Genomic DNA, 248,964 nt, shown 5'->3' with positions numbered 1-248,964 from the left:
GGGCCTTGTCTGCCCTTAAAGAGCTTATAATCAAAATGGAGGGCTAGATGTGGGAGTGGCTAACTATGGTCTCAGACAGAAATACATGAATGCTAAGGAAACATTCAGCAGCTAGAAACACCAATGTCTGAACTCTTTGAGGACATGATTTTGCCTGTGTCCCTTTACCTGTAGTGAAAAGATGTCCTGGTATGGTAACTGGAAATCTAAACTCTGGAATCAGACAACCCGAGTATAAATCCCAGCCCAGGCTCTTGATTGGGTGAGCTGGTTAACTTCTCTAAACCTCAGTTTCCTCATTTTTAAAATAAGGATGCTAATAGTAACTATCTTCCTAGGGATATTGCATTTGGGATAATATCTCTATTATTTCATAATAGTAATTGTCTCACTGGATGAAGATTGAGATAATGGACATAAACACATATCACAATACCTGCCCCCTAATAAATTAGTAGTAATCTTACTCTGCTCACTTCCCCTAACACCTAGCATAGAGCTAGCCCACAATAGGTACCATTAATAAATGTATGAATAAAAAAATTCAAGAATAAATGAAATAATAAGTAATTGAGACAAATTATTGTGTGGAAATAAGTGTAAATATCATTACTCTTTTTAAAAATATTTTTATTGATTTCAGAGGGAGAGAGAGATAGAAACATCATTGATGAGAGAGAATCATTGATTGGCTACCTCCTGCATGCCACACACTAGGGATTGAGCCTGCAACCCCAGCATATGCCCTGACCAGAATCGAACTGTGACCTCCTGGTTCATAGGTCAGTGCTCAACCACTGAGCCATGCCAGCTGGGCCAAACATAATTATTGTTGCTTGGGGAAACAAGGAGGTTTCTCAGATATGGCATTGAAAAGAGACCTGAGCCTACATGGCATGTGTGGAGCAGGGTAGATACACATAAACTGAGGTTGGAGCCTTAAGAACAATCTAAATCTGTGGGGCTTCTCTTTCGGGAAAGAAGGGTCAATGGAGATTTTAGTAGAGGGGTTTGATGTCATTTCTGTCTGTTAAAGTGCCATCTGGCCACACACACCAAGAATGAAGTCATGGGGGAAGAAAGTAGAAGCTGGAAGAACAATGAAGAGGGCAACATAAAAGTTCAGGCAAGAGATGATGGAAGTTGACCTAGGGCAATGGCAGTAGGGATAGGAATGAGGAGGAGAAGGCCTACGAGAATGAATAGAATGAGATAGATAGGGGAGAGGGGGAGTAAATGAAGATTTTGAGGTTCCCATCTGGATGACTGACATAGCCTTTATTATAGAGATCGTTACTAAATCACAGGGAGAAAATGGTGCATAATAATCAGTTACTTCTCCTGAATCATATAATCCTAGATTATCATGGTGGATGAAACTAGACTCCAAACATTCACCATCTGCTGCATCAATTTCACTCATCTGTGTCCTCATTCCAAAGCAGCTTTAGGACATGTCTTACTCTTAAAAAGGTCTGACTTATACTGATTTAAAATCTGCGTTCCCACAATTTCCAACCATTGGTCCCAGTTTGGCTTCTGGAAACACGTATCAGATTTGGTCCTTCTTCTCTAAGACCACCTCTTGGATACTGTTGGCTAAATAAGAATACCATCTTCATTTTTCTAATTTGTCCATAAAAATTACTTGCTAAATCAAAATATACTGTGTCTACCTCTCTCTGCCCTATTATTCTATGAAACCTGCTCTTTCCCCCCAATGTGGAGAGGTTCTACTTATGTTATGGGTCACAAACTAGACACTAATGACCATCAATTTTTGTATAGGTACTCAAGAACTATTTGTTCTAGTTAATTTCCCCTAAGATCACCAAGTTAAGTGCCCAAGTTCAACTGTAATGGAAAAACTCCTCTGGAATCTCAGAGCCACCATTACTCTAAGGAAAAGCATGTGCTACTTCTGTGTCTTTGACCACAGAGCTACCCAGCAGACCTCTATGCTTGCTAATTCTTCTCATGACATTCACTTTGTATGGCTGGTTCTTCCCCATCACTTGGATTTCAGCTCAAATATCTCCACTCTCCAGGGAGACCTTCCTTGACCACTTGATCTAGACTCATCCCACCCCAACACTTTCCAGTTACTGTTTGTGTGGCATATAAAAACTATCTGAAATGATTTTGCTCACTTGTTTGCTTACTGTAAAATAGAAGCCTCCCAAGGGTAAGGATGTTGCCTTACTACATGTTGTAGTTCTAGCACCAAGAATGCTGCCTGGCACACAGCCTGTGCTCCATAAGCTTAATGTGTATGAATGGTTACTGGCTCAGCATTCTAATAGCCCAGCCTAACCTTTTCAGCTTTCACACACTCCAGGATGACGTTGTTGCTTTCTCCCAAGTTCCTGTCACATCCACTTTGCCAAGCAATTTTTCCTAGTTGGTCAGAATTAAGTCCAGAACAGAAGTTCCCCAAGTCTCTTCCGCTTCTGGCTGAAAGATGAAATTACCAGCCAAGTCGAGCAAGGCAAATGAATCAGATGCCCTGCGTGAGGCTGAAGGAAGCTCCCGGCAGTGGCTGCCTCCACACTGCTCTGTAAGGGGGGAAGTCTCGTCCCCCAGCTGTCTCCTACCATCATACATGCTCCCCAGCTTCAACAAGAGGCTGGATCTGCTCCAGCACTGTGAAAGCAGCTTCACAATGACTGACCTCCTTCTCTTCCCTGACTCTGGTTCTTGATTCCTGGCCTTAGCGGCTGACTTTAGACCATCCTCTGATCACAGCTCTAACATAGAGGTAAGGGCAATGTATATCATTGGTTGCATGGGTCAGAAACCACTCAAACTACACAAAATAAGAAAAAGACCAATTGAAAGTCAACAGGCAGTCTCATGGAACCCCAAAGTAGTCAACTATTGTCTCTCTCTGTCTCTGTCGTTCTCCATCTCCCTGGAACCACATGCTCTTGCACCTCTCCTTCTTTCTGCAGGGCTGAGCTGTGCTCCCGTTTCATAGCTGGCTTCCTCTCCTTGATCCTGGTTTCTCTGCTCTCCCCAAACCTGGACTTTCCTGTGCTGTGGCTTTCCCTTTGTCATGTTGCAACCTTCATCTCAAGTCTATAGGTGCTTTCAGCTCAAATACCCACCGCCAATTGACTACAGTCACTAGCCTATTATTCAACTACTCAACAGGAAAAAATCTGAAAGGTCACCCATCAGCCAATGAATTGTCTTGTTATTTCAGGTGTTTACCTTGGGTTTAATCAGGTGTGGGTAGGGGCCATCATGCTTAGAGGGATGCTTCTCACAAGAGTGGCAAGTGGGGTTTCCTAAGGTGGAGGATATAGGAAAGGAAGAGGTCTCAAAACATTCTAATATGTATAGCATGATATCCTTGATAAGGTGACTATTTCTGGTTTGACCTGCTTTGTCTCTCTAGATTGGAGCCCAGTTCAACCTCTATGCCGTAACCTCCTAGACTTAAACCTCACTCCCCAAAGAGGAAGAGTCGCCATCTCTACAGAATTTGTCAGTTCTCATTCTGCTCTTGAAGCTAGATTTCTGCTGCTTCTGGCATCAGCCAAACGCAGTCACATCTAGGTGCTGACACCCACTTCATTGGTTACAGTGGGTCTCAACCATGGGCAGCACCACCACTACAAGGGGTATTTGACAATGTGTGAGGGTGGCTATGGGTAGACCTAATGACTTTCTATTAAAGTCATTAAAGTGAGAGCTGCTGGCCTTTAATAGAAAGGGGCCAGGGACCCTCAACTTCCTGCAGCATGCAGGACAGTCCCTCCAAACTCCCGGCTTCCTTGTCTAAAACTCCCATTCCACGTTTTTGCCCTTTTCAGAAAAGAGGTAACTGCATTTTTTCCAGGCATCCAAACTTGGAATCATCCTTGGCTCCTCTTTCTCCCACATACACCCCATCAGCCAGTCCTGTGAGTTCAACCTTCAAATTGTGTCCCGTATCTGACCATCCAACCTAGTCAGAGCCATTATCTTCACCTGGATTCCAGCCATAGGCTCCTAACTGATCTGCTCTTCCATGCTCCTTTTCATTCTGCTCTACCCCCAGCAGCCAGAGTGGTCCTGTGAAAATGTACTCATAATTTATTTCCTTAGTCCAATAACACTGCATGGTTTGCTCCATCTGTTCAAATGCCATCTAATCAGAGAGCCCTTCCCTAATCTCCTGAAGTCACTCTAATCAGGTTTCAAGTCCCACCCTTCTGCTGGAAGAATGACCTCCACATTGCAAAATCCCACTGTCAGTTCTCAGGTCTCCATCTACCCAATGACATCTCCATCTACCTACTGCACTCCCTATGTCCTTTACCCAACTTTTCCTTTATATACATTTTATATTTATTTATCACATATATTTATTTGTTGTCTCCCTGCAAGCACCAACACTTTGCCTTTTATACTCACTACCTTATCCCTAGCACCTACAACTGTGCATAACTCAAAGCAGATCAATAAATACTTGCTGAACAAATGACCTCACTACAAAAAGTGCCAAAATAGACGTGTGATCCTGGAGCAGGACGTGGTTATCTGTCTGGATAAGAGGTGATCAGCGGTAGGAGCAGCCCCCTTGGACAAAATGATATGACACTGAGTTGTTTGGCACAAGTTTGAGAACCATTTTCCAATAGCAAGGTAGAAATAATGCCCGTTGAAGCTTGAACTTAATTCCAATTCAAATATCATCATTCACAGGCAGTCTTTCCTTTGGCAAGAGTCAAGGGAGCCTCACATCCAAACTCCTTTCACATAAACGAGATCCTGCCTTTAGGGCTTCTTCCCAGTGTCCAGTGGAAATGGAGGCTTATGGCTGTCAGCACAGGGCAACCAGAGTGTCCATGGTTCAGCCCACAAAGAAGATGATCCATAAAGAAAATTTGCTTAGAGATTTTTAACGAGCATATTTAACCAAACCAGACCTGTAGGAGGTTCAATGTTGCTGGGGATGCTCCGTTCTGTTGGAACAGCTGCAACCTGTAGTGCCCTGAAAGGACTCGTGCTCATTCACAAAGCGGGCACTCTTGCCTCTGGAGAGAGCAGGTCGATTTCAGTAGTTGCCACTAGAGGTCTATTCACAGCTGGAAATAAGAGTCATCACTCCTGCAAGCTCAGGGCTTCTGGGGAGGCACCTGCCCCAAGGTCTGCCCCAGAGTATGCTGAGTTCACATCATAGCTACCAGTAGCCTTTTCACCCCCCAGAGACCCCCTCTCTCCAAAACCTTGGGAAAACAACTCCTTGGAAGTGCAGGCTGTCCTGAGCTGTGGTCTAAGGGTGGAGTGATAAGGTGGTTTCTGGTCACTAAATGAACTTTTTTACATTGAATAGTAGCATTTGCAATTACCCACAGCAGATCTTCTTTCATGTAAAAGTATTTCCCCCAAAGATCTACGTAGGAATCAAGTAGTTTTTGTGCAAAAGAGACAAGTGCTCATAATCTGAAGGAATCCTTCAAGAATTTTATCAGTAGTGAATTGATAACTGAATGATAAATCTATTTGGTAGATTCATGCCTCAGGGTTGCTTTACATGGATCTTTGATTTATCCGCAGATGAGTTTGAAGTATTAGTCCTGTGTGTTTTAGAGTTCAGCTATACTTCATATGCTAATCCAGTCTTTTTTTAAAAAATATATTTTATTGACTTTTTACAGAGGAAGGGAGAGGAATAGAGTTAGAAACATCGATCAGCTGCCTCCTGCACACCCCCCACTGGGATGCGCCTGCAACCAAGGTACATGCCCTTGATGGGAATCAAACCTGGGAACCTTCAGTCCGCAGGCTGACGCTCTATCCAATGAGCCAAACCGGTTGCAGGGGTGGGCAAACCTTTTGACTCGAGGGCCACAATGGGTTCTTAAACTGGACCGGAGGGCCGGAACAAAAGCATGGATGGAGTGTTTGTGTGAACTAATATAAATTCAAAGTAAACATCATTGATGCTCTGAGAAGTGGGAGACCAGCTGAGGGCGTGATGGGGGAGGGGAGAGAGTTGGGTAGAGGACTGAGGAGCTCGGAGAAACAGAGGCCAAGAGAAGGAATCTGCTAACAATACAGAGACCGTTGGAAGCCGGGAATTGGTGGAGGCACCAGACTTCCTGGGGGTGGGGGCTTTTTCCAGCTGAGCTTAGCTGCTGGGATCTAGGAGCCAAGCAGGCAGGTAGGTGGGCCCAGGACCTTGCAGGCAGCAGAAGTCAAGAACCGCGAGAGTGAGGGTATGAAGTGTGGGTCCTGGGGTTGGCCAGGGGAGGAAGTTGAAGGCATGGGGAGGGGGCGCAAGGGGAGGGGTAAGAACTCAGTAGAGGAGACCAAGATGGCGGCGTAGGTAAACACCGGAGACCGCTGCCGCAAACAACCATTTCAAAAATACAACTAAAAGACTGAACGGACATCACCCAGAACCACAGGAAGGCTGGCTGAAGAGAGACTCTACAACTAGAAGGAAAGAGAACAGCAAATCGAGGCTCAGAGGCGGCGCAGTGTGGAAAATACAAAGGTACCGAGGTGCGCGCGCAAAGCGGGCTGGTGGCTGAGGGCGCGGTTGTCGTTTTCTGTCGGGAGTGAGTCTCAGACTCTGGGCTCCAGATCCGGGCGAGTCTCTAGGGACCCAGACTCAAACGGGAGAAGCGGGATTATCCGGCATCAGTTGGAACCTGAGGGCAGCTTTCTCTCCGAGGTTTGCAGCGGCTGCCGGGGTTCTGAGAAGCAGAGCCTCTGGGAACGGGACTGAGCGTGGCCATAACTGCTCCCTCCGCCCGCCCTGTTGATCCCGCCCCGCCCAGGCCCTGCGCACAGCCATTTGCCGATCGCCTCAGGCAAAGGCTGGATTAGCGCCTCCCCAGAAGGCAGACGCTTTCCATACAGCTGATTCCTATAGCCAGTCGGCCTGGGGGTCAAATCCCTCTAGTGTTAACTACAACAATTAAGGCTTGGCTAGAACAAGACTGCGCACAGAGACCACAAGGGGGTGCACCAAGAAAGCATAAAAGATGCGGAGACAAAAAAACATGACAGAAATGGAGGATATGGAGCTAAGAATCGCAATTTTGAGGGCTTGCCATAAATTTGTGCAGAGCCTCACGAAAACTAATGAGACCCTCGATGCTACGATAAAGAAATTAGAAAGTAAGCATACACGGACTGAAATAAAGAATATTATACCCAATAGCAGACCAGAGGAGTACAATAATCAAACCAAAGATTCGACAAAAAACACCCAATTGGAAAAGCAAAATGAAAAAAGAATCCGAAAGTGTGAAGATAGTGTAAGGAGCCTCTGGGACAGCTTTAAGCGGTCTAATATCAGAGTCATTGGAGTGCCAGAAGATGAGAGACAGCAAGATATTGAAAACCTATTTCAAGAAATAATGGCAGAAAACTTCCCCCACCTGGTGAAAGAAATGGACTTACAGGTCCAAGAAGTGCAGAGAACCCCAAACAAAAGGAATCCAAAGAGGACCACACCAAGACACATCATCATTAAAATGCCAAGAGCAAAAGACAAAGAGAAAATCTTAAAAGCAGCAAGAGAAAGAGGCTCAATTACCTACAAGGGAATACCCATACGACTGTCAGCTGATTTCTCAACAGAAACTTTGCAGGCCAGAAGGGAATGGCAAGAAATATTCAAAGTGCTGAATACCAAGAACCTACAACCAAGATTACTTTATCCAGCAAAGCTATCATTCAGAATTGAAGGTCAGATAAAGAGCTTCACAGATAAGGAAAAGCTAAAGGAGTTCATCACCGCCAAACCAGTATTATATGAAATGCTGAAAGGTATCCTTTAAGAAGAGGAAGAAGAAAAAGGTAAAGATACAAATTATGAACAACAAATATGCATCTATCAACAAATGAATCTAAGAATCAAGTGAATAAATAACCTGATGTACAGAATGAACTGGTGATTATAATAGAATCAGGGACATAGAAAGGGAATAGACTGACTATTCTTGGGGGAAAAAGGGGTGTGGGAGATGCGGGAAGTGACTGGACAAAAATCATGCACCTATGGATGAACACAGTGGGTGGGGAGTGAGGGTGGAGGGTGGGGTGGGAGCTGGAAGGAGGGGAGTTATGGGGGGAAAAAAGAGGAACAAATGTAATAATCTGAACAATAAAGATTTAATTGAAAAAAAAAAAAAAGTAAACATCATTACATAAAAGGGTACGGTCTTTTTTTTTTTTTAGTTTTATTCATTTCAAACGGGCCGGATTCAGCCCGCGGCCTGTAGTTTGCCCACGGCTGGGTTAGGGCCAGTCTATCTTCTTTTAAAGAGGTAAAATGTACATAACATAAAATTTACCATTTTAACCACTTTATTGTGTGACAGAACTATCACCACTAATTCCAGAACATTTTTCTTTTTAATTCTCAAGGATATGTTTTATTGATTTGAGAGAGGGAGAAAGAGAAACATCGATTGGTTGCCTTCAGTACACGCCCTGATCAGGGATCGAACCTGCAACCTAGGTATGTGCCCTGATTGGGAATTGAACTTGCAGTCTTCTAATGTACAGGAAGATGCTCCAACCAACAGAGCCACCCAGCTAGGGATAATTCCAGAACATTTCATCACCCTAAAAAGAAATCTGTTCTCACTAAGCAATTATTCCCCATGACCCCTTTCTTTAGGCCCTGCTTTGTCTCTATGAATTTATGTATTCTGGGAATTTCATATAAATGGCATAAGACATGTGGATTTTTGTGTCTGGATTCTTTTAAATACAACATTTTCCAAGCTAAGCCATGTTGTGATCGGTATCAGTACTTCATTGTCTCATGGCTGAATAATATCCCATCATATGGATATACCACATTTTGACATTTAGGTTGTTTGCACCTCCCATCTACTATGAGTAATGCTGTTATAGACATTTCTGTACAGTTCTCTTGGGTATATATGTGGGAGTGCAATGATTGCTCATTTTAGCACTCAACATTGAGTGCCTATTCTCTACCAGGCTTTCTGCATGCTGTTCATTCATTCAACAAACATACAACAGGGTACTGGAAGTACAACCATGAACAAACATGCAAAGGTCCCAGCTTTCATATAGGTCACAGCAAAAAAACCCCACAGATGAGCAAATAAGATAATTTCAGATGAGGGTTGAGGACTATTTTAAAGTGTGAGGCAGGATAGAAAGAAGTTAGAGAAAACACCTGACGAGAGTGGAATGAGGAAGTAGGAGCCGACATCAGGGGATGGTAAGTCACTAGGTCCACTCACCAGGATCCCCACCTTCACGCATGATCATAGGGAAACAGTCAGACAGGAAACCCCTCCAGGGTCACAGAAGTCAACAACAGCAACAAGGACTAGCTAAACCCAGATCCATCCAAGATGGAGAACAAACTTGTAAGAGACTGGCCTCAAAGCTCATTATACCATCATTATAATGAAAACTGACACAAGTAGAGGGGGGGGGGGGCGGGCAGAGGAGGAAGAACACCATGATACTTTTTAGAACAGACCATATTAGGAACAAAACACACACACACACACACAGAAGGCCGAGTCAGAATTCAGTGCCACAAAGTTTAGAAACAACCCACCCTTGGAAACACATAAAATCCCAAGAACTGACTGACCCAGCACACAACTCACTCTCGAGTTCACCCATTCCACTTGGACGTGTACTTTTGCTACTTTCACAGTGACGCCCTGAAAGACTTGCAACCAAAGGGGCAGTGGGCAGCTCAACCCCTGATCCTGTCTCCAGGAACCCGCATCCTAACTCTTTTTCTCTACCTGAACAAAACTGGCTTTCACTCTCACCATGACTCATTTTTTTTAATAGATAAAAATGCCTTTATTCCTAATATGTGTGCTAACAAATTTTGAAATTGATCATGTAGCTTGTAGTACTAGTAAAACCCGGCCAATGGAGGAGCACTCTAGGGTCCTGCTTCTGGGCACCAAGATGTCACTCCTCCAGCAACTCTATCTTTAGTTTTTCTTCAGCTGTTTTTTGTGATGTATGGAGAGTCGTTTTGGATTCCTCTGTATGACAGAGAGGTCCGGCCGTGAGGAAGACCGGTAGCCCACATCCTCTGCTTTTATAGGCTTAATGATATGTCCTGGCTTGGTGACAACCTTGGGTGTAGTCAGCTTTTGGGAGGCTCTCTGGGTGTTCCATGTAGGTCCTATAGGGGTCTGGATGGTCCTCTCAAATTGCTGATGGTGGGTAAATGGATATGGAAGCACCCGCACCTGGTGAGCTGCTGCATGGATGTTTCGCTTCTCATTGATAATCACATTTGGTAAATTCTTGTCCTTTCTTGGAGGACCTTCAGGTGCTTTAATGAGAAACCGGCGTCTCTTCTTGGCACTGGGCTTCAGGCCCACACCGCCCCACTCGCCCCAGCCAGGCAGAGTCAGGTCCACGTCCTTTGGCTTACTCGCCTCCACTGTTTCTCTCTTCTCTTTCAAGAAATCTCTGATGACATCATCACCAGCAAAAGCTTCCTTTATCATTTGCTTTTGCTCTCTTTCTTGTTCACCTTCCAACTCCTCTATCGTGGGGACAGCCGAAGACTTCATGGAAGGAGATTTTGTGGTTAAGATGTTCTGTAGGTCAATCATTTGCTCCTTCCTTTTCTTCTTGAGAGCACTAGGCTGATTATTCCTCTCCACCTGCTGCCCTTCTAACGCAGGTCTGGGAAGATCCTCATTTTGAAAGCATCCTTCTTTGCTCAGTTCCTTTAGCTCCTCCAGAGTCTGTGCTCTCTCCGGCCTCTGTAGCAACAGGGGCTCCTCTTCTTCCCCAGCAGGTCCCTCTCTCTGGGTGGACAAAACAGTCCTCACTGAACCCATGTTTTGCTTCCTGCACTGATGGTTGTCCTTGTTGAGTTTCTGAGACAGTCCTCTCAGTTTGGATAGCACCTCCTGGGTGCTAGAATCTTCTGTTTCTTGTCTGCCAACTGGCTTGGTGTCCTGGTTGAGCCCTGACATTTTCCTAAGTGACTGACTTTCCTTAAATTCTTTCAACAAAATTTCTTCCTCTGCCACTGGTCTTTCTTCTTCCTCACTCTCAGAAGCCTCGTTGGCCATGGGCTCTGGAAGTTGTTCAGAGTCCTTCTGGATTTCAGCCTCTTTTGCGTCATCAGAGTGATTCCTGACCACCCAGGGGTTCGGTCCATCTGCAGTCATGTGTGCCTCATTCACTGCATCAGGGACAAGGAGATCACCCTCTTCTTCTTCACCTCCCTCCTCTTCCTCACTCTCGGAGGCCACCTGGACTTTCTGCGTCAGTTCTTTGTTCCTGGCCAACTGATCCTGCATAGCCTGGCGAGCCTCCAGGTCATATTTGGCCATAATTGCCTTTGACTTTGCCCATTTTCCACTGTTCTGATGCTTAAGGCTCATTCGCTCCATCATTCTGGCCTTTTCGAGTTTTTCCAGTTCTTCCAGTGCAGCAGCAGGATTGGTCTTCCGCAGCTTCTCAAACTCTTTTAGGGCTTTCTTGGCCTTTCCTTTCTTCAGAACTCTGTGATACTTTTTGCTTTTGATTTTCTTCTCTCTTCGAGCCCTGGCCTCATAGTAAGACTGCAGGGTCCGGGCCCTCTGAAGCTCTGCTCGGCGCATCTTAGCCATTTCCAGGCTCATGGCTTTGAGAGAGGCCTTTTCCACAGGAGTCAGTAAAGGGTCTGTCACTGGCTGCTTGTTCTTACAAAGGAGGTTAAAAATCTCCTGCTCCAGGGGTGTTCTTGCCTTCCAGGCGTTGAGCACATGCTCCATGGGAGCGAAGGCTGACTGCTCCTTTACCAGGGGGAAAACCAGCTGCTCTGCTTGTCGGTTCTTCTGAACGATGGGATCCCATTTGGAGAGCGCCTGTGAGGTTTTATTGAATGCCACTTCTCTGTGGATCCGCTCAACCTCTTCTTTGTTAAGGGGTAGCTCCACAGTCTTCTTTGATATGACTCTATTCAGTTGCTTTTTCACAGTGGCCAATGAGGATGAAGTTTTAACAGGTTCAAGCAGATCTAAAAGGACTAGCCTTTCTCCTGATCCTTTAGAGCTGACCGTGAACTCTGACACCTTCAGACTAGCCTCAGATCTCTCAGCCAATTTCCGCCTATTCTTTCCATCAAGGGAACTGATTGCTTCCAGAAGCTTTTGATGCTTTTGCTCTCCACCACTGTCCCCCTCATCTTCACTGGTGCTTGAGGGGTAGTCATTTGGCAAATCTTCTAGTTCTTCCTGTTCCCTTAGAGCCAGAAGTTTCTTTGCAGCCCGTATCCCCCACCATGACTCATTCTTGAATTCTTTCCTGTGAGAGTCAAGAGCCTGGAGGTCCTGGGCCATTCCGGATTGGAATGGGTCTGGGTGACAGGTGACTGGTCAGGGAAAGACTCTGTGAGCAGGAGACCTTTGAGCTGAGGCCTGAAATTAAAAAAAAAAAAAAAAAAAAAGACCATCATGTTGTGATGTACAGGAAAAACCATGAGAATATGTGGAGAAGGCATCTGAGCAGAGGGAACAGCAGTTGCAAAGGCCCTTAGAGATGAAGCTTTAAAATGTGCTCTCATCCACAGACCTCCCTTCCTGCCCATTTGAATTCTGATGCCCATGCCTGTGCTCAATTGTGGACCTAATTCATCTGCCACGCCCAACCTCTTCTCCATCTTCAACCTCTCCCTTTCTATTGTCAACAGTTAATACAAATAAACCTCTGGCATTTCAAAATATTTTTAACCTACCTTTCAATCAACTGAACCATAAAATCCCTTTACATTGCAGCAAGAATTCCCTCCACCATCTCACTGTCGCCTCAAACAGCTTCCCTCCAAGGCTTCTATATTTCTAGTCATGACAACACCATCCAAGCACTCAGGCTCTAAATTCCTCTTTCCTCCATTTCTTCCCATACTTATTTGTTATAGAGACCTGCTGACTTTTCTTTTCATGTTTGTAGTAACAACACCTCCCTGTCCATTTCCAAAGGCACCCCACCCTAATTTAAGAACTGATGACCTCAAGTTTGAATACTTCTTTCTAGCCCCACTGTTCTCCCTGCTCCCACTCCTCTCCTCCCAACACCCCACCCGCTGAGAGCCTCCCTGTGCTGCAGTAACTTTCCCAACTGCACAGTTGCCAAAAGGTCTTCTACTCATGCACATTCTGAGAAATGTGGCTGGTTAAGCATACTGAAAAGAGACCAACAACCATATCAAAGAGTGTTGTTGGTGACTGGCTGAGGCTGGAAGAATTCTGTTCTTCCAGGTATCCTGTTTAATTTTTGGTCAATGTTATGAGTGAAGTGCAGAGAAGAGATGCTAACCAAGTTGCAAATGACAAAAAGTCAGAGCGATGACAAATATGATAGGTATTTTTTTCCAACCTTCTAGAATGTTGGGTAAAAATGAGTAAGATGTTGGAAGGACAAATGAGTTTTTTATTCAGATTCTAAAAATCAATTGCATGCATGCCAGGCCAGGGGTACACTTGCTTAAAAACAGCTCAAGTGAACAATGGGGTAAGGTGACTCCTGGAGGAAAAGACGAGTCACAGGAAAGTGGTGTTGCAAACTCAGGAAGTAATTGACTCATTGTTCTGAGTTCCATGTAGATGATATCGGGACCACATTTGAAGAGGAATAATGACCAACTCCAGAGTATCCTTGAATGGGTAATCAAAATTAAAATACCAATTTTGAAAAACAGATATCACTATTTCCAAAATGGTAGATTGAGCATCAGATGAATCTATGTAATATCATTAAACTAAGGGCCAATTTTGTTCCATGTCAGTAAAAAGCAATTACCCAAAAGATAGATAAGGTGAAAGGTCACTTTGGCAGGTTTAAAAACCATTGCAATTGCTTCTACATTTGAGTAAAGTTAAATATTTATTCAGCTATTTTTTCAAATTTAACTGAAAAAGTGGAAATCAACCCTGTTGTCAGTTAGATTGTGATAGGGTTTGTAACCAAACAAAGGCAAAGCCATACTGTAATCCACCCCCCACCCCAAATTATTTCTGAGTGATTGTTGCTTTCTTGCCAAAGACATCTTCAGCCTCATTTTGTTCTAATTCCTGAACAGGATTTCTGAGATACCAAACTGCTGAATTACTCCTACTCCCTGAGAGTATCTAATACAATAGTAGTTCCTATTTCTCTAGCCCTTCCTTACAATCACCTCGTCAAAGCCCAAATTTTTTAATAAACCCCTCTGACACTCTCTTACCAAGACACCATGTATTCTCCCTCATTGGAGCAAGCTAAATAAACCTACATTTATTTAACTATAGGTATGTTCCTGGAGGTCTTTGGCTGGTGGACATTGAAACAACAAATATTTGTTGAATACGTGCTATGTGCTAGGCACTGTACTAGGTGATGAAGGGAAGTAAAGAGTTGATTACAGATAAGAAAATAAAGGAGGCTGAATCAATTCCAGGGCTACAGATAACAGGGGGTGGGAGGAGGACCGGGGAGAAATTAGGAACAAAGTCAAAGAAGTAGATGTTGGACAAGTTGTATACCAGGGTACCTGGCTCACTCACACCTTCTACTGCAGGTCCCTGTTGAACAGGCATAGTCAGGCTCTGTACCAAGTGGCACACATAAGGGTGGACCCCAACCTCCAATGGGCTCTCCTACAGATTAGGAGCCCATGGCTTGGTGTGGCCTTGCTCAAAGAAGACGCGTTAGGCCAATTCTATTCCTACCTCAGGATGCTGATCTAAAATTCACACAGGCCAGTTCCAGCTGTCAATAAAGTCAAAAGGATTATCAAGAGTTCCCCCACTGTAGAGGGAACTGGGGGCGGGGGGCACTAACCACATGTGGAAACTGTGCAGGTGAAATACAGCTAGCCACTGGACTGAAGTTTTAACATTTGTATTTAACTAATTTAAATTTAAATGTGTGGCTCCTGGCTATAGTGCAACTAGAGTCTCTCCTCCTTACTCCTCCTGGACTCCCAACAGCCACTCCAACCTCAATGGCATTTGCTGTAGCTTTGTTTTTATACTTGTGTGAGTATTTGATTGTTTATCCCCCTCAGTAGATTGGAAGCTCCCTGAGACAGGAAACATTCAGTTTGTTCATTTCCCTATTCTCGAAGCCTAGTACAGGGCCTGGCACAAAGTAGGTGCTCAGTGTATGTATGTGCACAACCAAGTGATGAATATCCAATTAGGAGGTGCATTTGTCACAGTTCTCTGGAGAACAGAACCTACAGGAGATACACAGATACACACATACATATATATGTGTTTATATTTATATAGGGTGTCCCCCAAAAAGTATATATACATTTTGAATAATTATAAAGGCAGTGTTTATTAACATACATTTCATTTTCAAAATTGAGCTATCAGCTGTGAAAGTATATATACATTTTTTGGGATGCCCTGTATATAAAGAGATTTAGTATAAGGACTTGGCTGACATGAAGATGAAGGCTGACAAGTCCCAAGGTCTGTGGGATGAGTTTCCAAGCTGCAGACGCAGGAGTCTGTGGTGCAGATCCAGTCTAAAGTCTGGCAGGCTCGAGACCCAGGAAGAGCCAATGTTTCAGTTCAAGTCCAAAGGCAGGAAGAAAGCCAACGTCCCAGTTAAAGGCAGTTAGGCAAAAAGCATTCTCTCTTATTCGGGAGAGGATAAGCCTTTTTTGTTCTATTCAAGGCTTCAATGGATTGGACGAGGCCCACCACATTAGGGAGGGCAATTTGCTTTACTCAGATTTAAATGTTAATCTCACCCAAAAACAATCTCACAGAAACACCCAGAATAATGTCTGACCAAAAATATCTAAGTGCTCCTTGGCCCAGTCTGGTTGATACATAAAATTAATCACGGAGGAGGACCAGGGGAGATGGAATGTCTTTTTCTGAGTTTGTATTTAAGGAAAATTTTATTGTAATTAGGCAAATAGTTTAAAACAGAACTTAGGGAGTTGTCCCAACTTTGCCTGAATGCATCCCTTATCTCCTTCCTGGAAGGAGACAGCAAAGAACAAAAAGAACAGGATAAAATCCATCAACTCCGGCTCAGCACATGATTCTCTTCATGGGACACTGAGTACTGCAGGTGCTGTTGGGGTGATGGGCGTCCACTGACTCATCCTGAGATAAAGAGAGAGGGGAAGACACCCAAGAGCTGAGCTCTGGTGCCCTCAAAATTCTGAACCACATAAATCGGGGTGCCTGAAAATTCATTCCTAGATATGGTCCCTGGTACCCCTGAAACTGTTGTTTTGCACAAGACTAAGTGTTTGCTATTTCAAAAACTCAAAGACTCTGGCCTCCAGCTTAGAAAGCTACTATCTTAATTCAATCTCTGGTAAAGATGCTCACACTTTGTGCTTGGGACAAAAAGTCTGTGGCACGTGCCTGCCACCTGGTGGCAGGATGTTGAAAGATGTGCAAAAGGCTTTCACCCTAAAGTTCTGACTTGGCCAAAATACAAGACAGAAAGGGCATGCTTTGGACTTGCATTAGTGAAACAGAATTATAGGTTAGTAGAGGCAATAAACCTGGGAAAGAACTTAGTGATTACTGAGTCAACTACCACAACTTCCAGATGAGGAAACTAAGGCTTCGAGATACTGTGTGACTCACTCAAAAATTTATAGGCACGAAGTGACCAGAGCCATCTTGTCATCTCCAATCAAGTGTCACTGCCCCTCCAACCCAACTCTAAAATATAACTGTTTTTTTATTTGAAAGCCACTAAAGACTTGGTTAATTGGCAGAATGGTTAGCAATTGAATACAATTATAAAGCAAACAAAAGGCCAATGTCATGATGCTAACTCTTTTGTAATGAGCACAGGTTTTTGTAAAGAGACTGTCACTTCAGAAGTGACAAAACCCTGCCAGGGTTGAATCCTGAACTTGCTCTTTCAGTTTAAATAAACAGAGATGGATGTGCATTAGCGAAATCAAGCGAGTTATCAATTCCCTCTACAGGAAGGGGATGCCACCTTTTTATTTATGCTTTCGTTCATCAAATATGCATTAAACATTGCTATGTCGTGCTAGGTGCTGGGGATACCATGAGGAGAAAACAAATGAGATTTCTGTTCTCGTGGAGCTCACAGTCTGGGGGAGGAAGACCAACAAGCTAACATGCAAGTGCTGTGCCAGGTGGTGATGAGGATGCTGCACATGTGCTCAGTGAGCTAGGGCTGGAGGAGGCAAATGTCAATGAACCAGCAACAGCCGCTGGTCCTGGAGAGTCAGCAGTGTCTGAGGGGGCCAAATTCTAGGCGTGGTGGGAGCCAGAGTAGCCAACAGGAATTGCTAAAAGGCAACCCTGCTAAAACTGGAGTTATGTCAAAGTGGGCATCAAGAAGATCCAGCCCAGCCGGAGTGGCTCAGTTGGTTGGAGCATCGTCCTGTGCACCTTAAGGTTGCTGGTTCAATTCCCTGTCAGAGCACATGCCTGGGTTATGGGTTTGATCCCTGGTCAGGGCACATCTCACATTGATGTTTCTCTCTCTCTAACCTATTCTCGGGTGAGGATGAAAAAGAGAAGAAGATGCATATGGTCCATTATGCTTACTTGGCTGTGGAGAGCTCACCTCTGGAATGCCAAGAGCTGGATGCGGTTGTGGGCGGAAACACAAGGAAGGGCAGAGGGAGGTAGTAACAGAGGCTGGGCCCCTGAGTCCCAGGTCTGGGAAGCTGTTGACTGGGTTAAGGGAGGGAGAATATTAATACACATCTTGCCTGTCTGGATTGGCTCAGGGACTGGCATCAGGCTGAGCCAACAGGGAGGGGGTGCCAGCTCAGGCGGCTTCTGTGGTGAGGGTGCCAGCAGGGGCCAGATGGAAACTCTCACCGTAATGTTAATTCATTCCTCTGTGGTTTTCTGTTCAGACAAATGTTGGTCTCTTATGGGTTTAGCTTAAAGCTATTGGCTGTGTGGGGCGAAGGCCCCACATCCTTGATTTGCTTTAATTTCCAATTCCTTGGTCAGCTAAGTTTAAAGGAAGAGATGATCAAGGACCTGGCTACTAGAAAGGCACGATAACGCTTTATAGAGCTGGGGAGACGTTGCTAGTTCCTTCCAGAGCTGAGGCACATCCTAGCCTGGGAAATTCATTCTCTCCTACTCCTAATGCAACACCAGTCTGTGAGGCTTGAGGGCAGGCAGTGAGCCTCTGTCCTTGAACATGTCTAATCCAACATCTCCTTGGGAAGAACACTGACTCCTCCAGGTGGGAAGTTGGCTTGGAGACAGACTAGTTGACTCATGGTGTCACAGTGTCTTGTCTGTCCATTGGACTGGGTCCCCCTGAGGAACTTCCCACACCCACACCTGCCCTGGGACATTGAGGTGGACCCTCTGAAGTGAACTTTGGACCAAGTAGCAAGAGATCTGCTTCCACCAGAGCTTGGCCACAGACTAGCCCTGCAACTCTGGGCTAGCTCTCACTCACTGACTCAGTTTCCTCGGCTGCTCCTGAGATCATTTTTCAATACTGGGAAGAAAAACTAGTGTCATGGCCAAGGATGAAAACATTATGCTGGATATTATATGTCGTCCAAGAGACAGTAAATTTAATAGCCCCAGAGTGGTTTCAGGCCTCGGCGAGGATTTTACTTCCCGAGTGCTGGAGAAGCTAGTGCCACCTTCTATTTCTGTTCCGCATCCAAAAAGTCATAAATAGTTAACTGCATGAGTCCTCCTTAAAAACCTCCTTGGAGCAGCTAGAAATAGCCTCAGGGGGCTCAGTGCATATTTCCTCAGGTCCTCCTCTTAATCCTTCAACATTGGTGGGGATGATTTACTGTTACTGTCGCCCACGGACTTGCAGAGACAAAAGCAGGGTCCCTTGGGAGGTGGAGCCTAGCATCAATTCTCTATATAAACACAGGGAGTGAGAGATGCCACTGCTCTTTGCCTTGGTTTCCCTACTAGTAAAAGCAGAAGGGTAGGAGGTAGAGGGGAGCTCCCCTCCCCAGGATGCACAGGAAGCTATCTTGAGTGGGAAGCTTCCACGGATTCTTCAGGGCCTGCAGCAGCCAAGGGCTATTATGAAAGTCAAGTCCACACTCATTATGTGCCTCTGCAGTGCATGTCACCCCTCCGTTTCCTACCTCCAGGCCGGCCCAGTGGCATGACCTGAGGCTGTCTATCTATCACACTCTTGATGGACAAGGGGCAGGAACAGCCAAGCCCAGCTCAGCGGCCTGCCTGCCCTTCCCAGCCATGCCTCTGCTTTCTTTATGCTTAACCGCAACAGTGGAAGCCACCTCCCTCTGACTCCCAGTGCATCTCCTTCAGGGAAACATCCCTGCAAACAGACAGAACACCAGCCCAGAGTGCTACTGCCAGCCCAGAAGGAAGGGCAGGGCAGCAGTAGCAGGCGGTCTCCTGCCCTCCGCCTTCTCTCCAAACCCTCCCAACAATACATGGTGATTAGCTGCATCTCGGGCCCCCTGAAACCCCTTAACCTGGAAAATCAGGCAGACTTTTCACGACAGCAATCAGCTCCCAGACACATCGAACCATAATGTGATTACGCCATTTACCAAAATGCAAAGAGAGATACTTGAGGCGTTTCTGATTAGGGCTGACATTATCCCTCTAATGGGCCACTGCATTAATCAAAGCTGTTGCTATGACTATGGCGATGGTGGGGAAATAACCCCAGCTTGATTCTGGGCCTACGAAACCCCGCCAAGGAAGGGGTCAGCTTTTGTTAGGGACACACCAGAACCGCTTCTTCCTGCTCGAGAAGGGCTCTCTATTGAAATCGCAGCAGCAGCGAGAAAGAGAGGCCTCTGTTCTCTTTCACTACGTTGGGGTGTTCTGGTTCCTGTGCTCGAGATGACTTGATAGCATTGTCCTGGGAGGGTCTGGGGGTGAGACATGGAGGCTGATTTGTGGGGCTGTCAGAGCCTTCTGCTTTCCAGAACTGTGTCTTCACTGCTGGAGGCCCCTGGGAATCATGTATGAGAACCCAGGGGTGAGTGCGGGGAGTGATGCATGGAAAAGCCCAGCTCTCCCCACAGGATGAACTCTGGGCTCCTGCTGCTCTCTCCATTCCAGAGCCTCTAAGGCCTTTGGCAGAGACAAGCCGTACCATACACCCTATGACAGGCCGATGGAAAAACTGAAGCGGGAATGAAACAGACCTGAAGGCCCCGATGGAAAACCACTCCACCTCTGCTCTGTGCTGTAGGGAACCCAGGAACCGCAGGGGAGGGGCGGGGAGACCAGGTGGTTGGCACCAGGTAGGACCCTCGGAACCTCCCTCTGGTAGTCAGCGGTACAGTTCTATGGACCCAAGGCAGCTGGCTCAGGCGCAGGGGAAAGGGAGCCTGCAAGGTCAGGGACATGGCACACCTCCCCCCACTCCAGGGGCAGAGCACTGGAGCCGAACCAGGAACTCTCGGTCCCACTCAAAGCCCTTCTGGAATTTCCTCTGGAGCCCTGGTTTGCCCATCTGCAGAGTGGGGGCAATGGCATCTGCTCTGCTGTCCTCCCAGGAGAGTAAAAGTTCAAATCACTTCACTTGGGGGACAGTGACCTGTAAACGCTAGAGCACAGATCTTCAAACTTGGCTTCACTTGGAGCCACCAAAGGAGTTTCTTAAAGTTCTGGTGCCTGGGCCCAGTATCAGACGCTGGTTTCATCCCCAGGCGTGGGGATGTTTCGAAGCTCTCAGATGCCTCACCTGGCACCAAGGTTGAGAAGCATTGCTCTCGAGAGCTGTGGGGAGCTGTACTCCCTCTTTGAGCATCATTCCCAGTGTTTTTAATAATAAGAATTCTAAAACTAAAAACCTTTTGTGAGGATAAATGGAGAAAATGTATCTGAAAGTGCATAAGGTGGCACATTCCAGATGCCTAATTAATGCTTAAGGCCCTCATTAGAGGCCACAGTCTCCGTTTCAGGGGAAAAGAGCCTTGTCCTCGGGCTGAGACCCCGGATAGCACCTCACCCCTTAGCCGTGTGACTGCAGGCAAGGTACTAGCTAACAGGGAGCATCTGTGACACCTGGAGCCTTTCACATGCGTGATCTCTAATTATAGTGATAACCCAGTGATGGGCTCCGACCACCATCCCCACCCTCTGAAGCAACATCATAGGGGATTCAGGCCATCAACGCAGGAGCTGGGATTTTAGTCCAAATTTGTCTTGTTCCAAAACTGGAGTCCTTTCTACGACCTGCTTGGTTAGAACTGACCCCAGTCAGTTTTGTCATTCACTGTGTACATGCACGAGGTCTTGGGCCACAGGTCTCCGTGTTATAATGAAAGCAAGTGTCAGAACTCTGCACACAGACTCTCACTCATTAGCAAGCAGGGGCACAAACTGGCCTGTGGCCTGCACTGCGAGCTCGGCAACATCCAGAATCATGGTCGCTGAGGGTGTCCAGCAGAGCCCTGCGCGGGAGCTTCGCTCAGGGTGGAGGTGACACAGTTTAGCACCAGGATGCAGGTAACCTTGTAGTCAGGCCAGGAGCAACAATCCTCTGGTGATCAGTCTAACAAATACAGGACCCATTTGGAGTCACAAGTTCATGGAGCCGCTCCATCCAGCTAGCCTGGGGAGACCGATCCTAAGGCTGCCAGAACATTCCAGTGTGGAGTTGACAGGGGTCTCTCCCAATGGCTGTGGGAAGGGGTAAAGGGGTTAGATCATTCACGGAGCCAACCAAATATGTTGGCACTGTATTCATTTTCTAGGGCTGCCATAACAAAATACTGTAAACTGGGTGGCTTAAAGCAGCAGCAATGTATTCCTTCTCAGTTCTGGAGGCCGAAGGTCCAAATGCACGGTGTCGGCAGGGCCCACTCCCTTGGAAGGCCTGGGGAAGGATCCGTCCTTGCCTCCCTCCCAGCATCCTCGGTGTTCCTGGGCTTGTCGCTGCATCACTAATCTCTGTCTCTGCTGTTACATGGCTGTCTTCTCTGTGCATGTCTGTATCCCTGCCTGTCCTTTCTTCCCATGAGGACACTAGTCATAACAGTTCAGAGGCTCATGCTAATGCAGTCTGACCTCAACTTACTAGTAACTAATGACATCGGCAAAGACCCTATTTTCAAGTAAAGTCCTATTCTTAAGTTCCAGGTGGACATGAATTCAGGGACATTATATAAACCAGTACAGGCACCTAAATTGTGCCCAGCACTGTGGAGAGAGAAGACAAAGGTAAATGAGCATTGCCCTGCATTTGGGTTGCTCACCCACAGAAGGGAGACAAGCAGGCATGTGAGTGCACTGAGAGTGTGAAGGCACACTGCTGGTACAGGACAAAGGAGGCATCCCACCTACTTAACAGGGTTATGGTAATTTGTGAGCTGATTTCTGAAGGCCTGGCAGGAGGCAGCCAGGTAGAGGGGCTGGGATAGTAGCACAGAGGGAGGGATGTGGAGGTCCAAGGGTCTGGTCATAGGTGGAGAAGGACTGATTCATTGAGACAGGACTGTGGGGTCTGAGAGGGGCTAAAGGGGACAGATGAAGCCAAACTGTTGGACAAACATGTGCCAGTTTAAGAAAGTTGTAATTTAATCCTGGAGAGCTCAGGAAGCCTTTGTCATATTTTCAGCAAGGAAGAGATGTAGTAATATTTTCATGTTAGAGCAATTACTCTGAAACTATAAAAAGGATACACTGGAAAGGTTAAGATTGGAAATGGGAAATCTAAGTAACAGACAAGGAATGATAAGGTTCTGGCATATGGCAGCCACCATGGGGATGGAGAGAAGGAAACTGATTTAATATTTATGCAGAAGAGGGAATCAGCAGAGTTTGTTGACAGATGGAATGTTGGATGCAAAAAGGACTCGGTAATAGCATTCAAGGTGGTGTGTCTTTTTGTTTTAATTTCATTTCTTGAGGTCATCCATGACCTATTTGGGAATGGACCAAGGACAGAATCCTGGAGAGGGTCAACATTTCAGGAGCATGAGGAGAAAAACCAGCTAGGAAAGAATTCAGAGAATAAAATAGTCAAGACAGGGGAACTGGAACTATACATTCAGCAGACATTATCCAGGGCCCAGTCCGAGCTGATGCCCAGGTCGGGGTTCTAGCCTGAGGAGGATTCCCGGGAAGAAGGACCCAGGGAGGCTTGGAAACCCCGGAATGAGGTGGAGTGGGGACCAGGACTAAATAACTTTATATTGGGCAACTTGCTCCAAGAACAATGGGATCAGGGTGGTTTATTCGTTCAGTCCACGAGGGTGACCAACTGTCCCTTCTGGGCTGCCCAGGACAGTTCTGGTTTTAACACTGAAAGCCTGATGTCTCAAAAAATCTTGCTGTCCTGGGAAAAGCGGGATGGTTGGTCACCCTGGTTAACAAACATTTCCTGACCATCTGCCGCATGCCACTTCCTGAGTTGGATAGTACAGAGATGAATAATGCCTGGAGGGGTGCTTAAAACTGTTGAAGGGAGGTTGAGTTTCCTTATCCTCTCTCTTACTGCCAAGGGCAAGTTAAAGGGAGGTAGTTTGGATATAACTTGGGCCAGGGACTGAAAAACACCCTTAGCAAAACAAAGCTGTGGTGTGAGTTCATAAGAGAGTCTGTTGATAGGAGAAATTCTACCTTCTTGTATAAAATTGAGAGGGGCAAGAAGTTATGCTTAGTCTGTGTCAGTTTTCAAAATAATTGTGTTAAGAGGGGAAATAATTTCTCTTATTAAACTAAGGACCGCCCGCAGGATAAAATGTGCTTGGTTTTAGAAGCCGCAGAGAGGACCAGCTGTAACTGGGAGAGAGAACCGCTGGCCAGCCCCCTCTTCAAGCCCCACCCTTGCCAGCCCCCCCTTCAATCCCCAGCCTTGCCCCATGTGTTAGTTTCCTCGGGCTGTTGTGACAAGTGACCAGAGTCTAGGTGGCTTAACACAACAGAATTCATTTTCTCCCAGTTCTGGAGGCGAGAAGTTGGAAATGAAGCTGTTGGCAGAACTGCACCCCTGGAGGTTCCGGGGGAACTGCTCCTCGCCTGTGCCAGCCTTGGTGGCTGTGGGTGTCATTTGGTGCTCCTTGACTGATGCAGCATGACCCTGATCTCTGCCTCTATCCTCGCATGGCCTTCTTCTTTGTGTTTCTTCACATGTCTTCTTCTTCTGTGTAACCTTCCCATGCCTTCTCCTATAAGGACAGCTGTGGTTGCACTTAGGGCTCACCCAGGTAATCCAGGATGATCTCATCTCCAGATCCTTACGTTATAATTGCATCTCGAAGACCCTTTTTCCAAATGAGGTCACATTCATGGTTCCAGGGATTAGGAAATGGACATTATCTTTTTGGGGAAAGGGAGTCACGATTCACCGCACTACACCCTCATTAATATAATCTAAAATAATATAATCTGAGCTCAATTCCCCTCTTGTGTGATGCAAGGGGCAAGGAGAGGCCCCGGCCCTGACAAAGACACTCTCCTCTCAGTCTCAGCTGCACATGAGCATAAAGCCACTGAAAGACCCTCATGTGTGGCTGTCCAGCTCCGTGGACAAAGCCCTGCAAAAAGCCCTGGCTGAGGGGTAACTGGAGAAGGTGCTGAGATACCGCCTGCTCTCTGCAGACCAAACCACATCCTATCAGCACTGCACCTCTGCGAGAAAGGGACTTCCCAGTACCAAGCAGGGCACCTGCTCATAGGAGGGCTCCTTTTCCTGGTTTGAACAAAGGCACCACATAGGCTCTGGGAGAACCTGGCCATTGACATTCATTACCCCAACTGTGTTTGCAGTGGTCAATTAGAGGTGATGGTATAAACTAGTTACTAAAATTTTTCAGGGCCATGCAAAACCTGCCAGACATCAGGAGAGGTTGAGAGGGAAGCAGTGGCATGGAGAGGGAAACAAGGGGAGCACTCCAATAGGCAGGCAGGCAGAGGAGAGGGCTGCTGGAAGCAGAGGGAGGGGGAAGTGATCTGGGGAGGTCCACAAGCTGGACAGCCTCCATGTGGGCACACCCTCCATCCTTCCCCACTGCCTTCGAAGCAGTGAGGCCTCAGCCCTTCTGCGATGGAGCCGAGGGGAGCTGTAGCTAGGCTGAGACCTGCTCCCCAAATCCACCTACCCCCGCCCCATGGCCTGTAAGATTTTGAAGTGATCATCAGAAGCCCCTGCAGTAAACACCTGCTTGAATGTTCACTGGGCACCAATATGCCTTTGCTTTGAAAAAAGCTGAGTGCTGTGGTGTCTGAGCCAGATGGAGAAGAGGAGCAGCATCCTCATTGTGGCCAACTGTGTGCCCAGCAGCAGATACCCACAGACAGTGACCCACCTGGAAAAGGATAAAACCAAACCCCTCTACTTAACCTGCTCAGAGAGCAGCCAGACACCCATCCTACAGGACCGGGGGACAGGGAGAAGGGGCCTCTCCTTTCTGCAACCCCCAAACCTTTCTATGTCCACTATTTTATTGGATCCTCACATCAATGGCCCATGATAAGCCCATTTTACAGATCAGGAAACTAAGTCTTAGAGAGGGAATGGTGTTACTCAGAGGCAGGGGTCCATTCTCCTGATCAGTTTTTGCCATTCAGAGTCGTGATTTTCCTACTCCTGCCTTTCTATTAAAGACATGCTGAGAATCTGAAGGCTGGGTTCCAATCTAGACTCCCCCTTGCAGAGGGCTGGGGCATGCCATTTAACCCTGCAGCAGCATTTACTCTGTAAATAAAAGGAATAACAATTATCTCCCCCATGATGTCACCATGGAATAAAATGATTAAAAAGCAATTGCTAACAATTGAAATCAAATACATAAAGAGAATAAATAACTGTGTTCTAATTATATCTAGGGATTTAGATATAATTTTAAAAGAAGACCAATCCCTGGATATCCATAAAGTTAGAGGGAGTCATTAGATGGAAAGAAGAGTGAATTTTCTTGATGGTTTTGCTAGTAAGAAAAAGAGGTGATGTGTATTGTTTGTCAAAAAATGATACTTTCAGAAGCATGTGGAAAATTAATCATTAAGACTCTCTTACAGCCCAGACCCACTTACTATATTCTCTGTGGCGGGTGTACAAAAACCTGCAAGATGACATTACGGTGACTGCTCAGTGACTCATCAGGGTCACTGCCCCAGGAGATTTAGAATCTGGTGCTTATTCATGTCTTCCTTTCAGTAAGCTTTATTATCTCGTGTTTGCCAGTGGCTAATGAGAGGCGATGGTACAACAAACAGTTAAAATTTTTCAGAACCATGTGAAATATTTATTTTGAGAAAAGGGGGAAATTACAGCTCCATCTTTGGCAGCAGAAGGGACACATTGTGATTTTAACAAATGCTGTGGCTGCTGGTCCTTAAGAGTTCAGGATCAGATCAATATAATTTGATGAACAAGAACAGATCCAGAGACAAATGGCAGGGAAGGAGGAGGTGGGGGGTAGAGAGCAACCAAAGGACTTGTATGCATGCTTATTAGCATAACCAATGGACACAGACACTGGGGAGGTGGGGGCTTGCCCGGGATGGGAATGGCTGGGTGTGTGTGTGTGTGTTGGGGGGCGAGGGCAGTGACGGGGTCAACCGGGGAAAAGAAGACATATGTAAAACTTTAGACAATTAAAAAAAAAAAAGAGTTCAGGATCAGTTTAATATGCAAAGTGATTGGCTGACAGTGTGGGCCTCTGGAGCTGAGATGCTCATCTCACTCTCGTCCCCAGGAACATACTGGCCAGAGCTCATGCTTTGTGGCTTTAAATTTCTGTGGCCTAGGTTTAGTCCATGAGGACTTTTTCTCTTTCATAATCCTTAACCATAGCAAGATGGGATAAACCATGGGCGTGCCAAATTGAGCAAGGCTCACCGGGATGTCAGAGGCAGGGAGACCAGAGCGGATGAGCTCCAGGGGCCAAGAAAAAGTGCAACCTGTAGGTAACATCAGGAGAGGTGATGCTTAGAAATTCAGATTCGCAATCCTGAGAAGTCTGACAACACATAACCAAGTCTCAGAACCTAGAATGGGGGTCAGATTGAGACTGGTCCCTAGGGAGGGAGAAAGGAGAGAAGGCAGAGGAAGAAAAGAATCAAGGCTGGGTCTCAAACACAAAGAGTACCCAAGCAGCACTGAGGCAAATGCTGCGTCCTAGAGACCCGGAATTGGACAACTCCCTCTCGATGAGGCAACCTTTACCTTCATAACATTTTGTTGGACTGAGCAGCATCAAACTCACTCAGCACCCATTCCCATTCAGAGTGGCTGGAAACAGACATTATAATCCGAAGCTCACTTGCAGTTAGGGCTTGCCATCCAAGTTAAGTTCCACCAATTAATGTGCTCATGTCAGAGTTGAGAGGGGAAGTGAAGTGGAGGCCATTTTCCTGCTGTTTTACTGTTTCTCCAGGGAAGAAACATCATGAGGACAGACTGTGGCAGCCATCAGATGAACCTCTCTGTTCATCTGTTCATGTGAGGACTGGGATTGGCCCACCTCCCTGCTCCTGTCCTCTGAAATCCACCCTCACATCCATCCCAGAAACCATGCTTCCCACTGGCTAGGAATTCTTTCATTTTCCATAATTCTCACAATGAAACAGGCTTTCTTATTATTGGCCCCATTTTGCATTTGAGATCATTGAAGCTTAAAGCAATTATGTAATTTCCCCAAAATCAAGTAAAGGGCAGGCTCTCCTGCCTGATTTATTGTGCATGTACCATGTGCCACTTGCCAAGCTAGGGCCTACACAGAGGCTATTTCACACACTCCTCACTATAAAGGCAATGCCAGCACCAGGTTTTCAGGGGCGGGCTTGGCTTAGATCAGCGGTTCTCAACCTGTGGGTCGCGACCCCTTTGGGGGTCAAACGACCCTTTCACAGGGGTCGCCTAAGACCATCGGAAAACACATATATAATTACATATTGTTTTTGTGATTAATCACTATGTTTTAATTATGTTCAATTTGTAACAATGAAATTGGGGGTCACCACAACATGAGGAACTGTATTAAAGGGTCTCGGCATTAGGAAGGTTGAGAACCACTGGCTTAGATGGATCTGATTAAGAGAGCTTCATCATTGGATTTCTTTTTTGTTTATTTGTTTATGATATGCTTTTGTTGATTTTAGAGAGAGAAAGGGAGAGGGAGAGAGAGAAACATTGATGTAAGAGAGAAACATTGATCAGCTTACTCCCAAATACACCCCAACCAGTGATCAAACCTGCAACCTGGTATGTGCCTGGATCAGGAATTGAACTGGACAGGATGAGCCTCAACCAATTGAGCCACACCTGCCAGGGCTGGATTTCTTTTCAATGGTGTTCTCATTATCTCTAATAATTAGAATTGCCAGATAGAAAACAGAACAAGAATACAAGTTAAATTTGAATTTGAGATAATGAATAATTATGTAGTGTAAGTATGTCCTAGGCAATATTTGAACACTAGAAGCCTGGTACATGAAATTCGTGCATGGTAGGGTCCCTAGGCCTGGCTGGTGATCAGGGCCGATCAGGGCCTTCCTTTCCCCAGCTGCCAGCTGGACCTTCTTCTGTTCTGCGTGCGTGCCCCCCCCAGTGGTAAGCGCACGTCATAGCAAGCGGTTGAACTCCTGAGGGGACAATTTGCATATTAGCCTTTTATTATATAGGATACTTAGACTAAAAAAATTATGTGTTGCTTATCTGGAATTCAAATTTACCTGGGTGTCCTATGGTTTTATTTATCAAGTCTAACAAGTGTAACAATAATTAACAAACCCTCTTAAGAAAACAAAGAATGATGTCCAAAGCCATATACAGAAAGAATGTTTAAGCAATGCCTAAGATGCAAAGCCAGGAATTTTTCATTTGTTTGTTTGTTTATTTATTTAATATATTTTTATTTATTTCAGGGAGAAAGGGAGAAGAAGAGAGACAGAAACATCAATGATGAGAGAGAATCATTGATCAGCTGCCTCCTGCACACCCCACACTGGGGACCAAGCCTGAAACCTGGGCATGTGCCCTGACCAGGAATCAAACCGTGACCTCCTGATTCATAGATTGATGCTCAACCACTGAGCCACACCAACCACGCAAAGCCAGGAATTTTTATAAGAAAGATAACAATAACAACAATAGCTGATTTACTGAGTACATTTCTACTTGGCAGACATGTTCCCAAGGCCTTTAATGTAGTAACTTACTCTAATCTCTCTAACCTCACAATAAGCCAACAGGTAGGCACCACTGTTATTTCCGTCCTACATACAATGAAGACTGGGAGAAACTTGTGGAGGACAGACAGCTAGCAAGCTGAAGGACTGGGATTTCAGCCACGGTGGTCAGTTCCTGATACTAGGTGCTTAACCCATTCTCATAAACAGTAAGATTCAATTGCCAAATTATACAGGAAATATTCAACTCAGGTTTACACAAACGTTACAGATTCCCTCTTCATTTGTTCTTTTCCAGTTACCACCAACCTAGGCCCCATTTGAGTCCTGAATAGGCATCATACCCACTTCCTCCTAGTCTGGCAGCAACCTAACCAGAGCATGTATTTTTAAGCTACAATTTTTTAGTAAAAAGTATTGCATGTTAACCTTTTAAACTTTTGGAATACAAAAAGAATACAGAAAACTATAGAAAGCATAAAAAAACTTAAAATCACCTTAATTTCTACTTTAATAGTCTTCCTATAGACACATACACTTATTTTTTAAGACACTGTCTGAATCAGCATACACACTGTTTTGTGAATTCAATCAATAAGATATTGTGAACATTTCTTCTTTTTCAAAAGTGGTCTTTGAGAATGCTATGGACTGAATTATCCCCACAACATTCATATTTGAGGCCCTAACTCCGAGTGTGACTGTATGTGGGGGAAGGAAGTAATTAAGGTTAAATGAGGTCATAAAGTGGGGTGCTAATCCAATGGGATTAGTGCCCTTATAAGAAGAGATACCAGAAGAGTTGGCTTGCTGCTCACGCAAGAAGGCGGCTCTCTGCAACCCAGGAAGAGAAACCTCACCAGACATCGACTCTGCCAGATCTTGATCGGGGACTTCTAGCCTCCAGAACTGCCACAAAATAAATTTCTATTGTTTAAGCACCCAACCTGCGGTGTTTCGTCATGGCAGCCTGAGCTAATAAAGAGCGTGAGGGGTTTTTTTTGGAACTATTCCATCTAACGGATATACCAACATTTATTCAACAAATTCTCTATTGCTAATTCTTCAAATTGCGTCCAAATTTGCACTTTCACAAGTATCACCTATTAAAAGTATGAGAAGTAACCTTTCCTGGCTCATTACCTTAAGACAGATTTCTAGAGGCAGAGCCACTGGTCAGGTGATCCACCGTCCCACTTTGCCCTGGGCTGTCCTGGTTTTTGCACTGAAAGCCCCACATCCTGGGAAACCCCTCTGTTCTGGCAAACCAGGGCAGCTGGTCACAACATCCCAGGTCAGAGGCAATGCACTTCCCAAGTCCTTCTTACACATACCGCTGATCACCCACCAGACGTGCTATTTCCACACCCACCATGAGTTTCCCTTCCAGGTACAGTACCTCATCTGTAATTTACATGAACTTGCATCAGCATAGATAGTGAGAAATATGAGGTGTAAATTAAAATATTCCCTAGAAATGGTTCATTAATATGTGAAGTGCCCTAATCAGGAATACACATTCCAGAGGTGGCTGGTTAGCATTTGAAAGACCCTAATCAGGAGCCCCACTCTACTCCAGTGCCTGCACAAGCACCGTGACAAGTGCTTGCCTTAAATAACCACTACCTGAAGCTGCAGATTGATCTTGTTAATTAGCACAAAGGGTATTAGCAATAATGATTCACTGTTGAAATGTGAGCTATTCCAGAACCACTCTGACTTGAATTAACGGAATATTTTTAAAAATCTGGTATGAAAACCAGCAACCTAACACCTTTGGATTAATACTTGAGGTGAAGAATTTCGTTTAATCCTATCAGCCTTATATTTATCAGAGGTTTGAAAATGCGTGTGTGTGTTTTGGGCAATCCCGATGACTAGGGAATAGTGGTTGAGGGAGGATGGTAGTAGATTTCAGCACCCAGGTTCGGTGTTGATAAATACCCTACGATGCCTTGGAAAATCTGGCACCCAAAATGCCAGGATGCCAGAGACATTTAGCCAGTGATCAGGACCCTGTGGCATTTTTGCCTCAAAGTGAACCTTCTGGGTTGGAGAACCCCAAGAACAAAGGGTCTGCACTTCAAAACAGATCCACAGTCTTTGTGTCTGTTTTCTGTTATTCTGTTGGGCTTTGTTTGTTTGTTATTTTGTTGTTAATGTGGCTGAATCTGGTTCAGGACTTGCTTGCATTGTAACTCATCACCCAGAAGTGAGGTTTTGAGAAAGGAGGCCAGTTGCCCTCACCCACCTTTAATCACTGGAAAGCACGAATATTCAACAAAAAGAAGCTGATCCTTCTGAACAGGCAAATCACCTGGGTCAGGCCACAACAATGGGTATCTTTAAAATTTGCTTTATCTAGTTATTATCCCTTTCAGTGCTATTAAATACCAAAAAATAAAAAAGAAATGCAGTGAAAATGAAGCTAGCAAATTCCTCTGTTTTATTTAAAACAATGCATAAGCCAAAATTGTCTGATGCTACTGTTTGCTGAAAAATATGCCTGACAAGTGTGACAGTGTGTACATGCACATTTGGTACTCGAAGAGGCAGGCTGAAACTCAGAAGCAATGCCACTGCCGGTGGGGAAGAGAACCCCCCCAAAGAGAGGCCTCTCCTTTTCCTCCCTCCTCCCTTCCCCAAACCCCACTACCAGAGAGGCTTGTCTGGTAGAGGGCAGATGCCCACAGCACAGGATCTCAAACTCCATAGGACATCAGAAGCCCCTGGTGGGTCCTTAAAATGCAGATCACTGGGCCCCGCCGCCAGTTTCTGATTCAGGAGGGCTGAGGTGGAGCCTGAGAATTTGCATTATTAACAGGTTCCTAGATGCTCCTGGGCCTGGAAATACACTTTGAGAACCACTGCTCTGGTTTTCAACCTTGACTGCACATTAGAATTACCTGGGAGATTTTAAAAGGATGAAGACTTGACCTTATTAACCTAATCATACGAGTAATATTCCAACCTATTCGTTGATCCCACTTGGATTGGGGGTGGGGGTAGATTACATGGGATATGTCCATAAGGGGGCAGGAATCTTGGGAGGCATCTGCCTACCACACCAAGGAACCTAACTCTGACTACAAGTTCGTTCATGGTGATCTCTGACTTAAAAGGTACCAATACTGTTCAGCTATCATTTTGAACCTGAGATTTGTGCATAATTAGACTACGTCAAGTCAGTTCATAACACTAGGATAGGAAACCAAAGGGGCAGAACTGCCAGAAGACTTCTGAGCACCATCCAAACCATCTGGGTGCATCAGTCCCCTTTTTCAGTAACAAAGACATTCGCAAGCCTCTCCAACCAAAAGACAGGGGAGCTTGATACCCAGAAGAGTAAAAAGAAGCCCATTTGCTCAATGATCTGTTCACCAAATTTGAACTACTTGTTCAATGACCTATTCCCAAATTATACCAACTTTACCCATTTATTAAAATTTATCCTAAAGAATATTCTGCTTAAATATATTCAACAAATTTAATATATTCTGTTCTATAGAGAAATTACTAACATTTCCCCCTTTCTATTAGAAGCAAAGAATACTTGATAAGTGAGCAAATGGAAGATATTTTCATTATCTATACTTTAGAGCACCTCCTGCCTCAGGAGTCCAATTTAAATTATCCCTTCAGAAGAAAATATCAGAACAGTTAGGGACCTGGGATTCACACTCAACTGAAATATTTCTATGAACTACAACAGGTTGATATGCACCCTGAGGAGGTGACTTTACAACCCCAATTATCCTTTAATTTATATGAATCTTCCCATTACTTTTTTATGTATTTTTGTTGATTTCAGAGAGGAAGGGAAAGGGAGAGAGAGATTGAAATATTCAATGAGAATCACTGATCAGCTGCCTCCTGCTCGCCCCCTACTGGGGATCGAGTCCACAACCCAGGCATGTGCCTTTGACCATAATCAAACCTGGGACCCTTCAGTCCACAGCCAACACTCTATCCACTGAGCCGAACCAGCTAGGGCTCTTCCCATTATTTTTTAAAGCTTTTACTCAAATTATCAGGATTATTCAGTCATTCATTTGTTGAATAAATATATTTTGAGAACCAATTATATGCCAGGTGCTCAATATGAAAAGACAACAGTAGACCACAGAAATTTCCTCCTTTGTGGCATTTTCAGTATAGCAGAGACATGGATAGTCAACAAATAACCCCAAATTAATACATACTAGTAATTGTAAATTCTGATGACTAATAGGAAGGGAAAGTATAAGAGAAAAATAAAACCATGTGGTTCTGATAATTAAAGAATGGAAATCATGAGTTCAGACATGTTCTCTTTCCTTCTACCTCTACAAAGGAAATGAAGTCACTGTTTTGAAGACATATCTGTACTCCCATGTTCACTGCAGCATTATTCATCATAGCCAAGACACGGAAACAACCTGAGTTTCCATCCACAGGTGAATGGATAAAAAAAAAATGTGATACTATTCAGCTATAAAAAATAAAATCCTGACATGCCTAGAGTGCTCAGTGGTTAGAGCGACAGCCTGTGCACCAAAGGGTCGACAGCTTGATTCCCAGTCAAGGTACCTCAGTTGCAGGTTTGATCCACACGTGCAGGAGGCAACCAATCAATGTGTTTCTCTCACATCAATGCTTCTTTCTCTCTACCTCCCTCTCTTTCTACCTTCCACTCTCTAAAAATCAATGGAAAAAATATCCTCCAATGAGGACTAACAAAAAAATAAATAAAAAATAGGTGGGTGAGCCTTTAAAAAAAGAAAAAAAAATTCTGTCATTTGCAAAACATGGATGGACCTTGTACTAAGTGAAATAAGTCAGGCAGAGAAAGACAAATACTGCATGACATATTTATATGTGGAACCAAAAAAAGAGCCGTATTTAGAGAATCAGAGAGCAAAGTGATGGTTGCCAAGGGCTGGGGGATGGTTGAAATGGGAAGATGTTGGTCAAAGGGCACAATCTTCTAGTTATAAGATGAGTAAGTTCTGGGGATCTAATGTACAGCATGGTGGTGATAGTTAACAATACTGCATTATATGCTTCAAAATTGCTAAGAGAGATCTTACATGTTCTCACCACTCACACAAAAAATGTAATTATGTGAGTGATGGATATGTTAAGTGACCTTACTGTGGTAATCATTTTGCAATACCTATGTGTATCAAATCATCACACTGTATACCTTAAACTTACCCAATGTTATTTGTCAATTAGATCTCAATAAAGTTGGGGGTGGGGGGAGGAAGAAACACCTACCTTCCTAAGATATGCAAAGGACAATTAGGAATGCGCCCACCTATCTGAGGGATAAGGGATCTACTTAATCAAGTTTATTTCGGGGAAAAAAAACCCAGGTCAGCTGTGTGACCAGGAGCTTCCACTCACCTCATTTCAACTAGAAAAACTAGAGCCCCGGCAGTGCCCTCGGTGGTCCTGGATCTGTCTCTTGCTTCATCAGTGTTTGGACGGGACAGACCTAGGGACACCCTTTCTTCCAGCCTCTGGCCACTCTCCTGCGTCTTATCCAGTCACCACCTTCAGAACCACCTCCAAGACCATCCAACACACTGGGTTTTTTTTCTACCTTCACTCCTTATTGCCGAACAGCCATGAGCTCCCAAATTCGTCAGAATTATTCCACCGAGATGGAGGCTGCAGTCAACTGCCTGGCCAACCCGCATCTGCGGGCCTCGCACACCTAACTCTCTCTGGGCTTCTGTTTCAACCATGAGATGTGGCTCTTGAGGGTGTGGGCTGCTACTTCTGCGAGTTGGCGAAGAAGCTGGCGGAGAAGTGCGAGGGTGCTAAGCATCTCTTAAAGTTGCAACACAAGAGAGGTGGCTGTATTCTCTTCCACCATGTGCTGAAGCCTCAGGATGCCATGGAAGCTGCCCTGGCCTTGGAGAGGAACCTGAGCTAGGTTCTTTTGGAGCTGCAGGCCCTGGGTTCTACCCACGCAGACCCTCATCTCTGTGACTTCCTGGAGAACCACTTCCTGGGTGAGGAGGTGAAACTAATCAAGAAGATGGGTGACCACCTGACTAACATCCATAGGCTGGCCTGCCCCCAGGCTGGGCTAGGCGAGTCTCTCTCTCTCTCTCTCTCTCTCTCTCTCTCTCTCTCTCTCAAATATTTTTATTGATTTCAGAGAGGAAGGAGAGAGAGACAGATACAGCAATGATGAGAGAGAATCATTGATCGGCTGCCTCCTGCACACCCCACACTGGGGATCGAGCCCACAACCCAGGTATGTACCCTGACCAGGAATCAAACCGTTGACCTCCTGGTTTGTAGGTCTATGCTCAACCACTGAGCCATGCCGGCCGGGCTGGGTGAGTTTCTCTTCGAAAGGCTCACCCTCAAGCATGACTAGGAGCCTTTGGAGCCCAGAGGCCTTTGAGAGGCCCCTCTACATTCCCTGGTGTCTGGCTTTTACCTGAGCCATTTCCCGAAACTACTAGCCTTTCTTTAAACACCCTGAAGCCCTCTCCCATGCATTGGATCAAATGAAACAATAAAGCTTTTTGCAGGAAAAAAAAAAAAAAGGAAAGAAAAGCTAGAGCCCCACCAACTCAGTCTCTCTCCTGATATTACTTGCCCCATCAATCCCTGTTGTAAAGTCAGCTAAATAAGAAGTGCTAAAATCCTTATAAATGAAAAAGTAGGGAAATCTACTGATTATATTTAATGACCATTAAAACTATGTATGAAAATCGAGAATTCCTCGTGTGTAAATATTTACCAAACACAGATAAATCCTAGGTCTTAAATAGAACAGTATAATTTAGTTCAATTTCATTCACTCTAAAATAAGGATTCTCCACTGTAATTATCCAGGTAAAGTCAGTTACTCTCTAAAACCTTCCTTGATCCCCCCAGGCATAGTTATTAATAGTTATGTCCTTCCCTGTGCTCCCACAAGACTTCCATTACAGCCCTTTCCAGCATTGTACCATAAATATCCTGAGGTCTTTGAAATTACTTTTCTGGCTCTTACTCAGCTGAGGCCCATGAGGAAAACAGCTTGGTCCTATACATTTGGGTAGCCTTCATACCCAGCAGAGTGCCAAGTTCACAATAATAAGACTCAACGAAAGTTTGAGTAAATAAATAAGAGGTCTCACATACATCAAATCTTATAACAAATGGAGGAGGGGGGTGGCAAGGGAAGGTAGGGGGGAAGGGACAGTCGGTCGCCGACCACGTTGGGCTGCCGCCTTCGCTGCCACCATCATGCCAGCCCCTCGGGGTTTCAACGAGGCTGGGTGACCCTCCAGAATGGGAGACAAGCCAATTTGGGAGCAGACTGGATCCAGCTTCATTCAACATTACTACCAGTTATTTGGTAATGACAGAACCCAACTAGGCACAATTTATATTGATGCATCATGCCTTACGTGGGAAGGACAGCAGTTCCAGGGGAAAGCTGCCATTGTGGAGAAGTTGTCTAGCCTTCCGTTCCAGAAAACCCAGCACAGCATCACGGTACAGGACCACCAGCCCACGCCAGATAGCTGCATCCTCAGCATGGTTGTGGGCCAGCTTAAGGCCGACGAAGACCCCATCATGGGGTTCCACCAGATGTTCCTATTGAAGAACATCAACGATGCTTGGGTTTGCACCAATGACATGTTCAGGCTTGCCTTGCACAACTTCGGCTAACCTCCTCCCAGCCAGGCACTCATGTTGTTTCCTCCTCCCTCCTCTTCCAGACACTATTCACACTCCTCCAGATGCTCCAAATATCATACACAAATAAGCAGGACCGAGGTGGGAGTGGGCACAGTGCGCTGCTGCTACCTAGGTATTGTGCATGATGTTTGGATGCTAGACTAGTTACATCTGACAGGAGAAGTTTGTGTTGTACCAGTGCATGCCTTGGAAAGACTTAAGTAATGCAAAAGGTTGTCTTTTTTTTTTTTTTAATCTACTGACAAGTTGCTCCAGTAACCCAAAGAAGTGAAGGAGAAAGCAGCTGCCTCACCGTCCAGATATTGATTTGTTCAGATGTTTCAATGCCTCATGATACAATAAAACCACAAAAATTTTCTTAACAGTTAAAAAAACAAAAACAAATGGAGAAGGGTGACATTTGACCTTGACTTGGGCCCTGAAGGAGGAGTCAGCCATGCAGAGATCTAGCATTCAAGAGAGAACTGAAAGTGCCAAGGTTTTAAGGGGAGGAAAAAAAGATATAGAAAGAAGGCTACTAGAGAGAGTTAAAGAGTGGAGAAGATGAGGAGAGTAGAGCATGCAGAAGGTGAGTGAAGGCACATTCCAAGGGAGGAAACAGCGTGCTCTAGAGAAAGGGAGGAAATGTCAGGAAGTGGCTGTTGGTGAAACTGGCTGGAGCAGAAAGAATGCAACAGGAAAGAACAATAGGTGGAGAGCCTTTAAGGCCACCCTCACAGGCTCATACTTGTTCAGTGAGCCCTGAGGGCTTTTGACATGGACACCAGACCTGAACTTTAGAAAGCGTGTGGTGTGGGGGTTGGATAGAAAAGGATGGAGGGAGAACCCCAAGTCAAGGGAACCAGGAGGGAGGCTATTGAAATGACCTAATGAGTGGTCACGAGGCTCCTCAGGCAGAGGCTGGGTGGGAAGAAGAGAAGCAGACATGAAAGTGCACAACATTTTTCAAAAACAGCATTAAAGGCAGTCAAAACTATGGCTCAAAATAAATGTTCTCTTTTGGAGCAGAGGCAGCAATGGGCCTACGCTGCTTTCATTTAAACCAATACTTGTTAGATGCAAGGACAGTGGCTGGCCAGTAGTAAATTGCCTCTTATCTCTAGATCCAGACCATTTCATTCCTCTGCCCAGAGTCTGAATAATAAATGTTCTATTCCTCCAAAGAAAATAATGCCATTGAATGAGGTGAAGATATCAGAAATGGGACGGTTTGATTTTTATGGACAGAGTTTCAGACAATAGATTAGAATTCATCTATTTCTTTTCCAGTTGACCCATCAGCCCAACTACCTGACCTTGAAAAGTCATTTTCTTCCTCTTTTCAGTACAATTTTAAAAATCGAAGTGTTTTTAGAATTGGAAAGAAAAACCTAGGAAGGAGGCTTATAGCAAAGAAAGGGTAATCGATCTGTTCAAAGAATTAGTGTTCTGATGAGACTGAAGGGGAATAGCTGAAGCCCTCCCCGTTAGGACTACGGATTATGCAGTAATGGGAAGGGAATTAATTTATTGGCACCTGTTACTCTTCAAGTACTGAACTTGGTGTTATGGATTTAAAAATGAACAAGATAAGATCATCCCTGCCTTCAGGGTGCTCACAGACATATAGAAAAAATCCCATACAGCGTGATGGGAGCAACAATATGAATGGCAGAAGTTTGGGGAGCCAGAGAAGGTTCCAAGAGGCTTGAGTAAATAGGCATCATTCAAGGAAGAATACATCAGGATTCGGAAATCAGTATCTCTCAAGCTTCCACATCACGCTTCCTGATTTCAAACTATATTACAAAGGTATAGTAACCAAAACAGTATGGTACTGGCATACAAATAGGCACACAGACCAATGAAACAGGTTAAGAGCCCAGAAGTAAACCTTCATATATACGATCAACTAATATTTGACAATGGAGCCAAGAATATTCAATGGGGAAAGGATGGTCTCTTCAATAAATGGTGTTGGGAAAACTGGATAATCATTTGAAGAAGAATGAAATTGGGACCCTATTTTACACCACTCACAAAAGTTAACTTGAAGTGGATTAAAGACTTAAACATAAGATCTGATACCATAAAACTTCTCGAAGAAAACACAGGGTAAGAGTTCCTTGACACTGGTTTTGGCAATATTTTTTTTAGATTTGATTCCGCGACCAAAGGCAGCAAAAACAAACAAGTGGGACTACATCAAACTGAAAAGGCAACCAAACTCAAAAGGAAAAGTGCTGTTCCAAAATGGGGGAAATTGTCTTGAGAAGATGTGCATCCTCTTATTTATGCAGATGTCCAAACTCAAGTGGGGTGAGCATTGGGCAGGGGTGTGGCAGAGGGGCTCAAAATAGCAGATAGGTGGGATGGATGACTTAAAGCTTCCTGTCAAGCCTGACATTGTGACTCTACATTGAAGGTATACGTGAGGTCTGCTTCAATGCTCTCTCTATCCCTACAGAGCTCCCTGCCCAAGGAATACATATTAAGAAATGGCAGGCAGCACCATGAAAAACCAGGACTTGAGGAATGCAATCAGATTGCAATTTTATTTGTGTCTCCCACTTTCCCTTGAAACTGCATTCAGTGAGATAAACATCAGGCAATCTCATGATTTTCTGACCACTCTCTGATCAAAAGTCTGATGGCCATTTTAAGCTGCAAACAGTATCAATCCAGTGATTAAAAAGTCCAGTCTCCTATAATACTAATCAAAGCTGCCAACTCCTTTGAAGACAAGACTTTCCCTTTCTTCCCCAGGGCAGGTGCTGGAGGAAGGGGGAAGGAGTGTGGTAGCTAGTCAAGGTCAGTCTTTGATGCCCTCAGGGCTGGGGAAGGGCAGGATCAGGTGTACATGGTTGATAGGAAAGGTAAAAATAGCAGAAACGTTTTATCTGACTATCATGTTGGGAAGGTGTTTTGTTTTTTCGGGGGGGGGGGGGGGGGGGGGAAGCGTTAACATTGTTTTCTGGGGCAGTTCACAGATAGCTCTCACAGGCCATGATCTTGACCCAGACAAAAGCCTGCTGGTCTAGTATTACTCACTCTCTCCTCTGCCCTTGGGAATCCAGAAATACAACTTTGGTTTATCTTTTATTGAGGCAACTTCTTCCACCTTAATAATTGTACTGGGAGTGAAGGCCAAGCCCCAAGCAGAAACAATTCTCCTTTGTTTTGCTGCCCCATCAACTAGATAGCCCAGGTTTCACCCTCTGATATGCTGGTTGGGGCAGTAGTGTGGTGTCAGACAACAACAGGTCTGTATGTTCCCCTAAACTCCTTCATTTGACAAGGTGAAGGGGACGCTCCCCTCAACTTTCCTCCTTAGATAAGGAAGGAGGACTCCCAGCACAGCCACACTCTCTCCAAAGAAATTCTCATAAAGTTTCCCTGACTCTCCATTTTCTCCACCTTATTTTATCCTCAATATGGTTTGGGGTCTGGTGAACTATGCTTTTCAACTTATCTTCTCTGTAACTTCTGCATATGAAGAAGAGCGGTTCTCAACCTGTGGGTAGCAACCCCTTTGGCGGTCTAACGACCCTTTCACAGGGGTCGCCTAAGACCATCCTGCATATCAGATATTTACATTACTATTCATAACAGTAGCAACATTACAGTTATGAAGTAGCAACGAAAATAATTTTATGGTTGGGTCACAACATGAGGAACTGTATTTAAAGGGCCAGAAGGTTGAGAACCACTGGCCTAGAATCTCCTTTAGAATGTATGTTATTGCATTAATAGAAACCTCCCATATAACACCGTTTAATTTTCAGTGACCAGGTAGGAAAGAAATGACAGAATTATTAGTAGGTATGTAAGTGCTTGATGCTCTCATGCAAAGCCCCTGTAAGAGAATAAAAAATTCAGAGGAGGCCTGAAGCACCTTGCTTCCTACTTACTGAATCTCTTCCTCTTCCGCTCCCCAAACACAGGGGTGGATGTTATCATTGCTGTGCAAGAAAGACCAAGGTGAAGTAGCATCCCAAAATGGCCAGAGGAAGTGGAGCAAATCCAACCACTAAAAGACCACATTGATCCCAAACCTGGTGCTGAGTATCCCAGGCATCTTCCTGTGGGATGAGGACAGTAGACAAGGTCAGGTTGTCATCTGGGAGAAATGAAAGCTGAATGGAGATGGCCAAGTCGCCTCTGATATGGGAGAGAAAGGCCCCAGTCTTTCAACCAATCTTTGGACCAGGAAGTGGAAGAGGAACGGGTAAGAGAACCCACCAGGTATAGATTCAAGAAGTGAAAGAGAAAGAGGATGGCTTGGTTCCTGCCACTGAGTAATTCAAAGCTTCCCAACTGGCCAAGTTGCGTGCCAAGAATGGGCTACAGGTGTGCAACAAGACCTCAAACCCCCAAGCCTTTGGGGCTGCTGGAGATCCTGGACTGGTCACCTCTGGCCATAAGCAGCCTTATTTGGGGCTCTGCAGAGGGTGGCCAAGATGACCGAGATCTGTTGGGACATCCCACAGTGCCTGCAGGTAGGAGTGTAACAAGCACCACTGAACACTGATTCGGCCTCCACGTGCTGGGCAGAGCCAAGGAAAAAGAAGCCCTTCCATCTGAACAGCTATGCTGGCAGCTGAACATGGAGCCCAGACTGCCCAGCGAAGACAAGTGATCCATGGGTCCTCCAGAGGAGCACAGTGCAGACACAGCCCAAGGCGCCACCTGGCTTTGTTAGAGGAGGGGCAGCAGGAAGGCTGAGCTCCTGGTGATGGCCTTCTCATTGGGGATTTCCGCCTGTTAGTAATGGATGTGTCCTTTCAATGGTGACTACTCTAATGATATGCGACAGTCTGCACATTAGTCACCTTAATGTTTTGAAATGCTAGATATAAAAAAGTTCAATTAGATTTGAAAAACATTTGCATTATCACAAGAAATTTCAACAGTAAATTTATCAATAAAAGAAAAGGATGAGCTGCTATAGTCTCCAAATATAACTTCAACTAGTATGAATTTTGGAACAGTTGTAAAACAATGGTTTAAATATGGTTTAATGTAAAGTTACTCATTGGTGGTGAATGTCCAAAATTTGAAGAGATCATAATTGACACTTTTTGATAAGGACTGAGTACAGCCATTTCAAGCATAAAGCTTGATTTTTTAAAAATAAATTACATTTTCAGAAGCACATTCATTTTTTTCATTTAAAATACTGACTCTATTTGGGTGTTTTATGCAAACCTAATATATTTCTCAAATTTTAATTTCCCTTGTATTTACATGATGTAAAAAAAATGATTTTCTATTCACTCTATCTCTTTTTTCATAAATGCCCCAGAACCCCTTCAGGTACCTACAATGTGCTGTAAGAACATTCTCATTTTCCGTATGAGCCATGACACAGCGGTAATTCCCTGCATTTGAGCACATGGTGTAACAATCAGTTTAGGTAAGGGCTCCTTCCAGCACTATCTTGAGCTGGGTGAGGAAGCTTAGGGAAATTTTCCTTGGAGGAAATCCCATCAATGTGCATATTTTTAAGTTTGCATACTTTATCAAGAACATATCCATTGTGTATATTGTGTCAAGGATGTTTCCTAAAATATCTGATCCTCAACTATGGATCTCACTCTCAAGATTCTTGCAAGGATCCCATCTTGGGAGGGCCACGTGTGGATACGAGGCTCAGGCTCTGCCCTCCAGTGGGAAGGCACAGAACAATCTGGGGGCCCTGCACTCTCCCAGGTGTTGATATGACCAAACTACATTTTCTTATCTGGTCATTTGGCCACCTTAAAAAACAAACAAACAAGTTAATCTAATTTTAGCATACTCTTTGGCTAATTTCACTATTTTATCTTTTAAAATACATTCTTTACTAACTCTTTTAACTTATTTCTAATGTTTCATCTTTTTCCTCCTAGTCCAGCGGTTCTCAACCTGTGGGTCGCGACCCCTTTGGCGTCGAATGACTCTTTCACAGGGGTTGCCTAAGACCATCCTGCATATCAGATATTTACATTACAATTCATAACAGTAGCAACATTACAGTTATGAAGTAGCAACGAAAATAATTTTATGGTTGGGTCACAACATGAGGAACTGTATTTAAAGGGCCAGAAGGTTGAGAACCACTGTCCTAGTCCCACCTCGTTGAGGAATGGTAGATGAGAGATACTCAGAGATTTTCAGAAAAGGCATCACATAGATGACCCAGGTCAGAGAAACATGTGGCACTGTAGTCAGGCTCAGTCCTCAGGAAGCCTTGCTGAGCGTCTCGTTGTCCAACTGCTCAGTGCCAGGCGCTTGCACATGCTACTGCTAGTCATTACTCTGACCCTTTCATACAGGTATTAGCAGATCTAGCTTACAGATAAGGACACTGAGGCTCAAAGCGATTCAGCAATTGCCCAAGGACATGTCTCTAGTGATGGGTATGTCAGGAGTTACAGTCAAATCTGTCTATTTGTGAACCTGTGCTCTTTCTATTCCTACAGTGCTTCTCAAACTTTAACATGCTTGTTAGTCTTAAAATGCAGATTCCGATTTAATAGGTGTGGAGTGGGGCCCAAGAGTCTGCATTTCTAACAAGCTCCTGGGTGAGGCAGTTGCTGCTCCCCAGACCACACTTGAGTGAAAATGTGCACGTGGCCTCGGCCAGGCCCCTCCGGGTACACTGGCATCCAGGAGGCGGCCCAGAGAGAGCTGTCGGGGTTATCATTTATGCTCATTTCGTTTGCTTTCGCTGACTGGCTTTTGATCAGGGTTCCAATAGATGGCTAGCAAGAGCTAATTACAATCCCAACTAATACACTGTGTCAGTTGTTATTCATTAACAAATTATGTTCCTGACAAACTGCTCTAGTGTGGTACCCTAAGTACTGTAATTAAAATCTTAGAAAGTTGCATGTGGGCCTAATTGATTTCCTTAATGTATTACTCAGACTAAACATGCCATTATTTTGTGTCTTGATGTTTATGAAGGGGCAAACTGCTGCTGCCACCCAGGCAGCAGAGGGAGAGCCGCTGGGTGAGCGGGGGAGCTTGCCAGCTCTGGGGGGCCTGCTCACTTCCCTAGCAGTGCCACTCGAACAACATTCAAATGACAGTGGTGGCTGCTTTCCACCAGAAATATTCACACTGAAAGGGATGGAGGATAATTGGATTTATGTTTATAATTTGTGCATCCTCCTTGGATTTCCAAACTTCGGGAATGCTACGATGACTCTAGTGTACCCACGGAGAAATGGAGAGATGCTTCCCCAGGAAGTCATGGCCCCATGGCCCAGAGGCTCTCCCTTTTGGTACCAAGCACCAGAGGGCAGAAAGGGAGGGCGAACTGGGGACAATGTCTATGCTTAAAAGTCATGTATGATGCAGACAAGTCCAAGTGTACTGGTATTTGGCAAATCTGAAATAATAAGGACAGCCAATATCTATACTGAAAGCCACTGAATTAGACTGTATGTAGTTATTCCTTCATGTGTTCAATAGCCTTTTAATGAGTACCTAGGATGGGCAAGGCTTGGGTGAGGCAGTGTTTGATGTAAAAAAACAAACAAACAAAAACATGCGAAATAAGCACAATCATAACAGCAGAAAACATGTATTACATGCCAGGCACTATTCTAGAAACTGTAAACATATTAATTCCTGCTCAGTTCCTATGAAGTAGGTACTCGCATTGTCCCTGTTTTACAAATGAGAAAACTGAGGCAACAGAGAAGGTATGGGACTTGCCTAAGGTTGCACAACCAGGATTTAGATCCAAGCAGTGTGGCTCTCCTTACTTGAACCCTTGTGCTATCCTGCCTCTCTTAAGTATAATAATGATAGCTAATGAGGACTTAGCATGTTCTTATGAGTAATTCGGTCCTCACAAAACCCTAATGATGTAGGTACTGTCATTATCCCCATTTCACATTGAGGAAACTGAAGCACAGAGAGGTTGCTTAACTGCCTCAAGGTCTCATGGTTGTAAGTGGCAGGGTGAGGATTTGAGCTGAGGCCCTGAACTTATATTTTTAATCTCCATGCTTCTTAGATAGAACTAGCAGAGATCTGAGAAATCATATAGGGATTTGGGGCCTGCACAGGTCAACCAATGTAAGTAATTAAACTCCAGGTGAGCTTGCTCCATATTTCGGACAGATGGAGAGGAAGGTCCAGGTAAAAAGTGCAGACTTGGGACGTGAAGGCAGACGTCTGATGCCCAAGGCTGCCCCTGACCTCTGTATCATCATGCCTCTTGTACACCCACAGTTCTCTGAGGCCGTCTCCCTGCCCTCTGCCCCACTCACCCTCACTCAGCCTCCAACACAACAGGATGGACCACAGTGTCTAAGGACACACTTAACAGCTTAGTAATATGTTCCATTATTCGCTATGCAGTGCATGTTGAAGAAACTAAAATGTGATTAATTCTGGAAGTTCCTTTCATTTTGTATGAGGGCACACATAAAAAAAATGCAAATTATAGCCTAGCCAGCATGGCTCAGTGGTTGAGCATCGACCTATGAACCAGGAGGTCATGGTTCGACTCCTGGTCAGGGCACTCCAGGTGGCAGGCTCAATCCCCAGTGGGGGGCGTGCAGGAGACAGCTGATCAATGGTTCTCTCTCTCCCTCTTCCTTCTTCTCTGAAATCAATAAAATCTATTTTTTGAAATGCAAATGATAAAAGGCAGACATTTCTCACATTTTTCTGATTTTAAAAAAATAAAGTGTCGGTTGTGCGGTCTTTTGGAAAAATTGGGCTATTGTGTTTGCTGGAACAGGAGATGGGGCTTTTCAACAGGTTATAATCTCACGCTGTACTGCCACACTCAATGAGAACGCCCATTACCCGCTGGCTGCCCTGTGCATGATGGGCCTCCCTGGTGTTTTCAAGTTCTCTCCTTGGTTCCCGAACCACAACTTGATATGACTCATCCCCACTAGCCTGAGTCACTTCCTATGTCGATGGTTCACAGCTCCCTCATCACAAACTGCATTATTTCTGCTTCTCTCAGACGAGTGCCTTTGAGTACACCCGACGTAGGTTTCCAGATCATTCTACCCTGAAACTTCTGCACAGGCATCACAAATTCCCTTCCTCCAGTTTCTGGGTATGAGCTACCCACCATCCTTGGTGAGCTCCCTCTTTGAGCCGCTTCCACTCATTATTAAGCACATTTTCCTCTCGGGTAAACCAACTGGCTTTTCATTGATCCCTTTTTACATATAATATTCTTTAACTGTTTTTAATGCATATATGTATATATATATTTATATTTTAATATTAGCAGCCAATACTGTAATTTTTTTTATCACATTACTAAGCAAAAACTGAATTTAAATTCAAAGAATCATGTAGACAGACTATTCATCCCTGCAAACTCCATTGTCAATTCTTATGCAGGATCTTGGCGCACTGATGACTTGGCTAATAAAAATGCCTTCTGAAGTTAAAAATCGCTCCCGGGCAGTGCTACCTTTCAATAAGAGAGTTCTCAGAAACACCTGACAGAACTCGGTTGCCTATGACAGATTTTCCCCTCTCCACAAGTCACCGCCTGCAAGCAGAGATGGAGGCAATGCAATCATCAGAAAAGCTTCAGCTACTCTTTTCAATGTATTTGGTATATAAGAAAACATCTGGTTTATGGGCGAGTGTTCAGAATACAGAATACTTGTGAGACAGAGAGGATGCCATTACCTAATAAAGACAGAATTTCTTTTTTCTTTTCTTTCTTTTTTCTGGAACTGCCATTGGGAGGTTTCTGGCAGTTTTTAGTTTTGGGAAGTTGAGAGAGCTCTCAGAATCTTTGGAACAGATAGATTCCTTTGGTTTGTGCAAAATTATTAGGATTGGTCCTGTAGTTATTCAAATACAGGGTGGGGCAAAAGTAGGTTTACAGTTATTCGTATGGAAAATAATACATTAATAATCATGCAAGAATAAACTCTTTCATGTACTCACAACTGTAAACCTACTTTTGCCCCACCCTGTGTAAAGCAAGTGCCTATCCATTGTCCTTGGTGACTGCAATGAAGTCACCATAAACCTGAATGATATTGCAGATAAAGATGCCAAATGTCCTGCTCACTGATGTAAGTGGGACCTGTTCAGCCAGAACCATGCCCCAGAAGCACATGCCTACATGGGAATCTAGAGTAGGACCACTGGTATCTAAGTGGTATTTAAAGAGTAAATAACACTAACCTTTTGAAATGTATTTTCAACTACTTGAGTTAGTTCACAACTTTCTTGGTACACATTTAAAAAAAAAAGACATTTTAGAGAATATTTCATGTTTTACATAATATTCTAGTAAACACATGCCAGAAATATCTAACACAAACAAAAGTTTCATGAAACAATACTTATCCTTATCTACACTAATAAAAGAGAAACATGCAAATTGGTGTCACTCCACTACACCCACCAGCCAATCAGAGCAACTATGCAAATTAACCCAACAAAGATGGCGGTTAATTTGCATACGCAGGCACAGAGCGAAGACTGAAGGCTCTGGCTGGAGTGAAGACTGAAGACTGAAGACTGAAGAGGCTTGCTTTCAGGTAGCAGAGAAGCCAAGTCGCACTGCAGCCGGAGGGGAGAAGCCAAGCCTCGCTGTGGCCGCAGTGGAGAAGCCTAGCCTTGAGGCTTGGCTTCTCCACTGTGGCCGGACCAAAGGCTTCTGTCCCAGGTGCCGGAGGGAAACCAGTGCTAGCAGCCAGGGGAAGGAAGGCCTACTGCGCAAATCTTCGTGCAACGGGCTTCTAGTTACATATAATGCTGATATTTCTATATATCCTATATCATTGTTTTAATGTTGGTCATGTCCCACTGAATTCATATTATGACCTGTTAATGGGTCATCATTTGCAGTCCGAAAAACATCCAACTATTGTAATTGCTTTGTCTGAGTCCAGGAGTCAATCTGTGGCATCCAAGAGATTGGTGGCCTTTGGCTTTGAAGTTCAGGGACCTATAATAATGTCAGCAGTTGACTTTAAAACTTTCCAAATAGACTGTGAGATACTATAGACGAGCCAGTTAGTTTCAGCTTTAACTCTGGGGGTACCTGGGGTGGTCAGGGGGCACTCTCATCTGCAGTTCATCCTCCGCTGCTTCTGCAGTCTGTATCTCAGCCAATTGTCCCAGCTTTGCCAATTTGCACTCAGAATGTCAAAAATGAGTTTTTATGGTGGAAAGTGATGTCCTGTTGATCAGCAAAAAATGTCAGAAATGGGCTCCTATTAGTGAAATTAAAAGTACTCGTTGTCAAATATAAAAAGAACACTCATAATGAAGATGTTTCTAAGACTACTTAAAAAAGTATTTTTAATATGTGAACTGGCTAAGGTATCTTTACTCTTGTACAATTAGGGTGGCAGAATCCAGGGAACTGGGCAGCCAACAGCCCCAGGGAGACTCGATTGTTGCTAAAAGGCTCTACGTGCACCCCCAGCGTATGACAACTGATGTGAACTATCCTTGTCTGATAGCGACAGAAAGGTGACAGGATCCTGACTCTGTAGTCTTGGCTTTTGTCTCCAGTGAACCATCCAAAAGGCCAGAGGCTGTGACTTCATCAAGCTTCCAGAATAGATAGCGTGAGCTGTTTTGTGCCTGCTTGCTAGTAAATGTGTGTTCAGCACATGTTTGCTGCGTGGCAGAATCTGGTCTGAGACTGGCTTTCATTATAACATGGTAGGGAGGTTATGTGGGAGTGTCCAACTATCACCCACTTCAAACATCCTTGGGGTGACTAGTGTTATCTTTTTTAAAAACCTCTAAGGGCTATGATTACCAAATGGATTAAATCCAGTTCATAGGCCCCTTCTACACTTGTAAATCTATGTGGAGATCAAGGGATGCAGAGAAGCAGGTCACTTTGTGGGAATGGCTGACAAATGCGGCCAGCAGAACAGATATGTAGAGCAAGCGAGTGTCCTCTCGAATCTCAGAATTCACTGGTGAGGAAAGCCCAGCAGAGGACGGGTCTTCAAAGGACGGGGACTTTGGGCCATTTTACTGTAGATCATAAAAGGAAATATGACCTTATTTGGTAAGCAGAGGCTGCTGAGTTCTGAAAACCATAAGTCACATTGGAATCACAGTATATAACAAGAAGGATTTTGTTGACGTTCCATTCTATTTAAAGGTTGGTGTTTTAGTTACGAAGTTCACTGTCTCAGTATAATAATGTAGCAGGGAAAATGGTAGGACTCCATTTAAGTCTAAGATACATCCACTGCTGAATTTCAGACCTTTCTGATGAGTCAAAGGGACAGGCTGTAACTGAATAACCACAAGGAAGGGGCTTTGTGAATTATGGGGCTATTTGGAAGGAAGCTGGTCGAGAAGGTTTGACAAGTGTCTGAGAGATGGAGATGAAATGATGGGTTTGGGATCTGCCTTGTATATCTCCCTGGCCATGAACTAGACCTGTTCTCTCTGGGCTGCAGGCAGAATCAAAAGGGAACCTGAGGCCCTGGCTGGTTTGGCTCAGTGAATAGAATGTCAGCCTGCGGACTGAAGGGTCTTGGGTTTGATTCCAGTCAAGGCCATGTGCCCAGGTTGCGGGCTTGAGATATATATATAATTTTATTTTATTTTATTTTTAAGGAAACCTGAGGATATTGCTCCCAGCACATTGGACTTGGGAATTAGGTGTAACCCAGATGGGGAGAGGGGTCTTCTCTTCACTGCTGTATGGATTCAACACAGAGAAGATTCAAGGGCATGCAGTCAGGCTCGGCATCTTGGGTATCACTTAGAGAGCACAGTGTTGCCATCCCAGGCCCTGGCATCAGTGATGGTTCTGAGATGTGACCACTGAGGCGCTTTTCAGTCAGTGGACAGGACTTGAGAGCAGTGTTTGCTGACTCATACAATTTGGGGCAAAAGCCAAAAACTTTTGGTCATTACCCGCACTGAGCTCCACTGTGCCTATTTATGGAGCAAGAGTTAAGGAAACTTGGATTAAATTTGGGAATCTGGGAATCACATTAGAATCGTGGTGATTCTGGATTATCCTTTTAAAATAGAGTCTGTGAGACACTGCCGAGACGTGTGGATTAGCATGCCCCGTGGCTGATACTGCCCCTGGCCTGTGGTCACCCTGCTTCTCCACCTCGGGCAGGACTTAGCCAGCCAGAGCGCCACACCTCATGAACGGGCCTTCCGGGCAGCTCCAGGCCCTGGGGACCCCTGTCTGGCTGCTTACCCGCAGCCCACCAGCCGCAAACATCCTCAGAGCTAGGCCTAGGGTGGGTGGCTACTAGGTGTGGCAGAGGTGGCATCCCCATAGCCATGCCAGCTGGCGGTATAGCTCGGTCAGAAGTACCAGATTGTGGTGGTTGGTGGGGCAGTGTGGGCAAGTTAATGTCCACCATCCAGTCCATGAGGTCCTATTTTGTAATGGATTATGATCCAACCATCAGGATCCCTACACACAGCAGTGTGTGATAGATGACTGAGCGGTCAAGCTAGATATTCCACACAGAGCAGGACAAGAAGAGTTGGAGCTCTGAGAAACAACATATGAGAGGCTTTCCTGTTGGTCTTTTCAGTCACAAGACAGTTTTGAAGAAATCTGTAAGTTTCAAAGACAGATTCTCAGAGAAAAGGATTGTGATGCATGTCCAATGATTTTAATTGGTAACCATGCAGATCTGGATGATCAAAGGCAGGTGACCCAGGAAGGACAGCAGTGAGCACACATCTGAAGGCGACTTACATGGAGGCGTCAGCAAAGGTTAGGATGAGTGCAGATCAAGCTCTGCATCAACTTGCCCAGTGTAGGAAGAAATTTCAAAAGCAGGAATGTCCTCTTTCACCAGAACCAATGCAAAAAGAAAAAGACAAGAAAGGCTGCATTGTGTCATTTTCTCAGAATCTCTTGATTTTTAGCTACCAACTGCCAGGAAAAGCTCTCATCTTCTCCTTCTCTCCATACAGTTTATGTCACGTTGGTACCTTTCTAGCCTTAGACAAATGGTCCCCGTGGTAGCCTTAGACCAAGAAGCTGGCTAATCCTTTCCATGAAGCTAATTCCATGGTCATTTCAAGACAGATATAAAGGGAACACTAAGGCAACTCCAAAGATCACCTTATTATTTTCATACATATATCTATATATACAGACACATCCTTTTTCAAGGGCTCACATTTTAATAGGGAGGAATAAGATTTGGAGTCTGAGCTGTTTGCCAAGCTGAAGTCATAAATTCTGAAATCACTTTTAACTTCTGGAATCATAATGGCCACTGTTACTCAACATAGGAAGTTTTCTAATGTGAATTTTTGCCTATCTCTATAACTCTTGCTGTCACCTTCAGTTACCTTATACTAACCTGAATCCTCAAAAATGAGACATCACAGACCTTTACTGATGCTACAGCCTTTGTTTTCCAGTAGCCAAAATAATGCCTATTGTATTTATGAATTAAAGACTCATTTAAAAGCCTTTATTATTACTCCTACTCTTAAAGATGATAATATTCTATGTGGCCAAATATTTGGACTCATTCTGGACTTAGGCATTTCAATGTTCTTGGTTTTCTGATTTAACTCTTTTCACAACCATGTTGAGAGTAAAAATAAAGAATTAATTTATGGGAGGCAAGCGATCAATGTATGTCTCTCTCTCTCCCTCTCTCTCTCAAATGAAAATAAAAAAACAAACAAAAAACCATATCCTTGGGTAAGGATTTTTTAAAAAGGGAATCCATTGGCTCATGTAACTGAGCAGTTTAAGAGTATACGTGGATTCAGATAAGGCTTGATGCAAAATTTACATAATATTGTTGCAAAGGAGCTGAAGAAATTGATGCAAGACAGGAAAAAAAACAACACCCAGATATGTAGCACATCAATATTAAAATGTTTGTCTACATGATAAATGAAAAAAATAGCAATTTTATTTTCATTTTCCTAAGCAGGTGGTTGAAGTGGGATTTGAACACAAGTCAGTTGACCCTGAAATTCCTATTCTCTTACCAATATCCTTCCTATACTATATCCTTCACATCAGTTCCATTTGGAATCCTGAACTAGAAAAAGGCAGAAACATAAAAGAAAATACTGTCTATCCGATCTATGAAGATGACAAAAGACTTAGAAATGCCACCTGGGAAAACTTAATGGAAATGGGGATTGTTTTTCTCATTGCTAAATTTGTAAAGGCTATGAAATAATGTAACTTCTCAGGAATCTTTAACTGTTTAACTATTGCCTTTTATTGAGAGAGAATCATGAAAGGATTCTGACCAGCTGGCAGAAAGGAATAGGATTGAATCTAAGCCAAAGGGAATCAGCTTAGTCACAACAAATACATTTCTCAACAGATTAAGGTACAACACAGGGATGGGTGGAGTAGAAATATATCGTCTGCCTCTGCATCCTCCCCAGTTCCTGTTATCCTGACGGATCCGTGAAAAATGATGCCCCCCTTCTCCCAGTGTAAAAGTGGTCATGTGGCCCAGGCTGACCAATCAATATTCTTGTCACTCTGGTCATGGTGAAAGGTTCAAAGACAGGCATGTGATATAAGCAGAGCCATGATTAGTGAAAAAGGAATAGAAAACATATTATATTTAAGGATATTTAAGGATAAACACCCAGACCACAAAAGAGGAGAGGAAGAGAAAAGCAGAAAACAAAATAGAATATTAGTCACCAAGTGATTTTTGTAGTAAATAATAGAATATGACATGCAATAGTGCAATTTTCCTTTGCCAGTCCATCAATGCTCTTGTAAGCAGAATCTTCCCTAGGACTTTTCTGCCAGAGTAATCAGAATACCTCTTTTCCCTTGGGGTTGGCAGCCAGTGCATCCCTGAACTTCCAAGTCATGTGAGCCAATAAATGTCCTATTTTGCCTGAGCTGATGTGTTCAGAGTTCTGTTTTCTAACAAGAAGTTTTCACCCACATACCAGCTCACACTCACATTTGTTGTAATTCCTTTTATGAGTCTATTTACGTGAGATGCCTTGCATGCGGGAGGATGGCCAGTTGAACACCTCTAGAGATCGGTTCCCTTCACACCAGGGATCCCATGGTGAGTGTAACAAAAATAAAAAGAAATGCAGGGCGAGTGTGATTCTCACTTCAGATTCTGGGAAGTGCATTCATGGCCCCCACGGTCCATAAATATGACCCCAGAACTCTTAGGCGGGAGACATCTAAGTGATTTACAATGTGTAATAGATAAAACCACAATCCTTTTTCCTTTGTTGCATGAGAAATGAAAAGTTGATTCCTATTTACCATCCTTCACACAAGCCAGATTCTGGGCCACGTTATCAGCTGCCATTTGACCAGCCAAAACAGTGCTTTTTAAACGTTCTTTGTAATACTCATCCAATAGAGCAAACTTATCGACCTGGATGTGAGCTGGAAGCAAGGTTGTGATGAATAAACACTAGCTGCAGCAAATTAAAGCCTTTCTGAGAGCCTTTATAACTTGGGGCTTCAGGGAACAGATAAAGGACCTGAGCCGAGTCTCTAACCTGGGTTCTGTGGAGAAGGGGAAAGACAACGAGGCACAGTATAAATGCCACCGCCTGTGGAGCTGCACGTTTTATCCCACTTTATCCTCACGACTGTTTTGTAAAGGAGGCATTTTTAATTCATGGATATTCACATAGAAAAATGGAGACTCACAAAGGTCAAGGTTTGCCCAAGGTCGTAAACTGGTACTTGGGGGATCTAGGACTCAAGCTCAGGTCTGGCTTGTCCAAGGCCTGTGCTCTTCTCAAAAGCCCGTGTTTTATTCCACAGGCGATGTGGCCATCTACAGCTGGGTTTATTAACAGGTTTGCATGTAAGGCATTCCTTCAAGAGCTAGACTTCTAGGCAAGACCTCTGAAGAAATCAAATCACACCCACAATTCTTACAGTACGGTTTGGTCTTCTCTTCTAGAAGGATGCTCTTCTACAGAATCTGTTCACTGCCTTGAAATACTCTCTTATCAAATCTCAGTTCAAAGGCTGGGTATGTCCCAGCAAACAAACATCTTCCTTATTCTTCGCCACTGGCTCAACAATGCATTCCTCCCGCTCACAAAAAAATCATAACCTCATCTATGGTATATCGCATGACACACCCAATCCATCTTATAGTTACTGCCCTAATTGTATGTATCCTTAACTAAAATGTTTACATAGTTGTGATGGAATCAACTTTATTAATTTTGCAGTATCCACACATTTCCCCTCTCCCTGAGTCTGCCAAAGAGACCCTGTAATTAATTACCTGCCCAGCTTTCCTCCCTAGGAGACACAAAAAAATAAAAGAATTCCTCTAATTATTTTGTGCTTGTTTGTGCCTCTATTAATCTGACTCTTCTCCGAGACGGAACCACCTGGGACTAGATGCTATAGAGCTGCACAGTGACAGCTGTGAAAAGCTAGCAGTGCACCAGGTACAGAGGCACACATGCCTGGTGGCTGCAGGGCAGGATGATTCCTGGAGCCACAGCGTCCCTGGTGTGTTTTCCACCGTGTTATCAGGGGGATTACATGAAACAATGTACATGGAAATTCTTTCTGAACTACAAACACTGTGCACATGTGAGCTGTTAGAACCAGGTGGTGTGCGCAGTGGAGGGTACCTTTTGCCCGGGGGGTAAGCATTTCAGTTTACATAACACTTTTCATTCCGGGAACCCCAGACCCTTGTGAATGTTATCCTGAGAAATATCACTTAAACATGCACATAAATAAACAGAGTCTAGCAAATGCAGGCACCAAGTATGATGACAATGATGAAGGTCTTAAATAAGAACGTCAACGTTTTGACATGTCAGCTCTCAAGGATGTTGCCACCGTAGTCACAACAACTTCTGAGGGGAAAAACAATTCTCAACATGAATGTTTCCCCTCAGTGTTGACTGTTTGGGTGAGGAGGGAGGAAGAGGGGAATGGAAGTGGGAAAATATTTTAAAATGTGAATTTTATTTCCCTAGCAAGACACCGGAAAACTAAATATAACTGTACAACTCTGTTTAAGAGTTTCTTTTTGTTTCCTGGTGGTAAAGGGAGAAAAAGTAAGCTGTCATTATCAGAATGATCAAACGCAGAGAGAAAAGAGGCAAAGGTAAGTAAACACCAATTACAGCACTGCCAATTTGTGCGGGTCGGGCTCCTTCCAAACTATAATACGAATGGACTTGAGGACTTGGGGATGGGGATGATGGGGGTGAGGAAGAGAGAGCTGCCAGAATACAAGACGGGAGGCGTAGAGAAACAGCCCCTGGTACAGTGGGAGCAATTCAATCGGGCACAGCCCTGCACATTCCCATGCATCAGCTCCACGTGGTGTGCTGGTACAGATCTGGCTGCGGGCTCACTGCCTTTGTTTGGGTAGCTAGGCATGAAAAAGAACCATCCGCAACCAGAGCGCAACTCAATTCCCAATTCCTCTCTGGAAACCATCCGTTGGCATCATGAAATATTCTGGGTAAAGGCTGTGCTTTGGCTGGGCAAAAGAGGAATTTCAGACCCTCCATCAGGATCTTTGTGGCTGAAGCTAAGCCAGTTCTTGGAAACCGACAGAAGAGTCTGTACCTCTGGAATAGTTCGTGTTGCCCCGGCATCTCACTGTTCCTGCCAATGACAAACAGAACCCCCTGACAATTTTTCCTCTCCCTCCTGGCAAAGGCAATGATGGCACAGCTGTTTTCTCACTATAAAAAGACAGTCACTCCTCTCTGTCACTCCAGCCTATGGCAAAAGGTCAATGCACGCCAGTGATTGAACTGCCATGAGTCCTGTGAAGAAATGCAAATCCACCAGGAGAGGCTCTAAGATTCCTAATCGTTTTATCCCGTGCCAGCACGAAGCTTGAGGGTGCTGCTCACTCTATTTTGAATGAATGCAGGACAAGGAATTTGGATAAATGTTGCATTATCTGCTGTTTATGGGAATCTTTATTCAGGGTAACTTTAATTCCCACCTTTTTTTCTCCTCTTGGGTCAGGGAAGACACTTTATCATTAAATAACTGCTATGCTTTTGTACTGAGTACCTAATGGGTTCGAGACACATCTGAGAAACATAATAAAAACTGGAAGAAAGAATAAGTAGACTTCCAGTAAGCATGAAAAACTACACACAAATGTGCCTTTCCCTTCCCAAACTCTCTAAAACATTAAAAAATAAAACTTGAATCTACAAAAACAAAGAAAAGAGAACAGGAGACGACAGCCACAATATTTTGGAAATGAAAACCCAAGGAGAGGAAGGAAAGGGGGTATGGGAGGAGGATCGACCAGAAGCAAACCAGTTCATGCCTCAATCCCCAGAAAGTCTCAGGAATTGATGCCAGGTGCCTCTGAAAGCAGAAATAGGTTTGAAAATAGGGCAAATGATTGATTGCAAGTTTTGTAAGAAGTGAGCAATCTCCCAGGTCCCTTCACCAGCTCTTTGTGGCCAGGCAGCCACAATCCCTACCCCCGTGGAACATCAGGGGGTCCCTTGTGCTCACGCTGTGCAGATGTGTTCTGGACTCTGGAACACCAGACACAGTCACAGTGGAGTGAGTCACCACAATTAAATGGGGAGATTGAGTGAAAAAAATCACATAATAAACATCAAGTCCGACCCAACCCCACTCCCTTCTTTATGTTAGTTGTAAGAAATATTGCCATTCAAGCTTAAAACTGCAGACAGGAGAGAGAAAACTGATCACAAAGCATTAGGGAAAAGAATGGCATCTGCTCATCTGTAGCAACACCAGCAGCTTGACCTTGATTTGCTCTCCACATGCTTGGTTCTACAGCTTTGACTTCATACTTTAGGCTCCCACAAAATATTGGTGTTTGCCTCTGTAAGTGCTTGATATGGTGTATCCACCCAGCCCTGGGTTCTCAACCTACAGAGATCCTGAGGAACTGCCTTATGAAGGAAGGCCAGCGTGGATTGTTCCCTGGACCCTCTGTTCCTTGCATAGTACTCTCAATTCCCTGTTCTCCTCTTGTGATTATAATCTAAAATGCAACTGCAGCAGCCAATCCCAAATATATTTCTGACTCCTGCAATGTAGCCAAAGATTAATTTCATCACACTTTCCTTTTTTGCTGATGATGGAAGGAACAATTGGATCATGGCTTGCTTTGATGAATAAATAAGTGGCCTGGTGACATCTGGAGTGGCAGCCTTCTAAATCCGAAATCGCCATAAAACTGCAGACACAGATACTGAACCTGAGGTGGAGACAACGGGTTCAAGGACCATAGATTTGATGTTACCTCACCACCCAAACATTGGCCTTGATTTCCCTTTCTTGGCTGCATTCAGGGGCCAAATGCCAACTCTTCATAGACTATGTAATGGAAATGAGAAGGTGATGCTCAGAAAATCCACCAGAGTCTATGGAGCCTGCAGCAGCCAGTATGCTTGACACATACTGTAATCCTGTTGTTACAAGTGTTCTTTTTTTTTTTTTTTAATCTTTATTGTTGAAAATATTACATATGTCTCCCACCCCAGGCCTTCCCCACCTTACTGTCTGTGTCCATGGGTTATGCATATATGCATACAAGTTCTTTGGTTGATCTCTTCCCATCCAGCCCCACCTTCCTAAGTATTCTTTTAATGTAATAAGAAAAAAGAGAATAATCTCATCTTTTTAGGCAGCTGATGGTGAAGATGATCACTTTTGCTTTCGGCAAACCAATGGAGGAGAAAGTCAATCCCCATGGTCTAAAAACGAAAGTGAGAACCTCATTTTTTAAAAAAATATATATTTTATTGATTTTTTTACAGAGAGGAAGGGAGAAGGATAGAGAGTCAGAAACATCGATCAGCTGCCTCCTGCACATGCCCCACTGGGGATGTGCCTGCAACTAAGGTACATGCCCTTGACTGTAATCAAACCTGGGAACTTTCAGTCCGCAGGCTGACGCTCTATCCACTGAGCCAAACCGGTTAGGGCGAGAACCTCATTTTTATACTTGGAAGAATTTAAGAGAAACAATCTGTAGGAAATTGAATGGACACAACTGTATTGTGCCTCTGGTTCCTGCGTTTTGTGTTTGAACTTGGTCTCTGCCATTGAGCCTTCCACCGGTAAGGCTGGCCCCACTTAACTCATGAGAGAGAATCGGCACATTCCCAAGGTTGAAATGCAGTGTGAATCTGGAAAGATAGTGTTATTAACTGAAATTTGCAATAGAGGAGAGGAGCAATTGGCAACTGAGGGAAAGAAGATGATAAGTTTTTTAGAGAGCATGGTGAATTTGAAATACCTGCAGGATATTCAGGTTGAGGTTCTTGTGAGCACTGAAAGTGTCACAAGAAAACCAGGAAACTGAGCGCAGGGGATCAATTAAGTTCACTTAAATAGATTTGGAATTCCTTTAATTAGAGCAGCGATTGTGAACTGGTGTATTGTAAGAATTTTTAAAACATACAATACCTGACTACTCAGTCAGAGGCACAACAGTAGCCCTCCAGTGTGAATCAATCAAAATTATACCTTTTTATTTTTTATCAGATAGGCAAAAAATGTATTTTTTGGCCTTCTGCAGAATTTGTGATTAGTTTGTGTGCCATGAGGCTAAAAAAAGTTTGAAAATCACTGGATTAGAGGATAAACTTACAGCCATAATCTTGCATAAACTCATGAGGAGACAAGGTGAATAGTTTGAAAAAAATTAGAAGGCCGTTTCAGTCAGGATAGAGGTAGATTATGCTGCAGAACGAACAACCCACAAATCACAGGGACTTAATATATCAAAGGTTTCTTTCTCATCCAATTTATGTCCGGAGTTGCCTGGGAATTCTGTTCAGTGTCATCTCACTCTGGCACTTTGACTACTGAGCAACCACCCACCTGGAGCACTGCTGGTCTCTGTAGCAGAGAAAAGAAGGGTCTCATACTAGCAATTAAATGCACTAGCCCAGAAGTGACAGGCATTGTTCCTGTTCATAATCCAAAGGCCAGAACTCACCATTTAGCCCTACTAACCACAAGAACAAGGAAAGCAGGACATGTCATCCAACCATGCATCTGGACAGAGAGGAGTGTGGCCAGAAGGAGCCACATTAGTGATTATCCCAAGGACAGAATTTGCATAAATATGTTATACCACAGATGCAAGAACTGAGTCAGGATGGAAAGAAGACAGAGAAATAACAATTAGACATAGGAGGAAGAGGAGGACAGCAGGAGCCATCGATGGATGACCCGAAGGAAGGAGAGTAAAGAAAGAAGCAAGTTATCCATGCAGAAGTTTCTAATAGAATGGTGCACCGTACACAGTAAGGCAGAGGTATTTAACAAGATGGCAAGCTGGCTGTCACACCACAGGCACTTCCGGATGCCACTCATTTGCTTGATGAATTTCTCAGTCACAATTTCTGTCCCTCAGCCTAACCTGAACCCCCCACATGTAGCCTTAATTATAAGAATCTATACTAATAACAGAGGAATATACAAACTGGCTGTGACACCATCATGTAACGACCAATCAGGACGAAGGCGGGGCCGCGGAGGAGAGCTCTCATCACACCTGCGTCAGGAGTCCAAAGGGCACGGAGTGGAAGGGAGAGCAGACAGGCAGTTAGGGGGATCAGGCCAGGAGGGGAGAGCAGATAGGTAGTTAGGGCAATTAGGCAAGGAGGGGAGAACAGACAGGCAGTTAGGGCAATTAGGCAAGGAGGGGAGAGCAGATAGGCAGTTAGGGCAATCAGGCCATGAGGGGAGAGCAGATAGGCAGTTAGGGGGATCAGGCCAGGAGGGGAATGCAGATAGGCAGTTAGGGGGATCAGGCCAGGAGGGGAGAGCAGTTAGGGGGATCAGGCCAGCAGGGGAGAGCAGTTAGGGAGATCAGGCAGGCAGGCAGGCAGGCAAGTGAGCGGTTAGGAGTCAGTGGTTCCGGACTGCGAGAGGGATCCCGGATTGGAGAGTGTGCAGGCTGGGCTGAGGGACCCTCCCCCCCCCCCCCCCGCATGAATTTCATGCACCAGGCCTCTAGTACATATATAAGGCTGCCTTAGCCTGTTATCACTCAACATTCCTGCTCTGATTTCATTCTTTTTTTTTTTTTTAATATATTTTTATTGATTTCAGAGAGGAAGGGAGAGGGAGAGAGAGATAGAAACATCAAAGATGAGAGAGAATCATGATTGGCTGCCTCCTGAACACCCCCCACTGGGGATGTGCCTGCAACCAAGGTACATGCCCTTGACTGGAATCAAACCTGGGACCCTTCAGTCCTCAGGCCAATGCTCTATCCACTGAGCCAAACCAGTTAGGGCTGATTTCATTCTTATTAAGCCAACTTCTGCTTCTGACTTGGCTTTCCTTGAAGGTCTATCTTCAGTCAGAGAATGTGTTAGTCACAGTGGAACATTTCAGACCACATGACAACTCCATGGCTCACTGGGTAAATTTAAAAACTAGTATTCTGGCCATCAGTGTGGTGAATCTGGTATACAGCAATCTCTCACTAAATGGTTCCACCCTTGATATGCAGGTAAATGTATGCTATGTAGGCAAGCATAAGGCCTATAAGCTTTATGTGTAATATCTGATTTTTTCCTAAAATTTAGAAGAAAAGCTCCACCCCCTGGCAATGGGTAAGAAGACACCTGATTGGTGGTGTTGCTCTTATATCAATCAGGGGCAAAGCAGATGTACAGTACTTAGTTCATCCTGGCTTGATGGCTATGTCGGTGGCCAGAGCTGTTTCATGCCTGAGGCACATAAAAAAAGAAAAAAGAAAAAAGAAAAACTCCAATAAAAATAAACTCCATATTGAAAGGAGACAGAGGAAGGATTACAAATAATTCAATAAGGGGGAAAGGGTGGATAACAAGCAATTAAGAAGTAAAGGTGGATAGCAAAGGATTAAGAAGTAAAAAGAAAAGCCTCAGGAAGACTGTAATTTCAGAAACCTAACAGTTTGGTGGCCTTTTAATTTTTGCTGAATTTAAAACAGGTTTGCAATTGTTTACAGACTATGAAGTCTGCAATTTGGCAAAAATTTAAGTTAAGGTTATTGATGGTGGGATGAAAATACCAAAACTAAATACATGCATACTTGCCTCAAGCCAAGTGTATACTAGGTTTTTCTATTTCTAAAAATAAGCATGTTGGGAATTGTTAAATAAATTATAATAGGACCAGATTATATATTAGGATATTATGTACAATGTGAACTACAATATAATAAACTATAACATTATAATATGATGGAATACAATTTGATCTTCAAAACTACATTGTTGAAGAGTTAAATAGCACAGGAAAACGATGGCCTCACTACAATGTTCAGTGAGAAAACAGCAGGATTTTAAAATGTGCCTGCATTTGTACATCATGTTTGAAAAATAGAAAAGATTGGTAGATCTCGAGATTGAGTGTTGAAGAAGTGATGTGATTAAGGCTGTTTTTATTTTAGTCTTTATACTTTCCCGTGATTTTCAAATTTTCTATAATGAACTCAGACTTCTTTTAGATAATGTAAATTACTTGTATAGAGAAGCATGCTTCCATTAGCAACTCAGTTTTTCAATTATTTTTGTTAGTTATATTGGAATCAAAAACTCATTAGATACATTAAATGTAACATTTTTAAATGCTCAGGGTATATATGCTCCCAACTGCTTTTAAAATGAAATTGTAATTAGACAAAACAAGAGAAATGAGACTAGAAGAGCTCTCTGAGGGTAATGACAGAGGCATAAAATGCCCCATTTCAAATATTGTGAAATACTTATCATACAAATGATAATCTTGTCGACATATTTTGCAGAATGCAATACATATAAATTAAAACTTGATTTTAGAGCCTCTCATTGATTTTAATATAAACAGAAGAAATTTCCAAATTCCAAACTGAGTTAAAAGTTTATTTTTATATTACATAAAAGTGAAATAAGCAAACCAAGATTGAAAATAAGATTATGAAGGAACCAGTCACCTGCCTACAAGCATATACTATTGTCAAACAGTGGAACCATTCTTTACATACTTACAATCTATATATATAAAAGCCAAGCGACTGACAGTAGAACGACCAGAATGACTGGTGGCTATGACAGGCACTGTGGCGGCCAATCGACCGATCAGGGGCGGAGCCGGCCAGCCAACCACCTGCGACCCCTCCCCCCCGTCAGCCCCACCCCCAACCCCCACCCCCATCCCAATCACTGAAGTGTGACCTTCAGTGATTCTAAGTAAGTAAATGCTCTCCAGCCTTCATAGACCAGGAACCTGAATGACAAGTGATCAGGAGGAAAACTGCTTACAGTCTGGACCATCAGTCAGGTGCCCAGCACTGCCACCATCTTCCTGCATTCTCTCTCCACTGCTTACTACCAAAGAGGACAGCCACATCACACCATGGCCTCTCTTTAGAGGGTTTGTCAGCAGGGAACTAAACCGCATTACCTGTCTAGGGAGAGGCTTAGAAATGGAAGCTGTAAGTGTCCCTGACACTAAAGCACCTTTGAAGCTTCAACTCATCTGAAAGCCTACAGCAAACGTGTATACACCCTGCAAAGATCTTTGTCACTAGCAACTCCCCCCAGCCAGCCACGGCCCCTCCCCTGGCTGGCCAACTGCCCTCAGCTCCTCACCATGGCCGGCCCCACCCCCAACTGGCCCCCTCACCCCGATCAGGTGTGGGCGACCAGACCCCATCCATGCACGAATTCGTGCACCGGGCCTCTAGTGTATGTGTTAATTAACAACATGCTAAGTATAGTTCTAAGGTCCATTTGGTGATGCAGATGAAATGAAGAAAGTTTCCTCTCATCTGATGGATTTTACTTTTTCTGCCAAGTCTGAGGCAAGATCATCTGAGAGGGAAGGAACACTGGGAAGTTCAAGAATCAGGAAGGTAGAAAGGCTTAAGATAACTCTGCAGGAATAGGAGACTGTCTACCAGAAAAATGCTATATTGCCATGGCTTGAAGGTTGAGATCCAGTTCTAGACTGAAATTATGTCAGTGATGCTAATTAAATGACCTCATTGAGCAAGCTGGGCTCCTAAGGTGCAAAGAGCACAATTTTATTCTTCACCCTGAGCTGCACATCCTTGGGCTTTCTTCCAGACCAGCAGGAATGATTCTCTCTGATTTCTTCCTTTGCTACTTGTCGGAGAAAAGTCTGCTCTTACAGGACTCATCTGATTAGAGCAGGCCCATCCATGATACTCTCCCTTTGGCCATAATGTATCATAATCAATAGACTGATCTCTCTTCACATTCACATGATCCACCCACCCTCAAAGGGGAAGGGATTATACAAAGGCAGGATCATTAGACGTGATCTTACAAATCTGCGTATCACATTTACTTAACAGAATAGCAGTTATGTTTCAGGCACTGCACAAAGTATAGTGGGTACAAAGATAGAGTAGATGACTTTGAGATGCTCATCCTCTAGCTCCACACTGTTCAATACAGAAGCCCCTAGCCATGGATGGCTATTGAACACTCAAACTGTGGCTAATCCAAGTTGTGATGTGTTACAAGAGTAAATTGCACACTGGATTTCAAGAAATTAGTACTCCCCCCCAAAAAACTATAAAACATCTCATTAATATTTATATATGAATTATATATTGAAGTGATATTCTAGCCCTAGCCGGCTTGGCTCAGTGGATAGAGCATCGGCCTGCAGACCAAAGGGTCCCGGGTTGGATTCTGGTCAAGGGCATGTACCTGGGTTGCAAGATCCTCCCTGGCCCGGGGCCCTGGTTAGAACTCGTGCAGGAGGCAACCAACTGATGTGTTTCTCTCACATCAATGTTTCTCTCTGCCTTTCTCTCTTCCACTCTCCCTAAAACTCAATAGAAAAATATTCTCGGGTGAGGATTAAAAAAAAAAAGTGATAGTCCACCTGTTCTTTTTTACTTTTTGAAAGTGTCTATTTAAAAAAAAACTTAACATCACAAATGTAGCTCATACTATTGGACAGTACTGGTGTAGACCAAGAAAAAGACAAGTGCTTCCCAAGTGTAGCAGGTACCATGATAAGAAAAGCCAATTGCATTTTGGGCACACACACAAGGAGTGGTCAGTTTAGCTAAGCAAAATAGTGTGAATAGGAAAGGCTTCAACTGCTTGGTTTCCCATTCATAGCAGACAAGGTAGAGTACACCTGCCCATGCAACAGTCCTTTTCCAATAGACAGGAATCCTTTATATAAAACGGCCAATTAGTACTGACTTTTTATTTTAGAAGACATGATTCAGAGTAAGATTCTAAAACTGGGCTCTCTCTAGAGCACACCCACACCTTTCTTTCCCAGGCATGTATTGTTACCTTTTCTAAGGGTCCCCACAAGTGAGCAGCAGGCAGTAGCAGCTTGTCCAGGGCTAAGCCCTGTATCTGTCTCCAAGGCCCTCTTTTCTCTGACTTTTTAGGAAGCTGAAAGCAGCCCCGCCTTGGCTCACTTCTTTGGTATAACGTTTCTAGAGCTCAAAGCAAAGCACCACCTAGGCCAGGGGTGGGGAACATCCAGCCCTTGGGCCGTATTAGGCCCTTGAAATCATTTGATCTGGCCCTGCCAAGGCATTAGGGGTGAGTTAATTAAATGTTTGACCAAATAAAGCAGGCTAATTTTTAAGTTGATAATTTTGTATGGCCTGCAAATGATGTTATAAATATCCAAATGGCTCTTGACAGAGAAAAGGTTCCCCACACCTGACCTAGGGTCTCTCCTGTTGCTCCTTCTACCCTAAGCCCTTCCTTTGTTTCACTGTCCCCAGCTTTAATAAAGTACTCTCAAAATAAAAAAATAAAACAAATACAAATGACCAAATACAAGTGAACACTTTCCTTACAAACCCTTAACTGTTATCCATCCACCTAGACCCGTGGTCAGCAAACCTCGGCTCGAAAGCCACATGCGGCTCTTTGGCTCCTTGACTGTGGCTCTTCCACAAAATACCACGTGTGGGCGCACACGGACAGTGCGATTGAAACTTCGTGGCCCATGCGCAGAAGTCGGTATTTTGTGGAAGAGCCTGTATTTTGTGGAAGAGCCACATTCAAGGGGCCAAAGAGCTGCATGTGGCTCATGAGTCACGGTTTGCCGAGCCGCAGTTTGCTGACCACTGACCTAGACCTTTCCTTTCTTTCCCTTGGACCCTGAAAGAGAGAGCCAACTCTCTCTGTGCTACTTTGTAGGGTCAAAAACTTCAAGGCTGTCATCACTGAGAGCTGCCTATCTTCAAAAGTCCTCGCAGGCAGCGTTTCTCTGGCTTTTGATCTCTCCAATAGAGGGCAGCTATTACCAGCTTAATTAGAAACTAGTTAATTACCTTCTGGGCCCTCTCAATTAGTTTAAAGAGATCTCTGACTTCCTCAACTTATGACAAATAAGAAAAAGAACGTTGAAATGTGATCTATAAAATTTTTTCTATAATGGCCTTTTCCATTGGGACATTCCTTGTCAGTTATCTTTTTAGATTAGATCCTACTTCCCGTAATGACTCATATGAATACAGACAGTCCTCGGGTTACCTTGGACTCAACGTTTTGTGGTTACGTCGCCATCTCCCGTTTATTTATAAATTTAAAAAAGTTGTGTCATTTCGATGTAGTACATGTGTGTTTTATGTTATTATTTACCACAAGTAAAGGTCAGGAATTGTTATCTTTCTTTTAATATTTTTTTTACTGTTTCACTTCATTACTGCTGTGTATGTGCTCCATGTGAGTGACGTAGGTACTTATGTAGGTGGATTCCAACTTACGGCGAAAAGGAACTGATCTCCGACGTAACCCAAGGACCTTCTGTAATGTTTACTCATTAGACAAATACTTTTATATGCAAATAGTTAATAGTTGTTAAGCATATGCTATGTATTAGATGTTGTGCGAAGTACTTATATCATCTCATTTAATCTTTACAACTCAAAAAGGCAATACTAATAGAATACTAACAATTATGCACTGCTTGCTATGTACCAGGTACTTTTCCAACCTCTTTGTATTTGTGAAAAAGTTAATTTAAGGATTAAATGAGATAAAACATGAGAAGTGGTAAGGATAGAGCCTAGCACTGGGAGAAGTGTTCAGTAAATGTTAACCTATATTGAATCCACACAAAGATTCTATGTCGTAAGTATTATCATTTATATCTTACCGAGAAGTAAACTGAGACTTAGAGGGCTTAAATTCCTCAACCTAATCCTAGCCCTAAGCGTTTTGGCTCAGTGGATAGAGCATCAGTCTTCGGACCAAAGGGTCCCGGTTCGATTCTAGTCAATGGCATGTACCTTGGTTTCAGGCTTCTCTCCGGTTCAGGCCCTGGTCCTGGTCAGGGCTCCTGCAGGAGGCGACCAATCGATGCGTTTCTCTCACATCGATATTTCTCTCTGCCTTTCCCTCACTCTTCCACTCTCTCTAAAAATCAATGGAAAAATATCCTTGGGTGAGGATTAAAGATAAATAAATAAATATATAATAAAAGAAAAAAATCAGTGTTATCTCGTGAATCCCAATTGAATACAACATTGGTGCTTTCAGTCCCTTTTATAAACTAGATTATATAGAAGGTAGAATTTCTTAATTGATCATTTTTTTTTTAAGACTGCAATGTCTTAAAAGAGTGGTCTCCTTGATGAAGGGTATAAGGCAGAATCCTCCAGCGTCATTGACAAGGGGCTAACATAATTTCCCTTGTAGAATATTCCTATATGATTCATTTACTGCACAAAATAAAAGTGAATGGTGGCACACACTTGGGTGGAATATCGTTTGAAATCTCTCCAAGGAATTGTTATTACTTTAAAAACACCCCATTACAATAATTTATTGTGAAATCTTTATTCATTCATGCTTGCATCAAGGGCTGGAGTTGGAGCCCCAAAGAGCTACCCAGGGGCCACAAGGCCATGAATTAACCATATTGCTCTAAAAGACATTCTAAATTTTTATTACGGACATGAATTTTCGAACATATCCAAAATTAGGGAGGTTAATAAAATGAATTACCATGTACCCACCACCTAGCTTCAATAATTATCAATTCATGGCTGATCTTGTTTTGTCTTTACTCTCTTCCCCTTCCCATTCATTCATTCCAACACTGAATTCTTGAGAGCTTTCAAAGGAAGTCATGGACTCTTACCCTGTGGTGATTAACAATTACTCACATTCTCTCATGGAGATTAGACTTTCTTGTAACTTTATAGTCTGAGCACAGCCATCAAAGAAGGAATGAACACATTTTCCAAGGCATTCTATCTACATGCCCAGGGTTTTTCTCAATCATATAAAAGAAGGTGGCATTTTCAGTTCAAACTAAAGTGACTCATCCAGCCAGGGGTGAATCATCCTATTTAATAAAACCCTAAAGCACAAATAGACTGAACTGCGAAACGACTAGATGCTATGATGCGTCAATGCAGGAGCTGCCCCCTGGTGGTCAATGGGCTCCCAAAGGGGGAGCGCCGCTCAGCCAGAAGCAGAGCTCACAGCTGGTGAGGGCAGCGGTGGTGGTGGGAGCCTCTCCCACCTCCTTGGCAGCACTAAGGACCCCTCAGGGGATGTCTGACTGCCAGCTTAGGTCCGAGAGGGCACAGGCCGGGCTGAAGGACTCCCCATCCCCGATAGCCTCTAGCGGAGGACATATAACACCTTCCAGTTTAACCTGCTCCTTAACTGTAAACAGCTGCCACATCTTGCCATACACCTCTCTCTAATCCTCTGTAATGAGATAAACTGTTTACTAAATCCTGAACCTTCCTGGTATAGTAAGAAATGATTTCAATATTTTTGCAGGAATCCTCAGTTTTGGGGGAACTTAAATTTAAGTCACATTCAAAAGCAAGTTCCTATCTTTACTTTAGAAATATCATTGGAAAAGCACTGGGGGAAAGAGAGAGAGAAGTCTTTCAACCAGCAACTCTGCAACTATCAATTTTTCTTAAATAAATAACAAGCAAGTCTCCAGAGATATATGTATGTGGGTACTTATTGCAATAGGTTGAATATCAGGAAAATACTGGAAACAATTATAGAGAATCAACAATAGAGAACTGTGCAAATGAACTGGGGAACATCCACTCAATGGAATATTATGAAGCCTTGAAAAATGATGAAGCAATGTTTGTGATATATTAAGTAAAACAAAGTTATCTTTAAGAAATTGTAAAAAAAATTAAAAAATGGCAAAAAAAACCTATAGCTTGAAAGTTAAGAGACATATTAACTAATTGCAGTGTATTGTACTGTCTGAGCCACACACACCCACACCCAAAAGAAATCTGAGGAAATTTAAACAATGAATGATACCATAAATGTTTTAAATTATTTTTAAATGTGGTATTATTTTTTCTATATTGAGAGACGAAACACAATGCTGTCAGAATTAGGACTCCCCATCCCCGATAAAGTAGACTTTTGTTTGTTTCTCTACACTTACCTGCTAGGAGATTCCGTTTGTTTCGTTGTTTTGTTTATGAAGATCTAGATGAAAAAAGATTAACAAAGTCTGAGGATTCATTATATTTTACTCTACTTCTGCATGTTTAAAATTATGGACTGTAAAAATCTTTTAAAGTTATAAAACAGTATGTATATGGTGATCCTATTTATTAGTTTATTTTAGATATCTTCTTTCTTATTCTTCTGTATGAAACATAGTTTTTTTTTTAACATAGACACGTGGACCAAAAGGGACCACATGCTAACCTGACTTTGATCTTTACTGAGCCTATTGTGTTTTCGCATCTAAGATAACATACCTGTGGAAGGGCAGAGTAACTTGTAACTTCCCTTTTTCTGGACCCCTCAGGGCACAACAAATGGCGCCAGGGCAGAGAACACAGGGCAGAGAACCTCATTGTTATTGTTATCTGTGAATTGTTTCTATTTACTTATTTATCTATTTATTTATATCTGTTAACTGTTGACTGTCAACTATCCTACACCCACCTAAGAAAAAGAAGTATGTGTCTACCATTTTACTTTTTGTCCAGTTCTAGAGGTTTCCCCACTTTGATTTCTCACACCTCCCTAATCTGTGACCAATGGAGTTCATGCAACCCACTTATGCCTCCTCTTTTGATTGTAATGTATAAAACAAGGTGAAAAAAATGCCATTCTCCGGAGCATTGTCTCAATACTTTGAGAATCTGCTTCTTGGCAATTGACAGTTTGGCTCAAATAAACTCACAAAAATTCTTTACAGGTTTGAATGTTTCTTAGGTTAACAGACATAATATACTTTCTGTAATAAATAATTTAACAAGTTGAATTAATTTATGCTAGACATCAATCAACCCAAATTTGCTCTTCTCCCATTATTTCTAACGTATCACTGAACAGCAGTTCATAAACTGTTAAAAATAACAATGTAAAATGAAGTCACACATTGTCTCAAACTAAATTTGTTGATCTTCTATTAACCTATAGCCCATACATCAGTTATAAAGTGACTTTATCTGGCTGGCAAGGGAGTAATTCATGCCTGAAGCAGGCAAAGAGAGAGAAGCACAAATCTCTGGAAATCTCGGGCTTTCCAGTTTCAGTACAAAGCTAGATCTTCATAAACAAAACAACGAAACAAACGAAATCTCCTAGCAGGTAAGTGTAGAGAAACAAACAAAAGTCTACTTTATATAAATGATTTGGATAGTTTATACAACTTTAGGGACAATTTTATTTTATTTTATTTTTAAATATTTTTATTGATTTCAGAGAGGAAGGGAAGAGAGAGAGATGGAAACATCAATGATGAGAAAGAATCATTGATTGGCTGCCTCCTGCACGTCCCCCCACTGGGGATCGAGCCCGAAACCCTGGCATGTGCCCTTGACTGGAATCGAACCCGGGACCCTTCCGTCAGCAGGCTGACGCTCTATCCACTGAGCCAAACCAGCTAGGGCTAGGGACAATTTTAATTAAATTAGTAAGAAAATGCAATTTTTCCAGCATCTATGCTTTTACTTTGATAGGGCAGATGGATTTACCTTAGGGGAAAAGTAAGTCACCAAGACATTATATTATCAAACTCTTTAAGGGGAATTTTAGCCTGAAGTGGGCCTTCCAGAAAATGACTGTAAGCATATAAAATGAAATTAGGAGCCCTAACCGGTTTGGCTCAGTGGATAGAGCGTCAGCCTGGGGACTGAAGGGTCCCAGGTTTGATTCTGGTGGTCAAAGGCATGTACCTTGGTTGCGGGCACATCCCCAGTTGGGGGTGTGCAGGAGGCAGCTGATTGATGTTTCTAACTCTCTATCCTTCTCCCTTCCTCTCTGTAAAAAAATCAATAAAACATATTTTAAAAAAAATAAAATGAAATTAGGATAAATTAAAGTACTTAAAATATCAGAACCTCTGTTGATGATGGGTGTGTTGTGCTATATAATCTGCTCCTGTTTAAAAACTCATCCATAATTCCTACGTGCAGGAAAGAGAAAAGTTTGGAAATTGGATTTTTGTGATTCTGCTTATGTCCTCCAAGCTCCAAATTATTTAACTGAGTAAAAAATCCTGCTTTGCTTCTAGTGTTGGTCTCCCTTTCTAGGCCCTTTCAACTACAGGCCTGAGTCCCATTTCCAGTAAACTTCTGTCCCACCCTTGCTCCTGAGCCCAAGTTCATCCTTTGTCTAGAATGAGTTCTCGCCCCACCAGAAGAGGTGTCCAGAATGGATCTTGCCGCCCTTTCCATAGCCAGATGGGTATGGGGAGCCGGAGGCTTCTCCCCTAATCACTTCTCCAATAGTCCTCAGAACTTCTATTTTGGTTTCTGGATTGGTCAACATCCAGAAAGAAGCCCTGAGTCTCAGCCCTCTGCCCCCAGATGTGGCCCTTATCTATAATCATCTAGTAACCACAAGCCTGGCTCCCTACATCTGGGACCACACTGACCCCTGGTGGATGCTGTTCTTCCTGCCTGGAGATCCTTGCAGCCTGCCCACCCCTCACTTCACAAGTGTCACCAAAATATCTCTGCAGGTGGGGATTGAACTGTTATTTGCCACTCCTGTGAAAAACATAACTAGGACTGTGGAATATCCCTCAGCAGTGAGCCAACTGATATATTTTCAGGCTTTTTACAAGTTGGACTGTTAAACACAGCCATTATTCAAAGTTAAATGACATAAACTTACAATTGATTTATATTAAAAGATCTTAAGTACACAAAACTCATCACTTCTTAATAATCTTGCTACATTTTACTATTGTCTGTGCCCGTGAGTTATTTTCATCTATTGTTATCTGGATGGTGGAAATTACTCCACTTGTCAATCGTGGTTGAATTGCAACCCATAAGCTGGCTATAGATATGAAATCAGCAAAACTCAGTGAAAGCACTGTCAGAATCAGTTGGCTATATGAAATTTAAAAGAAAAAGTATCGTATATTTTATTATCATTTATATATTGTGTGCTATACACCCTTTATTATCAGTAAAATGTATAAATTGATGCCATTTTTTTCCAGAGAGCTAATTGTTAAACATCTTGCAGCACACTACAGTATCCTTTCTTTCTTCTTTTTTTAAATATACTTTTATTGATTTCAGAGTGGAAGGGAGAGGGAGAGATAGAAATATCAATGACGAGAATCATTGATTGGCTGCCTCTTGCAGGCCCTACCCTGGCAATGGAGCCTGTAATACAGGCATGTGGCCCGAACCCTGACCTCCTGGTTCATAGGTCGATACTCAACCACTGAGCCACGGCGGCTGGGCTACAGTTTCCCTCCTTTCCACTCCATCCCGTTCTGTGGTCTCATTAAACTCTCCTGATTTTGGCCACCTCCCATTATTGACTTTGGGCCAGTTGGAGGCTGGAAGCTCATACCCAACCCTCTCTTGATTTATCTTATCCAGGTGGAAGGACACCCATTAGCATAACACACCTGGCTTTTTCTGCTCCCTTGCACATTCCTCCCCCAGGCAAGTGAACTGACTTACCTGGTTGGTGAGTTTAGGAGAAAGAAGTCAAGCATGGCCTAATTCAGCGGTTCTCAACCTGTGGGTCGCAACCCCTTTGGGGGTCGAACGACCCTTTCACAGGGGTCGCCTAAGACCATCCTGCATATCAGATATTTACATTACGATTCATAACAGTAGCAAAATTACAGTTATGAAGTAGCAACGAAAATAATTTTATGGTTGGGTCACAACATGAGGAACTGCATTTAAAGGGCCAGAAGGTTGAGAAACACTGGCCTAATTCCTGCCTCTGTTCCTTTTCTTAGGCGCTACCCACAGGGAGCATCTTTCCCCACATGGGAAGACTGCCCTGTTCTGGTGTTGCCTGAGGTCACTAAGTAAGTTGGTCAAATTTTGGAGTTCATGTTAAGAACTCCACTTGCTCCAAGATAGAAGCTACACTCTATGAAGCAGCATTATTAATATAAGGGCCAATCATATATTGGCTTCCATCTGCTGACTCCTTTGTCTTATTTCTCAGTTAGTTCAAATGGAGAAAAGGGGTGCTATTTATTGGGCCCCTAAGAAACTCCAAAAGGATCCTCTGTTATCAGCCTTTGTTCTTGAGGTCCCAGAATGCCTTGTGGCTATGCCTATATGTATTGGTATGCACAAGCCTTTTCTAACTTAAGAAAACTTTAATGGCAAATTTATTTGCTTAGAATTCCTCTTATTACCAATACGTGTGATAATAATAATGCTTACACAATCCAGCTTCTCTCATGTGCCAGACATTATACAAACATAGAACTTGAAAAACAAGTATTATTGACCCAGAGTGTTTTAGTAACTTTCCCAAGGTCACAAAGTGACCAAGCCAGTTGTGATTCCAAGGCCCTTGCTCTTTCTGTTACACTTTATCTCCTCCCCCTTTTCTTTCTCTTTCCTCCCACCCCATCCCTCCAGTCTTCCCTTCTCTCCTCTTTCCAGTCCTGCCATGACCTTCCCACATTTCCACATTTTCTAACCCTTTGACACATTAGAAAATGAAGACAGTATTTGTGACCTCAGAGATTGCAGTGTGTGTGTGTGTGTGTGTATAATTCTACAAAATCTTACCCCAACAGTTGGGCTCTCAAGAAACTTGGCAGCAGGCAATAGGAAAATTATGGCTCCTCAATAGTATGCGCCTCAGATTTCTCACAAGGAATGTTCAGCATCAAGGTCCTGGGGGGAGAGGTCACAAAGAAACTAGTGTGCATCGAGAGAGGCCACAGGACTTCATCAAGCTGGGGTCTGTCTAGGTTTGAGATGGGGGCGGGGCTCTATGTGCAAAATGCAACCTTTCCTCAAATGGAGTGTTTGCTGTTACCTCTGGATCAAGATTTCTTTTGCTGGTGTCAACAGTTGTGTAATACATTCAGGAAATGAGCAAACAGTTTAGAGATTACTTGGGGAATGATTGAGGAGGGAATGAAAGAAAAAATATGTAATTAATATATTGTTTATATGTTATATATTTAATATACTTATATATGATTAATATCTACAGTCATATATTTATATATCATATGTAATAAATTCTCAATGGGGTAATATTGCCCCCAAAGGTGTGAAAATTGGTTCTTGGGAGAGAGGGTGAAAAAATATCACTCTTTTTACATATAAAGCAAAGGTAGTACCTACATACATATAGTACCTAAACAAATACACAGTATGTGTGTGGTATTAAAATTTCATGGAGGGAATATTAAGAAAAAAATGTCTAAAAAGGTTCCTTAGGGGAGCAGTAATTTTTTTAAATGACTTAAAAACACTGATGTATAGAAGGAGCTTAGTGGAGTATGTGACACATAATAGGGTTTCAATACCCAATGACATTTATAGTTGCTATTACAAATGATTAGTTGTTATTACTGCCCTATAAACTAAAGAGAGAACCATGCCATGCCATCCTGGTTAGGGTAGAGAAGGGTGTACTGTGGCATGTTCCCAGATGAAGTTAGCTTATGGTGGATCCTGTAGGAGATACAAGTCAGAACTGCCCACAGTTTAAAAAAATACGCAGATTCTTGCACATGGCTGGGATGACCTCTGGGATGCCCAGAAACACTTGTGCATGGCGTATTAAAATCCAAAGAACACACAAAGCATAGATGTGTGTGGGTAGTGCACAGGCTACCACAATGTCCACTTTAATCCTCTGGGGAAGGACATGCTCCCAAATTTACTTTCCTCCCAGCTAAGAAGTCCACCACCAAGTTTCCTGCACATGCCTGTGTTTCTCCTTAATGAGGATCTGGCTTCTAGAAGGCACTCAGTAAATGAGTTAATATGGAGTAGAAGCAACTTCTCATGAAGCTGCATGTGCTCTGCTGGTTGAAAGAAAAATAATCCAATGATTACTTTAAAAATCTAAGTTTGGCCCTGGCTGGGTGGTTCAGTTGGTTGGAGCGTCATCCATACACCAAAGGTTGCGGGTTCAGTTCCTGGTCACGGCACATACCTAGGTCCGGGCGTATATGGGAGACAACTGATCGATGTTTCTCTCACATTGATGTTTCTCTCTCTCTCTCGCTCTCTTTCTCTCTCTCTCTCTAAAATATCAGTAAAAACACATCCTTGGGTCAGGATTGCAAAAATAATAATAAAGTCTAAGTTTGTGTTACTTTTAGCATACAAAGTGGTTTCATATATAGTATCTTATTAAATCATCATCATAATCCTGTAAGGTCAGTATGACATCCCCACATAAAGGATAAAGAAGCTGAGGTTTGGCGAGTTCACTTAGTTATTGTTCTCACTACCTACCTAGTAAGAAGTAGCAGAGCAAGCCTCCTTTCTATTATACTACACCCATAATATTCTTTTCCCACAGAGGAGGAAGGCACATGAAATGGGAAAGCTATGGAGGAAAAGTTACATGCTGGGACATGCGGACTCCCCTTGTGAGGGATATGGTAATGTCTGAGAATTGACACAATCAATGCATGCAAGAAGGGGTGTTATTTTCATGGAGTATGAATCTAGCCTATGGCAGAGACTTCTGTGGAAGGTCAAAGCTATCAACTGCCAAGTTACAGGGAAGTGAAAACTGATCAAAATAGAAAACAGAGTATGGAAGTATCTTGAGATACTGTGAAATCTGGGGTATAAAAGACTTAGAAAACTAAAGAAATAAAGGACTTACTTATTTAAAACGCACAAATGTTGAGAATAAAATATGAACTATTAGATACACATTGGTGTAATTTTTTATTTCAGGGCCATAGCTTCAAATGTAGGAATGACAGGTATTTGACTAAGAATGGAGAGCATTTTTCAAAGACTGAAAAGAATGTTTAGTCAGAGACCAACTCCTCTGGCCAAAAGGGCTGTAAATGGAAAACAGATGGGAAGGAGAAAAAAAACACCTAGACAAAACTGAAATGGGTTTCCATGGATGACATTCAAGAAGGCTGGGAAGAATTTCAACAGGAGGGAGATGCTGGGTAATTTAATGAGAAAACTATTGGAAAGGACATCAGGAAATAAACATACACAGCAGATATCCAGATATCATGCTCAGAACATGAACAACAGAGTAACCTTGAGATTACAGCACAGGGTGACAAACAAGACCTCAGAGATACCACTGCGGGTTGGCGTGATGGAATAGATCCATGGGAACATACTGATAGAAGGGTGTGCTGTGCGCAAAAGACCTGTTGGGAGGAGATGGAGCAGCACTGTAGGCTGTGATGACAACAGAGTCAGAGGAATTCCTGAACACTTGGATGAAGATGAAAGGAGAGAGGAGCAGAAGTAATGTTGTTAGGGAAGCAGAGCTGAGCCACTTGGAGGAAAGCCACACAATTGGCAGAACACACACAATGGAGATACCATTCTGGGTACTTCATTCAGATAAAAGCAGATTCTTTTACTTACCTTACTAACAATTTCATGTCCTATAAGGTAGAGGAAGGTATAAAAATAACTGTACTCTGATTCCAACCAATGGGAAAAAGTAATTTGTTGGAGTGAAAGGGAAGAGCACCTTTCAAGGGAGGGCAAGGTTGAGATGGATAAAATGTATACAGAGGACTTTAGGAAGCTAGATTTCAAAATATTTTAAGAAAATATAGGCATGAGGAATCGAAGATGGCGGCATAGGTAAACACCGGAGACTGCCGCCGTGGACAACCACTTCAAAAATACAACTAAAAGTCGGAGCGAACATCAACCAGAACCACGGGAAGGCTGGCTGAGGAGAGTCTCTTCAACTAGAAGCAAAAACAACAGCATTCCGACGCTCAGCGGAGGCGCAGTGTGGAAAATTTAAAGGTACGGCGGTGCGGTGGTGAGGGTGCGCGCGCAAAGCGGGCTGGCGGCTGAGGGTGCGGTTGTCGTTTTCAATCAGGAGTGAGTCTCAGACTCTGGGCTACAGATCCGGGCGAGTCTCTAGGGACCCAGACTCAAACGGGAGAAGCGGGACTGTCTGGCTACGGCCCCTCCGAGGTTTGCAGCGATTGCTGGGACAGAGAGGCAGAGCCCCTGGGGACGGACTGAGAGCGGCCATAGCTGCTCCCTCCCCCCCCCCCCGCCCCCCGCCCTGTTGAGCCCGCCCCGCCCAAACCCTGCGCACAGCCATTTGCCGATCGCCTCAGGCAAGGGCTGGACTAGCGCCTCCCCTGAGGACTGAAGTTTTCCCACAGCTGATTTCCACCGCCAGTCGGCCTGGTGATCAAATCCCTCTAGTGTTAACTACAACAATTAAGGCTTGGCTAGAACAAGACTGCGCACAGAGACCACAAGGGGGTGCACCAAGAAAGCATAAAAGATGCGGAGACAAAAAAACATGACAGAAATGGAGGATATGGAGCTAAGAATCGCAATTTTGAGGGCTTGCCATAAATTTGTGCAGAGCCTCACGAAAACTAATGAGACCCTCGATGCTACGATAAAGAAATTAGAAAGTAAGCATACACGGACTGAAATAAAGAATATTATACCCAATAGCAGACCAGAGGAGCACAAGAATCAAACCAAAGATTCGACAAACACCCAATTGGAAAAGCAAAATGAAAAAAGAATCCGAAAGTGTGAAGATAGTGTAAGGAGCCTCTGGGACAGCTTTAAGCGGTCTAATATCAGAGTCATTGGAGTGCCAGAAGATGAGAGACAGCAAGATATTGAAAACCTATTTCAAGAAATAATGGCAGAAAACTTCCCCCACCTGGAGAAAGAAATGGACTTACAGGTCCAAGAAGCGCAGAGAACCCCAAACAAAAGGAATCCAAAGAGGACCACACCAAGACACATCATCATTAAAATGCCAAGAGCAAAAGACAAAGAGAAAATCTTAAAAGCAGCAAGAGAAAGAGGCTCAATTACCTACAAGGGAATACCCATACGACTGTCAGCTGATTTCTCAACAGAAACTTTGCAGGCCAGAAGGGAATGGCAAGAAATATTCAAAGTGCTGAATACCAAGAACCTACAACCAAGATTACTTTATCCAGCAAAGCTATCATTCAGAATTGAAGGTCAGATAAAGAGCTTCACAGATAAGGAAAAACTAAAGGAGTTCATCACCGCCAAACCAGTATTATATGAAATGCTGAAAGGTATCCTTTAAGAAGAGGAAGAAGAAGAAAAAGGTAAAGATACAAATTATGAACAACAAATATGCATCTATCAACAAATGAATCTAAGAATCAAGTGAATAAATAACCTGATGTACAGAATGAACTGGTGACTATAATGAATCAGGGACATAGAAAGGGAATGGACTGACTATTCTTGGGGGAAAAGGGGTGTGGGAGATGCGGGAAGTGACTGGACAAAAATCATGCACCTATGGATGAACTCAGTAGGTGGGGAGTGAGGGTGGAGGGTGGGGTGGGAGCTGGAAGGAGGGGAGTTATGGGGGGAAAAAGAGGAACAAATGTAATAATCTGAACAATAAAGATTTAAAAAATATATATATATAGGCATAATTCCAGAAGTTTCCAAAAGGAGACAGTACCAGAAAGTGCTCAGAAACATGACTACAGGCAATTCCAATGAAAAGAAAAGAGGTGAGGAGATTCTTAAAGAAGTTAGCATGATGGCGCACAGCACTTTAAGCGAGGGTATAGGATGAACATTCAAAAAGATGGAGGTAAATGACAACTCTATGGTAGTGACATAGAACCATAAATAGTAGCAGTAATGTTAAAATCCTGGAAGAATCAAAGCATGAAAAAATGTAAGACCAGAAAAAGTGTTATGGGACCAAGGGAATTACAATAAATGGTAAGAAGGATGTACTATTTCTCAAATGATATCACATTCCTTTAGGCTCTGACAAGGACTGCGATTGTGGGGCTGAAACGCAAAAGTAGGTAAGAATATGTTGAAATCTACAATTTGAAAAGATGTTACCGATTCCTTTTGAAGTCTAAACTGGGATCCAAACTTTGTGAATCCAGTCTGTGAATCAACTAGCATACATTTGGCTATCTTCAAACTTTCTTATTTTAAACACTTTGGGTCCTGGGGCTCTTCTTAGTTAATATATAAAAGCTCTGCAAAACAGAGGCAAGCATGTATTGCAAAACCACAAATAATAAGCATGGGTCCATGAAAAAGGAGCTCTCACTTTCCATTCAATAGATATTTGGGTTGTTTCCACCTTTTGACTAAGGTGAGTTATGCTAATGTGAACATGGGTGTGCAAATATTTGTTTGAATCTGCTTTGAATCCTTTTGAATATATAACCATAGTGGAATTCCTGGATCAAGTGGTATTTTCATGCTTAATTAATATTTTTTGAAGAACAGTCATGATGGCTGCACCGTTTACATTCCTACCAGCACTGCACAAAGGTTGCAATTTCTCTGCATCCTAGTAACCTCTTGAGGGCAAAGATTCAGAGATTCATCGACATAGGTAGGGCCTGGAATATAATCGCTTCCCAATAAATATGGAGAATAAATTATAATACACCAATTAACAAATAAACATGCTATCAACAAAAAGTCAGCTATGATTTTTAGTTCAAAAGGCAAGCCTGGCATGCTTGAAATAAATGCATTAAAATCAGCTTTAGCTAGAAATGAAAAACCTGTTGAATGAGAAAAAGAATGAATTGGGGAAAAACAGAACAAGAAAAATAATCACAAAACTATTTGAACACATTGAACTTTAGCAAAAGATATACTTCACAATTTATATTGCTAACAATTTTTCTACTCTTGCAAAACTAATGAGAAAATCAGGTCAAATGAGAAAAAGGAATGTTGGGTTGTGTAAAGGATACTGTTTAAACATAGAACATGTGAATGTCAGGCCTTTGCCCCACTGGCTGGTTGACTGCACCATAAAACCAACTTTTCAAATCATAATAGCTAAGTAGAGAAAAATACTTTTAGGGATATCTATGTGGTATGTATGACAGTTTACATTCTAGATATTAAGAACCATCTGTGTGGCTAAATGACTTTTCAAAAGGTTGTAAAAAACTGTAAACTCACCAGCAAACTATGAGAACATCATTCCCATACATTCCATGGGGACAGAAGTTCCTGCACTCAGGACACTTCCAAACCTTGCCCTATGTATTTCATCTGGCTGTTCAGCTGTATCTTGTATCATATCCTTTATTATATTATAGAAACCTGGTGCAAGAATTCATGCACAGGTGGGGGGGTCCAGCTGGCCCACTCCCTATGGGGGTGGAGGGGCCAATTGGGGGTGGGGCCAACTGGGGTGAGGGGCTGAGAGCGGCTGGCTGGCCAGGCCACCTGCTCGGCCTCCCAGTCGAATTCCTGGCAAAGGGGACAATTTGCATATTAGCCTTTTATTATATGGGAGGATAAACTGGTGACTGTGTTTCCCCAAGTTCTAGCAAATGATCAAACTCAAGGAAGTTGTAGGAACTCTAGTTTATAGCCAGTCAGCTCAAGTACCGGTAACAAGCTGGCATTTGCAACTGGCATCTGAAGTTCGGGCAGTCTTGTGGGACTGAGCCCTTAGCTTGTGGGATCGGATGCTATCTCAAAGGTAGATAGTGTCAGAATTTAGTTGAACTGTAGGGCATCTAGTTGATGTCTGTAGATAATGGAAGAATGCTCAGTGTAGGGGGGGAAATCCCACACATTTGGTGACTGGAAGTATTCAGAGTAATAACTGAGTAGTGAGTATAATAGGAGGTACAATAGAGGTTCTCCTATCCCACTGATGAGGAACCGGAAGCCCATTCACCCATTCCACCAACATTTGTGTGTCTATGTGCCAGGCGTGTTTCTATATCGGTTAACAAAACAAGATCCCTGCCTTCCTGCGGTTTCAGTCTGGGGTTTAGAAAAGGGAGGTGAGGGGGGGCAATGGGGGGATATGGACACATATGTAATTCCTTAATAAAAAAGAAAAAGAAAAGGGAGGTTAAAAACATACGATGATAAATGCTACAGGGGAAAAAAAAAACTGAGCAGGTTCATGGAGCTAGGCAAGTTGCAGCTTTAGGTCGGGTAGCTAAGGTAGATCTCACCGAGAAGGTGACACGTGAGCAGAGATTCAAAGGAGGCGAGAGAGCGAGCCACCCAGGTGCCTGGGGAGAGAGGACTCGGGGCGGGAACAGCCGGTGCAAAGGCAGCCGCAAGCAGGTGCCTAACATCCACCATCACCACCATCCAGAGCTAGCGGGAGAGAGACGTGGTGAGAGGCAGGTGCTCAGGGCCGAGTTTTAACAACTTTTTTACTCTGGGTGAGATGAGGAACCACTGGGCAGTTCTGCCCAAAGGACTGAAAGAGCTTGACCTCCTGTTACCGGCCCTTTTCTTTAGGCTCCGGGTCCACACAGGCTGTCTGGCGCTGGTCTGTGCTCTCAAGATTAAAGCACCAGTCACCCCCACAAGGGCTCAGCCACACAGCAAGCGTCCGGTAAGCGCCGGGCTCATTCCGTGGTAACCACGATCCTTTCACTTAAGCCCGGCCCCGACCTACCGCCCTCTAGTTCCCCAGCTGCAGAGCTTGGAATCCACCGATTCGGGTCTCCACGTTGCACTCCCGGTAACGCCAACGGGTTGCGCAATTCGAGCCGCCGGGCGGAGCCTGGTCGTAGGCGGAGCGGCGGCGAGCGGGAGAACGCCCAGGTTGCGGACGCTACGAGGCAGCCCTGAAGCCCACGACACACAAGCACTGCGCCTGCGTACGCCGCGGGCTTCCCGCAGCCGCATTCGCCCCGCCCCAATTCCGGGGCGGAGTTCTTAGCTGCGCCTGCGCACAGCCTCGCCGCAACCTACGCCTGCGCGCTGCGCCAGCCCGGCCCCATCCCCCAGGTTTTTCGGGTGGGGGAGGGGGCACCTCTCGGCGAGTCACGATGATGGCGGCCACCAGCCTGTGGTGAGCTAGCGGATTCTCTGCTTGTCTCGAAGCGCTTCTCGAGCTTCCTGCACACTCAGGGGCTGGTGCTGAGGAAGCCAGGCGGCCCGATCTCGCGGGAAAGGCCGCAGTCGCGGAGGCAGCCGCGCGGCCCGAGGCCACGGCGGGGGGAGAGGCCGCCCCGCTGGGCGAATGTGACAAATCCCCACCCCCACCGTCTTCCTTCCGAGCGCACGAGGAGCGCGGGCGACCCCAGGGCCACGCCAGGCCACAGACCCCGCCCAGCGGCCAGCACCTGGAGCAGGCCCGGCAGCGGAGCTGCGCGGCGGCACCATGCAGGTCACCCTGAAGACTCTCCAGCAGCAGACCTTTAAGATCGACATCGACCCCGAGGAGACGGTGCGAGCGGAGGGGAGCGCGGGGGCGGGCGCGCTGGGGCCGCGGGGAGCACGAGGGGTCCGCCGGGCCTGGACGGGGGGCGGCGCGGCAGGGCGCGGGGTCCCCGCCTCAGCTCCGAGCGGGGACAACCCGGGTGCACCGGGAAAGCTCGGTGTGCGTGGGCCCCGGGCCCCGGGCCCCAGGCGCTGCATGAGGCCTGAGGGCTCCGGGCGCTGGCTGGGCCCGGGGTCCCAGTGTCCCGGCCTTGGTGGCGTGCGGCCGCCCCGACCCCTCGGAGTTGGCCTCGGGCTTTGTGGCAGGAGTAAGAGGAAGCAGTGGCCGGGCGCCGAGGGCCTGGTGGCCAATGGCGTGGAGCACGCGCGCGCGGGGCGCTGAAGGCCTTGGCCTAGGAGTCCTTAGTGGAGATTGGGTGGGTGGGTGGGGCCACGGCTTCCTTGGCGGTGTCGCCGGCCCCCCCCCCCCCGGTGTGGGTGCTTAGGTCGGGGAGGGAGACGTAGGCGTCGCCACTGCCACTGCGTGGACCTGGTTAGGCGCTAAGCTCTTGGGAGATGGTCACCGGAGATAATGAGCTTTTTAAAAAGGGGGTGTCAGGTTCCGTCTGCCTCAGGGTGAGGGTGAGGGGTGGAGAAAGTGAATTCTGTGCCCTCGTTCCCCCCCCCACCCCCCCAGAATTGGTAACTTTTTTATGTGCCTATATATCTTGAACCCTTTGGCTGCGGTTCTTCCGCCACCGAATCCGCACCCATAGGTGCCCTTTGAGGCCTCTGGTGGTGAAGATTTTTGCTTTAGAGCCCTTCAAACCCAGGCTCAAACTCACGTCCAGGTTAACGGGTCCTCGGAATTGCAGAACCCTGCATCCCCCTCACCCCCAATAACAGCACTTTGTGGGAGAGAAAAAAATAAAAACTTGGAATCTCTTCTGCAGTTAATTAAACCTTTGACCACTTCAGAAGTCCACATGGTAAATTACCGTGCGAGCTTGTATCTGTGACTGCAAAAGCAGAAAGCAGAGCAACTTTACACCAAGAATCTAATAATGCCATAATATTACATTTACTGCTTATGTTTTGGAATTGCCATTCACTACACCCGTTGAGGTTGTCATAATGCTAAATTTAAACCAGCAACTTTCTGTCCATCTATATTTTAAAGAACAGTTAATTCTGTTCTTGGAGTCCAGGGGCCATGGTGTTCATTTAAATAGACATGGGTTTCATTGTGACTTTGTACTTGTTATGTACCTGCTTTGCAGAGATGTGAAGATTAAATAGTATTTAAGTTGTGGTCACCAAATGGAATTGATTTTTAATCGGTGGCTACCTTTGAGTGAGGTTTGAGTAGTGTATGTTTATCTGTCTCATGTAATCTAAAGTTTTCTACATCTTTAGTCATTTAAGAAACATTATTTAAAAGGCATAGTTCCCAACCTTTTTGGAATTGTTTTACAAAATGATTTTTTTTCAAGGTATGTGTAGAAGTATGCTGTGATTAAACTTTTAAAGGTGTAGAAGATATCAGTTACAGATGAGAAACTTCAGTGTCCTCAGAAGTAATTGACAATACCCTGTGGATTGATATTACTAATAGAAACCAGATTCTTGAATATTTCTTTACTGCTTAGTGTATAGTAGTAAGTTAGAGGATGCAAGTTAAAGTGCATCTGTCTTTTTAATGTTTTCAGGTAAAACTTTTCATTAAATGTCTTTGATTTTGGTTCTTTGTAGTACTAAATGTTGGTGCTGCAGGAATTTGACCAGCTTATAATATTCAAAATTAATTCCAGAATTATTGAAACAAAAGAGTTTTTTAATACTGTGAGTTCATTTTAAGTTATTCAATGACTCTCTACAGCTCTACTGAAATATTTATATTTATAAGATTTGTATAGCTCTTTGGGCACTTTGTACATAATCTTTGAGCCAATATTGTATTTGTATAGATTTTTAACTATTTGCTATTTTCCAGTTTATTTCCAAGGCAATGCATTAGTTATATGAATTATAAAACTTCTAGAAGTTTATATTTTCAGAAAGCTCATTGTTACAAAGAGGTTTCTCTACCTTTTTTTTTTTCTACTTGTAGAAATGTAAAAACTAACACTTAGTCTGGGGCAAGAAATGAAAACATTTAACCTGCTATATGGGACATTTTAATGAAAGTGAATCGTAGATTTTCATTTAATGACTTTAAATTTCTTAAATGTTTTAAAAATAGAACATTTTATCTTTAGAGTGGTTTTTTAGTTAATATTTTCAAAACAGTTTGAATGTAGAATTACAGTAAGAAAAGAAAAATAGTGAAGACCATATGAGTATAGATCAGGGATGGGGACTTTTTTTCTGCCAAGGGCCATTTAGATATTTATAACAACATTCAGAGGCAATACAAACTTATCATCTTAAAAATGAGCCTGTTATATTTGGTCAAACATTTAATTAACTCACCCCTAATGCCTTGGCAGGGCCAGACCAAATTATTTCTCTAGCCTTATACGGCCCCCACCCCTGGAATAGAGAGACTAAGTATCCTGTTCCTAATCTGTTGAGAAAACTAGGTAACCAAGGATATTAGAGATAGTATTCTATATATATATGAAAAGCCAGCAGCTAGAACGCTGTAACGACTGGAACAACCGGTCACCCACTGCTGCCAGTGAACCACCCGATCCGGGGGTGGAGCCCGCGGCCAACCTCCCGCAGCCCCTCCTCTTGGCCACCCCGCCCCTGATCAGCCTTTCCCACCCTGATCGAGGGTTGCCCACCAACCAACCAACCCCCCCCCTCCTGCCCCTAGGGCTCTTCTCCCTCCCCAGGCTGACACCACCCCTGATCGCCCCCCACCCCAATAGGGGCACGGGGCCGCAGGCCAACCTCCTGGCCAACCTCCTGGCCAACCTCCTCCGGCCCCTCTCCCCAGCCAGCTCCACTCCCAACTGGCCCCCCCACTCCAATCAGGGGCAGGGCCGGTCGCCCAACCCCTCATGGCTCCTCCCCCAGGCCACTGGCCCCCAGTCTGCCCCCACACACACACACACACTGCATTTGGGGCGGGGCCAGCTGGCCTACCGCCTGCGGCCCCTCTCCACAGCCAACCCGACTCCCATCTGTCTATTGGGGCTGGGCCGGCCAGACCCACTTGTGCACTGGGACTCTAGGATAAACTAATGATGAAAATGGATTATAGTGAGACTTGCAGGGAGACCCACGTAAAATGAGCAGATTTTGGTCTCTGAGACCTATTTTGGCTGCTCAAAGGTTTGTCCTTGTTTAATTTTTTATTAGAATGAATTGAGGAAATTAAGTAACTTGAAGTTGCCAGTAGATAAACTTGTGGGGGATGAGCAGGAACAAAAATGAATGAAAGAAAGAATTGAGAGATAAAAATAATTTGGGGAGTGATTCATTTGTAGAACAAATAATTGTTGAGTGAGCTTTGACTGGAGGGACTGGACGAGTACAGGGACCTGGTTTGGGTCTTCTGGAAACCTAATTGACCTAGTCTTGGCTTAGGACTGTAAAAGAAAAGGCAAGAGGATTTGGTTCTGCCCCCTGTATGCGCCCCACTGGGGATTGAGCCCACAACCCAGGTATATGCCCTGACCAGGAATCGAAACCATGACTTCCTGGTTCACAGGTCGATGCTCAACCACTGAGCCATGCTGGTCGTGCTGACAAAACACTAGCCATTTTGAACCATTGCAGAAGTCTTTTTATTACAAAAGTTATGCATCTCCTCTTATAAAATATTCAAACAATATAGAAACAAAATGAAGAGGTGGGATGGGGAACCCATTGCTGAAAGAGCAGTCTTCATTGTGTGGAGTTCTATTTTAAATACATGATTTTCTGTAAAAAAAGAAAAGGATAAACTTAAGCTATATAATAAAGCATTTTAATAGAGCATATAATAGACTGATACTTATACAAAATTCTTAAAAATTCTGAAGGTTGGTGGTGTGATGGATATTTAGAGGGAAATGGAGTGCACAAAGATTTTTTAAGCTCAGATCCATAGTCACTTAATTTTTTTGGTTTGCCATTACTTAAACCCATTAGGGGGGAACAGGTAGATTAAAGAAAAGTTGATATTCTTCTAATGCAGTGCAGATCTTACTGTATCAATGAAAATGACAAGAAAGAATATGTGGTATACAGATTTAATCCTTCGGTCTGCTAACCCCTGCCACTGTGTGTTTTCAATAACTAGACAAAAAATAACCCAGCTAAGACTTTAAATGCACAAGCTGAAATAATTATATTACTGTATAAGTGCCTTAAAGCTGGGTATATACATTGAAAGTTTTTTGTTATTAATCCTCACCCGAGGATATTTTTTCCATTGATTTTTAGAGAGAGTGGAAGGGAGGGGGAGAGACAGAGAAACATTGATGTGAGAGAGACACATTGATTGGTTCCCTCCAACACACCCCCTGGAGGGGGGCGGATCGAGCCTGCAACCGAGGTACCTGCCCTTTGACCGGAATCGAACTGGGACCCTTCAGTCGTTGGGCCAGTGCTCAATGCCAAACCAGCTAGGGCTACATTGAAAGTTTTTGATAAGAGAATTGTAAAGATATGGTAGTTTTAATTATTATAAACAGCGTAATGTGCTATACAGTAATCTGCAAATAATTACCTTACTGTTATTTATCTGTATAATTTTTTTAAAGATTTCTCTATAAGCTGACCCATTCTTTTATTTTTTAAATATATTTTATTGATTTTTTACAGAGAGGAAGGGAGAGGGATAGAGAGTTAGAAACATCGATCAGCTGCCTCCTGCACACCTCCTACTGGGGATGTGCCCACAACCAAGGTACATGCCCTTGACTGGAACCGAACCTGGGACCTTTCGGTCCACAGTCCGACGCTCTATTCACTGAGCCAAGCCAGTTAGGGCTATTTTATTTTTTAAAGTTTATTTTTATTGATTTGAGAGAGGAGGGAAGAGAGGGAGAGAGATAGAAACATCAATGATGAGAATCATTGATCAGCTGCCTCCTGTACACCCCCTACTGGGGATCAAGCCCACAACCTGGGATGTGCCCTTGACTGGAATCGAACTCAGGACCCTTCAGACTACAGGCGGACACTCTATCCACTGAGCCAAACCAGTTAGGGCTAATGTGTGTGTGGTTTTTTTTTAATGTTATTGTTGAAAGTATTATATATGTTTTCCTTTTCTTCCATTGATCCCTTCTCTAGGGATCACCCCAGGACTTCACCACCCTATTATCTGTGTTCATGCGTTAGGCATATATGCATACAAGTTCTTAGGTTGATCTCATCCCACCCACCCCCGCCTTGCCTCTGAGATTGGACAGTCTATTCCATGCTTCTATATAATCCTATATAATAAAAGGCTAATATGCAAATCAACCGAACTGCAGAACGACCAGTCACTATGATGCACACTGACCACCAGGGGGCAGACGCTCAACGCAGGAGCTGCCCCCTGGTGGTCAGTGTGCTCCCACAGGGGGAGCCCTGCTCAGCCAGAAGCTGGGCTCACGGCTGGCGAGCGCAGCAGTAGTGGCGGGAGCCTCTCCCGCTTCCCCAGCAGTCGGATGTCTCCCGAGGGCTCCCAGACTGTGAGAGGGCACAGGCTGGGCTGAGGGACCCTTTGCCCCCATCCCCACCCCCCGAGTGCACAAATTTCATGCACCAGGCCTCTAGTCCTATATAATAAAAGTGTAGTATGCAAATTGTCCCCTTGACCAGGAGTTGTCTGGGAGTTCAATCAGGGGTGGGGCTGGCTGGGGTCGGCAGCAGCAGGCAGCCAGGGGAAGGGAGGGAGTACCCGACTAGCAGTCGTTAGGGACCCTACCAGTGTACAAATTTTGTGCACTGGGCCTCTAGTTGTTAACAAAACATTCAAACCTGTAAAGAATTTTTGTGAGTTTATTTGAGCCAAACTCAACAATTGCCAGAAAGCAGAATCTCAGCGGATTGGTATAATGCTCTAGAGCAGTGGTTCTCAACCTTCCTAATGCCGCAACCCTTTAATACAGTTCCTCATGTTGTGGTGACCCCCAACCATAAAATTATTTTCGTTGCTACTTCATAACTGTAATTTTGCTACTGTTATGAATCGTAATGTAAATATCTGATATTCAGGATGTATTTTCATTGTTACAAATGGAACATAATTAAAGCATAGTGATTAATCACAGAAACAATATGTAATTATATATGTGTTTTCCAATGGTCTTAGGCGACCCCTGTGAAAGGGTCGTTCGACCCCCAAAGGGGTCGCGACCCACAGGTTGAGAACCGCTGCTCTAGAGAATGGCGGTTTTTCATCTATTTTTATACATTACAATCAAAGGAGGAAATGTAAGTGGGTTACATGAAATCTATTTGTGATAAATGAGAGAGGCAGAAGAAAGCAAAGCAGGGGAAATCTCTGGGATTTGGATAAAAAGTACAATGATAGACACATACTTCTTTTACTTAGGTGGGTACAAGATATTTAAGTCAACAGTTAAGATGATAACAATAATGAAGGAATTTGTGGATCTGTCCTCGCACCCAGGGCATTTTTGGTTGTGTCCTGAGGGGTCCAGAGAAAGGGAAGTTACAAGTTACCCTGACATTTCAAGGATATGCTATCATAGATCCAAAAAGAGAATAGGCTTAGTTAAGGTAAAGATTGACCTTATCAGGGGAGATATTGGCCTAGGACAGCGGTTCTCAACCTGTGGGTCGCGTCCCCTTTAGCCGTCGAACGACCCTTTCACAGGGGTCGCCTAAGACCATCCTGCATATCAGATATTTACATTACGATTCATAACAGTAGCAACATTACAGTTATGAAGTAGCAATGAAAATAATTTTATGGTTGGGGGTCACAACATGAGGAACTATATTTAAAGGGCCAGAAGGTTGAGAACCACTGGCCTAAGACATGACTACCCACCATAACTGCTTTTAAAGTTTTAATTTCATACCATCTTTGTGGTTACTTTAGGTCTTAAGAGTTTGCAAGACTGTCATGCAGGCCTTCCCTGAGCTTGTCATAATGTTGATTATGCTCTTGCTCTAGTACTTGTCCTGTATGTGGTGTTTGCTAGCCATTTTTTATTAGTGACTTTTTCCTATTGTGGTTTATTGTATTTTAATAGAGTTGTGATGGAGATAGTGCCTTACTGTAAATGTTTCTTAGATTATTAAAACATCAAGTAGTAAGTATATTAAAATCTAAATTGCAGAGATGAAACTAAGGTTTCTTGGCATATTGGTAAAACAAAATATGGAGAGGACCTGGGAAATCTGGTATGGTTTCTGCCAGTCTTCTGCTCATTCTATACCTGGCACACAGTAAGCATTTTATAAAGATCTTTTGAATGAGTTCGATGCATTCTTTTGGTGAACTATCAAGTCAGTGATCCCTCATGTTTGCTTGTTGATTCATTTATTTACTATTTGTTGAGTACTTATTAAATGTCACGGCCTGCTGTCATGGTGCATATATTACAGTGGAATAAATCAGTCAAAATTCAAATTTTTAAAACCAGATAATGGTTATGTGGAGAATTGAAATAGGGTGAGGTAATGCGTTAGTGCATGTCAGGGTGGCTACTTTTAAATTGGTCACAAAAAGCCTTTTTGAATAAGGTGACATTTAAACTGAGATCTGAATAGTAATAAGCACTCAGATGGGGAGAGTATTTTCTATAGGTAAAGATCCTTAATCCCTGGCGGGGAACTTAGTTGGTAAGAGCATCATCCGTATATGCCAAGTTGTGGGTTTGATCCCCAGTCAGGGCCAAATTAGAAGCAACCAGTGGCCCAACCATTGTGACTCAATGGGTTGAGAGTAGTCCCATGCACCAAGAGGTCACTGGTTTGATTCCGTCAGGACACATGCCTGGGTTTTGGGCTCGATTCCCAGGAGATAGTCGACCCATGTTTCTCTCTCTCTGTCTCTGTCTCTCTCTCTCTCTCTCTGTCCCTCCCTCCTTCCCTCCTCCTCCTCCTGCTCCTCCTCCTCCTTCTCCCTTCCATTCTCTCTAAAAATCAATGGAAAAATATCCGCAGGTGAGGATGAACAAAAACAAAAAAGAAAATTCAAAAATTCAAAAAAAACCCTTTAAAACATAAATTTAAGAAAAAGAGAATAGTTTTTTGGATTGTTTTTTTAAGACCTTTAAAAGAGTGTATTTAGGGAACCAAAAAGCCTGTATTGCTGATCTGGTAGGGGTGGGCAGAGAGATTAGAGATTGGATGGAGGGTTAGGTTAGGGGCCAGAATCTGTAGGGCTCTCTAATCATCGGGGGGGTTTCAAGGTAGAATAGGAAACCTTTGGGGAATTTTAAACAGAGGTTGAAAATAATTTCTTGTATGATTTTAAAGAGTTACTTGGACTGCTATATGGAGAATAGATAGTAGAATGAGCAGGAGTGAAAGCAGGGAGACCAGTTAGGAGGCTTGCTCAGTTGTCTTAAGCAGTGGATTCTTTGGCCAAGGAAGTAGAAGTGGATGGATTTGAGATAGCTTGGGAGTGTAGAGTTGAGACTTTTTTGATAGGTTGGCATGGGAAAAATTAAGAAATCAAAGATTAAACCTAGAGTTTGGTTGTATAAATTATGTGAATACTTAAATTCTTTTCCTTCACTTTCCTGTGAAGGGCTGGGAGAGGAACAGGTTTGGGAGTTGGGATGGGGCCACAAGACTTAGTTTAAGATGCCTATTAAACATTTAAGTGGGGATAAGGAGGTTTGGTATGAATCTCGATTCTAGAGAGAAGTTTGGGCTGGAGATAGATACTGACAATAGACAGCATAGATGGTTGACTTCAGTCCATGGGACTAGATGAGGAATCACCCAGTATTTTTTAATGCCTAGGTCTTTTTTGAGCCTTAATGCCTAAAGTATTCATTGTATGAATTTAACTAACATCTATGCTATTAGAATTGAGGGACCTTGATGAGAGTATTGCTGGGTAATAGGATAGGGCGTATGGCTTAATCCTGGGATGCCCTAACATGTGAAGATTGAATAGTGATGAGGTCAATCAAAGAACAAATCTTTAAGGTAGGAAGAATCCAAGAAAAAATGTTTCAAGAAGGAGGAAAAGGTCAAATGTCTAATAATTGAGAAATCAAAAGTGAGATTTAAAAGGACATGACATTTCATTTTGGCAGCTTGGGGTTCATCATTGACCATGATGAGTAGTCTCCATAGAGTGGTGGCACCAGAGTTAGATTTGGGTGGGTTGAGGAATGCTTGGGAGATGAGGAAGTGGAGATAGTGCCTATGGACATATATTAGTAATTATCCTTGACATTCCCCCTTTTCTTGGTAGAGCTGTTTTTATCAGTGGGTTAAAAACACGAAAATGATTACAATATGCTGAGCTTCACAGCTTGCGGTAGGCGTTATTTTAAAAAGAAATCCACACAAGAATAATGAAAAATATGTAGTGTATGTTTTAAAAGGAAGAAATCATGCCTAGCATGATTAGTAACTCGCCTGGGGTCACATAGTCAGTGACCTTGGTATGTAGTTTCAATACGCATGAGAGATGGTCCTGCCCATACCCTGGACTTCTATTCCTTTAATTCTCATCTAGTGAACTTTCCTTCCACTCCTTCAATCCCATTGATTAACAACTAACACTTACCATTATTGTTGGCTGTAGCTCTTTTCCCATTTCCAGTATCTGGTTTTGGTATCTCACTTTACCTTCTCTCTGATTCCAGTTCTAGTGAGACCTATAATCCATCTTATCCATATTTCTTTTCACTCCTTCCATCATGTTACTGCTTCCATCCATGCCCAGCCACAAATAGGGCTGGTGATTAAAATCATCGACATGCAAGGGTCAGCATAGCATCTCTCTTGAGCCAAGCTGCCAGAATTTTGGTCCTGGCTGTAGCATTTGCTATGTGACCTTGGGCAAGTTACTCAATTATGTGCCTGTTTCCATATCTGTAAAATGAGAGCACTGCCACTGGAAGTACTAACTTCATATGGTTGTTTTGAAGGTTATATGAGTTTGAGGTAATATACATCAAGTGCTTAGAACTGTGACAGTACTTGTCAATATGATCCCACTCACACTCCATTGTTCTTGCTTGTAAAACTCCAAGTGTGATTAAATTCAGCCCTATGTGCTTGTACCTGTGCAGCTGGAAGATGAACACATGGCCACATTGTCTTGTCTCACTTAAATTCATGAACATTGGCCTTTGTAACTTGCTCCCTGAGCCCATGCAGCTCAGCTGGGTCACTTCTACCTCTGTGACTTTCTAAATAAACTTTCTCTTGTAGCCAAGTCTTGGTTCTGAATTCTTTCTTAGCCAAAACTCAAGTACCAAGGTTGTTGAACAGATGTCCGGTTTGACTCCACCACTCTAACACCTCGTGCCGTTTTCACAGCCAACAGCTATCTCTGGATGGTGGAAATTGGGATAAATTTTATTTTCTTCTTTTGACTTTTCTGTGCTCTCCAGATTTTCTTCATTAAAGATACTATTTCTCAACCTAGAAAAAGATAAAAATAAATTCATAAACATCAGCCTTAACTAGGCCCTATGTATTGCCTGATAGGCACACATTTCCCCATTGCATTCACTCTTCCACTGCCCTAGGCAGATTTCATATCTTCTCTCCTTATTTTCAGCTGATGACCCCAGATTTTATATTTTATTGAGAATATAGAAACAATTGAGACAACTTTTACAAGGGCCTGCCAGAGCTACCTACCTGTTAGCCTCCTTTTATTGTGGACTAGTGGCCCGGTGCACATTCTCTGCCTGCATAAAAACTTTAAAAGTTACAGTATCTTGGGATTTTCTACATTTCTACTTAGTCTTCAAACTCTGTACATCTTTTGATCTTGTTGAAATCATACTATTAGGAATATATTTTTATAATAGAATAGATTAAATTGGCATGACTAGGTTGGCTTAGGACCCTAAATACCTGGATATTTTATTTAAAGTAGGATTTTGGGACCACAGGCATACCTCTTAAATTCTTGACCCTACTTTAAGAATTAATTGCCTTTGAGGGGCAAAAAGAATTAATTCCTTTGTTTACTGTCTGTTTGCACATTATTAATATTGTAGTCTCAGTTACTGTTTCATTTTTTTAAAATCACTTTTCTTGTACTATATTTTTTCATTCCTTGGGTCCCGTAGGGAGATTTTTCCACTTGCACTGAAGCCAACTAACATATTTATAATCAATTCTATTCTCAGAATTAACAGGAACCAACTTTGGGAGAGAGATTCAGGAAACATTTTGGCAATTAACCATTAGTAAATTGGTTAATTTAGTTGCTCTTATTTTTTTTAATTTGCTAAGCTATGTAATACTAGAACTACTGCCTCAGACTTTTCTTTTATAATGGAATCTGCTCCCCAAATTGCAGTATATTCTTGTGTGATACTAATAAGCAATGGTTGAGGGAGTGCAATGAGGTGGAGTTCTTTTCTTTTAAGCTCTAAGTTTTCTCTTACATTACTAAAATAATTCAGGCTTTTATAGTAAGTGAAGTATATAAAGTAAAAAGTGATAGGCTTTGCGCCACTGGTCTAAGAAACCACCAGACTCTGTATGCTACTAGTCATATTTTTATACCTACATGTAATATATAAACACAGCTACACTATATTTAAAGAAAACAAATTGCTTGGCAGCTAGCTTTTGTCTTTTAAAGATAATTGCAGATTTTTTCATTCACTCATTCATATATACATGCATTCATTGAATGCCTTACATATATAGTCATCATTCTTGTATTGCATAGTATTCAGATGAATGCATGTGCAATAGTGTATTTTATCATTTCACAATTGATGGATATTTGGGTTATTTTCAGTATTACCTACAGAAATGTAGTGCCATATTTTGTTCATATATCTTTGAAATACTTGTGTGAGCATGTCTAGCATTGATTTCTAGGTAGGGAATTATTGGATCAAAGGCTTGCATATTGCCTCAAAAATGCCTGTAGCAGTATTCAATGGTATTTGTTTACAAATACAAACTTCCACATGAGTAACTAGCTGGGATTCAAATAGAGATGTACCACAGGTTAAATGAGTTAAATATTGTGAAGCTCTTTGTATACCGCTTGGCATATGGTAAGCACATAACACCTATGAGCTGTTAGTCATTTAGCTGGGATGTTTTGGGGCAGCTAGCATAACTCTTTTTCCTGTGTACAGTTATAACAGTAATAAGAAACAACATAGTTATAACAGTAATAAAGAAAATAATATTGAGGAAGCTGAGTTATTATAAATATTTAATTGTTGACCTAATCAATAAGCAGTAGTCTTAGAAATCTTATGCAAAACTGTGTAAGAAGACAGACATGCAAAACGTCATACTACTATAAGACATTTTGATATCTGAAACATAAAATTTAAATTTGTTCAATGAAAATGACTACTTTGAATGGTTGTTGGCCTGAACTAGGGTAGTGCCATGGGATGCAATGTAGTGTTCACTTTGGAAAATAGTTATATGGTAAGTTGGAACCACTGGGTAAATTATTTAATATGAGGAATATGGAAGAAGCAAGAGAAAAATACCTCACAAGGGAATGGGATAAAAAAGACAGCCTATCAGCTTTTGCACTAGCACTTCTTAATAGACTACAGGCATAACTCGGAGATACTGCTGATTCGGTTCCAGACCACCACAATAAAGTGAGTTGTAATATTTGGGCAGGGGTAGGGGGGAATCTTGCCTTCAGTTCATTAAAAAATGCAACATCTATGAAGCACAATAAAGTAAAAGCACATGGAAATGATGTATGCCTGTATTATAATTGTCTCCCTCTTGGGCGGGGGGCGGGGGGGGGAGCCATGTAAACTGTGTTTAATATTAGATATCAAGTATGCTTTTCTTTCAGAGTGCACAATTTCATAAGAGAAGTATGTGGCTAGAAAAAAAATTTGATCTCTTGAGTGTTAACCATGCTTTGTTTCTAGTTCAGTTAGTGATAAACTCCCATTCTTTAGGAGGGGATAAGTAGCAAAATGAAAGTTTAGTCCCTGCTTGCTTATTAACCTTTGATAAAGTAGCCGTGGTTATTTACTGGGAATGTGGAGCTCAATTTTTGATCCATCCATTGAGATGACTTACTGGAGGAGGAGCATCGACACAGGCTCAACACAGTTACAGGAGTCATAACTGCATATGTTGCTGGCCATAACCTTCCCAAGAGAAACCATGTGCACAGTTGCTACCTATCCCTTTGCAACATCTAGAAAGAAGACTTTTATAAGCGGTTCCAAAGTGTGCTCAATTTTATTGGGTTAGGGAAGACTTAGGCAAGATACAGCTAATCTCTGGATGGTTGTTAAAACTAGGAGTAGATGAGATAGATTATCCTGGAATAAGAGAAACGGCAGCCTTAAAGGGCTGGCTAAGGAAGAGGATTTCACAAAGGAGTAAATAGATAGGAGGAAAACCAGAAGAGTATGGTGCTGTGGAAGCCAAGGAAGACATTGTGAAAGGAGATGGTTAATGTCAAATATGACAGAAGATCAAGTAAAATAGGGAAGGACTAAGAAATGTCTGATTATGATTGCTGAAATCAGTGATACTGGTAAGCGCAGTCTAAATGGAATTGTGGAAGTAGGCACTACTAGAGAAAATAAGCAACAAAATGAGAACAAAGTTCATGCATCTGTTTATCAGCACTGTATTGCACAGGAGAAATAGGTGTGGAGTTACCGTAAGTGAAGACAATGCATGTAGTTAAATTTTTGAAACATGCTTGAGACTAAGGGAAGGAGAGTGTAGCTAACAGAGATAAGGGGTTGTGAATTTATTGTTTGCTTGTTTCGTTTTTAAGATGAAAGAGATTTGGGTCTGTTTAAATGTGAATGGAGACCTACCCGGTTTGGCTCAGCGGATAGAGCGTTGGCCTGCGGACTGAAGGGTCCCGGGTTCGATTCCGGTAAAGGGCACATGCCTGGGTTGCGGACTCCATCCCCAGTGGGGGGCGTGCAGGAGGCAGCCGATCCATGATTCTCTCTCATCATGGAGTTTCTATCTCTCCCTCTCCCTATCTGAAATCAATAAAAAATATATTAAAAAATAAATAAATGTGAATGGAAATGAACTGGCTTTGATGGAGAAGTTGAAAATCAAGGTGGGGGGGAGGGTAGGAAACATAATGACTTTAGCAAGGTACTGGGGAACATAGGAAGAAGAACCCAGGAACACTAGGTGGGAAGGAGATTGGAGATGAAAAAAAGTGTCATTTGGTGGCAGAAAGTTTAGGGTGAGTTCCTCTGATATCTCTCTATGTTTTGAATGAAGTAGAAGATGCTCATGGGGTGGGTTGTGTTGGGAATCAGATTTAGAGGAGACTACAGTTTTGAAATACCTCTTGGAGAATGGAAGAGAGGGCTAACTAGGAGAATAGAAGGAGGGAGGATATCATTCATTTTCACCAGTGGCATTTAGAAGACTGGATAGAAATGTGGATTGGCAGTCAGGTAGTTAATGGTAAGATTCGTTACCTAAGTGAGAGAGAGAAGACTGTGACACCACAGAGTGGTTGAAATAATTTTATGTTGAGTACTGATGATTTAATTGTGTCAATCCAAATATGAAATTTTGCCTTGCAGGAGCAGCAGAAAGACAAGAAAGTGTGTGATAGAGAAGAAGGTGATAGAAGCAGTGGCATTGTTGTGTAAGCTGAGTAGAGCTAACAGTAAAGATAAAAATGGAAGTAGAGGATCTAGGGACCAAAGTCCTAATGAGGTACAAGACCAGGTATAGTGAACAGTTCTGAGAGAGCTAGTAGGAATATGGCATTGGTACTTAAAATTTCAAAAATGGAAAAGTTTGGGGATAACAAGATTCAGCCTGTGTCCTGTGACTACTAGATGACTTAAGTGGATTAAAAGTAAAGATCATTGTGTTGAGGTTAAGGAACAATGCCAGAATTTTGGACAGGTCAGTGAACCCGGTTCCAAAGTCATAGTTTAATTTTTTTCTTTGATGCATTATCTAAAGTGATATTGCTGGGTCAGATCCTCCCCGCCACCCCCCCCATAAAAAGAGTTGAGGCATTTTGGCATATTGCCCTTTATCATTTGATACTCTCATTCTGAGAATGTATCTCTTCACACTTAATACCAAGAATTGTTCAATAGGTCTGACATTAAAATCCATGTTTTTGTCACAGCTTGTGTTGCTCAGTGGTTGAGCCTTGACCCAGGAACCAAGAGGTCACTGGTTTGATTCCCAGTCAGGGCACATGCCCAGGTTCATATATTAAAAAGAAAAAGAAGAAAGATATGCTTTTGGCTGCCCTGTAGGTGCTGGACTTGCTGGTACCACAGATGAAGCTACTGTGCTGCAACTGTGATATCAAGGCAAAGAGTTACTAATATATCCCCCCCCCCAAAAAGTGTATATATATATATATATATATATATATATATATAATATTCCCCAAAAATGTATATACACACTTTGAATAATTATAAAGGCAGTGTTTATTAAAATACATTACATTTTCAAAATTGAACTATCAGCTTGTTAAAGTGTGTCTACATTTTTGGGGGACACCTGATATATGCTTTGGTTAGTAAAGACATTGAATTTTTTTTTTTTTTTTTTTTACTGTAATTGTGATTTGCTTGCCCCTGTCATTTGTTTATTTTTCTGTTTGCACAAGAACCTTTTTCTACCATTTCACTTTTCTTAATTAATTTCTTTGACTTGCATTTTTCCTTTTAGTATTTATCTTATTCTATTTGAATTGTGTGCTTAGCTTATTAATTTTCCTTCTTTGTTTAATAATAAACACTTTTTTAAGTGTTAGTCTAATTACCTTCTTAGCCAAATCATATAGATATTGATGTGTATGGAGTTTTCATTGTTATCTTCTTAATATTCTCTAATCACAATTTTTATTTCTTTGCAGCAAATGTCACTTATTAGTAAATGGTTGAAATTGTTTTGTTGTTTTTGTCCTGCTTTATTTTCAAGGTTTGTTTTTTTTTCCTCTCTCTTCCTAATCCTTTTTTTAAATAAGCAAAACTAGAGAGTGGTCATTACTTATTTAGGCTTTTGAAAACAGTGAAATAGGCTTTGTGGCCTAAACTGTTAAAAGAGCCCAACCATTGTCGCTCAGTGGTTGAGCATCAACCTGTGGTTGAGCATCAACCTATGATACAGGAGGTCATGGTTTGATCCAGGTCAGGGCATATGCCCCTGGTTGCCAGCACAATCCCCAGCAGAAGGTAGCCAATTACTGATTCTCTGTCATCATTGATGTTTCTATCTCTCTCTCCCTCTCCTTTCCTCTCTGAAATCAATAAAAATATTTTTTAAAAAAACAAATTGTTAAAAGATATATTCCATATGGGTCCTAGAAATGAAAATGCAGTTTTTATTGGGTAGAAACTATATATATATATCTATCCATTAAATCTTAGTTGCCTACTCATCCTGACTTGTCAAAGAATGAGATTCCTGCTTGTTTCTTTTATTTTTTGTTTCATACATTTATTTTTTATTTTTTTTCTAAACATTTTTATGCTACATTAATTTACCCATTCAGCAAGTAATAACTGAACACCTATTATGTGCTTAACCACTGTGTACTGTTCTGAGTACTGGAGTCACTCATAGTGACATGTGTGGTCTGTAATTCATGATTTTCACCAAGCAGTCATAGTTGCAAATGTTGCATCACTTCTTTCTTTCTAGAAATAAGTGTGGAAACAAATATGTGTTATTTAACTTAATCGGTCTTTTTTTTTTTTTTTTTTTTAATTAAAGAGTCACATTTATTGCAATCCAGGACTATGAGGGGCCATTCCCCAAATCTCATAGTAACAAGATGGTTGCAGCTCCAAGGTTATATAGGCAAAAAATCACAAAGGTATTGATTACTTCCCAGGGTTTGGGAATGAGGAACCTGGCTCGCAAAAATCAGTTTACAGAAGCAGAATTAAGCATGTTAATTATAGTTTTGGGGTCACTGAAGTGACAGAAATACATTGTCTAGAGCCCTCGAGTCTGGAATGAGGAACCTAGTTTGCAAAAAGCAGTTTACAGAAGCAGAAACAGCATGTTATAAACACATTATCTAGAGCCCTTGGGTAACCTGGGTTAAACTTAGGCATGTTATCTAAATTACAGTTTTGGGTCTAGAACCCTCTGACCTTGGGATAACTGTGCTGTCCTTCCCAGATGAAGGAAAATATAATATATTTGATAAAATATTGTAAAGGTATGATCATTAAGTTTTTTTGAAGCATTGATATATATACAAATTTTTTCTTACATCACTTACTCAGATTCTGGGTTGTCATTTGTTGTTTAGACTTTCCAAAACAAAAATCTTTATTTTTCCTACAGGTGAAAGCACTGAAAGAGAAGATTGAATCTGAAAAGGGGAAAGATGCCTTTCCTGTAGCTGGTCAGAAGTTAATTTATGCAGGTATGGATTGAACATTGAAATTAATGTGCCATTTTCTTCCTCCTGTGATACTCTCTTAATTTTAGGAAAGAAATTGCACTACTAGCTTTATAGTAACCAGGAAAATGTATTTTAAAAATAGACTTGATATTTGACTTTTGTGGAGAAAATGCTTTTCCTTATTCTTCAAAATTAGCATAACATCATCAAGGTAGGTCTTAGATGCCCATGGATTCTTATCTCTTTCTAGATAGGGATTTCGTAGTATTTTCTTAACTGAGATAGTTTAAAAAAAACACTAACCCCAAAATTAGGAAACAGCAGCCCAAAGAGGCAGGTTGTTGATGGCAGACAAAAAACTATAATTTCTGGTTCCTAGTCTTGGTCTGTTTTCTCAGTTCCATAGAGTAGAGAGATTATTCTTTTTGGTTTTAATATCTGTAGCCTTTTATTCAATAACTTTTTAAAAACGGAAAATAAGTTCAAGGAAAAGGAAACCTGAAGGAGTCTTGACCTAACATTTGACCTTTAGCATTACTGAAGTCTTTTTTTTTTTTTTAAGTATTTAATATGTCTTCTTTTTCCCCAATTGACTCCCCTCCCCCGCCACTCTTGCCCATCGAAGTCTTATGTACTTCTTTGTGTCTTACCCAGCTCTATATCATCTTGTCATTTCTGTATACTAAATCATTTTATGAAGTACTTTAAAAAAATTAGATAGATAGATAGATAGATTGATTTCAGAGAGGAAGGGAGAGAGATAGAAACATCAATGATGAGAGAGAATCATTGATTGGCTGCCTCCTACATGTCTCGATCAGGAATCGAGCCCGCAACCCGGGCATGTGCCCTTGACTGGAATTGAACTCCGGTCCCTTCAGTCTGAAGGCTGATGCTCTATCCATTGAGCCAAACCAGCTAGAGCTGAAGTATTTTTTATTATGAGTATCACTTTTATAGCATTGGAACATTTCTGTCTTGCCAGGCATCTAGTATTTGTGGGATCAGGAAGTTTGTTCTTTTCTCCTTCCTCCATGAAGAAGGATTATAAGTTGTTCCCCAGGAGGAATCCTTGTGCAATCTGAATATTAAATTTTGCTTGTCTTTATAATTGTTTTTCTTGGGACCTTGTTAATATTTCCTTAACCATCAAGTATTTTTATTATAAGTAATTTTTAAGAATTGCTTGGGATATCTATATACTATATATGTGTTTGATATCTTTTAGTCAAATGCTTATGCCTTCTTAACTGTGTTTAATTGTGTTTCCATTTATATTTATCCTCATCTTGACTGATTGGTTAATGTTTTTCTTTTGGGAAAGTATTTTAATTGATAGAATTGATGTTGATGATTGTTTTAACTTCAGTTATATCTATGACAAAGGTTACTGTGCCTTAAATAACCTTTTTTTTTTTTAATATACCAGGTAAAATCCTCAATGATGATACTGCTCTAAAAGAATATAAAATTGATGAGAAAAACTTTGTGGTGGTTATGGTGACAAAAGTAAGTTTAAGCCTTATTCTGTATATCTTCATGTATGTGAGTTTTTAAATAATGATGATGCCAAGTGCAGCCATTATACCTTTGAGTGAATACAGTTATGCACATCCATAGTAGTGTGCACTTAACTATGTTTTTTTTAACTTTATTATTTTAGAGAGAGTGGAAGGGAGGGAAGAGGGGGGAGAGAGAGAGAGAAACATCAATATGGGAGAGGAACATTTATCGGTTGCCTCCTGTACATGACCTAGCTGGGGATTGAACCCACAACCTTTTTTTTTTTTTTTTTTTTAATATATTTTTATTGATTTCAGAGAGGAGGTGAGAGGGAGAGAGAGATAGAAACATCAATGATGAGAGAGAATCATTGATTGGTTGCCTCCTGCACGCCCCCTGCTGGGGAGTGAGCTCACAACCCAGGCATATGCCCTTGACTGGAATCAAACCCGGGACCCTTCATTCCGCAGGCCGATGCTCTATCCACTGAGCCAAACCAGCTAGGGCAGAACCCACAACCTTTTTGCTCTATGAGATAATGCTCCAACCAACTAGGTCATCCAGCCAGGCCTAAATATGGGTTTTAAAGTCACAAAATAATTGATATATACATTAGGAAATAGAGTTAAACAACTAAAATTTGACTACTAAATACTTTTGTACTAAGTAACCGTTTATATGAATTGGACTTGAAAATTTTTTAAACCATTTAGAACCATATTAATTTTGCAGTGTTCAAGTACTTATTCATTAAATGTTAAACTTAAAATACAAAGAAAGAAATCACATGAGGAAACTTTGTCTCATCTAGTGTTTTAAAAAGTATGATAAAATATACATAGCCCAAAATTTACCAATTTAACCATTTTTAAGTGTATGGTCCAGTATCATTAAGTACTTTCACGTTGTGCAACCATCACCACCATCAGTTTCCAGAACTTTTTTCATCTTCCCAAGCTGAAACTGTACCCATTAAATAATAACTTTCCGTCCATACCTGCCCTCCACCTCTGCATACTTAATGTAAGTGGAATCATACAGTATTGTTCTTTTTGTGACTGACTTATTTCAGTTCATGTTGTAGCTTTGCCATCCTTTTTAGGGCTGAATAATATTCCATTATCTCACCTAGTTTTATCATACATAGTCCATATGGAAAATACATTTGGATATGTATTTGTTATCGGTCTTATTATTACCGTTAGTATTATAGTAACCTTGACTATTAGAACATAATTAAGGATTAGCAGGATAGGTTCAGAATACGTGCATGCATTTGGAGCCTAGCCTGCTCTTATCTATAATTAGAGGCCCGGTGCACGAAAATTCGTGCACTCAGCGGGGTCCCTCAGCCCAGCCTGCACCCTCTTACAATCCAGGACCCCTCAGATAGGGTCCATAGGCCTGGCCTGAGATCAGGGCCTATTGGGGCTTTCCTTCCCCAGGCTGCAGGCAGCTGGCCCCACCCTGCCGCTGCCATTTCTTGCCATCTGTGCAGTGCTGCCCCCCCATCCCTGCCACCAGTGGCCTCCCTCTGCAGGTGACAGGCTGGGGTGCAATGGCTTGGCTAGCCTGGACCTCCCTCTTTCTTTGCTGGGGGTCAGGGCTAGCCCTGCTAGGGCCTATCTTCCTACCTGATTACCCCTAACTGCTCGCCTGCCTACCTGATCACCCCTAACCACTCTGTCTGCCTGCCTGATTGCCCCTAACCACTTGCTTGGGGGTGTGGCCAGCCCGCAAGGGGCCGTGGTGGTCTGATCTCTGATTGTTTCGGTCATGACACCTCTGGCCTTTTATTATCTATAATAATAAAAGTGTAATATGCAAATCGACCCAACAGCAGAACAACCATCGGAAGTCCTTCCAGACACAGCCAGGGCTGCTAGGGCCTACTCTTGCACGAATTTTGTGCATAAGGCCTTTGGTATAGGATAATAAAAGCGTAATATGCTAATTAAACCGGACCGCTGAATGACCTTCTGGATGAAGCCGTGGGGGCCAGGGCAGAGGCTGTTAGGGGTGATTAGGCAGGCAGGCGAGCAATTAGGAGTATCAGGCAGGCAGGAGCCAGTCCATCCTTGCTGCTTGACACAGTCGCTGCAGAGAAGAAACATCTGCACAGCATATGTTTCAAGGGACCTGGCGTATATGGCATACTGTTCTTAATATGTTTGCTCCCCTTCTTGGTGCTATGTGTTTTAACCAAGGTCACCTCTCCGAGAAAGGTTGTTTCCCCAGGTAGGAATTTTTCCCTGAAGTTAGGGAGGGAATAAAACCCCTTAACTAAGTGCCAGGCGGGTAGTTAATCACTTTAACTGAGAACAATCACGCTTAAGCTACATAATCTTTACTCCCTGGAATGGAGATAAGAAACAACGCCCTAACCTTTGGAATAGAAATTGACAGGATTAAAATCAACTGGTATAAATACTGATGTAACAAGACAACAGGAGACAGAACCTAGAAACAGAACCTGGCTGAAGAACCTGGCTGAAGAACCTAGACACAGAACCTAGAGACAGAACCCAAAGACAGAACCTAGAGACAGGACTTGGCTGGAGATCCTACACAGAACCTAAAGACAGAACCTAGAGACGAAGAACCTAACGAGAGAACATAGACACAGAATCTAGAGACAGGACTTGACTGGAGAACCTGGACAGAACCTAGCAATAAAACATGGCAAGAGAACCTGACTAGAACCTGGCAACAGAATCTGACTGGAGATCCGGGCTAGAACCTGGCTGGAGAACCTAGAGACAGAACCTAGCAAGAAAACATGGCAAAAGATCCTGGACAGAACCTGGCTACAGAAGTTCGCTGGAGATCCTGACCAGAACTTGGCTGGAGATCCTGGCTAGGCTGCTGATCAACTGAAGGCTGTCTCCGTGTCATTCCTTCTTCGCCGACTCTGTCCACACCTTTGGGGACCCCTGGACCTGTTGGGGTTGGACCCCAACAGCCAATGGTCTTGGATTGCAAGAGGGACATCCCAGACTGTGAGAGGGTGCAGGCTGGGCTGAGGAACACCCTCAACCTTCCTCCACCACCCCACCGTGCACAAATTGTGTGCACCAGCCCTCTAGTTTTACATAGGATTCCAATGATATTTGTGGTTGCTTTATTTTCAAGTTAGTAGTAGAGGCTATCTATGAGAAGGCAAAGACTGATATAATTAGGCATTATGGAAGCAATGAGAAATGATCTCATTACCAAGAAGAGACAGGAAAAAGCACTTAAGGTAAAAAGTAAGCAGAAGCCCTGACCGGTTTGGCTCAGTGGATAGAGCGTCGGCCTGCGGACTCAAGGGTCCCAGGTTCGATTCCGGTCAAGGGCATGTACCTTGGTTGCAGGCACATACCCAGTGGGGAGTGTGCAGGAGGTGGCTGATCGATGTTTCTCTCTCATCGATGTTTCTAGCTCCCTATCCCTCTCCTTTCCTCTCTGTAAAAAATCAATAAAATATATTTAAAAAAAAAAAAAAAGTAAGCAGAAAAGCTTCAGGAAGGTTGATTTGGTACTGTTTAGTTTAGAAGGAAGCTTAAATTGCTGTTTGTGACAATACTGACCTTGAGGGCACGGTATGTAAAAACATTGTAGTAATAACAAATGATCTTAAGGGAAATATTAAATGGCTAAAATGCATTTATTTAAACTACATTTTAATCTAGATTGGAGTTTTAGAACATTAATGATCTGCAATGTTAAATCGGCAGTTTAAAAAGTTACAGAGCAAAATACAACACTCTTAGAATAGGAAAAGGAGGTGATGAATACTATGACTATTTTTTCAAGTTCCCTATTTTGCACTAGCCACTTTTTAAAAAATAATTCTTTATTGTTGAAAGTATTACATATTCCTTCTTTTCCCCTCGTTGACCCCCTCCAGCCCACTCCCTGCCCTAGGCCCTCACCACCCCATATATGCATGGCCTCATCTGTGTCTGTGGGCCATGCATATATGCATACGAGGACCTTGGTTGATTACCACCCTCCCTCTCCTTCCCTCCAAGATTCCCCTAGACACCTTTTTTCTAATGCACTCTGTACTGGCTCAAATTGAACAAGACATAAGTCAGCTAATTGCTTTACAATTTGTTGTTTTATACTTGAAGCAAATTGTGTTGAATTTTACCATCTTCCATTAAAACAGTTACATTTTGTCATTAGGAAAGTTATGAGCAAAATAGGTAGTGAACATTGATAGGCCTTTAGGAAAATAAAAAGACTTGTAACAGTATGATTTCTACCCACATATAATTGCTTTTTGTTTTGTGGGAATTATTATGGCTCGGTTTCTAGTTCAGAAAGTTCGGAACATGTGGTTATATAACTTTATTTGGCCTTTATTTTTCTCCTCTTCTTAATATATTTTTATTGGTTTCAGAGAGGAAGGGAGAGGGAGAGAGAGAGAGATAGAAACATCAATGATGAGAGAAAATCATTGATTGGCTGCCTCCTGCACGGCCCCTCACTGGGGATCAAGCCCACAAACTAGGCATGTGCCCTGACCAGGAATCGAACCATGACCTCCTGGTTCATAGATCAGTGCTCAACCACGGAGCCATGCTGTCCGGGCTGGCCTTCATTTTCTATTTAACTACATACAGATCTCAGAAGTTATGTTAACCTCTTTGTGCTTATACCTGTCCGTTTTAATGCTGACTTTTTTTTTCATATTAACTTAATATAAAGGCTGAAACTGTTGACTAAAGCTAATTGAGATTGATAGTTAAGATAATATATATGCTGTCATCAGCATTGAAAGAGTAACAGTGATTCAGAGTCTTAATGTTGACTATTATGTCACTTTACAAAGTTATTTTCAAGTTACAAGTTTGTTACTAGTATTGAGTTTGTAGCATCCTGTAACAATACAGTCTAATTAGAGATCAGGTAATAATGTTGTATTTTATCATCATTCATTGTTTTGCTTTTTAATATGTTTAGCCCAAAGCAGTGACAACACCAGCACCAACAACGACGCAGCAATCAAATCTTACCACCACTACCACAGTTAGTTCCTCCACAGCACCAGCTGTGGCTCAGGTCCCAACCCCCACCCCTGCTTTGGCTCCCACTCCTACTCCTACTCCTACTCCTACTCCCACTCCCACTCTTACTCCTACTCCTACTCCTACTCCCACTCCCACTCCCACTCCCACACCTACATCTATCACTCCAGCATCAGCGACAGCATCTTCTGAACCTGCACCTGTTAGTGCCACAAAACAGGAGAACCCTGCAGAACAGCCAGCAGAAACACCAGTGGCTACTAGCCCGACATCAACCGACAGGTAAGGGTTGCTAGAAAATTGTATCTTAAAATATGTTCATAACAAGGTCTTCATGCATGTATTTATTTTTATTCTGTCCAAATTAACTTTTTACTATGTTAAGCTTTTTCTAAACTCTTAACTCTGATAAAAACGGTATCACTTCTGTCTAACTTTCCATATCCCAAATTTTTGTATGCTCTGCTTTATTTTTCCAGAGGGAAAAGGATCAGAGTCATTATTTATTTTGTGTAGAAAAGTTTGGAAATACAAATGACCAAAAAGAAGAACTATAAAATAAAAATATATTATAGCTTGACATATTATAAATAACTTGCATGAGTAGTATTATGTCCAGTGTGGTCTTTGGAGTTGTTTCTATTTTGTGGCTTTAGTGCAACTCAGGACCTCAATGGCAGTTGCTAGAGTCCTTGGAATCAGAACCAGTCACAATGGAAAACTGCAGCAATTTACTCTTATTTCCCCAAATTACGCACCTCAGAGAAGGATAATACAGGAAGGGGAAGAGTGAGAGAAACTCAGAAATCAAGCTACTTAGCTGTGCTTTAGTCCCTTCATCTGTGCCGTAAAACATTTAGTGGGCCTGTAAAGCACAAAACTTAGTGAGATGATTCTCAGGAGGTATTTTGGTATGAATTTGAAGGGTATAAGAAAGTTTTTTCATCACCACTGGCCTGACATTTTATTAATAGGAATTTGTTTCTTAGGTCATCTTTGTTCTTCTAAAACTATTAAAATGCAAATTCCACTCTTAATTCATTCTCTAAGGTTGATAGCTGACTTAGAGAAACTACACTTGTGCACAAGAACTGTATTGTTTTTAATTGAGGACAAATTTGACCACACTAAATGTTCATTAGTAAGGAGATGACTTGATTTGTGACCTGTTCATATTAGAGAACAGCGCTACTCAAAATGCAGCGGTCAATACGCAGCATCAGCATCACTGGGAGTTTGTTTAAATTTAATTCTTAGGCTTTACCTCAGATCTCTAAATCAAAATTATCTGGGGATGGTCCCAGAAGTCAGTATTTTACCAAGCCTGGTGAATTCTTAGGCTTCCTAAAGTTTGGGAAGCTCTGATATCCAGTACCACAGGCCAGTGAAAATATGCAGTATATATTTGTATTAAATGAATATGGTTTCAAATATAAAAAGCAGATTGCAAAATAATACAGATAATAACCATTAACCAAACATAAGCCACAAATGACATTATGTATTTCTATGGGAGTGCATATTAATGTGTAGAAAAACAGAACCAAAGGGATAATACATTGACTGACAGATAAGTGGTTTCCTCTGCGGATAGGGAGGAAAGAATTGGTGAGGCGAAATCAAGAATGAAAAAAGGAGGTTAAATGATACCTCAATCTTAACTATAATGTTTTAAAATAAATTTTAAAACAATGTGCAACCTGACTGGTGTTACTCAGTGATGTTGACCTATGAACCAGGAGGTCACAGTTCGATTCCTGGTCAGCACCCATGCTCTGGTAGCAGCTCAATCTTCAGTGGTTGAAAGCAGCCAATCAGTGATTCTCTCTCATCATTGATGTTTGCATCTCTCCCTCTCCCTTCCTCTCTGAAATCAATAAAAATATTTTTTTTAAAAATGGAACAATGTGCAAAAAAATAGTACACATTATTCCTTTTTAAAAAATTGTTTATTTAAATCTTCACCCAAGGATATTTTTCCATTGATTTTCAGAGAGAGGGAAAGACAGAGAAACACATTAATTGGTTGCCTCCTACACGAGCTCCGACCAGGTCCCTGGACCCATTGGCCTGCTGACGATGTGCTAGCCACTGAGCAAAACCAGCCAGGGCAGCACACATTATTCTGTAAAAGAACAATAATGAAGGAAGCTAACCCTACCAGATAGTAAAATGTATTATGCACAGTAACGATTACAACAATTTAGAATGGCTCTTACTAAAAAGACTGCTCAGTGAAATTGACAGTAGTCTTGAAACAGACTAAAATACATAGGGGCTTAATATACCATAAAGATGTAATTTCAGACGACTGTGGGAAAAAGGCTGTTGGAATAAATGCCTAGTCTTCTGGAGGATGGATTACAGACCTTACATTCACAAAAATAAATTCTAGATGGATAAAGATTGAATGTAAAGGTGAAACCATAAACTAGAAGAGAACATAGGAAAAATAAAAATAACCTTAAAAAGTCATAAAGGGGGAGCATTTAATAAATTTGACTACAGAAAGAATTTAAATGTTGGCAACCAAACTAAAGCTTCCTTAATAAAAGCTTGATTTGATCAAGTAAATGGAATACTGCATCTGTTGGAAAAACCTGCCATAGTTGTGGTTGTGCTGACATGGAATAATTGTTAAGTTAAATGAAAACACACACAAAAGAGGACACAGGTGATTGTTATATAGAAACTTGGTAGTGGTGGTTGTCTCTGGGCAGGGGTCTTGTGCAGAAGAATTAGTTTCTAGGTATATATTTCTTTGGGAAGTTTTGCCTTCTACGTTAGTTTCACTGTCTAGTGAATGAAGATACTTTAGAAATTATACCAAAGAATTATAATAATCTTATTGGGTATTACCATACCAGGCACTCTGCTAAGCACTTTACCAGCAATAACCCTATACACAACATTTTGGGATATATAGGTACTATTGTTGACCTCATTGTATTGATAAACCAAGGCTTAGAAAGTTGAATTCAAACTTAAGTAGTTCCCTTACTTTTGTTATGCTACATACAGAGCTGAAGTATATTGTGTTTGTTTTTAAAATTGGGACAGAGGCATAAGTGTGTGTCGTCTTATATGTATGTTTTATCTAAATTGCTAACAGCTACCTTTACCGCTTTTGTAAACTTAGGTTTATTTTTCTTCAGCCTACTCTTCATGGTATTTTATAATCTTTTTTTTTTTTTTTTGTCTACTTTGTTTTTCAGACTCATCAGCAATTGCCCAACAGAAACTTAGTTCCTTTAAACTGGTTTACTTTCAGTTACAACTTGGATTTAACTCTCTTCTGCATTTTTTGGTTATGCTATGCTGTGTTCCTTGACTTAGATGCTTTCTTTTTCCAGTTTTTGTGTTCAAAACTTACCTTTAAGAGCTAACTAAATTCCGCTACTAAAGACTTTTCCAGGTCTTTCTAGCTTAATGTAGTTTCTATATGTGCTAGTTATCTTGTACTTCTTTTGGTATTTCTACTGTGATTTGACTTACAGATTATTTAACTTATGTGAATTCTTTCAGGGAATAGTTCTTCATTATCTTTTTTTGTATTCCTTAAATAGTAAGCTATCCGTGAGGATGTTAATTTAAATCTTTGGACTTTTAAAATTATGGATTTGCAAAACAGAATGAGTATTAAGATTAAAAGTTCTCCCAAGCCATACATGTTATGGATAAAGCTTTGGGGTTTAGCCAGACTTTTTAGTTTAATTAAAAATCAAAGAATCTCTACAAATTAGACAGTTACTAAACTTTAATATAAATTTTACATACTTTCTGATATGATTTTCTAAAACATTTTACAGTACATCAGGAGATTCTTCTCGGTCAAATCTTTTTGAAGATGCAACAAGTGCACTTGGTAAGTATCTACATTGTAAGTAACCATATAAGAGATAGGGAAGAGGTTTAATTTTTATTTCCCTGGATCATGGTAATGTGTTTGTTATGGTTGCTTATAATCAAGTTGCTAAATAGTTGATTTAGATAATTTAATTAATAGTTACTAATAGCTTTGTAAATTGTTTCATACATTGACTCCTTTTTTTTCAAGATGGCTTGTTTTTAAATTGTTCAGTTAGATTTGACATTCAATATTATGTTAGTTTCAGGTGTACAGCATAGTCGTTAGGCATTTATATAATTTAAAAAGTGATCTCCCCCCAGTAAGTCTTGTACCCACCTAAGTGACCATTAGACTGCTTGACCAGTCGACTATTTGACCAGCGCACTGACCACCAGGGGGCAGACGCTAAATGCAGGAGCTGCCCCCTAGTGGTCAGTGCACTCACACAGCAGCGGGGCCAGGATTGGGGAGGGGGGGGGTGGGCAGGAGCAGCATGGCACCCACTCCAGCTCTTCCCTGGCCACCTCCCACTTCACGCACTACTATATCCCTCAGGGGATGTCAGACTGCTGGTTTCGGCTTGATCCCTGCCCTCTGGTGGTCATTGGGTGTCATAGCGACTGGTGGAATGGTCAAATGAACAGTCACTTAGCACATTACACTTTTATTATATAGGATGTCCACTCACATCCCCATGACTATTTTGTAACTGCCAATTGTACTTCTTAATCCCTTCACCTTTTGACCCAACCCTTCAATACCCGTCCCATCTGACAACCATCCATTTATTCTCTGGATCTATGAGCTTATTTCTGTCTTGCTTGTTCTTTTATTTTGTTTTTCAGATTTCATATCTAAGTGAAATCATATGGAATTTATCTTTTTCTGTTTAACCTATTTCACTTAGCACAATACATTCTAGATCCATTCATGTTGTCAGAAGTATACATTGAATCCTTTACATTGTACTGTTAGAGTCAAGTGTACTTTTTTCCTTAAAGCACATACATTTTATTTTCCAAATGAACTTTAAATGTTATTTTAAAAAAGGTTGACCTGTGTATAAAATGTCTTTGAAATGGGTATTAAATGTTACTAAAATCTGTCTCACACTTCATCTTTATTCTCTTCTAGCCTTTATTTCAGCTTATAGCCTTGTAGGTTCCCATTTAGTAGTATATGTTGTTGCTTATATTGTACTTGCAGTGGAAGTGCCTTGTTATTCCAACTTTTAATTTTACCTACTGAATAATGTCTTTCCATCTTGTTTCCATACCCATTCTATCAAAATCAATTTTGTTTTTCCCTTTATTTTTCCATTCTTTAAACTGCCAACTAGAAAAACTATAATCTCCACCAACTCCTTAATTTCCAGCTGACTCATGTTTTATTCTGCCATCTGATTCCTCTTTGTTCCCTTCCTTTCTTGTATTATCATCCACATCCTTGGCCCTCTGCCTTTTGGCCTAGTGAGACCAGGAGTCTTCTTGCCAAGTCTCTGCTGCCATTTATTTGCCTTCGTTTATGTCCTTTCCTTACTGATATTCTTGAATTATCTGCTTCTAACTGGCCTGTTCTCTGCCATAGTGGACTTTCTAAAAGGTAAATCTAGTAATGTCATTGTTAGTTCATTTCACAGCTCATAGTGACCTAGAAGATAAATCCAAAGGTTTTTCATCATTACTTCTTTTTATTTTTAATTAAATATATTTTTATTGATTTGAGAGAGAGAGAGAGAGAGAGTCAGAGAGAGAGAAACATCAGTGATGAGAGAGAATCATTGATTGACTGCCTCCTGCACATTCCCTACTAGGGATCGAGCCCACAACCTGCGCCTGGGCATGTGCCCAACCACTTAGCTACCCTGGCTGGGCCATCACTACTACTTTAGCTCTTGTCTTGTGTTATCCATTGTTCCTAATTTTTTTTATGAGTTATTAGCCTTTGTACTTTTTTTCTTTTATTGATTTCAGAGAGGAAGGGAGAGGGAGGAAAATAGAAACATCAATGATGACAGAGAATCGTTGATCAGCTGCCTCCTACATGCCCCTACCAGGGATCGGGTCTGCAACCCATGCATGTGCCCTTGACCAGAATCAAACCCAGGACCCTTCAGTCCACAGGCCGATGCTCTATCCACTGAGCCAAACCAGCTAGGGCAGCCTTTGTACTTTTAATATCTAAAAAGTATCAAAATGCAACTTGATTAATTAGGAAGCATAATTTTAAGAGACACAGCATGATTAGGTGTAGGGGCTCTAGTGTTTGTGTCTCTGCACCATGACTTATCAGCTGTCCCAAATGGCATTAATGGGGTTTTTGTTCTTTATTTTCCCAGGCCAGGATGATTTAAACTACGTATTTTCTGGTTAGGGAGGAGTGTATAAATCATTTGCTCTCAAGTGTCCTTCGTTAGGTAAGATAAGGTCTTGCAATTCACAAGCTGACTGCAAGCCTGGCCAAACTGTTTGTCCTTGTTTAATTTTATTATCTCAGTTTCCCCATTGCACTTGCCCTGGGATTTTCCTAGCTTCTTACTATCCTGCCACAATGGGACCTGCCAGATGTGCTAATAGATTAGATGTGAAAACAGGGGAAAGGGAATTGAAACCACTGAGGTTTTTGATTCAAGTATTTGGATGGATAGCGGTGCTATTCATTGAAATGGAGATCGCAGATAATGGGACATACTGAGGGATAATCTAAGTCATGTGTTGGTATTGGTTTAGGAGTGAGTGGAATGTGAGGAAATGGACACAGTATGTGCAGACAGCTATGGCTGTGAATGGGAGAGAACAGACAAATGGACCAGTTCTTGAAAGAGGAATTGGGATATGATGAAGGGAGGCATGTTTTTGTTTTTAGAATGACCTTCAAGGGCATAGTTAACTTCTGGTCAGGATATTTAAGTGGAGAGAGAAGGGTGGAAGATGGACAAGAGAAAATAACCAAAAGACCCGTTCTTTGAGGAGACACGAAAGGGAATGGTACCCAGAACATGAGTGGAAGAAAAGGTGGCTTAAGTGAGGTAAAAGTGACATACTGAATGATAGGGATTGATTCATTGTACCAGCTTTCTGCGGTGCTTGGAATTCTAACTTTCTAGCTTTTAACCTCCTTTCCCCCTCTGCTTTGATAATAAAAGGTGTCAAAGGAAAACTGAACTTCTTATGGCAGAGCTAATTGCTTGAAATGCTCCTCTTATTTTCAAAGTCACGTCGCTGTCCTTTGCGATCTGCTAATTCTATCCTATATTTGTGCTACATTAATACCCTATATTTTTATTGTACTTATTAAACATTATATTAGTTTCCTATTGCTACTATAATAAGTTACCACAAACTTAGTGGTATAAAACAACAGATTTATTATTACTTTATAGTACTATAGGTTAGAAGTCTGACATGGGGCTCACTGGACAAAAACCAAAGGACTAAATTACGGGGCTAAAATCAGGGCTGCATTATTTTCTGGAGACTCCAGGGGAGGATTTAGTCTATGTCCTTTCAGCTTCTAGAGGCTGTCCACATTCCTTAGCTCATAGCCCCTTTGCCCATCATCATCAAAGCAGCATAGCATCTCTTATTCTGCCTTTCTCTCCTTTTCTTTACATCTGTTTCTCTGATCCTCTTACCTGCTTCCCTTCTATTTTTAAGGACCCTTATGTTGGGCCCACTCACATAATCCAGGTTAATTTCCCTATTTAGCTGATAAGCAACCTTTCTTCCCTTTTGACAGGTCATCTAACATATCCATAGGTCCCGGGCATTGGCATGGGTGGAGAGGCATTATTCAGCTAGCACAGTGGTCGGCAAACTCATTAGTCAACAGAGCCAAATATCAACAGTACAACGATTGAAATTTCTTTTGAGAGCCAAATTTTTTAAACTTAAACTGTATAGGTAGGTACATTGTTATTAACTTAATTAGGGTACTCTTGACTGACTGGCTCACTCAACTCGTGCATGAAACGCGCGCGCCTCCCCCGCGTTGCGTATCCCTCGGCCCGCCTGCGCTGCATCTCCCGTCGTCTGACCAACCGACACCCCCCACTTCTTCTAACACCATTTCTTCAAAATAGACTCGCACAGGCCGAAAACCGACTTATGTGCATGGGCCACGAAGTTTCCATCGCACTGTACGTTCTCGCCTGCACGTGGTATTTTGTGGAAGTGCCACACTCAAGGGGCCAAAGAGCCGCATGTGGCTTGCGAGCCGCGGTTTGCCGACCACTGACCTAGCACATACATGTTGTAGTTCATACTGTTATTCATCTTTGTATTCCTAGCACTTTAGTGCCTAAACATTGTATGCATTCAAGAAGTATGGAGAGTGTTTGGCATTAAATATTCTCTTTCTTTTCCCTCCTCCAACCTTGCTCTCAACTTTTTGTAGTGACAGGTCAGTCTTACGAGAATATGGTAACTGAGATCATGTCAATGGGCTATGAACGAGAGCAAGTAATTGCAGCCCTGAGAGCCAGTTTCAACAACCCTGACCGAGCAGTGGAGTATCTTTTAATGGTGAGAAACATTTTACTTCTTCATTCTAGTTTAAGACCCAAATCTCAAAGAAACAAAGATTTGAAGGAACAGTAACAATTCACAGGAGAATAATAATATATGCTAGATAATTTACACCATGCTTTTTCTTGGTATGTTAAAGTTTTGTGTTGATAAAATGACTGCTTCAAAAGATTTTGAAAGGATTTTTAGTTACTAAATGGCTGAGTTGTAAAGTTAACCATCCATTTGGAGTAGATCATTCTACCCCAATTATGTCATCTTCAAAGGCTAATAGTTGTGTTTGGGAATATAGAGGAAGATTTCTTTTTTATGTAATCTAATCTAACATTTTAGTAGCTTTTTTTACTGCCAGTGTAATCCTAGATGTACTATTTAAAGCAGGAGTTTTAAGTTGTTAGAAGCCCAACCCAAATTTTATTTATCACTAACTTTATAATTAATTGCTTATATAATTTTTTATTACTGTGTGAAATAAATATGTAGAAATTTTAGAAATTAGGAGATTTCACTTAAAACATTCAGATAATCTGATTTACCTGGACATGTTGAATCACAGATTTTTGCAAGAGATTAGGAAAAGTTTTCGATCATAGATCTTTAATTCACTATCTTCCCCTTTCATTCACTGTTACCGGACATACTGTTGTGCATTTAATTTAACATATCGTGTTGCTTACCTGGTTCTATTGACATTTGAATTGTTAGCTTGTTTCTAGTTGGTAGCAACTGAGGGAATTTCAAGTAAGTTATTGTCTGTTACTAGCATAAAGGTTTTTGAGAAATAGATTGTAGTGAACATGGACTGAAACCCTTGATATTTTATGACAGTGAATGTCTGTTAGTTTTATAGATGTGGCATAGACTAAAGTAACAGCATATAATTTTGGAATAACATTAGATTTTTTTTTTTTTTTAGTCTTAGCATTTTATGTTAGAATTGTCTGGTGTTTTGAAGTATCATCAAAGTATTAATTTGCCCTAAATATCATTCATGATCCTAAACTATGGGAAATACAGTCCACAGTTTAACCCATTCCTTTGTTTCCAGCTTGTACTTCTATTAGAAACTCCTGTTCAGATAGTAGTTTCCTCAGGAGAGTCATGAGCCAACAAATGCTCTGCCTCCACCAGTTATTTGCATACTCATTTGCATGTGAGATTCACCAAACCCTTTCTTAGCATATCATTTAATCTTTTGAATGCTCTTTTCCATTGTCCTCTTGATGAGAGTCTTTAAAATGCTAGCAGTTCATTTTATTAATTAGTTTGGAATTGAGGAATCGTATTGATAATCACCATGGGGTGGAGGAGTAACATTAACTACATTTCAAGTTCTCAGTAGCTACATATGGCTGGCTAATGGGTATTTTATTGGACAGCAGAGCTATAGAAAATATTTCCATTATCATGGAAAGTTCTGTTGGACAGTGCCACTGCTGCCTTATATTACAGAAATGTAGGTTCTTCTACACAGGGGTCGCCAACCAGTGGTCCGCGAGGTCCGAAAGGTTGGCGACCGCTGTTCCGCACCACACTCAAGCCATTTCTAACCTAATTTAAATATATGTAGTTTTCAGGTAAATCTTGATCCTTTGCTCCCTCCCACCCCCATTTACTTATTGATTTTATTTTATTTTATTTTTCTATAGAGAGGAAGGGGAGGTGAGAGAGACATCGATTTGTCATTCCATTTATATATGCATTTATTGATTGCTCCTTGTATGTGCCCTGCCTGGGGATTAAACCTGCAACCTTGTGATACCGGATGCTCTAACCCAGGGGTCGCCAACCTTTCGGACCTCATGGACCACCAGTGGTCCGAGGGCCACCGGTTGTCGACCGTTACAGTCTAACCAACTGAGCTACCTAGCTAGGGCTTGAGCCTTTACTTTTAATTGAAGCATACAATTCTTTGATGCTTTTGGAAATTAGACAAGGATATTAAATATATTAGTAAGTCTTTTACTCTGTATGTATAATATTTTAAATGACAGCATATTTTAAAGCTTGGAAATTGTATTTTAGGGAATTCCTGGAGACAGAGAAAGTCAGGCTGTGGTTGATCCCCCTCCGGTAGCTACTACTGGGCCTCCTCAGTCTTCAGTGGCTGCAGCTGCAGCAACTACGACAGCAACAACTACAACGACAAGTTCTGGAGGTAAAGTGGAAACTTTTGGATGGGGAGGAAATGGTTCTAAATTTGTACTGTAAAATAAAGTATTTTGAGGTGAGTTTTATTCCCAGAGCATTTGGATAAATCCTAAGATTCTTTTTTTTAAATAATATATTTAGTTAATTTTTTTTTTTTTTTTTACAGAGAAGAAGGGAGAGGGATAGAGAGTTAGAAACATCGATGAGAGAGAAACATTGATCAGCTGCCTCCTGCACACTCCCTACTGGGTATGTGCCCAAAACCAAGGTACATGCCCTTGACCGGAATCGAACCTGGACCCTTGAGTCCGCAGGCCGATGCTCTATCCACTGAGCCAAACCGGTTAGGGCCTAAGATATTCTTGCTTATATTCCTCATCATTGCTGCCGTTTTGGTAGAGAGCATATTCTAAGGAAGAGATACTTGCCAGTTTGCATTCCTTGTTATATTCTGAAGCCATTGTGAATGGTTTACTCACCATGTCTCTTTCTGTCCTTATAAATGTCATCGAGTATGTATAATTCCAAAACCAGTGGTAGCTTGGTGGTTATTATACAACCAAGGAATTAAAACCTGGAAAGGTTTAAAATCTTGTGTCTCGAGGTGAAAGCAAACTTGAATTCAAGTGTCTACTGGCCAACACCCACATTGCCATTGCCAAAAGTTTGACTACAAAGCAAGGCCTGGAGCTTTTGGTACGCCCAGGAATTACTGTTCTCCTTCATTCTTTCTTCTGTGTATTGAGAAAGTATTCAAACTGTTAATTTTGAAGAGGCCATTCTTTAATGCATATTCTAGCTCTAAATATGGCAGTCAGTTCTGGTTGATAAAAATTTCTAAGCACTTTGGGTACAGTCTCCCAGAGGATAGGACAGACTTGTCATTTCTGGAGAATCAGCATGGGAATGGAAAGAGGAGGCACGGCTTTGATTCAGATTGAGGGTGCTGTCCATTCACCAGCAATTATTAAATAACTTAGTTTCTGTGACTCATTTTCTTCATCTATAAAACTGGTTTTACACAAAGAAGAATAAATATCTGTGTTATGTGGTCACTTTAATTTGAATGATTGTCTTGAATTAAAATTTAGGAAATAACATACAAAATATTCTCATTATTCATTAGTAACCTCAAAAACAATTCTTTATTTTGTATAGCATAACCAGACAAATACCATCCCCCACATACACACAAAAGTCACAAGTTCTAGATCTTAAACCTTATTTGGCATTATTAATATTTATTATTATAAAGGGATCTTGGACGAAAGAGTTCTAAATATTATTACTAGATTGTCTTGTGGCTTATCTCAAGTTTTTATAGATTATAAATATTGAAAATTTGATGGCAGTAAAAAAAATCTTCCAACAATAATTCAGTTTGTGTTAATAAAACTCCATCTGATCTGCAAACCTGAACTTTCTTAACTTTTAATTATTAAATACAGGGGTTGGCAAAAGTAGGTTTACAGTGTGAGTGTATGAAATATACTCTTATTCTTTTTAAAAATAAATTTTTATTGATTTCAGAGAGGAAGGAAGAGGGGGAGAGAGATAGAATCATCAATGAGAAGAGAGAATCATTGATCATCTGCCTCCTGCATACCCCCCACTGGGGATCAAGCCCACAACCTGGGCATGTGCCCTTGACGGGAATCAAAACTTGGAACCCTGATGCTCTATGCACTGAGCCAAACCATCTAGGCCACAGTTTATTCTTGTATTATTATTAACTAGAGGCCCGGTGCACAAAAATTTGTGCACTGGGGGGGGGGGGGGGGGGGGGCGGCCTCCCTCAGCCCGGCCTGTGCCCTCTCGCAGTCTGGGACCCCTCGGGAGATAACGACCTGCTGGCTTAGCCTGCTCCCGGGTGGCAGAGGGCACGCCCAATCCCTAGGTGCAGCCCCTGGTCAGGCTCAGAGCAGAGCTGATTGGGGAGTTGGGGCACCGCCCCCTGTCATGCACAGAGCAGGGCGGATCGGGAGATTGCGATGCCACCCTCAGTCACGCTCAGGGTAGGGCCGATTGGGGGGTTGGGGCACCGCCCCCTGTCACACTCAAGGCAGGGTCGATGGGGAGGTTGCGGCGCCACCCCCTGTCACGCACAGAGCGGGGCCAATCGGGGTTGGGGCGCTGCCCCCTGTCACTCACAGAGCAGGGACCATCAGGGGGTTGGGGAGCTCTCCCCTGTCAGGCATAGAGCAGGGCCGATCAGGGGGTTGAGGAGCTCTCCCCTGTCACTCACAGAGCAGGTCCCGTTGCGGGGGGGTTGGGGCGCCGTACCCTGTCACACACAGAGCAGGGCCAATCAGGGGGTTGGGGCGCCGCACCCTGTCACGAACAGAGCAGGGCGGATAGGGAGGTTGTGGCCCCGCCCCCTGCCACTCACAGAGCCGCAGGGCGATCAGGGGGTTTGGGCGCTGCCCCCTGTCATGCTGATCCCAGTGCCGGGAGGCCTCGAGGCTCCGCTGATCCTGGTGCTGGGAGGCATATTACCCTTTTACTATATAGGATAGAGGCCTGGTGCATGGGTGGGGGCCAGCTGGTTTGCCCTGAAGGGTGTCCTGGATCAGGGTGGGGGTCCCACTTGGGTGCCTGGCCAGCCTGGGTGAGGGGCTGATGGCTGTTTGCAGCTGGTCACACCCCCTTCAAGGTGGGGGTCCCCACTGGGGTGCCTGGCCAATCTGGATGAGGGGCTGAGGGCTGTTTTCAGGCTGGCGGGTGACTGAAGCTCCCAACCGCTCCTTTTTTTCTTTTTCTTTTTTATTCTGGGCCAGCTTTAGCTCTGAGGCTTGGCTCCAGCTCTGAGGCCTCGGCTGCTGAAAGCAGGTATCTGGTTTGTTTGGGTTCAATAATCGAAACACTGTTTCAACTCCAGCTCTGAGATCCCAGCTGGCTGAAAGCAGGTTTCTGGGGTTTTGTTTAGCTTCTATATTTGTAACAGTGTTTCAAACTGCAAGCTCAGAGGCCGGCAGCGGCAGGTGGGGAACGTTGGCTTCCTCCGTCACTGAAGCAAGCAAGCCTCATGTTCGCTTCAAGCTGCCTGGCTGCCGGCCACCATCTTGGCTGGCAGTTAATTTGCATATCGCCCTGATTAGCCAATGAGAAGGGTAGCGGAGGTACAGCTAATTACCATGTTTCTCTTTTATTAGATAGGATTTGTATTTTTCCATACAAACGATTGTAAACATACTTTTGTCCACCCCTGTTACAAATTTCCCAGGAATTCAAGCTCAGATTGTTTTGGGGTTTTTTTTCTTAGTCCTGCTATATATTTTTCTTAATAACTTTTGAGCAACAGGAACAGCTTTTAGTACTTTGTATTTTTGATAGGGAGCATACAAAGCACAAGTCCTTGGTATTATTTGTTACTTTCAGTGTCTCTGTCTAAATTATGTTTGAACCAATTCTTTGTATATGTAATCAGTACTTTTGTTTAACAATGTTTTATGTGTATTTTAGGACATCCCCTTGAATTTTTACGGAATCAACCTCAGTTTCAACAGATGAGACAAATTATTCAACAGAATCCTTCCCTGCTTCCAGCATTGCTACAACAGATAGGTCGAGAAAATCCTCAATTACTGCAGGTGACTATGTATCCCATTTTGGAAAAGACCATGAACACCCCCTTTCCCTCCACCAACTCTAAACCATTCTAAGCTACTTTCAGTAGAATATGCTGCATAGATAGATGTACTAGAAAAAGAGTTGGGGGATGGAGCTTGGGTTAACTTTAGTTGCTCAAATAATAAATTTGGGAAACACCTTATTAAAGAATCTGAGAAACTCTTCAGCAAAGAAACTTTTTATTTTTTTATTTATTTTTATTTTTTAAATATATTTTATTGATTTTTTACAGAGAGGAAGGGAGAGAGATAGAGAGTTAGAAACATCGATGAGAGAGAAACATCGATCAGCTGCCTCCTGCACATCTCCTACTGGGGATGTGCCCGCAACCCAGGTACATGCCCTTGACCAGAATCGAACCTGGGACCCTTCAGTCCGCAGGCCGACGCTCTATCCACTGAGCCAAACCGGTTTCGGCAAGAAACTTTTTAATTTGTCTTTTTTCCCAAGCTTATTAGTAGAGCTCCGCCCTTCGGAAACATACTTGTGGGCTTAATTAATGCTTAGGTCACAAAGTATTTGAGTTTGGTACATCATTGTACTGCCTGCTAGTGCGGAAGATATATGTAAGTTCTCTTTCCTCTTATAGTCATCAAGTGGTTTTTTAGTATCGCTTTTATTTTTTGACAGCATGAATTTATGATAGAGAATTTGAATTCTCTTAATTCTTCACTGTTTATCTCACTCAAAAAAACTGAGCTTCTTTAATAATGTGCAAGGAATCATCATATCCCCATAAAAACGTAATAATCTAGAATCAATCTAAAATATTATAGTTGCAAAAGTTATAGCTTCTCTCTTATTTGTATTTAGAATTCTTTTTTTCCTGAAGATACTTTATATCAATGTATTATTTTTTTCTGTCCTTCAAATCACAGCAAATTAGCCAACACCAGGAGCATTTTATTCAAATGTTAAATGAACCAGTTCAAGAAGCTGGTGGTCAAGGAGGAGGAGGAGGGGGTGGAGGAGGCAGTGGAGGAATTGCAGAAGCTGGAAGTGGTCACATGAACTACATTCAAGTAACGCCTCAGGAAAAAGAAGCTATAGAAAGGGTGAGTTTAAGTAAAACTAACAATTCCGTTCTTCAGACAAAACAGTCACCTTTCCAAATCTCAGTGTTCACACGGGGCTAGTGGCCACTACATTGAATAGCACTGATCTATTTCCATCACAGGTGGAGTTCTTTTAGAGCGGAAAAGAGCGTTGCCCCTGGGGATTGCAGGAAAGACGGACTTCTCAGGCCTGCTCTCCCATCTTGTTCTTTGTGAAGCCCAGGGACCAGCAATGAATACCATTCTAGCATGAAATAGTTGTAAATATATTAAGAAACTAAAAATTTCATTGATGTTTTAAAATTCAGGCAGAAAATGATCTTTAGGAATGTGCCCAATTTAAGATGATTCATTTTTAGATTTATATTTCAGATTTCTTAACTTCATTACTGTTACTAAAATCTAAGGGATATATATATATATATGTGTGTGTGTGTGTATATATATATATATATATATATTATATACATATAATAAAATAATATATATATATATTATATATATATATAATAAAAAATGACATACAGTAAATATCAGACCCTGCTATCCTGAATCGCTTCTCATCTTACCAGGGTGAGCAATGTAGGTCATGGCACTGTAATAACCTGGTTTTTATGATACTATGACTAGTCATTCATTCTCTGGCCCCATTGTTAACATTTATAAATAAGGAATCCTAGTACTTGCCTGTTTCACAAGGTGTTCTGAGATGGAAATTCAATATAGTGCATTTTAACTTAGAAAATCATCTGGAAAGTAATTTGTCCTTGTTTATGATATAAACATATCAAGTGTTTAAAGTTTATAATTAGGTATTTCCTAAAAGATACTTTATATATCAGACTGATATTTTCCCCTCTGAGTAAATGACACTTGCCTCAATTGTTCTATAGCAACTTTTTTTTTGAGGTTAGGGTTATCAGTTCTTCATTTCTGTGTTGGAGAAATTTTCTCTTGTTGCTTGTGCTTTTAATTCATACTAAGAAAACATTCATAATACAAAGTTAAAAGATTTACTTTTGTCTTTTCTCTGAAGAGTTTATACTTGTCGAGATTTGTGACCCATTTTGAGTTATTTTTGTTTATGGTAGCTAGCTACATTTTTTGCATCTGACTATCCAGTTGCCCCAGCACCATTTATTAAAAATACTACTCTTTCCTCACTAAGTTGTCTTGGCATTCTTATTAACATTAATTGATAATAAATGTGAGGGTTTATTTCTGGGCTCTCAATTCTGTTCCATTGATCTATATATTTATTCTGTTAGTACCTTACTCTTTCTCTTTTTTTAATCCTCACCTGAGGATATGTTTGTACTAATTGTTAGAGAGAGAAAGAAACATTGAACGGTTGTGTGCCATATGCACACTACAGGGGATCAAACCCATGACCCTTCAGTGTGCAGACGATGTTCCAACCAACTGAGCGACACCAACCAGGGCCTTACTGTCTTGATTACTTACTCTGTTGCTTTGTAGTAAGTTTTGAAATCAGGAAGTGTGAGTGCTCAAATTTTGTATTTTTTAAGATTTCCATATCAATTTTAGGCTCAAGTTGTTCATTTCTGTGCCTTCACTCTCCCCCTCTCCCCCCAAAACTTGTTGGGATTATGATAGATACTGTATTTTTGTGTAGATCAGTTTGAGGAGTATTGCCATGTTAGTAGTATTAAGTCTTAGCAAGCCATGAACATGGGATTTCTTTTCATTTATTATTAGATTTTCTATAATATCTTTCAGAATTGTTCTATAGTCTTCAGTTTGTACTTTTTGTATTAAATTTATTCCTAAGTATTTTTATTGTTTGTGATGCTATTATAAGTGTAAGTATTTTCTTAATTTCATTTTTGAATTGTTCAGTGCTAATTATATAGAAATACAGTTTATTTAATTTTATATCTTCCAACTTTCCTGAAATCATGTATTGATTCTGATCATTTGGGTGTGTTCCGTAGGATTTTCTGTATGAAAGATATCACTTGCAAGTAGCCATGGTTTTACTTATTTTCTAATATAGATGCATTATTTATTTGTTTTGTGTGACTAATTGCTCTGTCTAGAGCCTCCTGTGCATTGTTGAAGAGAAGTGACGAGACCCAACATTGCTTGTCTTAATCTGCATCTTTAGGGAAAACATTTCAGTCTTTCATTATTAAGTATGATGTTAGCTATGGGTTTTATTAAATTCCTTTTATTGGGTTGAAGAAGTTTCCTTCTGCTCCTAGTTTGTTGTGTATTTTTATCAGAAAATGGTGTTGGATTCTGTCAAATGCTTTTTGTGTGTTTATTAAGATCATCATGTAATTTTGTTCCTTTTCCTGTTAATATGCTTTATTATGTTGGTTGATTTTTGTATGTTGGAACAACCGTGTAACTCTGGGATAAACTCTGGGATAAATCCCACTCAGTTATGGTGTACAATCCTTTTTTATGTTGCTGGATTTAGTCTGCTAGTACTTTGTTGAAGATTTGTGGATCTACATAGGAAATATAGGTCTGTAGTTTTCTTGTGTCTATGTCTGGTTTTGGTATCAGTGTAATAATACTGGTCTTATAAAATGAGTTTGGGAAATGTTCCCTTATCATCTCTTTAGAAGAGTTTATGAAAAATTGGTGTTAATTTTTCTTTAAATGGTTGATAGAATTCACTAGTAAAGTAATCTGGGCCCAGCTTTTCTTTTTGGGACATTACTCATTAAATCTCTTTACTTATTACAGGCCTGTTTGGACTTCCTGTTTCTTCTTTTTTTTTTTTTTTTTTTTTTTTTCTAAAGGCAGAAATTTTATTTTATTTTATTTTTTTTTTTTTTTTAATTTTTCTCTTAAAGTATTACAAAGGGTATTACATAAGTATCCTTTCCCCCCCCCCCCCTTGACAAACCCCTACCCTCCCTTACCCCCCAGTGTCTTATGTCCATTAGTTATGCTTATATGCATGCATACAAGTCCTTCGGTTGATCTCTTACTCCCCTCCCTCCTGTCCCCCAACTCTCTCTGGCCTTCCCACTGCAGTTTGACAATCAGTTTGAGGCAGCTCTGCCTCTGTATCTATTATTGTTCAAAAGTTTGTAATGGTCTTTATTATCCATGAATGAGTGAGATCATGTGGTATTTTTCCTTCATTGACTGGCTTGTTTCACTTAGCATAATGCTCTCCAGTTCCATCCATGATGTTGCAAATGGTAGGAGTTCCTTCTTTTTAACAGCAGCATAGTATTCCATCGTGTAGATGTACCACAGCTTTCTAATCCATTCATCTACTGATGGGCACTTAGGCTGTTTCCAGATCTTAGCTATGGTGAATTGTGCTGCTATGAACATCTGGGTGCATATATCCTTTCTGATTGGTGTTTCTGGTTTCTTGGGATATATTCCTAGGAGTGGGATCACAGGGTCAAATGGGAGTTCCATTTCCAATTTTTTGAGGAACCTCCATACTGCCTTCCATAGTGGCTGCACCAGTCTGCATTCCCACCAGCAGTGCACAAGTGTTCCTTTTTCTCCACATCCTCTCCAGCACTTGTCGTTTGTTGATTTGTTGATGATGGCCATTCTGACAGGTGTGAGATGGTACCTCATTGTTGTTTTGATTTGCATCTCTCGGATGATTAGTGACTTTGAGCATGTTTTCATATGTCTCTTGGCTTTCTGAATGTCCTCTTTTGAAAGGTGTCTATTTAGATCCTTTGCCCATTTTTTGATTGGATTGTTTATCTTCTTTTTGTTAAGTTGTATGAGTTCCCTATAAATTTTGGAGATTAAGCCCTTATCAGATATGACGTTGGCAAATATGTTTTCCCACGAGGTGGGTTTTCTTGTTGTTTTGTTGATGGTTTCTTTTGCTGTGCAGAAGCTTTTTATTTTGATGTAGTCCCATTTGTTCAGTTTCTCTTTAGTTTCAACTGCCCTAGGAGCTGTATCAGTGAAGAAATTGTTTTGGCATATGTCTGAGATTTTGCTGCCTTTGTATTCTTCTAGAATTTTTATGGTTTCCTGTCGTACATTTAAGTCCTTTATCCATTTTGAGTTTATTCTTGTGTATGGTGTAAGTTGGTGGTCTAGTTTCATTTTCTTGCATATGTCTGTCCAATTTTCCCAACACCATTTATTGAAGAGACTATCTTGGCTCCATTGTATGTTCATGCCTCCTTTGTCAAAAATTAATTGAGCATATTGGTTCGGGCTAATTTCTGGACTCTCTATTCTATTCCACTGATCTATATGCCTGTTCTTGTGCCAGTACCAGGCAGTTTTGAGAACAGTGGCTTTGTAATACAGCTTGATATCTGGCATTGAGATCCCACCTACTTTGTTCTTTCTCAGGATCGTTGCAGCTATTCTGGGTCTTTTTTTATTCCAGATGAATTTTTGGAGAGTTCGTTCTAGATCTGTGAAGAAGGCCATTGGTATTTTAATGGGAAGTGCGTTGAATGTATAGATTGCTTTGGGTAGTATGGACATTTTAATGATGTTGATTCTACCAATCCAAGAACATGGTATGTTCTTCCATCTGTTTATGTCTTCCTCTATCTCTTTTTTCAACGTCCTGTAGTTTTCTGAGTAGAGGTTTTTAACCTCTTTAGTTAAGTTTATTCCTAGGTATCTTAATTTTTTTGGTGCGATGGTAAATGGGATTGTTTTTCTGATCTCCCTTTCTGAAAGTTCACTATTGGTGTATAGAAATGCCTCAGATTTCTTGGGGTTAATTTTGTATCCTGCTACATTGCCAAATTCATGTATTAAGTCTAGTAGCTTTTTGATGGAGTCTCTAGGGTTTTGTATGTATAATATCATGTCATCTGCAAATAAGGACAGTTTTACTTCCTCTTTTCCAATTTGGATGCCTTTTATTCCTTCTTCTTGCCGAATTGCAATGGCTAATACTTCCAGTACTATGTTGAACAGGAGTGGTGAGAGTGGGCACCCCTGTCTTGTTCCTGTTCTTAGGGGAAATGGTGTTAGTTTTTGTCCATTGAGTATGATGTTGGCTGTGGGCCTGTCATATATGGCTTTTATTATGTTGAGGTATGATCCTTCTATTCCCACCTTTCTGAGAGTTTTTATCAAAAATGGGTGTTGGATTTTGTCGAATGCTTTTTCTGCATCAATTGATATGACCATGTGGTTTTTTTCTTTCAATTTGTTTATGTGATGTATCACATTTATTGATTTACGGATGTTGTACCATCCTTGCATCTCTGGGATGAATCCTACTTGGTCATGGTGTATGATCCTTCTGATGTACTGCTGGATCCGATTTGCTAAGATTTTGTTGAGGATTTTGGCATCTATGTTCATGAGGGATATTGGCCTGTAATTCTCTTTCATTGTGATGTCTTTACCTGGTTTTGGTATTAGGGTGATGCTGGCTTCATAGAATGAGCTTGGAAGCGTTCCTTCCTCTTGAATTTTTTGTAGTAGTCTGAGGAGGGTAGGTTTTAGTTCTTCCTTGAATGTTTGGTAGAACTCCCCTGTGAAGCCGTCTGGCCCTGGGCTTTTGTTTGCTGGAAGCTTTCTGATGACTGCTTCAATTTCTTCCATAGTTATTGGCCTATTGAGGTTTTTAGATTCTTCCTGATTGAGTTTTGGAATGTTGTATTTTTCTAGGAATTTGTCCATTTCCTCCAGGTTGTCCAGTTTGTTGGAGTAGAGTTGCTCGTAGTATTGTTTAACAATCATTTGTATTTCTGTGGGGTCTGTTGTTATTTCGCCTCTATCATTTCTGATTTGGTTTATTTGGGACCTCTCTCTTTGCTTCTTGGTGAGCCTGGCTAGGGGTTTGTCAATCTTGTTTATCCTTTCAAAGAACCAGCTCTTGGTTTCATTGATTTTCTGTATTGTTTTTTTGGTCTCTATTTCATTGATTTCTGCTCTAATCTTTATTATCTCCTTCCTTCTGCTCACTCTGGGGTTTTCTTGTTGCTCTCTTTCTAATTCTTTGAGTTGTAGAGTTAGATGATTGACTACCATTTTTTCTTGTTTTTTGAGATAGGCCTGTAGAGCTATAAACTTTCCTCTCAGGACTGCTTTCATTGTGTCCCAGAGGTTTTGGATTGTTGTGTTTTCATTGTCATTAGTGTCCAGGATGTTTTTAATTTCTTCTTTGATGTCATCGGTAACCCAATCAATATTTAATAACATGCTATTCAGCTTCCAAGTGTTTGAGTATTTTGGGTTGGTTTTATTGTAGTTTATTTCTAACATTATGCCATCGTGGTCTGAGAAGAAGCTTTTTATGATTTCAATCTTCTTGAATTTGTGGAGACTTTGCTTGTGACCCAATATGTGGTCTATTTTTGAATATGTCCCATGAGCACCTGAGAGGAATGTATATTCCGCAGCTGTGGGGTGAAGTGTTCTGAAGATGTCAATTAAGTCCATCTGATCTAGTGAGTCATTTAGGATTGCTGTTTCTTTGCTGAGTTTTTGTCTAGTGGATTTATCCAGTGATGTCAGTGGTGTATTAAAGACCCCTACTATGATTGTATTGTTGTCGATCTCTCCCCTGATATCTTCCAGAAGTTTTCTTATGTATGTGGGTGCTCCTGCATTGGGTGCATATATGTTTACCAGGGTTATATCTTCTTGTTGTATTGATCCCTTTAGTATTATGAAGTGGCCTTCCTTATCTCTGGTTATGGCCTTCACTTTGAGATGTATTTTGTCAGATATAAGTATTGCTACCCCAGTTTTCTTTTCCTTTCCATTTGCGTGAAAGATATTTTTCCATCCCTTCACTTTCAGTCTGTGTGAGTCCCTTCTAATGAGGTGGGTCTCTTGTAGACAGCAGATGTATGGGTCATGTTTTTTTATCCATTCAGCCACTCGATGTCTTTTGGTTGGAGCATTTAGTCCATTTACATTTAAAGTTATTATTGAAAGGTATTTGTTTGTAGCCATTTCTTTTTTGTGTGTGTGTATGTGGCTGTTTTCTTTCTGAGCTTGATATTTCTTCTTTTTACACCAGTCCCTTTAGCATTTCTTGCATGGCTGGCTTGGTGGTGATAAACTCCCTTAGCCCTTTTTTGTCTGTGAAGCTTCTTATTTCCCCTTCAATTTTGAATGATAGCCTTGCTGGATAGAGTATTCTTGGATTCAGTCCTTTGCTTTGCATCACTTTGTAGATTTCCGTCCATTCTTTTCTGGCCTGATGTGTTTCTGTTGAGAAATCATTTGATAATCTAATGGGAGATCCCTTGTATGTTACTTTCCGTCTCTCTCTTGCAGCCTGTAAGATTCTCTCTTTATCCTGAACATTTGCCATGGTAATTATGATGTGTCTTGGTGTGGGTCTTTTCGGGTTCACCTTGTTTGGAACTCTCTGGGCTTGTGTGACTTTTTTCTTCCCCACCTCAGGGAAGTTTTCTGATATTATTTCTTCGAATAGGTTTTCTAATCCATGTTCGTCTTTCTGTTGTTCTGGCACCCCTATTATTCGTATGTTGTTTCGTTTCATGTTGTCCCAAAGCTCCCTTAGGCTCTCCTCCTGTCTTTTAATTTTTTTCTCCATTTGCCGTACAGTTTGAGTGTGTTTTGCTTCCTTGTCTTCTAATTCACTAATTCGGTCCTCCGCTTCTCCCAGTCTACTGTTGATACTTTCAATGGAGTTTTTTATTGAAGCTATGTCACTCTTCATTTCTTCTTGGGACTTACTTAAGTTGTTGATTTTTTCATCTGTTTCTTCTAGCTTCTTGCATAAGTAGTTGAGTTTTTCATCTGTTTCTTCTTGCTTCTTGAACATGTGGTGCATGTACTCTAGGAACCTTATTCTGAATTCTTTTTCCGTCATGTTGCATATCTCTGTCTCACTTAGCTGCTTTTCTGGGGAGTCCTCCTTTTCTTTCCTTTGGGGGTTTCTTTGCCTACCCATGTTTGATCTCGCTGACATATGTAGATGTTGAGATGTTCAGTGGCTGCTCCCTGGGTGGCAGGGGCTCCTTGGGTTGTGGTTGCTGCTCAGATGGTTGCGGTAGCAGCTGCTTTCCAGTTGGCAGCAGCTCCTCTGGTGGGTGTTGTTCACAGCTGTGTTGGCTCTTCTGGCTGGTAGGGGGAGGCTTCAAGTACAGTTGCTGTTCCACAGACAGAGGGTGTGGTGATCAGGAGGCTGTGGTGATCAGGAGGCTGCGGTGCTCAGGGGGCTGCTGTTGCTTGGATCTGCGGTCTGGGAAACGCTCCTCTCTTATGGGCACTGCATGGTCTGATCAGTTCCTCAGGATGCCCCCTTTAGTCTCAGTTCTCCGCAGTCACAAAATCCAAATCTCAAATCTCCTGGCGCCAGCAAACCCGCGGAACTCCTTACCCTGGTCAGGGTCTGTGTCTGTCCCAAGAGACGCGGCTGTCTGCCATGCGGTCTCCCTCCGACCCTCTGGGCTCAGGTCTGGCAGACTTTCCTGCCCAGATCCCTGGTTTTTAACCTTTCCAGGGGAGGTCTGCCCTTCCAGGCTGCAAGCCGTCTCACCAGCTGAGTAAATTTGCCAATTCGGGGTGGGTGTTATTAGTTTCAGCTGCTTACTCCGTTTGCTCCGGGACAAGACCTGGGACGCGTCTGCCTATATCGCCGCCATCTTCCAACCCCTCCTGTTTCTTCTTGAGCCAATTTTGGTGGTTGTGTTTTTGTTGTTTTTTTTCTGTTGTCTTTCTAGGAATTGTCTATTTTAATCTGTTATCTAATTTGTTCATAATATTTCCTTGTTAATAGTTTTTATTTTTCAAAAAATAGAAATGTTTTCACATTTATTTTTGATTTTAGTAATTTTAATCCTCAGATTTCTTTTCTTTTTTCTGTCAGCTAAAGTTTTGTCAGTATTGTTGATCTAAAGAAAAGCACACACTAACTTTTGGATTTGTTAAGTCTCTCAGTTGTTTTTGTAAGTTTCCATTTTATTTATTTTCTCAGTGATCTTTATTATTTCTCTGCTTGCTTTGAAATTAATTTTTTCCTTTTTTAAATATTTTTTTATTTCAGAGAGGAAGGGAGAGTTAAATAGTATTTTCTAATTTCCTTTGTGATTTCTTCTTTGATCCATTGGTTATTTGGGATTTGTTTTAATTTCTACATGTTTATGGATTTTTCAAATTTCCTTCCATTATTGATTTCTAAGTTCATTCCATCGTGGTCAGAGCACATTTTGTATGATTTTAATCCTTTAAAATTCACTGAGGTTTCTTTTATGAGCTAACATGGTCTTTGTGGAGAATGTTCATGTGTACTTGAGAAAGACGTGTAATCTTCTGGTGTTAAATGTTCTGTAAGTGTCCATTAGGTCTAGTTGGTTTATTGTGTTGGTAAGTCCTCGGTTTGCTTTTTGATCCTCTTTTTAGTTGGTGCATCCATTGGATATTGAAGTCTCCAACAATTGTTGAATTGTTTCTCTGTCCCTTCAATTCCGTCAGTTTTTGTTTCATGAATTTTGGAACTTGCTTATATATGTGTATAATGAAGTATTTCTGATGTTTTATCATACTAAAATGTCCTTTGTTATTAGTAGCAATTTTTATCTTAAAGTCTATTTTGTCTGGTATTAATATAGCCACTTCAGCTCCATTTTTGTAACTGTGTGTATTGTTTGTGTCTTTGAATCTAAAGTGTGTATCTTATAGAAGCTTATAGTTGAATTGTTGCCCTCTCTACCTTTTATTTCAGCTAGCCCATCTTTAATCTGAATAAGATCTAGGTAACAATCATTTAAAGTTCTTCTCCTTCCACGGATGAATATTCATGCTGAACTGGGACTTGTGCCCAGTTTTTTAAGGTCATTTCTTGATTGAGGCAGTTTAGAAGAGGGTTCTTAACATTGGCTGACAAACTTATAGTATCTAGTGAATGAGATCATTGACCTTAGTTTTTCAAGGCTTTTAAAGCAGTGATTACTGAGTTACAAGTGAATTCTAATAGATTAGGAAAACGAAAGTGGCTTGTGTCACCACTTACAATGCTCTAAAAATTAAGCAGATAAGAATAGAACACCATATGTCTTTATCTCAGAAATATTATGTAATATTACTAATAATTGGTCACCCATTTTTCTAGTATGGAGTGTTTCATAAGGCAAGGAGATTGAGAATGGTATTTGACCCTAGTGAAGGATATGACTTTCTTTACAAATAATTAGGTGAAGTAGTTAAACTTATTTCCATTTGTTCTCATCCATATCTTCACCCCTCAAATACTAAAAGCCATTTAATTTACAAATTTCTTAGGTTTAAATCGCCATGGTAAGCAGCTAATTTTTAGTGTTAATGCCAGTAGTTGTTAGTAAAATATCTGTTAGTCAAATAGCTTTAACTAGGAACAAATAATTTTGTAGGTGGTTGTTAAAGGGTGTAAGTTCCATTTGATCCGTTGGGTTGGATAGGGATGGATTCATGTAGAATTCTCAAGAGCTTTTATGTCTTTTACAATAGTGCTGTGCTGGAATGATATGTTTTCTTTCTTTTCTTCCAGTTAAAGGCATTAGGATTTCCTGAAGGACTTGTGATACAAGCATACTTTGCTTGTGAGAAGAATGAGAACTTGGCTGCCAATTTTCTTCTACAGCAAAACTTTGATGAAGATTGAAAGGGACTTTTTTTTTTTTTTTTTTTTTTTAAATTTCACACTTCACACCAGTGCATTACACTAACTTTGTTCACTGGATTGTCTGGGATGACTTGGGCTCATATCCACAATACCTGTATAAGGTAGTAGATTGTTGGGGGTGGGAGGGAGGGATCCAGGATAAATACAGTGCATGTCTGCTTCAATTAGCAGATGCTGCAGATCCACACAGTGTGTAAAATAGACAACCAAAAAGCAGCTTTTGCAGGTCTCTATCTCTTGTATAAAACAGTAGGTAACTTCCTAGGTTTCACTCTTTTTAGTGTACTAGATCCGGAAATTTAGTGTAATGCCCTGCTTTATATTTCTTTGACTTAACATTGGTTTCAGAAAGAATCTTTGCTACCTAGAATCTACAGTCTCTATTTCATGGCAACACTGGATAATGGCTTTATGAAATTGAAACAAATTTGGAACAACTGCAAAGAGATGCCAAATAATTGATGGTTATTGTTGCTGCTGCAAATAAGTATAAAATTAATGTCAAGAAAGCCCATTCTTTCATGTTAAATACTTGGGTTGGGGTGGAGAAGAAGGGGAACCTTTTCTTAAAGTGAAAATACTGCTATTTTAAAATCTCTTGATCATTGAATGTGAGACCCTTCTGACATGATTTGAGAAGCTGTACAAGTATAGGCAGAGTTATTTCCTGTTTACATTTATTTTGGTTTGTTTGGGGGGAAATTGGTAGGTGTCTAATTACTGTTTACTTCCTTGTTATATTGCAGTAAAAGTTTTAAAACCACCATTGCATGTTTGCTTTTGATGTGTCCCTTTGTGGAATTAGCACTTTGGGACCAATGGAGAAATGCAGCGCTCACTCTCCTTTGTCCCTTCCCTCAGCAGAACCATGCTTGTCACCAAGTTGTGAGTTCAAACTGCTGCCTTTCTTAACCCCACAAAGGCTGATTCAGTTCAAAATTAATGCAAATGTTTTAAATCTGGGTTTCTGATATTTGTAAGTGTTTTCCTTATTAGAAGAGAATGTATGGCCGTTAAATTGCTTTCAAAAAGAGAAGGTGGACAGAACTATAATCCAGCATCTTTTATTTGAAAAACTGAGGAAATCTTTTGGAAGGGTTGGGAGTTGAGGCTGGAAAAGTACTTTGAAAAATATACAATCAAGATATCTCGTAGCATATTAAAGGAAAATTCTTAATAGCAATGTTGGCTTTTATTTGGATTTTTTCATCTCAGTTTTTCTTTGGAATCTTCTTCATTGGCATTGTTATTTAATCATAAAGAGGGGGCAGATGTCTACTTGTTCAGTTTTCCAAATTTATTTTCCTGACTATAAACAAGACTTTAAAGAAATTCTTTTTCCGCCATCTGATACTGAGTTATGAAGATGAATTTGCACAGATTTCTCCCTGCGTAATCTCTTGCAATAATCCTTAGCATCGTTTGGTGATGACTTTTAAGCTTTGACATCATGCACTCATAACCTATCTCATTTGAAAGTAAATGAAATCATGGTTTCTCCCACAATGTTAAATCATGTGACTTAATCTTCATGTGTTTATTCCGTAAACTCAACAGGCCTTTGGACTTTGTATTACCTGTATGTTTTATACTGAATCATGCAAAATATCTCAGGAGAATAAAATGAGAATTTGTAAATATGTTCCTCTTTCAAGGCAGAGGAGTTGGGAAGAGGGGTGGCATTTCTGGTCGGATCATGGAATACTTTATTTTATGACATTTTATCTGCAACCTGATTATTGCTCACAGATAGCGAAAACTGGAAAAAGGATTAAAAAACAACAGCAACCTCTTCCTTACTCTGGAAAGTGACAGCAGAAGTTGGTGGCATGGAGCTTTTGTCCTTGGACAACAAAACTACAAATAGTGGGATTAATGATTACCAGAGGACAGTTCAGGCCAAGTTTTGACCATTCCTTGTTTATCTGCTTAAAGAACCAGACAAGACACTATGAAAGAAATAGGCTTTTTGTGACCTTTTTTTTTTGTCTTTTAATTTGCAAACAGTTTTGGTAAATCTCTTAATGTAAGTGACCTATTTGACTTTGGAATTTTGCATTGAGGTATGTCATCTATTCCTTGAAATGTTTTTATTGTTTAGTTGCTCTGTGGAAAATGTGAGGAAGCTTACATTTATATTTGTTAAAATCTAACTGCCATCCCCAAGTCAAACTTGTCTTTACATTGTTTAAAAAATACTGAAGTGTTCCATCGAATAATTTTTTTCCTGTACTAGAAGGCTAGGATTCTAGACAATTATAAAATATTTTCAATACATCCAACATTGCATTTCTCATTTTTTAAGTGATTTTGCCATAAAATCTAAGATTGAAAGTTACCAATGCCTCTGTCACCGATCCTGTTTTCTTCAGTGAATGGTGAAGGCAGCATGTAGAAGGCCAGGCACTAGATCTGTTTTATTGGGTCTCCTGTCTGTTTTCTCAACTAAAGCATCAGTATAGAAATGGGATACCTAATGGAGTGTCAGTCAAATTTCATGAGGACTTTAAGAGATTTCATTATCCCCATTTTCCCCATACTTCATGTCTTAAAGCAGCCAGCCTAAGACTGCTACAAAATATTCAACCAAATGCCAGCAGCTTCAGGGAGTAAGGGCTTCCTGACCAAGTCTGTACTTTGGTGAGTTCCCCACCACAGGCTCATTTGTCTCTTCAGTTGGTCTCCCCTGTCCATTTTGTTTCACTTAGTTCTAAGCCATGGGCTGGCAAACTACAACCCATGTGGCTCATGGCTCACTGCCTGTTGAGTGTTCCGTAAGCTAAGAATGGTCTGTGTTTACATTTTTAAATGGCTTAAAATTTCTTTGATATAAAAATTATTCAAATTTCAGTATCCATAAATAGTTTTTTTTTTAATATATTTTATTGATTTTTTACAGAGAGGAAGGGAGAGGGATAGAGAGCTAGAAACATTGATCAGCTGCCTCCTGCACACCCCCCACCAGGGACGTGCCCGCAATCAAGGTACATGCCCTTGACTGGAATTGAACCTGGGACTCTTCAGTCCACAGGCCGACACTCTAGTCACTGAGCTAAACTGGTCAGGGCCATAAATACTTTGATTGAAACACAACCATGCTCATTTGTATATATTGTCTATAGCTACTTTTGTGCTATGGAGGTTCGATGTTGAATGGTTGGCAACAGAGGCTAAGGCCTGCAGAGCCTAAATAACTATTGCCTAGCTCTTTACAGAAAAAGCTTGCCATCCCTGTTCTAAACTGCAGCTAGCCCATCATATGTTAAATTATGTGATGCTTTTTGATCCTTTTTGGCATTGACTTCCAGTCTTGGCTTCAGTTTGATTTGTTAGTTACTGTCATAGGTTCTTTCCAGAGGAGTGGTACCACCCCGCATCTGCACTGACAAAGGAAGGAACATTGTGTGCCTGGTGTGCTGGCCTAGCATGTATGTGGTGTCTTGAAATTATTATTTGCTGTTACTACACTTTCTTGCTCTTACCGGAAGATAATGAAATTCAGACTGTAAAAGCACCTGGCAGAGTGATGAATCAATCAGAACACAGAAAGCCAGATGAGTCTTTGGGCCTTGGATCAGAGTTGGGGCAGTTTGAACAGCTGGAAAAAGAGTGGGTGGAGCACTAGAGGGATAAGTGTAGCAGTTGGACCTGTTTGGGTGGCAGATTAGTTTCCAGAATTGTGTAGGTCGTGGGGAAGGGCAGGGAGGGAAGGCTTGGACTGCTAGGAAAAAGATGCAGCACTGCCATGTTTTGGAAACCACAGGGACTGCAGTGGTGGTAATAGGTTGTAAAAGGCCTTCCCTGTCATGAGGTTAGATTTGGAAAACTGTGGTCCTCAAGTAGGGCTTTCACTGTGGAGAGGACACTGGGGCGCTAAAGAAATAAGCGATGACGAACTTGCTTATGTGTCCTGCTGCAGATTCCAAAATGAATGGGAACATGGTCTCTGCTAGGGAGGTTGAAAATACCATTGAATAGTAATGGACCCTTTAATAGAAACCGTGTAACTTGTCTTTTACTGGTACAAATTAGAAAAAGTCTCCTAGACTCCAGCCTCATGTCTCACACAGTTTTCTGTTCTTGTTGATCTATGTCCTTGTCACCTACTCTTTCCATCTGACTCGGGATGAATTGGATAACAGTCCTCTCCAGTTCATGAGATGGTCTTCAGGGCACTTGAGGAACCTGGCCTCAACCCTAGTCCCAACCAGCATTATATCTTCTCCCCCACCCCGCCACCACCAGTGTTTTTGTACAAGTACTATGTTTGCTGTGATGAAAATGCTGGGAAGCCTATCCTACACATACACTCTCTAGATAGGCCTCCTGCCTGTTAGTGCGTCCACACTTAAGCACGCATCTACCATGGTTAGTTACTGCCCACATAGTAGCCACTTTAAGACACAAAGAATGTTTGGTATGGATCCTGGGTTTGGGTTATTGATAGCCTATAACAAAGTCCAAAATGATTTCAAAATGTACTTAAAGTTTGGCTATGAATTATAGGAGCCAATCTGGGTTTTATGTGCCTGCAATAGCAGATTAGAAGAACACTGATATGTTAATTCAAAACTGATAGGTTAAAAATTGGATGAGAATGTGTGGGGCTGGTGACACAATGCCTTAGAACAGCTAGGGGTTAGGGTTCTTGTTTTTGAGTGATTTTGTGAACCCTGGAGTGGTTTTTGCAACTTCCTTGAATTTTAGTCTACTTTATGATTTTTTTGTTGTTGTTTTGGGTTGTTTACATATTTCTTTTTGGTCAGGCCTGCTCCTGCTTGTTGATAGCATTTTGACTAATTTTTATATTATCTCCAGTTCTAAGCAAATTATCTAAAGGAAAGTTAAATATTTTAACAAATTTATTACTGCTTTAATTGTAAAATATTTATATCATTAATTTTGGTGTTACAATTTTTATAACATTTTTGCAAAGAGCACTTAACAACTTTTTCATTCTTAATGTCAAACTTACAGAAACGTTGCCGGAACAGTACAAAGAGCTCCCATTTACCATCACCCCTGCCCCAAAACCATTTAAATTTTGCAGTTGACCCAGTAATGCCCTTCATAGCAGAAGGGTCCAATCCAGATTAACACGCTGCATTTAGTTAGTCTCCTTCAACCCATACTCTTTCTCAGTCCCTCCGTGTTAGGACCATGATGCTTTTCTAAGATTACAAGACAGTTGTCTTATAGGCTGCCCCTCGGTTTGCTTGGTGTTGCCTCGTGACTCAAGTTAGACGTGTTTGGAAGGAGTGCCGTGGAAGTGCTGCTGTGCTCTTTCACTGCATCCCGAGGGGGTACAATGCTCACTGAGTGTTGAAGGAGTGTGGTGTCTGCCAAGTTTCACTGGACAGTCACTTCTGCCCCTTTGTATGTAATACCTACTCTATGGGGAGATATTCTTATACTGTAAGTATCTTCTCATCAAAATTGTGCCCATCAGATTTACTGTCCACTAATATTTCTTGCCTGAGTTATGATGAAGATGGTTGCCAAGTGGTAATTTTCAGATTACATAATTTCCACTTCTACATTTATTAGCTCATGTTCTGTATTCTGACATCCCTCTCCCCCAATTATAATTTGCTTCTCTATGGATTCAGATTCCTCTTTTATTCAATCTTACATAATCCAATAGGACCATTTTGATGCTCGAATTTTTCCAGATTTTGCCGATGTGTGCATTCTTAAAGCCAGCTCTGTGTTTGGCGTGTTCTCCTGTCAGTTTCCAGACCAAGTTTCCAGTCTCCTTGAGTACTCCTTGCTTTCCGGCACAACAATATATTCCAGGCTCTTGTTCTTTCTGTGCCCCATCCCTGGAAGTCACCATTTCTTCAAGGGGCTCTGGTTCCCTTTCATGGAGATTGTGTTTAGAAACCAAACTTTGTGCTACTTGTGCTCATGGCTGGTGGGGTCTCACTGCTCCTAAACCATCTGTCTAGGCTCATAGAACCTAACGCACACACGTTTACATCTGTATTTCTGTATCTATATAGTCGAAAACTTGAGTTCACACAGGCACCTTAATTCTGATCCAACACCAGCGTGCCTGCTTGCTGCCCCTTACCATGTTTCCAGCCCCTCTCTTGGACAGTGAGAAACTTGGCTCCCATTGTGCTCAGTCCATTTCCTTATTTGTCACCTCCCCTGTCACTGATCTTGGGCACTCAGCTGCCTGTCCTGTTTGAGTGCGGAGTTGCTATCCTCTTGGCACTGTCTTTGCACGGCTGGAGCATTAATGTTTTAAATGTTACTTTCACTGGATTTAAATGGAGGTGAAAATGTGTGGAGATTTCTTCTGAATTTAGCACTCCAGTAACAGCACCTCTATACATGAGAGAAGAAGGCCTTACATATTGTCGCTGTTGCTGAGCCGCCAGATCGTTCTCTAGATGTCATGCAGTCTCAGCACGTGGAGTCAAAATGCTGGGTGAGTTTTGCAGGAGGAGCGGACTGGAGGAATGCAACTGCACACTAGACTATTTGTGGTTCCCCCAGAACCATGCACGTGCTGCTTCCCTGGTTCATACATTCAGCAAGTAGTGAGCAACCTGGTTTTCTTCCCTGTAAGGTGGAGCCTGCCTTTAACTTTGGCTGCTGATGGGGGTCAGGTGAGTGGCTTGGAGACAATCTCTGCCCTGGCCAGCTTTGTTGTGGCTGCTGACTGCTGCCCGGAAGTGAGTCGCAGAAGTGCTCTGCCCTCCAGGGATGAGAAGGTTGCCACTAGAGGACTGGGGGTGGCAGGGTCCGCCTGCTTGATCTCTGAGTGCCTTTGTCCTCCCTCACCACCTCAGTGTTCCCAAGAAACGGGTGGGCCTCCCACTCAGCTGGGCAGCACAGCTCAAACACTTAACATTTTAGGCACCCGGTTTTCATTTCTGTGAACTGTTTCTGAGCAATGCTGAATCTTTTTCTGTCAGATCCCAGCAGACCGGCCTCACAAAATGCCCACTGTTCCTTTCACCCATCCCACGGGGCTGTCGATGTCTGCTTTTTCTTTCTGCTGACGGTCGTTCCCATCTGCCAGAGGCACAGGAACGCAGCTGTGGAAGGGCTGTGGGTGCCTTTCAGTGACGGAGCACAGTCCTCTCATGCCCGATCTCTAGCCCCACTTGAACACTTACAGTGACGTGCGCTCATTGCTGCCGGCTCAGGCTTCTTATATTTCAGACACTCCAGAGATGGTCAAGTTCTCCTCCCCTCTGCCTCTCCATAGGCCGTCTTCAGACCCTAATTCATTGTGGGGTCAGTCTAAGCCAATTGTCAACCTTTCAGGTCTTCAAGAAGAGTGATTGTATATCTCCCTGACCACCTCCCCTCCTCTGGCCAAGTCTTCTCAATACTAAAAAGAAATCTCTCACTTGGAATGAGTTATGTCAAGTCCCTTCCCCAACCTGATGAACATAGTACTTAAAGGAAGGTCTGAGTAGTATGAACTATAGGAGCTCTCGCCTCCCTTGTTCTGTGCCTGATACCTCTATTGATGCAGCCTAAATTTGAGCTTGCTTGTTTGATAGCCACATTACCCTGTGGCTGTGGATTGGGCAGCTGTGCTAATGTACCAGAGTTTTTAGGTGTCCGCGCTCTGGAGTCCACATCTGATCCATGTTACAGAAGCAAAAGCAGCCTAACCCAGACTCACATGCACCTCCCAGCTATGAGCTGTTTTTACCAAGTCCTCTTCTGGCCCAAGAGAAGGGAGCGGACTTACAAGTCCATGTGCCCCACCCTGTTAAATGCTGGCATTATTGCCGTTTTATGGATTAACTGAGGTCAGCCAGGCCCAAGTTACATACTGCCAAGTGTCCGCCAGGCGCCAAGGACACCTTGGTGACCCTCTTGCTCTCATCCCTGCCTCTTCACTGCCTCTGAGTGAAGTCTTTCCCTCCTGTGATTTTTTTTAAATCCTTTCTGTTTTGACAGACCTGCCTGACTATTATTAGACCAGCAGTTCTTAAAATGTGGCTTAGGGACTACTTGGGGAGGGGGGTGGTTCTGTAAGGCCAGCACTATCTTCATAACACTAAGACTCTGCTCTGTTAGGTAGAGTGGCGTTTCCCAGCGGCTACATGACCTGCTGTCACAGCAGATTGAATGAAGGAGTAGGTGTGAGAGAGTCCACTGGCTTCTAGTAAACCAGACGACAAAGAGATTTGCAAAAATCAAACACCATTCTTTCACTGCTTTTTAAATTTTTTTCATAAAGATGAAAAGAAAATTAACCTGTAGTCATGGGATTACTTCAGGTTAAATGAATTAGGGTATTTTTTAGATTTCTCCATTTTAATTTCTAATCAAGTAAATATTGATAGATATAAACCACATGAACAAAAACTGGTTTCTCAGTTTTTAAGAGAGGAAGAGGCCCTGACACTAGAAATTTGGGAACTGCTGCGTTAGTGATGGTTTTTCAACTTCAGACTTGGGAAGTGACCCAGAAAGCCCTGCTTGGGAAGGTGATTAGGGTGCTGAGGTGTTGCCTCCTATAAATGTGTGGAGCTGTGGGAAGGCTGGTCGCTCTGCCTAGAAATTCTCCCATGTTCCTCTCTCCTAATCTGAACTCCTACCCAACCTTTAAAACCCACTTCAGTGAAGGTTTTCCTACCCAAGCCAGCAGACGACTACTCTCTTGTTTACTCTCTGAACTTGTGATGCATAAACTCTGCATATCTGACCATAATTATTTATTTGCACATTTGTATTATGGATGTGTCAAAGCCAAAAGCAAAACTTGCCATATCAGTTAGCAGCAGTAGAAGCTCAGCTAACCAGCACTGGAAGGAATTGCTTTGACATGCTGGCTTAAGGGCTGGGGTAGAAGGAGGGTTGGTCTGGCATTGCAGAGGGGAAAGTAAAATGAAAAGCCCTAGTGAGTAAAGGGGAAATGCCAGGACCTGGCTAATAGACTGGAAAGGTGCAGAGAAAATGCTCTCCACCATGCCCCGACACGCCCCCTTGTGGCGGGGGAGAGCCATGCAGCAGGTGGGAGCATGAAGTGGGGAAGAGCCAAGCAGGTGAGGAAGAGCCAGCACCTGGTATATGGACCAGTTGAAGCAACCTATGGGGACTCAGGCCAGAGGAAGGGAGGGAAGATGCTGGTCTAAAAACACCCAGCTCATCCTGATTCTCTATTGCCCTGAGCTGTGCAGGGAAAAGGATATTCATTGAGCCCGAAGGCAAAGCCCAGCACTAGGCACCCCCTTGGGCCAAAAAAGAAAACAATTAATGCGGCAGGGTCCCAGATCTCCAAAGGATCGCTTTTAGGAAGGGGACCTGGACAGGTTCTCAGGGATCTTCCCCAGGGCTATCCAGTGCTGGAGAAAAGGTGTCTGAAGGTGGGAAGAGGCCCTCCCCCTTCCTGTAAGAGCTGACTCTTGGTTGGTTGCTGCCTCTTAGGTGGAGATGGTAGCTACCCTTCCCAGACTTAAAGAGAGAGCGTGTTCTTAGGGCTTGACCACATTGCCAGTTATCTGCCATTGCTACTCTGTCTGGGGGGTCTGTCCTGGACTGACTCCTCCAATGACAGGCTTCCAATGGATTGACTAGTATCTTCATATTCATGTGCTGAGATTGTGCTATTGATTTCATTCATTCATTCATTCATTCATTCATGTAGTATTTGTTGAGTACTAAGAGCCAGGCTGAGCACTAGACTGAGGACGTGGACTAAGGGCCCATTCCCTGCCCCAAGGAGCTCTGTGACAGCTCTGCTATACCAAGCACGATAGCAGATGCATAATCACCACAAAGATGGGGCTACAGAGTAGTTGGCAGGAAATCAGGAAAGCTTCCTGGAGCTGGGCTGTGAAGGTTTGGTAGGAGTGTACGCAGCAGGAAAAATGGGAGGGAGGGTGTTCCGGGATGAAGGGACAGCTTTTGCAATGGCACAAAAGCAAGGAAAAAAAGGCAGATTTGGGAATGATGAAACTGTTAGTGTGGCTCAGGCATTGGTCTAAAAAGTGGGAGGTTAAGTTAGGATAAAGCCAAATTTATAAGGCACTCAAATGCCATTTTGAAGCCTCACACTTGAGCTCAAGGTCAGTGGACAGCCAAATGGCTCCCATGGACAACTTGCAAGGCCTGCTTCATCATGTCTATAAATGTTTAGTGAGTTCCTACTGTTTGCCAGGCACAAGGAGGGGGCTGAACAGGCCACCTGCCTTTAAAGCTACATGTTAATGTTTTCTATTTGAGGCTTCTGCATATGATTCCATTATAAGAAGAACGAGGGTTATTGGCTGAAAAGCAACAAAAACAAATCTGCAGCCTATTGCTTCATCGGGAGTCACTGCACATTTTGTTTTTCTTGGTGGGTGGTGGGAGGAGGGGTGCCCGTAGTATCATTGTTTATTTTGTTTTCAACAAGGGAGACAGATGTGGTCGGATCTGTTTTCAAAAAGATAAAGATAATTATGTGGCTTCTTAGCCTTTTGTTGCAGCCACAGTACAGGAAGCAGGAAGCCCACTAAAGGGAGCTCTGTGGGCTCTGAGTTCGGGACTGGTTCTCTGAGCCTGCTGGATGCTCCCAGGAGAAGCTAGTGGCAGATAATCAGGTTTCTCCCTCTGGCTCCAGGAGCCAAAAGGAAATGTCCGTTCCTTCTGGAAGGAAGTAGACCTCCTTTGAGGCTGAGAGCATGAAGCCAAAGCAATCAGAATACCATCCCAACCCCTTTCCATGAGAGAGACAACATGGAGGACAGCCTGGTGGAGTGGAAACAGCCCAGTCTTTGAAATAATACAAATGTGGTTCAAATCCTGATTTGGCCACTTATTAACCATGTGATTTTGGACAACTCATATTTTCCTGGCCTGAGCGTCCTCACTTGTAATGATAATTATGATTACTTACACCTACCTCACTTTCCAGTTATTAAGACATGACAGAGCTGAAGAAGACACACAGGACGAAGCTGGCACATGGAAGAAAAGGGAACATCCTGAAACAGATCTAGGAATAGCTGAGAGCTTGCCATGTGAGAGGAGTGGCATCAAGAATCAGTGGACAGCCCTAGCCAGTTTGACTCAGTGGACAGAGTGTCAGCCTGTAGACTGAAGGGTCTTGGGTTCGATTCTAAGTCAAGGGCACATACCCAGGCTGCGGGCTCGATCCCCAATGTGTGGCATGCAGGAGGCAGCCAATCAATGATTCTCTCTCATCATTGATTCGATCTCTCCTTCTCCCTTCTCTCTGAAATCAAGAAAAACACATTAAAAAAAAAAAAAGAATCAGTGACAAAGGATGGACTAGTTAGCAAATGGTGTTGGGGAAACTGGCTTCTACCTGGACAAAAATGAAGTCACCGTGTGTGTGTGTGTGTGTGTGTGTCTTCAGTTATGTTTGATTGATTAAAGACCTAAGTGTGGAAGGTAACACTATAAAAACTAGTGAAAGGACTTTACACAACTTGTTGAGTAGGAGGCACCATCATGGGAGTCACATCCGCCACAAGGACCTAAAGGTTCAGCATGAGGAGCCTAATAGCCAGGACATTAGCTGTCCGTCAAGCTCTGCAGATTTCTGGCCAGACAAGCAACTCCACCTTCACCCAGCCTGTGCTCCAGAGGTGGTTCATGAGTCCCTTTCCCAGGCTATGGCTATTCGGGATCTTTTGTGTTTCCATATAAATTTTTGGAATATTTGTTCTAATTCTGTGAAATATGCCATTGGTATCTTGATAGGAATTTCGCTGAATCTATAGATTGCTTTAGGTAGTATGGACATTTTAATGATGTTAATTCTTCCTATCCATGAACATATCTGCTTCCTCTTATTTGTATCTTCTTCAATTTCTTTCCTCAGTGTCATAATTTTTCGAGTACAGGTCTTTTATATCCTTGGCTAAATTTATTCCTAGGTGTTCTTTTGTTAGTTTGTTTTTAATCCTCACCCAAGGATATTTTTGCATTGATTTTTAGGGAGAGTGGAAGAGAGAGGGAAAGACAGAGAGAAACATCAACGTGAGAGAAACATCGCTTGGTTGAGAGAAACATCCAGGGAGGAGCCTGCAACCAAGGTACGTGCCCTTGACCGAAACCAGGATCCTTCAGTCCACAGACTGATGCTCTACCCACTGAGCAAAACTGGCTAGGGCAGTAAGTGTTGTGTGTGTGTGTGTGTGTGTTTTAATTGATTTCAGAGAGGAAGGGAGAGAGAGAGAGAGAGAGAGAGAGAGAGAGAGAGAGAGAAACATCAATGGTGAGAGAGAATCATTGATCAGCTGTCTCCTTCACATCCCCTACTCAGGGGATTGAGCCCGCAATCCAGGAATGTGCCCTTGACCAGAATTCAACCTGGGACCTTTCAGTCTGCAGGCCAACGCTTTATCCACTGAGCCAAACTGGCTAGGGCGGTGGTGGTTTGTTTGTTTTTTAATGCAAAATTGTAAATAGGATGTTTTCTTAGTTTTCCTTTGTGATAGTTCATTATTGGTGTAAAAAAAAATGCAACTGATTTTTGGATATTAATTTTGTATTCTGCTACTTTACTGATTTTATTGATCAGTTGTAGTAGTTTTTAGTGGAATCTTTAGGGTTCTCTATATACACTATCATGTCATCTACAAATAATGACAGTTTTACTTCTTCCTTTTCTATTTGGATGCCTTTTATTTCTTCTGTTCTGATTGCTGTGGCTAAAGGTAAAGGATTTCTTAAAGAACATCCCAAATGGAGAAGAGGAGGTAGAGGTGGGCCCCTTTCAGGAAGAGGACTCGGTATTGCCATGGGGGAGGGGTGGGTTGGACCGTGCCACTGCCCCAAAGGTGCAGAGGAGTCTGGGGTATTAAAACATTCAGAGGCACCTGCCCAGATGACCCTATCCCATTGGTCAGGGTCCCAGGGACTTTACCTTGGCCTCAGGGACTTGCCCTGGTTGGGCAGTTAACTGTCTTTGAAGCTTAGCCACTTTGGACTATTACATCTCAGGCTTGTCCTGAGCTCATTCCCCCTTCCCTTGGTAGAAGATGAACGTTTCCTTATATGCAATTAAAGAGGCCCTTCGGGTTTCACTCCTGGCTTTCCATTAGCTGTTCATCATCTTTCTTAAGGGATGTTGATAATGCTTAGCTGTGCCCCGCTAATTCTAGGACCTTTAGAGTTACCTCAGCCTCAAATGCCTGATACATGCCATGCCGGCTAGCACACTCTGCCCCCCCCCCCCCCCCGCCATGCACCATGCACTTCACCACCTGTGCAAGTTTAACAATTGGAAGTCACCTTGTGCGGGGCCTGCCTGTGCTTCACCTACCACCATGCTGGGGGCCTCCTTGCCAGCCGAGAGGGGAGTACTGCAGCTCCAGAGCCCCATCTAACCACCTGCTTTCTTGGACTAGGCCAGAGCCAGCTGCCCCAGGTAAGGCTCTCAGGAGGCAAACACCAAAATGGGGCTCAGGGGCAAGATGTTTATGAGGAATCAATGCCTGTGAGGAACTGGGTGGAGGAAGAGGCAAGTGAGGAACCGGGTGGAGGAAGGAGCAGACCTGGAGCAAGCCTTGCTGGGCAGAGCTGCCCCTCCGGCTGAAGTGGCTGGGCCTTTAGACCCTGTCAATCATACCCTATTCCTCGGTCTCAGATGTGGCTGTCCCAGGAAGGGCGTGACCTTGGACAAGGCTGCTCCCTGTAGCTGGGCAGTAAGTCTTTCCATGAAGGGGGTTCTGGGAGCAGTCCCATGGTTACCACAATCCCTGAGAGCAGACTATGTGGATAACAGTAATAGCCAGCATTTGAGTATTTACAGTGCTGGACAAGGCTAACCGCCATTCATACTCAAAGGCACAGACCATTGTTATCCCTACGTCTGTGTGTCCAGGTGAAGAAATCAGTCAAGGTTGCATAGTATGTGATGGAGTTGGGATCCCACCCAGAGCATTTTAAATATATATTTTTTTTAATATATTTTATTGATTTTTCAGAGAGGAAGGGAGAGAGATAGATAGTCAGAAACATCGATGGGAGAGAAACATCGATCAGCTGCCTCCTGCACATCTCCCACTGGGGATGTGCCCGCAACCCAGGTACATGCCCTTGACCAGAATCGAACCTGGGACCTTTCAGTCCGCAGGCCGACGCTCTATCCACCGAGCCAAACCGGTTTCGGCTTTAAATATTTTTAAATAACACCTTCTTGGAGTAATTTTAAACTTTCAGAAAAGGATAATGCAGAGAGCTGTATACCCTTCACCCAGTGTCCCTGATGGTGACATTTTAAATAATGGGATATTTGTCACAGCTGAGAAATTAATGCTGGTACTTTACTGTTAACCAAACCGAAGACTTTATGTGGATTTCCACTGATGTCCTTTTACTGTTCCAAGGTCAAACCCAAGATCCTGCCTTGCATTTAGCTGCGCAGAGATTTGGCTCTTAGGGGTACACATTTGATCTTCCTGCCTGCTGTTCCCACAAGTAGGTTTTGTGGCCCCAAACCATTCAGGTGCCGCTCGCTGTGCAGGTGTGTGTGGGCAGCCCCAGAATGCGGCATCTGACTGCTCACTGTTTTCTCTGTGTCTCCTCGCTGCCGGCGTGGAAAAAACTCCCACAGGACCCACCTCAGTCCTGTGCTTGTTTTGATGTGGCCCATCAGCCATTTCCTGTGTGTGTGTGGGGGGGGGGGGGGTGGGGGGGAGGTGCTGCGCCAGGGCACCCAGCTAGCATGTCCCTCTGTCTGACCTGCCAACCCAAGGGCTCCCTGCCCTGCAGGTGTGCCCAGAAGCAAAGATAGTTAAGTAGGGGATTCCTGTTCTCACCCCCACACCACTCGGTGACCTCAGAGACCTCATAGATGGCCGTGTGCGTGTGCTCTGGGCCTGAGCCCCAGGGGTGCTCGGAGCACGCTACCTTCACACTTGGAATGAAAGAGCTTGGCCGCTGGGATGTGGGAACGATGCAGATGATTACACTCCGTTCCCAGCTCCCCTACTCACCATTGGTGAGACCTGTGTGTTACCCCAGTTTTCTCAGGGAACCCACGAGAACAGCATCTTGTAAAAGAGGGCAGGCTGAAACCAGATGATGTGGGCCTCTGCTGTGTATCTGCTATGTGACCCCTGTCTGTGTGCCTCAGTTTCCTCATGTGTAACATGGGGAAGCATAACACCCACTGGATAGGGCTGTGGTGAAGAGGAAGGGAATTCACAGGTGCTGAGCATCTGTCCCTAGCATGGATAAGCCCTGCAAATATTTAGTTATCATCTAATTCACATGAATGTTTAGAGAACAAATGAGATTACTGTCAAGGTGCATTGTAAATGGCAAAGCATGCTAAAAAATGATTTGAGTTATTATTTTTAAAACTATTGTATTGGGGGACACAAGTAGTCCATAGGAAATCATTTTGTCTAAATAGTGGCTTGAGACAGTCCTAACTGATTCAGTCCTTCCCGGGGCTGCTGGGAAGGTTAAGTGAAAGATTTCTTGTAGAGAACTCCGCCTGGTGCCTGCACTTACATACCCAATCAAAGTCAGCTGTTGTGATTAGCATAATGAAAAGTAACCGTAATTGTCCCCATTGCCGTTGTTGTTGTTGTTGTTGTTGTTGTTGTTGGCTGTCTGCATGTAGCCGGCTTGCAGATGTGGCCCAGGGGAGCTCCAGCTGCAGGGGCCCACCCCCGGGGTAGACCAGGGCGGGGCTCCCCCAGGGCTGCGCTCCTTTGGCAGCTGCCTCCCAGTGTGCGTTCGCAGCGGCTTCCCTGCGTGTCTGTAATGCTGTAATTGCAGCCTTCCCAGCTGTCGGCCATGGAGGCGGCCCAGAAAATGAGGCTGGCTCCTTAAATATTGAACCAAATTATGCAAATGAGTGCACAAGAGACAGCTGCAGAGGCAGGGTCTGATTGGTGGGCTCTGGCCCAGCTTGCTGGGGCCCTGCCCCCTCCCCTTCACTGCTCTGTCAGCCAGAGGCAGCCACCCGGGGTGCCAGAGAGGCCGGGCCTGGGCTGAGGCGGGGTCGTCCCTCCCTACTCCTGGTGGCCATCAGGGGTGAGCAGCTGAGCTTTGTGGGTGAAATTGGGGGAGTGATGAAGTTGGGGGGCAATAGTATTTAGTTCCTCTCATCTCATCTCACCCCAAAGAGGCTGCCTTGGCAGTGAAGTCTTTGAGGGCACAAACCGGGGCAGGGTGCTTGCTGCCTTCTCCCGCTCAGCGTGCCCAGCGGCAGGAGGATGGTGGGCTGGTGGGAAGATGGGGCGGCGGGGAATTGGGATGGGCGGATTTCAGTGGCTCTTCCCTCCTGTCAGGCCAAGGTCCTGAAAACTCCTGAGGTGGCCGAGTTCACCGTGGAGGAACTCCAGATTCTGGAAGCATGGGCTAGGGAGCAGGAGCAGGTCAAATTCGGAAGCTCTTCTGTGGGCATGGATGGGGGTCATGTGGCCTTCACAGGATGTAACGGCATCTGCCGGTCTGGTGAGAGTGGGCGCGTGTGTGGAAGTTCATGGAGTGAGGGGTTTTGGCTGAAGGAACAGGGCAGGTTGCAGCAAGAGCCTTGGGGAGAACCAGGGTGGGACAGATGGTCAGGGTGGCATCTGGGACACAGATCCCAGTCCTGCCAGGACACTGCCCCCCCGAGGAGACCAGGATGCAGGCTGGAGGTGTACAGGGACACAGCCACACTCCCTTGAGACCAGATGCTCGAGTGAAACACCAGATGGGAGAAGCCTTCTCTCAGCTCCTTCCTGGACAGCGCGGGGGCAGAGTGCCGCTTTGGGAACGCAGCAGCTCATGCTCTGTGTGTCCTGTGAGGTGGTCCTCTCGGGTGGGCCTGGTGCTCTCGGGGCAAAGCATGACCCAAAGGCAATGTCGGCATCACCCATCATGGAAGGAGCTGGAGTGGACGAGTGTGGATCTGTGTTTGTGAGAGCTCGTGAGTCAGCCCGGGAGGCCTGTCCAGAACAAACACTGAGACTTGGGGTGAGTGAAAGGGCTCAGCAAGTAAGGGCATTATGTTAGTTTCCCATTTCTGTTGCGACAAATCACTTCGAGATTAGCAGCTTAAAATAGCCCGGATTTATCATCTTATAGTTATGGATGTCAGAGGGTCTCACAAGGATAAAATCAAAGTGTCTGCAGGGCTGCGGATACCGGTTAAAAATGCAGATTTTGTAATAAAAGAAAACAATTTCAAGAGAAACATCAAAAGTGCTTTATTCAAAGTAATGTCCATCACTAGCTACACATTTCCCCATCTTTCAGGTAATTTGTGGATACCATCCCAATAGAACTTTTCTTGTTTTGAGGCAAACCATTCAGAGACCCAATTTTCCACTTCTTTGTACGTTTTGAAGTGCTGCTCAGAAAGTGCGTGTGCCATCGATTGGAACAAGTGGTAATCTGAAGGAGCAAGGTCTGGTGAATACGGTGGGTGGGTTAATACTTACCAGGCAAGATCTTTTAACGTGTCTTTAACTGGTTTTGAAGTGTGTGATGGTGCATCATCATGAAGCAAAATTACTCTGCCGTGTCTTCTGGCCCATTCTGGTCATTTTCTGATCAAAGCGTGGTTCAAATTGATTATTTGTTGTCAGTAGCGATCAGTATTAACGGTTTCACCTGGTTTTAGAAACTCATAATATACCACACCTTCCTGAACCCACCAAACGCAGAGCATTGTCTTCTTTCCGAAGCAATTTGGCCTTGCAGTCGATGTTGATGGTTGACCTGGATCCAACCCATAATTTTGTGCATTTGAAATTCTCAAAATAAATCCACTTTTCATCGCCAGTCACAATTCGATGCAAAAGAGATTTTCTTTCATGCTGTTGAAGCAGCATTTTACTGATGACTTTTCAGTTTTCCATTTGTCTTTCATTCAATTGATGTGGCACCCATTTTCCTTCCTTTAAAATCTTTCCCATTGCTTGTAAACGAACGGAAATTGTTTGCTGAGCAATGCTTAATCTTTCTGCAAGTTGTTTTTGAGTTTGACACGCATCTTCATCCAATAATGCTTGTAATTGTTGGTCTTCAAACTTTTTCGGTTGACCTGGACGTTCTTTGTCTTTCACATCAAAATCATCACTTTTAAAGTGTTTAAACTAGCGTTCACAAATATCTTGAGATGAGCATGTTCACCATAAGCTTCCCGAAGTATACAATAACTTTCAGCAGCACTTTTCTTCAAAATAATGAATTAAAACTTGCTGCAAATGCTCTTTTTTTGGCACGAAATTTGACATTTTTAAGCATAAAAATATCTATGATGTTAACACCTTCAGAAAATTTGACATATGAAGTTTTGTAGCTTGCTGTCAATACAGCAAAATAGCATACATATCAAATCGCATATATATCAACATATGTGAAACGCCATCTATTGAAAAAAATCCACATTATGAACCGGTACACCTAGTAGTCCTATCAATTGATTTTGCTGTGTTGCAGATGGGCCCAGCTAAGAGGCAGCTTTTGTTTGTTTCCTTGTTTTTTTCTTGTTTTAAGCTGATCCTTCCTCCCAATAATCAAAACCTTTCTGATTTTACAACTGAATGTTTCTAATCGTTGCTACTCCCAACTTTATCGTTTTCTGAAATGATCCTCTCCGTGGGAAGGGGTAGACTGGTAAATTCAGGGAAAATAATTATCCATCAAGAAACTTTCGTTTGGGAAAAGAAACAGATGAGTTCCTTCAATAACAAAAAGGTGGTTCTTGCTGCCCATCAGCTGTGGGGAATTCTGTTTCCTTCCCATCCTACCAAAAACAGCCTCCAGTCTCCATCTTGGGGATCTCGAGCCAATGTTGTTATCCATTTCCCCCTGTGCACGTCTGGTCCCTCTTTACCTCTTAGGCTTATCTCTCCCACACCCCCTCAGGCCACCTGCACGGTCCGGGCACCTGGGAAGAGCCATCGTTCTGGGAAATCCCAGCTCTCTCCCACCTGCTGGTTTTGGCACCTTCTCCTTGTTTGTCTGATAAGACACCTTTCGAGTCCCAACTCCCAAAATGTCAACCATTCTGTGCAAAACACTGCCCCAAACTCAAACATTGGTGAGTCCAGGCTCTGTCTGCCTGGAGCAGGAGAAGAGAACGGGGTCTAGTAAGTTTTAAAGTCATCATCGACAGCCTTTACTGCTCCCATCCAGCCAAGCCCCGAGATGGCTGTGCTGTATGCATGTGTCTCATGTGCTCACTGCGTGCTGTGATCTAGCACGGACACTCTGAGTCAAATCTCATTGTCTCTACTGTCCAGCTGGGCAAAGTTTAGAGAGATTGGGATTGCACCCTCAGCGATAGAGCTGATAAGTGCCAAAGTCAGGCCTCGGTGCCAGTCCGCTGAGCCCCAACCCCAGGACCTTAACCTCCATGGATACTGCCTGAACGCTGGAGCAGAAGCCAAGGGCATGGCTAGTCCATAGAGGTGGTCTGCTGCAGTAGGCCAAGCATGAGACCTGCCATGAGAAAAACTTTGGCTTAAGTCCTATTGCGATCACTTGGCCTGTCTGAGCCTCACTCTGTGTCCTCGTGCCTGTCTCATGCTCCTATTGTGAGGATCCGTGAATGAGCCCATGAACACCCCGGTGACCTTTCTCCACTGAGCATCAGGGGATTCTTATCCAGGGGCATCCAGGAAGGCTTCCTGGCAGAGGTAGCAAAACAGATACAAGGAACAGACAGCCTCTGTCCTGAGGCCCCGGGGGCAGACACCGGGCAGATAGGGAGAAGGCACATGAAGAGGCCCAGCTGCACAAGCACTGGCCTCCAGAAGTTTCCCAGATGCTGCAAGAATGTAGGTGGGACAGTCCTTGGCTGTCACATCCCACTGCTGGAATTAAAAAAAAAAAAAAAAGAAAGGAAGAAAAGAAAGGGCCTCTGGGGAGAAAAGTCCCGTCTTGCTGAAGCACTAAGGCAGTGCGGAGGTGCTCGCTCTGCTCCCTTTCCTTAGCCGCAGCCCACGGGAGGGCTCCTTCGGTGAACAGAATGCCCTGCGGAGGGAGCCCCAGTCCAGGCTGTGCTGAGAGTCCGAATCTCAGCATCTCAGCTTCCTCCTTTGTAACACAGGCGGTATATCTGCTCTGCAGCCCACTTCACTGTGGTAGGAGGAGTAAGTGGGGTAAAGAAAATAAAAATTATTTGTAATGTATAAAGTACCAACACCAAAAAACAGTCCCTGTGGTCTCCTGTGGGCCAGGGGCTGGCAGCCGGGCCAGAGCAGTGGCAAAGGGCCTTCTCACCGTGCACCCTTGATACCTTTTGATATTTTGAATGGGAAGGCCTGACTTAATGAACAAGTAAACTTAGCAAAAAACCAAGAAAGCCAGCAAGAAGGACAAAACCAATAAATGCAAATAATAGTCACCCTCAGCACCCCCAGCGTCCTTATTTAAAGACTCTCTCTTCCTGCCGGCTCCCTAGTTTACGTACAAGCAGGTGTTAAGGAAACAGGTCCTCTGTCTCCAAACTTCCTGGTCTCCCCCTGCCCCTCCCCCCCTCCCCCCCCCCCCCCCCCCCGGGCTCCCCAGGGCCGATGGCCCATTCCCTGCCTCCTCAAGGGTCTGCATCCTTGGAGAAAGTGGGTGCAGAAATTGCAACTGAACAGAACGACCAGAGCATAGTCCGCAGCCGTTTAAGAAGAGCTGGAGCCCTGCCAGGTGAGGTGCTGCTGACAGAGAAAAGCAAGATGCTGGAAACAGGTGATCTCATTCTCTAAAACAAAGACCAGCAGTATGAAGCTACAGACAACACACTGTGTGCGTTTGTCTGGGGGCGGAGAAAAGGAAGGGCACGCACCAGATGGTGAACAAGGATTGCCTGCGGCGTGGCTAGGGTGGAAGGTGCCCATGATTTTTAAAAAAGTGATCCCCTGTCAGTTCTGAGCATGTCCATGTGCACGTGTGTATGTGAGCGCATAAAGACGGGCAAGAAAAGCTGATGCCCAGCTTTTATGGTGGTTGGCTCAGAGTGGTGAGATTGTAGGTGGCATTTGTTGCCCAGATAGTTATATGAATAGTTCTAATGATTAAAGATCACCACGTACTATTTATATGATCAGGAAAAAAAAAATCTAATTTCAATGGGAAAGATGACCAAAACGAACTAAATGACGGATGTGTGCTGCCTGAACAGCTGGAGTTCAAAGAAGGTCAGGTTTCTTTCAAAACTCAAGTGGCATGATTCCAAAGATGTCTTTTCCCCCGCTTTCTGGTTCCCATACTCTGGTCAATGTAAAATCCCAGAGGTGCAGTTTGGCCCCAGAGGCAGTTGGGGGCGCTCTGGCCACCGCCAGCCTCTGGCTGGTTGGCTACAGGGAAGACGGCTGATCTCGGCGGCCTCCATGCGAACCTAGCGCTCCTGCCATTGCTCTCAGTTCTCCGAAGTCCAGGCACCGGTCTGTGGGTACCCACACCCATGCTCAGCCCCCGGGCCACTCTTCACAATGGGAGGCCATTCTCCCTTCAGTGTCACCCTCAGGGAGGGACCCACTGCAGAAGCCAGCTTCCAGGGCTTTAGTTTACACACACACACACACACACACACGCATGCACACACACAGCTACTTTCCATCCGGCAACCCCACGGTGCCACAGGCTCAGAGCTCCTGGCCCAGCCCATCCTACCGCCCTGGACAGTGAGGGACCGCTCCCCCTCAACAGCTTCAGTCCCCGCCATCCTCTCAGTGGTGAGCCTGGACCCACCCCCACACCTGTGCCCTGGGGCCTGGGGGCTCCACTGGGGCAAAGCCACAGTAATGCGGGAGGGGAGGCTGCCAACCGCCCGTCTCCTGACATAGAGGCGGGGACTTCGCTCTGCTCCCTGGAGGGATGTCCTTTCTCGCCTCCATCTCCACTTCTGCCCACAGAAGGCAGTCACTTGGGCAAGAATGCGGTCACTCAGCCACACACACACTCACACGCTCTGTAGGTTTACAGTTGTGAGTACGTGAAACAGTTATTCTCATATTATTATTTACTAATTATTGTTTTATTTTCATCTAAACAACTGTAGACCTATTTTTGCCCACCATGCATGTGTGTGTGTGTGTGTGTGTATGAATATTATTCAGCCATGAAAAAGAAGGCTGGCCTGCCATTTTTGCAGTGTGAATGGACCTTGAGGGCATAATGCTAAGTCAGAGGTAAGTCAGACAGAGAAAAGACAAAGTCTGTATGATGCTACTGTTTTCAAAGCTGAGAAGAGCGGCAGCATGTTTGTATGCTGATGGGAATGACCTAGTGGAGAGAAGAAGCTGATCGTGCCGGAGAGAGATGGGGAAGAACAGCCAGGCTCATGTTCTTGCGATGCACGAAGTGGGAGGTGCACACCACTCGCTCCTCACCCTTGCTCCTCAGAGCTGTCAGCTTGGGTGGTTTGTACTGTTTTGATTTATTTGATGTCATAGAGCCAGGTGGCACTGGAGCATCTGTTTCATGGATACCTCTCCCCTGGTAGGAAGGATTCTGGGAACTTGGAAGCCATTTGAAGACCTGAAAGATAATGTAGAATTTTCCGTAGGACTTGCTTGGGCACCTGGACCCAGGTGTCTTTCGTTCCTTAGATACCTCTGTGCTGTATTTGCCACGCTCTTGGTTAACAGTTAGTGGAATTCTAATTCCCAATAAGAAATACCACTGGGACCCCTAAGTGTTGTGTTCTACGTCTAACTGCCGGTGTTGTCTCTCTGCTGTCATTGCAAGGGAGAATGCTATTACTGTGACAAGGACTAAGAAGCCACGTGGGTGGGAGGTGAACCTGGAGAGAGAGGTGTGGAGACCCAGTGAAGCAGTTCCATGAAGAATGGGGCCATTGACAGGAGGTGCTCACAGAGAGGTCAAGTGAGATAAGGGCTGAAAATTCCCCCCGGAGTTGGCAAAAGGAGGCTATTGACCTTTGTCCGACCAGTTTCAGTGGAGAGGTCAGGAGGAAGCCAGATCGCCGTGGGCTGGGGATGTGTGGGAGGCGGAAGTGAAAACAAAGCGTGAGGGATATTTGTTCAGTGTGTTGGCTACAAAGTGAAGGAACCAGATGCCATGCCGACTGAAGGGCAAGCTGGGGTGAAGGGAAAGTTACTCAACATGGAGATATTTGGAGGATTTATATGCAGAAAGGAAGGACCTGGGGGAGGAAGGGATGGAGATCAAAGACAGGAAGATGGGGAAGTCAACGGAACAGAGTTCTAACGGAAGTGGAAAGGGTAAGGTAAAGGAAAAGAAAGAAGATGAGCAAAAATACAGAGATGCCGGGCCAGTGTGGCTCAGTGGTTGAGCATCAACCTATGAACCAGGAGGTCACGGTTTGATCCCCGGTCAGGGCACATGCCTGGGTTATGGGCTCGATCCCCAGTGTGGGGCGTGCAGAAGGCAGCCAGTCCATGATTCTCATCCTTGATGTTTCTATCTCTTTTTCTTTATCTCTGAAATCAATAAAAAAATATTTTTTAAAAAACACATTTTATTGATTTTTTACAGAGAGGAAGGGAAAGGGATAGAGAGTTAGAAACATCGATGAGAGAGAAACATTGATCAGGTGCCTCCTGCACACCCCCTACTGGGGATGTGACCGTAACCAAGGTACATGCCCCTGACTGGAGTCGAACCTGGGACCCTTCAGTCCGAAAGCCGACGCTCTATCCACTGAGCCAAACGGGTCAGGGCAATAAAAAAATATTTTTTAAAAATACAGAGATATTCTGAGGTGGAGAAAACTTGGATGTTCACTTGGAGACAAAGTTCTGCAGAGTGAGGGATGCTTGAAAATGTTTGGGGTGTGAGAAAAGGCAAAATGTTTTGTTTTGTTTTTCTTTTTTAAAGATTTTAAAATTGATTTTTAGTGCTAGAGAGGAAGGAGTAGGGAGAGAGAGAGAGAGAGAGAAACATCGATTGTCTGCCTCCGGCATGTCCCCTACCAGGGATAAGTTGCAACCCTGTCATGTGCCTTGACCAGGAATCAAACCGGCAACCTTTTGGTGCACAGACAACACTCAACCAACCGAGCCAACCACGCCAGAGCCAGAATGATTTGGACAGGCTGGAACAGTGAAGGTGCAAGGCTGGACAAAAGGGTCCGGAGCAACAGCACGGGCCCACTGACTCCCTCAACATGGTGACCTACCTGCCCGCCTGCCCCTCCAGAAAGGAGGCAGGTGGGCGTGGCAGAGGACAGGAGGTGGAAACATAGGACCCCCGGACTAGGATGAACCAAAACTACAAGTAAGGAATCTGTCAAGTTTTGTTAATTCCCTTCTACCCATACCCCCACCCCCACCCCGCCCCCCCCTCCCCCAGATGTCCCCTAAGACTCAGGCTTCCTTACCCACCTGGCTCTCTGACCTGTCGAGATGTGGTGGGATGACAGACACTCAGCTTATTCTCTGTCTGTCAGAGAAAAAACTGGGGAATCAGAGACTAGCTCTATCATTTAAAAAAAAAAATCAGCAAATGGGGAGCTCTTTGTAATAAAAACAGGCCAAAGAAGATTCTTTGAGCACAGTAATGCCAGAGCTATCCTGTTTAACGAAAAATTCTAATATTTCTTTTTTAAAAATGGTGTAATTGCTTTGAGAAGGGGAGAGAGAGAGAAAGAGAGACTAGAGAAAGAAACATCAATCAATTGTCTCCTACACACACCCTGATCGGGGATCAAACCAGCAACCTAGGCATGTGCCCTGATTGGGAATAGAACCTACACCTTTTGGTGTAGGGACAACGCTCAATTAACTGAGCCACCTGGCCAGGGCAATATTTTCTTAATAGAAGAAATCTATATTCATCCTGGGAGATGGACCGCTACCTTTGGAAGGTTAATGGTTTCAGTGGGGAGGGGTATTGCCCTCAGGTGATTTGGGAGAAGTTAGTGAAAGTGTTCTTTGTTGAGGAGATCAATCTGCAGCTGAGGAGTCCATACCTCCTGCCCCCTCCTCATCCTAATCCACAGACTGATTCAGAAAACAAGTACAGCCCTAACCGGTTTGGCTCAGTGGATAGAGCATCGGCCTGCAGACTCAAGGGTCCCAGGTTCGATTCTGGTCAAGGGCATGAACCTTGGTTGTGAGCACATACCCAGTAGGGAGTGTGCAGGAGGCAGCTGATCAATGTTTCTCTCTCATTGATGTTTCTAACTCTCTCCCTCTCCCTTCCTCTCTGTAAAAAAATCAATAAAATATATTTTTTAAAAAAAGAAAGAAAACAAGTACAGGAATGTTTCCAGTAACAACCGAAAGATGCAAGGACTGAGGGGCCCTGGCTGGTGCTGCTCAGTGGCTAGAGCATCTGCCCATACACTGAAGGGTCGCTGGTTCGATTCCCGGTCAAGGGCATGTGCCTGGGTTGCAGGTTCTATCCCTACCCCTGTTGGGGCGCATGCAGGAGGCAGCCAATCTCTCTCTCTCTCTCTCTCCCTGCTTCCACTCTTTCTAAAAATCAATGGGGAAAAAAAATCCTAGAGTGAGGATTAACAACAAAAGAGAACTGAGGATTAGGACTCTACCACATAAGGACAATGGAATCACCCAAGTCAGGGATATGGAGCCCTGGATTGAGGGGAGGCTTTAAGAGAGTGTGTGGGAGGAATTGGACCGTGAGAGACTGAGGAGTCGGAGGAAGATGAGGACTGAGTGTGTGTGATGAGCATGGCAAAGCCTGAGACCAGGCTGTCTCACAGGGCCTTGAGCTTAGATGGAACCTGTGCTTGGTTTAACCCGCTCCTGTCACCTCCTTGAAATGCTTAATTTTGAACAAGGGGCCTCACCTTTTCATTTGGCACTAGGGCCTGCAAACGATGTAGCAGATCCTGTGGGTAGGGTTCGAAGAATCCAAGCAAGTTGGTTAAAGTCGCCGCTACTGCTTTGGGTGGCTGCTTGACACTTTAGCAACAAGGCCAATTCTCTACCACCAGGCAGAAAGCGCCAACAGTCCTCCAAGACAAGAGACCCTCAGCCCGACTTCTTGATATTGTCCCTCAGGATAATAGGGAACAATGCTTTCACCCTACATGAGATCCCATCGTGACAGAATAGAATGGCCCAGCTACACCTTGGTAACTGAAGTAAGGCCCTCATCCTTCACCTAATGGGCTGCCATGGCCAGAGATCTGTGTGCCTCTTGGCTCCTTTGAACGAATGGCTTCAGTTTCTCTCACTGCTCTCTGTCCTTCACTCAACAACCACATATTGTTTGTTATTATGTAACAGTGTTGCATCTCCAGTCCACCCACCAAGAGCTTACTTAGCATTTCCCCGTGAGCCTGCAAACAACGGAGCCCAACAGAGAGAGACCTGGGGAGAGGAAGAAGGAAGGAGAATGGCCCACACTCTATTTCCCTACCCACTGTTCAATCCGAATTCAAATTCAAAATCCGCCCTTTTCACGTTCCAACTTCACTATTTAAAAAGTAGCAATTTCTCTTGCAGTATGAACTTAAAACTGAATTATGAATTTCCACATTGACACCTGCGTGAACTATGTCCTCTGTTCCATACAGTTGGAGGTGGGAGGTTACAAAATAACGCCGTTGAGCCAATCACTGGAAATAGTCAAAGGCAGAAGGAGTCTTTGTATGAACATCCGTTCCCAATACATTCTCAGTGTGAAAAATTAGAATGATATAAAATAGAATAAGTTAAATTCCTCTTTACATCACATCTCCACACCTGCCTGTCTCCTCAACCGCTATTTTGTGTGCGTTCTCCAGTTTTCTTTCTCTACGTCTAAAGGACAATGGAATCGTGTGTGTAAATATATGATTCTTTTTCAAAAAGAAACCATTCCTGGAAATCCCTACATAGACCATCCTGATCACATTCCTACCATCCTCCAGAATTTAGTGTTTATCTTCCATGCAAATTCTTACTGCACTGCTCTATTTTCTCTCTGTAATTTTTTAAAATATGTGTTTATTGATTTTTAGAGAGAGAGCAAGGGAGAGGAATAGAGAGATAGAAACATTGATGAGAGAGGAACATCATCATTTTGCTGTCTCCTGATGGAGCCTACAACCCGGGCATGTGCCCTGACCGGGAATTGAACCAGTAACCTGTTGGTTCCTAGGTGGATGCTCAATCACTGAGCCACACTGGCCGCTGTCTATAAATTTTGACTACTCTGAGTACCTCATATGTCTCAGTCCATTTGGGCTACTACAACAAAATTCTGTAGACTGGGAAGCTTATAATTTTACTTCTCAAAGTTCTGGAGGCTGGAGAAGTCTAAGATCGGGAAGCCAGCAGGTTAGGTGTCTGGTTGAGAGCTGGCTTTCTGGTTCATAGATGGCTCTTTCTGTTGTGTCATCATTTGGTAGAAGGGCCAAGGGACCCCTTGGGGGTCTTGTTTACAAGAGCACTAATCCCACTCATGAGGGCTCCACCCTCATGACCTAATCATCTTCCAAAGGCTCCATCTCCAAACACCATCACACTGGGGATTAGGTTTCAACATAGGAACTCCGGGGGGACACAAGCATTCAGTTGTAGCATCCTAAAAGTAGACTCATGCACTATAAGTCTTTTTTTGTGGTGGCCTTACTATTTCATTTTGCATAATGTCCTCAAGGTTTATTCTTAGAGCATATGTCAGAATTTCTTTCCTTTTTAAGAAAAAATAATGTTCTGTTGTACATACTACATTTTGCTTATCCATTCATATATACTTTTGAAATAAAAAAATTAATAGGATCATAATATATAGAATGACCCGAATCTTACTATTTTACTTAACAGCATCTATTTTCAGTGTAGCTTATGTCGATCTATGCAGTTCTTTTTACATGGTAGTCTACTATACTGGGCAGATGGGTGACAGTCATTTAATCATTCTACTTTTGCTGGGCATTTAGGGGGTGTACAGCAAATATTACCAACAATCCTACTATGCGTGTTCTTGTTCACACTCTGCCTGTGGGCAGCTGTTGGGTCAGGAGAGATGCTTAGAAGAGGAATTCCAGACCCTAAATTATATTTATTCTTGCAGCTGCCACATTGCCATTCGAAAAAATCTTCATGAATTTCTTCTCCCACCAACAGTATGTGCATGTGCTTCCTCCCCCAAATCTTGGCCAATATTTAGCATTCATCTTTCATTGCTGTTTTCATTTTCATTTTGCCAGTTACTGGTGAAGGGGAGCGCCTTTTCATTCTTTTGTTGGCTGCTTGAATTCTATGAATTGCCTGTTCAGATATTTTTTACATTTTTCTCACTTTATTATAAAAGCAACCCTATGAGGGCGATTACCCCCATTTTACAGATAAAGAACTGAATATCCAATACAGATCATGTAAATTGCACTCGACAGTAAAACACAGTGGGAGGAGTTCAGCCTCGGGACTCACAATGCCACTTCCTGGCCATGTTACTTCAGACAGATTATCCACCCTCTCTTTGCTAGTGTCCACATCTGCACGATGGAACACGGATAGTGCCCATCTTGTAAGGTTATGGTGAGGATAAAATGAGATAATCCATATTAATAGTAGCTGGCACAGACACTCAGTATACTAGTATGCTAGCTATTATTAAGATTATAGAAAAATGCAGAACTGGAGGGGCCTGGAAAACATTTCTGACACAATAGAATATGCAAAAAATCCACTAAATACTATGTGTCCTACGGTTGCAGTTTTGTAAAAACTGTATCTGCTCCTGGAAAAAGCCTTGAAGAAAATATGCATACGTGAAAAGAATTTCTTTGTTAGGGTGATAGGATTGCATGTAGGTTTTTAAAAATGCCATTCTGTAATTAACAAAAAGGGAAAGAGGAAAGAAAAGAGACTCTGACTGTGGACTTTGTCCTTCAAGATGTGAAGGAGGCTCACAGGCACTCCCAGACCAGCGGCTCATCTCTGAAGAGCGTGGCTCTGATGTGCTTGAGCCATGCGGCCCGGCCTGCGCTTGCTCCCCATGCTTCCTTCTCTTCAAAGGCTGCCTGCGGCTTTGTCTCTCTGAATCACAAACATCCATGCTTTGTCTCCTTGGTCATTCATTCGTTCATTCATTCATTTTTAATTGAATTTATTGGGAAGACTTTGGCTAATTATATAGGTTTCAGGTTTCACAATTCTACAACACATCATCTGTATATTGTATTCACCACCCCAAGTCAAGTTCATTCATTCATTCAATAGTATTTACTCGACCTGGCTGCTGTGGTACAGCTGGTTAGGCGTCGGTCATCCCGTGCACCAAAAAGGCTGCTGGTTCGATTCCAGGTCAGAGCATATGCCCAGGTTTCAGGCTCAATCCCCAGTAGGGGGCTTGCAGGAGGCAGCTGATTGATGTTTCCCTCTCACATTGATGTTTCCCTCTCTCCCTCTCCCTTCCTCTCTCTGAAATCAACAAAAATATTTTAAAAATAGTTATTTATGCAGCACTTCCTATGTGCTAGACACCATTCTAAGCACTGGATATACATTGGTGAACAAGATAGGGAAGGTCTTGGATTCCGATTTATAATGAGAAATATAATACAGCAACAAATATATAAACAAGAAATGATCAGAAAGCAATAAGTGCTATCAGAGAATTCAAAGACAAGGCTGTGATAGTGGCTCACTTCGAGGCTGCTTCATTTTTATTTATTTTTAATATATATATTTTTTATTCAGAGAGGAAGGGAGAAGGGAGAGATAGAAACATCAATGATGAGAATCATTGATTAGCTGCTTCCTGCATGCCCCCGACTGGGGATCAAGCCAGCAACTCGGGCATGTGCCCTTGACTGGAATCAAACCCGGGACCCTTCAATCCGCAGACTGATGCTCTATCCCCTGAGCCAAACCGGCTAGAGCTGCGAGGCTACTTTATATTGGTAATCAAGGAAGGCTTCTCTGAGGAGGCAGCACTTTGACTGATGGCAAGAGGGTGCCAATCTGGGAAGATCAGGAGAAGAATATTCTGGAGAGTAGATAGCATTTTCAAAGGGCTTTCAGGCAGAAACCTGCTGGGTGGGTGTGGCTGAGGTGTTGTGGGTGAGGGTGAAAGCAGCTAAATTAAAGTCAGATCAGGTGGGACTTTGTGAGGGAAGGAAAGGGTTTTGGAATTTATTCCAAGTGGGATGGAAAGTCAGTGGAAGGTGTTTAAGAAAGTGACTTGATCTGATTTATGTTTTTAGAAAGACCTTCTGGGTGTTGTGTGGCAAATGGCTGGCAGGGAGATTGGCTGCAGGGATGCCAGTTCTAAGGGCACTGCAGGGATGGGGCAGGAGAGCTCAGGGCTTAGATTAGGGTGTTGGAAATGGATGTTGGGATTTCCTCTGGAGGGAAAGGTTACAGGACTCATTGGTCATGGGGCATAGGGAAATGGAGGAATCTGACCTTTGGCTTTGATAAGTGGATGCTGTGTACTTTGATGGGGAAAATGAGAGGAGAAGCAAATTTTTCAGGGGAAAAACAAATAATCCTATTAATGATCTAAGCAGAAATGTCAAATAGAGAGTTGATTATGTGACTGTGGAAATCCAGAGAGAAGTCAGGGCATGAGTTGAAGATTTGGAAATATCCATACACGGGTGACATTTAATCCCGAAGATTAGTGGGATCACCCAGGCAGAGGAGAGGCAGAGAAGAGAAGAAGCTCGGGCCTGGCTGGCGTGGCTCAGTGATTGAGTGTCGACCTATGAACCAGAAGGTCATGGTTTGATTCCCAGTCAGGGCACATGCCCGGTTGCGGGCTTGATCCCCAGTGGGGGGTGTGCAGGAGGCAGCCAATCAATGATTCTCTCTCATCATTGATATTTCTATTTCTCACTCCCTCTCCCTTCCTCTCTCTGAAATCAATAAAAATACATTTAAAAAAATAAAGAAAAAGCTCAGGATTGAGTCCTGAGTCCTTGAACACTGAGAGATAGAGCAGAAAACAGAGAATTTGAAAAGGAGACTGAGGAGGAAGAGCCAGGGAGGCTGGCGGAACCACAGCCAGTGAGATTTCATAGAAGCCAAGAGAAGACAGTGTTTCAAGAAAGAGGGTGTGGTCCGCTGTGTGGAATATTGCTAAAACGTCGAGTATGACCAGGGCAGAGAAGTAATCTTGAATTTGGCAACAGGGAGGTCACTGGGTTTCATTACAGACATTATGAACGTAGAAGGCACGCCAATTGGGAAGCCCAATAGGATTGCATTTGAATTTCAGTTCTACCGCTTCTTAGCTCTGTGACCTTGGACATGTTACTTAACTTGTCTCTAAATTTGCATAATGACATGTGCCATATAGGATTGCTGTAGAGTGTCTGTGAGATAAAGTATATGCCATTGCATAGCACTTCACAGGCACTCGATACATACTGCTTCCCATTTTTTTAGGTAGCTGTGGGAAGGCAGGGAACCAGGGACAGTGGTCTTGGTGTCCCCAGGCTCTGGTTTTGAAGCCTCCACAGTGTTCCCTTTCAAAGAAAAGGGCTACCGACCCGAGAATTGGGGCGGCTGACTCTGTCCAAGAGGAAAATGAGGGCACGTTTCTATTTTTGGGTCTCACACTGAGCGCTTAGCCTCTTGACTTGGCCTCAGGCATCCTTGCTAATGAAATCCTCCATCATAGGGTTTCCTACCAGCCAGTCGCTGTCCTCACTCCAATTATGTTCTAGGCTGAACAGGATGCATGGAGACTAGAGGAGGCTGTGCCTAAAACCTAGAACAGTGTGTTCTGAGCAAAACTGGAATGTAGGGTAATGCTCTTGTGACTTAGACAAGTGTCCAGGGCTTGTGACAAGTCCCAGAGCCTGTGGTATAAGAAGTCTATGGTTCCCCCACCCCCAAGGGGGAAAGTGGGTCAAGCATAGCAAGGGAGCCCACTTCAAGGCAATATGTGTGCCGTCTTCCTGTAGACATGGAGCTGTGACTACCTTTCTTGGAGCGGAAGAAGGTCAGAGCAAGGGGGCACTGTCCACCGGTCAGGAAGCTGGTATTGGACTTAGTCCTTGTCCCAAATGGTCAGGGCTGGAGTCAGCTAGTCCTTAGTCCCCCAGGAGTGACTAGGAGATGTCACAGGCCACGTAGGGAAACTGCCCAGAGATGTGAATGAGAATGAGAGCCAGGAAAGCAGGGAGCGCCTCAACCACTGTGCCCCCTCGATCCATGGCAGACACTGCTAATCCATCACCACTTGTTCCCACTGAACCTAAACACAACCTCGAACCCTAACCCAAACCCGTTCTCAGCACAGAGCTCCATGTGCCACTACCCATAAGTTGGCCTTGGTTTACAAGGCAGACTTAGAAAAAATTCCTGAACTAGGACACTTTCACTAATTTCTCTAATCAGTACTCAAATAATTCATAAAAAAATTTTAAATTATAGTTTACATTCAATATTATTTTGTATTCATTTCAGCTGTACAGCATAGTGGTTAGACAACCATATACTTTACAGAGTGTTTCCCCTGATATTTTCAGTATCTACCTGGCACCCTGCATAATTATTACAATATTATTAACTATACTAGTGGCCTGGTGCACGACTTCGTGAATGGCTGGAGTCCCTCAGCCTGGCTGGTGATTGGGGCCCATCGGGGTCATTTTGCCCAGTCCTGATCGGGGCCAATCGGGGCCAGCCAGCCAGGGGGAGGAACTGTGGGAGGTTGGCCAGCTGCAGGAGGTTGGCTGTGGGAGCACACTGACCACTAGAAGGCAGCTCCTGTGTTGAGAGTCTGCCCCCTGGTGGTCAGTACAAATCATAGCGACCGGTCAACCGGTCATTCAGTCATTCGGTTGTTTAGGCTTTTATATATATAGATTCCCTATGCTGTACTTTACATCCGAAAGATGATTTTGTAACTACCAATCTGTACTTCTCAATCCCTTCACCTCTTTTACCCAGTCCCCCAGCACCCCTCCCCTCTGGCAACCATCAGTCTGTTCTCTGTATCCATGAGTCATTTTCCAACTGAGTAGAAGAGTGCTCTGTTTTACTAATATCATCTCCTAGCACTTGACCATCATCTTCAACCCTTCATTATATTCAACTTATTGTAGGAGATGATGAGGTTTTAGAATTGAACTTTGGGCATCTAGAGCAGTTCTTTTCAACTTTTATGATCTCGGTAAATGCAAGATCTGATTCAGTAGGTCTGGGTGGGCCCTGAGATTGGGCATTGCTAACAAACTCCCAGGTGGTATCGATGCAACTGAACTGTGGTCCACACTCTGAGTACGAGGTAACAGACCACATTAGGCACTGACTCACCGGAGAGGAAAATTTCAGACAAACAGGAACCTAATAGGGCTCACACTGTTCTAGAGAAAACTTGGCAGGATCCCACAGGCACCTGGGCCTGCAACGCGGGATGAGATAACTCTGCCATGCAGACTCACGTTATGAAATACGTGAGGGTTGCCAAAACCGGTTTGGCTCAGTGGATAGAGCGTCGGCCTGCGGACTGAGGGGTCCCAGGTTCGATTCCGGTCAAGGGCATGTACCTGGGTTGCAGGCACATCCCCAGTAGGAGATGTGCAGGAGGCAGCTGATCGATGTTTCTCTCTCATCATCGATGTTTCTAACTCTCTATCTCTCTCCCTTCCTCTCTGTGAAAAATCAATAAAATATATTTAAAAAAAAAAAAAGAAAAGAAATACGTGAGGAGCTTGACGAGCATACACACTCCAAACCCCCATTGGCTTGTATTCACGAGTAGAGAAGGGTGATGGCTACTGGGCCCCTTGCCTTGTCACTTGGAAAGAGGCAGGGAGCGGAGTCTAGAAGACTTCTTGCAGTTTGCTGGGATCAGCTTAGGAGCAGGGGGACCACCATATCCCAGGAGGGAGATAGAGCCGGGGGCTATGCTCTTCACACTGGGAGCTCCAGCCTTCTCAGGGCCAGCCTGGAACCACGACCAGCCCACCAGGACGACCTCTCTGACTCACTTCTTGACTTTCTCACTCGGACTCTGTAGGGCAGATCTGTTCAGGCACCCTCCCTGCGGAGGGGGAATTGGAGTTAACGGTGGTTTCTTTACTGGCGTACCCCTCCGCCCAGCATCTCCTTCACCCATGCCCACCGTCAGCCACCAGCTCCCTTCCAACCCTGCTCTGAGGCCATGACTCACTCCCATTCAGGCCTCGACCTGTGCTCAAACAGTGCATGGAGAACTCCACTCTCCCTCTGCCAGGGAGATGGCAAATATTTTCCTGAGAACGTGAAACCCACATGGGCCTCCTGGATTGCTCAAGCGTCTCTGTTCTTCCTCCTCCTCTCCTCCTCCTCTTTTTTTTTGTCTCTTATGGAAGCTATACAGAGGTTGAGCAATGCTCTGGAATAATTGGGTCAAGTCAGCCATGCGTAGGGAGGAGGAGGCAATTGGATTGTGTAGGTGACTGTATTAGGCAGCAGCCAACACATCATTAACAAAACAGGAAAATCTGGAACATCCACACGCTGCCTACCCATCTACCCGTCGCTTACTGGAGCGAGACCAGCTCCACTCAGAAAGCGAGGCAGCCTTCACCACCAAGTCCCTGCTAACCCTCAGCCTCATCTCCCTCCACAGCCCACCTCACACCCTAATCTTCAGCCACACTGAACATGTCAACTATTCATGCCTCGGCGCCTTTATCTGTGCTGTTCCTCTCCCTTGCAGTGTTCTGTTCCCTCATTATTGCTCTTAAGACTTCTGTCCCAACAGTTGCTTACCTGAGGTTTCCTCCCCTCCCAAAGCACAGTACTTCCATTGCCATTAGTGCTTTACAAATCCATCTCCCAACTCATTAGACCAGCGGTTCTCAACCTGTGGGTCGCGACCCCTTTGGGGGTCGAACGACCCTTTCACAGGGGTCGCCTAACACCATCAGAGAACACATATATAATTACATATTGTTTTTGTGATTAATCACCATGGTTTAATTATGTTCAATTTGTAACAATGAAAATACATCCTGCATATCAGATATTTACATGACGATTCATAACAGTAGCAAAATTACAGTTATGAAGTAGCAACAAAAATAATTTTATGGTTGGGGGTCACCACAACATGAGGAACTGTATTAAAGGGTCGCGGCATTAGGAAGGTTGAGAACCACTGCATTAGACTGTGATCTATTCAAGGGAGGAATTGGGTCTTACTCATCTTTGTATTTTCAGAGCCTGTCACAGTACTTGGCTCACATGAGGTGTTTAGTAAATGCATGTCAAATGGACGAATGAATGAATGAATGAATGAGTAATGGTAAGAGGGTAGGCTCCTTGATTGGTACCCTAGCTCTGCCAGCGACCACTGTGATCTTGGCCAAGTCACTTAACCTCTCCTAACCTCAGATGCCTCACCAATAAAATGGTAATAACACCCACACTTCGTACCTCATAGGGCAGGTAAGGACCCAATGACATCATTTATGGGAAAGCACCTTGTAAGCCAAAAAGGGAAATACATGCACCCCAACACCTAGAAGTCGACAGAGTGATTTTGGCTTCAAAACCCTCACTCGTGAGCAAGGTGAGTGCTGGAAAAAGAGGCCTCCTGCTCTCTGAACTCTCCAAGAAACTGTCAGCACACGTATCTTTCAGCGCAAGCACAAAGACAGATGTATGTGCTCATATGGAAATGTGTTTTTCACAAATATAACATGAGAATGGAATTCCTTTTTCCCCACATCAAGCCTTGATGGCTAATTAGTTCCACCTGGAGGAGGGAGCCGGGCGTTGGGCGAGGGAGACTCCTTATTCCATGTTTGGGAAAGAGTTTACGGTAGCTATCTCATGGGACCTGGGGAAGGCAACAGATAAACCAAGTCATTGGTCTTGAAGGATCTCAAAGATGATTTAGTCTGACCTCATCATCTTAGAGGCAACACACAGAGGGGATGTGATTAGCTCAAGAAACTAGGCAACGACAGACCTCCTGACTCCCGTTCTTTCTCCCGTGTAGCCAACTGTCCTGACCCCAGATTATGATGACATTTCGCAGCCAGTCTGTTGATGGTTGTTAGACCCACCTGGGGACAAAGTGCGTTATCCAAGGAAGTACTCCTGATAGCAGGCTTCATTCTCCTTTAGCAAATATTGTGCTAAATGAATGCTTTTGAGTTGATAACCCCTGACACCCTCTTGCCTTCCTCCGAATAATCCCTGTTTTGTCAGATTTTAGATATTTTTGAAACAGTTCTCCCTTTAACAAGATGTTTATAAATTGCTTTTGATGTGCCGAGTACCTGGGTAGATGCTGAGCGCTGTGCTGAACTTCGCAACAATGAGACACAAGGTCCAAAACTGCAAGGAAGGGCGCTATGGATTGGTCCCCGGGGAGTCTGGATTCGAACTCACTGACCCTGCCACCAACTCGCTGTGCACCTGGACAAGGCATTTCCATCTTCTGAGCCTCAGTTTTCAAATCTGTGAAATAATGCTGAACTTTCTGATTTCAGGTCCATGAGATAGACTGAGATTCTTGTGCCTACCTGACAAGAGCAGGATGTTGCATTCAGACTTATTAAAAAAAAACAAATATATATATAATTGATTTCAGAGAGGAAGGGAGAGGGAGAGGGAGAGAGAGAAACATCAATGATGCGAATCAATGATAGGCTGCCTCCTGCAGGCCCCACACTGGGGACCAAGCCCACAACCTGGGCATGTGCCCTCTCCGGGAATTGAACCGTGACCTCCTGGTTCATAGGTCAACGCTTAACCCCTGAGCCGTGCTGGCTGGGCTGTAAAAGTGTTATTGAATACAAAATCTGCTAGAACTTCCCCAAATTTCTCTTTGTTGCACACCCTTGCAGCAAGGGAGTGAGTGTGGCTAAGCAAGCATAACACCTTAGCTATTCTCCTAGTTAAGGGAGGGTGGTAAGGGCCAGTGTGATACTAGAGTCCCCTAGCAAACTATTGTGCATACACGTTAAGTCCCAACGATTTTATAAAATAGTTCTTTATTCTCCCTGCCCTTCTAAACCCACCAAAGCCAGGCATCAAGGTTGTCTTCCTCTCTTTGCTTGACCCTCTTTTCTTTATATCAAACAGTCCTCTTGTGTTGTGTGTGTGTGTGTGTGTGTGTGCGCGCGCGCGCGCCCCCCCCTCCACCCCCCCAGGGTACCACTCCTCCTTCTCTTGGCTCTGATTAATGCTCAGCCAATCGGGTGCATCTGGTTTTTCCTAGACTGGGGTTGGTGGGAGTGAAGTTTAGAGTCTCTTGGAATCCTGTTCTGTATGACTCCACAGTCGATGTTCTTTCCATTGTATCAAGTATCCTTTGGTATCTTTTGTTTTTCTGATAAATCAAGGCTTTTCCAAGAGCAATCTAATCTGAACAGCATGAGGTCAGAAAGCAGATGTGACCGCAGGACTGAGCATTTCCAAAGCCGTGTATTTTCCCAGTCAGCAATGAGGGGTCACGGTTCTCTCTCTTGGGATGTCTTCGAGGGGCATTTTCTTAAAGGAGCACTCTTTAGAGTGGCATGGGGAGGGAGGGAACAGAAAGTGCAGGGTTAGGAATAAGTCAAATTTTAAGAGTCCTGAATCACAGGCCAGGTCGGCTTGAGAAAGTCACTTAACCTCTTGGAGCCTCATTTTTCTTGTCAATCACTGAGGATAATATATTTCCTTTTGTTCTGTTTACTGTGAAGATCCTATGAAAGAATGTCCAGGGAAGTGCTTTTTAACCTGTGCAGAAGGCCTTGCTATTCTACATGCAAATGCTAACAGCTGATGCCTGGAAGTGAATGATGAGGTAGATGCATTCATTTGAAATGCCCAAACTGACCAGGCATGGGATTCATCAAGTGGCTCATCTGGTTTCCTAACGAGGAATGATCATTTGTCTTGGGTCATTCAGAAACTCCTGTAAAACAATTCTGTGCAGGATGTAACATATTGAAGATGAAGATGTATGGGCAGGGTACCCAGATTTACAACATACTGGCTGTTTTACAATTTGAAAATCTAAAACCAGAATTTGGAAAGAAATGTTTCTCTCCCTGCCAAGCAGCACAGTCAAAGACAGAATCCAAGGGAGAAGGTCCAAGAGGTGCCTCCAGAGCCCAGTCTGGGTTGGCCAGCCTGGATGTCCCCAGGGTGAGGCCGTAGGGATAAGGCAGGAGTGTGAGTGCGGTGACTGGGCTTCTGAAAGACCATCACAGAGGGCAGCAGCTACTCAACATCCACCCATGGTGGCCATGTACGAATCAGGCTGAGACTACCAGATTTTCTGATTTATCAGGAAAAACTGGACGTGTAGGTTTTTGTTCATACGTGAATATGAAATTCCCATTTTTAAATGTTGGCAGTGGAACAAATGACAAACACTGGGTGGGCCAAACCGAACAGCCATGCTGATTGGATTTGGCTGTAAGGCCACCTGCTTATAACTTCTGTGCTGGGCCAACTGGCCGCCCATTAGAACTACCTGGGGGAGGTTTTAGAAACCTCAGTGCTTAGGCCTTACCCTGAACCAATTAAATCAGAATTTCTGAGGGGGAGACTCAGGCACGTAGAGAAGTTAAAACTGGCTAGGTGATTCCAGTGTTTAGCCAAGTTGGAGAACCAATGCTTAAATTAAGCGCCTTGCTACTTAAAATCAATAAGACACTGATGAAAGAAATAGAAGAAGACACAAATAAAAGATAGCTCATGTTCATAGATCAGAATAATTAATGCTAAAATGCCCATACCACTCAAATCTATAGATTCAATGTGATCACAATCAAAATTCCAATGACATTTTTCACAGAAATAAATTGAACAATCCTAAAATTTGTATGGAAGCACAAAACACCCTGAATAGCCAGAACCATCTTGAGAAAGAACAAAACTGTAGGCATTTCACTTCCTAATTTCAAACTAGACTATAAAGCCATCATAATAAAAATACTATAGTGCTGGCATGAAAATAGACAAATAGACTAATGGGACAGAACTGAGAGCTCAAAAAAAGCCTACACATGTATAGACAACTAGTCTTCAACAAGGGAGCCAAGACTATTCAATGGGAAGAATATAGTCTCTTCAGTAAATGATGTTGGGAAAACTGGATATTCACATGCAAAAGAATGAAACTGGACTTCTAACTTACACCATTCACAAAAATTAACTCAAAATGATTAAAGACTTAAATATAAAAGCCTGAACCATAAAACTCCTAGGAGAAAATATGTGTCAAAAGTTCCTTGACGTGGGACTTGGAAGGATTTTTTGGAATGACACCATTGACTGTAGCCAATGGGTTCCTCTACCCCCTGTAAGATCTGAGTAGGACTGAGCCCACTGTACAAGCATAGGGGCCTCAGAACTCTCCACAGGAGGTACAGGAACCCATCTGTTTGCACAGTGTCTCCCCAAACTTCGGGAGTTAGGAGTCTAACATCTCCTGGGAGAGGGGAGACAGGAAGAATGAGTTCCAGGAAGCTTTAGTCACTCCAGATTCTGCCTTTCTTCTACAAGACTGAAAGAAAACACAGATCTCAATGGGCACGAGGGTCCCAAAAAGAGACACCAGACATCATGTGTCTATGGGCTGGACAAACACTGCTGATAATCTTGCTAAAGGGATTAAACCTGATCCTGTGTCTGGATCCAGCTGTCAAATTCCAGGAGATACAAAGGAAAAAGGAACATGAAGATCTAAACCAAAGTGTGCAATCAGCAAAATACACTGTGTTAACTCTATGGGTCCAAAAGCCTGTCATCAACAGGTGAGTTGTAATGAAATGAAGGTGATGGAGGAGAAAAACATAGACTAAGAAACATTTTAAAGACATCAATTTTTTAAATTCTTTATTGTTTAAAGTATTCCATAAGTCTCCTTTTCCCCCCATTGACCTCTCCCTAGTTGCTCCCACCCCCAGCATATGCTCTCACCACCACCCCCCCTACTGTCTGTGTCCATTGGTTATGCTCATATGCATGCATACAACTCCTTTGGTTGATCTTTTCCATTCTCCCCCTCCCCTGCCTTCCCTTAGGTTGAATGGTCTGTTCGATGCTTCTATGACTCTGGCTCTATTTTTGTTCATCAGTTTATGTTGTTCATTATATTCCACAAACGAGTGAGATCATGTGATATTTATCTTTCTCCAACTGGCTTATTTCGCTTAGCATAATGCTCTCCAGGTCCATCCATGCTGTTGCAAATGGTAAGAGTTCCTTCTTTTTATAGCAGCATAGTATTCCATTGTGTAGATGTACCACAGTTTTTTTAATCCACTCATCTGCTGATGGGCACTTAGGCTGTTTCCAAATCTTAGCTATTGTAAATTGTGCTGTTATGAACATAGGGGTGCATCTATCCTTTCTGATTGGTGTTTCTGTTTTCTTGGGATATATTCCTAGAAGTGGGATTACTGGGTCAAATGGCAGTTCCATTTTTAATTTTTTTGAGGAAACTCGGACTCTTTTCCACAGTGGCTGCACCAGTCTGCATTCCCACCAGCAGTGCACGAGGGTTCCTTTTTCTCCACATCCTTGCCAGCACTTGTCGTTTGTTGATGATAGCCAAGACATCAATTTTTTAAAAAAAAATATGTTTTTATTGATTTTAGAGAGACAGGAAGGGAGAGAAAAGACAGATGGAAACATCAATGATGAGTGAGAATCATTGATCGACTGCCTCCTGCACAACCCCCACTGGGGATTGAGCCTGCAACCCAGGCATGTGCCCTGACCAGGCATGGAACCAGTGACCTCCTGGTTCATGGGTCGGTGCTCAACCACTGAGCCACACTAACGGGGTGACACATCAAATTTTTTTTTTTTTTTCGCTTAAAGTATTACAAAGGGTATTACATAAGTGTCCTTTTTTCCCCCCGTCCTTGACAAGCCCCTGCCCTCCCTTACCCCCCAGTGTCTTATGTCCATTAGTTATGGTTATATGGGTGCATACAAGTCCTTCGGTTGATCTCTTAATCCCCCCTCTCCTCCCCCCCAACCCTCCCTGGCCTTCCCACTGCAGTTTGACAATCAGTTTGAGGCAGCTCTGCCTCTGTATCTATTATTGTTCAAAAGTTTGTAATGGTCTTTATTATCCATGAATGAGTGAGATCATGTGGTATTTTTCCTTCATTGACTGGCTTGTTTCACTTAGCATAATGCTCTCCAGTTCCATCCATGCTGTTGCAAATGGTAGGAGTTCCTTCTTTTTAACAGCAGCATAGTATTCCATCGTGTAGATGTACTACAGTTTTCTAATCCATTCATCTACTGATGGGCACTTAGGCTGTTTCCAGATCTTAGCTATGGTGAATTGTGCTGCTATGAACATCTGGGTACATATATCCTTTCTGATTGGTGTTTCTGGTTTCTTGGGATATATTCCTAGAAGAGGGATCACAGGGTCAAATGGGAGTTCCATTTCCAATTTTTTGAGGAACCTCCATACTGCCTTCCATAGTGGCTGCACCAGTCTGCATTCCCACCAGCAGTGCACAAGTGTTCCTTTTTCTCCACATCCTCTCCAGCACTTGTCGTTTGTTGATTTGTTGATGATGGCCATTCTGACAGGTGTGAGATGGTACCTAATTGTTGTTTTGATTTGCATCTCTCGGATGATTAGTGACTTTGAGCATGTTTTCATATGTCTCTTGGCTTTCTGAATGTCCTCTTTTGAAAGGTGTCTATTTAGATCCTTTGCCCATTTTTTGATGACACATCAAATTTTTTAAGTGAGCAAGACTAAACTAAATCTTGGGATGCACATGTGGGTGGTAACACTATAAAAAATACCTGGAAGTGATATGAACAAAGCGTGGAATTTTTATGGGCAGAGGACTGATGTGGTGACAAAGTTCTTCTTGCCTTGGCTCAGGCGAGGTTATACCCTCACTGAGTTTGTGTGGTTTCCTGTATCTGTGTTTTGTGTTATCATAAACATAGTTTTGAAACATAGAAAGTCAAGAAAGCAGGCAGGCAGCTTGTTTTAGAGAAGGGACCTGCTGCAGGTGCCAGGCACGACCTACGATGAGGAGTCCTGGGTGGAAAGACCGTCCACCACTATCTCCGCTCCTCTACTTTGTACAAATGGACCCGTGGTGGACCCCAAAACCTGTCACCCTTTCTATCCTGTGGATTCTGTGTTCAGAAGCTTTGGGCACGTTAAGCCTACGGACTGCCACAGTTCTCAAGCTGATCTAGACTGTTGCTAAAGTTTAAAAAATATTTTGTAGGCAAATATGCTATCATCTGGGGAAAGAACATGTCCCACATGGCAGACACTGCTAGGAGCCCACCCAATACCCACCTAGTCTCCCTATCTCCTCACTCACACCCCCCAAACGATGAGGGTAGCATTGTGCCAGCTAAGATAAATCCCATATCCCACGCGCCCCATTCCCATCGGTCAAAATTGGGTCCCAAAAGCCATTCCCCATGTCACCGTTCCCTAAGGGTCAGAGGCCGACAGCCAGACCACAGATCACTGAATCTGGTCTGTTTTATTTGACTTCACAGTACTTTTTTAAAAATAGAATTAGTGTCAACATTTAAAAATATTTCACATTTAAAAAATCTAGGTTCTTACGGAATATTTGTCAGTACCGTCTTCACTGCCATATGCCAAGAGTTGGCGGGAACTGAGTAGAGGCTACACCACGCACAAGGCGTGGGGGTCGGCCGTCCACCATGCTCCCCACCTCTCCTGTCTTACACACCCAGTTGGCTCACCTCATTTATATTTACTACCTGGTCCCTATGGGCATTAGGGTTTGTCACCTGAGCTCAGTACAACTGGGCCTCCCTTGTATGTAACTAATTCATTTTCAGCCAGCACCAAGGTAACTTGACATTCTAGAACATTCCTTCATCATTTTTGGACACCACCTTTGAACATTGACCCCAAAGGAACACTTTCACATGTGTCCTAAGTAGCATGATGAAATATTTCATCCCGGCATTGCTTATAATTATGACTAGCTGGGAATAACTTTAGTGCCTATCTCCTGGGGAGTGGCTGAGTTCACCAGAGTATCTCTATGTCATAAAGTACTATGCAGCTGCCATAAAATACAAGCATAGTAATAATAAGATAGCACTATACATTCAGACTTTGAAAAATGCTAACATATATTAAGTGAAAATAATAAGCTGAAAGATAATATAAACATGTGGTACAGCCTGGCTGGCGTGGCTCAGTGGTAGAGCATCAACCTATGAACCAGAAGGTCACAGTTCGATTCCCAGTCAGGGCACATGCCCAAGTTGAGGGCTCGATCCCCAGTGGGGGTTGTGCAGGAGGCAGCCGATCAATGATTCTCATCATTGATGTTTCTATCTCTCTCTCCCTGTCTCTTCCCCTCCGAAATCAACAAAAAAATATGTTTTAAAATGTGCAATGTATAACATATATAACATATTATGCATAACTATGTTATAACTATATAGGATGACATGTTTACAAATAGGTATATGTATGTATATATATAGAAAAAATTTACCCCAAACATAGCAGTAATTATTGCTAAAATGGGGCTAGAATTTGGGGCAGTAGTCAAGGAAGGCTGGTTTTATTTTTATCGTTGTGTGTGTGTGTTTTCTTCAATGAGAGTGTAGTTATGCATTGTTTGGGTTGTTGAAATCAAATTAAGAAGAAGATTCTTGCTCGACGCAGAAGCTCATTCCTGAGCTCAGGACTGTGTACTTGGAGAAGTCAGTCACCCGAATCCCATCCTGTTTGTGAGCTTGGTAAGGAGTGAACACCTCCAGGCTTTCCTGGTGGAGTTCCACTTTTAAATGTCCTGTGTCCCCATAAATGCACTCGTCTTGCCAGACTTCTGATTTTAGGTTTGGAAACTGTAGTCACTGTATACCTTATACAAATTGCCGTTTCTAAGCAACTGTGTATTAAGGATACGTCGAATTTACCAAAAATATACCCTGGAAGCCTCAAGCAGGGCTCCATAATGACCAATATAAATTCTTGCGGGCTCAGAGTGCAAGGGAAATTCACCCAAGTGTTCTGTATCGGCTCCAAGTGGCACCATGACAGCCCAGCTGAAAACAGCACGGCACAGACCTGGCTGTGTGGGTCTCTGCTGCCTGCTGGCCCTCACGTTTCTTCAGAGGCTGAGCCCTGAGACCTTGGCCGCTGCCAGCTCTCCTTCACCGCCGACAGATGCCTGGCTTCCGTGAGGCAGCCCAGGGAGGGGCTGGCTGGGGTGTTTCCACTAGGCAGGGGCCTCCCCTCCAAGCATCCAAGACAAGATTGGGACTTGGCCTTCAAGTTAACCTGCAGAGGAGGGAAGCACCGCTCATAAAATCACAGACGCTCTGGGATCGACCTGGCCTTAGGGCTAAGCTGATGTCTACAGGACAAACCAGTGGGCACGCTGCCCCAGAGAAGGGGCTCAGCCAAAGCAGAGGGACCACATGCTGATAAGATCAAGAGGGGCGGTGCAAATGCCAATCAGAACCATGAGATACAACCTCACGCCATGAGGATGGCAATTAGAAACAGCAACAACAAACAAACAGAACAAACAGCTCCCAGAAAAATAACAAGTGTTGGCGAGGATGCGAAGAAATTATAATCCTATGGGTTGCTGATGGGAATGTAAGATGTTGCAGCCTCTGTGGAAAACAGAACAGCAGTTTCTCAAAAAATTAAATTTAGGCCCTGGCCTGGTGGCTCAGTGGGTTGAGCATCGTCCTGTACACTGAAAGGTTTCAGGTTTGATTCCGGGTCGGGGCACACACCCAGAATGATAGTTTTGATCCCTTGTTGGGGTACATACGGAAGGCAATCGATTTATGTTTCTCTCTCACATCGATGATGTTTCTCTCTCTCTTGCTAATAAACAGACAAACAAACAAACATATCCTTGGGTGAGGATTTAAAAAAATTAAACAGAGAATTATCATATGACCCAGCAATTCCACTTCTGGGCATATTTCCAAAATAATTGAAGACAAAGACTCGAGCAGATATTTGTACACCCATGTTCACAGCAATAGCCAAAAGGCGAAGAAACACAAATGTCCACAGACAGATGAATGGATCAGCAAATCGTGGTATATACATACAATGGAATATGAGTCAGCCTTAAAAATGAATGAAATTCTGGCACATGCTATAACATAGATGAACCTTGAAGACATTACACTAAGTGAAAGGAGCCACTAAAAAAAGGACAAATATTGTTCATGTAATTCCATGTATACAAGGAACTTGAATAGCCAAATGTATAGAGACAGGAAATAAAATAGTGAGTTCCAGGGATTGGAGGGAGAAGAGGGGGTGATTACTGTTTAATGAGTAGAGAGTGTCCGTGTGGGAAGATGAGAATGTCTGGGGATGGATATTGGGACAGTTGCATAAAAATGATTGTACGTAACGCCACTGGATTGCACAATTAAAATGGTCCAAATGTAAATTTTATGTTATACATATTTTTACTACAATTTTTAAAACCCACTAAAAACAGCAGAGGAAGAGGGGTGACTCTTAGGATAGAAAAGGCCACTGTTGGCACAGTGATGTTGGCACAGAATCACCCCACCGGGCCCTGGGCCTTCATCGGCTGCCACCAGGCTTCAGCCCCCTCTCTGTGGACTGGCTCATGTGAGCAGTTTAAAGCAGGTATCACAGCTGGTTCTGTACCACTCCCGACCAAATGTCACCGCAAATCCAGTAAAGCTAATGATACCTTTCGTCAGGCTGCGTGCGGCTCTTGGCTCTTCCTTTGGCGGCTGTCAGGATAGGCATTCATATTCAACTTGACAGGCATGTGCTTTGGAAGGTCATGCTTTTCTTCTTTGCCTTTTTCCCCCTTCCTCAGGGAGCAGACATATGTTAACTCCACATGCCTGTGTTCATGCAGACATGGAATCGTGCGTGCCTGGCATGCCCACTGCTCGGGGATGGGTAAGGCCAGTTGGATGGGAGGGATGTGAGAGCTTAGGCTTCGAATGGCCTTGAGGAGTAAGGGGTGATTGCAGAGGCCTGCTGTGCGGCTCATGAGAGGGGACTGCGGGCTGTGAGGCCAGGAGGGATTAGGTGTGAGTGACAAGTGGTAGTGGATGCTTACAAGTGCCCTCATCCAGAAAGCCTCACCCCAACACTGGGAGGTAGGCATGACCACCAACCATGCCCATAAGTCGGATAAGAAAGTGAGGCTTAGAGAAAGGATGGAATTTATCCACCCTGCTGCAGTGAGTGAGCAGTGGCGCTGGGACCAGCCCATGTTTCCCTGGCCCAGGTCCAAGGAATGAAGTACTTCTTCTCAGGTGTCCAAAGATTGAGGGTCCCGGTAGCTGATTGGTCCTCGTTGACACATGACATTTTAAATGTGCAAGTATAGAAATTCCGACCTAAGCCAACATTATTAATAGGATGAGTGTGGCTATAATTCTAAGATGGGCCTCTGCTGTTCTGCCCAATACAATCCCCAGCCCTTGAGTGTGGGTGGGACCTGTGACCTGCTTCCAGTCTACGGAACATGGTGAAGATGATGAGATAGCACTCCTGTGGTCATAGCATCATATATGGTGAGAGTGACAAGATATTCCAGATGTAATTAAGGTCCCTGATCAGCTGGCGTTGAGTTAGAGAGAGAGAGAGAGATTGAGATTGAGAATGTTTTGGGTGGGCCTGATCTAATCAGATGAAGCATCTAAAGGGGGCCCAGGCTTTGCTGAAATCAGAGACTGCAAGAAGCAGAGCCTGTCTCTCTCCCTCTCCCCCCCCCCCCCGAATCCCTCTCCCTGCTCCCCTTCCTGCCTCCCCCATTACTGGCTTTGAAGAAGCAAGTCAGGAACCATGAATTCTACAGTCACAAGGAAATGAATTCTGCTAACAACCTGAGGTTGCTTAGAAGCAGATCCTCCCTTAGTCTAACCTTCAGCAAGAGTACAACTCAGACAGGGGGGGGCGGCGGGGGGCGGGGGGTGAGGGCCTGTGCTGGGAGGTGGGAGTGGGCGGGGAGAGGCCAATGGGGGAAAAAGGAGACATATACGTATAATACTTTCAACAATAAAGAGAAAAAAAGGTACAACTCAGCCAACACCTTGATTTAGCCTGTATTCTTCTCACATACAGGAGAGAGAGGGAGCTCAGCGCTGGGGTTCCTGACTGGGTGTCAGAAAGCTTCTCAGGGGAAGTGGCTCCCTAGATCCATGGGATTCAGCCAGGCAGGGTGGAGAGGGTGAGGGGTGGGGCCGGAGAAGAGCAGGCATTGGGAGCAGGGCAGCTGCAGGGGCGAAGGCCTGGGATCTGGGGAAAGCGAGCCTGTGGGAGGAGCAGCCAGCATTTCAGAAAGGCTTCCCAGAGGGTGTGAAGGGCAGGGATGGCTTTAGACCTCAGAGGCCCCAGGCACTGTTATTTTCTGAGGCCCCACCCTGGCATCATATCAGGCAAATTAAAATCACCCACATTGCATATTAAATAGGAGCTATATATAGCTACCTAACAGTTGAGGCCAGCTGCAAAGACAGTTGATATAATTTACTGTAGACATTTAATTACACATGTCCTCAACTTGGCAGCCTTTTTGATTATATATATATATATATATATATATATATATATATATATATAGAAAGAGAGAGAGAGAGAGAGAGAGAGAGAGAGAGAGAGAGAGAGATGTGTGCTGTGGAGAGAAATCTTTTTGTAGCCACATCTGCAATAGCTAATTGGAGAGTGGTCACTGGCAAATGAGCCTAGAAATGCCCATGAGCTGCCATCACTGGGCTTTGGGTGTCCTGTGGGGAGCTTGGCAGAAAAGCCTCAAAGGGTTGTGAGCCGGGGCTGGGTGGGCAGCCTAGGAGGGCGTTAGTGGGAGTCTGGGGGCAGGGAGCCCGAGCTGTAAGATTAGAAAGAATAGTCCACCCCTGCTCCCAGGGGGCATGCATTTGCAGGTTTACTGCTGGTTCCTATTTCTCCAATCCCGGCCTGGGTCCAATCCGATCAGGGCCCAGGCTTGGAGGCTGAGCGCCTGACGGCAGAGGGCGTCACAGGACAGCTTTTCCCGGTTGGGGGCCGGCCGTTCTGTGGCTGCTGTGAACTTGGGTTGACAACAGTTGGCCTGGGCTGGAAGCCAGCACCTGGGGAGGTCCCTGGAAGGAGCCAGTGTGGCCGGGAGAAGAGGGCTCGGCCAGAGCCAGGCTGAGACTCCAGCTCGACAGAAGAAAAGACCCCAAAGCTTCCGGAGGCCAGCTGCTTCCAGTACCTGGTCAGAGACTAACCGGACCATCCCATCCGACCCGAGAGGACACCCAGGCCAGGGAGTGGTGGCACCTGCCCTCCTTTAATGGAATGTGTGGCTCAGTACATGGCAGTGGCCAGAGACGGTGCAAAGAGTAATAATAAATACTGAATACGCACTGCGCTGAGACTGCGCTGAGCACGTAATATGTGCCGCCTCCTTTCATCCTCGCAACTTCCCTGGAAGCCGGGTACTGTCACCACTTCCTCCACAAGAAGCTGGACACTGGAGGTGAAGGCCGCCTTGCCCGAAGCCACACAGCTGTGCCTCATGGAGCGGGGACCCCCACAGGGTCTCTCTGACTCGACCCCACACTCAGTTTATTTTTGAGGGGAAGCAGCGATGCCATTTACTGTACTTTGTGAGAATATGCGACGGCATCTAATGAAGTGACTTTCTAGAGCTGGGAAATACATTCAGGTACTATTCATGTTTTCTGTAGAATGTCCTGGTGAGTTGACCCTTAGCCAGGAAGTTACATAAACCAGGACACCTCTTGCCCCAAGCACTCGGGCCAGCTGGTTCGTGGAGACTTTGCCACACCATTTTGGAGGGCAAAACTGGGTCCAGTGCCCTTAGTCCAAACGCCCAAAGCCTCCCATTTGGGCAGGAAGGACCCCTAGTGACCAGCACAGAGGGGGCACTGAGACTCCGAGAGGGACACCTGTCCAGTCACCGGACTGATGGGCAGAACGGACCATAGAAGCCCTTGCAGCTAGAGCTTGAACTCTTCACCGGGAAGCTCAATTACAAACCGAAGACAGAGCAGGACTATTAGCACATGCAAATTCAAATGTGCTTCTCCACCTCCCAGGACCAGCGAGCAGAAACGGCAGAGCAAAGGACCTGTGAGGACATCCGTCGCAGGCACACGGACTGGAATTTTGGCTTTGGCCATCTGGAGGGCAAACAAAGGCCCTCGGACGCTCCCCCTCCCTCCCCACCCCCAGCCTCTCAACATCCATTCAACAGGTACTGACTGAGGGCACCGATCGTACTTTCTAAGGACGGAGCGGGACTGGGGGACAATAAACATGATACAGAAAGAGTGCTCAGTGCTGCGAAGACAAGAAAACTGGAGGAGATGGTGAAAGGGAGATGGGGTGGGACTGTTTAGCAGTCAGGTCTGAGAAACTTGTATTGAGACTCGAATAACAAGACACAAGAAGGTCTTGCTGCTAGGAAAGCACGCCAGGCGGGGAGAGAAGCCAGTATAGAGGCCCTGAGGCCAGGAAGCAGCTCGGCGGGCTGGACAGACAACAAATACAATGTGAGCCCCGTGTGTAATTTTACATTTTCTAGTAGCCATATGTTAAAAAAATAAAAGAAAGAAGTAAAGTTGATTTTAATGTTTTATTAAACTGAATATACAACAACGGTTCTTAATAAGATATTTACATTCTTTGTTCTCAGACTAAGTTTTGAAATCTGGTGTTCCCAGGAGCATGTCTGGAGGGCCCATCCGCCACAGGCACCTAGGTCCCAGGGGCTAGAACTGGGCAGATCAGTGAGTGGTGTCGGGAGCCCTGGGAAGGCTGTGAGCCCGGGGATCAGAACCGAGGAGTTCTAGTGATTCTGAATATCTCCGGACTAATCCTTAGAATCCCCGCGAAAGCCCCACGTGGGCTCTTTGGAGAAGCCGCCTCCTGGCGCAGGTCGGTGCACACAGAGCGGGGAGGCCCCAGTCGTCCTCTCCCGGGGAGCCTTCTTCCCCCCTCCTCCCTGGAGTCTGGTTTTGGGGAAGCCAACGCCTGCACACTGCACACGTGGGAAGGCTGCGTGGCTGGCCCTGGGCCTGGAGCCACCTCCCGGGCCCACTCTGCCAGGCCCCGTTCCAGATGCCTGTGTCCGCCCAGGTGAGGTGGGGCTTCTTCCCCAGAGACCTGGCCACACCCCTTGGACGCGGTTTTGGTTTTCGGGTGCAGACAGGTCTGCATTCCTCTGAAGAAGCCCGCTCCCGCCTCATCAAAGCTCCGAAATCAACAAGACATCAGCCTGCCGTTCCTGCGAGCGCCACGAGGGGCGCAAGCAGATAAGGCTGGTGCTGGCTGCTCCCCAACCCTCTGGCCGCCTTCCCTTCCCCCCTTCTCTACCGGGACCCCCGGCTGGCTAGCCCAGCTGGGCCCCCACCTCCACCGCAGTGTTCCTTCCACCAGCCTCGCCCCTAACACGGCAGGACTTAGTCCCAAACGGTTGCCTGCATTCCTTCATGTTCTGGGCCTTGGGCCTCTGCCAAGGTGGCGTCTAGAGTGCCAGCTGTGAGCAGGCCAGAGACACTGGAAGGAGAGAGATGTGCCTTGGGAGGCCCTTCTGTTTGGTGTGGTGAGAGGTGGAGACAAACAACGGTGACTCCAAAGTCTGCATTCCGAGCTGGAGCCAGGAACAAAAAAGATTCCACTGTCCAATGTTTTCACCCCTGAGGCTGGAATAACAGCAGCGACCTGATCCCCACGTGATGTCTGTGGCCAGCATCGGGCCACATAATAATGGCTTAGATCAGGGAGGGCCTTTCCCATTCCCTGGCACAATACCGTCACAACAGCAACAGCGGCACTCAACTGGCTGACAGAGGTCCGAGGTGGATGCCTCGCCTCTGCCCTCACCACATTTTTGTGCGCCCCAACGTCATCCCCAAAGCACGGTGTGGTCACAGCCCGGCTAGTGAGAAGGGCTGGGCCCCAGAGGGACCCAGAGCTGGCTGATCCCTAGAACACTAAGAGGCTCGCCCAGCTGGTTCATCACCTCTTGGCTCCCCTTCCCTCAGCCATTGGTCAGTCAGAGAGGGCGGCTTTGGGTGGGCTTTGGGGGAGGGGGGGAGGTGTGCTCATCTTTCTAGAAAAACTTGGGTTGCGTGTGATCATGCTTTTGCAAGAAAGTACCAAACTTCAGGAGTAGCTTGCCTCAAACAGCCCTAGTAAATGCCAAAGGCCAGCTCACGGAGGGGCGTACAATTTGACATTTCCAAGCTGGAAGATGTCATCAAATGACTGCATATCTGGAGAGATCCGAGTTAGGAGGATGTGGAGAAAGCACATCTGGGTCCTGGGAGGAGCACGCTGAGGAGGTGGGGCATGAGCAGGAGAGTGAAAGCAGAGGGTTTGGAAGGGGCCTGAGACCGGTGTAGGAGTTGGAGAGGGAGGGAAAGGGCTCCCTCCTGTGAAGTACCTTCTGCTCCTCCGAGGGGCCAGAGCCTGCGCTCAGAAGCATTCACATGTACTCTGAGTGCATCTAGTCCTTCTGGTAACCCTCGGAGGCAAGTACAAATCCAAAATCTCAGTTCCAAATGCCAGAAAACTCTAACAAGGAAAACACTCGTGTCACTTTTCTGGTGGTAAACCCTAATTTGAAATAACACGTTTCTTTATCCTACTCAGTGTGAATATTTATACTTTTGTAGCAGAAATAGTGATGTGTTTGATTTGGGGGGTGCTGTCCAGACTCCAGGGGGATGTTATGTAATGCACAGTATGTATGCTTGTTACCTTTCTGAAATCAGAAGCATGCTAACCTCTGAGGCAGATGGCCTGGGGGTGTTAGGTGGGAGATTGTGACCCTGGATTATTCCCATTTTACCACTGAGAAAGGTGAGGCTCACTCAGCAAGAGGGGGGAATTGTCTTAGGCCACAGAGTGCCAAATGGCAGATTGAGGACTGTAGCCCTGGTCTAGTTTCAAACAAGGGGCTGTGGTTCCATGAGGCAGAGGGGAAGCTAAGCCTGGATGACAGTGACTTGGCCTGATCAGAGAGAAGGTGGCCTGGGTCATTTGTGGCTCACAGATGCAAAGGCCACTTAGTTGAAGATGTATCAGGAAGACAGAAGGGACCACTATCCCCCTGAGAGACACTGGTATCTCCAGAGTGGCTGGGCTTGGGCTTTGGGCAGCTCCAGAAGTTTCAGCCTAGCGGCTCTGAGATCTGAATCTAGAGGCACAGGAGTCCTTAGCAAGTCACCCTATCTCTCTAGGCATTCATTTCTCCTTCTGTAGTACAGAGGTAGTAACAACACTCATCTCCTAGAGTTGGTGAAATATTAAATAGGATATGTTTGAAAGCACTTAGCATTTAATCAACGTAAGCTGTGGCCATTATTCTCAAGGTGGGGCATACATACCTCTTGGAGAGTTCCAGATCTCAGTATGGATGTGATGAATATATATATATATATATATATCCCCTATATAATAAAAGGCTAATATGCAAATCGACCAAAGGGCAGAACGAATGGTCATTATGACGTGCACTGACCACCAGGGGGCAGATGCTCAACACAGGAGCTGCCCCCTGGTGGTCAGTGTGCTCCCACAGGGGGGGTATCACTTAGCCAGAAGCTGGGTTCACAGCTGGTGAGTGCAGTGGCAATGGCAGGAGCCTCTCTCACCTCTGTGGCAGTGCTAAGGATGTCCCACTGCTGGTTTAGGTCCGCTCCCCATGGGGAGCAGGCCTAAGGCATCAGTTGGACATCCCCCGAGGGCTCCTGGACTGCAAGAGGGCATAGGCCAGGCTGAGGGGACCCCCCCCCCCCCAGTGCACGAATTTCATGCATGCACCAAGCCTCTAATATATAAATGTATTTCTACACTAACAAAAGAGAAGGATGCAAATTGACCATACCTTTGTGACACCCACCAGCCAATCAGGAGTGAGTATGCAAATTAACCCAACAAAGCTGGCGGGTTAATTTGCATACACAGGCCGGGGGCGGGGCGGGACACTTGCATCATCTCCATGGCTACAACACAGGTGTTCCGCACCGCCCCAGCTGCTCTGGGCCTCTGCGCAGCGTGGGAAGGCGGAAAGGCAGCTCCGGGCTGGAGCAAAGGCAGTGCCAGTAGCCAGGGGAAGGAAGGCCCATTCTTGCATTTATCTTCGTGCATCGGGCCTCTAGTATATATATATTTGGATTGCCAATTTTGCTTGTCTTCAAATAATTTGAATCAATTTCCCCATTAAAAATAGCATAGAGTGAATATACTTAATGCTACTAAACTCTACACTTAAAAATGGTTAAGATGGTAAATTTTTTATGTTTATTTTACACAATTAAAAATTAAAATAAAAAACTAGCACAGGTATAGTAGAGAACACAATGCACCAGTGCATGCGATTTCCAGGAATTTCTATCCATTCGTGGGGTGGGGGAGGGGAGGATAGGGGTTGAAGGTGGAGAAGGGAGAGAGCGAAGTCTATGAGTCACAGCTGGATGAGGGTGAGAAACCCTCCCCACTGCCCCCTGAGGCCTTGTCAGCCCTTGCTCCTGAACTTGGCCCAGGGTCATGGGGTTGGATGTGCTTTGTAAACACAGGCAAATCTAAGGTCTGCAGATCTCCAGGACAGAATATTCATTGGCATTTTTGTCACACGTTTCAGGCCCTGGGCTGGGCACTGGGGCAGACACAGAGTGTGGCCAGGTCCCTGGCCTCAAGACTCTCAGCTAATGGTGGGAACACAGAGGTGACAAGATAACAGGAACAACCACCGAGTGTGGTAAAGTGCTGGGAGTGTGCAGAGTTCTCAGCACTTTGAGGAGCTTTGAAGAGAGAAGCGCTCCCTCTGTGAAGGGCGTAGGGGTTTGGGAAGGATGTCATCAACAGCAACACTGGAGCTTGGTTGAAAACATTCTCATTAAATAGTGCTTCTCCAACATAAGCACGTATCGCATCACCTGGGGGACTTGTTAAACTCAGATTGCTGGTCCCCATGCCCAGTGTTTCTGATTCAGTAGGTCCGAGGGAGGGCCCAAGGATTTGCATTTCGTTTGTTTTTTTAAAAAATATATTTTTATTGATTTCAGAGGGAGAGAGAGATAGAAACATCAATGATGAGAGAGAATCACTAATTGGCTGCCTCCTGCACACCCCCTACTGGGGATCAAGCCCTCAACCCAGGCATGTGCCCTTGATCAGAATCGAACCTGGGACCCTTCAGTCTGCAGGCCAACACTCTCTCCACTGATCCAAACCGGCTAGGACTGTATTTCATTTCTAAATATATTTTAAATTGGTTTCAGAGAGGAAGGGAGAGGGGGAGAGAGAAAGAAACATCAATGATAAGAGAGAATCATTGATCAGCTGCCTCTTGCATGCCCTTCACTGGGGATCGAGCCCACAACCTGGGCATGCGCCCTGACCAAGAATTGAACCGTGACCTCTTGGTTCATAGGTGGACGCTCAACCACTGAGCCATGCTGGCAGGGCTGGGATTTGCATTTCTAACAAGCTCCCCAGTGTTGCAGCCGAGGTAGCCCAGGGACCACACTTTGAGAACCACTCAACTAGATCAAGAAGAGAAGGAACGGCATGCCAGGTAGTGCCAGAAGTGTATACAAAGACCTGAGCGGGGAAGAAGCAACAGGTGTTGAGAGAGCAATGAGCAAATTTGTGAGGCTGGAGCATGGTGGGTTGCCAGGTACAGATGAGGATGGACTCGTGTGCCAAGCCTCGGAGTTTGGACTTGATCCTGGAAGGGAAGGGCAGCCAAAGGAGCTTCTTGCGGAGGGAAGAACATGAAGAGGTTGGCACTAGAGCAAGAGCACGTTGCAGGGCAGGAGTGGAGAGGCGAGCCTGAGGCAGAGGGACATCAGGAGGCTGCCACGCTAGCCAGACTGCACCAACCTTGGTCTTGGTGGTACCCAGCGTCCCGGCAGTGGGAAGGGATCAGACACCCAGACAGACAGGCTTCCTATAAAAACAGCAACATGACAACCACGCGTCTGGCCTAGGCAGTAAGCACAGGAGCGAGCCCTTGATGTGCATCATCTCATCAAATCCTCCCAACAGCCGCGCTCAGATGCTGAAATGGAAGCTCGGAGACGTTCGGGAACCTGCCCAAGGTTAGGACAGAGCCAGGCTCAAACCCAAGGGCGGAGCTGTTCTCCTTCCCCACCACACATTTTCCCACACCACCTCCTCCAGGGGCTTTGCGGCTGTGTGTGTGGTGAGAGCTCAGTGTGATATGCTGTGATGTACCTGCCCCCCACCCCTCCTGCCCCACAGATCACAAGGTCAGGGGGCTCCTTGGGGGTCGGTCTTCATGGGGATGGGGAGAGCTAGGAAGGGAGGACTTTGCTGGGCACTCAATTTTCCCCATGGGGCAATAAACCAAGTCAGGGGGAGAAGGACTGACATAACTTGGAAGAATTTTCAGACACTCCCAGGTCGGTGAGAAAGAACATAGAGCCAGCCCTGCTGACATCCCAGGAACCAGGGAGCAGTGAGGAGAGTCAGGCAGAAAGTGAGGTTTTGTTTGTAATGGCCTCAGGCAACTCAGCAGGGTCCGCCAACCTTTCAAAAGGAACTCAAGGACCACCAGGGGTCCACGGACCACCAGTTCGCGACTGCTGCACTAGGGAACCAGGCAGAGAGAGAAGTGGAAGAGTTAAAAAAGCAGAGAGAGAAGGACACATTGAGTCAGAAAAGCTGGGTCCTGGAGTCCCAGCAGCCACTGGCCGGCTGTGTGACCCCGGGCAAATCCCTTTCCCTCTCTGAGCTTCATTGTCTGCAACCAGTAAAATCAGATTATCTCTAAGCGCCCTTCCCACTTTGACATTCTAGCTTTTCCTTTTCAATGTACCCAAGTGTGACTTTTCCAGGAAAATGTCAAACATTTCAAAGGGCAAGCGTCTACGTTTGCCAGACATCTTTTGTCACTCGTCAGCGAGTCTGTCTCCGTTCATGTCCAGGGGATTTTCTACAATGTATGCGTTTTCTCATGTCTCCGGCTATATTTCCTTGTTTGCATTGGTTGAATGTTGCAGAAACTGGGCACTGTTTTTTTAAGCAAATACGCAGTTCCATGCCAACAGGAATATCCTGTTTACAAGGGCCTCCTTTTACAAGGTACCAGCTGTTTGAAAACATTTGTGTATTGCCACATCAGAATAATCTCCTGATAAGCAACTTTTTTTTTCTAGTAACATCGTTTTCTTTAGTGCAGTCATGCACTGGGGTAGATGTTCCTTAAAAAAGTAAATATCCAATCGGATCATCACGATCACCTGGTTTCTTCTTCTCCAAAATGTGTTTGTGAGGGCCGCCGGGCAAAAGACCGCAAACGGAGAGGCTTAAACAACAGAAACGGGTTGTCTCGTGGTTCTGAAGCTGCAGTACAAGATCAAAGTGTCCGCAGGGCTGGCTCCTTCTGCCGGCTCCGAGGGAAAATCGGTCTGTGCCTCTCCCCTGCCCCTGGTTGGTTTGCTTGCAATCTTTGACATTCCTTGGCTTATAGAAGCATCACCCCCTCTGCCTTCATCTTCACATGGCATCGCCCTGTGTGCATGTCTGTGTCCAAATCCCCCTTTTTTATAAGGATGTCAGTCGTGTTGGATTAGGGGCCCACCCTACTCCAGCATGACCTCATGTCACTTAGACTTCCAACTACAGAGAGAGCCACTGACCGCAATTGACCCAGAGCTGCTCTGAAATCCATCGCCGTGTTTGTCCTGGCCACACTTCCCACGGCCTGTTCCCAGCCATTGACGGAGTGTGGCAGGCACACGGAGGCAGCCCTGTTCCCGGGAGATCCTGGAAGCCTCTGAGGGGTGACATTGCTTCAAGGACGCCCCAGCAACCTTGCTGAGTCTTTCGTTGACTGGGTGGCTTTTTGGGTGCTTCTACTCAAGCCTCCTTCCTTGTCTCCTTCACTTGGAGTCAGACTTGTTCTGCCTCTGGAGGTAACTCCATAGACAAGTCTATTCCCTCTCCCACCCTGGGGGCTCCCCCAGCCTCTCACTGCTCCCTCCTGGTTTTCCCCATGTGTAACCCCATCTTAGCACCTAATTCATGGAGGACCTGCACCTACCATAGGAGGTGCATTGCATAGTCAAATGATAAGAGTAGTCACACTTATAAGACTTAGTATCTTCAAAGCCACAATGAGATACTGCCTCACACCCACTGGGAGGGCCATGACCAAAACAAAACAGGAAATATTAAGTGTTGGTGAGAATCGAGAAATTGCAACCCTTGTGCACTGTTAGTGGGAAGGTAAAGTGGTGCTGCCAACCATGGTGTTTGTTTAAAACATTAAATGTAGAACTACCACATGACTTAGTAATTCTACTTCTGGGTACATCCCCCCCAGGAATTGAAATCAGGCTCTTAACCCGCTATTTCATAGCAGCATTATTTATGGTAGCTAAAGCCTGGTGCAAGCCAAATGTCCACCAGTGGATGAATATATAAACAAGATGTGGCCTATCCATACAATGGGATGAATGTTAGCCTTTAAGAGGGAGGAAATTCTGACACATGCTGCAACATGGGTGAACTTGTGGACATTATGCTACGTGAACCAAGCCAGCCACAAAAAGACACTGTGGCTGAGAGGAGAGGGACACGGAGTGTGTGATTAGTGTGTGATTCCACCTATATGAAGTACCTACACAAGTCAATTCATGGAGACAGAACGCAAAACGGTGGTTATGAGGGGCTGAGAGGAGAGGGACACTGAGAGGTACTGTTCAATGGGTACGATGGCGTTTCTGTAGAAGATGAAGAGTTCTGGAGAGGGGTAGTGTTGATGGCTACACAACACTGTGAATCCACTTAGCGCAGTGAAATGTACACGTAAAATGGTTCAGCCAGCAAATTGTCTGTTATGTGTATTTTGTCACAATTAAAAGTAAAAGACAATGATCCTTGCCTCTTGGAGAGTGCAAAGTTGGAAGAACACCAAAGCCCATTGACGAAAGCTTGTGGTGCCCGGATGAAAAGGCCACGGAGGCATAGGGAAGGGTGTTTACTCTTCGAAAGGCTTAAGTGGTCCGAGGCTCTGGTTACCAGTTTACCACTTTACAACCTAAAGTCTATGCTTTTCCCCGTGGAGATGAGCCTCATTCCTACCTCATTTCAGGGAGCTTTATGATTCACCAGACAGCTGGTAGTGAATTGGAAAACATGTTTAGAGTGTTGGCTTATTACTTCATAAACTTGTGTTTTTTAAAAAATATTATTTAGGCGAGAGAAAGACAGAGCGAGGCAAGGGCTCCTGGCAAGGAGATCCCCCCTAGATGAACTATTTTGATCATTTGTGTGCATCCCCCTGCCCCAGCGATACCAGGAAGGTACCAGATGCAAAAATGGTCAGGCTTTTCCCTCTGAAGCTCTTACTTTCGAAGAGAGAAAATACAGGCACAAGTCAAAGGGCTTTGGCCAAATATCCAGCAGGCTGAAAAGGAGAAAGTACTTTCTGATGCTAATACTTTCATTTTAGCCTCTTATCGGCAAACTGCTGTTTACGGGAAGCAGTTCGGGGCTTGGGCTTTTCAGGCTCCTAGCCTAACTCGGCTACATATCTTGGGCAAGCCATAAAGTCTATGTGCCTCAGTGTCCGTATCTGTAAGTTGGGGAGAGAAACAGCGACTCCTTCATAAAGGCACGAGTATTAACAACAGCTAGAAATGACTGCACATTTTCCATGGGCCAGGCATTGTCTAAGTCTTTTATATACTTGACTCATTTACTCCTCAAGCCCAGAATGATCTAACTCCAAAGCGAATGATCCTACCATCACATGGCAACACAGTGTGTTAATTGAGGAATGCATGTAAAAAACGTAAGCCCGGCCTCAGTAAACATGCAGTAGTTGTCGCCTTTTCCGCCTGTTTGAGGGATGCAGATCTGAGACTCAGAGAGATGGAAAAACTCTCTACGATCACGACAGCGGGAGGCTGTAGAGCTGGGGCTTAGCCCTGGTCATGTCCTCCCTCACCCCAAACAAAGCATGCAGAGGCCAGAGGAGACCAGCCATCAGCAGGGGGTGGGGCTCTGAGCTGGACTTGGGGAGAAGAGGGATGGGAAAGGAGTGGAAAAGGCATTCCAGGTGTGGTCAAAGTCCTAGAGAGGAGGACGTGCAGGACAAATCCGAGTTCTGGGAATGGCACACAGAGGGGTGGGCTGGGCAAGGGCCATGGGAGCAAGGCTGGAGAGTCCTGTGGGCCTGGCCACAGACAGCTCTGAATTCTAGGCGCCTGGACATTCACAAGCCTTACAACCCAGTAATGTACCTCTCAGTATACAGTGGGGCCTTGACTTACGAGTTTAATTCGTTCCAAGACCGAGCTCGTTAACTCAAATTACTCTGTCAACTCAATGCAAAAAATCGGCAGAGAGACAGCTGGTATCTCAAAAAACTCGTTAGTCGGGACACTCGTAAGTCAAGGCCCCACTGTATACCCTAGATCAGCGTTTCTCAACCTTGGCTGCACATTAGAATCACCTGGGAATCTTTTTTAAATCCTGATTTCTGGGCCTTATCCTCTGGAAATTCTGTTTCTTTGTTACTAATGTTGTGGCCCCACCCCATAACAAAGAAACAGAATTTCCGGAGAATGAGGCCCAGAAATCAGGATTTTAAAAAGATCCCTAGGTGATTCTAATGTGCAGCCAAGGTTGAGAACCACTGCTCTAGACGAAGCCCTACCCATACACATGGAATGTCCACAGCAGCATTGCAAGTAATGGAAACCCACTGGAAACACACGTGATGCCCATCGGCAGGTGAATGGAACACAATGATGGTGCATTCACACAGTGGAGAGCACGAATGAATCACGGCCACAAGCAATAATAGAGAATTAATGAGGAAAGAAAGCAAACTGCATAAGGTGTGATAGAGTAGGACACTTTATTATGAAGCACTAAATAACTAAATGAAGTAATGAGTTGTTTTCTTATATATATAACCTGGAATGAAACCTATAAAAAATAAAGCGAGTAACAAACCGAGAATGCTGGAGAGTGGCCGTGAGGGATGGTCTACCAGCGTCTGCCAGGGGATGAGCTGGAAAGGCTCACCCAGCTGGCATGGCAGTACTAGAAAGGTTCTGGTTGCTGAGTTGGGTGGGGCTTATGGGTATTCATTTCTTAAATTATATTTCAAATTTTGTATGTGTAGTATATATATATTTTTTCTATGCCTTATATATTGCCTCTTAATACTAATAATAATTTTAACAAGAAAATGCAGAGGTGCCTAATGGAAATGCTCAAATATATTAAATGTTTTATTTATTTTAGAGAGAGGAAGGGGGAGGGAAAGAGAAGTAGAATCATCAATGAGAGAGGAACATGATCCGCTACCTGCTGTGTGTCCCCCACTGGGGGAATTGAGCCCACAACCCTGCATGTGCCCTGACTGGGAATTGAACTGGTGACCTCTTGGTTCATGGGCTGATGCTCAACCACTAAGCCACACCACCAGGTTGTTGTTTTTTAAACATGTTTTTGTTTGCTCAGATACGTTAAATGAGTGAGATCTAAATTAGAGCTGGTGTCCCTGCTGAGGAGGCCACGTTTGGGGGCCTGTATTGTTGTCCCCGACAGCTCTTCTCTAGATACGCAATTCCGTTCCAATCTTCCATTCATTCGACACTCGTCTGAGTCCCTGCACTGTGCCCGGGACTTGGAGGGAGAGCATGGGTCCTTGGTCTAGAGGAGCTCCAAGAGTTGGGAGGATGTGAACACAGGGAGTCGAGGAATCAGGGCTTGGTCTTCTAAGACCCAGACGGTGGCCCCAAGCATGTGCTACAGAGGCCTGGTTGGCAGAGCAGAGCTGGTTTCATCTCTGGCGTCGATGTCCTCCTCTGTGCAGGAGCCCCTGCTCACCCTCCTCCCAGGGAGAGGCCAGTCCTGCCTGGGACTCACCCCCCGCCCCACCCCCCTGCCCCCCGCCCCCCGCCTCCCGCTCGCCCCCAACCCGGTTCCTCTTTGCAGACTGCCTGACTCTCAGCAGCGTGCACCCTCCCTCCTCCTCCGACCCCCAGGCCCTGCACTGGACTTGGCCAGGCAGCCTTTGCTGGTTGCCCAGCTGTGCTGATGTTGACCTTGCATCTGTCAGCACCTTCGATCCCTGTGCAGAGCTCTGCTCCACGCCGGGTGACGCTGGGGAGCACTAGACACAACTCCCGCCCTCAGGAGGGCCCACGACTGAGCTGCACCTCTCAGTGCCAAGCTGTTGCTCTTCCCAAACACTTCGGCAATGTTCAACCAGCTCTGGGAAATCAAGACGTTATGTTTTACTTGTGAATCAGATATGAAGTGATTCGTAGAGTGGTATTTCATTTCTTTCATATTAAAACAACCTCATTCTCATTGGCCTTGTAGTGAGCTGAGCTCTGGATCCCCAGGATCGGGGCTGCCTCTGGGAATGCCTGTGGTCCCCCGTTGCTCGGCTGGTTCACATGGCTGTCTTCCCAGCCAGAAGAGATGCTTGCTGAGGCCAGGGACAGAGCCTTTATCCCCGCGCTGCCAGGGCCTGGCTCAGAGGAGCAAGTGGTGTTTAGGTGTGAAGGGGAGAAACTTTCTGGCTTGTGATCGCGTATCCCTCCTCTCAGGCTCTGCCCTTCTCAGCTGTAGGGCCCTCACTGTCCTCTTCGAGTGACGTGCGTGTCCTGGCTCCCAAAGAGGCCTCACTGCCACATGCTGCAACGAGGGCGTGTGCGCCCCTGTCTGCGTAGATGCCTAAACGTGCGATCCGGTTATTCTAGTTACACGGCATCACACTGAAAACCCAGAGCACCCGCTGGCCTCATTTAGGAGCTTAAAAATAACAACCCCTTCATCTGTTCCAAAGTGATTTATGGTTTTACAAAGTGCTTCCACAGCCGTTCACCCGGGTCAAGACTCACAGCCACCTCGGGAGGTGGGGGTGCTCTCCCCTCCCATTTTACAGATGGGAACCTGCAGCTCAGAGAGGAAAACTGACTGGCCCCACGCAAACAGGCTGAGGTCTCCCGGCCCTGAGCTCAGAGGCTTTGGAGTACATGGCAACCACCCGCACAGACGGAGCTGGGTCCTGTGCCACAGGGCGAGTGTTGCCTGTCCAGGGTGAACGCAGACATGGCGGGAAATTGCTCTGCAGCCCCAGAACAGTCTGATGTTCTGTTCCGGTCAGGAGCCCGTTTCTCAGGACAGGCTGAACTGGTGCCCAGAACCTCACAGAGAAAAGTGGCGCCTTGTGCCCGCACTTCAACAACGAGCTCCTCAGTTGTTGAGCCTCTACTTGGTCGGTGCAAGGCAGCTCTACTCAGAGTTCAGTGAGCTGTGTGTCCTGCCTCCTGGAATCCACCGAGGACACATCTCCATCGAGGGCTGGAAGGGCGGGGGGTGGGAGCCAGAGCAGCTTCTGCAGGACAAGAGCTTGAGCTGCGTCTCCGAGCAGGAGCAGGCACTAGCTAAGCAAGGGTGTGAGGATGCGGAGGCCGGGAACCCAGCAGAGAAAAGCAGTAAGACAGGGGAAGATGCCCATTTATAGACAATTGGATAAGAAAGCTGTGGTACATGTACACACTGGAATACTACTCGGCCATAAAAAAAGAATGAAATCTTATCCTTTGCGACAGCAAGGATGGACCTAGAGTGTCATATGCTAAGTGAAATAACTCAGGGAAAGACAAATACCATATTTCACTTATATGTGGAATCTAAAGAACAAAATAGCCCAGCTGGTGTGCCTCAGTGGTTGAGCATCGATAATAGCTATGTATGGGGCCAGGTGGGTACTGGAAATATCAGGAGGACCACTCTTTAAAGTCCATGATTTCCTACCCCTGTGCTGTACACTTGAAACTAATACAAAATAATACTGAATGTAAACTGGAATTAAAAAATAAGTAAAACAAAGACAGGGAAAGAGCTTAAAGACACAGCTCAGCTCTGTGTACACCACCGTCATTAGTTTTACTACGTCTGACTATCACCTGTAACCGGACTATTTCTAAAACTTACATGCATCCATTTTCAAAAGACACACTAAATCATGAGGGTTGCTTGCTAGTTTCTTTTTTCCTTTTATCCCCTTAAAAAATGGTCTGATATAATCATCCGGTAAACCGAGTACTACATTTGGCAAACAGTGAACAAAGGTGTGGCTATGAGTAAGAACGTGGGGTGTGGAGGAAATGCTGAGAGCAAGCGTGAGGCGGGAGGGAGTTGTGATGTGAAGTCGGAGACCTGAGTGGGGCCTGAACTTGAAAGGGCTTGCGTGCCTGGCTAAGGAGCCCGCTGTGTCATGTCAGAGTCGAGACTGGGGAAGCACTGGAGCAACTCATAAGACCTGAAAACCACCACCTCCTTCTTGTGGCTCAAGTGGTCCATTGAAGGTCTTATTTTAAAAGGTGGCCAGGTAGCTCAGTTGGTTCGAGCATTATCTCCATACGACAAGGTTGCGGGTTCGATCCCTAGTCGAGGCACATACAAGAATCAACCAATGAATGCATAAATAATTGGAACAACACATAGATGCTCCTCTCTTCCTCCTTCCCTCCCTTCCCCTCTCTCTAAAATCAATATTAATAAGTAAAATAAAGGGTTACCATAAATGTCATTTATCAGGAAAGCTAATGAGCCTTCGAGTCAAAAAACCGTCTCGCTGACAGCTCAGTAACTTTGGGCAAGTCCTGTAACCTCTCATAGCCTCAAGCATTCTGTCTGTAAACAGGGTGCCTGCCAAGGCTCCTGGGGCAGGACCTAGAGGTCTCTGGTCACAAGCCTCCTTGTCTGCTTCCCTCTAGGTCAAGATTTCTCAACCTTGGCACTATGGGCATTTGGGCCTGATAATCCTTTGCCCTGAGGCGCTCTCCCATATGCTGTAGCATCCCTCGTCTCTGCCCACCGGATGCCACTAGTATCTTCCCAGTTATGACAACCAAAAAAGTCTCCAGACATTACCAAATGTCCCTGGAGGAGAAGGATGTCACCCAGACTTGTCTTTCTAGAGATGGAGTGTCAACTAGGCCCTGGTGGCCTCAGTGTGTTGGCTGAAGATGGACCCAGGGGAGCGAAAGGCTTTCTACAGATGGGCTCTCACCTCTCAAGTCCAGAACCCCAGATGGGGAAGGAACAGTCGATGAAGGGGTTTTTTCTCATTGACTTTATCACTGAAAGGGTGACTCATTGGTTCCTTATGTAATGTCCCCAGGGAAGGACACTCCAAAAAAAAGGATCACATGCTCCCAGCACACAAAGGTATGACCCAACGCTTCCCTGCTCAGACCTGTCCTCCAGGATAAGGCAGACAGCGGGAGGAGAAAAGACCACTGGGCTTAGAGCAACTTGTGGGAACCATCAGAATGACTACCCAACATGGTGGCGGACTCACACACCTTCCAGGTCCTAGAACCTGGCCAACCTGTTCTTTGACTCATGAAAATAATTATAGTAATAGCATCATTTGAGCATCTACTGTATACCATTGCACAAGCTTACCTAACCCTTACAACAATACATTCTCCCTATTTGATACATGAGGAAATCGAATCTCTGCAAGACTGAGGAGTTTGCACAACATCGCACGGCTGTTAAGAAGAAGGCAATAAGTAAAAAGTGTGGACAGCAGGCTTTAGCCTAGGTCTATCTCATTCCAAAGTCTTTGTTCTTTCTCTCGTGTCGGGCTGCAAGTCCTTCCTGACAGTGCCGTGAGAAAAGAAGACAGCTGCAACATGATTAGGTTTGGAAGAATAACAGCCACTGACTCCTTAACTGTTGCTTTGGTTGACGGAGCTTAAAGCCATATGCACATAAAACTGGAGAATGCTGCCTCTGATATTTTCAACCTTGCAAAAGAAAGCTCAGATACAGAAACCCCACACAAATGTATAGTTTTGTGAATTATTATAAGGCACACATTTTTTTTAAAAACTGTGCATACCTTCCTCTTTCTAACTGCACATATAGGCTCACAAATAATATAAATATAAATAAAAAATAAATAGCATCAGTACAAATATAAATCCGGGTATGTAATGGGGAGGGAGCACTAACATTTTTCATTGGTTGGAGAGCAATGAGAAGAGGAAAGAGATGGCTGCTTTGAGCCACAGTCATCACCGTGTGAGCCTTGTTTTCAGAAAGGTGCTTGTTACTTCTTCAAATCGCTCATCTGAAGATGTCATGGGCAACATAGGATCCTATAGAGGTTACTCTGTACAGGCCTACCTTGTTTTATTGCACTTCGCTTTATTGCATTTTGCAGATATTGCACCTTTTTTTTTTTTTTTTTACAAATTGAAGATAAAAAGATGACTAGAAAAAAGATGACTCACTGATGGCTCAGATGATGGTTAGTATTTTAAAAAAATATATATTTGTATTGATTTCAGAGAGGAAGGGAAAGGGAGAGCGAGAGAGATAAAAACATCAATGATGAGAATCATTGATTGGCTGCCTCCTGTACACCCCCTACTGGGAATTGAGTCTGCAACCCAGGCATATGGGCCTGACTGGGAATCAAATCGGGATCCCCTGGTTCATAGGTCGACACTCAACCACTGAGTCGTACCAGCCGGGCAATGATGGTTAGTATTTTTAATTGAGTTATTTACATTGCTTTTTTAGACATTGCTATTGTACACTTAATAGACTACAGTAGGGTGTAAACATAACTTTTATATGTACTGAGAAATTTTAAAAAGTCATGTGTCTCACTTTATTATGACATTCACGTTATTGCAGTAGTCTGGAACCAAACCCACAATATCTCCAAGGTATGACTGCACACAACATGTAATGATAATGGACCCTGGAGTTGTGCAACATGACTCTGGTTAACAACATGCAAGGAATTTGGAGTTGGCGGGTCTTGAGGTCAAGTTCAAGCTCTGTGGAGAACTAACCATGAAACTTTGGGCAGGCACTCGGTCTCCTTGACCCTCAGCTCTCTCATCTGTAAATGAGAGTAATAACATTTCCAGCCTCCAAAGGTTGCTAGGATGGTTGAATGAGCTAAGAGGAACAAACAACTCCACGCTTACTTATAAAGCCCCAGACACTATAACACTAAGTACTTTACATGGGTTACTCAGCAATCCCATGCAGAAGGTACTGTTGTTCTCCTCATTTTACAGATAGGAAACCAAGGTAGAGGTAGATTAAATTCTTTGCTCCAGATTATAGTACGTGACAGGACCAGGATTGAAACCCAGGCAATTCCAGAAGCCACATTCAGCCATACCTGTCTATAAAATTTCCCTAACACTATGTGTCAAATGCTCCACACAGTGCCTGGGTAAGTGTTGAAGAAATCGTTATCATTGCTGGTACTATTCCTGCTCTCACTGTGGGTATGACTGCCAGATGGTTGCTGTATTCCAGTGTGTGGCTTCTTTCATGTACATTACCTCATTGAGTATTTGCAAGACGCTGGCCATGTGAATATTAACTCCACCTTATATGTGATGAAACAGGTTCAGAGAAGGGAATTTGCCCATAAGAACATACTTATAGTCTGGCCAGCATGGCTCAATGGTTGAGCGTTGACTTATGAACCAGGAGGTCACAGTTTGATTCCTGGTCAGGGCACATACCTGAGCTGTGGGCTCTATCCCTAGTGTGGGGCATGCAGGAGGCAGCTGATCAGTGCTTCTGTCTCATCATTAATGTTTCTCTCTCTCTCTCTCCCTCTCCCTTCCACTCTTAAATCAATCAAAATATACTTTAAAAATAATAAAAGTAAAAACATATTTAGAAACCTTTATATTTGCTTTTGTTTCAGAGATTTATTCCTGTGACACTGATTATCCTGTTTAAAAGCTTCTGGTGAGGGGACCTGAATGGATGGTGTCATTTCTTTCATGGTCTCTAGAAATCAGTTCTACCCTGACCTCAGCTGGATGGTTCTATCTGAGCCAAAAGAGATCAAGATGTCCTGACCATCATTTATCAAGAGGAGGTCTGAAGCCTAGAAAGGGGGAACTTGGAATCAATCTTCAGTCAACACTTGTTTGAATCATCTAAAAATGCCCAGAGAAGTTGCTAGAAATCCAGGATCAGGCAGAACAATGAGATGTAGCAAGGCAGCAGTGTTTGGCAAGACAAGATATAAAATGGCAAATGTGGTAATAAATGCCAGCATATTTCTTTCCTGTGTGCATACTGTTTTGAAACACATCACTAATAAAACACATAGGGGGGTCCTTTTAATTGCAGATGTAGTCTGTGGAGTTCCTGCTAAAAGCTCACGAAGCCTGTTCTCTGCCTGAAATGGACTCCATGTTAATCCTTCTGTAATGATGCCATTACTTTTATAGCTGTTTCTACAATCTCGTACATGAGTTATATGCAAAATAGTCTCTTTTTTTATTGTCTTTTAAAAATTTATTTTATTTATTTTTTAAATTTTGTTTTATTGCTTAAAGTATTACAAAGAGTATTACATATGTCACCCCCCCCCCGTCTCTTTTTTAATGTAGGTATATTGCCCCTGGGAACTGTAAATTCCCTTTTTAGTGATAAAGACATTCAACATACTAGGTATGGAAGGAATGTACTTCAACATAATAAAAGCCATATATGACAAGCCTACAGCTAACATCATACTCAATGGTGAAAAACTACAAGCTTTTCCTCTAAGATCAGTAATGAGAAAAGGGTGCCCACTCTTGTCATTTCTATGTGACATAGTCCTGGAAGTCTTAGTCAGAGAGATTATGCAAGAAAAGGGAATAAAATCATCCAAATCTGAAAGAAAAAAGTTAAATGCAGATGACATGGTCTTATAAATAGGAATCTCTAAAGACTCCACCAAAAACTGTTGGAACTAATAAACAAATTCAGTCAAGTAGCAGAATACAAAAATCAACATGCAAAAATCAACCGTGTTCCATACAGTAACAATGAAAGAAAAATTAAGGAAACAATTCCAGCCCTAGCCGGTTTGGCTCAGTGGCTAGAGCATCGGCCTGCGGACTAAAGGATCCCAGGTTCGATTCCTGTCAAGGGCACATACCTCGGTTGCAGGCTCCTGGTCCTGGTCAGGGGCATGTAGGAGGCAACCAATCAATGCATCTCTCTCACATCGGTGTTTCTCCCTGTCCTTTCCACTCTCTCTAAAAATCAATGGAAAAAATGTCCTCGGGCAAGGATAAAAAAAAGAAAAAGAAAAAAACAATTCCATTTACAAAAGCAACAAAAGAAAAAAATACTTAAAAAATTAATTCAACAAAGGAAATGAAAGACTTGTACACTGAAAACTATAAAACATCAATGAAAGAAATTAAAGATAAAAAAGACATCCCATGTTCATGGATTAGAAGATTTAATATTGTTAAAATGTCTATACAATCCAAAGTGAACTATAGATACAGTGCTAGCCCCATCAAAATCCCAGCTGCATTTTTATAGGAATAGAAAAACAATTTTATTAAAAAAAAAAAAAGAAAAAGAAAAAAAAAACCACCTTAAAATTCATATGAAACCACAAAAGATTCAAAATAGCCAAAGTGATCTTCAGAAAGAAGAATAAAGCTGGAGACATCATACTTCCTGATTTCAAAATGTATTACAAAGCTATTATAATTAAAACAGTATGTTACTGGCATTAAAACAGACATATAACCAATAGAATGGAATAGAGAACCCAGAAATAAGTCCATGCATTTACAGTTAACTGATCTTCAAAAAGGATACCAACAATACACAATAGGTAAAGAATAGTCTCTTCAGACCCTCTACCTCTCCCCCCCACCTCCCCCTCACCCCTCTCCCCTTCCCCGCAGGAAAAAAAAAAAAAAAAAGAATAGTCTCTTCAAATAGTCTCTTCTGATGTTGAGAAAATCAAATGTCCACACACAAAAGAATGAAATGGGACCCCTATCTTACACCATACACAAAAATAAACTCCAAATGAATTAAAGACTTGAACGTCAGACCTGAAATCATAAACCCCTGGAACAAAACACAGGGGAAAATCCTCTAGACATTGGTCTTGGCAATGAGTTGGATATGACCAAAAGCTCAGTCAACAAAATAAACACAGAGGAGGACATCATGACCACATCATAAAAATCTTCTGCACAGGAAAGGAAACAATCCACAAAGTGAAAAGGCAGAAAATCTTTGCAAACCATTTATCTGATAAGGTGTTGATACCTAAAATAGACAAGGAAGTCATACAACTCAATAGCAAAAAACAAAACAACAAACCCATCTATCCCAATTTGTTAACAGGCAAAGGAATTGAATAGACATTTCTCCAAAGAAAACATAAAATGGCTGCTAGGTATATGAAAAGGTGTTCAACATCAATACTCATCAGATACAAATCAAAATCACAATGAGATATCACCTCACAAAAGATCACAAGTGTTGGTAAGGATGTGAAGAAATCGAAACCCTCATATACTGTTGATCATAATGTAAAATGGTGCAGCCTCAAAGAAAACAGTATAAAGTTTCTTCAAAAATATTAAAACTAGAGCTGTCATAGGATTCAGCAATCCCACTTCTTGAAATACATCCAAAATAATTAAAATCAGACTCTCAAAAAGATACCTTCACTCCCATGTTCACTGCAGCATTATTCACAATAGCCAAGATATAGAAATAGCCCGATGCCCTTCTATGAATGGATAAAGAAAATCTCATACATACAACACAATACTAGTCAATGATTTAAAAAAGAAGGAAATCCTACCTTTATGACAATGTGGATCGACCTGGTGGATACTACGCTAAGTGAAATAAGACAGAAAAACAAATACCATATAATCTCACTATATGTGGGATCTAATGAACAAAATAATTTAACAAACAAAATAGAAACAGAAGCATTAAGCAAAAATTATGTATATACAGTACCCCCTACAGGATCCTACATTGCCCATGACATCTTCAGATGAGCAGTGTTATTGCCTCAGATTTTTTAAATATGTTTTTTTAATTGATTTCAGAGAGAGGAAGGAGAGATTTCAGAGAGGGAGGGAGAGAGGGATAGAAACATCAATGAGAGAATCATTGATCAGCTGCCTCCTACACACCCCACACTGGAGATCAAGCCCAAAACCTGGGCATGTGCCCTGATCTGGAATCAAAACCTGGGCATGTGTCCTGACCTGGAATCGAATGGTGACCCCCTGGTTCATGGGTCGATACTCAACCACTGAGCCACACTGGCTGGGCTGCCTCAGTTTTTAAAGAAGAGGTAACTAGCCCTGGCCAGGTAGGGTAGTGTAGTTGGTTAGAGTGTTGTCCTGATACACCAAGGTTGTGGGCTTGATCTCCCATCAGGGCAAATACAAGAAGCAACAAATGAATGCATGAGTAACTGGAATAACAAATCGATGTTTTATCTCTCAAATCAATCAATCAATAAAAATAAATAAATAAAGAAGACGTAACTGAAGCTGCAGGATAAAGACACTCAGGAACGGATAGGGCTGCCCTTGACCGCCAGGTCCTCTGACTGTACATTCCATTACTCCAGGTTAGGAGTGTGGGTTTACTATTTCTTTTTTTTTTTTAATTGAATTTATTGGAGTGACATTGGTTAATAAAATTATATAAGTTTCAGGGGTGCAATTCTATAATACATCAACTGTATATTGTATTGTGTGTTCACCACTCAAAGTTTCCTTCCATCACTATTTAATATATATATATATTTTAATTTCAGAGAGGAAGGGAGAAGGAGAGAGGGATAGAAATATCAATGATGAGAAAGAATCATTGATCAGCTGCCTCCTGCACGCCCCCTACTGGGGATGGAGCCGGCAACCCAGGCATGTGCACTTGACCGGAATCAAACCCAGGAACCTTCAGTCTGTAGGCTGACGCTCTATCCACTGAGCCAAACCGGCCAGGGCTTTCCATCACTATTTTTTTTAAAATCCTCATTCGAGGATATGTTTATTGATCTAGAGAGAGAGGAAGGGAAAGAGAGAAAGAGAGAGAGAGAGAGAGAGGAACATAGATTGATGGCCTCCCGTGATCAAATCTGCAACCTAGATATGTGCCTTGTGCCCTGAACAGGAATGAACTGGCAACCTTTTTGGTGTGTGTGTGGGGTGGGGGTGGGGGGGTGAGGGGGTGAGGGTGGGGGGGAGGGGGTGAAAAGGCTCCAACTGACTGAGCCACCGGGCTGGTGCTCCTTCCATTATCATTTATCTCCCATTTCTCTCTCCTACCTCCCCCACCCCCACCTCCCTCTTTTAATGGGCATAGTGTTGTCTGTCTATGAGGTTTTTGGTTGTTGTTTTGCTCAATCCCTCATCTTCCTCACCCAGCCCCCTCCCCCGCCCCCTTAGTATTTCTAACACTTCTAATTTCCAGACAGGAACTGAGGCATCTGTGAGGGGGTTTCCAGGGGAGATGACAGAAAAGCCTCCTGCAGACCAAGGAGCCCAGGTCAGAGGCTGGGACAAGGAGCGCCCAGCCAAGGGCTACCAAGTGCTGGGGCTGGGCGGGGCTCGTGCTGAGCTCCTACTGTGTGCTATAAGCTAAGGGAACTTGGGCCTGCTGGCTGCCTGTGTGCAGGGACTGAGCCTTGCCCAGCACCTACCCTGTGCTACAGGCACAAATGTTCCGGACCCTGCTGGCTGGGGAAGGGGCGAGGGGGTGAGGCTTGCCCTGAGTATACAGCAGCAGCTCTTATCTTGCCGCCACTCTGAGTCGGGTATAATTATTCCTATTTTGCATGAGGATGTTAGGTTCAAGCGGGGGACGGCTGAGTGCACAGTTATAGGTGGAGATGGACGAACAGCGAGGCTGGGTGCTCAGGTCCTCCACTTCAGAGGAGAGGCAGAAGCCAGCCCTCCTCGTCCCCCCATCCTCACCCCTCCACAGAAGAGCAGAGACTTCGGCGAGACCCCCATCCAAGGTGTAGGCAACAAAGACTAATAATAGCAATGATAATAATGACGCCCGCCATTTATGGGGGGCACACCATGCACTTGCACGCATGCTCTCACTTTATTTCATTCACTCGTCGGGGACAGTATCCCCTTTAGCTACGAGAGGAGGCAGCAGTCCCGAGCTCCCAGGAACAGGAGGCCAGGATGCGACAGAGCCGGGGTGCGACTCGACTGCCCTTGGACCTGATTTAAACTCCGTTAACCCCGGCTCAGCCTCCGCAGAGAGAAAGGGGGCGCGCGTCGCCCCGCAGCGGTGCGCACCGGGACCTACGCCGGGAGCCGTCCTGTGCCCGGCCGTCCGGCGGGGGGCACTGCAGACCGTGGGCCGCCCCGCGGCGCCTCCGCTTCGGGCGCCCGTGGGCCGCCGCTCCTTCGTACGCCGCTCTCGTCCCCGCCCCGGCCCGGGCCACCCCCGAACTCGGAGCACAGACCAACCTCCTCCCCACGAGGATGCCGGGGAAGCCGGATCGGGCCGCCCGGGGCCTGCGCTGACACCCCCCGAGTGGTAGGTGCGCGGGCCCGGCTCGGCTCTGCGCCTGGTGTCCCCCCCCGCCGCGCGCCCCGCCCTTAGCGCGCTCACACTCACAACTCCACTTGGGCACCGAAAGGCTCCGGGGACCGGGTCTTCGGGGTGGACCTGGCCGTCCCAGCACTGGGTCCCGTCACTGGATCTGGGGATTTAGGCTCGTCTGGCTCCGACCCGAGGGGAGGAGGGGAAACCCGGCCCAAGAGCCGGGACTCCGGGAGGATCCCCGGCGCATTTGAATGTTGGTCCGCTACTTCCCCACCCCGCCCGCGCTGTCACCTCTCCTCTGCCCTGCGGATCCCACACCCCACCCAGCCCGCTCACTGAAATCTCACTATGAACTCAAATGTGCTCAGGCGTGTCTGGGGCCAGGCCACGGCCACAGGCGCTCTGGCCCTCGCCAAAGCAGCGGCCAGTGGGCATAGCTGTCCCGGGGGAGGGGGACCCCCTCCTCGGACCAACTGGGATGGAGTCACGCTTTCTGAAGTTCCTCCCAGGCGAGGTTTGTGGCACCCACTGACCTTGACCCTTCCCTGTGGTCACCTGGGACACAGGCATTTAAGGTGGGCAGTTTAACGAGGTGATAACGAAGTGAAAACGGTCTTAGCCTCTTAAATTTGAATCCGGGATTGAAGGTTTTTAAGAAAGAGAATTTTATGAATAGGTTGCTCTCATGGAATTCTGTTACCAGGAATCACCCCTGCATGTTAATTGGTCATAATTACCTTGTTAAAAGTCTTGTAAGACCCCTCCAAGTTCTGAGAGTAGAAGGGAAAGAGTGTTTCTGAGATTTACAGCTGGGCGGGAAACAGTGTCTTACTCTCTGCATTAGGTTATACATTAGCATACTTGTTGAATTGAACTTTCCGCTTTGGAAAGATTTTAATATCTTTCCAATTCGCAACTAGTCTCTGGAAATTTAGAAAGGGGCGGTGGGAGGACTGGTGATGTGTATGCCACAGATGGAGATGGAAAAGCTGCCCAGAACATGTTGACATTTAAAAAAAAAAATGTTAACATCCCCCCCACACTTTAAAACTATGATATTAGGAACAGAGTATAATGGCAAAAGTTACTCGTAGAACATCTGTTCCTTCCAATGGGAGGATTTCTTCCCTGCCAAGAATTTATGAATTTTATATAGGAGCTTGGTTCTGTGTGGAGAAGGAGGAAGGAAGCCCGCCAAGGCAGCCCCCTCCTCAGCATGGAATGCAAGAAAACTTGGCTCCTGACCGGTACATGGTTCTTGTAGCTGTGGATGGGGCAAAAGTCACCCCTCGGAAGGACACGGTTGAGAACGACAAATCTCAAGCTGCCACCCTTGGTTTAAAGTGAGTAGAACAATGCAAGGGAAGGTCAAGGCCGTAGGACTTGAAGACAAGACTCCCATTCACAGGAGGCCTAATCCCTTTTTAGAGAAGAAAGGAGAGTTTATTACTAATTCATATCAGTTCATTTCAAATGTTCCTTTCATTGGCACATGAGCCAGATAGGCGGTCATTCATTCATTTCAAAAACTTCAATCCCTTCTTCTGCAGTCCATGTCTTTTGCTGTTGTTCAATTGAGTCTCATGACTGGAAGGTTTATCTTTTGAAAGCCCCCAGGAGGGTGCTCAGAAAAGCCTTCGGGGTGAATAGGATGCTAAATGGATCAGCAGTTGAAACATTAATGAGCTTCTTTGGACTCAAAGCAAGTTTATCTAAGTAGATGTCTGCTGGTCTCCTTTCTTGCATCGAAAGAACTTCCTGCTCTTGAGAAGGTATATGTCCAGCATGAACGAGGTCTACTTTTTGCATTTTCAAGTGGACCATTTTAGATTCTGGATCCTTAAGTGGATATTTTTTAACTCAGAGAATTTCAGATGTAATATTTAAAAAATCCACTCTATTGAAGTAGTGAAAATTTAAATTGTTCCTGTTTGAAAGCATGTGGCGTGTGCGAAAGAGTGTGTGTGGCGGGGGGCGGGAGGGGGGGAGGTGTGACTCCATATTAAGTATTAAGAGTTTGCAGCCTGGCCAGGTAGCTCAGTTGGTTCAAGTGTCCTCTGGATACACCAATCCCTGGTCAGTCAACCAATACATGCATACATAAGTGAAACAACAAATCAATGTTTCTCTCTCTTTTCCCTCTCCCTGCCTCTCTCTCTAGCTCTAAAGTAAAAATTTTTAAAAAGTTTGCTACATTCAAGTCCACAAACATTTGTTGAGCACCTACTACATATTAGGTGCCTTTTAAGGCATGGCGCTACCCCTCAATCTAGAGATGAGCCAGGCAATAAATGGACACAGTATGCATTGCATCTCAGGTAATGATAAGTGCCACGAGGAAAAATCAAGCACATTTTAAAAACACAGAATAACAGGGGTAAGTGAAGATGGCTCTTTCAGGGTGATCAGGGAAGTCTGCTCCAAGGAATTGACATGGAGTGGTCCTTCTAGAATTTCCCCAGTGCAAATATACCGCCAAGCACACAAACATATATTTTACCAAGTTGGATCATATTAGATATGCTTTCCTGTTAATGTCCAAAATTCTTCTGTGTGTAAAGAGTACATGGCTCAAGAACACGGCACTGGTGGAATCAGGTTTAAATCCCAGCTTCACCACTCACTGGTTTTGTGACTTAAGGCAGGGTACCTAAACTCTTTGCTTTACATTTCCCATCCTTAAAATGAAGAGAATCATATCTCCTTCCTCATAGGGTTATTGTGGGGACTAAATGAGAAAAATGCATGTAAAATACTGAGCTTAGGGACAGCATGCAGTAAGCCTTAGTAAACGGTGGCTCTCACTTATTAATGTTCACCAGATCATTTTAATAGAGCATGGCAGCTCATTCTAAGGCCATTCTAGGGCTTACTTAACCAGTGGCCCTATTGCTCGATAGAAAAGAACTGGATAAGAACCTAATCCCTGGGTCTTGCTTAGCAAGTTCATCTAGGACCCCATGTGCAGGCTGAGGATGAGGGCCTGCAGTGGCATCACTGTGGGAGACTGGGGCCTCAGCGTTCCCGTTTGCGCAAAGGAGCCTTCAGGTGACTGTCCTTCGGAACCCCTCCGAGCTCTGCCATTCATTTGTTTCCTGCGTTCTGACTGGCTCCCAGGCCCTGAGGAGCCTTCCCCGCTTCTGAGATCTGAGTCATTTGTTCATGCCCCACGGCACATGCCCAGATCTATTTTAGGTTGAGATGCCATTTAAGGGAAAACAGATTCTCTTTAGATATTGAGAGTATTAGGGAGCATGTTGGCAGGGCAGTCTGGAAGATGGCAAAGAGGCAGTGTTTCCCATGGGACGTGGCTGAGAATGTAGGCTCAAAGCGCCACCCTCCAGAAAGAGAAGAGAAAGAAAAAAAGAGAGGAGTTGGGGGGTAGGGGGAGAGGTAAGGCACTACAGTCCAAGGTGCCACTCCTGTTGGCTAACTTCCTCTTCTGTGTTCTCCATTCAAGGGGCCACAGAGGGTGTGATCTTCAGCAAAAGATACATACTTTGGTAGGCTTCCTTCCAATTGGCCAAACTATCAAAAGGGCTGCTAGTCTTTATTCTAATTGAATACGTGTGTCAAGTGCTTTGGAATCAGTAAGTGAAATACCAGGGAGGAAAAGCAAGGGCTTATTTACTCTGGATGATTTTATAGAGTCTCTGGGGGTGCCGTGATGCAGAAACAGAGCATAGAGGAATGCGGCATATTCTTAATAGGGCGACAGAGATTACTTTTGTTTTTATTAGAGAGAGGGGTGGGTTAGGTTAATCTTGTCCAACAGCTTCCTGTGTACCAAACAGAAGTCCTGTTTCCTAGTAGAAAAAAAAAAAAGCATTCCAAGGAGGTGAGGAGCAGATAATCCCCCAAATGGAGTTAGCTTCACTTTATCCGGGAGGCAGGGTGATGTGGCAGGAAGAGGCAGAGCTTAGGGAGATCTGGGTTCTGATCACAGCAATGTGACCTTGGGCAAGTGACTTGAGTCCTCCAGGCCTTCGTCTTCTCCACTACAAAATGGGTATGAGAGCAAATTCCCTAACATCTAGCAAAATTCGTGGCAGACCGCAGGTGATCAATGACTGTGGATACTTTCCATCTACCTCCAGCTCACTCAGTCAGCACCTCCCTAGTCCAAGTTCCAAGTACACTCATAAGGTACACCCTGACCCACAAGAAATACTTCCCCGTGGTCAATGACAATGATGGTGTGAGCAATTGAGCTAAAAAGAAAACAAACAAACAAATAAACCACGAGCCCTAAACCCACAATCCAAGAAATTGTCCCTCCTCACGCCGTTTCCATTCCAGGTTTTATGCTGCCATCCTGGGAACGCTGTCAAAGCAAATGTTAGTTAAAAATTGTTTACCAAGGGACACGTAGTTAAATAGCAGGTACAGCTGAGAGTATTGTTATCACAAACCTAAAATAAGTTTTCTCAAACCTGTATTTATAAAGGAAGACATTGGACGGAAGTGTTCAAATATGTTCCGAGGCAACCAGAGGATTTTTTTCTTTTAGTTAAAAAAAAAAAAAAAAAAAAAAAAAAAAATATATATATATATATATATATATATATATATATATATAGTTGATTTCAGAGAGGAAAGGAGAGGGAGAGAGAGATAGAAACAGCACTGATGAGAGAATCATTGATGGGCTCCCTCCCGCACACCCCACCTGGGGGTCAAGCCCGAAACCTGGGCATGTGCCCTGACTGGGAATTGAACCATGACCTCCTGGTTCATATGGGTCGATGCTTAACCACTGAGCCAGGCTCCAGTTCTTTTTGTAGCTCTTTTTGTCTGATGAGGACACCTCCCCCTCCTTTTTTTTAAGTGCCACGCATTCCAATTAAGGAAGTAAATGAAATGTGTGTATACCTATACCTTTGTGTTATTTGTCAGTTGACTGGCTCAGTGTTGCTGGCGCGCCCAGGTGGACTCCACCACTGATAGTGAAAACCAATCTATCGCATTTTCTTAATCAGTGCAAACACTGGGCCAAGCAGTGTTATCAAATTTTTAACATACAGTGTCGATTGTATATCAGGACAAGAAAGTGAAAATAAAGGAGAACTCTAAACCTGGAAGAGGTAACGCGTGTGTGTGTGTGTGTGTGTGTGTGTGTGTGTGTTTCCCTAATGCAAACTGAGATCCCAACATGAAACAATAGCCATCTTCTAATCCTTTCACAAAGGCACAAATTGCAAATCAGACTCGGAGGCCTGAGTGACTTTGCCTAACAAAGTCTTTAATGAAAAGAATCCCTTAGGCAAAGCCTCCTGTTTCTACAAGCTTGGGCACCCAGAGGTCCTGATGAAATCATCTGCGCTCCCTCGCTGTAAAGTTCCCTATGCCTGGAACAAAACCAGGCTGTGCCCTGGTCTCATGTGCAACCACGAAGTCATAGAAACCTGAGGTGCCTTGGTTTGCAGCTTCAGCTCCCTTTTGCCAGGATCATTCCTTCCAACAGAGGTCTGTGATGTTCTGTTGAATAAGTGAAGCCTTCACGCTAAACCTGAATAACGCGTTGTACATGCTTTGACATGTACCTGATAACCAAGTTGGATGTACCTAAAATAATGAGCAATCAAGAAAATTGTAGAGAGAAAAAAATATGGAATTTGTGGTTGTAGTTAATGTGGTTGAGCCTCTCCAAGAACTATGCCATCACTTTCCAACAGGTACACAGTTTTTACGAGGGCTGGGATGCTGATTTTCATTGAAGTTATGTCTTATACCCCTTGAGGAGCAAATGTACCAGGAAACAATATCTGTGGACACTCATGTTTATATACATTTATTTATCTTCGGTTCCCCTCACCCCTTTGCACAGAGGCTGGAAAAGCAGGTCCTTGAGCAGATTTTATTTGTTTGAATGGAACTGCATTGAAAAAAGAAAGCAGAACAGCGCCAGGATTATATTTTAACACTTTTATGGAATGGCTGCTGTGTTCCCTATAGTGACCAGTTCCTGTCTTAGGTGGCTGATAACACAGCACTACAGAAACACTAGAGAGAACAATGAAATAGGTTCTTGGACATCAGAGCACAATGTCACATTGAATATAGAATTTTTTTTAAACTACCTTTTTTTGCATGGTGTTTTTATTTTTATTTTTATTTAAATATATTTTATTGATTTTTTACAGAGCGGAAGGGAGAGAGATAGAGAGTTAGAAACATCGATGAGAGAGAAACATCGATCAGCTGCCTCCTGCACATCCCCCACTGGGGATGTGCCCGCAACCCAGGTACATGTCCTTGACCGGAATCGAACCTGGGACCTTTCAGTCCGCAGGCCGACGCTCTATCCACTGAGCCAAACCGGCTGCGGCGGTGTTTTTATTTTTAAACATTTTTTTAATTTACTGATTTGAGAGAGAGAGGGAGAAATGGAAAGATAGAAGTATGAAAAGAGAGAGATTTGTTGTTCCATTTATTTATGTATTCATTGGTTTATTTTATATGTATAATTGATTTTAGAGAGGAAGGGGGAGGGAGAGAGAGATAGAAACATCAATGATGAGAGAGAATCATTGATTGGCTGCCTCCTGCACGCCCCACCCTGGGGATCAAGCCCACAACCCGGGCATGTGCCCTGACCGGGAATTGAACTGTGACCTCCTGGTTCATGAGTGGATACTCAACCACTGAGCCACATGGGCCATGCCATTGGTTCATTCTTGTATATGCCCTAAGGATCAAACCAGAAACCTTGGCATATCACAGGATAACACTCTAATCAATTGAGCTGCCTGGGCCTACATGGTGTTTTTTTTTTAATTTTTATTCCCTTCTAAGCTTCCCTTGAGTTCTCAGGAGAGAACCACCAACAGTGAGAACTAGGCACTGGTTGGCGTTCAGATCCTGACCTGATGCAACCTTCGGCCAGCTAGATGTGACTGATGGGCCTCATTTGGGCAGACTGGCCCATCCAGGAGCCTAGAGTGGAAAATGCCTCCTTTAAGCTTTCAAAGTGTTTTTTTTTTTTTTTTTAACAAAAAGTTTAATTGTCATATATTCACAGTACAGCAGAGACCAACACCTGCAAGCAAAAGCTCAAAGGCTAAAATAGGCAAGGTGTGTTGGGAGCCAAGAGTCGTTTAGCGTGGCCCATCCATTTAAGGAATGGTTGGCTACTTAAGCACAAGATAGAGGACACATAGCTGGAGGCCACAATTGGAGGAGGTTAAATCCATTCATGCACTCCACGCTGGGGACCATGGGGAAGTAGGAGCGGGGCTTGACCTGATGTGTTTGACCTGGAGAACTGTGTGCTCAGCCAGCAGCAGCACAGAAACAGGAGCTTTGTCTTCCCCATCAAACTAAAAGCATAGACCAGTGCATGACATAGTGACCAGCGCAAGAAGGAGCTGAAGGAAACCTGGGATTCCGGGTCAGTCTGCCTGGACAAGGGAAAGAGCACGCTCACTGGGAACAGAAAGTCTGGGTCTTCTGACTCTTAAGCAGGTTTACTGGAAGAACCTGGATGTTAGCAAAGCCTTTTGAATTGGGGTGTATTTATTTTGCCTGTAGGCCTGCCAACCCAGCACACTGAAGACAAAAGTATTAGAAGAGCCCTGGCTGGTGTGGCTCAATTGGTTGAGCATGGTCCCATGCACTGAGTGGTCACCAGTTTGATTGCTGGTCAGGGCACATGCCTTGCAGGCTCCATCCGCAGTAGGGGGCATGCAGTAGGTAGTCCATAGAGGTTTCTCTCCCCCTCTCCCTCTAAAAGATCAATAAAAGACAACAACAAAAACAAAGAAAGTACTAGAAGAGAAACACTTTTGTGTGTGTCAACAAGATGAGAAATAAAAGCAAAATGCTAACCTATAAAGAACCTCAGTTAGGTCATCTGTAAAATGGGGATGGGAGAGGGAAAGTCCACCCTTACCTTTAAAAAAAAAATGTATATATGTTTTTATTGATTTCAGAGAGGAAGGGAGAGAGAGAGAGAGAGATAGAAATATCAATGATGAGAGAGAATCATCTATCAGCTGCCTCCTGCACGTCCCCTACTGGGGATCAAGCCCACAACCCGGCATGTGCCCTTGACCAGAATCGAATCCAGTATGTCTAGGGTTCCTGCAATTTTTCTGTGAAGTTATTTACCCACGTTAGCTTTTAAGTGAGCATGTGAGTATAGCATCTGAATGCATTGGCTTGGTGTCATGGCGATCTGGCGGCCATTCAGTAATATGTTGATTCAGTGCCCGTTACTATAGGGTCAAATATTATAGGTGAGATACATAGTATAACCCCACTCAACCTCCCAGCCCCAGATGCCCTGGACTGGACAGATTTGATGGTTCATCCTAATTGATTTTAGGTTGTCAAACCTCTACCTGAGGCTTGCTCTCTCTCTCTCTCAATAAAGAGCTACTTCTCTGGTCTCTTATTCAGTGGTTCTCAACCTTCTGGCCCTTTAAATACAGTTCCTCATGTTGTGACCCAACCATAAAATGATTTTCGTTGCTACTTCATAACTGTAATGTTGCTACTGTTATGAATCGTAATGTAAATATCTGATATGCAGGATGGTCTTAGGCGATCCCTGTGAAAGGGTCGTTTGACCGCCAAAGGGCTCGCGACCCACAGGTTGAGAACCGCTGGATTCGATAATAACATGCAACATAGACATGAAGAGACACATACAATGATGACAACTGGTTCTCACAGTCTTGGGTATCATTATAATTATTGTGTGGCATCAGTAAAAAATGTTCTGTTAGTTGTAAGCGAACAGATCCTGGATCCTGGGATATGAATTTACTTTTGTAGTTGTTGTTAAGTTAGATTTCTATTTATTTCCACCTTTTCCTTTAAGAACAAGTGGAGAAGGGCACTTGGGAGGACTGGTTGTAACATGCTGACTCATCCGGGGTGCTGAGAACACCGAAGCAATTTGAAAAAGTGATTATATCAAAGACATCGTGGAAAACAATTAAAAAGATAAACTCTCAACATGCATGAGTCCAGAGAAGCAACTGGGTGGATGCTCCTACCCCACGGGCCCTCCTATCCCTAAGTTGTCTGGCTATGGCAGCCCTGATACCAGCCCGAAAGAAAGATTTCTGTGTTTACGCTATTTTAACAGTTGATTTTCCCTGTGTTTTGACTGTGATCAGGGCATTGAAGCTCTAGGCACTTCATAAGGATTTAAGAATTTATTAGTTTTTCAGGAGATGGTGAGGAATGTACACTTCTCTCTCCTGCTTAAGGCAAAAGCTCCCAAAAGGTGTTTGCTTTCAACGTTCATTTTAGTTTCACTTAATGTGAAGAAGAAAAAAGAGAGAGATCTGTGTTCCACAGCATTCATTTTGTAGAGGGCTTGGTGGTTTTACATGAAATATTATTGAACGACTCTGCAGTGAACAATGAGAGTTTCATAAACTTTAGGAAGTGGACATAGATTGAGTTAGCACTAGAAAAGCATGTCACTCTGCAAGAGCCTCTAGAAGGTGCTAAAAATTATGAGGAAATAAAAATAACTACATAAAATAAAATACATAATAAATAAGATGATAAAATAATGCATAAAATTTAAAAACAGGTTTGTGTAGGTCTGGATGATGACTATGGGTGTACGAGAGAGAGAGAGAAGGGGGAGGGAGTAGAAAGAGAGAGAATATGGACTGTAAATTCACTTATGGATGTGCAGTGCTGTGCTGAATGAAGCGTCAGAAGTCAGACATATAACAGAAAAGGTGGCTGACATAGGCTGCTAAATGTAGGTACTCCCATATATCCAAGTACAACAGGTAACATCACAGCCTGTTTTAATATTTTCCCTGCGGACTTGCTTTCATAGCATAGGGACTCTCTCACCTGGGCTATCTAATATGTAAGGACATTATATATAAAAATGGTTACTCTCCAAATGTGAAATAGCATTGCATGTTTCTGAAAATTGGAACAATTTTTATTTTTGTTTCATTTATTGGGGTGACAATGGTTATTTAACATACAGATCTTGTAACAGGGAACAGTTTTTGAAAGGAATGATTCCCCGACTTGAGATGGTGACAGTTCCTGTGTCACCCAACCATAACAAGGTTGTAAGAGTCAAGCACTTTTTCAGGTAGAAGGAATATTTTGCTGGAAAAGAAATAGACGGAAAATGTGGTGATGCGTAGGAAACAGTTGTTAATCCTTTGTGTGCACAAGTTAAAATCGAGGACATATAAAATTAAATCTTATAAGAAAAATGTGCCAAGCAGGCGTCGAAAATATTAATACTCTTTATTATACAGTATGAGCGGCTCTGTAATGCAGTAATGACAGTATACCCAGGAGCTCAGGACTGACAAGACACGAAATAGTTTTAGCTATCTGTGCACGTTGAATAGTTTTGTCATATTACATTGAAAAATCTTCCTCACTTATTTTATTTTGAACCCAAAACCTTTTGGGGCAAGGGACAATGCTCCATCCAACTGAGTCACTCAGCCAGGGCAGTATTCATATTTTGGCATTTCAGCCTAGTCTTTCCCCTTTTCTTCTTCTTTAAAAAAAAAAAATATTTTTATTGATTTCAGAGAGGAAGAGAGAGAGAGAGAGATAGAAACATCAGTGATGAGAATCATTGATTGGCTGCCTCCTGTATGACCCACACTGTGAGCCCTGGACCAGTATTGAACCTGGGACCCTTCAGTCTGCAGGCAGACGCTCTTGCCACTGAGTCAAAGCAGCTAGGGCAACTCTTTTCTATCATTTCTCTCTCTTCTTCAATGCACACGCATTTAAACTTATCCAATTGGAATCATACTGTTTATAGTCTTATATCCTGCTTTTTCCACTTAACATACCATGAGCATTTTTCCATGTCATTAAGTATGCTTTGAATATGTTCTTGGCCACATAAAATTCCATCCTGTTGGTGCACCTGTTTTCTTTTAAGCTAAGACATATGCCATGTTCCCCTATTATGCCGGACTCTTAAAAAGCCAAGAGAAATACTTTGTGTTGGTCCACCATGAGCCTCTTATGAATTGCTATTTTTGGTTCGCTTTATAAAATGCACACACTACTGGACACTGGATATAGTGGATGGTTAATAAGCAGTAGAAAGGAAGTGCCAGTCAGCTTCCATCCACTGGACGATGTGAGTCAGTCACCCACATCACCTTTACAAATATATGGTGCCAACAAGTGTCACAAATGCTTTTTCCTTTTCTGTGACTGCCACAAATGAACTTCAGACTCATAGGGACCCACCTCAAAACAGTCTCAGTGCAGTTCTAAGCTTTAATCACTTCAGAAATAAGCTTACCAAAACATTTCTTAAAAATTTACTTAATTTTACTTTACACTTAGTTTTGTGACTTTGGAAAATTTGTAATTCTCTGGTCTCGGTCTGTTCAAACAAAAGGGCTAGCTATCTTCAGAGGACTGATGACGTTTTAAAACAATCTGCTGGAAACTTTGATGCTGACTTCTTTAGGGTTATAACTAGAAGTAATATCTGCAACACGCACTAAGCATAAATGAGTCCTTTAATCCTCAGGAGGGCACTGTGGAACTATGTTCTTAGGGTTCTCCGCTGTGGGAAGTTTCTTTTGTTACAAATTGTTCTGAATGCAAGGCCAGGCCTCGAAGAGACAGATTTTTATATGTTCATTTCATTTTTAAAGAAAAACCATAAGGATCTCTTAAAATGCGAACCTGGAATGTGTGTTTATATTATGAATACTTTCATATTAAACTGAGCAAATTGAAGAATGATTGCTTGAGCTCTTTCTACCGGGAAATTCATACTCAGGTAAGGGAACTGCTTTTCATGTACTTTTATGTACATTGAAAAAAGCAACCTGAAAAGGTAAATTTAATTCTATGAGCTCCATTACTCAGAGTGTTTTCAGCCCTATCACATAGATTGCATTTATTGCCAAACTAAGCAGTCTTTTAAAGTCTTCTTTTAAATCTGTTGTTGAGATAAAATTTGGCTTTTTAGTATGCTTTTCTCATGTCCTACCCACTGTGTTTAAACTGACATTTCTGTTACCTACCTCTTCAGGGAGGAAAACAAAACAAAAAGCAATGTTCAGATAAAATATTATAGGTTTATTTAAAACTTAATTCTCACCTTGAGTATGCAAAATACAAACTCCACAAAATGTTCATTTTACTTTGTAGTTTACAAATATACAAAATAGAAGTTTGCTTAAATTTATATTACATATTTATTAAGGCAAGGAACTATATAGAAAAACACATTTGTTCTGCTTAAGGCATACTTGGGAATAAACCATTGTACAAATTATTGCACATCTGAAACCACAGTGCATAACAGACTGTCTGCATAAAAATGTTAAAGTAAACCAGGTGTATTTACCTGACTTAGGTCATACATGTAGATCGGAAGACAAAAATAGATTTTCCTTGTCAAAGTATGCAGCAGTTTGAGAACTTTGGCTTCCTCATTTGGTACCTTTAGAACCAAGACTCACCAAGCACCATCGTTTAGGCTATTAAAACACATTTTCTGTACCTGAATTTTCTTCCTCTTCTTCTAATATCATAATAATGGCTTTTAGAAGGCAAAGAGAATACAAGGTGATCTTTATATGTATATTGCATCGAAACACAATTCCAGGGAATACTGGTCTTCCCTCCCCCCACCCCCCTCCCAACTCACGGATCTAATTTATACCCTGATATCCACAGCTTCCAGTCACCCCCTTGGCGTTTTGTAAGTCCAGGAATATTCAAGTTGGGTTTAGAATTGGAATGATAGAAGATCCAGTCACAGACCCCATCTGTTCTTTGACTTGTCTTTGGGCTTCCTCCCGTCTCCTGATTATCCATTCACAAGTTGACTTGCTGGGAACTTGACCATGATTGTAGTGCTTTCCAGCTGGGCTCCTCCCCTCATCGGGAAGACCGTGTAAAGGGAAAAAAAATACTGAATTCTCTTCTGGCAGTGTGGGTCACGTCCACTGTTTGGGGATTTAAAAGTGCCTCTTCATGTGTAAGGCGAGGTGGTCCGACCTAGAGAATGCCCGGTCGCACTTCTGGCACTGGAAGGGGCGGTGCCCAGTGTGTTTTCGGTAGTGCCTGGTCAGTTCATCTGAGCGGGCAAACTTCCACCCACAGCCTTCCCAGTCACAGTGGTAAGGTTTCTCACCTGTAACAGGAAAATAAAGCCGTTAAAGCCATTGCTGAAGGATGAAAAACAGACAGATGATGGGTACATCTGAAACCTATATAACTGTGTTAACCAATGTCACCCCAATAAATTCAATTTTAAAAAATGGAGATTTCTAAAAACAAAAAACGAAAGGGTTGAAGAAACATATACCATGCTAACAGTAGTTAAAAGAAAGCTGGAGTAGCTATAGTAATTTCAGAGAAAGCAGACTTCAGAACAAGGGTAATTATCAGGGATAAAGAGGGGTGTTGCATAATGATAAGGGGGTCAATTATCCAAGAAGACATAGCCATCCAGGATAAGTCCACTGAAACAGAAAGCAGATTGAATTTGACCTCAGTAATAAAAACAGAGATGCCATAAAAACAACGACGAGGAAGAATTGGCCATTTGGAAAACTGGAGCCCAAATACTAAAACCAACTCCCCAAGTACCCAACTCTCAAAGGACCCAGGAATGTCTTTCTATCACTTAAGACCATATTAACTTTGAGATTATAAGAATGCGTTATGTATATTCTTTTTTGCTTTTTATTTTATTTAAGGAGGCATTCGCTAGATAGTTGAGCAGTGAAAACACACAAATCCGCCTCAACCTACACTTCTAGAGGGCTAACATTTTCATTCTTTTGGAGTCAAGATATCACAGTGGTAGAAATGAATTTGGAAATGATGCCTGCTAGTGTGTCTCCCCTAGCCCAAGCCAAGTTACAATAGCCTATCCCACTAAATTGGGTGTAAAAAGCCACAGGAGGCTCCTTTTTCTGTACCCACATTTCTGTAATTTTCCTGAATAGCACAACTACACACAACCTTGTGGACCTACTGACGCTGACATGGAAGTTCATCCTAAACCAGGATCCCAGCCATCGGACCCATTACATTCTTGAAATGTACATAAACCTAATTATTAAGACTAGAACTAAAAATAGAAAGGGGGAATCTAGGAAGGGAACAGCTAAAGAAAATTGTCTAGAAAGTAAAAAAAAAAAAAAAAGGATGAAAAGAATCCCATCCACTGCAAAGTATAATTTCTTGATTACAAGGGCAATGCTTTGCTAGGAGAGGCCCATGTTCAGCCTGGAGTCTCCCTGCCTTTCAAAGGCCTGACAAAACTGTACATTCGAGCACTGATACCATCCATCAAGCAAAAGGCTCCTGGGCAAAAAAGTGGGCGCCCGTTTGCTGCTCTCCCGGGATCCAGGAGATGGAGGAGATAGACTGTACCCCACATCCCAAGGGAGACCATAGTTATCGGGTGAGGCTGGACACCCCCCCTCCTTTCCACCACGTCCTCCTACCTGTGTGGGTTCGCAGGTGTGCTTTGAGATGAGAACTCTTCGTGTAGGTTTTGCCGCAACCCGCATAATCACAAGTGTGAGTGGCTGTCCTTTTCCGGGGCCACGATCTTCTCCCCCTCTTAGGTTTGGGCTCCTCTGGCATGCAGGACCCGGGTGGCATGAGCTCTAGGGGCGAAGAAGTGGGGGCGGTCAGCCTCATCCCGTGGGCCCCGGCACACGCAGTGCTCCCCAGCCCGAACAAGGAATCCCCAGGACTGACCTTGGTAATGGAGCGGCGGCACCTGCGGCTGCATCTGGTCTGGCAGGAAGGGTGGGTAGTTGGGCCCCGGGTGGGGGTGGAAGCCCGGGGGCAGCGGCAGGGCAGGATGACAGTCCCTGCTGCTCAGCAGTTCCTCGGCTCCCAGGGTAGGGGTAGTCCTGTTGGGGAGCTGCCGCCCCAGGGGGAAGTCGTGCGCCGTCGGCCGGTGGCCGTTGCTGAGAGGAGGTCCCGTGCCCAAGTGGGCCTCCAGGGGCCGGCCGACCGTGCACGAAGAGACCGCCTCCTGCTTGATCTTGGGGCACATGCGTGGCGGCCCGCCGCTGTAGGGCGCCACCACCACCGGGTGGCTGCCGTTCGGGCTGCCTTTGCTAACACTGATGACCGACGGGCTGCCGTACTCACTGCCGGGGGCGCTCAGCGACGCCTTCAACACAAACTTGCCCATCAGCCCGCCACCTGGCGGCTGTTGCTGTTGCGGCGGAATGTACACTGGGTCCAACTCGGGCCGAAGGAGTTCGGCCACGAAGCCGCCCGAGGGGCTCACGTCGTTGATGTCCGCCAGGTTGAAAGGAGCCGTGGGAGGGGGCGCAGACTCGCGGCCATACAGGAGGCCGCCGCTGGTGCTGCCGGGGGCCACGCCCGGGCCCCCCTCGGGCCGGATCGGGTAGCTGAAGCTGCAGGTGGAGGGCGCACTGGCAGGGCCGCTGCTCGACGGGGAGGACGACGAGGAGGCCGAGGCAGACGAGGACACGGTGGCAGCCACGGACTCCTGATGGGACAGCGAGTTGGAGAGGATAAAGTCCAGGTCCAGGAGATCGTTGAACTCCTCCGTCTCTCTCCGGGGAAGGAGCGCCGGGTTGCTGCCGCCGCACGCCGACCCGACTCCGCCGCTCTCCAGGTCGGTGGCCACGGTCGCCGCTGCCAGGTCGTACGGGCGGCCGGGAAGTAGAGGAGGAAGTCGCTTCATGTGGGAGAGCTCCTCCCGCCAGCGCTGCGGGGACAGGGCGGGAGAGGGACCGTCAGTGGTGGTCTCCAGCCGCCACCCGACATACTGGCAGACCCGGCGCGCCTACGTCGCCCAGGCGTGGGGAACGAGCAGGCAGGCAGCGCCCGGGGGCTCCAGTGCCAGGGGTGCAATCTCGACCCACACCCGGGTCCGAGAAGAGGCGGTGCGTCCATACGGAGGGTGTTAGGTTGTGTCTGCCCGATTGCGTGTGAGCAAGCGCCTCGGCTCGCCAGCCGGAGGCCCTCCCCCGCCAGATCCCTGGGACGCTCTCGCCGTCCCAGAAATTGGGACACCGAGGCTCTCCCGGTGTGTCCTAGCCACCGGGACGCCTACGCGCCGAGCTCTCAGGCCCAGCCAGTGTCTGTGGACACAACCACCTCCCGCCCGGTGGCCCGCGCGCCCGCCCTGCCGCCTGCACCCCAGAGGACGTGTGCGGACCGGGTGTGCGCCTCCGGCGGCTCCGCCGCGTCCAGACCACACGCACGTACGGCTGAGCCCCGGGCGCGGAAGCCGTCCCGGGAAGGCTGCAGAGCCCGTGCAGTGTCCACCTCCTCCCCTGACTCCGAGGTGGTCCTCGGTGACCCAGGGCTCCGCCCGTCCCCACCCTACCCACAGAAGGCCCCCACCCCCCGCCCCAGCTTACCCCCATGGCCAAGGGCAACACTCACGTTATTCGGGGCACCTGCTGGACGCAGAGTCTTCTCCCTTCCCGCGGGGCCGGACGCGAACGTGGAGAAGGACGGGAGCAGTGCGTCGCTGACAGCCATGTCAGACTCGCCAGGTGGCTGCCTGTGGGCCGGGTGGGGCGCACACGGAGGGAGAAGTCAGGGGCCCACTCCCGATCACCACTCCGGCGTGTCCCACCTCGACCCGTACCCCTCCCTTCGCCCCGCGCTGCACCTACCTCATTAATGTGGGGGCCCAGAAGGTCCTCGGCAGGCCGAAGCGGTGGGGATACCCCGAACCCCAAAGTCAACGAAGAGGGAAAAAAAAGACTTAGAAACGAAGTCAAAACCAAAACCCCAAATTGCCCGAGATCCTTCTTCTTTGGATTAAATATAAATGGTAGATGCCCGTGTTTTTTTTTTTTTTTTTAAAGTTCCTTTGTATACAAAAGTTCTTAAAAAGTCGTAAACTCGTATAAAAATGGACAATCAGCAAGGCGAGTAAGTAGGTCCGGTGGCCGGGCTGCTGTCTTCGACTCAGCAGAGTCCCCCACCGCTGTCGCTGTCGCCGCGGCTGTCGCCGGGAGAGCTGGGGCTGTGGCCGGGGTGGCGGGCGGGCGGCGCCGCCAGGTGAGACTGGCCGCGGTGGCGCGGATCTGCGGACTGGGCGGCGGCACAGGGCGCGGAGTCCGGGGGGCTGCGCGAGGCGCGCAGGGCCATGGGCGCTGGCCGCAGGCGGGTGGGTGGGTGGGGGGCCGGAGGGGCGGGGAGGGGCACTTGGCGGCTCCCGGTGCCGCCGCCGCCCGCCACCGCCTCTGCTCCCCGCGCGCCCGCAGCGGCGCTCGTTCTGTCGGGCAGGAGAACTGCCGGCAGCCGCCGCGCACTCCTTACTTATAACTTTTGGCTCTCCCGCCCTTCCCCCCGCCTCCTACTGGCAGTGAGCGGCAGCGCGCCTCCAGGCCCCGCCCCTCCCATTCTTTTCCCCTCCCTCCCGCGGCCCCCCGCGCGTTGCCATGGCAGCTAAATAAACAAACTCGGCGCACGTGGGGGCGGGGGGGAGGGAGGGGCGCGGGCGGGGCTCAGCCAGCCCGTGACGCCAGCCCGGCAGCTGGCGGGCGGGAGCCACGCTGACGCCGGCGGCGGGCCTGGCGTGGGGCTCCGGGTACCGGGCGCCGGTCCGGTCGCCGGTCTGGTCGCCGCGAGGCCTGGGAAGTCCCCGGGTTCGAAGCCCGCGGCTGAGAAGACCGGTGGGGGCCGAGGGGGTGGGTTACGCGCTCGCCGCTGTCTGCGCCCTAAAAGCGCGATTATCCGCCTGACTCATCCAGCCCTCGGTCCCTCCAGTACGCACGCGGGAGCCGGGCTCCGGTCCCGAGCGCCGGTGCGGGCGCTTGGCCTGGCCTCGTACGGCTCTTCGTGGGCTCTTCTGCCGGGTGGGGGCTGGGGGGTGTCGAGAGGAGGCGGGTGCCCAGCACCGTACAACGAAGACAGGGGCCCCGAGAGAACCGGGGTGGTGGTGGTGGTGGTCGTGGTGGTGGTGGAGGGGGGTGTTCCTCTCCGGGGAAGGGCGTGAAGAGACCGGAGTGGGGAAAGGAGCAAAGGTTTTGACATTTAAAGGAGCGAGGAAGGCTCACGGTTTGCTTTGGCGTGGGGGCGGACAGAGGGGCTGTGAGGGAGACACCTTTCAACCAGGGAATCTCAAAGCACTTTACAAGCCACGCACTCTCCTTTCCGCTTTATGGGTGAGCAAACTGAGTCACAAAGAGGTGAAATGGCGAGATGAAGGTCAAACGGCAACTCGCTCGCCTGGCTCCGGCTCCGAGCGGTCCCCCTCCCTGCGGGCACTTAGCCGGGAGGTGGAGCGCTGCGGTGGGACCCCCGTCTCCAGCGGGGCACGCCGAGCTGGCGGCTGCCGCCTCCGTCCGCCGGGAAGAGAAGAGGAAACGGCGATCGTTATTTCGGGCTTACAACTCAGCCTCCCCACCCCGAGTCCCCCCTTAGTTTGTGATCAGTAGTTTTCCAGCCGGGAAATGTTTTCGCCCTCATCTTCTCGGCAAAGAGTGCCTTTTTTTTTTTTTTTTTTAAACGTGAGTGTGGTGTTCGGTATCGCTTGCTGAAAGTCCTCCTGCGAGGTGTTTAGCTTGGATTCAGGCGCGCCGAGGGCTCCGCCCGCCCTTTCCACCGACAGCCCCCATTGGGAACGCTGCCGCTCAGGCCGCCTGGTGTAGGCCCAGGAAACAAAAGGGAGGAGGGGGGCTTGGAAACGCGTGGAAGCCCCATCCCTGGGCAGAGTGCGCACCCACCTCCATTGAGCTCTAGCTGCCGACTACTGTAAGTCCTTGTCACCTGTTTGAGTCCTGAGACTATGCTCCCTATTAGGTCTCCTCAGGGTAGGTGTGATCCCTGGTGTTCCCACTCCTTACCGACCTCAGAAACATTCTTGGAATGCGTCTCTCCCCGAATTCACCGGGCCCTTTCCGCCAACGCTAGGTCCTAGGTCCTAGGTCCGGAGAATCGGACTCCCTGGAAGATGACTTCTATCTCCTAACTGGGCTCTGGCTAAGGGCTGTAAAGGCCTGAAGGTGGCGAGAGGGGCGGGCGGGCCTGGCTTTGACAGGAAAATCCTGCCCCTCCCTCCCATGGCCTTAGAGGGGTTCAACCCCACCCCATAGGAGCAGGCCAGTTACTTTAACTCTGAAGATACTGCCCCTTTCAAAAGGAGGACTCAAGAAAGGAAACACACCTGTTACCCCCTCCCCCCTCTTTGGGATGACAAAACATTTCTGGGGATGCTAGGACTTTAGGGTAGCCTGGAAAAGTTATCCCCTTTTCCATGAAGCCCAAGGTTCCTAAACCCCAGTGAACTTGGATGAGCCCTTGATTGGCAGCCATCACCCTCAGGAGGTAAACATGTAAGTCAGGACTTGGGGTTTCCAACTTAGGTGGCCAGTTCCTACGGTTTTTCTCTGCTTTGTTTTAATTTTTCTAAGTAAGGCAGTAGCCCTTGCCCTTTAACAAAAGTAACCACCACAATGAAAAAAACAATATTACACAGATGAATTGGAGAGCCACTATTATTATGTCATATAATCAAGACAAGATTCTGTAACTCAATTTAAAAAGACAAACTTGAATTTCCCAATAGGTCTTTTGGAGGAAGAAAGCCAGTCCTCCTTTGTGGCAGGCAACTATCTGGTGAGTCCTCTGATTGCATCATAAAGGGAAATCTCTAGATTCACCTCAGATTTCTAAAAGAGGTAAGGAACTTCGAGTTCACAAATCATCGCCTTTCAAGGCAAGTGCCTGGTGTGACAGCAGGGTTATGACCCTCCCTCTCTCCAGAACAGGTAGGTCCAGAAGAGTTAAGTTCCTGCCCTATATAATTTATAAACATGAGGATGAGTAAACCTTTGATGACTAAATTGTACTCTAAAATAATAATAATAGAAGACACCCTGTAAAGAAGAATTAAATACTTACTGGTGACTTTATTTCAGCAAACCGATATTACAAGTTTTGTGGTATGGAAGTTAATTATTAACGTCCTTGGAATTATAGATTTTTTTTTTCAGTATAAACTGCATTAGTAGGCAGAAGGTGTGATGGAAACCCTTAGTGCTGGGGGATTAATATGGAGCCATGCAGAGGTGTGATAAAGGTCTCAGTGAGTGCTGCACCAGAACTGGATACTGGATCTGGGCACCTGGCTACACAGGATTTAGGAAGAACTGCTTTTATTTTATTTTATTTTGGGGCTGGGGAGGGGGCAAAGAGATGCTTTTAATGAGGAGAAAACAAGAGATCATTTTAACTATCCTAATTGTGTTTGAAATGAAATACCTCCTGATGAATAACTGTGAGAGGGGCTTCCCTCAGCCTCCACTTGCATCCCCTTGTAAACTCCAGCTCCTTAAACCCCAGTCTTGTGTGGAGGTTAAGAAACTGGGCGGTAGCACTAGGTGTCCTGGGTTTGTGTCCTGGCTCTGCTGCTTTCTAGCTGGGCACGTTGCTTAATCTCGCCCTGCCTGTCTGTCCTTCCATGAAATGGGGGTGTTAATAGTACCTACATCTTAAAGTGATGAGGAGGGTAGGTGGGATCTTCCAAGTCAAGTATGGAGCAGCGGACCTGACCCTCAGCATGTGGTCTCCGGGGGACCGTAAGCTTCATGAGGACAGGTGCTATTTTCTCCACTACCGTATCCCCAAGTCCCAGTCCAGAGCCTGCCCAGCACAGGGTCATGCTCTGTGTTTGTTGAATGAATGAAGTATGTGCTTGTCCTTTTTGAACAGTCCGTCAGCAGGAAGCCTGCCTTTCCTTTCAGTTCTCATCAATCCCCGTTCTTGTCAGGAACCTCCTGTCACCCAGACTCTTCTCATAGTTTTCCCCAGGTTATTTCCTCATTCTTCCTCAGCTTCTCAAGCTAGAAACCCAGATTTTCCTTGATTCCTCCCTCACTTTCTTTGAACTGGGCACCAGGCATCCAGGAAGTTCAACGGTTTCCATTCCTAAGTGCCTCTCTCTCTCTCTCTCTCTCTCTCTCTCTCTCTCTCTCTCTCTCTCTCTTTCTCTCTCTCCTACTGCAAGTTGGGCTGCCTTGTTTCAGGCACTCCTTATGTGTAGCTTTTAATTATTGCTGTAATCTCCAAACTGTTGCCTCTCCTTGTTCACCGCCCCGATAGTCCCACTGGAATTTCCCTGCTAGATCCAATCCACTTGGTGCACCAATCACCAAGCTCCCTTCTGCTCACCTCCCCGCTACCAGCTCCCCTCCGGCTGAGGGAGCAGGACCCAACTCCTGAGCCTGACGTACCAATCTCTTCCTACTCGGGCGCTAACAGACTTTACAGGACCATCTCTGGGGACTGACCCCACCCTCCCTAACCGTTAACGGGATGTTCTCTCAAGTCTCTGAAAACACGCTGTGCATTTTCCCTGGCCGTTTTTTCTGTCTGAAATGCCTCTTCTCCCCTCGGGGCCCTCCTCATTCTCACACCCCAGAACCCCGCTCTGAATTGTCCCCTGGTCTGTTAGTCCCCATCCAGGTTAGAACTGTTTCCTCTGAGCTCTACTAAAGCCGTGCGGTGACTCGGCCATGCCACTTGCCCAGTGGACTGTTATTGTCTGATTATTTGTTTGTGGCCTTGTCCCACTGTGGCAGCTTCAGGACCAGTGCCCAGGAAGTATTCAGTGTAGGATGAAGGAAGTGAGCAAAACTGCCTGGGTGAAACGATTCGTCTGGGAGCCCAGCTTGTCCATAACGTTTCTCTCTGGTTGCAAGTTCACTGGCTTGGTCCTGTTTTCCATTCCTTTTCTTTCTCCCTCCGATTCTTTTCCTGCTTTGAAAAGCTCTGTGGAGGAGACCGAAAATAAAGCCCTTCATAACTCTGGCCTCTCCAAACAGTTGGACAAAAAGAGAGAGAACGGCCTGGCCAAGGCATTGTAATAAAACCAACTCGAAAACACAAACAAAAATAACCAAAAGGCAAACCAAAACCAAATGGAGAAAGAGTCCACTCTTTTCTGTAGCCAAATCCATTGCCTTTAAAACCCAAACATTGGGCATTGAAGTTTTTAGAGCAGAAAATGAATCACAGACATTAAAAAGTTGATTCTCAGAAACGTAATTTTAAAATCTTTTTCATGAACCTTTAGGTTTGATCATTTAAGTTATGTACTTAACTCCCCTCCCCCTCCCCAAATTTAGGCCCAATGCATTCTTGAAGCTATTTTAAAAAAATAAGCTCTAAACGTAATGGGATTATCTTAAAAACTTTTGAACTATTCTGACAGTAGTGTGTTAGATCAACTTTCCAGTGTCCTCAGCCTGTATGTTAAGAAGATACAAACAACAATAAAAAACCCAGAAACAACCAACAAAACCCTCTTTTCAGATTGTTTATTTTTAAATGTAATATAGTACATAGTGATATGTTTTAAAAGTATAATATGTAGTAATATTTCTCTTAAAAGAAATTAGGGTCTGGCATTTACCATTTTTTAAAAACTCTCATTTTAATTAGCATTTTCTTTTCTTTTTAAATTTTGTTTGATTGATTTTTAGAGAGAGAATAAGGGGGAAGGGAGAGAGAGAGAGAGAGAGAGAGCGAGATCAATTTGTTGTTCCACTTATTTATGCAATCATTGGTTGTTGCTTCTAGGTACCCTGACCTAGGATCAAACTCAGAACTTTGGTGTATCAGGATGATGCTCGAACCAACTGAGCTACCTCGCCAGGGCCTAGCATTTACCCTTTTATCTAGTCTGATTGTTTTTTCTTTCTTTTGTATGCTTGTTTTTAAGGCCATAAGAAGAATACTCTGATACTATATGCATTTGAAAATAAATATAGCATTTAAAAGTAAAGACCTAACAAAGAAGGCAAATCAGTAGGAAAAAACCTGTTGCTGGAATTTCCTCCTTGATTTTCCTGGCCTAATAAACTCTTTCCCAAAAAGAATTAGAATCAAAAGGAGAACTAAGACAGTATATTCTCAAAGATACTATTTTCTTAATTTAACAGCCTTCGTCCCTCAGAATTGTAGATTAGGACAATGTGGCCCTTCTGGGAAAAACACAGTACCTTGGTTTCAATCAGAACGGAGGTGAAATTTTTGCAGTATGGAAAGTGTAGGGATTTTGAGGTTTGAAAATGAATGCTTCACACCCTGAGAAATGCAAACAAGAAACAAACAATTCTGTGTTTAATTTTCTTCTCAGTCTGTGGGCAGCACAAGAAGATAGGGTATTTTTGCCAATTTGACATTATGTACTTTGAGCTAGGGAAATGATTTTTTAAAAAATAACAATGCATTTGATTACCCTGCGGTTGCCTCTTCTTCACAAACATTGTGTTTGTTAATCATTTTAATGTACCAACTGGTGGGGAGTGCTGGGAGGGATGGCCAGTGTTAATGTGGAAAAAAAAAAAAAAAGACCAAAATAAGTTTCTGCAACACTCAGATATCTCCTATTGTGCTTGATGCACTTTTCAAAGTTGATCATTCAAATGTAATGCAATGGATTATCAGAAACATCTTAGGAGAGGAAGCCCTGGAATAGTTACCTAATCTTAGTGGCAGTCCCAGAATTATAATAGGGATTCAAGAAGGTAATCTACTCGAAGACAGTACCCAGTCTGTGTTGTCAGTTACTGATGAATTTTTCTGGTTGCCACTTTCACCCAGCAAAGCGCTCAAAGTGATGTGTTTATGGGAAATACAGAACTGTTGGATTTCAGTGTTCTGTGTTTCATTCAACAAACTTGGTTTTCCACGGAAATAGAAACTCTTTTGCACTTCTTTAAAGCCAAGACACTATCTTTGGGCTGAGTGCAGATTACAGTGTCATTATCTGAGTTGAATTCTTTGCACCCTTTAGCTATAGCTCAGTGAAGGGAGGGTCTTGGCAGAATTCACTGGGTTAAGGAAGATGAAGGGGAATGGCTAGGATGAAAGTAGAGATAGAGAGCAACCAAAGGACTTGTATGCATGCATGTTAGCATAACCAATGGACACAGACTCGAGGCGGTGGGGGCTTGCCCTCCGATATGGGAGTGGGTCAATGGGGGAGGGGGCGGGGAGGGAAGGAGACATGTAATACTTTAAACAATAAAAAAAAAAGTAGTGAAAAGGCAACCATGTTTGTTCCATTTGTTGTTTGGTGTAAAAAAGAAAAATATAAGCTTAAAAAAAAAAAAAGTAGTGTAGAGACTCTGGGGGAGATGGCTGGGACAGCCACCCCTAAATTTGGATTCCAGGCCCTGTGCTACCTCTTACTAGCCAGATGACCTTGGGCAAGTTATGTCATCTAGCTGCTCTCTACTTTCCCTGTCTGTAAATTGGGGTTATGAATGTCCTCGCCTCACAAAGCTGTTTTGAGGATTAAGTGAGATAAAAGCTGCCATTGTTAGTTTCTCCCCTCCAGCAAGGAAACCTGCCTTGGTTATCCCAGTTTGAACCATTCTGCAGTACCACATGTTGGGAGCTGATTCAGTTCTGGATCTGAAGACTAACATGCTTTCTCACAGTGTTTTCTTTGCCCCTTCACACCCCAACGTCCCTACAGATGCAACAACCAAGGACCAGGCTCAGCTAAAACCTCACAGAGATACTGTTAAGTAGGGCCAGGTGTAAATTTACGTGGGAATCACACTTCCTGGGTTCGTGCCAGGACTTGCCAAGGCCTTTTCTTTTGGTTGTGTCAAATCTAGAACAACGGCGAGTGACCTGATCCCTTCCTCAGCCAGTCAAGAGTTAGGTTGGACAGAGGGGCATTTTGAAGTCAAGATCACCATTGAAGAATTATATGCTGGTTGACTGTGTCGGCCATGTTCTAACCTTGTCCTTCCTGGGAGAGTCCTGGAAGGACTCGTTGTGTTCTCCCTTCAGGAAGCGGAGGAAGCATGGACATTTGGATTAATAATTAACATCATGACTGTCAGACGTTGAATCAAGCAGTGTGCTAAGCACTTCATAGGCACTAACTCCTTTCCCCTCTGAGGCGGGTGCTGCCAGTGGTGCACTAGAAGGCGGGCTTCAAGGGGCAAAGACCCTGCCTGCCTCACTCTTATTCCAGAACATACTGTGGTTTGCCGGTACATAAGAGGTATGCAATAGATATTTGTTTAATAAGTGCACCCATCTCTCTCTCTCTCTCTCTCTCTCTCTCTCTCCCTCCCTCTCTTTATCTCTGGTGCACTGGGTTCCTGGCTCCTATGGCAGGGGATATACTCCCCTGTGCCCTGGTGGCTTATGGCCATGTGGGCCTCCACACATGGAATAATAGGCTTTAATGAGCTTGAATGCTGAACTACACCCGGCTACAGCATGGAACGGAAGTTCTGGACACTGGCCTGTTTTTGGAACCCCAGCTGCACCTTTTTCAGGACTGGATTCTCTCAATAAGCTTTGCTTCCACTAAAAAATAAAAATAAAATAAAACAAGTGAACCCCATGTTCCAGTTAAAAGCTACAGTGTAGAGTGGTTAAGTGGCAGGCCCAGGGTTGTGCAGCTAAGTCAGTGAGGCAGCCAGTGTTCCTGGAGCCCGCACAGGGAAGGCGGCATCACCACTCTCTGTGCAGCCTTCAGGGGTCCTTGTTTGCCCCTGTCCTCAGCTGTGCAGGCTCTGCTGCCCCCAGACTTCTTCCATCAAGTTCTCCAGAGAGTAAACCTGTGATTTTCTGCCCACGTTGAGGGGAAAAGCAGTCACCCAGCTGCATCAGGCTGGGGAGGAATCTTAGCGCCTAACTGGATGGATGGATGGATGGATGGATGGATGGATGGATTTTTCCAACTGTTGCTTATATAGACTTTCAATCGATAATCTTGTTTTCATTGCCACACGTACCTTACTTTCAGGGTAATGTGGTGTCTCCACTTCCTGGGACTTCCAAGGGTCTGGCACTTTAAAATCAGTCGCTTCATTTCCCACTTTCTCTGACCTGAGTTTATAGACAGTTTGTCCATCTGCTTCCCAGCTCCCACTCTGTCCTGGTCAGTGTTGTCTTTTCAGTTTCCTTATGATCACTTGAATGGGGTTTCAAAGGAGCATCAGAAAACACATTTGTGCCCTTGCTGGGTAGCTCAGTTGGTTAGAGCATCGTCCCATTATGCAAAGGTTGTGGGTTTGATCCCTGGTCAGGGCACATACAGGAAACAACTAATGAATGCATGAGTAAATGGAAGAACAAATCAATGTTTCTCTCCCTCCTCCCTCCCTCCCTTTCTTTCTCTCTAAAATCAATTTAAAAAAACCCCCACACAAACACATTTGTTTAGTACATCATGCTTTAACAAAATCCTGTGATCCTTTTATTGTGTTACTTTTTAAAGTTAAGTTTCTGATTTCAAAAATTAATGCTTGCTTATTTTCCAAATCCTACCAATCCAGATATAAATTTTCAGAATTTTTATGCACATATAAAAATATTAAAATTTATTTTTAAAATACCAATTACCATTTCACACAGTTTTGTAAATTTTATTTTCACTTAGCAATGTACCACAGACATCCATGTTAATAGATATACCTTATATTTTTATCATTTATTTATTTCATTTTTTTTACTGATTTCAGAGAGGAAAAGACAGGGAGAGAGAGATAGAAATATCAATGATAAGAGAGAATTATTGATTGGCTGCCTCCTGTACAGCCCACACTGGGGATCGAGCCCACAACCCTGGTATGTGTCCTGACCCGGAATTGAACCGTGACCACCTGGTTCATAGGTTGACACTCAACCACTGAGCCATGTTGGTTGGGCTGATAGGCCTTTTATTTTATTTTTTATATATATTTTATTGATTTTTTACAGAGAGGAGGGGAGAGGGATAGAGAGTTAGAAACATCGATGAGAGAGAAACATCGATTCAGCTGCCTCTTGCATGCCCCCTACTGGGGATGTGCCCGCAACCAAGGTACATGCCCTTGACTGGAATCAAACCTGGGACCCTTGAGTCCGCAGGCCGACGCTCTATCCGCTGAGCCAAACTGGTTAGGGCTGATAGGCCTTTTAAATACTGGCATCTGCATACATCAGCTTTGGGGCTAAGCAGTGTTTGGACTTCCTCCTGACTCAATGTTGGAATGTTACTGGAGGCTTCCACTTCGCACACATGGAAACAGAGGCCTCAGGAGTGGGGGTGACTTCCCCATGCCACACGCGGGCAGAGCTGGGGCAATGAAATACGTGTCCTGGGCCCCAGCCAAGCCCAAGCCTCCTTCCTGCATGGAACTGACACAGGAACCCCTCCAACCTGCCCTTACGAATGCCCCTTTCCTTCTTGAAGCCAGAGTCATGGACCTCAGGAGGGGAGGAGGAACCGCGTGTTCAGGACTCTCTAAGACCTTCCTCCTGCTCTAGGTTCTTTGCATATGTTATGCCTACAAGGATCCTGCGAGGTCCGTATTAGTAAGTCTATTATACAGAGGAGGAAGTGAAAGAGCTGGGACTCAGCTCATCAAATTAGTGATCTGTGCCCAGTGCTAAGATTTAGCACCAGGGACTCGAGGAGATCTGTTTTAGAATGAAGACTGTGGCTGTGTGTGAGTTGGATTTAAAGGAAGAGAGTGGTGTCAGTATAACCCATCTGCCCTATGTGGCGAAAGAAGATGTTTCCTGGGAAAACTGAAGACACTGACGCCACCTCCCCACTAACACGCACCAATTGAGGCGTCAGAGTAAAACCTAGCAGCACAAATAACTTCCCAAGGCTCCATCTAGCTCTTCCAGGATCCGTGCTGCTGGGGTCGAGCGCAGGCAGAACACAATGCTTGCTGGCCGAGCCGCGTTCTGGAATGACTGAGCTGTCCAGCACGGCCAGTGGGTAAATGTCAAGTAAACACCAAATTCAAGTGCAATCTAACTATTGTGCTGGGACTGTTTGCTTTAGATATAATAGTCGGCAGGAAGGGAGAAGGAGCCCGAGGAGGAAAAATATATGTAACTTCAGAAGGCAAATCGTGAGCGTTGGGAGCCCTCCCTGGGCCAGCTGGAATGTCGCAGAGACCAACGTCAAATAAATAAAGAGCCTCCACTCCATGTTGCAAAAATAAGCATGTCCATTTGCTTGAAAAAAGTTTTTCAGATGAGGGAACATTTTCCAGTCAATCACCCCGCAGCAAAGTCATCCTGTTGAATTTGTGACTCACAGGCTCTCTGTGTCAATAGACAGGGAGCTGGCCCAGCGTTATGACTTCACTGGGAGACGAAGCAGAAGTTGGGATGAGGCTGGGCTGGCGTTGAAACAGGGCTGTGAGCTCTGACAAGAAATGGCAAAGGAAAGTCTGACTGCTCGCTCGCAGGATGGGTAATCACATTTGTTCGTCCCTTTTCTTGCTTGCTTGCTTGTCTCCCAGAAAAGGACCAACTTAAACTTTGACTTACTCCATCCTTTCCTTGCATCAGCTTTGATGGAGGACCTGGCCATTGTGAGGGCTACGATGGATGGGGCATCACGTGGGCCTGGTGCGCTATGCACATTGTTACCACATTCCATCCTCATAGCTATTCTATAAGGTGGTGGGTGTTCATGGTATTCTATAGGTGAGGATATTGGTGCCCACAGAGCTTAGGCATCTTTGTAAGCTCTAGGCCAAAGATGATGATGATTATTTTTTAAAAATATATATTTTTATTGATTTCAGAGAGGAATGGAGAGAAAGAGAGAGAGAGAAACATCAATGATGAGAGAGAATCATTGATTGGCTGCCTCCTGCATGCCCCCTACTGGAGATCAAGCCCACAACCAGGGCATGTGCCCTTGACTGGAATCGAACCTGGGACCCTTCAGTCCGCTCTATCCACTGAGCCAAATCAGCTAGGGCGATTATTATTTTTTAAATCCTCACCCAAGGGTATGTTTTTATTGATTTTTAGAGGGAAAGGTGACAGAGGGAGAGAGATCAATGTGAGAGAGCATTAATTGGCTGTGGTTGCCTCCCAGACGTGCCCTGACTGGGGATTGAACCCACAACCGAGGTATGTGCCCTGGTTGGGTAGTTCAGTTGGTTGGAGCATCGTCCCATACGCCACCAGGTTTCTGTATGATAGTTGAACAGCCTCCCCTTTTGCTGTCCTACTATAAACCAGACGCAAATCTTGGCACTGGGACCCCACAGATAAGTGAAAAGTGGTTCCTGTCCTGACCGGTTTGGCTCAGTGGGTAGAACATCAGACCACAGACTGAAGGGTTGTGGGTTTGATTCCTGGTCAAGGGCACGTATCTCAGTTGTGGGTTCGCACCCTGCCCCTGGTTGGGACATGTGCAGGAGGCAACCAGTCAATGTGTCTCTCTCACATTGATCTCTCTCTCTCTTGCCTCCTCCTTCCTCCCTTTCACTCTCTCTAAAAATCAATGGGAAAAAATGTCCTCAGGTGAGGATTAAAAAAGGAAAGTGGTCCCTGCCTTTGAGGAGCCCAGGGACCAGCCAGTGACTCTTATCTGGTGTACGTAACTGGCATGAGCAGTGTAGGTTGCCTGGAACCAGGAGATGTTTCAACAAAGTACCAAGAGGCTCACTGCTTATTTTCCAAGTTGGCACCATTTGCAAATGCCTCAGGAATGCATGAGGGATAGAAAACCACTGAGAGATAATAGACCATAGATGAGCTAAAACATGATGCCAAACAACTGATCTGAAGGCAAAGCTCGCTGCCAATGGACTTTGGTATGCCGGTTGGGGGAGGCTTGCTGTTTGGTCTTGTGTAGCCACATAACAAGGATGGGCAGGGAGGCGAGCCCTTCCACGCAGCTGGAAGGCTCAGCCTGCAGACTGGGCGCTCCTGTAACACAATAGAGTGCTTGGGTTAATCATTTGCTGCATCTGCTTGTCAGGCTCTTTAGCCTTAATGTGAAGGAGGGGATGGAGCAAGTCCCCCGTGGTTCGGCAGTATCGGGATGAATCTGGATGGTTGGATCTGTTCTTGACTTTGTCCACATGGCCTCAGCCTAGATAGTCTCAACCTGAGGAAGGAAAAAAGCAGTGGACCTGCTAGCTCTCAAAGCTGAGCCTTTTCTTCTTCATTCTCCCTGCAACTCTGCTACACATTGAGCTCATAAAGTAGGTTTGATCCTTTTAGGAAATCTGTTGTCTGGCTAGACAAAAGCAGCTCTTAGGGTGGCTTTGCCTTCATTTTAATATTACATTGATTCTTCTTCTTTCTTCCTGTGGTCTGGTGTTCTCCCAGCTCTGAGCTGTCAGTGTATGTAATATATTCTCTGGTCGCCTCAGTTCTCTTAAAGTTCTAGTCCTTAAAGTTCTAGTCCTCTTGATGGCCGGGAAAATCCTTGAAAGGACTCGGTCAATACTCTTGTTGTTGTTGTTAATCCTCACCTGAAAATATTTTCCCATTGAGTTTTAGAGAGAGTGGAAGAGAGGAGGAGACACACACACAGAGAAACATTGATGTGAGAGAGACACATCGATTGGTTGCCTCCGGCACAGGCCCTGACCAGCGCTGGAGATCAAGTCTACAACCAAGGTACATGCCCTTGCCCGGGGTCAAACCCGGGACCCTTCAGTCCACAGGTTGACGCTCTATTCATTGAGCCAAACTGGCTAGGGAAATACTCTTTTGCTGGAGTATACTTAAAAAAAATTATTTTGGCTCTGTGTTGTTTGAGCCCTGGGAGTGAGAATGCTCCTTTCACCATTTTGAATTTCTCCTCTTCTGGTTGGCAAGTATCGTGTTCTGCTGTAATCTGCCTGGAAAACAAACAAGAGAGTTTACACTGGTCTCTGTGTCAACCATCTGCCCCCTCAATGATCTATTTAACAATGTAAGTGCTAGAAGGCCAACTGTGTGCGTGTGCATGTGTGTGTGTAGGGAGAGAAATTCATTCCTTCATTTACTAGTACATGGCTGATATTTAGGGAGCGCCAGACCAGCTGTGTGTCTGTCTTGGTGCTAAGCATTGGGAACACCAATGGTGAACAAAGATAGATGTGATCCTACCCACAGGGAGTTGACAGTCTATCGCCAGTAGAAAGACATTAATTAAATAATCATAAAAATAATCGCAGGCTAAGAAAGAGGATGCAGAGTCTAGGAAAGCTTATGCCAGGTAGAGCTGGCCTCGTTGGAGTATACCAGGAGTGTAGTGGGAAGAGAAAAGCCATGCTTTCTTTGTGACCTCTGATCTGCAGTGATTAAAACAAGTATTTATGCCCTTGGGTTAGCATGACCTCAATGGTATTTTAAAGTTATTTCACTTTTTAAAAGTTATTTAATGCCCTAGCCTTGGGGCTCAGGGCACAGAGATAAATAAGGTATTGCCTAGGAGACACTCCCCTAAAAATTGCAGTGTAAGGTGCCAAGGGTCATCATAGCAAGTGGGGTGCACAAGGAGCCCCAAAGGGAGAAGGGTTGATTCTGCTCGAGGGAGGGCAGAGGAGGGGTATCCAGGCAGATCAAGGCATGAGGTGGGAGAATGCAAGCTGTGGTGGTGGACTGGATGAAACCCAGTGGGGCCAGAGTGGAATGTGTAGGTGGGATTGGTGAACCTTTGGAAAAGTCATTTAGGGACCAAACTTGAGGGGCCCAGTGTCACGACTCGCCTTACGACAAAGAGTTCTCAAGACCCACATGTTAAAGTTGTATTTCGCACACTTCCGGTGATTCAAGAACCGCATTCCCTTTTTTTGACATGGATGTGTTCTACCAGTCCTAAAATGATTGGTATTTTTCTTTAAATCTACTCATTTTCAAGACATTTTAAGATATACTTAACAATACTGTGCAATATCACAATCTGGATGTGCTAGCTCAAACCATAATTCAGTAAATGCATAACAATGAAAATAATACCTGTTTCACCGTCCCAGGATACTCACATTCCATTTTGATAAAAACCATTCTACTGTAGCTTTCGGGAGAGTTAGATGTGGAGAACCAGCGTCCTTCCTTCTTTCATCACTCCGGTGTTACAGTCAGTGACCCACTCTCTCCACCTGGATGGCTAAGATTCTATGACCAGGTTAGGGTTACTGCATCCCTTGGAAGAGAACTTTGGGCTTGGCTTGGCTTTCTTTTTTATCTATTTTCTCCCAGTTCTGTGGTTCTGAAGTGCATGCACTGTGCTCCCTAGCAGTGCAGCTTCCGGTGGTCAGTTACCTGTTTAAATCATAGTGTTTTTGTTGTTGTTGTTGTTTGTTTGCTTGTTTGTTTTCTGTCCAGGAAGATTCATACGAAAAAAAAAAGGGAATTTGTAATACTAAGCATCTTGTCTCTGAGTTAATCCTCAAAACAACCCTGAAACAGTCCCATTTTACAGAGGAAGAAACTGAAGCTCTGATGGATCCAAGTAACCGGATCTCAGGACTGTGTGGCCAGCCAGGGCTGGGCTATGAATCCAACATTGTCTCAAGATCCAAAGCCAGCGGCTCTGTCTTTGGCTTCTCAATTCACTTGGGCCTGTTTCTCATCTACTTAACAGACACTTGTGAATTCCAGTTATGTACAAAGGGCTCTGCTCTGAGAAGGGAGATTCAGGGAAGAGTATGAATGACAGAGGCTGTGTTCCTGGGGCAGTCAGAATTAGAAATAATAATTACTTTTTTAAAAACAATTAAGTGTAATAAACTAATTTTTAAGTTTAAAAATTAATTAATTTCATATTAACTAATACATGTACATGGGGAAAGATTCAAATAGTTTATGAAATATCTAAGATTAAAAGCAACACTTTTCCCCGTTACTCCTAACTACTTGGTCTGTTCTACAGATGAAACTATCATGAGTAGCTTCTTTCTGATTATTTTTAATTTGCTCTGCTTTCTACAGAGACTTTGAAGCGACTGACAGTGAAGGATGGGTTTTCTTCTCCCTTATAACATTAATAATATAAAAATAGAAAACCAAGTCCCTGAAAAAGAAAAAAGAAGGAAGCTAGCTTGCAATACAGTTGCTATGACTGGACATCAACTGCTTCTTAGCTTCCTGGCAGCCAAGACGAAAAGGGAACAGGCTGTGTTCCATAGCGCTCATCCACACAGAGGAAGAAGCCCTTTGTCATTCTGCATCCTCAAGCCTCAAGTTCACTTATCACCTGGAAGCCCACGTAGGGACATCGATAGGCAGGATAATTAACGTGTTGGGCAACAGCTTTCCCACAAATGCCAATTTTTGTCTGTCATTTCTTGTCGAGACCTTTAATTAAGGTCAAGGGCTTAACATGAAAGCAGACATCAGTGAGGGCTTAGCTAACCTGGCTCAACAGAGGACTTCGACACAGAGCAGAATGGAATAAAGGCTGGTGAGGGCTACAGGTGAAGTCTAGCAGGAGCTCAGAGGACTGTGGGGTCACAGAAGTCCCCCCTTATCTATGGGGATACCTTCCGAGACCCCCCGTGGCTGCCTGAAAACACGGATAGTACCAAGCCCTAACCAACTTCTTCAACTCTTCTGGGAATATGACGGCAGCTTCTTCATCACCAGACACAGCCTCTCCAGTGATTTTTGTATCTTTCAGTCCAAACCTACTCCCGAGTCTGTATAACCACCGCTCACTGGCAGTAAGTAGCTTGGTGTCTTGGTGTCACTCGTTTCAGGGGATCCCTTGCTGAAGTCTCCATAAAGGCTCAATGCTATCTGGTGCCACAAGTTTCTGCCAATCAGAACACATGTTCTGTTCACGTCTTCCACCCACAAATGCAATAATGCCTTTTCCATCGTAACTAAGCACTCATCACACACTGTGGCTGTAACTTGCGCAGATGGATGTGTGACAGCAAAACTAGTAGAAATTCTTTTCCTTCCTTACAATTTCATTCTGACCGTAGATCTTAGCAACCTCAGCATGCCATTCCCCGCCTGTCCTTATCAACTTGGCACTTTCACCTTTCCACTTAAAGGAAGTACTTTACGGCTTCTCGTTGGTATATCCGAATTGCTGGCATCACTACTCATGACCATTGGGACCATTAATAAGCAAAATAAGGGTGATTTGAAGACAAGCATGGAGATACCACGGCAGTGGATCTGATAACCTCCATGGCTACTAGCTATTAACTAACAGGCGGGGAGCGTGTACAGTGTGGAGACGTTGGAGAAAGGGATGAGTCAGGTCTCGGTGTGAAAAGCACAACATCACGAGATTTCATCACACTATTCAGAACGTGTGCAATTTAAAACTTAGGAAGCACTTATACCTGGAATTTCCCTTTCAACATTCTTGGACAGCAGTTGACTGTAGGTATGAACTGTGGGTAAGGGGGGACGACCATATTTGCAGTTAGGCCATGGAGAAAAGGAGTCAAAAGGCAGAGAAAAGGGTCAGAATGAGGGCCATCCCAGGCTTATGGAAACCTAAGACGTTCAAAATGGTCAAAGGCAACAAAGAAAATGCTTGGCCTGTATGGAGATGGTCAAACTGTCGGGAGGGGTGGGGGGGTGGGGGGTGGGGCGGGTGAGAGGAAGATTCTGAGAAGGCTTCCATGAAAGAGACCGGATTTGCTGCTTGGATATTTTCTAGCTCTTCTGAGACAACTTTTTTTGTTGAGTTAAGCGAAAATGAATGAGAATCAGATGGACCACATTTCTCTCGAATACACATGGGCTTAAAAAACGAAGGGGAACAAGAACTTGACAGAATGTGTCTCGGCTTCTGCCAAACCCAAAGTATTTGAAAAATCACACAAGACACATCTCGAACCCAAACACATGCCTGGATTCTCCCACTCCTAATTGCAGCTGCAGCCGTTTAATGAAATGAATTGTGTACAAGAAAATGGGGTCTGAATGGAGGGGCCTCATTAAAGAGAATGACTGATGCGGGGCGGTTAGCCAGGCTGCCCTTGAGGTTGCGCACATCTCAGTGCCCTGCAGAGCGAGGGAGAGGGCCATTGTGGAGTTGCTCACCGAGCCATTGCTCTTGCTCCCTTGCAGAACAATTAAAACCCCATATTATTTAGCTTTATTGTATCATGTGTAGAAAGAATTCGGCATCTCTTATTTCTCCCCCTCTCTGTCTCTCAGATTTACATTTCAGACTGTAAAAATGAACAGCAATATGTTTTGCATCAGTCTGTATTCACATGAGTGGAGACCAAATGAGAGATGGTGGAAATAGAAGAATGAGATCGTTAGCGGACTGTTTATTATAATGCTAAACTCTTGGCTTAGGGATCATGGATGTGAAAAGTGGAAGAAATCAGGCCTGGAGAGGGTGACTGACTTGTCCGTGGTCCACGTTGGTTGTGGAATTCAGACACAAGCAAGCCTGGGTTTCTGATTCCCGTTCTTTCGTATCAAACATAATTTTGTCAGGCTCAGGAGCTGAGATAAAAGTGAATTCTCTGAGGTATCCTCCCTCCCTCCCTCCTTCCTTCCTTCCTTCTTTCCTTCCTTCCTTCCTTCCTTCCTTCCTTTCTTACAGACATTTTTGAGTGCTCAATAATGGCAATCAGCTCCAAAGATAGTTAAGACTCAAGCGCAGTCTGGAGAAGCTGCCATGTAACTGTGCTGTTACAGAGTTTAGAAATAAAATAAAAAAAGCAGCCTCTGAAATGGGGTGCACTAGAGATGGGAGGTAAGAGAGTCACTGAGGAGGGCTCCACAGAAGAGGAAGCCCAAGAGACCATTTGCAGGGTGGGCCTGCGAGCAAGTGGGGAAAGGCGTGAGGAGCGCCGTGGGTTTGGATGGGCGGGTGAGCAGTGGGCATCTGGGAGACTGAGGCTCCCTGAGGCTGGGGCTGACTTTGGGAAGGGGATGGTGGTGGTGGTGACATTGGATGAGGGAGGAAAAGTGGGCAGGAGTCAATCTCAAAGGGTCTTGTATTCCATGTAAAGTAGGGTGGTTGAGTTTCATGGCGTTGCCAAATTCATGACTGCTCAAAGTCTATCCTTCTGAAATGAAAGTTCTTGAAGAGGATTCTGAGAGATTTTTACATGTTTTATGATTATTATTTATGTGTGTGGACCATGCTTGTTGAGCTGTACACTTAGGACTTAAAACCCACTTTATGTTTTCAGTTTATTCTACCGATTTATATTTTGCCACATTATTATTTGCCTGGATTAGTGCAATGGCTCCCTATGTGGCCCTGCGTCCACTCTTAGCCCTGGGAAACCATTATCCATGTGCCGCTGGAGTGATTATTTTAGTGCGGAAATAACTTGCCACTGCCCACCCTTCACTGTCCTTCGGAGCAGTTTCAACTCTCCCAAGAGTGGCCAGCACTTGGGCTTCCACAAGCCCTATCTCTCTTTTTAAAAATTTTTTTTATTTTTATTTTTTATTGATTTCAGAGAGGGAAAGGGAGAAAGAGATAGAAACATCAATGATGAGAGAGAATCATTGATCAGCTGCCTTCTGCTTGCCCCCTACTGGGGATCGAGCCCACAACCTGGCCATGTGCCCTTGACTGGAATCAAACCCAGGACCCTTCAGTCCGCAGGCCAATGCTCTATCCACTGAGCCAAACCGGCTAGGGCATGAGCCCCATCTCTTGTCGCTTCCAGCCTCTCACCTTGCACTGACCACAGCAAGCTTCCAGAACAAGGGAGGCTTCTTTCTGTTGGCTTGCTTGCTTGTGTTCTTTTGTTTGCTTGCTTGCTTTTGCTTGCTTTTGTTTTTGCCTCTGCACCTTTGCTCGTACTGTTCCCTCCACTGGGGACGCCCTTCCCGCCCATCACTTATTACCCCAAGGGGGACTCTTTGAAGAAGGAAGGGTTCCTTCTGAATCAGCCTTTCATCCTTAGCACCTGACATAAAAACGGGCACATTTTAGATGTCTTATAAATATTTACTGGATGAGAGTATCCATGACTCGTAAACAATGGATTTGATAACGCCATTCGTTCATTCATTCATTGGATTGGATATATGATCTCATTTAATCTTTGCAGAAGCTCATGGGCATTTATATGGTTTATACTGGATGAAGTCAAATTGGTTGTTATAATACTGTATCAATATTGTAGAGGTTAGTAAATAAATAGCAACTGTCCTGAGTGAGTCCCCCCACCCCCCGACCCCACCTCAGCCCACCCCACCCCACCCCACCCCACCCCACCCCACCCCACCACACTGGTTCCTCCCTTGGAGTCCCCTGGTGCTCCCTTCAATCCAGCAACCAAAGGGTTAACTCCAAGCACTGCAGGGGGCCCAGGGACTCATATGGTTAAGGGGTGGTGCTCTATCACCCCTGTCCAGGGACAGGGGGGTGGGTGGTCATGCAGTCCCATGTCACAGAAGCCCCACTCACCCAGCAGGTATGTGATGCCCCTGCTTCTGAGTCCAGGGCTCCTCCCAGGACACAGTCAGGCCTCCTGCTCCTGCCTCTTCCAGTCTGTGTGTTGTCAAGCATCTGGGCTGGCCAAACCCCTGAACCCCCTTGAGCTTGGACAAATTCCTCTGTGCACAGAGTGAGGCTCAGGGTAACCTACTGTTAGAAGCTTGAGAATGGCCTCCCCAAATTATCTAAGCTTAAAATATAACACTAAGCAATGGTGTGCGTTGCAAATTCAAGATCAGCCACATTAAATTTAGTTCAACTCGTTCAAACAAAATTGCATTCACATGGAGACACCGTGGGGCATTTCTGGCCTGAACGCGTAATTATTTTCCCTAGGTTATAACTGTTTCCCTGTTTCTCACTTTCCAAAAATACAGAGTTCCCTTTTCAGCTCATACCGAGGGACAGTGGGGCAGCTGGAGACAGAGCACAGAGCACAATATTCATGTCTGTTTCTGGACATGGGGTCCGAAAGTTTACACATAAATAAAAACATCCTTCCAAGGCCTAAGGCTTTGTGCTCTGAAGCTCATAGTCTCAGCCCCACTCTGCCGAACATCCCAGAATTTGAAGGACTTCCCACTCACCTCCTACCTGCCCTACAACACCCCATTCCTGGTCCTCCGCCCACCAGGAAGCCAGGACTTCCTCCTAGGTGCCCCCCCCCCCCCCATTGCCCTGCCTCCAGGGGAGCTTCTGAATGAGCCTCTACAGCATGGGCTTGGTGCCAACCCGTCCCTCCGGAAGTCTTGAACCTGTGAGACACCAGGGCAATATAGAAGTGGCCCAGGGCAGGTCATAAACCCATAGCAAGCCTACAGGAACTGATTCAGCATCTTTTGCAGGCCCATCCCTCACTTAGGAGAAAAGGCTCATCTGTGTTTCCTTGAGTTTGAGACACTCCCCTCCCCCCCTATTTAAACATCTTTAAAACTGGGATAGGCCTAACAATCAATGGCTCTTACAAGTGCTCTTGGGGTTGCTAGTCATAAGATTTTCATGCCTTAATTGATTGACTTCCTATATAAATGTATATAAGATGCACAGAGTGAGAAATGATCTCAAAAGCTGTTTCTAAGTAAGTGCAGAAGAGCCCGCTCACTAAGTGCGGAATGGAAATTCCCGGTGATAAGAAGGCAATGTGTCATGGTGTAATTGGCAGCATTTTTTTTTTCTTCGTGGTTCATAAAATGATGAAATATGGCATTTGAGAAGATGATCCCCCTTTGTCCTCAAGGAGCTCATGTTTTATTTTATTTTTATTTTTGTTAATCCTCACCTGAGGATATTTTTTCCATGGATTTTTTTAGAGACAGTGGAAGAGAGGGAGGGAGGGGGAGAGAGAAACATTGATGTGAGAGAGACACATTGATTGGTTGCCTCCCGCGTGTGCCCCAACCAGTGCTGGAGATCAAACCTGCAACCCACGTACGTGCCCTTGACTGGGAATCAAACCCAAGACTCTCTGGTGTGTGTGTGTGGCGATGCTGTAACCATTGAGCACACCGGCCAGGACAAGAGGCTTATGTTTTAGTAGGAAAAAAACCACACCCACGTGGTTAAAGACAGTATAGTAATAAGTGCCATGAGAGAAGAAAGCATGGGGTGCTGTGGGCAGACAGGAGGGAGAACTGGCCTGGCAGACAGGACCTGGGAAGGCTTCTAAGGTGAGGAAGCCATGGCTCTAGAACATGAAGGATGCCTGGCAGTTCATCAGGCGGAGAAGAGGAGTGCATTCTAACCAGAGGCAGGTGTTCACAGGCAAAGGCGAGGCTGCACAGCCCTGGGGAAAGTATGAACGTTCTGTTTCTAGGTCAGGGCTAGAGAGCGAGGGCTCCCAGACGCATGCTCAAGGAGTTTGGTTTTATTCGGGCCAGGGGCATGACCAGGCCTATGCTTCAGAAAGGTATCTGCGTGCAGTGTGCCAGGTGGCTGAGGATGATTGCTGGGAGGCTGGGGAGGCCCTGCTGGGGATGGTCAGACAAAGGAGGAGCAAGGGTCTGTCTGAGGGAAGGAAGGACAAGACCGGAAACCATACACCTGCTGGCTGTCAGATGTTCCCACAGGCACCCTGGGAGGTTGGAAGTATAATGCCCATTTCATAGTTGAGTAAACTGAGGCTGGATGAGGTGCAGTGGTTTGGATCAAAAGTTGAGTGGTGAGGTCAGAATATTACCAAGGGCTGGGCAGCTGACTGACTGGCTGTCGAGTAGCCTCACATAATGGAAAAGCTGTGGAGAAGACACTGTGGCCTTTGGGCCTAGTCCAGGGGCTGGGCAGGTTTAGGGATTGGCTTAGTCCTCCCACCCAGGGCTGCTTTAGCTCTGGGGGCTGGAGTCACATCATACAAGCTCTGAGGCATGGAAGTATATTGTATTATATTATACTAGTGGCCCCGTGCATGGATTTGTGCACATTGAAAGGAAGCGGGGCCACCTTCCCTCCTCTCTGGTTCCGGGGTGCGTCACCCGAGAACTGCCACTGCCAAGTCACTGCAGTGCGGCAGTAAACCAGATTCAGGGCTGACAGTGCCCCAGTAACAACGTAACCCCTGACCAAAGGTAGAATTGTGTGGCCCAGCGAGGAATCGGGCTCCCTCCTCTCTGGTTCTGGGGTGTGTCATCTGAGAACCGCAGCTGCCAAGTCACCGGAGCTCGGCAGCTCCTGCGTTGAGCGTCTGCCGCCTGGTGGTCAGTGCACGTCATATGTACTGGCTGGTGGGACGATTACTTAGCCTTTTATATATATACATTGGTTTATGCCATACCATACCATACCATACCATATACAGTGGGGCCTTGACTTACAAGTGTCCCGACTAACGAGTTTTTTTGAGATACCAGCTGTCTCTCAGCCAATTTTTTGCATTGAGTTGACAGAGTAATTTGAGTTAACGAGCTCCTTAACAAGCTCGGTCTCGGAATGAATTAAACTTGTAAGTCAAGGCCCCACTGTACTGATTTACAATGACAAGTAGAAGTGTCACAGTGAGGACAATGCTCGGTTTCCAGCATCCTTTCCCTGTAGCAGACCTGTCTGTGGGAAGCAAGGGTATGACCAGAAGGACTGATTGCCTCCCTTGTGGGCCTGGAATCCAAGCAGGAGGTCAGTCACGGTCCTTTTCTCTTTAAATGATTTAGCCCCTGACAGCCTCGTGCACCCATTCTGCCACTGGGCGGGGATGGAAGGCACACACTCCATTGCTGAGGACCCCGTCCCCCTGAACAGTGCTGGGATTTACCTCTATGTCTCACCACGTCATTGCGGTGACCTACAAGGCCCTAGACGGCCTAGCTCCCTGCTTCCTTCCTCACTCATCTCCCACTCCCCACTTGCAAACACCCTTCTAGCACCCGGCTTCTTCAACACTCCTGGCACCTCCCACCTCTGGTCTTTGGCATCTGTAATCTCACCACGGGACCCTCCTCCTCAGACATCCAAATGGCAGATTCTCTCATTTCAAGTCTGGGCTCAAGTACCAGCTTCTCGGCATAACCAGCCTTTAAACTATTGCAACCCTCCCTTCCCAAACCTGGAACCCTCTACTCCTCTTGTTGATTTTATTTTCTTTGAATCACTTGTCACCCATTGAAGTATCATTTATTTTTCAGAGTTATCTTTTTTGTTGTCTGACTTCCTCCCTTGAATATAAGCGACACAAGAACAGGAAGCTTACGTTTTGTTCACTCTATGTCCTCGTACCTAGAACAGTACCTGGCATACAGCGAAGGTTCAGGAACTATTTGTTGAATGAATGAATGAAAAGTGACTGCTTTTTTTGTACTTCTGGATCCAGACATTTCTTCTCTTCTTGCCTCTGGCCATTTCTGAGGGACACATTCCTTCTTTAGATTCCTCCATCTTAAATCAGGTTTAACTTTGTTCTGGGAGAGCCATTCACTCTATCTCTTTTCAGTTTTGCATATCTTTGCCCTAGAGCTTTAGGGCATCTCACTGTGGCCTCTAACTCAGCCCAGGTGAGTGGATAGCTGCCACATTGGAGTCGGCCCTCTGACTTTCCACCCATGCAGCCTTCTCTGTGTGGGAAGTGGGTGATGAAGGGGCAAGGTGGGTTGGAAAATTCTGGAAAGAAGGTGGGGGAGGCTGGTGAAAAGAGAACTGAATAACAGGGAGCAGGGGCATCTGAGATAGCAATTCAGGGGCCGTGATGGGTCATGTTTTGTCTATGACATTCATTTCTGTTAAGGTCAAAGCTTACTTAGCAGAATGGAATTCCAGTGGAGCTGCTGAGAACTAACCATGTTTGTGAGGGTAGTAGTGGTTAGACCCACAGGCCTGAACGCCATAGTAGAAGGGACCTCTCCAGCGAGGGTCAAGGACCCCCTGAGATGGCCATGCCAGGCTGCCGGCTCCCCACACAGAAGGGACGGAAAGGGACTCATTGCCTCCAGAGAACCTTCTACCCTCTGGACTGGAGAAAGGCCAGTCTGAGACAGCCGCCCTCATGATCAAGATCTCTGACCACACAGCTTTGTGATGCTGGTTCACCTGTTTGTGTCCTCAACTAGACAGGGAGATCTCTGGGAACAGGCGAGTTCCCATTTGCAAACCCTCCCCCACCTCTTTTAAAGACAATTTTTTTAAAGAATAGTTTTAGGTTCACAGCTAAATCGAAAGGAAGGTGCAGAGATTTCCCACATAACCCTGCTCCCCATTACCAACATCCCCCAGAGTGGTACATTTGTCACAAATGATGAACCTACCTTGCCATGTCATTACCACCCAAAGTCCAAAGTTTACATTACATTGGCTTTATACATTCTTTGGGTTTGGACAAATGTATAAGGACATTTCTCTGTCTATATGGTATCACACAAAGTATTTTCACTGCCCTATAAACCTTTGCACTCTGCTTATGCATCCCTCTCCCCTAACTCCCTGTCCCTGGCAATCACTGGTCCTTTTACTGTCTCCATAGCTTGGCCTTTTTCAGAATATCATGTAGTTGGAGTCACACAGTATGTAGCCTTCTCAGATAGGCTCCTTTCACTTAGTAATAGTAGGCAAGGCTCCTCTATGTCTTTTCATAGATTGATGGCTCTTTTTTTTTTTTTTTTTTTTAGCAGTGAGTAATATTTCATTGTCTGGATATACCAGTTTCTACTAAAGGACATAAAAATATTTTAAAATGTGATAAAAATATACACAACAGAAAATGTACCACTATAACTATGTTTAAGTGCACAGTTCAGGGGCATTAAGTGCATCCTCATTGGTGTGCCACCATCCCACCATCCATCTCCAGAACTTTTCCATCTCATCAAACTGAAGCTCCGTACCCAATTAAACATAACTCCCCATTTCCCCCTCCCCTCTGCCACGGGTCACCTCTATTCTTACGTGTCTGTGAATCTGACTACTCTCGGTACCTCATGTCAGAGGAGTCCTGCCATATTGTCCTCACTTAGCATGTCTTCACAGTTCATCCGTGTTGTAGCATGTGTCAGAATTTTATTCCTTTTAAAGACTGAATGATATTACATTGCATGTGTGTAGCACATGTTGTTTATCCAGCATCTATGGATGGACCCTTGGGTTGCTTTCCCATTGACCCTTGAGTTATCTCATGTTTAGAATACCGGGTAGGTGTTCGGTGAGCAGTGGATGGATGAACAAAGCTTGAATGGCACCGTGGGAAGGTCTGGGGTGAGGAGAGTTGAAGAAAGCTCCCCCCTTGAAGTAGTGGTTCTGTCCAAGGAAGAAGCAGGAGGATGCTGATGAGTGAGTTTACAGACCTTTGTCACCTCCCCTGGTGGTTTCTGTTGTCTCTTGTTTCTAGCAGTGATTGGCAATAACATTGTCAACACTCAAAGGGCCTGGATCTGTTTTTAGGGAAGACAGGAAGTGAGGACTGGGGTGAGTCTATCCCAGGCTTAGCCTACTTCAAGGAGAAGAAGAACCTCAAGATCAATTGCAAGAATTTAGCATTTATTAAGCACCTATGGGCACCAGGCATTGTCCTGGCTCTCATCCACCTGGTTTCACAGATTCCTCCTAACAAACACATGAGATCAAGATTATCTCCCCCGACCCCAGGTGCTCCCTGAAGTCAGAGCTGGGCCAAGGTCTTTGAACTGGACTTGGGCTGTTGCAGCAATCTCTGCTCTTACCTCCAAAACCAACTGTTCCCAAGTGGGCTAAGCCATAGCTATGGTTTGCATTTGGAAAATATTTGCTAGATTCTAGGACTGGAGTCCAAGGCCTGGCCCTACAGAGCCCTGGGGCTGGTGTAAAATCGGTCAGGTGGGTTTTTGGACATTGTGGTCCCAGAGTGAGCCAGACCACCTCTGCGGCTCTTGCAGAGGCCAGTGGGTCTGAGTCCCGACCCTCATTACCCGAGTATTTCTTGCCTACCTAGGATGCCCCAGGTGGCCAGCAAAGGGACTGAAGTCAATTGAAAGTTGACTTGGCCTAGAAAAAGAATCCAGCTCCTTCTCCCTTATATCTTTTTTCCCATTGGGACTGCTGGGTCCTCCCTCAGGCATCAAAAATGCAGGAGTCAGGCCAACTGGCATTCTCATTCTGGAACCTGCCACTTTCCAGCTGTGTGTGTTCTTGGGCAAGTCACTTGTCCATTCTGTGTCTTGATTTCTCATTCTTTGAATGGGGATAATTATTGTAGCCACCTTAGTGTCGATGTGGGATTTAAAGGAGTTAATACATATACAACATTTAGCGTAGAATCTGCATGTTCCAACTGAATAAATGTTATCTTTGTTAATAACCCCTTCCAGGTGTACCTTCTTCACCTGAATGTCCTCCTTGTCATTGCTACTGCACACCCAACTCTCCTGCACCTCCTCCAAGCAGTCTTCCCTGACTCTGGCCAGAGGGATGGAGCCCTTCAAAGACCCCTTTGCTTTCACCTGTTTATTCATGGTGTTTGTCATTTGTAGGCCTGAATCCTCTTCCTTGTTGATTTGCAAGCTTCCTTGGGCTGGGAGGATGTCTTTTCCACTGTTCAGGCAGTGCAGCACCAAGCATGACTCCCCTCCAACTCTGGGCCTTTGACCTTGGGGCTGGGTGGGGATTACCAGCACTGCCAGGGCGAGGAGACCCAGGACTCAGTGGAGGCTCAGCGTGTAGTTGGCTTGGGCGTGTCTCTTTGTTCTGGGCTCCAGGTTCTCCTTCTGTGCAGTGGAGAAGCCGGGTTAGATGACTTCTGAAGTCCTTCCAGGCTTGACCAGTTTACAAATAAACAGAAGGCACGAAATCCTTCAGAAAGTCATTTCTCCCATCTGCCAGGCTGGACTTCCCATCCTTCAAAATACCAACTCAACATCCGTGTGCTCATCGTTGGGTTCAGAGCTCCGATGCTGGAACCTCAGAGATCCCAGGCTGGATCTTGGTCCTAGTAATGGTGGCTGTGTGTGAGTTGCTTCCTCACTTCTGGGGGCCTCTCTTTCCTCATTGGGGGTGATATCACAACCTGAGAGCTATTACAGAGGCTGTATTAAACGGACTCATTCTTAAAGAGCTTAGCACTGTGCCTATGATGGAGTCAGTCAACTGTAGCCATTACCTCATTCTCCAAAAACCAGGAGAAGGAAAGAAAGATACCCGTGGCTCCACTTTTGATCAAAACTTTTCCCAAACAAAAAAGACAGTTTAAAAGTAGAGTGGGGTGGAGGGGAATACAGTGCGTCATTGGCTAATATATTAATTTATTTTACTAATGGTAGTTCTTAGCTCTTAGGCTGTATTGCCTAAGTACACCTTGGAGAATAGAGGCTCCTGCCCTAGCCGGTTTGACTCAGTGAATAGAGCGTCGGTCTGCAGACTGAAAGGTCCCGGGTTTGATTCTGGTCAAGGGCATATACCTCATCTGTAGGCCATGTACCTCGTTGCAGGCTCCTCCCTAGCCTGGGCTCTGGTTGGGGTGCCTGCAGGAGGCAACCAAATATATCAATATTTCTCTGTCTTTCCCTCTCTCTTCCACTGTCTCTAAAATCAATGGAAAAAATATCGAGTGAGGATTAAAAATAAAAGAATAGAGGCTCTCTAAATAAATAATTTTCTAGACCAGTGCCTTCAATCCTGTGACTTGGAATCCTTCCCCATCACTGACCTTTTTGCTGACTCCTCAACAGGTGCAGGATAAAGACTCATATGAGTTAGTTCCTTAAATTCTCCTTGTTATGCTCTGCCACTATTACTAGTATCTCCACTTCACAGGTAGGAGAACCGAGGACCAGAAATACCAAAACGCTTGCTTGAGATCACAAGGCTGATGGTGGGATGGGGGGTTGGGTGGGGGGAGTGGTGTCAGGATATAAATGCAGTGACCAGATTCCGGATTCTCTGGGATGAACACATGGGTGAAGTTCACAGCCTGGGAAAGGCAGCTAGACGAGGTGAGCATAGTGGAGCAGAGGGGAGAGATGAGGGTTGTCTGTCCTCCCTCCTCACCTCCCATGAGCCTGTTGTAATTCAGGCATTCACCTGTCCTCCTACTGTTGCAACAACTGAACCTCCTGTTGGTCCATACCTCCTCTCTGGCCACTCAGGTCAATCTGCCAACCTAGACAGCCAGGGAGATCTTTCTGATACCAAATCTCACTGTTCAACTACACCATCTAAAATACACCAACAAGTAGGGGACATATAGGTTCTTCAATAAATGGTGCTGGAACAACTGACTACCATTCAAGAAAAAAAAATTTACACACACACACACACACACACACACCCCATA

At 44.3% G+C, this 248,964-nt stretch overlaps 3 protein-coding genes and 3 pseudogenes across 3 annotated transcripts; 4 read left to right on the top strand and 2 right to left on the bottom strand.

Annotated features, from left to right (window-relative positions):
• Positions 1–9,455: 9,455 nt before the first annotated feature.
• UTP14A (UTP14A small subunit processome component) lies at positions 9,456–80,585 on the bottom strand. The gene is made up of 4 exons (XM_070430968.1): positions 80,490–80,585; positions 72,641–72,748; positions 68,059–68,102; positions 9,456–12,383 (listed from the first exon to the last, which is right to left on the bottom strand). The coding sequence occupies exon 4, from the start codon at positions 12,303–12,305 to the stop codon at positions 9,948–9,950; it is 2,358 nt and encodes a 785-aa protein (XP_070287069.1). The 5' UTR covers positions 12,306–12,383; positions 68,059–68,102; positions 72,641–72,748; positions 80,490–80,585; the 3' UTR covers positions 9,456–9,947.
• LOC139020449 (nuclear transport factor 2 pseudogene) lies at positions 36,315–36,954 on the top strand (annotated as a pseudogene).
• Positions 41,168–50,676, top strand: LOC139021036 (ras-related protein R-Ras2 pseudogene; annotated as a pseudogene).
• LOC139021346 (small nucleolar RNA SNORA48) lies at positions 60,237–60,381 on the top strand (annotated as a pseudogene).
• Positions 80,586–80,830: 245 nt separating the features above from the next.
• On the top strand, positions 80,831–131,748 carry RAD23B (RAD23 homolog B, nucleotide excision repair protein). The gene is made up of 10 exons (XM_070430962.1): positions 80,831–81,266; positions 98,615–98,696; positions 100,105–100,184; positions 105,129–105,475; positions 109,003–109,058; positions 113,439–113,566; positions 115,595–115,727; positions 119,183–119,310; positions 120,229–120,405; positions 130,850–131,748. Exons 1-10 carry the CDS (start codon positions 81,201–81,203, stop codon positions 130,961–130,963), a joined length of 1,311 nt encoding a protein of 436 aa, XP_070287063.1. The 5' UTR covers positions 80,831–81,200; the 3' UTR covers positions 130,964–131,748.
• An 83,428-nt stretch (positions 131,749–215,176) lies between these two features.
• Positions 215,177–220,366, bottom strand: KLF4 (KLF transcription factor 4). Its single transcript, XM_070430961.1, has 5 exons — positions 219,754–220,366; positions 219,518–219,638; positions 217,844–218,834; positions 217,585–217,749; positions 215,177–216,260 (listed from the first exon to the last, which is right to left on the bottom strand). Exons 1-5 carry the CDS (start codon positions 219,756–219,758, stop codon positions 216,085–216,087), a joined length of 1,458 nt encoding a protein of 485 aa, XP_070287062.1. The 5' UTR covers positions 219,759–220,366; the 3' UTR covers positions 215,177–216,084.
• Between the last annotated feature and the right edge of the window lie 28,598 nt (positions 220,367–248,964).

The sequence above is a fragment of the Myotis yumanensis genome, unplaced genomic scaffold (assembly GCF_028538775.1).
Source record: "Myotis yumanensis isolate MYYU_CA2020_CCGP unplaced genomic scaffold, mMyoYum1.0.hap1 SCAF_12, whole genome shotgun sequence".
Lineage (NCBI taxonomy): Eukaryota > Metazoa > Chordata > Mammalia > Chiroptera > Vespertilionidae > Myotis > Myotis yumanensis.
This window is presented reverse-complemented; position numbering and strand designations above follow the sequence as displayed.

Excerpts from the sequence above, each read along its gene's own strand:
- UTP14A (XM_070430968.1), bottom strand. The coding sequence starts at position 12,305 with ATGGCCCAGGACCTCCAGGCTCTTGACTCTCACAGGAAAGAATTCAAG.
- RAD23B (XM_070430962.1), top strand. The coding sequence starts at position 81,201 with ATGCAGGTCACCCTGAAGACTCTCCAGCAGCAGACCTTTAAGATCGAC. Across the intron at positions 81,267-98,614 it reads ACATCGACCCCGAGGAGACG|GTGAAAGCACTGAAAGAGAA; the intron begins GTGCGAGCGGAG and ends TTTTTCCTACAG. Across the intron at positions 113,567-115,594 it reads CAGTGGAGTATCTTTTAATG|GGAATTCCTGGAGACAGAGA; the intron begins GTGAGAAACATT and ends ATTGTATTTTAG.
- KLF4 (XM_070430961.1), bottom strand. Across the intron at positions 218,835-219,517 it reads CAGCAGGTGCCCCGAATAAC|CGCTGGCGGGAGGAGCTCTC; the intron begins GTGAGTGTTGCC and ends CTGTCCCCGCAG. Across the intron at positions 216,261-217,584 it reads ACACCTGCGAACCCACACAG|GTGAGAAACCTTACCACTGT; the intron begins GTAGGAGGACGT and ends TTCCTGTTACAG.